The sequence below is a fragment of the Rhinolophus ferrumequinum genome, chromosome 13 (genome assembly GCF_004115265.2).
Source record: "Rhinolophus ferrumequinum isolate MPI-CBG mRhiFer1 chromosome 13, mRhiFer1_v1.p, whole genome shotgun sequence".
Taxonomy (NCBI): domain Eukaryota; kingdom Metazoa; phylum Chordata; class Mammalia; order Chiroptera; family Rhinolophidae; genus Rhinolophus; species Rhinolophus ferrumequinum.
Window position 1 is genome coordinate 49,320,048 of NC_046296.1, and position 264,906 is coordinate 49,584,953.

Sequence of the window (264,906 nt, forward strand, 5' to 3'; positions counted from 1 at the left end):
AAGGGTTTAACTTCATTTTGTATTTTTTAGTATTTTCCCAATTTTCCATAATAAGCTATAAATTATCATAAGAAACTCAGTATTACGGAGACCAAATGAACCTGAAGCCCTGCCATACTCTGACCATCTTGCCCTAGACCAGGGGTGTCCAAACTTTTTTCAGCATTTTTCACCAAGGGCCATATGCGGTAAAATATACAAATAGCCGGGCCACTCACTCGAGGTAAAGTACGTACTGCCTCACCTCGTTTATTTAAGTAAACTAAATATATTTTTGGAATTTGCTGCGGGCCAATAAAAAATGGCCCGCGGGCCGCAGTTTGGACGCCCCTGCCCTAGACTGAAGCACCAGAGCAATAGCTTGGGCCACGCTCATTCCAGTCCTCTCGTACCCAGGCTGCCTGGTCCTGCTCTGAGTCTATCTAACTCCCCAAGGTCTGCAGTTGGGTCTGTTCCCGTGTCTAGGTTGACCCAGTGGGCATGTGTGTTTCCATCTTGGAATCTTTAGGCCTAACCAGTATCATTATCTCCCAAGATTTGAAGCTTGTGTTTGAAGCAAACTGATAATATTCCAGCACCTATACAAGGATATACCAGAGTATTAACTTTAAATTGTGGAAAAGTATATAGAATGGTGAAAAAATGCAAATGTAGAAATTTGTCTACTAAATAATCAGCTTTGGTGAAAGCTGATTATTAGCTTTTAAATAAATAGGCAGTTAGTAATAACGTGTTTCCCCGAAAATAAGACCTAGCCAGACAATCAGCTCTAATGCGTCTTTTGGAGCAGAAATTAATGTAAGACCCAGTCTTATCTAACATAAATATTAATTTTTGCTCCAAAAGACGCATTAGAGCTGATTGTCCGGCTAGGTCTTGTTTTCGGGGAAACACGGTAGCTGGCTGGGGACCTACCCTCACTTGAGTTGTTTAGCACAGTGCCGCTCAAGTCATGGTCCACAGACTGCTACCAGTTGGCCATGGGTTTAGAAAATGAGAGGAAGCAGTGTGACAATGCTGCAACATTTTCATTGAATTTTACAAAACATCGGTCTCTGCTGGAAAGGAGGGGTAACCAAAAACCTTGGCCCTTCACCAGTTTAAGACAGACTAGTAACTGGAACATCTCACCTTACCCATCTTATCCTTGTCCCATAAACCAAATTATAGGACAAAGAAATAAAGGTTTACAGTACTTCCTACATTTGTCTGACTTTGCAGATACTGGTCTTAATGCTAGATTAGTAGCTAAGCAGTTTATTTTTGTACTTTTCTTTAAGATAACACCTTGATAGTTCCTAGTTTCATGAACAATTGGCTTTCTTGCTTCTGAGTTTCTTCATATTCTGCGCGTACTCTGGGACCTTGGTCATCCTGTGTCTGCTGGTCCCTTCTTTTCCAAGGCCTGCACACTCTCCCTTCCTCCACTGGCTCCTCAGCCTGTAAACATACTGAAGTTATTCTCATACCGAAAGATATGTATTTCCCCAAGTTCTGTCCATTGTCTCTTCCTTTCCAACCCTTTAATTGTTCTAGTTTATGACCTACCATCTGGACTCTAGAGTGGGCTCCTAAAATGACCTCCCAATAGTCGGCAGAATGACCTTCCTGAAACACAATCTGACCAGGTTGCTCCCCCAATTAAAACCCCTTGAGAGCTCTTTATTGGGGTGATGTCAAAACTCCTTAACAGAACAAGGTCTCCCATGACCCAACTTCTATCTTTCCAACACTACACCAACATTCAGTTCAACCATCCCTACTTTGTCTCTTAAAATCCAATAGTATCTAACGTGGTGCCATTAACTCGAGCTCTCCTTTTGCTTGTGTCGGGAATAACTTTTCTGCCTGGCTAACTTGTTTATCTTCACCCTTTAAGACTCAGGATCTCTTTCTTTAGGAAGCTTTCCCTGACCACATCACCTCAGTGCCTCCTCTGTGCTCCCAATAGTGCCCTGTAAATAACCTGTCAGAGAACTTACCAAATTACACTGACATGTTTTCATGTTTGTCATTCAACCCTCAAGGGCAGGAGCCTGTTCGTAGTACAAAGTGAGCGCTCAAATGTTTGCTGGCATAAAGTCAGGATCCCAGATGGAACCACTTTGAGGCCTTGGTTCTTTAAAAACATGAATTGGACCTTAAAGTACTGATATTGTTCCTTTCCTTTTTTAAAATAGCATTTTGAGGACTGATGGTGTCGGGTAGAGAAAATGGCTGAACCTTACTTTAATGATTAAAAATAAAATTGAAAATTGGAGTCAAATAATATACTTGCTGATAACAGCTTTTATCATCCATCCTGACAGACCAAAAAACAAACTAAAAAAAGGAGAACAGGGTTGATCACTATCCTTTTACTTTTTATTGCTGATAATTTTACACTTAGATTTTAGCTAGCATGTCTATGGGGTGACATTTAATTGACTCTTCTTTCTCATAAATTGACCATTTTGTCATTCTTGGTGTAGCAGCAGACCTAACACTTTGTGTTTGAGAACCTTTGATCTCCTGGTCACGTAAGGAGCTCTGTTCTGTTCCCCTTTTTCTTCATAGAACAACTCACTGATCAGAACACAGCTTCTCCTGCTGGTCTGCTCCAGATTCAGGGTTCCCACTCACCTTATACAAACACTGTCAAGAACCACCTTAGCTTTTCCTTTGTGATAACTGGTCTTGGAAAATCTCCTTTCCTTTCCCATTGCTTAGGTCTTGAAAGTGTCCAGTTCTTTATAGAAATAGCGCTTCACACATAGCAAACTGTTTTAGAAATAAGACATACTAATACACCTAAGTATTTATTTATTTGGCTCTAGAATTTGCATGAAAATGAGCCTATATGGCAGGTACAGAATGTACTGTAACAGCACCAGAGAGGTACTTCCTCTCTGCTCTACAGAGCCTCAGTGTTTAATACATACATGTGACTTTAGTAATAAAACCAGAGTCCAGGAAAAAAGGAGCCCTTGAGGAAAAAATCAGTTTAAGAGTGACTTTTCAAATTGACCATTCCTTCAATTCAAATAACGGATACATTCACAAGCCCAAATGTTGGCATAGATAAAATCATGTTCATTTATTTTTTTCTGCATCTTAGAATTAGAAGGCATAAAATTAAATATGTTGATGTAATAAATTCATCCATACAAGTGCAAGTCTCCAGCTATAATGCATTTTATGGCAGATTTATCATTTTAAAAATGTACCACTAAATCAAAAAAGAGGGAGTATGTCCATTTAACTTTTATTGAAGTGTATGGAGGAGGTCTTCAGAAATCAAATATGAGCATGAAGATATGGCCAAACATAAAATCTATCAAATTCAGTGAAAAGTTGCTGACTTTAAATAGTAGTTGTAAGAATGACCAATATATATTCTTTGTTAACAACCTCTCACTCTACAGTAAAAAAAAAAATAAAATAAAATAAACATTCAGTAAACATCCTTTCCTAAGGTAGTTTCCCTTATATATCAGTGATTTACCCATTTCTTTGTATACACAAATTTGTTCAACATACCAATCAGTGGTTCTCACAATTAAAAAATAAAAGCACAAAAAAGTTTACACTCTTGTACAGGTAAATAAAAGATCACCTTGAATTAAACTGGATCTCCTTAAGGGCATAGTATAGTTTCAGTTTCATTACCTATTACATAATTAGTTTCTTACATACAAATATTGACATATTTGGCTTGTGCTTCGAAGCCTGTGTCTATGAAGTCCATGTCAACGCAGCTCATAATTTGAAGTCACTGGGGAGTTCTTTGCTGCTGCTGGGTTTGACCTGATCGTGCATGAGAGCGTCCTCCGCGCCCGCCGGGGCACTGCACATGTCCGAGGCATCGTCAGCATCCGGGTCCAAGCCTTCAGGACACGGAAGTTTTAGCAGCTCTTCCCGGAGCTGAGCAGTGTGACGCTACACAAAGGAAAATAAATGGCAAGTAAACCCAGGGATTCTAATGCAACATCATTTGTGGGAGAAATTGAGTTTAAAACAAAATCCAAATCATATGCCTACAAATATTTACTGAGTACCTTCCTTATGCTAGCAACTGTTAATAGAGTGACAAAATGGGCAAAAATCTCTCAAAATAATTGATGTTGAAAATAATGTTGTTGAAAAGCCCTGAGTAGCCTGCCTGCAAATCCTACTGCTGTCCCTAAACCATGTATATAGTAAAAGCATTACTGATGACTTATGAGACACCATTCATTTGCTACACAGACTCTTTAAATTGGAGAGTAACCGCTTGACTTGTAGTACAAGCTGCCTCTGGCTCAACATTTTTGAAAGAAAAACAAGTCAATAAATTAAAATAAATCTGTTACTCTTTTAGTGAATGGAAGCAAGTATTTACCAGGTAGTAGGCCCTATGTAGAATGTTTGCAAAATGCTTCACACTAATTGTCTCACTTAATGCTCGGAACAAACCTTACAAATAATTTTATCATTGGAATTTTTTTTAAACTCAAGCAAATGAAAAAGATCTAGAAAGATTACATATTACATAACTTTGTATTACCCCAGAACGTCACTAAGGAAAGGATGTAACAGAGAGTAGTTGGTTGTCTACAGACATTTAATTTCGGTTTATAATTTTCTAGTGGGAGAGAAATGGCCTCAAATATCACACCAATGGCTTTGAAAATCAGTTGTGTCAATATCTGACTTTGAAAATGAACTAACCAGCATTTACAGAACAATTTTTATGTATCAGGCACTGTGTTCAACATTGACAATGTAAAAGCAATGAAGAGAAAAAGGAAGATACATAATCTGTGATCTCGTAGAGCCTAAATTTTGGTTGGAGTAGTTTAGGACACTTAAACAAGATAAGGTAACTACACATTTGCAGCCACTTGTAAAGTTTCAAAGTCTATTTACATGCTGGAAACTCAACATTTCTCTAGCCCCAATTTCCCTTCCACTGTGGACAACACTAACTAGGGAAGGAAAAACAAATAATCTGACATTGTCAGGGCCCAGTTGAGATAGGAATAGTATGCCTTTATTATGGAATGAAGCCAAACAACTGCATGCTTTTCTCAAGTAGCACTCAAGCAGCAAAGGTATAGTTGAAATGAAGTAAATCTGCATTGATTCAAGGATAGAGATTTCCAGGTCCAGGTGTGACAGAGAAACAACAGAGTAAAAGAATCTGAGGGAGCATTTGAGATCTTGCTTCCCAGCATATATCGTCAGTTTGGCTCAAATAAACTCTTTAAAAAAAAGAAGAATTTGAGATATAAGCAAGACGCTAACTGAAATAAAAGCCAAAGAGGCTGGCCTTTAAACACCGAAGTTTTGTGTAAGGGAAAGACATATCTAAACACATATTTGGGGAAGATCAATAGGAAGAACTATAGTGCACTATAGAAAGAACTGGAAGGAAGAGAACCAGGTGCAAGGAAACTGGTCAAATAGACTAAGCTGTGGGAACTGGACAGAGGTGGGAAGAGTGGGTGGTGTCCCCATAGGAAGGCAGCACTGACGTGACCTAGCACTGACGAGGTATATGCGATGAAGGAGGAGGTCAGTAATATGTAGAGATTTCAAGACAGAGAAAAATGGTTTAAAATTAACATAGAAAGTTAGAAAACCTGATTAGACGGAAGAGGAGTTCTAATTTTAGAACTTTAACAAAGTGATCACAAGGCATCTATGTAAAAACGTCAGTAATATAATTTTGAGAAAGCACAGTTCGAAAAGTCACTTTTAAAGAGTAAATGGCCAAAGTCAAAGGCATAAATACAATGAAAAAGAAAAGAATAAATAGCCCTGAGGGCCAAAATGTCAGCCTTCAGGTATATGATCATTCAAGAGAAAAGAAAAAACACACTGAAGGAATTCAAGAGTATGAGAGGGAGTCAGGACAGTCTAGAGATTAAAAAGTATAGCAGACAGAGGACAACCAAGATGGCACAACAGGTAAATGCTGTGCTCAACTTCTCTCACAACCATAGCAAAATTACCACTAATCTACAAAACCACCGTTATTGAGAATCGCCTAAAATCAAACTGAACTGAAGCCTTTCAACTAAGGACGCACAGAAGCAGCCGCCTCCAGACTGGTAGGAGGGGCAGAGACATGGAACGGGCTGATACCATACCCGCGTGTGACCATTAAAGATCAGGTGGGATATTTCGTCTGTGGGGGTCCCTCCCATCCTCCAGAGGAGCAAGAGGTCCAAGCCCCACCCCAGCCCAGACTTCCAGTGCCGGGGAGAGAAGTCCCCATAATTTCTGGTTGTAAAAACCAGTGGAGATTGTGACTGAGTGAGGCGCTCCTCTTAAAAGGACCGTGCACGGACATAGCCTCCAACAGGATCACTTGCTCTGAGCTCCAGCACTGGGCAGCAGCTGGAGAGGCGGCAGGGACATATGGGGGAAACTGAGTTGTCTGGCCTGGGACGGGGGCTAAAGAGATGGCTTTTTCCTGGATGGGGGAGCTGGTGGAGGCGAGTTTCTTTGCTGAGCCCTCCCCCTTCCCGGCATGTGAATACAGGCAGTGCCTTATCTGAGTGTCCCCTGTTTGTTAGCCTCTCCCTGGCAATTTGAGACCCTGCCCCACCCAACTTTCAGGCACACCCAGACCACTTTCCAGTGGCTTTTTTGTGCAGACCGCCTGCCTTGGCTCAAGCTGCACCTAGGGTCGTTCAAAGATTCACAGAAGCCAGACAAGCAGCATCTGGCTTGAGCATGTCCTGTACCTCTGGCTGAGCAGCCTTAAGCTGACACTAGTGGCAGCTGGCCTTGGTTCACGGCTTGGCCTCTCAAGGCTCTTCCAAGCACAGCACAGGCGGAAGACATCTGCGGATTTCTTTGTGGTTCCTGCCAGGTGGCCCCAGGTGGGAAACAGGATGTGGCTGAACTTGACCTACAGCGGATCCCCTCCAAGGTGGTCCTGAGGTGGGCACTCCCAGTGGCCAGCTTCAAAACGAGCTGGAGCATCACCCAGCTGTCTCCAAGTATGACACATCCGAGGGGCAGGGACCAGAGTCCTGCTGAGGCAGATCCTACTCTATAGGACCAGCCACTGCACAGCAACTCTTCCACTGTAGTCACAGCCAGTCCTCACAACCAGTGAGCCCATGGGTCAGTCCCTCTCACTGATGTGCAATTATCAAACAAGGCTCAACAACAAGAAAAGGGCACACACATCCCACACAAGGGACACACCTGGAACGCATGGCTCAGGTGACTAGAAAGACTGTGCCATTGAACCCCACAGCACACCTACTACATAAGGCCACTCTACTAAGACCGGAATACATAGCAGCCCTACCTAATACATAGAAACAAACATGGGGAGGAAGACAAAATGGGGAGACAAAGAAACAAGTCCCAAATAAAAGAATAAAGTTCCAGAAAAAGAACTAAGCGAAACGGAGATAAGCAATCTACCAGACACAGAGTTCTAAAGAGTGGGTTATAAGAATGCTCAATGATCTCGGGGAAAACTTCAAGAAAGAGATAGGAAACATAAAAGTGGAGATGGAAACCATGAAAAAGAACCAGTCAGAAATAAAGGATACGATAATGGAAATGAATAACATATTACAGCGAATCAACAGATTAGATAAAGCAGAGGATTCGACCAGTGTTGTAGAAGATAAGGTAGCAGAAAACACCCAACTAGAACAGCAAAAAGAAAAAAGAACCCCCCAAATTGAGGAAAGTTTAAGGGGCCTCCGGGACAATATCAAGCGTACCAACATTCGCATTATAGGGGTACAAGATGGAGAAGACAGAGCATGGAATTGAAAACTTATTTGAAGTAATAATGACAGAAAACTTCCCTAACATGGTGAAGGAAATGGAAATACAAGCCCAAGAAGCACAGAGAGTCCCAAACAAGATAAACCCAAAGAGGCCAACATCAAGACACATCATAATTAAAGTGCCAAAGGTTAAAGACAAACAGAGGCTCTTAAAAGCAGCAAGAGAAAAGCAGTTAGTGACCTAAAAGGGAGCCCCCATAAGACTGTCAGCTGATTTTTCAACAGAAACTTTGTAGGCAAGAAGGGAGTGGCAGGAAATAATTCCAAGTGACGAAAAGCATCGACATATAACCAAGATTGCTCCTCCCAGCAAGGCTGTCATTTAGAATTGAAGGACAGATAAGGAGCTTCCCAGACAAGAAAAAGCTGAAGGAGTTCATCACCACCAAACCAGTATTACAAGGAATCTTAGAGGGACTTCTTTAAGATGGGAGGGGTGTTAAGGATGGGAGAAAGAGGAAGGGATTAAGAACAAATTGGATGTTATACAGTAGTCATGGGGATGTAAGTTATAGCATAAGGAATACAGTTAACAATATTGTAATAACTAGGTACGGTGCCAGACAGGTACTATATCTATCAGGGTGATAGATGGGAATGGGGTTGGGGGCAGGGTGAAAAAGGTGAAGGAATTAAGAGATACAAATTGGTAATTAATACACTATATGGGGAATACAGGCAACAATGTTGTAAAGATCATGTTAAGGTGCCAGATGGGCACTGGACTTATCAGGGGGATCACGTCATAGACTGTGTCCAATGCGCTATACAACTGAAGCTGAAGTAGAATAATACTTAATATCAACTATAACTAAATATATAGATACATATAGTCACAGGATATGGAGTACAACATAGGGAAGACAGTCAATGGTATTGTAACTTGTAAGTTGTCAGAAGGGTAGAGCTTGGGGGGTGGGTTATCAATTTATGAGGGGTTTAAATGTCTAACTATCACGTTCCTTTGTGCACCTGAAACTAATAAAAAATAAATTTAAAAAAGTACAGTAAAAAACCAAACATTATGTTATGACTGTTTTAATAGGTAGGCACAGGTTGTTATAAAAGCTTATACTGAAATCATCTAATTTAAAAGTCATGTCAAGCTTCTATTAAGTGAACTTTAAGCTGAAAATTGAGTAGAAGTGAGCTAGTAGAGCAAGTGAAAAGTAAGTATTTGTAAAGCCCTGGAGAGGAGAGAGAGATGAGTAAACAGAGGTGAGCAGGGATCACTGGCTTTGAGCAGTGGAGAGTGGGTAACTGGTAGAATGGAAGTTAAACTGCAAAAGGTTAGTTAGTGAGAGGGTGATTTTACTATGAAGGTGGAAATGTTAATTGCTCTAGTTTGATAATAAAAGAAGAGAGTTTTATAATAGTGGCAAAATAAAATTAGCTTGGGGGATGCAAATGTTGAAGAGGAAAATAATTTTCTTTCTAAAAGTTTTAAAATAAAAAATTTCAAACATATAGAAAACTGAGCCGAATATAAACTTTCATGTATATCTATCACCTAGCTTCAACAATTATCAACTCACAGCCAGTCTAGTTTCATCCCTATCACACTACTTGACCCTTCTCTTTTCACCAGACATCATGTGGTTTTTCATTGATAAATATTCCCGTATGTAACCTGAAATGATAGGGATATTTTTTAAAATCACTCTTAAAAATCCAATAAATTCTTATTATCATAATCTAATTATTTTAAGTGAAGATAATTTTAAAGTTGGAAGGAAAAGAACCAGTAGACATGGAAAAAATTGAAGGTAGGAAGAGGAAAAATAATTGGTGGAGGAAAAAAGGAGGCAGGGAAAATAGTGTGGGTTAATGAAGAAATGAGTCCACATAAAAAAGAAAAAAATCTCTAAAACCATCCTATTTTGCATTTCCATTTCATGAACGTCCAAATTGAAAACAATTGCCCGCCTCCCCCCAAAACAAGATTTGTATCACAGACACTTCCACTAATCAGCTGTTGCAGGCTCTCCAGTGACCATCTCCCTCATTACTCCAAGTAAGAAAATTCTGGAAGGTAAGGCCTAGGGAAAAGCTAAATGAGTAAAAAGTCACTTGGGGAGCACATTTGGTTGTCATCACCTTCAAATAACTCCGTAAAACTCTGTTGCCTTAGCCCTTGTACTGATTTTTACTTTTACAAACTGTCAATTCATTATCAAAATGAATGTATCCTTTCTATAGACTTTTGGGTAGTAATTTAGACCAAATTAGAACTAAAAAGTAAATTTCAGGTTCCTTTGATTCCCTCCCACCCTTTACCATGTGGTGGCCACGGTTCTGTCCATGAACAGACATCTTCTTTTGAAGCACCAACAGGGCTCCTGTGAGGAGCCTAACTCACCTTGAGAGCTGCTGCATGGTGAGACATGGTTCTGCCTACCCGCTTATCACTGCTGTACTGCTGGATGTCGGCAATCCACTCCTCACACTGGGCCATGATCTCAACTCTTTTCAAGTAAAAATGTTTGTGTATAACCTTAAGAATAAAACAATCAAGGAAACAAAAATGTGTTTGGGTCAGAAATTAAAAGACAAAGTACGTGGCATTAAAAAGAAATGAAATGTAAAAGACACTGCAATGTTTTTCTCTCCATAAAACTCAATTAGTGAACTCTATACTATTAACAGGGCAGGTTTATGACATCAGATGACATGAGCTGAAATGCCCACTTCTATAGCAGAAAATAATGCCCAATCCTAATCAGATATTCAAATAGTTAATCCTATGCAGAGAGAATAAGGCATATATAATGCACCTGATCTCAGCCAAAAGGCCGAGAAATGATGGCATATATAATGCAATCTACTCAGGTGAATGTAAATGAACAAGTAAATGACGAGGAGAAAAGAATTAGAAAACTATGGACAATAGAAAAATCTGTCAAAATGTGTACCTTTAAAAGGTACCTCAAAGAACACCTAGATAAACTAAAGACATTCCAAATGTCAAAGAAATTCAGAATGGAGCCCTAAAAAGGCACTATTATTATTTTCTTAATTGTGTCTTCTGGTTAATTTATGGATAGGATTTTATAAAATAAAATTTCCTTCGAATAATTGTTTCCCCGAAAATAAAACCTAGCAGACAATCAGCTCTAATGTGTTTTTTTGGAGCAAAAATTAATATAAGACCTGGTATTCTATTCTATTCTAACGGGTCTTATATAATAGTAAGATAAGACCAGGTCTTATATTAATTTTTGCTCCAAAAGACGCATTAGAGCTGATGGTCCGGCTAAGTCTTACTTTCAGGGAAACACGGTTGTAGTTTACAGTTGGGATTAAAATAAAAATCTGAAAAACTGAGTAAAATGTCTTCCTGTGTTAGTAGGAGTCTTTCTGACAAATTTAAGTTAGAAAATAGATCAGTTTGGAAATATTATTAAATCAATTTGGATATATTATTCTGTATTCTGGATGAACTACTATGTTGTCAAATAAGCTTATCTCCCCTAAAGATAAGGAATTAATACCTACAAGGGAAAAAATCTTTAGGATACCGTGGGAATGGACATAAAACACCAATAAGATCCTAATACACTTAATAGTTATTGTGTTTGATGCCTATAGGGATACAAAAGTAAGACAGAGCCTGACATGAAGACTCAAGATAACCAGAGTACAGCAGAAAAAAATACTTAAAAATACAAACAAAAAAGTCTCAGGGGATTCAAAGAGGAGCAAGTCACATCTGATAGGGAAAAGTAGTAAAGTACTCATGGATAAGGAGTGTCCCCTTTAATGTAAGCTATGTTCTAAAAGATGAGAAGGATTATTGTTTCAAATTACACTTATTTGTTTATTGTAAAAGTCATCCCTCAACTCTGAGTTCCTTGTATTAACAGTTTATTCTTCTTGCAGAAAAAAAAAATTTTTATGCACGAACCTACAAATTATACATTGACTGAGTAGTGGATGTACTTAATAAATTTTTCTGTACATTTTTAAATTAAAGTCTAACATATACAGAAAATTGCAAAAATCACATGTGTACAATTGGACTCATTTTCCCACTGTAAACACACCAATGTAATCTCTTAACAGATACAACACAGAACAGAACACAACCAAGTCTGTTAGAAGACGCCCTCTGGTCCCTCTCACCGTGAATCCTCAAAGGAAGACACTATCCTGACCTCTTTAAGCATAAGGCAGTTTTACTCATTTTTTAACTTTTTATCAATGGAATCATATGGAATGTACTCTTTTGTGCCTGGCTTATGCTTTATATTGTGTTTATGTTATTTGTCCACCTTAATGTGCGCGACAGTTTATTCATTTACATTACTGTATTCCATTTTATGAATATTCCATAATTTGTCTATTCATTCTGTTGATGGACACTTGGACTGTTCCAAATTTTAGCCATTATGAATAATGCTATGAACGTTCTGCATCCCCACTATGTACACAATTGCTATTGAAAATATACTAAGGTGTAGAATTGCTAGTCGTATGGCAGATATTCAGCTTATCAGATCCTGTCAGAGTATTCCAAAAGGGCTATACCTGTTTGTATTCCCATCAGAAGTATATCAACTTGAAACCTATGTAATTTTACTAACCATTGTCACCCCAATACATTTTAATTGGAAAAAAAAGAAGTGTATCAGAGTTCCAGTTGCTCCACATCCTAACATTTGGTATCAAAGCCTTTAAACTCTTAGAGATGCTAAAGAGTAAGTAGACCGGGGCCAGACAATATAGGGCTTTGTAGGCCATGGTAAAGACTTTGGGGTTTCTTCTTTGTACAGTGGGAAGTCATTGGAGTGAGATGATCTGATTACGTGTGGAGAATCATTGTAGAAAGACAAAAGTGGAAGCAGGGAAAACGGTTAGGAAACTACTTCCACAGTCTAAGCAAGAGAAAATGGTTGTTTGAAATTGGCTGGCGACAGTAAAGATGGTTTTACTGACAAATTTTGATGATGTTTTGAAGGGTGGAGCCAACAATATTTGTGAATAGACTGAATGTGGTATGTGAAAAAAAGAATGAAGTCATGGTTGGTTACAGTTTTGGGCTTAGATGATGATGGTGATTTTTTGAATGAGGGAAGGAGGGAAGAATCTGGAGTTCAGTTTTATAGTGTTAAGTCTGAGATGACTATTATACATTCTAGTGGATTTGTCAAGTAGTTTATCTGGATTCATTATTGGAGCCTTAAGGATACTGAAAAATTATTTTATGATACAAACAGGACGAAAATAAGTTTTTCAAGGGCAGAAACTGAGTTTCATTTATCCTTGAATTCTGAGTACTTTAGTGCAATGCCTAATAACAGTTGACATTCAATATGGTTGCAAAATATATTACTTAAGTAACTCAAGCTTGAAGGGATGGAATATTATGCTTAAGAGCACAAATAAATGCATGTTTGTATTTCCTTTAAGGTTAGGAAAAGAGATTTCCCATACCATTTCGAGGTAAAATGCAAGCCTTTCCAAAAACAGAATACCCAACTTTGTCATTCAAAGTGTATATTCATATAGTAACAACAAAAGGAAAAATATTCTTTTTATATTCCTTCAGAGTATATTCATCAATAATATTTTATGAAGAGGGCTTCACATATGATGCTACATCTAGTAGTCACACATAATATTTGCTTAGCTATGTTAGCAATCAACTTTGCGTTAGGTAAGCATGCCAATTATTCCTCTAAACCGTTGATTTCTGACACATTTTAAGAAACTGATGATCAAGGGGAACAATTTTAACAACAACAAAAAGTTTCATGACAGTTAAAATAAGATGTGATGAAGTAATATGATATGACAGGTGAAAAATACAATCATTTTTTAGGCAGACTATGGAGAGACAACTAACCACAGAAAAAGAGTCACGCTTCAGGATGTGGTGAAATAAAAGCACTTGAGAATATCAAGACAGGTTTCAGAAACTCACTAGTCCAACTTTATTCTGAAGAAAAGAAAATGTCTTTTTTTCAACGCTCACACACAGATATTAGTACAAGAGCAAAGTTTCTATTTGCAAGACAACTTTAGAAAGTATCTTGACTTAGAAGAAAAAAATTATGAGGAATATTTTAGTAACACATTAGGTTGGTGCAAAAGTAATTGCAGTTTAAAAGGTTAAAAAATTGCAAAAAATGCAATTACTTTTGCACCAACCTAATATCTAGACAGCTGCTAGTAGAATGATAACTATTAAAAACAAGGACTTAATAAAAATAGTTTTAAAAATTGTCTGTTACATTATTACTGATATTTTTGGAATTATGGTTAAAAACTATAAGTTTAGTATACTGCAGATACTCCAAATATCAAGGCAAGTCCAATACTAATAAGTTATATTCTATAACGCCTTTAATGAAGTATTTCATTAATTTTATTAAACATACCTCTTTAAAGCATGGTGAAGGGTTTCTGATTTGTTCTAGCATTGCCCACTTAACTGTTGCTTGTCGAATGTTTCCATCGTATTCTCGAGAACTCTGTGTGCCGCTGGGAGTGCCTCTAGACCGTTCATATCCTGGTTCATTAAAGTAAGGCTCAGCTACTAATATAAGGGACTGAACAGACACTAACACCTGAAGAACAAAGAAAGAAAGAATCGTTAAAATGCGACATTTTTACTACCAGTAAACCAACATATTGCTTCATCAACTAGAAGTCCCTTTTTATATGTGCTTCCACCTATTTTTATCACCATAACATTTATGTTAATAATAATTATAATATTGGGGCCAGCCTGGTGGCTCAGGAGGTTGGAGCTCTGTGCTCCTAACTCCGAAGGCTGCCGGTTTGATTCCCACATGGGCCAGTGGACTCTCAACCACAAGGCTGCTGGTTCGACTCCTACAACGGATGGTGGGCTCAGCCCCCTGCAACTAGTAACGGCAACTGGACCTGGAGCTGAGCTGCGCCCTCCAAAACTAAGACTGGAAGGATAACAACTTGACTTGGAAAAAGTCCTGGAAATACACACTGTTCCCCAATAAAGTCCTGTTCCCCTTCCCCAAAAAAATCTTAAAAAAAATAATAATAATTATAATATTGAAATACTTTTACATTCTTAGAGAGTGCAAAGCTAACCATGCACTTTTAATAATACTCACTTGTAAAGAAAATTATGCATGAGGCAGTCTATATTTTTATCCCAAGGAAAATTAACTTCCACAACATCACAAAAACCTCATTCCTGGAAATTCTCATTGGCAAGAAGAGATCATCTCTTGCCAATGAGAATTTGACCACCTCGGATACCCATTTTTAAAACAGAAGGCTTGTTTCTCCAGATGTAATAAAGAGAGAGTTCATTCTTAGCTAATGTAATACTGCTAGCTAATATACCTGTATAACTAGCAAATATAACATCTTTGGAGGTGGGAAAACATTAGATACCATTTGCCTGTTTCATAAATCACAAAGGATTAACAGCAACTGACTTTCATTAGGAAAGGATTAAACAATGCCTTGGGGATATATTTTCTTAGAAAATTTATAAAAAAGGGAACTTGAACTTGAAAATTATGATCTAAGAACAGATTAGGTTAAACATGTACTGGAGTGACCATGTTTTTGAGGACAAGGTCAACTATAGAAAATAAATTTAACCTGTGTAATTCTGAGGTTAGAATCTCATATTTTTTTAAAGTTTCTGAAACTAAATATATCATTGAAGGAAAGTGATTTTCCTTTGGCTATATACATTCCCCTAACTCAAATCTGACACTTCTGAAAGTCACTTCTAGGACACAGTTATCAGTTCCTTTCCCATTCCCTTTTAAATAATCTTCTACTTCCACTAATACAAGCAGGATATAATCTCCATTTTTCAACACAGGGAGCAAAAGAATTTAAATTAAAACCTCATCACAAATCTGTAACACGGAAGTTAATTATTTATTTAACCTCACCTCCTTTGAGACAAAAAACAGTTTTATAAATTTCAGGCAGTTGTTGATTCAAACAACTTTGAAGTTGTTGATTCAAAAATTTAAATTCCAGATTCATAGCATATTTGGTTTAAAACAGCTAAATCAAATAAAGGAAACTTAAAGAATGGATGTTTTGTATAATAGACCACAGAAAACTACATTTGAGAAATAAATTTGGGTATAACTTTATGTCTTATAAAAACAAAAATACACTGGACTATAAAGTTTTCATTTGGTAACAACAAAATACCAACATTTCTTGGAATTCGATTCAAAGAACAATTTATAACATGGGTTCTTTTATCACTGAGTGACATTATCTTGTACTTACTTTTTAAAGGAATTTTCTATTTAATTTTTAAACATGTAGTTTTTTGAGGTATATAAATGCTGCTTTATTTATCTTCAGTGAATTCAACTATTCATAATATTGATTTTTATGTCATTTCTGGAGCCTTGAATTATCTGACCTGTTGGATCATTTTATTTTATAGCACACTTTATTGTAGCCAATAAAACACTGGGCATGAAAAAAACAGTAAATTAATAAATCCATGGAAGGAAAGATTCCTTTTTTAAAAGGAGTTGATACTCAATATTAAAAACAATAGAATTTATCTAACTCTGAGAAACAGTGTATATGTGAGCTCATAGACCACAGTAGGCAGAGTAATTTATCCCCTCAGAACTTTTTTTTTTTTAGTCATCTACAAAAAGGGGTAAACACCTACTTGCATTATAGGATGACTGCGAGAATTAAATAAACTTTCCCTTTTTGGAGGCGGGTAAAGTAGTAGTGCTCATAAGTAAGTTTAATTAATACACAGTAGCTATTCTTTCTTGGAGTAAAAATGACAACATGATGCATCCAAAAGATAATAAAAGGCAAACAAAATCACTTCTACTCTAAAAATAAAATATTTTTACCTATGTAATAGGGACATGCAAAAAGTAGCCAGCATGAATTCCACTTTCATGAACAAAACTTATTTAAAAGAGCTACCTGGATTCAAACAAAAAATATTTATCATAGCTACATCTGGCTAAAGAGTTTTGTTAGAGTATGAGTTGAAAATGATAATTAGTCAGAAAATATCCACTACATTACATAGTACATTACATACATATGGTTATATTTAAGTTAACTTAACAATAAACAGAATATATTTTCATTCCATAATAGAGGATTACTGATTCTTGGTCAATTCTTTGATATTTTGACGAAGTCAAGAATTAGACTTTTACTCATAGGCTGAATTGACTGTTCCTCTCCTGTTTAGCTTCATATTAGCATCCACAAAACTGCAAGAAGTGGGGCGGCTGGTTAGCTCAGTTGGTTAGAGCGTGGTGCTCTTAACAACAAGGTTGCCAGTTCGATCCCCACATGGGCCACTGTGAGCTGCGCCCTCCACAACTAGAGTAAAACAACTATTTGACTTGGAACTGATGGGTCCTGGAAAAACACACTTAAAATAAGTAAAATTTAACAAAAACAAACAAAAAATTGCAATTAGTTCTCTATGTAATTTGTGCAAGAACTGACTAAATCAAGAACCATATAATAGCTTCCTTTCACTATTTTTGTTAAAACAAAAATTTTAACCCTGTTGTATGGTCTATCAGGCCACTCAACTGGCTGACAGGCAATCTTGTCTCCTACAATTTTGCACATTCATTCAATTTTATACATTCCTACCACTATCCATTCTTGCAACTTATTCTTATCTTTAGAATATCCACCATTTTGCCATATTCCTGCTCCTACCCAACTCCTGTTAGGAATTATTAGCTCCCAATTTCCTTTATTTTCATGTTATGTCTTTTCCAGGATTTAATTCTTTGACTTGGTTCAACATATATTTCAAACAAAGGCAAGTACCGAGGATACAATCAAAAATATTAATTTGCAGTAAGAAAATATATTATAATAAATAATAACATCTTTGGGGTGAGGGAAAAAAACCACCCTTAACTAGTAAACTACTTTAAACCTTTCAAGAGAGTAGGCGCCTACCTGCCTCTCTATGGGAAAATTATGCTATTGACTAGGGCTGTAGCAGTGGCTGATTTCCAGAACTTTCCATTTTAAGAAAAGTGGTAGTACATGTTTATCATTTATAATCATTTATAAATAATTATCTGAACCACTAAGTATGTTTAACTCCTTTTGCATATGACATCGTTATTAACATCCAATTGAATCAAAATATTCACAAAGAATTAATGGGAATTTGAGGTGCATTACAGCAGCATTGAAAACCGGTTACGTAAGCAATGCCAAAATTTGTTGTTACAAATAAAATGTAATTATTCTTGATGACAATTCTAATGAATAATGACTTTTGATTTTAAATTATGCAAATAGTCATGACTTACTAGGTTACTGCTAGATATGAGACTTACGGCGTAAGACTAAAAAACGTGATATTGTGATACAAATAAATATTATCTTTTTAAGAGTCTCTATTAGGAAACTAAGCAATTCTAATAATGCTTGTCATTGTTCAAAATATTTTTCTAATCTTTTAAATTGTATATAACCTTCGGAAATTTTTGTGGAAGATTTTCAATCTGGCAAAAAGTACTTTGATCTTTTGTGCACCTGTGATAAATAAAAGTGTAAACATCTTTGGGTCTAAAAGAAATTAATTCTTCCTGTGGCTCTGTAGTCTGCTTCTAAAGAAAGTTTTTACACTCGTGATAAAAATATGTAACAGATGAGGAGTGGAGAGGAATGTACTCAACATGATAAAGGGAATTTATGAAACACCTACAGCTAACATCATACTCAATGAGACAAGACTGGCAAATTTTCCCCGAAGATCTGGAGGAAGACAAGGCTATTCACTGTCGCCTCCTCTTGCTCGTGACCAAGTCAAATTTATCCCAAATCTGGAAACTTAGATTCAGGAAACTATATAAAATATAACAGCATTACTTATAAAACTAAAAAAAATTAGAACTGAAATATTTAGTCAAAAGTGGAGACATAGTTCAATAATAGTATAAAACCCAAAAGATTATCATATGTAGCCATTAGAAATTATAAAAATGTAACTTAAAAATGGATATATGCTCTAATGTTAAGTGAACAGAGCAGTACACAAATAATTTATTATATTAATCATTATTATGTGAACTATGCATATGACAAAAAATTTTAAAGAAAATATATAAAGATAATTTCTACGTGTGGATAGTTAAGTTTCCAAACTTGTGAAATTTAAACCCTGCATATAGGTTTCTTTATTTCACACAATTTTTGGTATATAACATAGATACTCAGGCAATATAAAAGTTAAAAGCAAATCAAACTTTAAACTAAAAAACCTTAAAAAATTGTAAATTTATCTTTAACTACATATATTCAACAAAAAATTCAAAAATTGATTCCAATTCTCAGGTAAGTCTAATGTACTTCATGAGAAATAGGGGATCTCCGAGTTTCCTTTCATAGTTAAACTCATCAGAAGCTTAGTTTATGTTGACAAATAACACATATGTAAAAAATATATTTTAAGTTTTTACTGGAATAGAATTGACGTAATTATTTCTAAAACGAAGTAGTAGTTACTTGGAGGACTATACTTGCAATTTCCTTAGTTACTCTGCATGAATCACATAACCTCTTTTTTTCTTGGTCTCCACATCAGCAAAAAGAAAAAAATTACATTACAGTATGATTTCTCATTCGTAGGATGCTACAAGGTCTTTTCAGAGAATCAAGATAAGAGTGACAGCCTAAAAAATTATTTTTCTTATCTGCTTTCACTTAATTAAAAATAAAGATGTAGGAAAAGAATTCCTCCAGGGTAGGTCAACTTTAATAGGCTTACCTGGGGATAATTTATGGAAGTCCTTCTTAAAAATCATCACTAAACTATAAATGTGAGTTTAAATTATGTAGCAACAATAAGTTGTTTCTGCATCCTTAATAATAAGCAACAAAGTTAATTCATTTTATTAATATGATTACTTTTCCATTTCTTTGGGGGATTCTGAACTATTAAGATAAAGCATCAGCATAAAAAAATACTTGATGGCATATTATATAACATATTGTGTTTTACGTGCTCAAATGTTTTCTGGAAATTAACTCACAAAACTTGAGACTTATAAAGTTTGTGTCAGTTGCTCTGCAAAATAAGAAGAATAAATCCCACATTTTATTAATTCCAGGACAGTACTTCTAAGCCTCAAATGAATCCCATTATTAATCAGAAGAACTCCATCAAATGTGGATAGACAGGTAATACAAGTAGTCTATTGAGTCCCACTGACAGGAGATTTAGCTCTGTAGTGACTGGGAGATGGGATAATCTGTCTTGTCTTGTTGCATCAGAGTGTACATTAAGGGCAACTTAGGGATTTCTTAAAAGGCAATTTTGACAAAATGCAACTTTTTCTTATGCCCTAACTTAAGACTCTAAACTCCAGATGAGACTCCACTGTATTAACTGATCACCTATAAGCTATTTAGTATGTATTTCTTATCAATCTATCTTTATATGGGGGGGCTATTATGTTTATTCTTGGTCACACACACAAAGAAAATTTTTTTAAACACAGATAGTTCTTCATTTTCAAAGTGAAACAGTCAGAGAAATTTGTTTACTTGCAAAAAGCTTGAGGTCTGAGGATTCCACTTCTCTTCCGGTCTTCCATGCCACGTATTTAAGATGCTTAAACAAACCTGAGGAATATGGGGAAAACCATAAACAGAATTGAAAGGTGTGCTTTTTAAATCAAACTGTCACAACTAGAAGTAAAAACGAATGCTATTACTCCAAGTATCTCAGTTTTGTGTTCCCATACAAAACCCTAAGGGTCAGTCCGTTAAAACAAATTGGCTTCTTCAGGTGTGATCCAAATCGTGTGACAATTTCATCATAATAAAAAACGATTCAGTATCTATTACTCATTATTACACATAACACTTTTAAATAAAAAAATAACTGTTTTCCAAACAAAAAATTTTCATTGAGAAAAAAGTGGTACTATTTTTCATTTTTAAAAATCTTTCAAAATTTTATCAATTTTGAAAACTCGATGTAACTTAATAGGAGAGATCTTGACTTTATATCTGCCTCTATATTCAGTCTATTGCAATACATTGTTTTGAAGTATGTGAATAAAATCTGGCTTCACACAAACGTGGAATTGGAAAGGGGAGGACCTCACAGATTCCTGGAAAGGGTCTTGAGGATTTCCAGGGTTCCTTGGAACAAACTTTAAAACATTAGATCTTTATACACTCAGACAGCAAGAATGTACTCAAACTATCTGCCAAATACAGGTCAAGTGGTCACTCTGGGAAATAGAACCAGAGACATTTTATCTGTTCTTATAAACCAAGTTTCATATAATGGGCAACAAATATGGAAAACAAACAGTTCTTAATAAAACAGAGAAGTCCATCTGCCTGCTATTCTCTTAGTTCTCTGTGAAAGCAATCATGCAAAATACATCGATTCATTTAGCAGGTAATTTCATTAATAATTTTAAAAGTCTTGTTATCTGAACCACTTTGTGTATTATTAAAGTACTCTCAGACATAGCATCCCATCTGAGTTTTTAGAGCATCCCTGTGATTACCAATGGTAGGTACTCTTATTCCCACCTACAGATTGGGAACCCAAGGTAAAATGCTGCTACCAAGTGTGTAATAGAACAAAAAGTATAAAACTCTCAAGCCCTTACCCTCCTCCCTATATCAGTAAGCCTTAAAGTAATTTCTTGAATAAATTTTAACATTTTACACTTGAACTCCAGTCAAGTTCCAGTCTCTCTCTTGAGTAAAGTCAACATTGCTATTTCCTCTTCTCTGCTCAGTTATAAAAGACCTGTTTCTTTGCTCTCCCAATTAAGTAGGTCTATGTCTGGTTAAATCCCCTACAATAAACAGAAAACAAATACCAGTTTTATGACTGGAGCTTATGATAAAGACAAAATGAAGCTTGCAAGCATAGATATGAAGCAGGCTGCACCTTTTGAAGGTAGGAAGGGAAAACTTGGGCCATCTTTAATGTACTAGATCAACTTCAAGCATCCTAAAGGTGTCTGCTTGTGAAGTCTATAAATTTCTTTCAAACTGCTAGTGATTTTTAAACATTAAATACTCTCAGCATGGCATTTACTGTTGAAATTCCAACAAACTCTGCAAAATTACTTTGAAAAGTGATGACTGTTCTTTTAAATAAAATTTTAAAAGGTTTGCTGTTATATGACATAATTTTTATTATACCTGTTTACAACTTTGGGAGGGGTGATAGGAATGCATCTTCCTACTAAGAAAATATTTTAATATGAAGTTTACAATAATATGCATCATGGAAAACTTGGACAGTTAGGATAGTAAACAACGCTGAGATATGCAAAAAAGGAACATACAGTTGACAGTACCATGCTGTTGCCATTCCTCTAGCTTCAGGCACTTGTGAAAAAAGATAACTGGAATAGGAGATACGGAAAGTAAAGTAACAGGCAAAGACAGACACTTGGCTCTACTATCTCCATATTGAAGAAAGCTCTCAACTGGCCAAGGGATGTGTTAAATAAGTTTGTCCCTCAGTAACTTCTTAAGACTGTAAGTGCTTCTTAACACTGTTGTGTTTCTGCCCTTTTTGGTGCCTTCTCTCTCATTCCTTCGGCTAATCTTTGCATATAGGGAAGAGAAGCATGAAGAAAGCCATGTATTCTGGAAATAAGATAACTAAAACAAAATTTTGATTCAAGTTACAAAGAACCTTTGGTTGCAATACTTTGGCATTGGAAACAAAAGACTATAATTACATTACCTTGCCATCATTATAAAGGTTTGGATTGAAACGCACGCTATGACCACCAGTTGTCTCTAGATTCACAAGAGGGGGTGAATTGGGATAATCTTGAGGAAAATATACATCAAACTCAAAGCAGCCATTTGCATAAGGGGTGTCAGCTGGACCAGTTATCAGAACCTAGTATATAGATACAAACACACAAAAGCCAATGTTACTATTCCTAAACATAGCTACTAAGAAAACACAATCCAACATGAAATAAGAACAACCTTCTTACATTATATATATATATATATATATATATGGACACACGTTAGGCTAGTATTAAAATGATTTTAGTAAAAATGGGCTATTAAAAAAGAGATGCCGCATTGGCATCAGGAAAGCTTACCTTAACATCAATACCTTTTGATATATTACGGTACTTTTGTTCCTGAGAGCTTTCTTTCATAACATTCTCTACAGTATTTTAATAATTTGAGATTCTAGGTATATTTGCTATCGTATCTCAAAGGTATGTTAATTGTCTGCTTTAAATCTTCAGATAAGTCAATGTTTTAAAAAATAACTTGCTTTTTAATATTTTTCTCTGGGATGATACAAGGATAACAGGAATTAAAAGTTCTCATGTGACAACTCATGACAAAAAGCTTTTGAAATTAAAGTAGGTGTTTCCCTTAGGAGTTTTGTTTGTCTAAAAAAACAGCAGAGAACCCGACAGTGAGTGTCAAAATTATCTAACAAATTTCGTTTGAGTCAATTAACAGATACTTATTGTGCAAAGCACGAGCAGCAAAGCCTCTGGTCCCGAACAGTTGTGTGCAGAGGCAAGTGGCACTAGAGTCTCCATCTGTGACAAATCTGACTTATGCTTTGGGACTCCATGTTGGGATCCTTTCTGTTAGGTATACTTAATGCCTAACAGAGAAAACGTCACAAGTTTGAACTTATGTGGTTTATTTGGTGATAAAATACTTCCCTAGGCAATCATCCTATAATTGGCTCTATTGTTTTTGACAAGGAACAGGTAAGAGTGTGGCCAAATAGGCAAGGCCTAAGAGATTTCTAGTGAAAAATTATCCAAAAGAGCAAAACAAAAGCGCAGGCAAACAAAAGAACCTTCCTCAAATCAATGGGTCAATAGTTTCCGCTGTATGTCTAAGGACAACAGATTATTTAACCTATGAATTAAATCATAAAGGTAAAGAAAGCTCCATCTTCCCTGCCCTGGGTGTCAAATCTTTTAAATTTTTGTGCTGCAACAGTCTCTTGGAATTTAAGACCAAATCACCAGTGTTAAAATATAAATATGCATGTTATTTATTATTGTACCAATATTACTTAACTCATAAATCTTATGGATAGGTAAATGTATAAATTTCGTACAAAAGAAAATACTGATTTTTGAGGACTGATAGTATAAACAAACACGAGCGATGTATCTTAGATGACATGGAAAAAAGCCTGTAACTTGCTTACTACTATCAGCATTAAACCCTTTCATACCACGCTCTAAAACGATGATGGGCTGCGTGTAGCCTTTGCTCAAGGAAGATATTTTGGTATTTTCTTCTAAATCTTTATTTTAAACAGCAGTCTCACCCACATACTCTGAACTAACATTAGAAAAGACCTTTCACTGATGTCCAAAATGCTCAATAGAATTTTTATTGAATTTATTAAAATTCATGCCATTTCTCGTGCTTTGTATGAATAATCAAATAATTAGGGTTAACCAAGGAGCTAGGCAAAGTGTTTTCTACCTTCATGATGTCAAGCCGCTCCTCATCACAGCGCACGAACACACTAGAAGACGACGACAGAGGCAGTGAGGTGGAAAGTGTCACCGCTTCCTGGGCAAGGCGGCGGGCTCGGGCAGCACTGTTTGCATCGTTTGCATTTTTCACCTGAGACATGTAGTGGTAATTTACTTTAAAACCCAATTTCCCATCTTCATCTTCAGAAACCATCTCAAATGTATCTAAAATGAAAAAAGAAAAAAAACTGAAAAAAATAAAAACCAGAATGGAGAACAGTTGTTATAATAAAAATCACAAGTAAATCACTAGCCCTTCTATCCAAAATGGAGAGGAATGCAATACAATATGAAAGAACAGCAATCTATAAATGTGTATTAAACACCTACTACCGAATGAATGAAATATGTAATGGAAGCAAAAACAAGAAATGATTTTTTGGGGCGCTGGGTGGCTCAGTTGGTTACAGCGTGAGCTCTGAACAACAGAGTTGCTGGTTCGATTCCCACATGGGCCAGTGAGCTGTGCCCTCCACAGCTAGATTGAAGGACAACGACTTGGAGCGGATGGGCCCTGGAAAAACACACCTGTCTCCCAATAAAATTGGAAAAAAAAAAAAAAAAAAAAAGGTAGTTGCGGTTTAAAAGCTTAAAAATAATTTCAAAAACTGCAATTACTTAAAAAAAATGATTTTTAATCTGCAGTATGGACACGTTGGTAAATTATATTTTATTAAGCAGCTAAATGGCAATGCAAAGTAGTAGATAATTTTTCTTAAAAGAAGTGGTATATAATATTTTTGCCAAAACAATTCAGAATACAAAATGCCAAAAAGTATTCTCCTTATATTTCATTTTTTAAAAACAGGATAAATTTTATATATTTGTACTGATTTGGAGTCAATAAACAGACATGTCAGGCTGAAGTTTACTCTTGCATTACTTCTGGAATTTTAGTAGAATAAAAAAATTACGATAATCTTCTAAGTACTTTGACAAAATATAATTAATAGGCTAACTCTTTACTATTAGGCAGATTTGGAAGGACTTAAGGTTATTCTTTACTTACAAGCTATATATACAATAGAAAGAAAAAGGTGGATTTGAGCTTTATCTGTAATTTAGATTAACCCCACCCCACCAATGGATTAAAACAAAAATACTGAAATAAATTATAACATTAAATCAAAACCACCTACTAAGGCAAATCCTGTCATTAGAAGTAATGATAACTTTTGGTCTTGTGTTCATACAATTCTAAATATATGGAAAAACATTAATGCTACATTATAATTAGCATTATCGCAGTAAATTTTACCAAGAACTTACTAAGTCCAAGATTCTAGACTAGGCTATTGGGGTTAAATGATAAATAGGAAACTGTATCTGCCTTCAAAGAACTTATAATCTAGAAAAAAAGGAAAGACATATAAACAGGTTGTCACAAAATGAAAACAGGATGTCACAAAGTGCAAAAGTATATAGAAATGTGAAGCTAAAGATAAACCCACCAAACATCTGCTTTTTGCACCAAGGCTACCAATAGTTATCTTCAACCCTGTGCACACAAACTGTGAGGAGGAATATATCCAATATTTAACTGTAATACAATGCTACCACCAACTCTTGACATATCTTCGGTCTACTTCGAATGTTTTATTCTACATGATATAGTGAATTTTGTTTTAAAAAAAGATTTGCAACAACAAAATACATTAATCAAATTATCACTACCAAAGTTTTGAGAGCTTTTACAAATGAAGTCTAAGCTCTGAGTGTACTTTTCCTGATAAATGTGCTGTTCAGTGTGGCTACAGTGATCATACTGGTGTGTGACCTTCCCTGACAATTCTGTTTATTCCTTTATATGATATCCCTGTTGAACCTATCTGTTTCATTTCTGTATTTGTTTAGCATTTGTTCTTAGTGTTTTGCAATTTTAAGACTATAGCAGACAATATTTTGTTACTTTGGTATCATTTATAGTTATTAACATAGTATTGAATGAACTTGAGGATTATTACATGTTCCTGAATTCGTTTATTAAACAAAATGGTCACGATCTATCAATGGCTGGCATATAAATCTACGTTGTTTTGATTCCTACTTTACTGTTATTTTTTATACAGTCAAAGTGTTTTGGGCTGGTTCTCAAGGATGAAGTTCTACAGGATGGGACCAAGACAATAACAATTAATAATGTCATCAAAATGTGGAATTCTACTATTTATTTATAGGCCAGTATCGTATTAGCAGTGCTGATACAATCTTTTAATCAGTGCTTAATTGCCAAGTTTTGAAATGGGAAAAGCTACCAATGAAATACCTGCAACTACAGTTTACAAAGGTAAATCTCATGGAATTCTAAAATGGTAACAGTAACATACAGGTAGGTCTTGGATTCCTCCAGGTCAGGATATACAGAAATAGAGAGGTAAAGGAAGAAAACAACTTTCTACTTGTTTGTTAGGCATTTGGCTTTGTATTTCCTAGGTTTTTACTGAATCATGATTTCAAATATAACTACACATATACATATATATTAATTCAAAGAGATGAAAAGATGACAAAAAGTGTGTGTGTGTATGTGTAGAGGGCGAGAGAGAGAGAATGAATATGAGTAATTCATGGTACTAGGAAGTTTTAAAATCTTTAATTTACCAGAACACATTCCAATAGCACTATTAAAAAATACGAAATGAGATCTAACGATATGAAAATTAAAATTTCAACTTACCAAACTGTAATTTCTTCATAACAGCCACATATTTTTCTTCAAGTGATTTCAACACTGATAAAGGTTTGGGCTTCATAGCCACCTTCTTTGAGTATTCACCTAGTTTTTTTTCTGTTATTTAATATTTCAAGATAAACAACATAAGTATACATTTTAGAAAATTAAAACAAAAAGCAATTAATTTCTAGAGTTCGAATTTTGAATTCCAAAAAATTACCACTCTTTATAATCAACTTCCTATTGTATCAGTTTAAGAATAAAAGACTTTTTTTTCTAGTTCATAAACTAATAGGTCTAAAACCTTCATCAACTTCAAAACTTAAATTCTTAACCTGTTAATCAGGTTTCACCCATTTGGGCAAAAACAGCAATAGTGAAACAACAGAATTATGCAGAATTATTTATATCTTCTATTGCTATTATATGATAATACCAGTTTTAACTAAATTCTCACACATAGTCTAAATGTACTTTTCCTATCTAATCTGATGAACTTGCTTAAACATCATTAACATTGAGGGACGAGAAAGGCAGTTTTCAGGAATTGAATGGAACATCTTTCAATCAAAACAAAAATAGCATAAAAGGCAAAGCATTGTACCTTGATTTGCTTGCCACAAACTGGTAGTGGCAGCGTAAACTATCTCAGCAGTCTTTTGGATGTCTGGTACCAAAAGAGTAAGTCCTTCTGGTTCTTGATCAGATGCATCTGGTTTTACTCCTGTTTTAACATTTTCCCTTTTAGATCTGGAAAAAAAAATTTAATATGGAAAGAAATGGGTATAAAATTAAGATTGTAGGATTGAAAAATAAATACCTCCATAAGTCAGTAACAGTGGTTAAAAATCACTATGCATTTCCTTTGACATATACATGATATGTATCAGGGGTAGTTTAGATTCACTGTTGCTTTTGAAGCTGTAAGATAATGCCTAGCTAGCATAATAAATAAAGTTTTGGGTAGGTTTTCCCTTCAAATGCAAAAACAAATAAGAGATAAACAATGTAGAAATGTCACACTATGAAAAGACCCAGATACCTGATATGTCCTTGGATCCACACCTTTAAAAACACACTTATAGTAATTGTAAATACCTAGAAATAGAGAAATTACTTCTATATCTACAAGTGACAAGTGTCTATTCTCTGTCTTTTAAGATTTGGAAATCAAAGGACCGTATGTAGGTTTAAATTTTTATCCTATTTACATTTCACTCAGAGTATATTATTTCCAAGGGGAAAAAAAGAGAAATATTCTGGAGTAAAATTTAGGTTCATTGTTACGTATCTTAACACACTGTGCTTCTATACACTGAAACTTAAACATTAAGTTTTAGGGCATAATCATTTTAAAGATATTTTTCTGTTATTCCCTATTCAGGATCTAAAATGTAACCAAACTTACATCAAATCGTGCATTCTAATAGGATGTTATAGCAATGTTTCAGTATACAAGGCATAAAAATGTTTCTTTAAATTTTCCAGATGAATGCAGTAGTCATTTACTGTTAGATTCATTGAAAATAACTAAAAATCTATTTCTTTTTCTCTATTTCAATTCTCAGCACGTTACTCACATAATAAACCTCATTACACTGGTGCTTACATACTAAAAAGCTACATCTTTGTTAATTCATTAAATAATTTTAAAAAACTGAAATCACATATAAATAAACATGTTTAAAATATGCTAAAGTATGATCTGAACTATACATCACTTATTTTTCCAGTTGTATACCTACCGATAAAGGGACTCGGCTATTACATTAAAACAATGTTTCACAAAGTGGGCATGGAGCCTTAGAGAACTATATAAAAGACTTAACAGGAGGTAGAAGAGTCATTAACAAAATAATACTATTATGATATCTATGTACAAACGAACTGTTCTTTATCACAAAGACAAAAATCTGCTCCGAAATAAAAGGCAAATTAAGAAGAGCCACTCAGTGGGCAGCAAGGGTAGATGGATCCAGTATTATGCATGAATTTTGCAATGGTTCCCATGGTGTGTGAAAAGACCAGTCCCTACAGATATTTTTAACTATAGGGTTACTATCCACTACTTCATGTGGTAAGATGATTTAATTGAAGGGGCACAACTGGGCTATTGCCTTTTCTCCTATGCTCTTTTTATCTTCCCTGAGGTATAAGAAGTCACAGAGAACACATGGCTAACTTTCCTTTGCCACTCACTCAGAAACCACGTGGTAGGTGTAATACTGTATACCATTTCAGTCACCAACTTTTGTGTGCGCAGGTGTATATGAACATATATATAAGGAGAATATAGTGGATGTTTTAAGACTGAAACAATCGACATTTTTTACTGCTAGAATCAAATAAGATAGTGTGTCTTTTATAGCTATGAAATAAAGTTGAGACTATAGTTTAATAGTGAGTCTAACAATTTGCTTAATAAAGGTATGATTCTGGTAGACAAGGTCAAACAGATTTGCAGCTTCTGCATTTACCAGTGGCTACTCACAATCTATTATCAAAGACTGAGAGTCAGGGAAGGATACAAGCTGCCTGACAGTACTCCCTTTGAATTTATAAGGACTCCCTCTCCCCAGTAATAAATAATTCTCTACCTATACCAGGGCTTAAAAATTTCTTCAGTAATAGGGCTACTGAAACTTAACAGGAAAATAACAGGAAGCAGTTTGAGAAAACAGAAGAGTTATGGTTATAGCTGTAAAAGATGGTTTCCTAAAATCTGTCATCAATCAATTGATCCACTGTACTCTTCAAATAAAGATTTCACTTAAAGAAACACATCTTGCCAAGCAGAGAAGGAAGATATGGGGGTGAAGTACATTTTTCCAGAATTAAGGTATTTTCACCATGAAGAAACAAGAACCTCTGGAGTGGAGAGTCAACTGCATCAGTGCGATTTGGGGCAAGTTACCCTGCGATACTACTGATTCTCATTTCAAGCCCTATACATGAATGCCTGTTTCCTAATTCCAGGTTTTATAAGACTAGGAGGAGAAATCCCTAACATTAAAATAGTGCAAATAGTCAGGACAGTAAATTTTATATTTTTTGACAGCAAAATAAAAAATGAAAAAGTGCAAAAATTCACAGAAGTTGAAAAATATTATTTTTTACCCCAAATGCGTAAAAGAAATGATCATGTACACCTCATACTGAAGACAATGGTTCAATCGTAAAGCAGATATATCATAGACCTTTACACCAGGTTCTAATGAGAAATTTTTACGTGGATAGTCTTTTTGACAAAAACATAAAGGGGGAAAAAAGGATAATCTCAAAAAGGTGAGAGAGCTTCAAATATATGTAGAACACGCACCACCTGCCTAATGATGACTACAACTGGTCGTTGTCTGACATAAACTATAGCCAGTAGTCTCTTCCCTATAAAAGTTGCAGGTTACTGTCAACCCATATGTAGGCCCAGCTCATGAAAAAAGGCCATACCTTAGCTCACATCCTGAAGTCTGTGTGAAAAGCTATTTGAGTTCAAGGCACCTAGCTGGAAGTAGGTCTTTGAGACTGACAATGGATCCAACATGGTAAAAGCAATCAGCGACGGCCGCTACCATGGTATCCGCTGCTTTGTGCATACGTTGAATCTGGTTGTGATCACTGCCCTGAAGAAATACGAGGAATCAACTGAAGTTTCTACTATTGCACAGAATTATCTGCAAACATTTTCCACTATGCTGTGAATTTCAACGAAACAGCTAATAAATTAAGCAAATCTTGGCTCTGTGACATATAATCTGAACTAGGATGTGAGCAAAATGGGCAAAATTTTTTTTGTGAAAACAAAAGGAAAAAACCCCGTAACTCAACATTCAGTTATAGTGAACTGTTTCTGATAATACTACCACCTAAATTAAGTTGGATATTTGTAAGACTAAATACAAAATATCAGAATTATGTTCTTTTATAATATATAAACTGAAAACAGCTTAACATAGCTATTTTCTCGGTAGAACATTTTAAAAGACCACTTCAACCCCTGCACTCCTAATTCTAAAGTCAAAACTATCACACAGTTGAAATAAACATTTAAAGAGCAGAGCCGTGTTGAAAAAGTAATCTGGAGACTACATGCTAAATGTCTAGATTCTGAACTATTAAGAATTAGCATCTTAGAGGAAGATTCTAAAACTATGGGAAAATAAAACGTCTACATTTATCTATAAAACAATGTGTCGTATCATACTCCACAGTTCTAAAAGTTCTTTGCTAGGAATTACAGTTTAAAACAAATTAAGATTAAAAGTAGCAGATAAGATGTTTTGAAAATATTAATATGGAAAATTACTTGCTTCTAATGTCTCCAGAAAACATGAAAATGATTCTTGAAATGAACAAATGGGGCAAAGATCTCTGCAAGAGGAATGTTTTCTGTGATTTAGTTTAAAGCTTAGTTTTTAAGTCTAGATTCCCTTTTTTTCAAATTCTTTTCAAAGTACCAGTTTTACTAGTTTTCAATATGATTTAAATGACAGTTGAAAATAAAATTTTCCTTGTCTTAGGAAGCATAAACGAGCAGCATGAGAGAAGAAAATATTCAAAACAGGTATGAGGAGCCTTTGTTTAATAAAACTTTAACTTCTAGATTAGATCAAAATATAATAATTTTTAGGTCAAATTAAACATTGTAAGACATAGTGAAGGTACTGTGTGCTACTGTGGAATAGAGTTGCCTCAAATAATATGCTTCACCAAGGGGCAATCCAACTGAGGAAGAGAAGCCATATTAAAATAAATGTTGGCATTGCTGTTTTCATCACCAAGTAAAAGGTGATGAACAACTACTGAACTTGTTTAAAGTCACCAAAAAAAGAACTTTAAAAAAATATATATATATAAATGGTTATACAACATGTTTCTTGGCTAAGAAATCGGGCCTTTTTCATTTTTTAAGTTTGAAAAGCAGAGGAAAAACTAGCAAATGTTTTTCCAATGGAAACAAAGTAGGGGGACTGGAGCTGTAACTCTTTCTTAATGGAGTGAAGCCCTAGAGGAACAAGCTTAAGGGAGTCAAAATAAGAGAGCTTGACAGAAAATACGCCTTTTAAGAAGTAGGTCAATTAATCATTGCTTAGCTAGATAAAAAGGAATCGATTATTTTTACAAGAGAAATGTTATTTTAAAACATGATGAACTTCTTTGCACCAGGAAGATGCTGCAAGATAGCTACGGCAATAAAGAACGTTTGCCTTAATGCTGTTAAGGAGAAGTTAAATGTCCAGAATACTTTACATTCAGCCCATATCATTTGTGTCATGCCCTTATTACCAATTAAGACTATTTGACTGACAGTAAGTTCCTCTCTCAAATTTTTGGTGAAACTATCAAATACAAAATACACTAAATATGATTATTTGCCTACTAGAGTCCATCAGCGTAAGTCTGCAGAGAAGATCAAAGCAAAATAATTGCCTTTGTTCCAGCTCCAAGGAAGCTATGAAGTATCACACTTATTCCAAAGTGAAGCCCAACTGGTATGGCTGTAGTTTGACTTCATTTTGAGATAACACAGAAGTTGGAATGGCCAGCAGATGAATTTCACCAAGACTGGTACATAAAAGTTAAGGGGCCACATCTTCACAGTGTGATTATTTTGTGGGCAACAGAATGAATTTTCACATTAGATAATATTTCAATTCAAGTGGAAACCATATATATGTAAAAATCTAAAGTATTCTGTTATGTTACCTATGCCACAAAGTCTTTTAATAATGGAAGTAACTGATAGTTCCTTTCAAGTAATTTTTCTTTTGTAAGAGTCTAAAAGAAAATGTTCATCAATAAGTGGTCATAAATAAGGGGAAATGTTTTTGCTTATTCATTAAATATCAAGTACTGTTGGTATAGAAACTCTAATTTCTGCCTGACAAGGTAAAGATATTAGAAATAGAAAGTTTATTAAGATAACAATAAAATCAGTAGATGAAAAACAATAGGGTGTTTAGGGGGTAGGGTAGTGGGGAGAGGCTTCTTTTAGCAACAGTAGAGAAAACAATTTTATCACCAATACATTGATTGCCGTCATCTATGCAGGTAGGTACCAAATTAGTTTGAAAAGACAATAGAGGAAAAACACATCAACAACTAAGGAATTTTCAGAGGAATGGTTTTATTACTTCTTTTGAGCAAGAAAGAAATCAAACGGGTAGAGATGACTTACTCCTCATTTACGTGATTAAACTGGTACCTGTGAGATAGACCACAAAACACAGCAAGGCTTAGTTTACTTTAGAAATCCAGTTATTATTATTTAGGCACAACCCAAACGCTGTGTATACCTAATGAAATATGCTGCTTTTTAATATCCTGTCATAGTGTTAACTTAAAAATTCTTCATGGGAATGCAAGAAGATGAGTAAAAGGAAGTGTCAGAAAAACTCTATAGAACCTACTTGCATTATTGTATATACTTTTATAATTATCAAAAGCAAATTTTTCAATTAAAAATTTACTTCATTATCAACATTTAAAAATTATTTTAGGGTCAGCCCGGTGGCTCAGGCGGTTAGAGCTCCGTGCTCCTAACTCCGAAGGCTGCCGGTTCGATTCCCACATGGGCCAGTGGGCTCTCAACCACAAGATTGCCAGTTCGATTCCTCGAGTCCCGCGAGGGATGGTGGGCAGCTCCCCCTGCAACTAAGATTGAACACGGCACCTTGAGCTGAACTGCCGCTCAGCTCCCGGATGGTTCAGTTGGTTGGAGCGCGTCCTCTCAACCACAAATTTGCCAGTTCGACTCCCGCAAGGGATGGTGGGCTGAGCCCCCTGCAACTAGCAACAGCAACTGGACCTGGAGCTGAGCTGCGCCCTCCACAACTAAGACTGAAAGGACAACAACTTGAAGCTGAATGGCACCCTCCACAACTAAGATTGAAAGGACAACAACTTGACTTGGAAAAAAAAGTCCTGGAAGTACACACTAAAGTCCCCAATAAAGTCCTGTTCCCCTTCCCCAATAAAATCTTAAAAAAAAAAATAAATAAATTATTTTATATATCCTAAATATCCAAAGCTAGCTCAGAAACAAGTCCACCTCCATTTCTAATTATTCATTGATGTACAAAACAAATTGTTCTTTGGAAGTAAAGTTTAATTTGGTGGATAAATATACTTGACTGGAACATAAGGAAATCTGAGTTCTTATCATAGCTCTGCCACTAAGCATCAGAGAGTGGAACAAATCACAGTATTTATGAACCTTGTTTTTCTCACTTATAAAAAGAGAGATCTCAACTACCTGAACACTAAAGAGAGTCCCTACAGCTCTAAAAACCTATACCTAATATGGGACAGATTACTTATTATGATGTGCTCCGAAAGATTTGTTACAAACTAAATCTTACTTAGCAAGAAACTTCAATGAAATTCAATGAAGACTGAGATTTTGTCTGAGATAATAAAGAGAGTGGAAACTTTCCTGAAACATAAAGCTCATATGATGCAATCTAATAAGGAATAATCATTTTATGTTGATATGTTTAAGTTTTTCGTTTGTTACTCACTTAACTAATAGAATACGTTGTCTTTTGGCATTTGATCGGTGTTTTTCAGGAACTAGCTAGTAAAGCTCAAGTCCAGCCATTACATAGCATAAAATCTATAAATAATCAATGAACCATTTTGTATTTTGGTAAGAGGAAGCAATGGTGTATACAAACAGAAGAATCTGGACCACGGGTTAAACGACTTGTCTCCTGTTTTAGGTCATGAACATCACAGGCATCAGGAGACAGGGGAGCTAAAGCCCAGATGTATTACTAGTAAGTTTTAAATGTTAAACTCTAAACAACAGGTTTATTCTGTCAAATAATGATAATAAATATTTTCTTGCCTATGACATAGAGCAGGAAAAACTAATAATATACATCAAAGAAATTTTGAAACTGTGTTATCCTACACAACAATTAAGGTTGTAATATTACCTCCTTGTATTTTCTATATAACTATATGCTACTATATACTTATTATAACTTATCCACAATTTAAAACAGTTTGAGTTATTCTCAAGAAACAAGAAGGGAAACCAATAAAAACAAACAGGCTGGAACATAAATACTAATCAAAATTATTTCAAATAGGCAAAACAAGAAATTCAGGAAATACTCATCTTCCATCTGCCTAAGTCATCAATTTCAGTAATGAAAATTCATTTTCACCAGATGTTGATCCTTCATAATGGGTATAAAACTAGTGGTAGTGACCTTGGACTTATGCATCAATAAACATCCAACCACAGGCTCTCTTACACCTTATATACATCCTTTACCTCCTACATTTGATATCACGCTTTCTCAATCCCACATGTGTTCCCTCCTCTCTTAACCTCTCTTTTGGCTTCTAGCGAAACTACTTCTTCCCACTGCTTGTAGGCCTTAAAACTAAAAGTATTAAACACAAAAATCATTAAGTTATGAAACTAAAGAAGAAAGCCAGAAATTAAAGACTTTTTGGATAAAATAAATGAGAAACTGGTAACAAAAGTTTTCAAACACTAGCCAAGGAAGTAAATTCCACTTAGAGAATAAGTCCTCTGTGGATGAATATTAAACTTTTTGTTCTTCATAAATGCCTAGCACAGAAGTAGACAAGCAAAAGAAATAAGAAGAGGATTTTATTATTTTGGAAGTCTTTTGATCTTTCTGTTGAAGTGATTACTAAGGTGGCTTTTGAATAATTTCTCTGAAATAAAGTAAATAAACCACTTAATAGTACTGAAGCAAATGAAAGTTAAATAGAATCAATATGTATGATCTAATCAACCATTTCACCATTTTTGTTCAAACTGTTATAAAAAATTTTCAACTGAACAACAAAAAAGTAAAAAATTTCCTGATGACAGCATGCTAAAATGCACCAAATCTTTTTATGTTTTAAGTGACAATTGATGGTAGAAAATGACCTAAATAGAAAATTACATTACATTTAGCCTTACAGGTATAGGTAAGGTATGCTTTCAAATGCTACGACTAATGTACAAACATGTCATATATATGTATCTTTTAAAGATTTCAAAAAAGAAATCCTGATGTAAAATTATATGTTTCAGACAAAAGTTGGAACGTGTTGAATGTAAAATTCTCTATGTTGAAGTAATACATTTTTGCCTAGCCTTTTGTGCTTCCAAAAGGAATGTTATCCCTGATTTATCTTAATCTAAGTGCTTATTAATCATCAACCAACAGCAACATTAGCTTGTGTAAGTTAACTGTTAAATTCAAGTTAACTCTGTGAAATTATTGCTAGTTGTTAATCTTGAAAGGATGTATTAGGAGAGGTGATGGACAGTAAAAACATAGAAACACGAATAAAAGAATATTATAATATCATCGTTGTGACAACATGGATGGAGCGAGAGGGTATTATGCCAAGTGAAATAAGTCAGAGAAAGACAAATACTGTATGATCTCCACTTATATGTGGAATGTTAAAAAAACAAAACAGAAACAGACTCATAGATGCAGAGAACAAACTGAGGGCTGCCAGAGGGAAGGGAAGTTGGGGGTTTGGATGAATATGGTGAAGTGATTAAGGAGTACCTATTGGTAGTTACAAAATAGTCATGGAGCTGTAAAGTACAGCATAAGGAATATAGTAAATAATATTGTAATAACTATGTATGGTGCCTGGTGGGTACTACACTACTTGGAGGATCACATCATAAATTATATAAAGGCCTGACCACTACACTGTACACCTGAAACTAATACAAAATAATATAGAATTGAAAAATAAAATTGAAAAATAAATTCAATAAAAATATCAATTCAATAAAAATATAATTGAAAAATAAAAAATAAAAAAGCTATTAAAAAACATCATCTTTAGGACGTTCTTAATGCAATTTGTACAGTAAATATTTAACAACTGCCTAAGGAACTGTCAACTTTTAAAAGACAGACTAAATCACGGTATAAGTTACTCCTAGCTGCCACCTGGCCTTGCCAACAGGTTAATTGGCCAGATAAACCAGGAAAGATGAACATAAACTGTAAGTATGTTCCTTCCTTGAGTAATCGTCTAGTTTACACTAAATACCAACACTATCAGAGTACTACAATTATCAGTCATCAAACTAATCTTCACCAATAAGAGATACTCATTTCATTATTAAGGTATAATTATAATTGAAGGAAACCAGAAATGCTCTAGAGTCTATTACTTCAAAAATTAAAATTCAGAAGCTACTTTTCAGATATATATATGTATATGTATATATACACGTATATATAATTATACATCACATATATTATTATACATAATAGCAAAAACTCAGTAATTACAGAACCAGCAGGCATAAAAGGCATTCCCAGGATGTTGTGCCACTGTGCCAACTCCAGTTCTCCCCTAAGCAGTCATTCTTCCTGAAGCCTCTGGATGCAGAGAAAGTTTGCAATACGACTGCAATACTGATTATACCAGTCTACTCCCTGGCAGACCACCTGAAAGGGAGTATAATGTAGAAGGCAACCCAACTAATATATCTCCTATGCCTTCCTTCACCAAGAATTATATGAGTTATCCTTCATTAAAATTTAAGTGCCCCACTGAAAGGTTAAAAGGTCATGCCCTTTATATAAATTATAATAGTCCATATTCAGGGAAGTATTCTGAAATAAGAGGGCAAACTCCAGGGACAGCAGGACAAACCTGGTTAGAAGGTGCTTCAGCTAGGCAGGGGGCCCAGAGGGGGCACTGGGCATCTTAGTGAGCAGGGAAGTAGAAAATAAAAAGGAAGAGAAACATGTCAAGTTAAAACCCAACTATTTTTTGTAAAACTTTTAAGGTGATGATGAAAACCACAATACTACTCTATATTATAGCCATATGTAAACACAAAAGCGAGGCTAGTTTGGCTGTTGGCTAACTTTTACCTTCTCCCAATTAAGCATAGATTAAAAAAGGAGAGTATGAAGGTTAATGGACATCTTCCTATTACTACTTCTTTTACTATTTTGTTAGTTTATATTTGTAAAACACATCTACTGTTAGAGGACTTGAAGTATTTTCTATTAAACGTGTTTCCCAAAGTGCCCGAAGACATTAAGTGGTAATGAGATATGCTATTAGAAAACTGAATTGCATAGTAAGAACGCCAGTACTTTTCCAACGAAAAGAAAGGTCTCAATATGCCTTTGGTAGTTCTTTAGCATTTGCTAAATCATCCTTCTTAAAACAGAAAGCAGGTCTGGAGTCAGAGACCATTTTTATTTTAGTTTATTCACTTTTACACTTATCTTCTATTTATGGTAAATGATACTGGTTCTTCTGATATGGCAGGATTTTGAAGTTTCTTTTTTAAATAAGACTTTTTAAAGAAAAAAGTCAGTTGATCTATAAAAGATTCTAACAACAGCATAGGTGGTATAAGATCTGAAAGTTCTTCCTTATAAATGCTGAGGCTCTACACTCTAACCAAGAAAAATTTCCTTCAGTTTCCAATCAGGAAAACTGGCATATTTGATCAGATTAATAACATCCCATTATTACATGAGCACTCTTTTTAGATTCAGATGAATTCTAAAATAACAAAGATGAAAGTCTCCAGAAAAAAATGTATCTAAAACCTATTGTTATACAAGTTTTCCACATCTACAACTTTTGCTGGATAACAGCTTTTAAAAAATAGTAAAGAATGTATGAACCTGAGTGTAGTCTCACCCTGTCATTCCTGAACCTTAATATAAAAGACTCTCTGGCTAATGACTGAGCCTCTGTTAAGCCAACAGATGATAGTTTTCTGCCTAAGTGGGCCAGCAAAATAACCTAGTAGGATACGTTTTGGCAAACTTCTGCCCGGGATTACAGACTTCAGATTCTTATACATGAACAAAGGAAACCACGCTTCCAGAATCATCTGTGCTACAGCACTTGTATGTACTCTATTGGAGACATCTCAGCATAAATTTGCAGTTGCCAATATTAACACATAGGCGGAGTAATGCAGTTAATAAGTGATTTAAAGTTTGAGCTACATGGTTGCTTTTTAAAGTCAAACGTCTTGAACTTTCTATCAAGTCCATAATACAAGAGCAAGAATGCTAATGACCTCAAATCCTCAGTCCTCAGAAATGGCTGGATGGGGAGAGACCACATACAGGTCTCTACCGCTGAGATGGAAAGAATGAAAATCTCTTACATGGTAGTTTAGTCTTGTTCCAACTTCCACCTCAAACTAAACTTTCAGCTACATTGCAAGATACTCTTTTTATAAGGCAAACCTGATCAATTTCTGCTGAAAACCTTTCAGTGACCCACCACCACATTTAAGAGTAAGTAACTGGAATACACCCTGCAGCATCTTCTAGCCCCTCAATACCTCTCCAGTCTCATCTCCCTCCCACATTATAGCCAGGCAGGTTTCCCTGAATATGTGACACTTTCTTTCACAGCTAACATTATTCTCACAGCCTGGTATACCAGCCCCCTGCCCTCTTCATTTAGCTAATTCCTACTCAATCTTTAGGTCTCCAAGTCTGGGTTGACTCTCCAGTAATGTCTTATACGTACTTTTAATATACCACATACTGTGTTATTAAAACTTTCTAGTTATTGTTTTCACCATTTGTCAGTGTTTTAGAAAAAGGATTCAATTTTCTTGTTATGCTCCCATGATCATTCAATAAATACCTGTTAAATGAACAAATCAGTTAAGCTTTTGTGACCAGGCCAGATCTCACCAACTAAATATAATTACAAATTTCTAATGCACAAATTAGATATAAGCAAGGTAAATGATCTGCCTTTTTAGCTTTCGTAATAACTTTCTACTTCCTCTTATAGAAGGTTTCAGGCTTGGGGGAAGAGTCAGACATCCTTCATTCTTTGAATTTTGATATCCAAATTAGTTGGATTTAGTCACTGGCCTCAAGATAGGATAATCTCAATTAGGTTATTCCCATCAGCAAAAGTAAACTTCCTCTTTGTACTTGGGGAAAAAGTTTTAATTTCTCTCATCCATAAAAGGAAGAAAAATTATAAATATACACAGAAGAAATAATTTCAATGAAAATCATTATATGTAACCACCATCATCATAGAGATCTGCAGAGTACATAGCTATTTTTCTTTAAGATGACCAGGGAGTTAAATATATTAAACTTTATTTGAAGTGAAAAAAATTGCATGCTTTTTTGTATCTGCTTGGTTAAGAAAAAAAAGTAACAAATGAGAAACACATGAATAAGAGAGAAAAATAATGCAATAAGGTATATAAACATAAGTAGCAAACTAGACTTGCTCTGTCTTACTTAAAAAAAAATTCCCTATGCTAAATAGATATACTTTAATTATTTCTTACTAAGAGTGCAGAGACAAAAATAATGTAAAAATGTTCTGAGCTGAGATACACCTACACGTTATTTTTAAACCATTAACTCCAAACCCTAATAAAGCACTAAAACATATTCGGTAGGTGATATATAAACAGAATATACTTGCCTTGACCACTGTCTTCTCAGAGTATCTTGGGGTTTTTAAAAAATACAGTTGGAAATGGGGTAGGAATGTGGAGGGAGGGACAATCTTTGCTCTTTGAATCAGTGTTAAAATTGAATTTAGGCCAATTTCCATGGGTATAAACGCTATAGGAAATTAGACTATACTGTTGACTTTATTAGAGTTCTTTATAATGAAAATATGAAAAGAAATATATCTTAAGTTTTGACAGGCTGCAAAAGAATAGATTTTACCCCCTCTGTCTGTAAGGTGGAAAATGAATTCTCAATGTGCCAAACCTTGAAAGGAGGGTAGGGATGTTTTATCATGTAGGTCTTTGCTGGTTTCTTTTCCTAACTGAGGCTGTATAAGAAATATCATAAGGGATCTCGACTAAGCATCTTCAAATCCTAATACAAAACTCACTAGTAGTGTTTCTTCATCCATACAATAAAGTTATTAAAAATAGTTACTGCACAGAATCACTATAAAGATAAAATAACATAAATGAAATGAGCTCTATGCACAGTCATTATGATCCTTACATGCATGTTCTGTTGGTACAGAATTTCTAAATCTGAAGTGTCATTTTTTTCTTACTGAAATATGGAAATGTGAAGAATACTTTTTCCAGGTAACTAAAGTAGAAAAATAAAGAGCTCCAGCAAAACGACTCACTTATCCTCTTTATGAAACTAAATTTTTGTAGTGAATAATTAATATATTTATACAGAAGTGAAGTTTACTTTTTTAAAAATTATACTGCGTATGTTATGGGAATAGGAAATACATTAACTTAAGAAATGAAAAAGGGCACTTGAGGTGCAAAAATTCCACTTACGGCAATAAGCAGCATCTTCTGTTACCTCAGAACTCAATACAACAGAACTATATTTTTGTAGGATCCGATAGAAATTATAGTATAAGGAAATACGTAGTATAAAGAAAGTTATTTTAATGGTCTTATTTTGACATTTATAACACTATACAAATTTGTGATATTATTTTTAACCAAAGCAGCAATTATAACAGTCCAAATCTTTATAAAATTTTTCATCTAAGAAATACTCCTGGGAGGAAAAACACTCAAGGTTTCCTAAATTTTCAACTTTTAGTTATAAACTAGTACACCATAATTCAAAACACAGAAAAATAAGGTACAGAAACACAGGACATGAGTCTCCCTAAAAATACATGAGGGCAATTGCGAAGCTCTACACATTTTTATTACTGCTTTGTCAAAAGTCTGTGTATTCTATCAGAGTAAGAAACACAAGTAGCCAGGACGGCGAATGGCATGTTCAATTAGACATGTCTCAATGAGACTTGAGCTCAGTCAGGAAATCAGACCTTCAGTTCAAATATGATAAGGCACTGTTTTAATAGTATAATTACGCTGGCTGCCTATGTCACCACTTAGAAAGATGTTTTTGCCACAATGAAGGATGGAATTAAACATATTATTCTCTTCTCTACAACAGAAAAAAAAAATCTCACACCATCAAAGAAAATATACCTTTACATTTTCCTTCCCTGACAAAATAGTAGTATGAACCTACAGCTTTCATAGGTCTACCAACTGACTCTTCTTTAATCCCTTCTTTAATTTATGCTTCTCACTGCCTCGCAGTGAGCCACTAGTTTTTAAAGTGATAATGGCAGTATCATAAGCTAATGGAGTCAAGATTATCTAAGAAGTTGATTTCTCCGAGAAAGGTGAAGACTCATAAAAACCAATCCTCTAGTGAGCAGTTAGTTCTGCGCCATTATCTGACATACATCGTACACTGTTTCTCAAATTTTAGGTTCTTAAAAAATAAGTGAGACTAGGTAGAACAACTACATTACAATGACGGCAAAGACCATTCATTGACTGTAAAGACCCCTGACAAAGGAATAAACTTCCACTGGCAGTAAAAGTGCTTTAAAAATCAAAATTAGGCCATCTTTAAGTAAAACTGACAACCACTGAACAGATTCTGGTAAGAGAAAGGAAAAGGTTTACTAGGTTATTTTAAAAGAGTATTTGATAACAAAACTCATCATCTCAATCTAATGAAATATAAATTTATATAAAAGATTCATTTAAAAATTAAATTTTCCATGAAGATTAATACTAACTTTATTATAATGTCAAAAAATAAATACTGAATCCTCTGACTTCTAAAAGAGGTTATAGCATGAATTATAAACTATGTATCAAAACGAAACAGGAGTAATCCATAAATCCAACAATTCCACTTCTACGAATATACTTTGCAGAGATTTCTACAAGCCCCAAAAGATGTGTGTCTGAGGTTGTTATAATTGGAAATAACCCAAATGTCCACTAATAGATGCTTACATAAAATAAAGCATCTATGTACAATGCATAATTAGAAACATTAAGAACAATATTAGAAGTACGTATTTAGTGACACTGAAAATTATCTATGATCTCAATATTGAGTAAAACTAGCATCTATCTGTATATGTACAGGGTGCCAGTATTTAAGAAAAATTCCATACCAGTAGTTGTAAGATCACACAGGGAGATGTTGGATAAGCCCATGTGAATAAACCTTTCTGCGTATATGGATTTGATGGATACTTGTTCAATGCAGTTTTATATATTGTTTCTGTGTATTTATGTTTCATTAGCATATACTGTTTTTTTAAAAAAATCAAAGCTATTTAAAAAGACTTGTTAGAGGCAAGGACAAGAGGAAAAAACTATATAGTACCTTAAACGGTTGGTGTAGGTATCAACACAGGTCTTCATTTTGGCTAATAATGTACCAACAGAAGTTTGACACTCTGACTGCTCCTCTTCCTCTTCACCATTCTCTGTAGAAAGAGGCAACAATAGAGGCACCATGGACGTACAAGAAGCAATGGCTCGGAGCAATTCCAGCAGAGCTCTATAGAGTGGCACATGTCTTGCCATGTCGAGAACTGAAAAAAGGAATAGTGGGAAAGCATAAGACGAGAACATGTACAATATAAAAGTAAGTCCACAGCAATGTAGCTTCTACTTGGAGCTTAAGAGAAACTGGTTAGTTGGTAAATGGACTAATACAGATTTTATGAAGCACCGATATACAAAGTATAATAATAGGCATGCACTTTTAGGGAACAAAAAATGAGTTGGGAGAGAGCAATAAATGTAATTAAAATAACTATCTAGTTATATTACACATAAAAATGAGTAAATAGCCCAGATAGTACATTATGGCAATAAATACATTTATTAGTATGAAGTGGAAATACATTTTAAAAATTAAATTGAAATGATGAAGCTACTGTATCTTAGATACAACAGAATGATGACCACAGTTTATCAACAGTATGTTTCAACAAATCAACTTGTTAGAAAAAAGGTGACTATGCTTTTTATCAGCTACAAAACAAAAAATTTTTTCTTAAAACCACATGGTTTCCCTACTCTGAAAACATGTATTTCTACTAAAGATGTTTTGTGGCCTTCCTTCAACTACAATTTACTTTTGTGAATCACATGAGATAAGGACCTAACAACTTTTTTCCAATGCCAGTTACTGAGTAGTTATTCCATAAGTATTTGTAATGTTACTTATTTCATAAATATTCATTGAAAACCTCTGCTGGACAGGCTGGAAACACAGCAGTAAAGAAAACAAACAAAAAACCCTTCCCTCATGTAGCTTTCATCCTAGAGAAGAACAAATGAATAAAAATTTTCAGATGCTATGAAGTACTGTGAATGGTACACAGAATACTGAAACAGGGAAGGAGAATTGCTGGAGGCAGAAACTGCATCAATGCCACAGACTATACAGGGATTAGAGTATGGGGGAGGCGGATGAGGAATCCTGGACTTAATGTGGCAACGGATATAAAAGGATAAAGGATTTAATAAAATTAGTTCTAATGAATTGACGACAAATAGAGCAGCTGTTCAGAGTGATGGAGGAGTAGGCTCTTGTTTCATACCGTCCACTGATGCAGAGGACAGTTGTAGGAAAGCATGACTGCCAATTATTTCCTCGCTTATTTGAAATTTTACCTTCCATCTTTAATATATATAAAAGTTCTATAAATACTTGCTTATGTTTAAAGCTTCTTTTCTAACCCAGGATCTAATGCTAGTACTTACTACTATAATTTTATGGTACAACATAGCACACAACAGTTTACAGGAAAATACAAGTTAAAACTCCAAGTTACTAACTGACAGGCATAAAACACATTAATACTTGTGAGGATATGGAAAAGCTACGTATATAAACAGGTAGATATGCAAATTGGCAATCAATTTGACATTTTTTAAAACGCTCATATTCTATGACTTAGCAATATCACTGTTGTTATATACCTATAAACAAGGATGATCAATACAACAGTTTTCAATACTGAAAGTTGCAAGCAAGCTAAGAACAATAAATTAAAGGGCTAAATACACAATAATATATCCAAACGGTTCTATCCTATGTAGCATTTAAAAATAAAGACCTATCTCCTACATCTATATATTTGAGTGAAATTGCAAGACATACATGAAGACATGTAAACACAGACTCAAATATTACTTCTTTTATAGCTGAGGAACGAAGTAGGAATATTTAGAGGAAAAAGATGATTTCTAAATATTAATTTTATATACATGAGTTAACATGTCAAACTGATTCTCCTGACAATAGTAAAACATTCCTGATAAAGCTATTGTCTCTTTTGATCATTTATCTTTCTCCGCTCCTTCATCAGCTCTATCACTTTGGTATATACTCGTATACATCCAATCCTTTTTTCCCATATGATGACATTTCTCTGTGTGTATTCTTTGGAGAAAGCATTATTATTCCCATTGCACGCACGAGAAACTAAAAATTAGTATGTTGCACAGAGGCTAAGTAGAAGACAGCAAGACCAACACTGACATCTAGGTACATCTAACTCTGGAGCCTTTTCACTATATCGTGATGCTCCGAGTTGTCCAATATGGTAACCACTGGCCACATTATGACTATTTAAATGTAATTAAAATGTAAAAAAAAAAATAAAAATTCTGTTCCTTAATTGTACTAGCCACATTTCAAGTGACCAACAGCCACATGAGTCCATACTGGACAGCACAGATACAGAATGTCTCAATCACAGCAAAAAATTGTCCTGGATAGTGCCACATTCGAGAGACAAACTCCTTATATTCTGTTTACATACACAAACCACGACAAGTATGTGGCTATGGGCTCATGAGAAGAAAAGGGTCTTTCTCTACGAGTTGCAGGTGTTACACAGCCACCATCGCTATGATTAAAACAATCTCTACACTATATTCAAAATAGCATGAATACTTTGTTTTAGGTTTATTTCAAAACAAGAGATACATACATGTACTAGATTTACTTGGATAGATATAGAACATTGAGTCTATTAACCACAAACTAGTAATGACTGTGTCATGTGGAGAGGACTAGAGTTGGAGGGACAATATTGGGGTGAATTACTTTTCATCACATACCTGTTTAGAACTGTTTTATAATGGTTAATCAGAGTACCTAGCATGCAGTAAGTATTTTACTGACAATATAATTTAGTAATTACTACTTGATAACTAATAGATGATTCAAAGAATTTAAGATTTAAAGAACTTAAGATATAAACACATACATGAAAGGAATTAAGATATAATCTTGTCCTAGTTGGGAAAAGCAAGAGACAATATATTATTATATATTCTTCCTAGTTAAAATCTTAAAAATTTATCTGACATCCATATAAAAAGAAAAACACTTAGTGTTTTAGTGTGCTCATTAAAGGGTAGAGTTTTGTTTTCCAATGTTACTAAATAATGTATAATTATAACGTTTCCTCTGAACTTGGTGTTTTTATTTAACGTTCTTTTGAATAGAGTTCTATGAATGCAATTTATGCTTCATGTTATATTATTATTTTCTCTCTTTTTTTAAATATTTAATTATATAAACAGAACATTATATTTATCCATTTATCAGGTGATAGACATTTCGGTTGTTTCACCTTTTTTTTCTTTTTTTAATTGGGGAAGGGGAACAGGACTTTATTGGGGAACAGTGTGTACTTCCAGGACTTTTTTCCAAGTCAAGCTGTTGTCCTTTCAATCTTAATTGTGGAGGGTGCCATTCAGCTTTAAGTTGTTGTCCTTTCAGTCTTAGTTGTGGAGGGTACAGCTCAGCTCCAGGTCCAGTTGCCGTTGCTAGTTGCAGGGGGCACAGCCCACCATCGCTTGCGGGAGTTGAAACCAGCAACCTTGTGGTTCAGAGGATGCGCTCCAACCAACTGAGCCATCCGGGAGCTCAGCAGCAGCTCAGCTCAAGGTGCCGTTGCAGGGGCACCAATCTTAGTTGCAGGGGGCGCTGCCCACCATCCCTTGCAGGATATGAGGAACTGAACTGGCAACCTTGTGGTTGAGAGCCCACTGGCCCACGCGGGAATTGAACCGGCAGCCTTCGGAGTTAGGAGCATGGAGCTCTAACCGCCTGAGGAACCAGACCAGCCCCTATAATGTTATTTTCAAATAATACATACTCTACTGCTCTGCAACATTCTATTGCCAGTAAAATAAAATCGAACACAACAAAGCATGGCTTTTATAATATAAACAATACCTTATTTTCACTTTAGAAAAGCAGTTAACATAAATTACATGTTGAATCACATCATACTAAGTAACTCCACACGTTAAAGCGACACTGGGTTATTATGTATACGCTACAACTGGCTTACCAGTTTAATAACAGATACTTTACCAGGATAACAATCAATGGAAGTTAGGCTTCTCTGTCACTTTGTTACAAAAAAACTAAGTAACCCAAGGAAAATAATGAAGTCATTTCCATATTAATTATTTATAACTTTTAAAATCAAGTAATTGAGGTATAATTTACAATCAATAAAATGCACTAAATTTGTGTGCATTCAATGAGTTCTGACAACAAAAACTACGTAATCAATGCCCAAATGAAGATTTAGAATATTTCTATCATCCCAAACACTCCTCCTTATGGTCCTTTGCAGTTAATCATCCTCTTCTGGCCAGCTTCAAGTAACCAATACCATGTGGTCACTGTAGAAAGCAGATTAAACAATAAAGAAAACCAACAATGCCAAATTAGTTCTTTAAAAAGAAACAAAACAAAACAAAAAAAAGAAACAGAAACTCTGAATAGCTCTATATCAGTTAAAGAAACTGACTTCTTAATAAAAAGCCTTTTCATTAAAAAGCTCCAGATGGCTTCACAAGTAAATTTTAACAAGCATTTAAAAAACACATAGCATTAATCTTATAGACCTCCTTCAGAAAATACAGGTAGTGGAAACAACTCTGTATGTATGAGGACAGAATTAACACAGATACCAAAATAAGACTAAGACATTACCAGAAAAAAGAAACCACAGATCAATACCCTCAAGAACACAGAAACAAAAAAGGATAAAAAATCGTAACAAAGTGGGATTTACTCCAGGAATATGATTGACTTAACACTTTAAAAGGCAATGTAATTCACCATATTAACAGACAAAAAAAGGAAAAGCCATATGAACATCTCAGCAGATCTACACAAAGCATTTAACAAAATTCAAGACTCATTTATGATAGAACTCTTTTCTAACACAGTTAGCAATAGAAGAAAACAGCTTCAACCTAATGAAGAGTATCTAAAAAAATCCTACATCGACCATCCCATTTAACAGTGAAAGACTGAATATTTCTCCCCCAAACTGACAATTTCTATAAAGTCTAGATAGTACAATAAAATGATTTTAAAGAAACAAAAGGCATACAAATTGGAAAACAAAATTGCTTTAATGTACATGGAATGACTGTCTACAGAAAATCCTATAGAATCTAGTAGAAATAAGTGAGTTTCCTAAGGTAGAGGGTCAGATGAATTAAAAAAAAAAAAAAATTAACTGGGGCCGGCCCAGTGGCTCAGGCGGTTAGAGCTCCATGCTCCTAACTCCGAAGGCTTCCGGTTCGATTCCCACATGGGCCAGTGGGCTCTCAACCACAAGGTTGCCTGTTCAATTCCTCGAGTCCCACAAGGGATGGTGGGCTCCGCCCCCTGCAACTAAGATTGAACATGGCACCTTGAGCTGAGCTGCCGCTGAGCTCCTGGATGGCTCAGTTGGTTGGAATGTGTCCTCTCAACCACAAGGTTGCCGGTTCGACTCCTGCAAGGGATGGTGGGCTGCGCCCCCTGCAACTAGAAAATGGCAACTGGACCTGGAGCTGAGCTGCGCCCTCCACAACTAAGATTGAAAGGACAACAACTTGAAGCTGAACGGCACCCTCCACAACTAAGACTGAAAGGACAACTTGACTTGGAAAACAGGCCTGGAAGTACACACTGTTCCCCAATAAAAGTCCTGTTCCCCTTCCCCCCCAAAAAAAAATTAACTGTATTTTTACATATTAGTTAACAGTAGGAAAATGAAATTTTAAAAAACAGTATCATTTACAACAGCATAAAAAATGGAATTGGGAGAAATTTGACCTGAGTTCAACAGTACCAAAACACTGCTGAGAGATATTAAAGGAAATCTAAACAAATGGAGATATGATGTTAATAGATTAGAAGATTCAATATTGTTAAGAAGTCAATTCTCTCCAAATTGATATATAGATTGAATGCAATTCCAATCGAATTCCTAACAGGTTTTTGTTGGGGGGGGGTGTTGAAACTGACAATATGATTCTAATACCATGTTTCCCCGAAAATAAGACCTAGCCGGACCATCAGCTTTAATGCGTCTTTTGCATTAGAAAGATGCAAAAACGATTCATTAGAGCTGATGGTCCGGCTAGGTCTAATTTTCGGGGAAACACAGTATGTATATGAAAATGCAAAAGACCTAGAGTGTTACAACAATTATAGCTGAATTTGCCATAACATCACAAATTTTACAATTAATGGACCTAAAGAGTAAGAAAACTATAGATATTAACTAGTCAAATGTTTGCCTTTTTTAAACTATCTAGTAGGACAAAGGAACAAGAAATAAAAAAAAAAATCTATATCAATACTTTGACTAATAAAATCGCCAAGGGTAGAAATCCTCTGCGTGAAAACAACAACAACAAAAATCTTCATACATCATTCAAAACCTATTTGGCTCAATAGCTACTATCACAAACAAAAATATTTCCATGTAGAATTCCTATTCATTCCAGCACACATAAAACTTATAGTGGCTTAGCTATATAAAAACTCTGATGCTCCAACACCAGCCTTTCCCTCTTCTTTCCAGTTTTGGTAGAAAGAGCTAATCTGTTTTAAGTCCCAAATATTTTCATACTCTTTATTTTCTTCTCGTATTATCAATTTGTTCATACTTCTAGCTATACATAATATAAACACACACACACACACACACACACACACACACGTCTGGAAAGAACTGAGTGAGGATACAAATACAAAGCATGGCCATGTATTTTTCACTGATGAAGCTGGGGGATGGAGCTCATGGGGATTCATTATGCTATAATCACCAGCTTTACTTATTTTGGACTTTTCTGTAATAAAATATTTAATTGTCTTGGTCACAAAAGACAAAAATCTGAGGAATATTCCAGACTAAAGGAGATGAAGGAGGTTACAAAATATAACATGTGATTCTAGATTAAATTTTGGACAAAAAGCAATTCTTTTCTTTGCTTATCAAGGACATGATTGGGACAACAGATGATACAAGAATGGAATCTGTGGATTAGATGATTAGATGGTTATATCAATGTTAATTTTCTGATTTTTGATTTAGACTGCCTTTGTCTTTCAGGAAATAAACCCTGAAATACTTAGGGGTAACAGGGTTATCATGTCTGCAACATATGTCTCACAATTGGTACAGAAGAAACAATGAGTGTATAAGTATAAAATTTATATACTTGTATGCATATATAGATAAAAGAAAGGAAGTTGTTCCTTTACAAAGGAAGTTATAAACTTGTGGGGAAATAGCCACTTGATACTACTTACATACCCTTTGAATCAGCAATTCTAATAATTCTGAAGATTAATCCTATAGATAAAATTATCAAACTCACCAAAATTAGTCACTGCAGCATTCTTTGCAATAGCGAAAGAATCAATTTATGTTTATCAGTATGGAACTGTTTTAATTACTAAGTATCAATTATGCTGTCATGAAAATGAAGATGTTTTATGCTGCATTGGAGCAAATTCCAAAGTATGTAATTTGGAAGTGAGGGAAACAAGGAACAGAAACGGGGTTGTATGTTATACTGCCATTTTGGAGAAATATAACATTACAAAACAAAACAGCAACCAAAAGGATAAGGAAGGAGAATATGTAAGTTTCACAATTATTTTTCCTAATATATTGTTTTAATTTTTGAATATATGAAAACATACATGTAAATGCATACTCATAGAGCCTCTTTCAACTTGAGATCAGCAAAAGAATGAAGCCTTTCCTCTTCCACTGAAGTTTTGAATGGCTTCCATTTCAACAATTTAAATATTTGAAACACTAGAATTTATATTGATATATGAGTACATGTAGCCAGTTATCCAAAGATGGGCTTTTGCACTGCTTTATAAATTCAGTTAACAAAGTATCACACACAGACCAGGGCACAAACCATCCCAACAAAAACCCCAGCAAGTTATTTAGTGGATATCAACCAACTGATTCTAAAATGTATATGGAAAGGCAAAATTTATATGCTCTTCTTTTACAGAAGAACAATATTGAAGATGTACAAAGTCAGAGGACTGATACTATATTAGACTTTAAGACTTACTACTGAGCTACAATAATCAAGACAATGTAGCATTGGCAAAAGGAACAGAAACATAGACCAGTGGAACAAAATGGTTAACAAAAATCAGTGCATGAAGGCCTCCAACAGCTTTATCATAACTGCCCCAAAACTGGAAGCTTCCAAGATGTCTTTCAAAGATGAATGGATAAACTGTTGTTACATCCATACCATATTACTCCATGATAAAATGAGTTATCAAGCCACAAAAAGACATGGAGAAAACTTAAAGAAGTAAATTTGAAAAGGTTATATGTATACTGCATGATTCCAACTATATGACATTCTGGAAAAGGAAAAACTACGGAACTAGTAAAAAGATCAGGGGTTACTAGAAGTTTCAGGGGGGCAGAAAAGGACGGTGGATGAATAGGTAGAGCATAAGAAATTTCTTAGGGCAGTGAAACTATTCTGCATGATACTGTAATGATAAAATGCATTTCACTACGCATTTGTGAAAACACACAAAATTGTACAATGCATTATTCAAATATTTTTCGATTAAAGAATTTATTCATTCTTACTTTGCCTAACTTGAAATATAGTAATCACCCTACGGAAACAAAGAAATTAGAGATCTTAAGTTATTTCTCTGTAAATTATAAATCCTTTCAAGTAGTTAAATATTGAAAACTCAATACATAATTATTTGAAATCAATACCCCTATGTGTTTAACATGCATATGTTAAAAGATAATCCTATAACAAAAAAATTTTTGCCTAGTAAACTATTCAAAAAAGTTCAATTTTTTAGTACTGATCTATTAATTTGACTTTTACAGTTATAATCCTTCCTAACTTTATATTTTTTTTCTCTAGGAAATAAATAGTTGTAGAAATTATACATGAATGAAATACAACTTTGTGGGTTTTTTTAAATGGGGAGCTGAAATAAACATTGAGTAGAGAAATTCCAAATTTTTCCCCTAAAATAATCTTGAACTCACATTAATATTAACACAATAAATAAACTACTCTTTGATCCTATACATTTCAAAAAAAAAAAAACAAACATTGTTCTTCAATTAAGATCTTTGCAAATGAGATTACCTGAAAGTATATCTTAAGTGAGCATGTATCATCAAGAATACTTGTCCATTAATAAAATGTTAGTCAGAAGTTGTTTACTACACAGATGAATTTAATATGTAACCAGGAGTAATACTATCACATAGAAGTGCTGTAAGGGAAACATCAATGAGTTTTATACAAATACTTTGATAAAAATCACTCCCGTATCTAACGATTCATATAAAATTTTTTTCATCTCCCTCTCAATTTTTCCATTATTTAACTTATTGAACTTATATTCGTCAACCAAGCCTTAGCCAACAAATTGCTTTAGGGATTCATGCCAACCCTAGAGATGCTGAATTTTGGCTTAAGTTGGCAGTAAAGTCAGACACTAGCCCAAAAGAATGAAGTACATGGAAGCCCACATCAAAGAGTCAAAGATTTCTGGCAAAGGATTAAAATAATAAATTTTTTTTACACACTTGCTCTACTCAGCTGGAAGGGTATTACACTGGGAGAAAAAAACAGTATGTGTGTGTATACACAACATGCAGTCTTTTAAGAGTTTCTCATGTAAACCCAATTCAATGATTGTTTTAGCCAAATCCTTTTTCATGGGGTTTTTTATAAAGCATTCCACTGATTTATCTTATAAACAGCTAGTGTGTGCTACATTTAATTATGTAATGGCAATACAAATAGCATTAAGTAAATATGAAAACACACACAACTATTCATAGGCTTACAATTTAATTAGTTGGAAAAGAAATATACATATGTTTCCAATACATATAGCACAAGTCGAGTTGTTTATAGACGAAATGGAGAATTATGGTTAATATTACAGGTCGGTTAGGTGGAATTTTATTAAGAAAGTTTATAGCGTAACTGGGCTACAATGTGATAAGTGACAATACCAGCATTAGGTACACCAGTAACTATCGGGGTAATCAAGGCAGGTATCTCTGAAGTGTTGCAGATACTTTACCCTTACAAATCTATACAAATCAAATCAACTGGTAACATCTAAATTTTAATTTAAGCAACCTCTCTCCTCCTTTATAAAATTTACCAGTATAATTACTCAACAGATAGAGTGATGTATTATTCTATACCAAAGATATTTCCACATAGAATGCCCTTAACAAAGCTAAGAATTCTAGAAAAAAGGAACTAACATCTGTTGAGGAACACTTACGTGTCGGACACTCTGAGTGGTCACTAACATACTCAAAATTTTAGCACTATGTACTCTCTTATCAGGAATGAAATGGCATACACTGTAGGACCTGACAGTATGTTGTTTTGAATCATATGTAGAAATAAATACATTAAATAAGGCAAATGTTCCATGTTTCATTTGCACTCAGCTAATTTTCAAGAAAATGGGGGTCATACTGCAATAGTTTAGAATTAAAAACAAAGTGGCATGCAACTCTACTTAGCAGTAGAATCTTCAAACTTTCACCCATTTCTAACATTCTTTATAACAATGTAAAGAAATGGCATATTACAATACAAAGTTTCAAACTGTTATCAAAACTATAAATATGGTTATAAAGTGAAGTACTATGTGTGCCTGACCACTGCACTGTAAACCTGAAGTTGAATAATATTGTATGTCAACTATAATTTACAATATATAGTCACAGAATATGGAGTATAGCATAGGGAATTGTAATAGATATATACGATGTCAGAGGGGCAATAAATTGGGGGAGGGAGTTACCACTTTGTGAGGGGTGAAATGTCTATTGCATTGTTTTGTATACCTGAAACTAATAAAAAACTAAAAAACTAAAAGTTAAGTACTATGTGTTATGACAGCTGAATGATTTCTAATTATTTGTTTCTCAAATAATTGTTTCTTGGCATGTATATCAAGCAAAATAACTGTTTTCATAAATGATGATAAAATTATGTATTTGCTACTGATATCAAAGCAGTATCATTTCATGTAACAGCACTAATACAATTTCGAAGCCCTTAAAAAATAAAAGCTCTCTTGGTGCTGAGGCCTAAAAAGACGGGTAGGTTTCCAATTGTACATTTACTTTGAAGTAACTTTTTAGTAATAATTTTGGATTTAAAGAATGTTATCATATTTAAATATAGACACTTTCCATAACAACAAAATTAACTTTATTCTCAAATAGTATACTTGTGAAATTAAACTGAAATCCCAACTTTGTAAGGAATTTAACCAGATGAGATACATTAAGAACTTCAGACACACAAAATCCATTGTGAGGATAATCAGATGTATAACAAAGCTTGTAATAATGGGTTTTGTCCCACTATCGCTAATTATGGAAATACCAAACCAATATTATAAAAGTGAGAAAATATTAATATTAGTTTATACCATCATTTAGCTAAGACAAGCAGCCAAATTAATAATTTATAATGTTTCCAATAAAAAGTCTTGTGCTGATTCTTTCATTTCTACATTCTTCTGTAACATGTTTATTCTTTTCTCTTTTCCATATTGACAAAATCCATTTATATCTCACTTTTGAACTTGAAAATATGCAAGTTTAACAATGGTCATTTTACTGCTATTCAGTTAAACTTGGCCAAATGAATAAATTTCTCTGGATTTCATTTTTCTTATTTGTTCTTTCCGAATCTGTAAATTGAAAGAGGTAGAACTGGATAACTCTAATTTTCCTTTCTACTCTGAAATGATATTTATATTTACCTCCATACTACGAAACTAGCACTCAACAGATACAGATTTTTTAAATACTCTGGCGAAGGATTTTTAGCATGTTTCACTAAATTAATGGCAAGTAATTTAATGTGCTCAGTGCTGCTGTTTTCTGAAAATAGGAAAATGTCATTTTTAAAACTGGGAGTGAGATGAGGTGAGGGTAAGGAACTCCAATATTCAACCTCTTAACTCTCACATTCATACATTTTTTGAAGTTACGTCCAGCAAAGAAAGAGGATCTCCATCTAGTGGCCAGTGGGTTATCTGCAGGCTTAGTAAATAGCATAAATGTTAAGTGACAGTGGCTAGAGGAAAAAAACGATCCTTGTTTACAATGCAGCTTTCAGAATAACATGGCTATGACAAATAGAAGTCAGTACGTTGAGAAAAACTAAAATGAAAACATCCTTTATACAAGGATTTTCCTAGCCTAATAAATCTTTTATGAAAATAACTACCTTCTCTCCTTAAAGGTTATCATGGCTTTTAAGAATATTGGAGATAAAATATCCTAATGCAAATGTATAATTCCCTTGTATCCAGTTACCTATCTCCAAGCTTTGGCTTCAAATTTACTGTTTTATAATTTTTCTAACAACTCTCTTAATTATACTTATTAAGTTCTTTGAAGAAAAATTTTTTACACTGTATTTTAAAAATTACTAAGTTTGTTATTTTTAACTGCTGGCCAACAGTTATGCTATATTACTGATTTCATGTTAATACAATGTACTAAAACTAAATCAGAACGCTAAGAGATGTCTTTTATTTTACTCTGTGTTCTAGGACACACGAGTACACAGTATTAAATTAGGGGCCCCAAAAAACAAGTATTTCCAGAATACTTTTGAAGAAGTTGATCAAACCTATACCTATATATATGGGGAGAGAATAATGTCAAATATTTAAACTGAACCTTATTATTTAAACTGATAATGACAAAATAAACAAAAGTATTCATCCACAGAGATATTTCAGAAGATTAATTACAATGTGATTTACCTGAATCATTTCGTAGATAAGAGGACATGGCTGGGATGAGGCAGGACTGGCTAAGAAGCTCTAGAAGCACAGAAGGTAGAGCATTACTGTTCTGTCCTCTGCTCTCGTGAGATGACTGAGCTTCTCCATTTACCGCACCGCTCGCCGGATTTATGTAACTTGCAAGAACCTAAAAAAAAAATTGTTGGATTTAAGCTTCACATACTTCAAAAGCCCCTATTTTGTTAGACATCCAGTCTGAATACCAAAAATATATATTTTCAATTCACAATGTCTTGTACTATATGCTTTAAAAATAAGACCTTCTTTTTTTAGACTTTGAAAAGAGAAGGATGTGTTCTACATGGTAAGAGACCATATATGACTAGACATATAGAAGCAATCCACGTACGAACACAAATTTAAAACCTTAGAACCTTAGGAGCAACTCTGGTATTATTTGTTCTATTGAATAAGTTTTATTAACAGTTTGGGAGTGATGGAATCTTATAATTTTATACTAGTGATGGAATCTTATAATTTTATACTAAAATGAGCCTATCATTCTAGAACTGCTGAAAATAAATGCTTAACGACTTGATCAATTTTAATCACTTAGTTGATCAGGAACTAAAGCTAATCTTTAAGCACCTCCCTTTCTTATTTCTGTGGGATTTTCTGTGTTAGTTAGTTCAACTTGCATGATTCTAGAAAAGTCATAGAACATGAGAAACAAAGATATAAATAAATAATTTTTTAAGAGTCCAGATTCAGCTCTTTATATGAGAAGATGACTGGAAGAAAGTAGATTTTCCAGTTATTGAATAATTCCGTCCTTGTTACTTTTTTCCCAGTGAAGAAGCTAACTGAGAGGGAAGAAATTTAAGAGCTACAAGGAAGGAAGAGCAATTTTCGTCCAGTGATATCATAAATGTATTGACAGCAGGGAGCATAATGGGCTTTTTACAAGTAGCTCAAGATTACCTGGATAGTCATCAATACTTAAAAGTTATTACAAATACAATACATAATCTATCTGTTATCAGTGACAATACCAACTTTGCAAATATACCTGCAGAAGACAGGTAACATGTTCCTCTTCCAGCCTCTGTTTAGTTAAGGCTTGTTCCACATCCCATCCAGAAGCTGTAGAGCCTGTTCCAAAGCCAGTCCCTTTGGCCCAATATAGCTGCTGTTCTTCTGTTGATGTAGGGTTATGAGAACTTGATACCTGAGGCTTAAAACAAAAAATGAAAAGTTTTTACTATTTGGTTTTAGCAATCCTCAAAAATATTTACCAGCTGAAATATAAATAGTTCAGCTTTTATGGGAAAAAGAGTTTGAAGGTTCCTCAAAAAAAATAAAGAATTACTATGTGACCCAGCAATTACACTCCTAGGTATGTAGTATATATACCCACCAAAAAAGTAAAAACTGATACTCAAACAAATACATACAAACATGTTCATAGCAAGACTATTCACAATAGCTAAAAAATAGAAACAACCCAAACACCCATCAATGGGTAAATGGATAAACAAACGGTGATATGTAAATATAATGGAATGTTATTCAGCCATATGAAGTACTGATACAGGCTATGTGGATGAACCTCTAAAGCAGCATGCTAAGTCAAAGATAGGCACAAAAGGTAACATATTCCATTTATATGAAGTATCCAGAGTAGGAAAATACACGAAGACAGAATACAGATTGATAGTTGCCAAGGGGGTAGGACTAGGGAAAATGGGGAACAAATGCTTGTATTTAAAAATTAATAAATAACAATTTAAAAATATTTATCAGGAAAAGATGGGGTAAAGCACCTTAGGGCCTAAAGAGTCAATGATTCAAAATTAGAGAGAGAAAACAGAAAACGAATAAGGATATGAGCCAGATCTTTTAAGATGAATCTAGTAAGAGCTATATGTATCAGGAGAATTCTGTGATGGTGTCATCTTTTCAATCATAGTAAGAAAGATTTCTCTGTTTCTAGAAGGAGTAATTCTTCATTTCTTTCTTGTTCAGAATGTAATGTGTAGAAAAATCTTTTTTTGGGGACTAGAGAACATATTAAAAATGTAAATGGTGTAGAGAGAGAAAAAATAACTGAGAACTATTGGTTTTTAGAAATAACCTCAAACTATGTAAAGGTCAATTTCTTATTACTAGTTTTGTGGACGGTAAAATCAATTCTGTAACAACAACCGTCCTTTAAAGAACTTTCATTAAATTTAACATCCTATTGGTGTAAATGTCCATTACATTGTTTTGTACAACTGAAACTAAAAAACAAAATAAAACAAACATACTATGTACACCAAAACATTTGCAATTATTAGTTCAAAGGGTAACTTGCAAGAAATGCCAACGCCTTGCGTTTCCTCAATGGGAATATTTTCTAAGGAATAATATTACATATAAACCATACTTGCATAAATTCATTTACAATATAATTTATGGCTCTAAGGCTGAGGAATTCCATCTTTCACATTTTATAAGACAAACTGTTAAACAAAAATGATGAAAATTTTATTACCATATAAATATTTTCCATTAGAATTAAGGTTACTGATAAAAACAGCTATTTTTTTTAAATTTCTAAATGTGAAGTATAACATAAATACAGAAAGAACACAAAACAAACAGATCAACTTCAATTAATTGCAAGTATTTATTTAACCATGCAGGTCAAGAATTAGATCACTGCACATAAGAAATTACCCTCATTCCATTTCCTATTTATCACACCTAATTCCTCTACAAAGCTAATTATAATCCTGATTTTTATACTCACTACTTCCTTATTCTTGTTTACAATTTTACCACCTAAGTGAAACCCTCATCAATATAGTTTCATTTTGTGTATTTTTGAACATTTTATAAGTGAAATCATGCTGTATATATTTCTTTATGTCTGGCATTTTAGTTGTACTTGTGAAATTCATCAGTGCTATTATGCGCAGTTGGCTGTTACCTGTTTTCTTTCATTACCTTACAATATTCCATTACACAGTAGACTACAATTCATTTATCCATTCCATTATTTTTACATTATTTATTTCATCCATTCTACTATCTTTACATTATTACAAATGATGATGGGACAATATTTGTCTTGTTTTTAAACTTTTACACATTTTGATGGGTGAGTAGTTATAGAATATCAGTTTTCATTTGTCCTTCTCTGATAACCAATGAAACAGATTACCTTTTCATATTATGTAGATATTTAGGTAGGCTCTTTTGTGAATTGCCCATTCTAGCCTTTCGCTCATTTTCCTATTGTATTCTGCCTTTTTCTTTTGAAATTTTTGAAGTTCTCTGAATATTCTGGATAAAAGTTCTTTACCAGATACACACAAACATAGTGTACCAGTCTGTGGCTTTCATTTTCATTCTCTTAGTAGTGTTTTTGATGAAAAAAAGTTTGTAGTAAGCATTTCTTTTTTAAAAATTCATACATTTTATGAAGAGGTCTTGCACGTATTTTTTTCAGATTTACTCATATTTTCTATTTTTGCTGCTATTCTAAAAGATGTCTTTAATAAGCTCATTTTATGTTGTTGCTGGAATAAAAAATGTCTTTTTACTTATTATACCTGCATACTGTATCCACATTAAAATCACTTATACCATTAATTGCTCTGGATTTTTCTATAAATATAACATCATCTTGAAATAACCAGGGTTATGTTTGTTCTTTTTTCTCTTCTCTTACTATACTGGTTAGAACCTACCCCTCAAAATTATGATTCTCTAAAGTTTAAGAAAGGAAAGGAAGAGGAATCACAGTGTAAATTTAGCATATCCTGGTAAATGGGAAAACCTGTTAAAAGTTATTAAATCTTTTTTGTTTTTCCAGTAGACAAGTTAACATGGTTTTCTGCAATTGCCTAATAGAGAACAATTGGTTAGTTCATAGTTTCTTTTTTAAATATTCTTTGCTTTAGGGGCAAAAAAAGAACACCCAAGTCTCTGAAATATTAATTATTTCGGAAAAAACTAATTTCTGTACTTCATTTTTCATAACCTAAAGAATTAAACCCAAACTTACCTCTGCTTGATTGAGGCTAGAGTTTGGAATTCGTGGGGCATGGTGGCTCAGAGCAGAGAGACAGACAAGAATGAGATGCAGTGCTCCAATTTCCAAAGCCATCCGCCTTAGAAGCACGCCATCGTCGGTTGTCAAAGGTGTAGTGCTAAACAAGCTACGAAGGACATGGAAAGGAAGTGTTGGAAGCACGTTGGCTGAAGGAGATTGCAGAATATGACCTAGATCAAAGAGAGAAAAACTCAAAATTAAAAATATTTCAAAAAACAATTAAGGAACAATATACAGGACCACAAATTAATAATCATAATGTATTACAAAATTATACCATTTATTAGAAAATAACCGAAATACACAAATAGTAACATCTTAAACTTTAACAATAGTGTCTGGAAAAGCTCTGTAAGACATCATATGTACAAACTCCAAAAGGAAGTTGAAATATATTCATGTGACAATAAACAGTTATAGGCTATGTCAAATGTATTATTATAAACTAGGTTTTAAACTGAAGCCTAACAATTAAAAAAAAAGGCATTAAAAGTTTTTGTTTTTTACAAGAATATAAAAATAACTGCTTGCCTTAGGAGTAGTTTCAATCATGAACGGATAATGAAAGTGAAAACTACTTTGTTTTCTAGCAATATAGCTTTCTACTATGTTCTAGCTAGAAAGGAGTGTTAAATGCAAAAACAAACAAACGATGAACAGAAAACTACTGTCACATGAATTTGTGGATGAGATAATCACTGCAGAAAGGGATTAGACTTTCACTGTATATTCACTAAAAATATTCGTTTCTGTTTAGGGTTACATCTGCCGTCTCATAATAGAATCCTAAAATACAATGGTTCTTACCCCTCTATATACTTAAAAAATCAGATCAATTAGAAATTCCTGATCTACTAAAGTATGTAAAATTTTAGATGAAACCAAACAACCAGGACTACTTAGTGTGTAGAAGCTGTAATTTAATAAAAAGTATTATAAAAACATTTAAAACACTTTTTAACACTTTTTAAGATTTCCATCAATATCAAAATACAAAAGAAAAAGAATATATTTGGAATATTCAACAGCATAAGAATTACAGGATCCACAAATAAATTCAGTTTTATTAGATTAAATATACTTTGTGGTACAGGGTCTAACAGCATATTCTTTCTAAATGGCATGTGAAAGTTATCTCTAATCAAACCGATGTGACTTTAAAATAACAAAAATATATTAAATTTCAAACAGATTAACTGAAGAATTCAAGGTTAAACCAAATGAAAAAAACTAGAAGTATGATTTTTCTGTTTCCATCTATTAAATAAAATTGCCAGCCCAACTGAAACAAATCACCAGTTTTCTATTATTATTCTATATGATTATATTATTAAATATATTATCATGTAACATTTCGTTATGTGATTTTCCTCATTCTGTTCTCTCTAATCTAATATTGCTACCAGATTTACTTTCTTAAAAAAAATTTGCATCACATCACCACTTGATATGCTTTGATAGATGTTTACTGCTATTCAGAACAAAATCTGAAGTTCTTAATAAACCTTTCCAGGATGTTACCAATATCAACTTTTAAAATGAGCCCTCAGTGCTGCTTTTTATGCAAATATTCATCTGCCAACTTATCACTTCTTATATATTCTAAGCATACAAATACCGCTCAAACCATTCCTTCTTTCTGAAATAACTCATCTCAACCTTAGTCGACTCTATCCTTTATCGCCAACCCCCCCCAAAAAAACTGCTATGCCTCCTTATTCATATCATTGGGTATCAAGGAAATCACTTCACACCTACAAGCCTCCATCATGTTGTACCTCTCAAGGCTTTTGTAACTTTGGAACTCCATATGTTTATACTCGTACACATTCCTCATTGCTATTGCTGGAGGACACTGGCTATTAGAGGATCTAAATATCTGCTTCATCTTTAAATCTCTCCAGTGATGCCCAGCAGTTTTATAAGCACTCAATAAATCACTTCTGAATGAATAAAGAAATGAAAATGAAGATACCTTAAGATTCATTATGTTTATTATTGGAACTAAGTTGCCAACAACAAATCATCTAGTAACTGAACTGTGAAAGAAATAAATGATGATGAATGATAGGCAATGATCTGAATAACTTTTACACAACCCACCTATGCAAAGTTTCATTAATAACACTGAAGACTTACTTCCTTCTCCATCATCTGTCACTCCTAATACCAATCGAAGGAGGCACTGGGCATGTTTTCTCTCTTTTAGTAGCACTTCAGCGTAGCCCGGAAGACGAAGAAATAATCCAAAAGCAGCCAAAGAATGGGCAGGTATGGGAGACATGGTCTGTACTGCTGACTTGATAGGTGGAGGTTCAGCCGCAATGGTTTCTGGTGCTTCATAAACTAATTCCCCCGATTGTTCAATGGTCACCCATTCAAACTGATCACTATCCTTTGGCTTCTCCTGAGTGGTAGATGTTACAACTGGGGCACTCACCTAAAGAAGAAAAAAAAAACTTGTTTGGCAATATGTATGTTTCTGTATCAGGTTCAAATTAATGACCTGACTTCAAATTATCTCTTTAAAATGTAGGAATATGAAGATCAATACAGAGACTTGTTTTTTTTTTTTTTTTTAAAAAGAGTTCCCAAACATAGGAGTTACATAATGCCATAAGTATGGTGGAATCTGCCATTTTCTCCTTTGTAATGAGGTAAGTATCTACAGACAGATTTTTTGAGACTATCCTGTTTCCCCGAAAATAAGACCTAGCTGCACAGTCATCTCTAAAGCGTCTTTTGGAACAAAAATTAAAATAAGACCCAATTTTTGCTCCAAATGACGCATTAGAGATGATTGTCCGTCCGGCTAGGTCTTATTTTCGGGGAAATACGGTATGTAAAAATTTTGTTTCTCACCAAACTTTGATCCATTAGAATTAGCATTTTTATAATTCTTGCCTAAAATAATAATTACTACCTTTTAATTCTATCATTCCTTCTACATTTATTAGTTGACACTGAACTGTATCTAAAAATGTTCCCTTCTTCCCCATCTATTTATTCATTCATTTATTAATTTATATCAATATGCATTCTAATTTTATTCTGTAAGTCATAATCTATTACTGTATTATTTTGTTTGATGCCCAAATAGAATTAGACTTGGTTAGTAGGACCCCCTTAAAGCAGGTGTCTGTATCTAAGCTGATCTTACATATTCCCTGCCCTAATCCTAGAATTTTTCCAAGATGACCAGGACTTGAGAATGTGACTCTAATTGGAAATAGGGTCTTTGTAGATGTAATCAAGTTAAAATGATGTCCTACTGGCTTGGGGTAGACCCTAAATCCAATGACTGGTGTTCTGATTAGGAGATACACACACAAACAAGAAAGATGACTTGTGAAAACAGGCAGAAATCAGAGCAGTGCCGCTGCAAGCCAATGAATGCCATTCACTGCCAGCAACCATCAGAAGCTAAGAAGAGGTAAGAAAGAATTCTCCTCTACAGCCATTGAAAGATGTCTCTGTTGACACCTGATTTTGGATTTACAGCCTCCTAAACTTTAACAGAAAAATTTCTGTTATTATAAGCCACCAGTTTGTTATAGCACCCCTAGGAAACTAATACAGGCACATATGTACTAAGTACATGAAACCAGAGAGAATAATTCCCCTACCTTATTCAACAAACATAAAGAGTTTTGTATTTACAACTTTCCATGCACCATACTTCCCCTCACTAACAAAAGAAAACTGAATATACACAGGTCAATAACAGCAACATTAATGAGCAGGTGAAAAGGTTAAAGTAATATTTTTTTAAACTATCTAAAGCAGAAATGGCACCAAAAGAGAGAAAAAAGTTAAGTAAAAGACATAGCGTATTCAGGTAGAAGAATACACTACTATTTTACTCTCCCATTTGCTGTAATATCCCAAATTAATATCACACCTAAAGAAGCATAAAAACAAAAATATTACAATGTGAAAACCATAAAATCAAGGTAAATGCTACAGTGTAGTGAGTTTGGCAAATGGGCTCAATCTTCAACGTTTCTTCAGTACTTACTAATTCACACAAAGCTCTGTATAGGTGGATCTTTGAAACATTTATACAACACTCAGACTATAAGTGAAAAGGTACTTCCGAAAGATTAACGTAATTTAAAAAGCAAACAAAATATGTCTCAAAAAAACTGGGGGAAAAACTTGTAAAAGAAAAAACAAACAAACGAAGAAAGGGCTTTGCCATGGAATGAGACATTCAATTAGGAATCTTATCTTACCTGTTGAATTACTTCTGGATACAGCATAGGTAGTCTTTCTGCAATAAGGGCCAGTCCACCCATTCCTGCAAAAACTTGTAGAGGTGACTGAATGGGACAGGTTTCAAGCAACGATTCATCTAATATCCCATCTATACATTCATCACTTGGAGTGAGAGCCTCATCTTCTGGACAGCTACCAAGTAAATCTCCATGATCTAGAACAATAAATTATAAATGACAGATAAGAAAGAATCTCTTTTTATAATACTCTTCCATTTTCAAAGCAGATATTGTTGTCATCTCTCAAATCAACAAAAGAGCAAAAATATCTTGTTATTCAGATATAGCGGTATGAAGGCCAGCTGTTACAAAAATGTTTAAACTAAATGACTTTTGATATTGCCTCCTATCATCTTGCTACTCAACCTACGGTCCAGGAACGAGTACCACTGGCATCACTGGAGACCTTCTGAAATGTAGAATCTCAGGACCCCTCCAGACTGAACAAGAATCTGCATTTTAACGACGTTATGTAATTCATAAGCATATTGACATTTGAGAATTATTGTCCTTTGGAGCACAGTTGTACATAACATTCTGTGTAAAAATAAGCCCTCAGAGACTTACAGAAAATATTAATATATACACATACTATGCTCTAAAGAATCCAATCAGGAAAAAACTGAATAATGACAAAGACTTCTTACTGAAAACTAAAAATTACCATGTTGGTTTAACTTTGAATCACAAACAAAAAAGGTTAGTATATTCACACATAACCAGACCATATAAACATTAAAAAAGACAATCCTGCTGAAACTTCTAGTAAAGGAAACGTACTAAACTTTACTAAAGAAAGCAAAAGGCTAATAATAATTAAGTACTGAACTTTAATCATGAGAAAACTGAAGGTAAAGTAAGATGGTATCATATGCACACTGAAAATTATTGCTTACATAGCATTTATAATAGCGAAAATTGGAAACAATCAGAATGTTTCAACAACTGGGGGAAAGATCCATTCTGTTACATCCACATTAAAAAATAGGCAATAAAAATGCACATTTAGTAATATTTAATGGAAAATATAAGTAAAACTTAAAATGTTAAAATATATGATCCCAGTTCTGTTTGGGGGTAAAAATGTTTATAAACATAAATACCACTCTACATAAATTATCAGCAAATTGAAAATTCTGAATTGGTGTTCTCACTTTGATTATAAAATGATAAATGATTCACTTTGGCACATGGAGAAATAATGTAGAAATTAAAGCACATGTGCTCATAAAACAAGTGATAAGAGGAATTAAGATAAATTTCCAATGGAAATAATGGCAATTTTTTTATATTTACAAATAACTCAGTCATAAAGAAAAATATCTTCACTTTAAGTTAATGTAAGAAAAACAGAGGTAAATTAAGTCATCAGTTATAGAAATTCCTGCCTCCTCAGATTACAGACTAATTCTAAAGGAATATCATACACATACCTTTTTCAGGGTGTAGTCTTTTAAAGGAATCTGTTTTTGACAGACTTGGATCTGTGATAACTCTTGATCCCAATTTAACAGTCAGATCTATTGAGCGGTAACCCTGAGGGAGTTTTCGGTCATATAGCAGAGTTAAAAGCTGGGCAAGGGTCATTTCAGCTGGCAATGGCTGGCCTAAAAATGATAGAATTAAGTTAAACCTAGAATCCAAGAGGGAGACATTTACTTGATTCGATTTACTCAATTACATAATGCTTTAACTGAACTATATGTAGGAGTTAAATTCTGACACCAAATTTAAAACAATTTAAAATTAGCCCATGGCAAGTTTACAAAAATTAAATCTTTCTGACACGTGTATAACAGTGTCTGTAGAAAGTGTTAATTAGTCCCTAACTAAACTGCACCAAGATCTTCTGAGCCACAGCAAATAGAAACAAAGAAACAGACATTCCTATACACCTGGGGCTGGCAAACCTTTTTCACAAAAGGCCAAATAATATTTCAAGCTATGGGAGGCCATATGGTCTCTGCTGCAACTACTAACTCTACCACTGCAGCATGAAAACAGCTATGGACAATACATAAATAAATAGGCATAGCTGTATTTGAATCAAATTTGTTTTTTATAAAAAGAGGCATCCAATCCACCAGCAAGGGTCATTTCAGCTGGCAATGACTGGCCTAAAAATGACAGAATTAAAAATGACATCCAATCCACCAGCCATAGTTTGCTGATCTCTGCTAGATTTAAATTAATGTAAAGCTAAGAATGAAAACCCATTCAAAGTTAGTTGAAAATCTGATTATAACACAAAAATGGAGATAAAATGGTTATTACCTTGACTAATGGAAAGTATATTGGTCAAAGAATATGTTTTAGCTGCAGAGAAAATACTGCTTAGCCATCAGTGATACATCTAAGTGTTCTACTGTTAGAACTGGTTATTGAAAATCTGCCTCACTATGCTTTCTATATAACTTGTTATGAACTCTCTAAAACATTAATTTTGATAATTTTATGGCACACTGACAGCAAAATTTAGGAAGCTAGTAAAGCATAAACATGCAACATTGTAGTGTTAAAAAGGATATGTAATAGGCTACTCCCTTTTTTGTTCTCACTTCTCTTGTACCGTATGGACAAAGTCAGTAACTAACTCATTTATCTCATCTATATCACCTGATTAAACATGATTGTGGTGACTACACATCTGATTTATACAGTTGTAAGATTATTAATAATTTCTTAGACATTTTATTACTGTGAACATTACCTGCCAAGAGTTTGTGGAACAGGTGAAACACTGGGACAGTAATTATTTTGTTGGCAGTCTCTGCTCCTGAGGAAGCACTTCCTATTTTATCAGGCATTGTCCTCCCCCTCCTGGATGGTGGGCGAGGTGGTGTAGCTGACACAGCACGTTTAGATTGGGATTTCAGTCCTAAAAGTTAAAAATCAGTAAGATTCTATATAGGCAACACACTAATGAAGTGAGTGTATTTCTATAATATTTTAATAAAGCACCACATTCCTAACTAACGCGAAATCATAGAAATGTTTCTTCTGATCTAATACCTGATTTCCTGATTCTATTTGTCCTTCATGACATTCCACAAATTATTTTGGCTGCATTTGTAACTATTTTCCAAGAAAGTAAAAAATATCGCTACCTACTACACTCTGTGAGATACACACGACCATCTATTTATTAGAAAGCAGTTTTGTGCAAAATGTGTAGGAAATCCTGTGTTCCTAATTCTTCTCTGAGATAGAATAAACAAAAACAGGTCTACAATTGGAGGAGTAAGGTAACGTACGCTGAACTTTCTCTTTTTAACTAAAATAATAGCACTTACATCAAGGAATATATCCTCCAAAATTACCAGTTATCTTGGCCATTTTATCTTCTTCCCGCACCTAATAGTACATACTCATTTTTCAACCAATTTTCTGTTGATTACGTCTTCCAATTTTATGTAATGAACACAACATCATAAATGAAAACTAGTGAATACTTTTTCAGTTTGCTTTTTTAAAACAGGGAGCTTATAAAAAAATTCCTTAACACTTAGTGGATTTATAGGAGTATAATTCTCTGTATAGTATCAAGATGAAATGCATTATCTAAACAATTCACACAAGTTCAAGAACTGACGAAATATAGTAAGCTTTGGACACAAAATAAGTTTAATAACACCACTGCCAAAGAGTAACAAATTTCTGGTATAACAGTTTTATATCTAGTCTTAAGATATCATTTTAAATCAGCTTTCTACATTAATACTTACTATTACAGAAAGTTCCTGTAAATGGACATTGTTCTATTTTATAGAAACCCAAACAAAGTCAAGATTATAAAAAACAGAAAGCATACCTGAAGCAACAACAACACTGTAATTGTCCTGAAATCCATTTTCCGCCTTAACTTTTTCTTTCTCTTCGTGGTTTTTCTTTTCTTTGTCATCTTTTTGTTCACTAATTAACTTAGCAGTGATACTTGGTGTATCTGTAAGAAAATATTATGTAAAATACATTGCTTTTCAAAATCATTAAGGGAAGCAATAAACATCTCAGGAAGATTATACAAGATTAGGGGTGGCCCAGTGGCTCAGGTGGTTGAAGCACTGTGCACCTAAAGCCGAGGTCGCTGATTCGATTCCCACGTGGGCCAGTGAGCAGTGAGCTGCACCCTCTACAGCTAAGACTGTGAACAATGGCTCGACTTGGAGCTGGGTGCCATGAGCAGCTGACCGACAGCCAGCTACCGACGGCCTCAGCTGGGTGGAATCCAAGGCTCATAATACCAACACGGGCCAGGGAGCTGTGTCCTACACAACTAGACTGAGAACAATAGCTTGAACTGGAGTTGGTGGGGGGGTGGGGAGAGAGGAATAAATTTAAAAGAATAAAACAAAAACAAGGAAGACTTTAAAAAAAATCTTATACAAGATTATATTACCACTAATATGTAGGCAATGTAAATGAATTTAGAATATTATGAGGCAAACTCTGATATTCAATCCTGCTGGTATCAATGAAAGGTAATCACCACTGCTCTTAAATTAGGATACTTAAAATCCAATCTCTGGGAAACATTACATATTACAATAGTATTAGGTTGGTGCAAAAGTAATTGCAGTTTAAAAGGTTAAAAATAATTGTAAAGGGAGTACGGGTGGCTCAGTTGGTTAAAGCGCGAGCTCTTGGCAATGGGGCTGCTGGTTCGATTACCACACGGGCCAGCGAGCTGCGCCCTCCGCGACTAGAGTAAAGTCAATGAGCTACCGCTCAGCTCCCGGGTGGCCAGATGGCTCAGTTGGTTGGAGGGTGGGCTCTCAACCACAAGGTTTCCGGTTCCACTCCTCGACTCCCACAAGAAATGGTGGGCTGCGCAACTAACAACGGCAACTGGACCTAGAACTGAACTGCGCCCTCCACGACTAAGATTGAAAGGACAACTTGACGTGGAAAAGTCCCGGAAGTACACACTGTTCCCCAATAAAGTCCTGTTCCCCTTCCCCAATAAAATCTTTAAAAATAAAAAATAAAGAAAATGAAAATAAATAACTGCAAAAACCACAATTACTTTTGCACCAACCTAATACTACCTCTGGAGGAAATGAAAATCATTATCATGAAAATTTGCTTTATTTTAGGCATAGTTCAATCTGCTTGCTACCTAAATCTCACCTGTTCCTCACAACATGTGTATCAAGAATATTATTTTCAAAATAAGGAAACAGCCTTAGCAAGGTTACTGACAATCTGTAAAGGGCAAATATGGAATTCAAGTTCAGGATTCATTGTAAAGCATTACATTAGACTTCTACTTATTCTACAAATGGGAGTACAAAGGAACAAATTTCAGTAACAGAGATTTCTTGTTCTGATATTTTTATTTAGTTAGGAATCTTACAACAAAGTTATATGTTTCACTAGCACTTTAGAAATGAAATCTAAGGACTTTCATAGATAGTTACTCTCTGAATTAATATTTTCTTTCGTTACGTTGGAATATAGTATACTATTGAAAATCATGAACGAAATGGAGGCCATATAATGATCTGATTTAGCCATTAAGAAATCCAAAAAGCTAGATGAACTTTTCTGTTATTAGGAATGGTTTTCACTAAGTGGATATAGTCGATACAAATTTTCTTTTTACTATTCTAACTGAACACAATTATGACCCAATGATTTATTATAAAGTTAAAAAGTTAAAATGATCATATGATAAAACAGCATCTTTTGTATTATCCTCTATTTTACAGCTTTCTGTAAGTACTGGAAAACGTCCCAGTGATGTCAATTTTTGGCGCTTCTTCTGAACTATAGATTGCCTTTAGACAGTTTCTGCTTTTATGAAATTTAAAAAATTTTTGAGCACCATAAATAATAAATACATTAATGCAACAAAACATTTTACTTTCTCACAAAAACAATCAAGTAACCCAAAATGGAAAAACAGTTACAGAAGTCAGAGTGAAATACATAAGTAATGGAAAACTCACAAAATTAATTCATAGCATAATCAGGTAGAAAAACATGTATAGATCATTAGGTGATAAGAATGTATTTGGTGTTACCTCAATAAATGCCATTCAAACAATAAAAGATATCACTAAGAAAAAGTTTTATCAACTTTCTGTTTAAAATTGTTCTGGTTTGGATTTCCACTCTGGCCAGTATAAAAGAACGAAGACCAAATTTACTCTCCCACCTGAAATAACTAGAATTAGAAAAATGTATGAAGAAACAGCTTTCCGACACTAGGCATCAGGACGGCAGGACAGTGGTATCTGGGCGAATGAAATCAAATGAGGTTAGCCCTAGGACTGCTCCAGTTTATTGCCTGGAGAGTTTCCCAAAATACAGCTCAGCACAACCAGGGGTCACCTAAGGTGCAGATACAGAATTGGGAGTCCAGAAAGACAAAGGCTGGCTGCAGTTTGCAGGGCATAATGCTAGGTTGGAAAGATAACAGTATGATATAAATTATCCAAATCTTAAAATAGAGGGCAAAAGCATGGGCGGAACAAAGATTCAATGAGATGTGATACAACTTCAACAGGCCTAGTAAATGTGGAATTGGAATCACCAAAAGAGAGGAGAGACATGGGGAGAAAGTATTTGAGAAAACAATGGTAAAAATGTTTCCAAATCTGGTGAGATCCCACAGATTCAAGAAAGTCACCAAAGTTAAATCATAAGGAAACATGGAGAAAACTGCAAGGCACATAGTACTCAAGTTGCTTAAAACCAATGATAAATAATTTTCAATTACTTGTTTTTATACATGTTGATAATATATATATATATATATATATATATAAAACATATTGGCTAACGATCATTAACACACTTTTACAGGACCAAAATATTGGTAAATAAAGGTTAAATTTAGTTTTTGTTTTTTTTAATATTTGCTCAGGATAACTCTTTGTTGGACTTTCTACTGGGATGTAGTATTATTCTAAAGCAATCAGTTTATTTTAAAAAATTTTTAGGTAATAGAAGGAACTTACCTGTAAAATAGTCTAAATAATATGACATTTTTGAAAATAGCATTCTTTTATAGCAAAGACAAACAAAAATTGTTAAATTTCCAGTTAGTTTGTAATATAACATCTATCCTTTTCCATTATCAAGTTAAAGATATGAAATCTCAATAACCGAATTTCAGTATTCTCCATTTCCTTCCTTCATTTAATTAACTAATTTCTCATTTTTTTCTACATCATTTAAAAGAGACAATTTTAAGGCTATGTTAAAAAAAAGTCTGTAAAATTCTATTTTCAGAAAAACACCTGCAACAGATACGGTGGACATTTTTAAACAAGAAAAAAAGTTATTTATATAGTATTCTGCCATTTTATTGTAAACTTTATTGTAACTTGTAAAAAGGCAAGAATTACACTTTTATGCACACTTGTAGTAAATGAAGTGAATAAAACTGGAAAAGAATTGTTTCTACCTTATCTTCCCACAGTAATCACATCCATTCATATAGTTTAACATACTGTTTGCATATGGTAACAACTCCCAAATCTCTTCAACCCAGTCCTTTATTCTAAACTGAGGTTTATATTTACAACTAATAGACATCTCCAGCTTTATGTGAGGTATTCCTAACTTCCTTCAGTTCTAATATATACAGATAGAAACATATTTACATTAAAATGCAAACAGTTAAATTTCCAGCTTGTTATTTAATCTGATGACATACATAAGATCATAAATACTTTGAAGGGAAGAATATGTGTCTGGCTCACTTTTACATCCCTAGGACAAATTACAAATAGCAGCTACTCAAATTTATTCACTGGTTAGGATTTCTGAGAGGCAATAAACTCAACCATCCACAGTTGATTTGCATTTTACCATCAAACACTGTGTGATTTTTTTAATACATTTATAACCTGTATGTTGTTTAAAGGCAAAATTTGAGAGCTTTTGAAATATAGGCAAGAAACCTAGGGGAAATGTTCTTCCCTGACGATTATAAACAATAAAGGTCACCAATAAATTTTACCTACTTATTTTCATCTTTTGACCACTCATTTATTCCCTAGATTTAGTAAATGTTTATTACTTAAAATGTTGTCATCCAACCTAATATCCTGGAATTCATCTCCTATAAAACAGCCAGATAGTTTATTGTGAGAAAATTCCATCAACGGCTTCCTCCAACAGCTTGTCTACATTTCTAACTACCCATTATGTCATAACTATACATTACACTCATTATACCAAAAAAAACTACAGGTGCTGGCATATACAGCACATTTTGTCTTCATCAGCTACTTACTCATGCTTCAAATGTGAAGATATCCTGACCTTTTCTAGCCATTAAATGAGTGAATGGATGCAATAAAACAAAGTTATAAAAGTAATAAAATTCCATGTACATCTAACATAAGGTTAAAGAAAACCTAATTCTTGAATTTGACTTGCCTGACACTCTGTCAAGAACTTCTGATAACGTTGTTGAGACTGGCAGATGAAGTGTACGGAACTTGTGGCCTGCTCCATACATCGGATGCTGGATGACATGGCTAGTAGCATTAATTCTACCCTTGTACAGCTGAAAATTAATTCAAAAGAAATCGAGACGTGATTTTTTTGATATACATATCATTACAAAAAACTTCAAAAGCATAAAATAAAAAATTCAATAATGCATACAAAATATAAAGGGCTTGTTTCACGTTTCTTTAAAAGTGGCACATTTGCCATGTGATCTGTTGGTTAGCTTTTGCTTTACACTGTTGTACCTAATATTATGTCATTTTCCCCCAAATCAAATTATAATATTCAAGGAAAGGTATAATTATGCTATTCTAGAAGGGTAGGGTTACAGAAAAGGGATTTTTAAGTCCCATCATGAAGTATAAAAGATGTTTAGTTTCAGTTTGCTATATTAGAAATTAGACTGTAGAGATAACTACAAGCTCTGATGTGAAATTACAAAATATCTTTACACACAGCTAATCATTACAGATTTAATTTAACTGTTAAAAACTCACTGGACAGGGAGACTGAAGAAACATTGTCACTTTCTCATCCTCTAGCATCAACTGCAAAAATAATCTACGTATAAACCCTGAAATGTTCCCTGACGTTGGAAGGTTCCCTCTTTGAGGAGATGTCTGAAATAGTTCACAAAGAACCTGGCAAGGCAAGAGATTCAAAAGTTAAATGCAGAATTTATTTGAAGCTTTGTACTTCAAAGAATAAAGAGGAAATTAAGAATGTGAATTAATAAGTATATCTGAATACATTAAATCTCAATAAAGAATACATTATTTCATCTTAAAATACATGAATACAGAAATAGATAAAAAGTTAACAGTGCAACAAAAATTTCTGTGGATAAGATAAATTACTACTATAGGGTTTTTATAAATACTTATCATAACCAACTTACTTTTAACTTTAGTCAGTATCACTGTGGTTACAATACAATAAAAATTATGAAAGCAATGGGACACTAAGTTTCACGCTATCCAAAGGCATAAACCAAATTTTCAAATACCCATATTCATAGCCTTGGTTAACAACAGTAATTTCATCATTTCCTTTTAATTAGGCACATTAAGCAGATATATTTTCCCAATATGAATTACTTTAGGCAGTGAAGTGTTAATAAAGTTAAATCATTCAGTAATTTTTGAAAATTATGATAGCTTTCTTTCTAGATATTAATAAAGTTTGATCTGAATAAGCAGTAACAAGTAAAGAGGTAACAAAAGAAGCTGGTATTTATTTATGTCTACCATGTTTCAGACAGAATTAATGCTAGGTACTTTGTATACATTGTAACACTTAATTTTCTCAAAAAAATCTTTGAAGCAAGTATTACTAACTCTATTTTATATGTTGAACAACTTGTTGAAGCTAGAAACAACAGGTAGAAAGGATCAGAATACGGCAAAAAGCAACTATAATTTTTCTTGAAATAATCCTAGCTTTCAAGATCTTTAGCCCCATAGACTTAACACAATAAAATCATCTTTCACATTTTTAATGTGATTTGTCAGGAGTCTCCTATCTAAAACCTGCTCTGGTGTCTGCTTCATTAGAACCAAACCAACACTTGCAGCAATCTGGTTACAACAAAACGCAATGCCTTACCGTAGATGAGGCACTCAATGACCACCATCAAGTGGCCCATCCTGTTCCAGCAGGTAAAGTATTGTTCTTTGTGTCTGTTCTTTTTATTTGGGGGACTTTTTAAAAGGCTGACTGTATGACCTATAGCTAGAATCTCGGTGAATTTGCTCCTTATATCATCAACGAGAATAACTGATTTATGTGACAGCTGAGGGGAGGAGGAAGGAGGTATCAGTACTATATTTTAATTATGGTTTAAACTCAGATCCTTAAATGTATGCACTCTAAACTTTACCATCACCTGGCCTTCATATATGACCCTTTCTCAACTAATTTCACTACTGCTATTTGACAACATATTAAAATAATGAGACACCTAAGTCATAAGCCAGTTTTTTTACTTTACCTGTGCCATCAGCTTTTGATTATTAGGGTGGCATGAAATGCACTGCAGAAAGAATGCAACAGTTGCATTCTCAATCGCTGTCCTCTGTTGAGTAGTCAATCCTGCTGTAGTAGCTGAAGAAAGAGAAGCTGATCTTGCACTGGTCGGTTGTGCACCTAAATGATGTCCTCCAGAAGTGGACCCAGAGTGACACAATAAAAACAGAAGTGCTGTCCATAGTGGATTGACTTCAGATCCACCGAGCCAGTCTTTCATAATATGGCTATTGCCAACTTCTGTCAAAAACCTAAGAATAGGAGCAACCAGGTCTGCTGTGATAGGCATCTTATTACATTGTTGTGAAACATGATGCCGCCTGAGTTTGTCCTGGGAAGCATCTATTGACTGACCGTTGCATTCTGAGTAAGAAATGTGGCTAAAGCAGAAACTAGCCAGACTCCTCACAAGAAGAGAAGGCAAACCTGAGTCCAATAATTGTTTGATAGCTTCTGGAGATTGAGAAGAAGAAGCAAGGGTTGCCAAATGTGATTCCGTTAGTGTAAGAGGCGCTTGTGCATTTTTAGAGTCATCTGTTAAAGATGAACTAAGATCTTGCTTTTTGCTATCATCTGTCATGGATAGTCTGTGGTGACACTGCATTGGAGGAGGGGTAATTCCCATCCAGCCCATGAGCAAGGAAAAATAACTTGGGTGTATGTGACACATTGAGCAAAGCAGACTGTCAACAGCTTTCTTCAAAACCATATTGCAGGGAAGAGACATGGACCAATTAAAAAGTAACCTAGGGGAATAAAAGGTATCATGTTAACAACGCATATATATATACACATATATTTTCTTTTTATAAAGACCTCACTATTCCAAATATTTCTATTAGAGATCAATCTATAAACTCTGATGAAAATTATACAGTTTATTTAACATAAATATTACTACATTATAAGATTTCAGGAAGACTGCTTATATATACATGTTATTTATGCATTTAGGTAAATTAGAAGTTAGGCTTATAAAAAGAGTACAGAAAACCAAGAGATCTATATTAAAATGCTTCTACCATTCTCTGTATGACCTCAAAAAAGTCATATAAAGAGACAATGAAAAATTATACCAAGGAAATGTTTAGATCAAATTTGATATGATTAATGGATTAAATTCATGTTTGCAAATCCAAAACTATTAGTGAGTTTTACTAATTAACCATGGATGACAGCAACGGGTAGGGCCAAATATGAAAATTAGAGTGGCGGACAAAAGGCCAATGTTTTATGAGTCACGGAACTCTTCAGAAATAAATACAATATTCTGCTACAGACATAGCAGGTATCAGGCAAGAAGTTCAGCAAAGTCTTAGCTGAGTATGGTGAAGAAATGTGGGTAGTAGGAACTATTCATCAGAAGAACAATCATGACAGGTATCTAAAACGTAGTAAAAACAACTAATCGTAAAAACTGTCTGAAGTATTAACTCTTTCAAAATTTCTAACCATGCTTTTCCTCCACAGCTGCACATTAAAGACAAGGAATCTGAAGGGTAAATTTGCTAGGAGAAACACTATGAATTGTAGGAGCACATATGTTAAACATTCTGATTTTAGGTGGGAAAAGCAGGCAATGACTAATATATCTGAAACCATGAAGATAAATTACATTTTTGTAACATCGCATTCCAGAATCATAACTGATTATATTTAGCTACTACTTTCAAAGTATTATTTTTATCCTAATAAGCATATAAAATACTATTTCATCAAGTGAAAACCAAAATGATCTAGCACCGGGGGAAAGAAAGGATTTCACAAATTGTACTTACTCAAAGAGGTCTCGGTCCAGCAGTGCTGGTAAATCATACTCCACAAGCAGTTCATAACTATGCCACAGAATAGCTGCCACACAGTGCAAATGAGAAGGAGATGGCATTAGAAGACCGTACTCTACAGCTGAAGAGTTAGAGCACACGTAGCTCGTCCTGCCACTTCTCTTCACAGCAGCCACTCTTGCAGAATCACTGACCCATTTTAACAAGGCCTGAATTCTTAAAAGAAAATGAATTCAAATAACCAATTATACCACGACTGACATTTAATATGGCTAAACATCACACTGCATGCAAGCAATGTATATTGAGAATAATATACTTGACAGTTTTAATCTAAAATAGGAGGGAAAAGGAATTATACAATAGTTCTAGTTTTCCAATAACCTGACCAATCTTAACCAGCAAGTATTTGAGATAACACAACTCTAATTCAACAAATAAACATTGATTCTTACTTCATTTATAAAAAATGTAAATATCTAGAATTACATGATATACAGCTTAATAAACACACCCTCTCTTCTAAATTTTCTCTTCTCTTCTAACAAATCCATATAACCTAGAGCAGTAATCTTGGGGTGATTTTTCATTGTGCAGAATTTCATGTAACCAATACAGCATGTTTCACACTTCTGTCCCCACGCATTAAAACTAGTACCAGCCACTCACCTTCTTTCACTCTGACAATAGAATATAGCCCCAACATATGTACTTTTTAAAGTACCACCCTACCCTCCGTCCCCTGGAGCTGGAAACCACTGAGACCAAAATAATTTTTAAAGCAATAATGCTTTGGAGTTTGTATTAAAAAAAAGAAAATGGGATTAGATTCATTGTCAAGTTCTTAAAACACTGTTTATATTTGCTGCTGTTTCCTTTCAAATTTGTATTTTAAACCACCAGATTCTTTGCTTCCAGGTAAAAGAAATGGGGATAGGAAAGTATGTAATACTACTTAATTCCTCTCTCTACCCTGAAGGACAGAAGAATAAGGACCTTTAAATTTCATTTGATAAGAAATATAGACAAGTCAGAGAAAGAGATAGGAGATGAGACAATTAAAGTAGCATTTTCTCAGTTAATAAAGCCAACAATCTTGTCATTAATTCCAGTTCTTAACCATTTACATTTTAAAAAGCATAATGCAGGGAAAATAGTTTTATTAAGGGAAATTTTCTTTTTGTGATAAAAATATAAAACTATTGAAACTTGAATAATAAGAAACATATTCTAGAAAAATATTTAACACTAATTTTTTAACCCTATTAACCATTATGATTCAACTTTGGCACACATTCCTGTATGTTTTATCAAAAAATATTCCAATCTATATTTAAATATAATATGGAGTCATCATATAACTTATATAAAGCAAAAAGTTTAATGAAAAAGAAATCAGCCTCTTTAGTATTTTGAAGCTATCATGCTGAAAATAAATTTACTTTGTTAAATGTCATTTAAACATTTTTAATCAAGAGAAGGTGAAAGCAACTCGCCTAAAATAAGTGAAAGCTAGTACATTATCGATGGTTAACAATTTTTTCCAGGTGCCTTCCCTGCCTGGCACTCTCTCTATTCCATACCCCCACGTCTGACCTATGTAAATCTTCACCTGTGAGACTGCTGTCTCCCCAACCCTGAAAAAAGCCAAATTCATTTAACTTGGTCTTTCTAATATCTTTCCCAGTGCCAGATATATAGCAGCTATACTTATAAATACCTATAAAATGAGTTAAGTATCCACCAAATAATTAAACTTGTTAATTTATGAAGATATTAATACAATATCAAATGATTTTATTTTAAATATAAATTAAACAAAACATTAAAGGACAACATAACTCAGGAAACAATTTCTAGCACAGTAATTTAGTCATTCTATAAATATGTTCTTTCAACACAGATGATATACATAAAACTGGAAAATGCCAAACCATCACTCAAAAATGTATCATCTAAGTATGAGTTCTTACCAATGTGGAGATAGAAGACATTAAGGAAGAACTATACCAGTAAGACTCATTTAAAATTACCTATCCTGAAAGAGCATTAAATAGTTAGGTGAAATGCTTAGATGTTATTTATTTGGTATGGTAGTGTTCGACTTTCTGGTAAGAGGCAAAAGAAAGAGGGCAGAAAATCTAATGAAAAGTTTTCAATGAATATTATAAATAATCAATAACAAGTAATCGATCAAAATAAACATTACCATCATCAAAATAGTCCAAATACCTAATATAGACACAATATTCCTATATTCATACACATTTAGTAAATATTCCCTCAGATAGATAGTATAATTACAATAACATCAATTTAGAAAGATCCCATCAAAACACGGTGCACAGAAAAACATATTTATTTTTAATATTTTATTCTAATCCATTCCATTTCTCAGAAGCAATAGTGAATAAGAGTTCTATTTGAATTCAAGTTTGCTTAAAGTATGTCCAAATACATGAAAATTTATGGTTAGTGATCACAAAAATCTCTAGAAATAACATTACATAAAGCATACAGGTATTTAAATATACAACATAATAAACACACTTAACTTTTATGAAATGATCTAAGGAGAAAGTATTACAAGTAACATTCACTACATGTGACCGTGTATATGTGTTACCTTAATTTAAAAACGAGATCGTTATATACCTGTCTTTTGTTCCAGGATCCTGAGTGGTTCCAAGCTGGTAAAGAATATCTATCGTAGAGTCAGAAGAGAGTCCATTCAGTCTTCCAAAAAGTAAAGGACTATTCAAATCTTGCAAAAAAGAATCAAAAGAAAAAGTTTTCTAAATAAGCGAATGAGCTGGGAAGATTTGCTCAACTTATTTTAAATTATTCATTAAAAATAACTCTTCTGTAAATTCTAACAACGACAAAAAAACTCCAAAAATAATGAAGCCATAATGGAATTTCAGAAACAGAAGTAATCACAAACATTACATTGTTCAACTATAAAAATTAAAATAATCAAAGTTAACTTTCACCTGTAGGATCACTGCCTGATGCCGCACAGTTTCTCAGCAGAATGTCAATGAGCTTCAGGCCAATTCGAGTAGACTGTAGTCCTATCTTTACTAGGACAACCTCGATGTTTGGTGAATGCATTCCACAGTATGGGGACATCAATAAGGCGGCACAAGTCTGTAGCAGATTAGCAGTAGGTGCAGCTGCACTTGCCATCATTCCTTCCAGATCACTTATGTGAGTAAGGCAGTGATGTAATAACCGTAACCATCCAATACTGAAATACACAACACAAAGTGGCTTAAGTGTGGTCAATTTAAGTAGCTCAAATTATTTCAGGGATAAACAAAAACTTCTTAAAGATTAGCATGCTGTGTTTTTCATAAATAGCATTATCAATCTATGTAAAATGAAGTTTTAGAATATTGTAATATCAACAAAGAATTAAACAATAAGTTTCCCCTAGGACATAGCAAATAAACATACTTAAATGCTAATAGCATTTAGGAACTGCAGGCTTGCTTTTTTATTAATTGGAAAATGTTTTCATAGATACATATATTTATATGTATAAATACAAACTTGCAAAAATGTGAACTCTTGGCAGCTTCAGAATAAAACAGAAATCCTAAATTTTTATCAGAAAAATTTTCAATATAACAAGCCCATAAAATTTTCAGGCAGTAAAATCTACCGGAAGAATGTAAATTAAAGAATATATTCAAGTTCTTGTTTGGTTGGTCGGTTACTTTGTATGGTTCAAATCTAATCCTTTCGTTGCTTGGCATTTAGGAATTACCATATAAGACTAGGTCCCTGGTCTGTATGGTCTATTTGTATGGTTCAGGTATACTCCTGGTGATAGACATTTGGACATTCTTATATTAGACTACAACCCAAAGAACTGGACCCACATCCACACATACCACACTATAGATCATCTCAAGGTTAAACACACATAAATCTCAATTTTAACCAGCTGCACAATTCTGCTTCTACAGAATTGTCTCTATTACACTTAATAAAATTATGATACTGTATAGATACCTAAGGAACAAAGAACTTCCCAAACTCTAAAAAAATAAAAGCAAAAAAAAAGCCACAGGATAAATAATTTAACAGACATTTTTAAGAGTAAGAAATAAACATACCTTGTTTTAGATACCTGATCTTCAGATGGAAGAAAGGGATTATTAACTGTTGCTGAAGAAGTGGTACCAAAAGCGGTGAGGCCCAGTAACTTAATTTGTGAAAGACCTAACGTGCTGGCATCTCGTGGACGATGGAGTCTAAGGCAGACAGCAGAGGCTACTTCTGCTTTTACAAGCTGAATTTTTATGTAGGTGAGACCACTTGTGACCACAGGAGTGGACAAAGGTAGCATATTTACTCCATCTGCACTTACTTCAACAGACACTGAAGAGGGGCAAGCTGTAGGAAGAAAAAATTAAACAACCGCTAAAGAAAAATTAAACTACACTTCACACGTCAGTGGAAATCCCAGTAAAACAGCAGCTTTCAGTTATATTCATTATAAACTTATTAAAAAAAAAAAAAGACTTACATACTAAATTGTACTTTGTAACTAATTCTCACCATAATTGATTTTGGAGCTATTTTTCCAACATAAAACATGAAATTCACAATATAATAAAAGTTGTATTTAAAAAGTTCTAATTGCTTCTCAACCTTTGGCTAAGATCAAGCGTAAAAACTTCTAACAGTCACCTAAAAAAAGAGGAACTGAAGATACGCAAACCACATGTACTTGATTTTCTCCAAGAAAAAAAAAGTCAAACAGGCACTCTATTATATCTATTTTATTCAGAATTATCACCAACAAAATGGGAAATCTAATTAACATATTATTCACTGTTGTAAATAATTTGGAAAGAATGTAATTGATTAAAAGTGCTTTTGCACCAACTCATTTCACTATTATCATATTGTAATGATCTTAAACATAGACGAGTTTAGAAATTGCTTTCACCTCTAATCTTTTGTTTCTCTTTTCCAAATTGAAGCAAACACCCACACGATTTTTTTTCAAAAATCATTTTCTGCTAATATTTAAGAAGTCCCAATGAAGTAATAACTGGCAGCTGCTATGGGAAAATTATTTTTTTCTTACATAACATGGAAGCCGACAATAATTGTATCTATCAACTACAACAAATTTTGAACTTTGATTTTTAATTTAATTTCAATTGTAAAATTAGGAAGTAACTCATTGCATGCCAATTACATGCCAGGTTTACACTGAGTACTAGGTTAAGTCCCATCAATTTTAAAATTTAATCTTCATAATCTTTTGCGATAAATTATTCTATCTACATTCTACACAAGATGACAGTCAAAGAGATTAAATAACCCAAACTGCCATATGAACAAATGGCATGTTTATATTCAAGCCCATGTTTTACTAAAGATTATGTTATTTCCAACGGAACACAATGTATCTTCAGTTTCTGTTCCACTCCAATAATAAAATCAAAATGTTTTAAGCACATTTATAGTAGGGAACATCTAACTTACTGATTTTATATAAAGAACAGAGTTCTGCTTTATCACATTCTTCCTACCACAATTCCCGTGTGCAAATTCAAGTCATACCTCAAAGCACCATTTACATGAACCACTCTTTCTCCTTTCAAATAAAGGCAATTTCTTTCTCCTCTTGGATTATCCCCTAAGGCTTATACTAACTTATCCTTTATAATGCAATATGGATTAGTGTATTTTCCTTCTGCCATTTTTATTCATTACATTTGTTTTTTCCTAAGAAGTATGGATTCCACAACTATATTAAGGTGTAACAATAGTCTAATCTTGCAAATAAATGGAAAATTTATTCTTCGTATCTACCAGGGATCTACAAAATTTCCCAGTTCTTCATCCAATTATTGAGTGACATCGATAGCAATGAGAATCAATCAATGAACATAAAAAAGAATGTGATAATTTCTGTAATTCTGTAAAAATTATTATATTTATAATGAAAGAATTTGGGGACAATCATGAATGCCATAGTATTTCCCATTCCTCTATGAACACTTGAAAGAGATCCTGCTTCTGAAAATAAAACTTGTTTTCTAAAAATTTCTTTTCAATTATTTACTTTGCAAAGTTATAATAAAATATTCAATGAAAAAGCATCAAATGACTCAAAATATTACAAACAAAAAATTCACAACCATTTAAAATACTATATCCAAAATAAAATTTAAAAATTATTTCAGATGTAATTATTTTACAATGGGGGGAAACGATGGAACACACAAATAAAGATATGTTAATTTCGTATCACTTGGCCAGTACCGAGGATCAGGCAAGAAAAACTAAGATTGCTATCTATAGGTGCGTGAACTAACTCGCTTCAACTTACTGCTCTAGTTTAATAAATTTCGGGGTAGAGGAAAGGCAAAATAGTATTAACTGGAATATATTTGTTTGGATTTCATGAAACATTCTATTTATTTGAGGGGAATAGCCATGTCAGTTCATTTCATGGGAAATGATTTGGTGGTAATATTAAATATTATACTAAAAACTTCTAAATTTAGCAATCTGGAAATCGTATCTAAGTGTAAAGCTGTTTGCTAAATATTTTTCTCATTTTTAAATGTTCCTACATAAAAGTTTATTTTCATGATGCTTCTTTACAAAAAATATTACTCACTTGCAAGAGATGCAAGATGAGGTTGGATATGTATTTCTTTAAGAAGCACTGCTGCAGGTAGGTGAATGGTAAGATCACACCAAGCCTCCTCTGGCAGAAAGATGTAGGACCAAGCAGCAGAGCGAGCTCTTCTATGGGGCGGTGTGGCCTGCAAAAGCACCTCAGCTGGCTGGGCAGTAGGACTACTAGATGTGATTGTACCTACAGAAGAGATTTTAAATAAAATAAAACAAAAGAAACCCAATAAAGCATCAAGAACTATTCCAATCATAATTACACTAGAATTTAGTTAAAAACATGAAGATGTGATACTATGAATATAGTTGATACATTTAACATGATTTGCCACAATATTCACAAAATACCAGGACATCCAGTCAACTGGAAAGGTGACAAGTTCATTTTTACCTACCACCTAATTTATTTATATTCATGGGTCAAATGAAAACTATAACAATAAATATAGCACAATAATTCTCAAATGATTTAAGTAAAAAAACAATGTCCAATACAGGCTTCAACTTGAAAATATCACCTTTATTCTAAGTTGTCAATGTTCATGAAATAGAAATATTAAAAGAAAACTATATAAACTGGAAAAGTACCTCAATTTGAAGCTTCTTAAAAAGAAAACACAAAACAAGTTCTTTAAAACCAATATTTACAGTAAAAACTGACATAATCTACTAATTAGTTTCCTGAATTGTACTTTTATTTAAACTAAAAAAGAAATTTTACTGCTAAAGAACTATTAAAAACTCCCTCTAATTAGTACAATGTTTCAAAAACCACTACCTTTAAATCAATTGTTTTTAATTAAAATGGTGGTATTGTAACACGATCAACTTACTTCAACAACTATTTTTGCTTCATTCCAAACTAGTAAACTACATAAAACTAGTAAACTACATAAATTTGTACCAGTAAGATTTAATAACTCTTCTTACCCAAGGGTGCAAAGTTATGGATCCCTTCTGCATTGTCAGGCTCAGAAGCTAGCATTCTTGTTTTCAAAGTACTGTCAACAGCTTTATTTGGACCAGAGTCAAGAAATTTCATAATAGTTGACACCATACTTCTTGCAGTGTTTACAATAGCCCTTGTACTAGTAACCATATTGTTGCAAATGAGCTGAACTCCACCTAAATTTACAAAGAATACTAAATGAAAATTATCTTAAAATAGATGGTTTGACATCAAATCAACTTTCACAGAAGACTACAAAAATGAGAACATAATGTGGTATCTATCAAATGATTATACTTAAATAATAATTTTTAGAGTTTTATCTTACCCATATCATGGAATGCTTTCAAGGCGTCACTAGTATCCAATACTCTCAAAATGAACCACAATAATGGTTCAGATAACTGGCAAGTAGCAAGAGAGCCCTAAAAAATAAACAAACAAACACATGTATATTGTAGTTTTAAAAGTGATTATTAATTTCCTATTAATTAGGACAACTGAACTTCTATTGAATGTAATATTCTTTTATAGTTAATTACTTTAAAATGACAGAACCTAAGCCACTAAATACAAAATATCTGCCAAAATACATAAGAAATTTTACCCGATTCAAAAGGAAGTAAACGGCCTCTCCTCTTTGAACTCAGAGCATGTTTTTAAGCTTTTATCATTTCTACCTTAAACTAATGTGCATTGATTTTGTTTTATACTAAACACTAATTGCATTTAAAAATTAATCCTTCTCAAATATCTTTGTATCTTCCAATGGAGAAATATATATACATGCAATAAATATTTATGAAAATGATAATTATACATTGACATAAAAATTCCTTTAAAATTATGTTTTAGAATCCTCATTTGAAAAAACGGTAAACAGACCAGAAGTTAAAATAAGCACATTGGTTTTTAAAAGTTCATCTTTTAAAAGATAAATATAAAAAGCAGTAATATTAATTTCTAATTTTCTTTTAAAATTACCCTAATCCCTTTTAATTGAAAGGCAACTACGTATGCAACATAAGCTTGAAAAAAATAACCATTAAATTTTCATATGAACATCTACAGACAACATTTTGGTATTCAACTCTGCTATTTTGGGGGAAAAGGAAAGAACTACCTGTGACAACGGGAAAAAATAAAAAAAGAGTATGTTAAATGTTTTATTCTTATATCATTATGCTCCTCTTTTACAATATCACTTTTACTCTCCAACTTCTATTAATAATCTGTTCTATCTGCTGATGTTCACTTTCCAATATATAACATGAATACTCTCTTTGTCTCTGTTCTATAAATCTCTACTCCCATTACTGAAAACTACTAAAATCACTGCAATTGTTGCTGGATTGCACTTACTTGTCTGCCCATATATCCACAGGCCATGTAGGTTAAAATTGGCTGCAGCATCATGTGGACTGTAGAAGCTTTTTTACTAAGGGTTGTCAATATGGTAAATAATCCATCCCCAACTGATATGGCATCTAACCCGCCATGAAAGTTTTCATGTTTGGTGAGATGTAATCCACTTGCCCCTAGTTTAAATAAAAAGATCACACATTGTTTTAAAAATATATCCTTAAAAATCAATAATTAAAATAGGCTTAAAGACCATTTTTCCTGAAACCACTGAAGGATGGGTACATTAGTAGTTGTGTGTGTGTGTGTGTGTGTGTATACACACGCATATACTTAGAAATGAAAATATCTACCACAGCATTCAGTACAGCATGTTTTTTGGTTATGTGAGACATATACTGGGAGTGCCAAAAAAATGTATACAAGTGGACACTTTGGTCAATGTTGCTCAAACAGTAGTTCGCCGTAATCAGAAGTGCCTGGACGCTGATGGCAATCACTTTGAGCACCTCCTGTAATTGGAGAGGTCAAACGTGACTTGCATTCATCTTTTGTTATAGGTATATATTGTTATAATTTTAATAGTTTTCCTTTCTTAAAATGTGTATACACTGTTTTTGTGCCCTCTATATGTTTAAGATATCTCTACTGTTAGTAACAATAAAAGGAAGTTGCTCTTGATCGAGGCACATAATTCTGTATTAGCTATATATCAAGAGGAAAGGAAATGAAGGGAAAAATAACTGGTACTATGTGAGTGTACTTCCAAACATCTAATAAAAAAGTTGTGATTGTTTCGCTTACACAAAGAAAAAAATACCAACAAACAAATATGTATTGGGAATGGATTTCACGATAATTTACAAAAATTCAATTATTTAAAAAAAGTTAACACAATGTATTAGCTTTCAAATAGGCAGGAAAGTTACGCAACAATATATAAATTTTACATTGATATGCATCATAGAAACAGTTACACTTTGCATAAAATTTTGTATTTCACTTTTTAAGAAAATGTGAATAAATCTTACTGGTTCCCTAACCAAAAATTTGAAGTGAAATTCTTCATCTTTAAAACATTAGAGATACATGGCTATAAATTATGGTATCTGACTTATGATACTGACATTTTTTTTCATAATTTAATATTTTGTTAGTATTTTCCAATATTTTTAAAAATTCACTTTAAGTTTTTGAATATTTCAATGTTTTCACTAATAAAAATCAGTCATACGAAGAAGTTGACTATAAAGTAGCGCTATACTATAAAGTAAAATGAATTCATATATTGAAAAGAAGAGAGCTATAGTATAAAATAAATGTTCTCAATACGTACCAATTATCATCGCCATGGCACTACTATTACAGAGGCCCAGAGCAGACAAAATCTGGCTCATAATCTGTTGGTTGGCTAACACTAAGTCAGCGACGTATGCAGGTGATCCTTGAATACTACTACTGCTTCCATTACCATCTTTGCCTCCTGAGACTTTTTCTTCATCTGAAACACTGTCTGTCGTATTGGCAGTCACAGATACTCTTGCACTGTATTCCCTATTGCCCGAAAGAGGCAGCTGTACTAAAATGTTAACCAGTTTTAACAAATCAAACATGAGTTGATCTCGTGTCATTTCTCCACAAACTGCTTTTGCATCCCCTGGACGAATGAGGTTGGCAAAGAGTCCCCCAAAGCATGCTCGAGCACCCACTGAGCTATCTGATCCACTTCGAGACATCACTTTGTCAGAGCAAGTGATATAGTGGTGTACTAAGAAGGTGACAGACTCTATCACAGCAGAAATAGTACTAACTGAAACGACTTCAAAATTCTGCTCCAGAGTAAATTCTAAGAGCTTTACTTGGGCATCAAGAGGTCCTTGGCCTGTCTGGAAGGCACCCCTGCAAAAAAGAGAATTAAAAATCCATTTTAAAATCTTTTGAAAGAAGTTATCCACAATACAAGAAAGCTAAACAATAATTAATCTCTTGGTATTCACTATTTCATTTTGTAGCAATGGGTTCCATCTCTTCCTGAGTTTGTTCTTGTTCTTGCCTCTATTTTATACAAAATCAAAAATGACTTCCCTTCCAAATAGAAAACTAAAGGACAAGTAAATCAAAAAGGTGGATTCTGAAGCTATAGACTAAAATGTTTAAAGATCACAAGGCATTCCTCATAATGAAAAGAGCTCTGTTTTGTTATGTCCTCAAATGTTGCTATTTTAAAATATTCTCTACTGAACTGGATTTTCAAAAGTTAAGTCAATGAAGTAACTTTTATGCATCAAAATTAAATTCTCTCAATTTCTGCATATGCCTAAGATATAGAAAGCCAGAAAGATCATCTACCCCACGACCTAACAAAACAAAAGCAAAACTAACTACAAAGTCGTAATTTTTCTCATCAGATTGCTGAGGTCAAAGGGTACCAAAATGCCTGAAATCCATAAAAACACAGGTACCCCCAAGCAGACAGAATATGAGCATTGACTTTCCTGAGGCAGAATTTAGTAAAAACAGATGCTGGCAATATCTAAATAGGCAATAAGAATTCCATTAAAATATTTAACAAATTGCTCAACAAAGGGTATGCAAAGGTGGTAACCCAGAACACTTGGGAGTTCACACCCATTCGCAGGCACCCTCCCTCACCACCTCCCCCAATACCTTGCCCTATGCATCAATTCAATTTGGCTGTTCCTGAGTTATATTCTTTACAATAAACCAGTAAACATAAGTAAAGTGTTTTTCCTGAGATCTGTGAGTCATCCTAGAGTATTATCAAACCTAAGCAGGGGCTTGTGAGAACCCCCGAATCTGTAGTGAAATCGGAGGTAAGTGTGGGTAACCGAGGGACCTAGGCCTTGCAAATGTCCTCTGAAGTAAGAATAGTCTTGTGGAACTGAGCAGTTAAAACTATGAATCTGATGCTCACTTTGGATAGCGTCAGAACAGGACTGGATTGTAGGACACTGATTGATGTCAGGTAAGAGAAATGGTATTGAAAAGACACCACGTATTTAGTATCCAAGAAAAAAACCCTCAAATACCATTAGCTAGTTCCCACCACTGTAGAGAAGGAAATGCTCTCCAGCTCAGAATAAAAGCTGAGGATTGAGCAAGAACATTGGAAACAAGCCCCTTATACTCCAACCCCTACAGAAGCACAGGAAAGAAGATCAATTTGAAGATGATGTAACACTACAGGTAATGATGAGCAACAACAAAACCCAAACCCAGCTCAACTCCAGGAAAGAGTGACTCAAATCCTCACACTAATCACCCTTGAAGAGACTTGTCCCTTTCCAGGCAACAATAGTTACTTTAGTTGTCTAGAAGATATGTGTTTATCTAAAGCAAAGAAAATATAGGAATGTATTACATGTTTACAGCATATGTAAAACGTTTGTAAACATGACAACTGTATCACAAGAGATGGGAGAAAGAAATTGAAAATATATTGTTGGAAAGTTCTGACATACATAAGAAAACTGGAAATATACTGTTGTAAAATTCTGACACTATATGTGAGTTAAGGTATAATATTTGAAGGTAGACTGTAATGAAATAAAGATGTATTTTGTAAAGCTAGGGCAAACACTATAATCAAAAACTTTTAGTTATAAATAATAAGCCAACAGTGGAAACAAAGTGAAATTATTTTAAAAAATTAGTAATTCAAAAGTAGGCAGAAAAATGTTTTAAAATGGAACAAAGAATAGATTAAATGAACAGACAACTGGCAAAGTGATTAATTTTTGTCCATTATATCAATAATTATATTCAATGTAAAGTAGTCTGAACAGATCAATTAAGAGACAAATCTTATCAAACGCTTCCATGGGAAAAGACCAAAGAAAGTACAGCTAATAATACTTCTACTTGTGAAAGACTGAATGTTCTCCAGTGAGAGAAAAAAACAAGGAGAGCCAATTTCACCCTTTCAATTGAACCTCACACTGGAGGTCCTATCCAGGACAAGTGTGTGTGTGTTGGGGGGAAAGGGGGGTAGGACAGGGGGCGGGGGGGACATACACAATGGAAAGAAATAAGGCTGTCTATTTTCACAGATCACATAACTGCATACAAAAAAAAGCACAAAGAGGCTACAATTCTTCACAAATTAATCCATAGATTGACACATTCTCAATCACAATCCAGCATTTAGGGGGGAGAATCAATAAGCTGATTTTAAAATTTATATAGAAAAGCTAAGGAGTTAGAATAGCCAGAACAATTTTGAAAAAATAACAAAGTTAGAAAATCCACAGTACTAGATTTCAAGAAATAAAAGTACCAAAGCAGGGGCAGCCGGATGGCTCAGTTGGTTAGAGCATGAGCTCTGAACAACAGGGTTGCCAGTTCGATTCCCACATGGGCCAGTGAGCTGCACTCTCCACAACTAGATTGAAGACAACAAGTTGCCGCTGAGCTTCCGGAGGGGCAACCAGATGGCTGGGCTGGTAGAGCGCGAGCTCTCAACAACAAGGTTGCTGGTTCAATTCCCACAAGGGATGGTGGGCTGCACCCCCTGCAACTAAAGACTGAAAACGGCGACTAGACTTGGAGCTGAGCTGTGCCCTCCACAACTAGATTTTAGGACAACAACTTGGAGCTGATGGGCCCTGGAGAAACACAGTGATCCCCAATATTCCCCAATTAAAAAAAAGAAAAAAAAAAAAAACACACAAAAAAAGTACCAAAGCAGTGTGGTATTGAAAAAGAATAGACACAAACATCCCCTCTATAGAAGAGTCCAGAAATGGTGCAAAATAAATATGGTCAAATGATTTTTGAAAAGGGTACAAAGAGAATTCAACAAAAAAAGGATAGTCTTTATCTCAAACAATATAGGAAAAATTGGACAGCCATAGGCAAAAAAAAAAAAAAAAAAAAAAAAAAAGAATTTCGATCCAAATGCAAAATGTAACTCAACAGAAACCTAGATGTAAAACCTAAAACTATAAAAACTCTAGAAGAAAACAAAGGGGATCATCTACATGATATGGATTAGCACATATTTATTTATGACACAAAATAAAGAAATAAAGTACACAAGACTTAAAAAAAATACTTTTTGAAAAATACTGTTAAGAAAATGAAAATGTAATCCACAGAGAAATAGTAAACATCTGGTAAACACTCATCTGATAAAATTGAATGCCCTCTTTATATTGACTGTACATTTCTTTTCAATCTATATTATTACTTTAACAAAAGAGCTGCTGGCTAATTTATCGGATTCCAGAGATTTTGTTGTAAACATACAAAACAGCGTATTCTTGGGGCAGAACCTTATAGATACAATTTAAGGAAGTGCTGAAAAATTTATAGGATGTGTGTAGGGTGGAAGGGGTGGGAGAATAGCTGAAAAAAACACCTAATTAGTTTTAGAGGAATGTAAACCACTTAAAAAATGTAACCACTTAAAAAATATATTGTATGTAACTAAACTAAAAACAGTATCAAATATTAGAATCAGTGTATTGAATTTTCATGAAAACCTTGCCACTCTACATGGACAGAACTATACTAAAGCCTTTATCTAATATTTAGAGGTCTCCTCTAGGTTTTTTTAAAAGCCTAGTTGAAATAAATCATGATTAATTTTTGCTCGTCAGCTGATTTTATGTATATCATCCAAAACCTCACAAAATCCTCATGTTCGTATTCCAAATATACAAATGAAAACCATTTAATGAATGCCGGTGGTTTTGTGAATCTACACCTTCTTGCTGCCAACCTTCACTGTGTATATACGACAAAAAAGCTGAACTACAACCACATTAGTTTTAAAGTAGTTATACAGGAGGAAGAATACACAAATGAGGAAAGTAGCTAAGAGATGAAATTTTCTGAAGCTATGAATGCATATATCTATATAAATTTTGCACATTAATTTTGTACTTGGTATGAAGCAATTTGCTGTTTTATAAAAAATAACTTATGAATAATTTATTTTTAAGTTAAATTTTATAAATTATACTTTTTGGTGTAATTTTGGTATACCTAATTTCTAATATTTGAAATTCATTTTTAAGGAAAAGAATCATGTAATCTACAAATGATTTTTACCATTCCGTAATGTATTTTTTTAAATTTTAAATTCACTGGCATTTCCAGAATGAAATTAAACAATAAAGATAAAACAGCACCTTTAACTTGTCCCTGATATTAATGGGAATTCCTAAAATAAACAAACATACAAGAGTTTCATTTGTTCATCATCTAGTTTTTTGTAAGTTTAAGATGACACTATTTATACTGCATTGAAATTTTTTATTGGAATAAAATGTTAGATTTTGTGAAATGTCTTAATGTATGATGAAAAAAGATTCATTACTATGATATATATTATATGATACTGAACCATTCATGCATTTTAAGAACTAACCCATCATGGTCAAAATTTATTCTTTTAAGATACTGCCTGATTTTGTTAATAAACTTATTTCGGATTTTTCTATGAAATTTGTATGTAATTTTCTTTAAGCTCTTTTCGAGTTTTCTTATCATACACATATTTGTTTCAAATGAAATCACTGATAACTTTAACTCTCTATCTGTAGCCTAGAACAATTTAAACAGCTTCAAGTAAATTTCACCTATGTTCATAATTACCAATCTATGAAAACAGTAAAAGCAAGCAAGGATTTGACACACTATATTCCTTTCCTAATAAACAGAGCCGTAAAGAAATAAAACGAAATAAATCTGGAAACATACCAATTAACTGTTCCTCCTTAATCCTAATATCCTTCTACTTATCTGTTCCAAATATGCCCCCAAACATTGGTAAGGCAAACTTTATTGGGACGATTACATACTTATATTATATACTTATACGATACTTATACGATACTTATACATCAGGAATATACGTGTACATTGAAATTTACCTTTCTGTTGAAAGTATATGAATTAGCTTGAGCAAAAATTCACTGAATATTTGAGGACATGTTGAAGAAAGATGAACTTGTAATCTGGTAAGAAATTCTTGCATAGCTTGTGTAGCAGTTGGACCAACCTGAAGAGAAATGAAATTTCACTGAAAGTTGCTTACTAATACCATTTACAGAATTATCCATTTAAAAAGTAACAAGTGTTAAGTCAAATACTCTATTGTTGTAAATTTTCATATGAAGAACAAACATATTAACAGAGATAGCAGGAAACCAATTAATTTTTTAGGTCTTGATGTTTATTTTAAATTGAATATTACAGATTTCATCGTTAATAATTGTTTTCCTTATGGCTTAAAACAACTTATATCAGGTTTATTTTACTCAATACAAAAAAAGATTCACCTGAATTACACTACAAATATCTTTACAACACTTACAAAAGAACTTATGCATTGATTTTCACAAACCAGCTTATTAATTATCCTATTTCAAAATAAAAGAACTCAGTCTCAGAGGTTAAGTAATCCACAAAAGATTATGCTTCTAATGACTATCAGAGCAAATACTAAAGTGAATGAAAAAAAGAAACAACCCCCCCCAAAAAACCCAAAGATTAAAAACAAACCTGTACCAATTTATAAAAAACTGCTTTCCCAAACTTCTATCTTACCAATGAAAGAAATGATAGTGAGAATCAAACTAGATAACCTGAGATAAGTTTTGGAATGTTTTGTAACACTTCTACATATTATTTTACTCCATTCCAATTTGGTATGATCATAAAACACTGGAGGAGTTTTGAAAATATAAAATGTAATTTAATTCTCCAAACTATTGTAGGGTTAGATAAAAATTGTTAATACTGAGCACATAAATCATAATATTCATAACCAAATTTCCTATATAAAAATCAAGAAATCCAAAGAAAGCTTATCTTCAATAACTGACTCTTTCAAAATAAAAATAAAAAATTTTAAGAAAAAGAGGAAAAAAACATTACTTTGTATAGTGGTATGTTCCCTAGTGTATGTTCCTTGACACCTAGCTCTACCACTAAAACCAGTTGTATAATTGAGGTCAATGCAGATAAAGCACGTTTTTCTCATATGTAAAATAAAGGAAGTTCGAATCCGTGATCCCAGGAATCTTCCCATTTCAAATTCATGCAATTTTTATACAATAATGACTAGATAACCTGTCTCTGCCCCCACCCAAACTCTGGTCCAACATACAAGTAGTTCCTTCTTTCTCACTTTTTTTTCCTTGTCTTGTTTATTTTATTATGATCCACAAAATTAAAGTACATTCAGTATGACAATATTGAATAAATGTGTCCACCAGAATTTAAGCTCCAAGAAAGCACACTTGGTCTTACATCAGACTTATGTATCCTTAGCACCTACAACAGTACATAGACCTAGTGCATAGCTAAGAATTAAGAGATGATAACCATGTTAGATAATCTTCAATAACTTTCATTAAAAAGATGCTATAAATATTAAATATATTTTTATCTGCAAAGAAATATAATGAAGTAGAAATACTTTAAAAAGTGGTACAAGAAATTAAAATGATATAAAATTTGTAGTAAAACTATAAAAAATGTTTATAAACTCTGGTATGTCTTCATTTTTTGTTAAATAAAATATTTATTATAAAATAACTAAGTTAAATGAATTGTCAATCTTAGTAATAGAGGTCATTAAACACGATACATTACTTTAAAAAACATTTTTAATTCCAAAATTACTGAAATGCTTCTTTGACTTTAAGTATTTATTCAGAATATTTCTTAAATAGAAAATCAATCCCAAAAATCCAAGAGAAAACTTACTATCTATTGTAATTCAATTTCAGTATAGCTACTGTTATTATAAATATTTCAAAAGATTTTATTACACTGACACATAAAAGGCATCATTTAGTACTTCGGCAATAACAATTTTATATATTTAGACTCATTCAAGTTTTTCTTTACAAACATATTTACTGTATAGTCTGAACCTGCCGGTATCTGTGGGTTTCAAAAGTCAGATTACCTGTGGACTGTGTTGATTTGTTCCATGTGGACTGGTGCCAGAAAGAAATTTCACTAAAACATGAATCAGGTTTGGATCTGAAACCAACAGATGGGCAGTACTCTCCTGAGTTCCAATGGCACTGCTGGAACCAGCTATAAAACATTTTTTAAAATGTTTTTAGAAAACGGACCCTAAAACATGTAATACTTAAAACATCTTTTAACTTCAAGAAAAACTCACATATTCCTGGGTATTACAGTTTATTAAAACGGTCTGACTCTCTACAGTATTGAGAGTTGGACTCATTCTGTATTGTCATCTACTGCAGATCTCGTCTCTGACCTACTTCGCTTGTGAAAAATACCTAGTTTTATCTTATTAAGCATACTGTATCTTATTAAGCATACTGTCAAGTGGAAACGAAATAAGTAAATGCTTACTATTCTTTTGGTGAACCTATTCTTAGTAATTTACTCCCCCTTCCAGAAATAGTCAGAGATCTACTTTTCAGGTAAATTTTAACCCAGTTTTCTAAGATAAATTGAAGCAAAAAGTATACATTTTGGGATGTAAGTTGATAAAGGTTGTACACTGTTAACTGATATACAGGCAACACACCAGTTTTCTGATTGGAATAAAATATCCTTTGAATCAAATCTATCTTCAGTATCATCTAATAATGCTTTTGAATGTATACTTGGAAAAAATATTCTAAACAAAAGAATGGAATTTTGATGCTAAGCAATGACTTAAATTAATATCTTCATGAATGTCACAGAGCTTTCTATTTAATGAAATTAAGTCCAAACAGAATGGGGATGAAATCCACTCACCTGTTGTCATCACCTACAAATGGAATGAAGATTTCAATTCACAAATGGGTAGTCTTTGCTCTCTAATATGAACTGTAATGCCTAACTCACAACACCTCAAGAATGCCAGATAAAACCTAAAGCTAAACATGAAAAGTAAAACCAGTAAGCACTATCAAAGATAATGTCAGACAGTACTGTCATGACTTTGGGATATAAAAAGCACTAAAAATTCCTTTCTGAGAAGGTTCAGAAATTATTTTAACTTAAATGCAAAAAATGGGAGTGGGCTGAGGAAAGAACAAAACTTAACAGGACATTAGAATCTGAGAAAAAGTAATTATGTTCAGTGAATATAGGTTTTAGAGGTAAAAAAACAAAAAACGAGGAATCTAGTTACATATGTTCATGAATATTATAATGAATAAGTCCTTTTTAAATGCAAACAATAACCAACATAAAACATAGATTAGTATTAAATATTTGACTTTGTACTCTAAACGTAATCAATTTTATTTTAATAACTATTAAGTTTTTAGAAGGTAAAAATATAATTTGAACTTGTAATGGTAGATACGAATTTACATTATCAAATTAAGACAATAATATATATAAGACAAAGGATACAATATATAAGACCAAATTCAGAAGAGACATTCAAATAAGAAATTCAATCATTTTCACAACTATATCACTTCTTAGAAAAAAAACTTTTTACAGACTATGACAGCAAGAATAATGAGGTATATTTCAGAGATTTAAAAGAATAAATTTTTTGAACTTACGATTAAGCTGCATGTTTGTCATGAGTGTCAGACTATGAAGCACAAGGCACCATGTCCGGAGCAAAGTATTTGGATACCAAGCTAATACTGTGAGAAAGCTAGTTATTGATGCTATGCAGAAAAAAAAAGGGGGGGGATGATTTTTACTCAGAAAAAGTAAATGTTTACTAAGAATTAAAAACAATGAATTCAAAAATGTCATTCTTTCTTTAAATCAACTCATTACCTAGTGTCCTCAAAACATACAAATGAAAAGCATTCCCCATTAAATATAACAAAGGCATTAACAGTTAATAACATTTTATGGCTAAGTTTAAAGCTCAGCCCATGACACATAAATCACTAATGTGTTATCATTATAAATTTGTTGTCCTTTCCAAACTACAGGCATTTCTATTGCAAAACAATCTGTGTTTTACTAAGAATTCTCATATTCTGCAAAACCTTAAACTGAAAATAATAGGACATACTGGAAAAAAACAGGAATGGGATAGACCAATCAAAACCAATGTAACTTCACAACAAAAGCACAAATGAAAACAGTAATTAGGTCACTTGCAGGGCCCAGATAACAGCATATGAAAGGAACCTTTTCTATATGGAAGTATATCACCTAATAAAAAAGGAATGACAGAATATCTTCATTTTGAAACCTCTAGTGAATTGTTAATGAGCCTAGGCGTTAAGCCTGTTAATATAAAAAGAGAGACAACGAATGACATTGCCTTAAAAAAAAAACAACCCTCAAATCAGATTAAACTCCAATTTACTACAGTTTACAACAACTATCAATCTATAGGAAATACAGGACATCATGGAGATATAATTACTAAAAAGCAGGACCCTGGGACTCCTGGAAAACATAAAACCAAATATGGAGGGAACCTATACAGATTAAAAGGCATTAAAAAACACACTACAATGTGTAGACTTTATATGGACTCTATTACAAAACACAGAAAGTTTTGTAAAGTTATGACAATTAGAAATTTGAATACTGCCCAGATATCTGATGACAGTAAGGAATAATTTACTTTTCTATCTATTGTTGTTCAGAATTTTCCACAAAAACAAAGTTAAAAACAGCAATGGGAGCAAAATTTATTATTATTAATAATTACTAATGCAGTGGAAGAGATGGAAACTGACTGATTAAAGCTAGGCTGGTTCTTAGTGAAACAATTCGATGTAAGTGAGACCATGAGCCAGTGTGGCTGTCATTTAGGCTGGAAGACAAGCCATGCAAGATACTGGATGCCCCTCTCTAGGGAGTAAGCACCAGGAATAAATAATTTTCACTTTTCTTAAAATATAACTAAAATAGATTCCTGTAGCCAGACCTGAAGGCTAGTTGTCTTCCTTTGAAGATGTTCTAGTCCCATTATTCCCACAGTCTTGCATTTGCCAAGAAAAAAATGAACCAAAATAACTTCTACAGGAAATTAACATCCTCTTGAATTTACAATTACCATAGACACAAATTCACATTTTTAAAAAACACTAATTGCAACAAAACAGCCTGTGAACAAGGCAATACTTTAAAAGAATACAAAAATTAACAGAACATTGTCGATTTTAGTTACACACATAAGTCATAACATAATACAGACCACAAAATAAGGGTTTTCTCTTTTTTTCCTGCTAATTTTTAAGTCAGTGTATTAAAAAAAATTTTTTCACTAAAACATTATAACCCTTATGGCAACGATTAATAAGTATATTAACCTAACCATTATCTTTTTAGCTTATTATTTATGCTATATTAGTTTTCCTTCTAATAAATCTTACCTTGATTTAATGAAATTACAGGTATTCTATTAGCATTATATAAAAAAATGTCTGCTCCGTTCTCTTTGCTTCCAGATGAACTAGAATTCAGGCTCAATGTGAGCCACAATTGGAGAAGTGATTCCAACTGAAAAAGAATGAAAATTGACAGGAAAAAAATGTACCTATTACATTATGAAACATTATTTAAACAAAATCTTATGTATGAATCCTTGTGATTACTATCAAATAATTTTTCTATTGAATACTTCTCATTACTTCAAATCTGTCGACAACCAAACATCTTAAAATTCTTGTCGAAACAAAATTTAACTGAATTAAAATTTCTAATTTACCTAATATAAATGTTTGTCTAACTTGTCTTTAAATACAAGTATACATTAACTATAATATACACAATTGACCCTTGAACAACACGGGTTTGAACTGCGCAGGTCCACTTATACAAGGATCTTTTTCAATAAATATATACAGTACTGTAAATGTATTTTCTCTTCTTTATGATTTTCTTAACACTTTTTCTTTAGCTTACTTTATTGTAAGAATATAGTATTTAATAGACATAATATACAAAATATGTGTTAATTGACTGTTTATGTTATCGGTAAGGCTTCTGGTCAACAGCAGGCAATTAGTAGTTAAGTTTTTGGGTAGTCAACAGTTTCATGTGAATTTTCAACTGTGCAGAGAGTTGGCACCCCTAACCCCTGAGGTGTTCAAGGGTCAACTGTAGCTGGATCCAAAGCAGTGAAGCTTAAAAATCATAAAAATTATATATGACCTTTCATGGAGGAGCTGTGGTTATCAATGCTATCTCCAATACTTTTCCATCTGAGCATGATAAAGAAATCGTCCCTGTCAGGTTGAGAATGGTCTCCCCACTTATTTTCATCTTTTATTAGGCTGGCAATAATGTATAAAAATACACCATTTCTCCTGAAGTCATACCTGAACATGATGGACTTGAAGCATAGAAAAAAGTTTGTTGAAACAAACATTTAACATTGGGACAGATGACAACTGTATAATAAGCTGGTTGGATTGGTTCGCTGCTTGCAAACCCCCCAGAAGTGAATCATCTGTTCCAGCGGGAGATTGTGATACTGAAAATTAAACACAATCATGATTTTATACACAAAGCAGCAAGAGAAATGTTAACTAGCTATTACTACATACAGGTAAGTGAAGATCATATTTTAAAAAATTAAAATTACATTCTTTAAAATGGTTCATTATTATTTGAAAACTTATTTTTACTATATTACTTGAAAGTGAAAGAACAAGTGACAGAGAAAAGCTCCCAAATTCACAGGACTTGCCCACCAAGAGAAAAGAACCTTACTTTCTAGCCATTTTTATTTTCCTAATTAATAAGAGGAAAATAAAAGAGAGAAAAAGAAGAATCTTAACTAATTCTTAAAAAGCTAGTTTTAGAATAATCCAGACTCCAGTTCACTGATTCTTAACCCTGACTATATACATTGTTTCCTGGGAAGTATTCAAAAATCCTCATGCCCAGATCACACACCAAACTAATTCATGGGGAGCAAGAGAAATATAGGGACTCCAAGAAAGTTTTTCATATATTTAGAAAATTATTATATTAAAAAGGGGAAATATATTTAGAAAGTTGTATTAAAAGGGTGGACACAGTTCTGTACAATAATCAAAAGACAGAATACATTAGGAAAAGCATGTACATACAAATTACGAAAGGTTCTTTTAATAAATGATTTTTCTTTTTAATGGCTAACAAAGAAAAGGGCTACTTTGGGCAGTACTGAGCTATCTGTGGTCATGGAAAGGCTGACGCAACAAATGGGATCCCCATATTACATAGGAGATAACATGCAGCAATATTAGTGTACCAATACGAAGATTGTACATACAACACTAGAACTTTTCTTCTATTTTTCTCCTTTTTTCTATATCTCCTAAGGTAAGAAAGAAAGATTGCAAACTGAAAGAGTTCAATTTAACATACGGAAGATCTAAAAACCCCAATTTCTCTACTGAAATGGATTGTGAACTCCCTTTCATAGGACAAGGACATGATGCTCTTCCAAGGTCGTAACTAGTATCTCTACCCGGTTAATCACGCCCCAGAGAAGGTGAACTGATTTGTAGGCCTATGAAAAATAAAAATATCACCATTTTCTCAGCACAAGCTCTCAATGTACGTCTTTGAGAGACTACTATCTAACCTGTACTCACCTGAAAGGAGATCCACCCAAGTTCAGCACTATACACGAAGCGTCAGCAAACCATGGCTTGATGGCCAAATCTGGCAGGCCACCTGATTCTGTAGCATGGTTTCTGTTAACTGCCACGCCCATTCGTTTACATATTGCCTATGGCTGCTGTACTGCTACAAAATCTGAGTTGTGTAGTTGCAACACACACCACATGGCCCAGAAAGCCTAACATATTTAGTACCTGGTCCTTTATTATAAAAAGTTTGCCTTTCCTGTAGATATTTAGGAAGTAAATAGTTTCAGTTTTGCAGTTCAATTAGGCCCATTTGGCTGTTATCCTTACCTAGGTCTTCTATCCACGTCTAAAGATGACAAAGACGTTAACTATTTAAAACAGCCCACTTTATCAGAAATTTGGATGTAACACACTGAACTTGAAGGCAGCCAGCTACACTGCCTTCCCTAGGAATTTCATTAAACTGCAACACCACAATAACAAACTCATGACTAAGGTTTTTGGATTGAACTTAACATTTTCACTGAGACCTTCGTCTGCAGTCGACTGATATTTCCATGCTGCTGACTGCAGTGTTCGACTTTACCCCACGAGCTCAGTGTTCCAGAAAGGAAGTTGAGGAAAGCAGGTGTACATTTTTCTGTATTTTTGTGTTTTTCAAGAATGAATAACAATAGCGAATTTTTATACTTTAAAATAATCATTTATTTCTTAAAAATATAAATACTGTATTTTCTGTGGATTTTGACACATTTTGGAGAACAAACTTGAAATCAATAAACGCAGTAAAAAGGTTAAGAGCACTACATGGAGGTATTTCATTCCCCTCCACTCTCCCAGTTTGTTAATCCTCTGTCATATTTCTCAACTTGCTACTAACTTAGTAAGGGAGAGGTGTTATATACTTAGCCCACTCAAACTCTTAAAAATGTCCTTGCTGAGTATACCTGAAAATAATCAAGAGGTAAGTTATTTGTTGCAACACTCTATGATTTTACTTACATGTAGGAGATGTATTTGTTAATGCCTGTAAAATGGAATCTGCTTCCAGGGTAGACATCATTTTCAACATAAGTTCTGCTTGCTGTTCAAGTCCAACTTCAAGGCGAGCATCTAGGGCTACAAAAAGCAATTAAGAGATAATAAAGCTATTTGATAATTATTACTCAGTCCTATTTCCTACAATAAAATGCTGACATCCAAACCCAAAACAGGGTGAGGAATGTGTCCTCGTGTAAGAACAACCTGACATAAGGTATTAGAGCCACACCAGGTAATTGCACCTATGCAAGGAAGGCTAGAGATGGAAGAGAGGATATATAAAGAAATGTGGATCAAATAAGTAATGATAATGGAAATAAATAAATTAAAATAATTAGAACCAGGTTCCTCACTGTCAGAGAAAAAAAGATTAATACAACTACATATGCTGATGTAGAAAACTAAAATGAAGCCTATGGAGTTAGATTAGTTAGATTAACTAACATATCGATGTGAACTCATGGCATCTAGACAGACAGATATAGAAATGAATATAAATTCAACTGTGTGTAGATACACTCACACACCTACATTATCCACCAAGAGGGCATGGCCATCAAAACAGCAGTAAGTGTATCTAGCACCCAGATTTTGGTTTCTTAATTGCACTTCTCCACAAAAAGGTTCTGAAATACCCTTCTCTTTATTGAAGTAGCTAATTCCCAGTCGGGGGAAGGGAAAGTAAATGATGAGCCTGAGTCAACTTATTGTTCCAGAAAACAAGGAAGATCTCAAAGAAAGATGAGGACATGTCAAAAAGATGAGAGACCAGCTTGTAAAATATCCCACTGGTCAAATCTGGGGCAATTTGAACATCAAAATAATGACAACGCCGTGAACATAATTAATCCCATGGAACTGTACACTTAAAAGTGGCTATGATGGTAAATTTTATTATTTATATTTAACCTCAATAAGAACTACCAAACAAATAAATAATGATAATAAAAAATTATAACCCATTGACTAAAACAGGAAACCATGGGTCTATTCAAACTAAATATTTTTTTTTTTTAAAGAATAGTTTCCAAGTACCATTCTACCACCACATTCCAAAAAACTTCTTTTACAAATAAGAATAACTACAATGGAGAGAGCTGGCAGACATCTCCTAATCAAGTAAATAAACAAAAAACCACAGTTGCAGGATAAATTAAAATCATGAGCCATGTAATGGGGTTCAGTAAGAAAACCTGAACATTACGTTCTTGTGATACTTCTGCCAAAGATGCATGATCACAATCTAATCAAGAGGAAATAGCATACAAACCCAAAGTGAGGCACAATATTCAAAATAACTGGCCTGTAATCTTCAAAAGCATCAAGGACATGGAAGTTAACTGAGGAACTGTGGCAGGTTGAATAAAACTGAAGAGATATAACAACTAAATACACCACATGATTTTATACTGGAGCCTTTTCAATAAAGGACATTATTTAGACACAATTGCTGACACCTGAATGGGATGTGACTGTTAATACTAATGTTAATTTCCTGTTTTTGATGAAATATGCTTTCTGATGTATTTATGTAAAATGTGCTGCTTTGTGAAATAAATGAAACAAAACAAAAATACCAGATTAGCAACTCATTCCCAAATGGATCAAGATAACAAATGTTTTCTGTATTGAACTTCCAACTTTCTGGTAAATGAATGATTATTTCAAATTTTAAGCCAAGATTTTACTTTTAAAATCTTGATATAGAAGAGTGCAAAAATAATATTCAATGTGGTTTCATTCTGTTTACAAATAAAAGTTTATCATTAACAAAAAAAGTTTTTTTAAGCACATTAATTAAAATCACTGGCAAACTCACACAATTCATGAATATATTTTGCAAGGGGTTATTCTGAGAAACAAAATTTGGATCATAACTGGAAGCTCCACCAAACTGACAGAAACATACAGCTCTGACTACCATTCTCATGGCACACCTGTGATATTAAATACGCTCAGCACGGGCTCAGCCCTCAATTTCTAGAAATAAAATGCATGAATTTAGGGCTTGTTTTAAAAATAGCATATATCTTAAAATATGAACACACACTTACCCTGAGACACTGAAACACTAACTGTCTGTGATCCATTCTTCTCTGTATTTGCGGGTGGCTTTGCTACAGGAATTCCAAGACCCCCAATGTAAGGGTTGTAATTGTAAGTGCCATAATCAGCACCCCAGTAGTCATACCACGTACTGCTTATTGGCTTAAAAAAAATGGGAAAAACCTGTGGTTTATTTTTTTCTCTTCACAAAGAGTGACATTATTATTTACATTACCTAAACTCAAACAGAGCTACAAAATAAACATTCCCCCCACCCTTTAAATTCCCCAAAAGACACTTAGACTCTTAATGATCTATAGGAATGGTTCAATAATATTCTCTTCATTTTATACCAAAGTCCAAAAATAGCTTACATATTTAGAATCTGAGAGATAACTACCATCCTTAATAAAATGTCTTACACACAAAAAGAACCAATATAAAGCATTAGGGGTGTATCTCCTTTAGAAAAAGTTGAGGCTAATACAGAATTACAATCTGCAATGAACTCTTCTTGCATCAGCTTAATTGCTGCTTGAAATGTTCACAATCCAGTATACTTCCCCATGCGTATTAGTGGATTTTATGTAAGATTCTAGTGACTATATTAACAAAATGGTACAAGTTTTCCTTATATTATTCATTTGGTATATACTACAGTAACTATAGAAACTTAATATATTTTGAGTACATTAAATAATGGGTTACATTTGGTAATAAATATGTATTCTTTCCTCTTTTAAGTAACAAATAAACCGAAAGTCTAAAATGAAAGATTTTATTTGCGAAGAATACTCTAGTGTATCATACCTTAAAAACTTTGGCTGCAAGAGGATCTTTTTCCAAATCAATATCTAAAGGATCAATGTCAACTTCCATTAAATCTTGAAGTAGCTCAAGATCAATTTCTTTATCTTTTTCCAAAGAGGAAAGAGGAGGTGCACCTTCAAATAATTGAATGTGTTTTTACTGGTAGAGTATATAACGTAAAATTTAACCAATATACTGCTTCTGATTTCAGAAAAGTTATAGTACTTCTATGTAACATGTTTCTACTGAAATAAAAACCTCTAAATTTTTATACCTGACAATTAAGCATTAGTAAGTATGCGTATGTATCACTCTATAACACAATTAAAAACACCAATGCAATAACATTTGATTTCCATAGAAGAAAAGACCATGGGATTAACCCTTGTTGAATCAAGTTGCATAAACTATGAATATTATTAATTTTATTACCTCCAATATTTCAGGAAATGATACCCAGTATTCAAGTGAAAAGCAAAGAAGATTTAAGTTACATGACTGTCATTCACCTTTTATTTTTCTATTATGAATTAGAATTATTTTTCTCTCATGTCTCCAAATTCATACCTAACTTCTATGCCTTACAACTCCTATCCTCTCATCCTTCCCACCCTCTATTCAACAAATCTTTATAGAATGCCCAGCAAATGCCAGCCTTTATCATGGTTTGAGTACAAAAAGATTAATAAAACACATTTCCACCCTCCAAGAAATTAACAGAGGTTCAGAGGAGACAGTACACTGGAAACATTAAAGCAACTTCATCATAGTAAGTACTGGAAGAGACAGAGCATAAAGCAGCACTGACAGCAGTCTCCAACACCGAGGGTGGTGACGGAAAAAGATTCTTGGAGAAGAGCATGTTTTATATGAATCTTAGGTAAGGAGTTCATCGTGCAAACAAGAGGAGAAAGTCTATACCAGATAAAGGGAATATCAGGTAGAAAGGATAAAAATCATGATAGAATATAAGATTAAGGAATGACACGTGGTTGAAATGACCACAGCATCTGGCCTACACAGGGTAGTAACTAAAAAAGAGTCGTGCAAGTAGGGAGCATGCCACAAAGGACTGTGCAGACCAAGATACATTTTTAAGGGCACATACACTTTTTTAAGAGCAAGAAAGAAAACAAAGGAAGGAATAAAAGGAGAAAACACACCCCAAAAAGTGACTCTTTGAATAACAAGAGACTTTAACCTTGTTTTCTTCACCACTGAGTATCTTTTACAGTTTCCTGGGTTGTAATTCCCTCAACATAGCCAAACCAGACCATATCAAAATAATTAGGACATTATGAAAGGATAGCATTTTATTATAATAAGCATTCAGAGAATCAAAGCAAAACATACTTATCAGGAAAATAACTGATACGGCTACTAAGGCCAAAGACCTCATAGAAAAACATAAAAATTAATTTTATACTTCACTAACACTCTTAATTTTAAACATTTTCATTTAAAAAACCAGCTCAAAGGCCGGCCCGGGGGCTCAGGAAGTTAGAGCTCGTGCTTCTAACTCCAAAGGCTGCGGTTCGATTCCCACGTGAGCCAGTGGGCTCTCAACCACAAGGTTGCCGGTTCAATTCCTCGAGTCCCGCCAGGGATGGTGGGCAGCTCCCCCTGCAACTAAGATTGAACACGGCACCTTGAGCTGAGCTGCCGCTGAGCTCCCGGATGGCTCAGTTGGTTGGAGTGCATCCTCTCAACCACAAGGTTGCCGGTTTGACTCCCGCAAGGGATGGTGGGCTGTGCCCCCTGCAACTAACAACGGCAACTGGACCTGGAGCTGAACTGCGCCATCCACAACTAAGACTGAAAGGACAACAATTTGAAGCTGAACGGCACCCTCCACAACTACGATTGAAAGGACAACCACTTGACTTGGAAAAAAGTCCTGGAAGTACACACTGTTCCCCAATAAAGTCCTGTTCCCCTTCCCCAATAAAATCTTTAAAAAACAAACAAACAAAAACAGCTCAAATATACTTTAAATAAAACATAATTCAAAGAATGTACCCGGTATATCCTGTGTCAAAGGTTCATCTATAGTTTCTAGCAATTGAACTGAAGACTGTTGAAGGCAGTCATCAGAGTCGGCAGCTGTGGCACCTACATCATCACTCACTGTTCCTTCCTCCATGGCTTCTGCAGCTACTGGAGCCAGCAGTTCTCCTGTATTTAATGAGACAGTTCTAACTGCTTTAATAATTTCTAAACAGACATCCAAAACACATTAAAGCATATTCTTTCCTGCAGTTTAGGGAATGACAGCATACATGCTCTTCCAAAAATAAAAGATTCTGAGACAAATGAGACCTCACCTACCTAAGACAATGCATTACCCATTGCATTACCTTCATATGCTAAAGACAAGTAACTAGTAGAAAACACAAAATGTGTGATGTGAACAAGGAATTACTATAATCACTTTACATGTTATTCCTCAGAACAACTTTATAAGGAAGGTACTTTTATTATCCTTATTTGACAATATATAATAATTTTTTATTTATGAAAAGACTGAGGCTCAGAGAGTACCTTCCTCAAGGCCACATACAGAACTGATAAGCAACCCACTGATGGTGTTAGTGATGACACCCACTAGCTCCAATATCCCTGCACTTTAACAACCTACCTTCTCCATAGAGACTTACATTTATCACAACTGTCAACATAACTAAATGTGAAAGTAGTTCTAAATGGTTGCTCCTTCTATAACATTAAAGAGACCTTTTATATGGTTGGGGGTTAGTTTCTTTTAAAGATTACTTAGTCGAACAATGATAAGCTAATTTTGACATACCCTATGAAAAATAAATCCTGACAAACCTGCTAAAATATCCTGTAGCATACAAGTTAAGGAATATTGAGCCCAAGCACCACCCCAAGATATATCTCCTCTATTGAAGTCAGTTCCAACCAAAAGTAATAGCAGTCTTTCCAGTTGGGGTTCATTCACAATCTCACACAGATGTATAGTTGGCCTCGTGGCATTCGCAATGCGTGCAAGAACCTGTAATACATTTTATAAAATCATACACTTAAATAGCAATTACATATGTTTTCTCCAAAAACAAAGCGTTGGAGTAGTTTTCAATAATGAGATAAGCTTTTAGTGTCAATATAATTGACCGACATGGAAGGCAAAAGAAATGTAATTTCCTGAGTCAAATATTAAAATCTGGTTAAAAATCTGGGTTGAATAGTGAAAAATAATTCCCCTAAACAATGAATATGCTACAGGAAAGCCTTCAGGGCATTAAAACCCCTTCATTACTATCATTTGACATTTGTTTATTTCCTATTTTAATTAATAGAAAAAAGGGAGGTTCAAAACAGACATACCCAAATTACACACATTTCAAATCTACATTAATCTAGTTTTTACTAGATTAAAATATAAATTAGGTCTCCGGAGAAATAAGTGACAAAATACTTTTAATATCTTTCAAAGCACAATAAAATTAAACTGTATAAAAGGAAAACCAACAAAAGCACAATTACTTCTCTTAATCAAAAATCAATTCAAGACTGCATTCACTCTAATCTTTTTTTAAACCTATTAATCTGTAATTATAAATTATGCCTATTAGTTTACCTACCTTACAAACAAATAATAAGAGATCTGCATGACATGTAAAATCCATGGAGAGGAGAAACAGGACAAGTTTCTGGACTACTGAAATACAACGTTCATGAGCCAAGGTAAATGGAAGTGGTTCGATCTCTGGACTTTCTTTTGTTGTTGTAACTTCTGTGTCTAAATTAGAACGGGACCATTCTGCTGTCCGACGTAACCGAATTAAATCCTTAAAGTGCTACATAAAGAATTGTACAATATTTAAATCAACATTTATTGAATGAAAATTCTTTCAGTACAAATTTATTTATGGGATGAAAATACTCAGAAAATTTACCATTTCTAAAGAACAAAATTTTTAGGTAAACCATAAGCTTCAAAAAGTAAGATTATTAAAAGCTATACTGTCCAATAATACCTAATTTTTTATTTTAGAGTAAGGTATAGGATATATGACACAATTTCAGGAAGGTGAAATTCTATAGGAAGGCTACATTAGGTCAAATCCGACCTCATAAATATTACCGAAACATCTTAAACATAATTCATAAAAGGTGGACGGTAAAGTAACCTAACAACTTCAAGTACTGAGTATTAATTCAAGTTATTTCAAAATCTGAGGGAATAACTATAATTTCATATTTACAGAAACACAATCACAAACTTGGTTGCTACAAATAAATGTTATATCCCCCAAAATTTAAAAACATGGGCTGGCCTGATGGCTCAGGTGGTTGGAGCACCGTGCTCCTAATGCCAAGGTCACCAGTTCGATTCCCACATGGGCCCGTGAGCTGTGCCCCCTACAGCTAAGATTGTGAACAACAGCTCTCCCTGGAGCTGGGCTTCCGTGGACTGCTGGGGGCTACAGTGTGCTGCCATGAGCGGCCGGCAGCCACGCTGGCCGGCAGCCGGCAAGAGCTGCCGTGAGCTGCTATGAGCGGCCGACAGGTGACCAACTGCCCCAGCCATGGGGAGCGAAAGGCTCTTAACACCAGCATGGGCCAGGGAGCTGTGTCCTACACAGCTAGACTGAGAAACAATGGCTTGAACCAGAGTGTGTGGGGCCAGTGGGGGGAGTGGCAGAAGGGGGAGAAAAAAAATTTAGAAACACATATAAAGTTATTTTTAAACTTTATTTACAAATCATTGCACTTAATTTCAACTTAGAAAGGACAAACTATGAAAACTGTCCATTTCCTCGAGTCTATCTTCAAGTTACTAGAACACAATCCACTTTCAAGGAAAGATACTTACACACGCTCCCCAACTTCTGATGGTTCAAGTTACAATTTTTCACCTTTATGGTGATGCGAAAGAAATAAGCACTGATCTTGACCCAGGCTAGTGACATGCAGCACCATACCCCCTCATGCTCCTGGGCAGCAGCGAGCCACAGCTACAGCAAGCACACCACCGTGTAAACTACCCATACTCTCTAGTGTACTGTGTTGCCAGGGTTTTACTGGATGTTATGTTCCAAGCACCTTGAAGATAGGCTAGGCTCAGCTATGATGTTTGGTAGTTTAGGTGTATTAAATGCATTTTCAATTTAATATTGTCAACTTATGATCAGTTTATTAAAATGTGACCCCATCGTAAGTCAATGAGCATCTGCAGAAAAATACCTTAAGTCCAGATTTATCGTGTATTTCCTTGAGTTAACAGCTACCCCCTCCCCAAAAAGTCTTTAAATTTTTCTGCTGATAAGCAGGTTAACATATATTTAAGTTTCCTGACCATTATCACAAATACTTAACTACTCAAATAATACTAAAAGGAAAACTGACAGTTCTAAGATAATTACATTAAAAAGTAAAAGTCATACCTTTGAAGTAGCCTGCTTTAGTTTTGCTTGCTCTACCAGAAGTTTATAAGATGATCCTTTGTTACTTTGTATTTTTTCTTTTTCCATCTGTTCCACCAAAGCCTTTTGTTTTGCTTTTAGTAGATTAAGTTGCTTAAAAATAAAAAACAAATCTTATAGCTAATATCAAAATCAACCAAGTAAATTATTCTACTCCTCACAGAATTTCATACATCAAACTAATGAATAAGAACAGTTCGCTCTCCCTATATGCTCCTTCCCCAAGCTCAGATTCAAATTTTACTTTCTGGCTGACATGTACTACCTATGTAGTTAGGCCCACTACCATGGTTGCTTCTGTTCTAAATGTACAGACTTTTTATTCTTGTCATTATTCCCTAAACAATGTAAGAACTTATTTACATGGCATTTGTATTGTATTAGGTATTATAAGTAATTTAGAAATGATTTAGAGTGTACAGGAGGACGTACATAGTAATAAATAAATGCTGTGCCATTTTATCTGAGGAATTTCAGTGTGCAGATTTTGGTATCGACGTGGTCCTGGAACCAATCCCCCATCGATACCGAGGGGTGACGGAAATTCTCTGAAAGATCTAGTTTTAACTGTGTTGCTGAGTTAAAAAAAAAAAAGAAAATCATTTCTAAATCTCGATTACCAGATCTTTCTAAATCTCGATTACCAGATCTTTCCATGTTATATTTAAAATCAATTCCTTACCATATGGAGAAGGGAAATAACTAGAAGATTTTCTTTAGTAAGATGCTAATGAGACTTTTTTTTAAACTTATTTATTTATTTAAATGTGTTCTTCCAGGACCCATTAGCTTCAAGTCAAGGAGTTGTTTCAATCTAGTTGTGGACGGCCGCAGCTCACAGTGCCCACATGGGGATCGAACAGACAACCTTGTTGGTAAGAGCACCGCGCTCTCACCGACTGAATTAACTGGCCGCCCCCGAGACTGACATGTTTTTAAGCACAGGGAAAGAATTATTTTTAAATATGTGGAGAAAATATTTTACTGCATAATACTCTTAGCTTTGCTTTTCTGGGAATCTCACTTAAGAGTAGTACACGTTTTGGTATGCTTATGTTTTTTATTAATTAAAATTTTTATTGCAATAACAGTAGATTCATATGTAGCGGTAAGAATACAGATATCTCTCGTATACTTTACCCAATTTCCCCCAATGACATTTTGTATATAGTATAACGTATATAATACGATAATGACATTGTGATAATTCACCAACCTTAGATTTCTCCAGTTTCACTTGTACTCATTTGTGTGTGTGTGTGTGTGTGTGTGTGTGTGTTTCTTACTGTAGTATGTGGCTGACAGAAAAAAACCAAAACTTAGCACACACAAAAATCCTGAATGAGAAATTTGGTGTAGGTGGCCCAGGAACTCAAATTCAATATGGCTAGACCAAAATTCAAACCTGAAAGTTAGACAGAGAGGCAGACAACAGATAACATAAAGCCATATTAAGGAGTTTGACCTTCCTTCAAAGGTCAACTGGAAGCCCCTAACAATTTAGAGAAGGACTGATGTGATCAAGTTTGTATTTAAAAACAACTCCTTAGGAGGAGCATGAAAAAGGGACTGGATTGAGAACGAACGCAGAGAGGCCTTTCACTATACAAAGGATAATGACGGCCTCAGTTAGAATGGTAGTAATAGAGATATAAAGAGGTAGTCAGTTTAAAGGACATCACCAAAACTCTGCAAAGTACATATTGCTGCCTTTTTTAACAAATATGGAAACTCACTCTCAAAAGTGCTAAATAGCTTCCTTAAGGAGCTTGTTAAATGACACACCTAGGATCTAATGGCAAATCTATCTCATGCAACTTCTGAAGTAATGTTCTCAAACATTAAAATTAAAAAAGCATTACAGGGCCGGCCCAGTGGCTCAGGCAGTTGGAGCTCCATGGGCCAGTAGGCTCTCAACCACAAGGTTGCCGGTTCAACTCCCACAAGGGATGGTGGGCTGAGCCCCCTGCAACTAACAACAGCAACTGGACCTGGAGCTGAGCTGCGCCCTCCTCAACTAAGATTGAAAGGACAACAAGTTCACTTGGAAAAAGTCCTGGAAATACACATTGTTCCCCAATAAAGTCCTGTTACCCTTCCCCAATAAAATCTTAAAAAAAAGAAAAAAAAAAAAGCATTAAAAATTACCTGTTTATGATGAACTAGCTGCTTTCTGATTTTCCTGGAATATAATCTATCAAGGCTACTGCTACCTTTGGAAGACCTATTTATGTTCTGAGTATGCAGATTATTGTTAATAAAACTCCACTGGTTACCTATAGGGCAAGGAAAAGTTTCATTATTAATTGCCATATGTTACTTTAAAGTACTTTTAATACACAGTAAACACAAAATCATAAATGTATCAATTATGACAAAGTAGTTATAAAGAAAACTATTGTAAAGAAATTGGTAAGATTTGACCCTAGGAATGTTAACTTTGATCCTAATTGATTTTAAGAGCACAGTTCTGTCTCCAATCTTTCCTTTAAGATAACAGCCATCTTTCTGCACAACTGTTTAATTTTTGTACAAGTTTGATGATGTCACTCAATTCTAACAAATACTCAATATTGCCTGTATTTGAAAACTCATATGCTTTTGTGCAGGTGCCAAAAAAAATGATACTTAATAATTTGACTTAATGACTTCAAAAATAAGGCTGAATAGTTGAGAAAACCATACTGTGTAGCCCTACTTATTCTCATTTTTGGAATGTACCTAGACTATTCTTTGTCATTTTTTCAACTCAATTCATATTTAATACCACACTTTACCAATCTCCAATTATTTGTTCATGTCTGCTTAACCTAAAGACATTTTTTTCTCTATTAGCAAAGTCAGTTCAAATTCTTCAAACCCTAAAAAAAAAGTCTTCCACAAATGTGTTTCCATAGTATTGGAATGATATGAATAAAAACTAAAACCTCCAACACTGTTATATTCCAACTTTACATTGTAGCTGTTTGTAATTGTATGTCTTAGTTCTATATCCTATAACTGAGAGAACTGCCAGTGACATGCAGTATTTGTTTAAAAAATAAATTTAACACAAATTCCCTGTATATGAAAAGAATCCCCCACTCTCTCCCCAAATATAATGTATACCATAAACAACTGATTCAATTTAAAACATCAAGGGATCTTTTTTAATACTAGGATCCTGACAATATTTAAAATTCCAAATTTTATAGTACTTATTGGTTGTATTTACATATTAGATGTAGCTTTTTTGAATCCTGTATGAAAAGGATTACTAACTTGGGAGAGGGGAAGAAAACAACTTGGCTTGCAGTTTGATTTCCTTTAATTTTTAAATTTTTCTATGCCTCTAGCTTATGGAGAAAGATTATGACTCAAACAAAATCTGGGGATTTCTGTACCTAAGGATAAAAGCCATTTGTAATTAATGAGTAGAACTATTTTATAACGGTAAATAAAATGAAACACTATATTAAAATAACATAAAACTCTTAAAATAACTCATAAAATAACATAGGAACTCTTCACAGATTTCCTTTTCATTAACTTTAAATGTATGTTATTATTATAAAGTATTTAAATGAGCATGGAGAAAACCTCGTGAAAGACATGCTAATATTTAGAAACTAGTCATGTTCAGAGAGGGGCTTCTCCATAAAGTCCTTCAAAAATAAACTCTATCTTTGAACAGATCCCTGGCAAAGTTAGTTCAGATTTTACATAAATTACATACAGCTGGACTCTCCAGGCCAGTAGCCAGTTCTGGAACAATCGTGAGTCTCTCAAAATCCCCACCAACAGATTATTATAAACTTTTGATACCTGTCAGAAACCTCTCCCTGTCTTTACCATTCAAAGGTTTCTTTGCAGCCGCTGCTTCATCTTCAACAGTTGACACATAATCCAGCAACCTGGACACCAGCATGACAACCCAACTGATCATGGGAATATCTAGTACTCCTAGACAGAGATGGCGGGGGCAGAATAGTCAGGTGATTCAGAAAGTTCTAACAAAGTCTGATAAAATAATTATGAGCCAAAACATTTTATAAATCCAAAATACACCATATCGTTACTAACACTAATATTTATTTATAATAGGCCTCAAAACTGGAACATATAGTCACAAATCAAGTAACACATTGAATCTAATGGAAGACCAATGCTTCATAGTATGAAAATAGATTCTTAAGTGTAGGATAAATCCAACAGTTAACTTATAAACTAGAAAACAAGGTATGAGATGCTATTCTTAGGCTCACAAGTGACTGAAATAAAAAATCTAACTCTCAATTTATAATTCACAGTCTTACACTATGTTCTAAGGATTTCATTCCAATAACAATTTTCTTGCTCAACTGAACTAAGTAACAATGACCAGAACAGGAATAGTACCTTAAAGCTTAAACTTAAATAAGAGATTTTGATTTTAGTTAAGAGAGTATAAAACATATTACAACAACTTTCACGTTTGCAATTCAAATAATTTAAAAAGCTGTAACTGTACGACAGTCAATCACACGAAGGCTGGTCATCCTTAAAAGTCTACATCATAAAACCAGTAACAAATTGTATAGCAATAAATATTTTACAAAGTATTTCAAAGTAGCATTTTAAGAAAAGCAGTATTTACAAGAATCTGATGTTTCTTCTAAAGATAACTCTTTAAACAATACCTTCTGTCCTCCGATGCATGGGTAACTGTGGCTGAAGAGGTGACAACAAATTATCCAACAGATTAAGTAAGCTTTCCAATACTCCACTATTACTAAGTGATCTTTGACCAATGCAGGAAAGTAACATGAAGACTCTAAAAAAAGGATATAAATAATATACTGATTATGAATCAATTTAATCATTTATTTAAAAAATAATTTACACTGGGGCTCCAGTCAAGATAGCGGGGTAGGTAAACACTGTGCTTGGCTCCTCCTATGACCACATTAAAATTACAACTAATCATCTGGAGAACCTTCTGAGACTAGCTGAACGGAAAGAAGTCCCGTAACTAAGGATATAAAGAAGAAGCCACCTCAAGACTGGTAGGAGGAGCAGAGACACAGGAACAGGCTAGCCCCACATCCACGTGTAGCAAGTGAGAATGAGGAGGGATATCTCAGCTGCAGAGATGTGCTCTGAGGAGCAAAGGGTTGCAGCCCAACACCTGGCTCCCCAGCCTGGAGCAACAGTCTCAGAAAGAGGAGCCCCCACAACATCTGGCTTTGAAAATCAGCAGGGATTCCATTCATCCGGGTAAGATAGAAGTCTGCTGGAAACCCAGGCATCCTCCTAAAGGGCCTACGCAGACTGTCTTGCTGCCAGGCACTCACCCTGGGCTCTGGCAAAGGGACAGTGGCTCAGGAAGCACTAGAGACATACAGTGAGAGACTGAATTGTGTGGCTTCAAGACAAAGGCTGGAAGGATAGCTGCCGTTGTCCCTGTGTTGAACCCACCCCCAACACGGCCAAATCTGAATTTGTACTGGCCTGGTGAATTCTACTCACTCAACGTTGGAAACGCCATGTGACCCTGCCACACCTAACGCACCACAGGAGGCTTTCTGTAGTGGGCAGCCAGCATTAGCCTGCACTACAGTCTTTCGTGGACAATTCTTGGGGATTTGCAGGCACCAGGCAGTTGGCAAATAGCCTCAGTGTACTCTTTGCCTTTTGCTGAGTGGGCCCAGGCTTATACTGACACCAAATCTAAACTGCAAGAACCTGATGAACACTACTTGACCCAGCCTGACGACTCACTAAGACCCAGCCTCACTCCATTCATGTACTGCACAAGGCTCTTTCAGTGGGTGCTCCTTACGGTCAGGTGGTAGGCAAAGACAAGCCTAGGGATGCCCTGGGCCTTTTGCTGAGCTACTCGAGGCATGGTACTGGTGGCAGCCGGCCTAGGTTTGCGGCATGCCCTCTTCCACGAACCTCCGGATCCAGCACAGGCCTGAGCCTTTCCCCGAAGTCCCCAGAACCAACACACTCAATGGCTGGCTTCAGACCACAACACAGTACTACCCGAGTAGCCCCACAAGCTGCATACCCAAAAGGTGGTCTCAGAAGACATGAAAGCCCACTGGGGCAAATCCTGTTCCATGGGGTCAGCCCTCCCACAGCAGCTCTTACACTGTGGTTGTGACCAACTCTACAGTCAGTTAGCCTGAAGGCCAACCCCATCCACTGACAAGACAACAGCAATCAAGGGTCAACTACAATAGGAGGGCACACACAACCCAAACAAGGGACACTCCTGAGCACCGGCTCAGGTGATAAGGAGACTACACCACTGGGTCCCACAGGACACCTACCATTTAAGACCACCCAGCCAAGACTGGGAGGCGTAGCAAATCGACCTGATAATAGAAACAAACACAGAGAAGCAGCCAAAATGAGGAGACAAACATGTCCCAAACGAAAGAACAGGAGAAAACTCCAGAAAAAGAACTAAATGAAATGGAAGCAATCCATCTACCAAAGAGTCAAAACAGTGGTTATAAGGACGGCTCAAGGAACTACTTTGGTAAGAACTTCAACAAAGAGATAGCGAGCATAAAAAAGGACATAAAAACCATAAAAAACAGTCAGAAATGAAAACTACAATAACCGAAATGAAGAATACAAAGAAGGAATCAATAGCAGATGAGACAAAGCAGAGAACTGAATCAGCAATTTAAAGATAAGGTAGCAGAAAAAACCCAATTGGAACAGCAAAAAGAAAAAGAACCACCCCCCCCAAAAAAATATTTAAAATGAGGATAGCTGAAGGGACCTCTGGGACAACATCAAGCATACCAATATTCTAATCATAGATATACCAGAAAGAGAAAAGAGCAAAGAATTGTAAAACTATTTGAAGGAATAGTGACTGAAAACTTTCCTAACCTGGCAAAGGAAACACACGTAGAAATCCAGAAAGCACAGTACTAAATAAGATGAACCCAAACAAGCCCACACCAAGACACATCATAATTAAAATGCCAAAGGTTAAACACCAAGTGAAACTTAAAAGCAGCAACAGAAAAGGCAGATCCTATAACACTGTCAACTGATTTCTCGACAAAAATTTTGTGCATCAAGGGATTGGCATCAAACATTCAAAGTGATGAAAAGCGAGCACATACAACCAAGACTACTCTACCCAGCAAGGCTATCATTTAAAATCAAAGGAGCGATAAAGAGCTTCCCAGACGAGAAAGAGATCAAGTTCATCACCACCAAACAAGGAGTACAAGAAATGTTAAAGGCACTTCTTTAAGAAAGAGGTAAAAAAAAAAACATAAATATGAATACTAAAATGGCAATGATTACATACCTATCAAGAATCACTTTAATGCAAACGGATTAAATGCTCCAATCAAAAGACATGGGGCAGTTAAATGGCTAAGAAAGCAAGACTCATACATATGCTGTCTTTATAAGAGTCCCACTTCAGGTTGAAAGATACACACAGACTGAAAGGAAAGGGATGGAAAAAGATATTTCATGCAAATGGAATGGTAAACATGCCAGGGTAGTAACAGTAATGTCAGACAAAATAGACTTCAAAAAACAAAAAAAAATAGGAGACAAAAAAAGGATTATTTCATTGTGATAAAGGGATCAATCCATCAAGAGGATATTACCCTTGTAAACAACTGTGCACCCAACATAGGAGCACCTGAACATATAAAACAAATATTGACTGACATAAAGAGAGCTACAGTAATACAGTCATAGGAGGGGATTTTAACACTCCATTGACACGAATAGACAGATCTTCCAGAGAGAATACCCACAAGGAAACAACGGCTTTAAATGACACATTAGACCAGATGGATTTGATATTTTTAGAGCGCTTCACCCAAAGGAGCAGAATGCACATTTTTTTGAAGTGCACATGGAACATTTTCTCAGATAAACCATGTTAGGTCACAAAACAGTCTTAAGTTTAAGACTGAAATCATATCAACAGTCTTCTTCAACAAGAATGGTATGAAACAAGTAATCAATTACGAGGAATAAAAATGAACAACACAACAACACATGAAGGCCTAACATGCTACTAATAACATGCTACTAAACAACAAATGGGTTATCAAGGGGATCAAGGAAGAAATGAAAAGATAGCTTGAAACAAATGAAAATGAAAATACAACAACCCCAAATCATATGGGACACAGAGAAAGCTGTCCTAAGAGGACATTCATAGCAATATAGGCCTATCTCAAGTAACAAGAAAAATCTCAAATAAACAATCTAACCTCACAACTAAAGGAACTAGAATAAGAACAGAGCCCAAAGTGAGCAGAAGGAAGGAAATAGTAAAGATCAGAGGGAAAATAAACAAAATAGTCTGAAAAAGAATACAAAAGCAAATGAAATCAAGACTGGTTCTTTGAAAAGATAAACAAAATTGATAAATCTTTAACCAGACTCATCAAGAAAAAGAGAGGACCCAAATAAATAAAATCATAAATGAAAGAGAAGTGACAACTGACACCACAGAAATACAAAAAATGATAATATTATAAACAATTAATTATATGCCAACAAATTGGACAATCTGGAAGAAATTAATTCCAAGAAACACACAATCTTCCAAAACTGAATTAATAAGCAGAAAATCTGAACAGACCTTTTACTACTAACGAAATCAAAAAACTCCCAACAAACAAATGTCCTGGACCAGATGGCTTCACACAGATGAATTTTACCAAACATATAAAGAAGAATTAACACCTATCCTTCTCAAAGTATTCCAAAAAAATTATGGAGGAGGAAAGTCTCCCAAGCTTATTTTACAAGGTCACCGTTATCCTGATTCTAAAACCAAAGACATCACCCAAAAAAAAGAAAACTATAGGCCAATTTCCTTGAACAGATGCAAAAATCCTCAACAAAACATTAGCAAACCAAATTAAGCAATGCATTAAAAAGACTGTACAGTTTGCTCAAGTAGGACTTTTTCCTGGGATGCAAGACTGATTCAACATCCACAAATCAATTAATGTGATATAGCACATAAACAAAATGAAGGATAAAAACTTTATGATCATAACAGTAGATGCAGTAAAAGCATTTGACAAAATCCAACATTGATTTAAGAAAAAAACTTTCAGCAAAGTGGGAACAGAGGGAACATACATCAACATAATAAAGGCCATATATGACAAACCCACAGCTAACATCGTACTTAATGGTGAAAAGCTAAAAACATTTCACTTAAGATCAGGAATATGACAAGGATATCCACTTTCACCACTTTTATTATTCAACACAGTATTAGAAGTCCTAGCCACAGCAATCAGAAAAGAAAAAGATTTAAAGGCCATCCAAATTGGAAAGGAAGTAAAACTGTCATTATTTGCAGATGACATGCTATATAGAGTGAATCCTAGAGTCCACCAAAAAACTACTAGAACTGATAAATGAATTCATTAAAGTAAGGATACAAAACTAATATTCAGAAACCCGGTACATTTTTATATACCAATAATGAACTATCAGAAGGAGAAATTAAGAAAACAATCCCATTTACAATTGCATCAAAAAAAAAAACAAAAAAAAAACAACCTAAGAATCAATTTAGCCAAAGAGGTAAAAGACCTGTACTCGGAAAATTATAAGATACTGAAGAATGAAACTGAAGAAGATACAAATAAATGGAAGCATAGACCATGCTCAAAAACAGAAAGAATCAACATTGTTAAATGTACATACTACCCATAGCAATCTACAGATTCAAGGCAATCCATTTCAAAATTCTAATGGCATTTTTTTCACAGAACTAGAACAAATAATCTAAAAATTTATATGGAAACATAAAAAAATCTCGAATTGCCACAGCAATTTTGAAAAAGAACAAAGTTGGAGGTATCATGCTACCTAGCATCAAGCTATAATACAAGATTATAGTAATCAAACAGCATGGTACTGGCATAAAAACAGATATATAGCTCAATAAAACAGAATAGAGCTCCCAGAAATAAATCCATGCCTACACGGTCAAGTAACCTATGACAAAGGAGCAAGAATATACAATGGGGCAAAGACAGTCTGTTCAATAAATAGTGTTGGGAAAACTGGACAAATAACATGCAGAAAAAAAATGAAACTAGAGGCCTCCTGGGTGGCTCAGGTGGGTGGAGCGCCGTGGTCCTAATGCCGAGGTCGCTGGTTCAACTCCCACATGGGCCAGTGAGCTGCGCCCTCTACAGCTAAGATTGTGAACAATAGGTCTCCCTGGAGCTGGGCTGCCGTGAGCTGTTGGGGAGGTTGAGGTGAGCTGCCGTGGGATGCTGTGAGCTTCTGCAGGCTGCCGTGGGCTACCATGTGCTGCCATGAGTGGCCGGTGGCCAGCTTGAGTGGCCAGCAGCCATCATGAGCGGCCGGGAGCTGGCGAGAGCCGGCGTGAGCTGCTGTGATGGGCCAGCGACCGACTGCTTCAGCTGGGGGGAGTGTAAAGCTCATAATACTAGCATGGGCCAGGGAGCTGTGTCCTACACAACCGGACTGAGAAACAACGGCTTGAAATGGGGGGGGGGGGGGGTAGAAGGGAGGGAAAAATTAAACTTGACCACCTTCTTACACCATATACAAGAATAAACTCAAAATGGTTTAAAAAGTTAAATATAAGACCTGAAACCATAAATCTCCTAGAAGCAAACACAGGCAAGAAACTGGGACACAGTAATATGTTTTAGTAATATTTTTTCTAGTATCTCCTCGGGAAAGGCAAACAAAAGAAAAAATAAACAAATGCAACTATCTCAAACTAAAAAGATTTTACACAGCAAAGGAAACCATGATCAAAACGAAAAGACAACCTACTGAACAGGTGAGGATATTTGCCAATGATACATCCAATAAGGGGTTAACATGCAAAATTTATAAAGAATTCATACAACTCAACACCAAAGAAAAAACAATCCAATTAAAAAATGTGCTGGGGACTAGAACAGATATTTCTCCAAGAGGACATACAGATAGCCAACAGACAAATGAAAAGGTGCTCAACGTCACTAATCATCAGAAAAGTGCAAATTAAACCACAGTGACGTAACACCGCACACCTCTCAGAATGGCTATCATCAATAAATCAAAAACCAAGTCTTGGCGAGGATGTGGAGAAAAGGGAATCTTCATGCACTGTTGGTGGGATTGAAAATTGGTGCAGCCACTATGGAAAACAGTATGGAGGTTCCTCAAAAAAGTGAAAATACAACTACATTACGTCCCAGTAATTCCGTTTCTGAGTTACTTATCCAAAGAAATCCAAAACACTAATCTGAAAACACATAGGCACCTCTACGTTCATTGCAACCTTATTTACAATAGCCAAGATATGGAAGTAACTGAAGCGTCCATCAATAGATGACTAGATGAAGAAGTGGTACATATATACAATGGAATATTACTCAGTCATAAAGAATGAAATCTTACCATCTGCAACAAACGGATAGACTTGGAGGATACTATGCTAAGTGAATTAATTCATACAGAAAAAGATAAATACCGTATGATCTCACTTATATGTGGAATCAAAAGAACAAAATAAACAAAACAGAAACAGACTCATAGATAACTGAGAACAGATAGATGGTTGTCAGATGGGAGGAATGTGAGGGGATGAGTGAAGGGATTAAGAAGTACAAACTGATAGTTACAAAATAGTCATGGGGATGGATGTAAATGTACAGCATAGGAAATATAGTCAATAATGTATTAATTATATAGAGAGAGAGGTGAGTACTACACGAATCGGGGTAATCACTTCATAAATTGTACAAATGTCTAACCCCTATGCTGTACACCTGAAACTAATATAAAATAATACTGAATGTCAACTGTAATTGAAAAAAAGACAGTAGGAAAGTCATATGACGACAAAAAGGGAAGACAACTACCTGCAAGTCAAGAGAAACCAACCCTGCTAACACTTGATCTCTAACTTCTAATATCCACAATTGTGAAAAAAATTAATTTGTTGAAAATAAATGAATAAAATTTTTTTTACATAAAGGAAATAATTTACATTGAAATTGAATAGAGTAATGACAGAATGATGACAGAATAGAGTAATGACAGCAAGATTTCTGGAGGTATGATGTTAAAATTAGCTCTTTTTAAAGCTATTGGTTGTATTTTCTAACGTTATCCACGAAAAGTCAGGTAGAGGGAACTTTATCACAGCCTCAAAAAAATACATTTAACATAAAATAACAGGAGCTGATACAAAACACTTGTAAACAGAGATCTATAAATGCCACAGATTCAATTAGGAAACTAAAAAGTGTAGTCTGGTTATATCATGCCTAATCTTCAATATGCCCTTCACTGGGCATTCCCCAAACTTTGAAAAGACATGCTTCATTTTTCCACACTCGGTATACACATACAGAAGATTTCAAAATCTGAACACTGACTGTGAATAAGTATAAATCATTAATAACAACTAAGTGCAATATTTTCTGACCTACCTATCCTGTGGAAAGATGAGAAGCTGCTCCGAATTGTACAATTCCTGAAGAACATTAGAGAGAAACTGACCCCACCATCTTTCACCACCACAGAGTTGAACAAGTAGAAGTCCAGTATGTAACCGTATCTTTGGGGTTCCACTGATGCACAAGTGTTTAAAAAGCTCTTCACAGGCCTGGGCATGAAATGTGCTCTGCAAAACCGCAGGAACTGAGTGTCCTATTACAAGAAAGAAAACAGTAAAATTTTCTATTTAAGTGTATGCTGTAGTATCAAAATCAGCATGCCTAAATATGTTTTCCTCTTACCAGCCATCAGTATACAATTATATTCCATTTATTTTGCTACTCATTTGCTTACTCCTCGCATACAAAATGTTAATTGCTAAATACTTGAAGAAGAGTTAGCACTTAAATCCATTATATTTCTTGTATGTGCAGTTGGGTGTATCAGATGGCTGTATGTGTATTCGTGTGTGCATGTATAATACTGGCTAGAAAATGACAGCTCTGTATTAGATTAGCAATTATTAACAGTTTTCACTGTTGCACTTTTAAACAATATTTACTATTTTGCCAGTAACACAAGGCTATGGGATATCAATAGCCGAAACTCAAGAAAAGAAACAATCAAAAATTCATTTATGAAAACCAAAAATATGGGGGGAAAATGAGCTAACCTAAAGAACACATTTCATAAATAAATTAGGAAGGATATAAAAATTAACAATACCCAGAAAATATCAACAACAAAATACGCAACAAGATCACATGAAATATAATCCCAGTCTTTAAATTATTTAAGCTAAATACAAACCATTGGAAGAGTGAAGAAGGCTGAGCAAGGTGTCCAATAAATATCTGATGATAGTACGTAACTGCTCTGTGGAAGACGTCTGAATTAAGTCTTTTGGATCTGACGTTTCATTCAACATGTTCCTACTTGCCCCTAGAGCTACTTTGAGCCTCTGCACTGCATTATGAGCCAAATTTAGTTGAAGTTGTAGCTGAATACAATCCTGATAGGAGGAAAAAACTCTACTGTCTTCCTCAACTGCCTTGTCGGGCTTTCGCAAGAAGTACTGTGCATTGTTAGCACTGTTGAGAGGAGGAAGATCGATACTTTGCAAAAGAGTTTCCAGTCGATGACAAGCTAAGTTATACCTATAATAAAAAAAATAAACAAAACAATCCCTGTAATGTTCTTTGACGTACATGTACAGATATACACTAAAAATTAAATTTCTAAAACATGTTAACACAAACATTAAAAAGAATTAATCATTTGGTAAGTACAAAATTTAAAAAGCCAATTATTTAATCACAAAATATTAATGTATTAAATATTATAATATGCTAGTGTATTACTTCCTTCTATTCTTTTCTATACGTTTATGAAAAGACATTTTTTTGACAAATACATGCAAGACATTACAAATAATAAAGAGTTTCAATAAGATTAAAATATACTGCAATTCTCTACCAACCTGCACTGTATATCCTCCTGTAGAGCAACCATCATTGCTAAATGCTGGTCAATTTCTGGTTGGTTTGCAGATTCTCCCTCTCCCCTTAGAGGATCGTGCATTAACTTCAGTTCACTCTCCCAAGGCAATATGTAAGTATGACCATAGTAAAATCCTAAGGGGATTTTGGCTCTGGCATTTGTACTTCCATAACGTCCAATGACAGTGATCTGAAATGAAAAATTATAAATATACATACATACCCGTCTGCAACAACAAAAATCTCAGTAATGTATTTAAAAAGATATAGTTATACTTTAATTATATGTCTGAATACTTTTCATAACTTGTCAGAAACATGGAAAGCAGATCAATTCACTTTCTTGAAGTTCTTTACCTTCATGAATCTGCACACAGGGGGTGGTATCAAGTCATGAAGAATTAGTGAATGGGTGCTTATATCAGTTGCCACTACCAATCGCCTCCCATCCACCTCTTCTCCTAATGTCCAAATGTCAATTGACAGAGAGGCCAAGTCTCCACAAGTGGGAATCAATACATCTGTCAACAATATTGGTCTGCCAAAATCCAAGGTCACAAACCTCCTTGCTCCTATGAGAGAGAAAGCAACAGTTAACCAAAAATACCATATATCAATTAACCAAAACATAGACTGAAAAAGTTAGGAACACTCATCTTAAAATTTCTGAAACTTCAATCTACGTGAGCTTGAACTCCAAAACTTAGAAATTAAGTAAAAAATACACAATTGTAACATTGTTACTATAAAGGAAATCAACTGTATATATACGCTTAATTTAAAATATTAGAAGAAAAAATTAAATCAGCAAAAATAGTACATAGATTAATTCTATAAAATACCTATCTACTCTTCTTTCAGCCACTTGGTCTTTTTTTTTTTTTTTAATTGCACAACTAGACACATTAATACCAAAATGTGTTACTTGATTTTAGTTTTCTTAAGCTTTGTTTCACTTTTCATAAGGTTGCATTTTACATCGGGGTTAAAATGCAAAGTAAAAGACTAAAATATCATGTAGTCATTCTTGCACTAAAAAATCCCCTAGGGAGATCCTCCAATGAAAACAGCTTATCTCAGTATTTTCCCCCAGTACTGACCCATCACTGTCTCCTCAGCTCAGAAACAGATAAAGTAGATGACTTCCTCTTAAGGGCCACACTAAAGAGGTAGTATGTCTTTTGTGTAAGCACTAGAATCACACTCAGCATGGTTAAGATGCTCACACTAATGAAAGGCAAGAATGATCTGAGAGGAACGGGAGAGAGAGCAAATCTGCACCTCTCATTTCACACACATTTCAGGAACAAGCTCAATTAGTGAAACAGTAAGCTGGATCTTTTATAATGTCTTAAGTTTTTTTCTTTTTTATTGGGTTAGGGTGAGGGGTAGCTAGTAACCTTATCTTCTACAATTTACAGCAAAGGAACCCAACTAAGTCAAACTTCCAGGACTAGCGCTATTCTTGATGGGGGCTGGTTTAAAAGAAAACAAGCAGTTACCAATACTTTCCTAAACAGAAAAGCTATTAAACAACAAATATAATTCTCCTCCTTAGAGGGCTAATGTGCTATACAGTCAATTCCATTAAAAAAAAAAAAATCAGAGTGTAAACAACTACTCACATTTCATAAGAGTATACAACAAATTTCACTTTAAATGTTATAAACACTAACGTTGTTACAAATGAATGATCACTTGGGTAGAAAATACCACTACAACTTTTTTAAAAAAACTCCTCTTCCACAAAGGAAACTGTCCACTGTAATAGAGCAAATAAGGTTCAACTGCTTATACAATGAGAAGTGATACAATAAGCACCACATTCATGTACTTCCCCCTAGAAAACATGCCTAAGGATTCTGCTGAATTCTGCTGCTGCTCAGTTAGTAGGACTGTAAGGTAACAACTGCTTACAGATTATTGGTAAACATGATCTAATTCAAAGCACCTATCCCAATCACACATCTCTGGCATATAAGTAGGGTACAAGCTTAGGTAAACTGTGAACTATCCAGACACCATGAAGTGTTATTAAGTTTACTCAGGTATAATTATCAGTTAATTCTGCCTCCCATTCTCAAGAAATGGTTCCAATACCAGAATGCAAGTCTTAGGAATACTACTTAAGCTTAATTTCTAGTGTAATGGTAATTGAGCAGCTACACTGGAGGCAAATATTTATGTTAATATTGATGTTAATAATGTTCAACAGGCAAGACTCATATAACAGATCAAATCCACTGTTTGGACACAATAGTGAACCTACTCAGCAGCATTCTTCCCTTCAACTTGGTGAGCCATGTCTTGAGCCTTCTATAGTGCTTATTCTCAGTAAAATGTACTTACCCAAGAGCAAACGTGATTTAATTGCAAAGAGAAATCAAACTACAGAATATTAAGTCTTCAAAGGGCCAAGAGACTTGGCAAGAACAATATTTTAAGGAAGTCAAAGATTACCTGAATGCATTCGCTCTATAATAATGGACTGGTGAGGTGGAGGTTGAAGAAAATGTGAAGCATGAGAAATTGCAAGGGCTAGACCAGAACCAAGTGGATTCTAGAAAAGAAAAAAGTATAACTCTACATTGATATTACTCTTGCTCTATAAAAACTAGTAACCATAATATCAAATTAAGACTCATTTCCGAATGGACATTCTATAGAATTTTATTAAAAAATAATCGAATTTATCAAGTTGGTATAATAAAATTTCGCCTTCTAAAGTTAACGTGTATTACAAATTATTTTTAAATATCTAAGCGAACGCCTACTTAAAATGTAATAATTTACCATTCTGGACTTGTTGGAATTTTTGTTATGTGCAGCAAGATTGACTGTTGGGGAATCAATAACTGAGCCTGGGAAAAGTTGTGCAAGTTCAGCATTAATCACAACGGAAACTGCTTCATTGGGTGGTGTGAGTGGTGGAGTCATAAAAAGTGGTGTTGTTTTTGGAGTGGGTGGAATAACATCAGATGGATGAATGAAGAATCCAGGGGCTGCCACTGGGTTGGAAGGCACAGAGTTGTGAACAGGACCTACTGCTGATGCTGCTGACGCTGCTGACGCGGCTGCAGCTGCTGCAGCTGTTGTCTGATGTAACTTGGCTTCCAGCTTTGCTTTCTGTAAAAGAAGTAAAAGCAACAAATATAGACTAACCTTGCCTGCCTCAATTGTGGGGAACTACACGGGTATATATTATGAGGATAAGCATGATTAAACTGGATCCTAGTTAAATAAAAATGAAATACAAAGTGGACAACACGAATGGGTTATTTCCTTGCTATACATACTCTGTTAAATACTTGATATAAAATTTCCTGAGTATTTAGGAATTAGGACTTTCTCAAAGCAAAGGTGCAAAAGAAGCAGAACAATTAAATGTAAATAAATAAACAAAGTTCTCTGTAAAACAAAGTAATAACAGGAAGTGAACTGTCATGTTTCCTAACCTGATACAATCTGTCACCTGGAATTCGTAAATTGCATTTAGACCACAATGAAATCTCCAAAACTTGTCATTATTACTAAATTTTAATTCACATCAATTTAACAGGTTTTTAAAATGTTTTTTAAATGTAAAGTTGTTCAATCAATAACAATAGTTAACTGGTAACTATTTGTAATGTTTGACCAAGAGTGTTTAAACATAGTAAGAATGGATTTTACTAAAAGATTGCAAAATAAGTATCAATTATATTCCCTAAGTTATGTATCAAATAAAATGCATTTATATAATTTTTAAATATTTAAATATATCACAAAGACATTACCTCAATTTTTGTAGAAAATGATTAGCTCAGATCGATCAAACTACTTTCCTTTATGAAAATAATGATCATTTTTACAGTACTTTTTCAGCTTTTGAAGTTTAGAGACAGCATGAACAAAGAGCCAAATAGTCTCCAACCTGTTGCTGAAGCTTCAAAAGCTGCTGCTGTTTCTCTTGCAGCACCTGTAGCTGTTGCTCGGCTGAAGCCATTGCATGAGAGAGAGACTGCAAAGCTACCTGGGCTGCTGAACTCAGGGCTGTCGAAGCTTCCCCAACTGTCCCAGATGATAGTCCACCTACTGCAGGAGTAACCCCGAAGGAACTCACTGGCATAAGGGGGAGAAAAACACAGGATAAAGAAAAGGTACACAGAGAAAAATATTCAAAGTACTATCCTATTTTGACACTAAAACTATAGTTCATTTTCATTTTGAAAGATATGAATCTAGACTGTATAAATAAGGGAATCTTAACAGTAAAAGTATGTTGACAATAATACTATTCAAGTTTAAGGGATCCAGGAATGACTTCTATAGCAAAGAAAAAGTGGTCACTATACTTTCAAGCTTAAAAATATTTCCAGCATAGAAATTTCTTTTAATATGATGAAATAAAAATATAAAATGAGAGTAATTTTATAATACAATTTGAACATAAGAAATAAACTGAAATTTGCTTTACTAAGATTTCTTACAAGCAACACTTCCTTCCCCCGCCCTGAAAAAGCTCAAAACAATCTTTAATTCTATGAACATCATTTTAAAAGACTGGTAACACTACTTCCTCATTTTAAAGCATAGCCTAAACACAGAGGCTGGCCCACATAGAATAATATGTAAAGCAGTTTCCTACTATGTGCTCCCCGGAACACTAATATGGATAGAAAAGCGTGTCCCGTGCACAATCAAATAAGTCCAGCACATAATGCTTGCCCATGAACATTATCATTAAAGGTCTATAAAATCCTACAAGTTAAGAAATTCTTTTGACTTTCCTTTTCAATGTTATTCAAATATGCATTATAAAAGAACTCTTTTCCCATTAAGTATTTTCAATATTTGTGGAAAACATTCTGGGAAAGTTTTGATATGACAACTATTTCACAACTCAGTGAAACAGGTCAGTAGAAAACAAAAAGCAGAAGACAGATCTAACAACAGTATTAATATTTATAGCAGGCCTTTACTAGAAAGTTATACTGGGGAAAGACAACCGCTACTGTAATAGCAAATGTTTAGTGTGCATTACCACACAGCATTACTTTAGTTAATGACTACATTTAACAGATGAACAACCCTGAGGGGTGGACACTATGATTCTGCTTTTTAGTTGATTAAGTAAAGAATGGCTCAGAGAAGTTACCCTGGAGAGCTGAGAGTGGTAAAACTAGGATTAGAACCAACGGCAATAGAAACCAAAGCCAATGTGAGGCTCAGTACTAACAATGGAACTTACATCAACTCATTTAATCTTTGCACTGGCACATAGGTAGGTATTAATGTTATGTATTTTATAGATAATGAATCTAAAGTTGAAAGAAGTAATTTGCTCAAATACTTGAATAGAGGAAAAAACAGGTAATCTGACAGCCTATTTTAATGGCTAGATTATGCCAGCATTCAAATAAACTATAAAAAAATTAAGTTGCATTCAACAAAATAGCAATAACAACAAAACTGTGCTTAACAACTTACAATTAAAAATTCCTCAACTTAAAAGAAAAAAAAAACCACATTTATTATAGTGCACCATACTACACACTTCTTTGAACTTACACAAATTCAATTATATAAGCTTGGTCAAAGAAAGAGCAATCATATTTCATACAAGCTATGTGCCCCAAAATGAAAAACATCTGCTCCCTGTATGTTCCACCAAAGCCAAAAGCTATTAATCCCAACTCCAGAAGGAAAATTATTAGACTTAATGAAGCATTTATGTTGTACTGTAGGGGTAATTTAAGCTATTTTCAATATTAACCACATGTACTTTAGTCCTTTACTGACTTTAAAATCTAATGCCCAAATAATGTTTATGGGAAAACTCTCAGTATAAACAATCCAAGGAAAGTAAGTCGTCATGCTACCACAAAACTAATTTTGAAATCTCTTGCACACTACTGAGTTTTCAATACCCTCTTCTATTTCCTATTAAAGGCCTTAAAAACTAGGTATAAAATATAGAGGTGAGAACTAGACAAAGCTGACTGTTATCACCATTTCTATTATATAATTCAGCACATCCTAGGAAGCATAAAAGAGTAAGAAAAAAAATAAAAGATACAACCATCAGAAAAACAACAAACTAAACTCTATTAACAGATGGCATGATTATGTATATTTAAAAATCCCTAAGAATCTACAAACTATTAGAATTAGCAAATTAACATAGCAATGTCATCAGATATAAGGTTAATATAAATATATGCAAATTAATTATATTTTTATTACACTAGTGTTTCCCCAAATGTAAGACCTAGCTGGACAATCAGCTCTAATGCGTCTTTTGGAGCAAAAATTAATGTAACACCTGGTCCTATGTTATATTGTATTATATTACATTATACCGGGTCTTACAGTAAAATAAGACCGGGTCTTATGTTATATAAGTGTTACTATGTTATAGTAAAATAAGACCAGGTCTTATGTTATATAAGTTTCACTATGTTATAGTAAAACAAGACTGGGTCTTATATTATATGAGACTCAGTCTTATAGTAAAATAAGGCCAGGTCTTATATTAATTTTTGCTCCAAAAGACACATTAGAGCTGATTGTCAGGAAGGTCTTATTTTCAGGGAAACACGGTAGCAACAAAAGAATGGAAATAAAATTAAGAAAAATATCACTTATAATAGCATAAAAAAATCAAATAGCTGGGTAAAATCTAAAAAGTATGTAGAAAACGTCTACATTGAAAACAGGACAGACAGAATGAATATGAATGAATCTCATAAAACAGCTTGAGTACTGACAGTGACCTTAAAAGAGGAATAATAAGAGTGACAGGCGATGTCCAACAAAAATAGTGTGCAAGGTAAAAACCAAGATTATGTTAAATCACTAGAAGAAATAATAGCTAACTTACAATTCTACACTGTGAAAATATACCTCAAGAATGAAAATAACACCTCTTGATCCAAATAAACTAAATATAAAATGTTATTGTGATATACAGATAAAATTAATTATGTATTGAAACTTAGATGATACCATCAGATTATGCTAATTTGATTGATAAAAGTGTATCATACTTATAATTAATTTAGACAGTTATGAAAAATCGCCATCAGTAGTTAAAAAAATATTCATATTGTTTAAGGTACATATCTCTTATTATATAGACATAAAAGTAATACAATATCTAGTATTTTTTTGGAGGTACTTCAGCAAAGAAAACAGATAAAAGAAATGAGCAAAAGTATCAATACTATTGGAATCTGAATAATGGCTATGTGGTTTGCTTATCTAATTATTCAAAAAATATTTGAAAATTTTCCAAGAAAACTAAGTTAATTCACCAGTAGACAAGTACAAATAAGAGATCTTAGAGGATAGTTTTCAGACATAAACAAAATTATACCAGATAAAAGCTCAAAATCAAAGAAAGGAATAAAGAGGAATGAAATGGAATTATGCGATAAATACAAATGAATACTGAATATAAAAACTATTATAATAATTATTAGGGGAATCAAAACACACCTAAAATAAGATATAAAATCACAATGCCATATAAATTGGAAAGGTGATTAAAAAATGTTCAAGATATTTGCACTGAATGGTAAAATATCAACTGGACTCTTAGATGTCAAAGATATGTGTATACTATGATCTCTGGAATAAATGCTAAAACCAGTAAAAAGTAGAAAAATAGACCAATAAAAATATAATCACCAAAGAAAATAAGAGAAAAAGAAGTATCTGGCAAAAGGAGAAATCTAATAGAACATATAAAAAACACAGTAGGTTTAAACACAAATATGTAAGTAATTACACTAAATGTAGATTAAATATTGCAATTGAAAGTAAAAGTATCAGAGTAGATTAAAAAAGGAAACTACATGTGACTTTAAAAGTATGTCTGAAATATAAGGAGACCCTGAAAAGTTGAAACTGAAAAGAAGGAAAAATATATACTATACAACTAGTAACCAAAAGTTGGTCTAAAGTATACAAATATCAAACAAATTACTTTTAGGAAAAATAGCACTCAAAGATAAAGACATAATTTGTAAAGATAAGAGATTCAATTCACAAGAAAGATAAAACCACTCTGAATTTGTATGGTAGTTCCAAAATGTATAACATAAAAACTGATGAAACTAAAATAAACAAATCCACAGGTACAGTGACAAAAATTTAACACATTTTATTAGCTGAAAAAACTAAGTAGTAGATGAAGTAATCAATACATACTTATCAAACTTGCCCAAATAGATATATAGAATACACTTCACCAACAAATGCTGAGTAAACATTATTGTGAAACATTCATGGAATATTTATAAAAGCTGACCCACTACAATTCCTATCATATTTTGCAAGATTGATAATCAGAGTATTTCTTTTGACCCCAAAACAATTTAAATAGGAATCAATAAGAAGATAACTAGAAATTCCTCATGTACTTGAAAATTAAGAAGTGCATTTCTTTAATGTTACTTACTAAAGTTGAATATACGTATGACAACCCTATGAAGCAGCAAATCAACTTCCCCATTCATATCCAAGAGAACAGTGTATCCATTAGTAGTAATAGTGCCACAATAGAACAACCCAAATGTTGACTGACAGTACACAAACAAATAGTGGATCCATAAATTTTATTTTATTCAAACAGAATCTTAAACAGCAGTGAAGAAGAACCAACTATCTACATATATGCAATGATATGAATTTAACATCCATAACGTTGAACAGAAGGCAGACCAAAAATATATAAACGCAATTTTATATTATACAGACCCTACTCAACCAGTGCTCAGAAATGCATAATTAAGTGATTATACGAAGAAACAAAGACCACGAAATGATTACTCAAAAAGTTAGGACAATGTTGACCTTTTGGAGAGAGTGAGGGAGAAATAAAGGGAAGGGGGCATGGAGACAGACCACACCTTTTAGAGTACTAGAAATATTTTTTGATTTGGTAGACAGCTTGTGTTTTGATAAACTTCTGGGCTATACAACCGTTTTCTGCACTTTTCTCTATTGGGAATTATATTTCACAATTAACATGTTTCAACAAAAAAATCCTAAACAGGAAGTTCAGAGACCATAGTCATCTTCCAGCACCTTATGATCACTAGTCAAGAGTTTGCTCTAACATTTAATAAAAATCCCTCTGCTGGTGGTGATTTCAGTCTGGGTGGAATACAGAGGTGATTGCTTGTACAGGCATAGAAGACCACCTTTGAATACACAAAAAAGTTGGCTCCATTGCTTCCTTTGCAGGAGAGTAAAATGGGTGAGGAATGTGAAGGCTTTTTCAAGCCTAAATTTTTACCTGTTTAAATTTTATACCTTATGAAAGTATACTTATTCAAACACATAAATTTTCTTAAAATAAAACTCTTAGATCCTTATTTTTATGACTGTCCCAAGAAAGAGTCTAATTTATAACTAAAGAGTTCTCTGAAAATTCAATTTCTTATCATAGCATGTCTATTCTAGTATAAATATATATTTCTACAAAATGACTAGAATAGTCCAAGAAAGCAAACACAAATAAATTTTGTTCCTTGTGGCATCTCCACATTAAAGAAACATTAGATTTTAATTTCATTTTAAAGTGAAACTCTCACCATAACTATATAAGCCATGAATTTCATTCACTGGTTACTCCTCCAGTTGGAAGATACAAGATGATTCTGAGTAAAAAGACACTCAAATGAAGAACTGCTAAGTTCCTTTTAAGACTTTTTGCCATTCTGAAGCGAAGGGCAAGACTAAATTTCAATGGCTCCTCAAGTAAACTTTTCTTACTTTTTGTTAAAATGTTAAAGACAGGTATACAAAATAAGACTTTCCACTGACTATCCATTTAAAACATCAACACCACCACATATTCAACATACTCATATACCGGTTCATATATCCAAAATTGCTTTAAACTAGCTGGAAAAATAGTATTCCCACTTTATTCATCTCACCTCACCCTTCTCAAAGACACTGCACCAAATATACTTTTAACTTTAAAGCAAGAAATAAAACATTCTGATGTTAAAACTACACACAAGACTGATCATCAACTGATGATTACTGAAGCTGAGCAATGGAAATATAGTCTACTGTACGCTCTCCTCTATTTTCATTATGTTCAGTATTTTATAAATTAAGAGGCTTCTAAAAATATACACACACATAAAAACAAAAAGATTTAAAATAGTGCACCAGAGGTTTGGGGAAAAAAACAACCTATGAACAGACTTAGAAAAGAATATAAAACTACTAATGATTTTACCCCAAAATGTCCCTCCAATTTATAACTTTCTATTTAACATGACAGTAAAGAACTTACATATACTATAAGCTGATATTTAAGTATTTACATGTCACTTTATATTTATTACAGCACATACTATACAATAAAAGAGTGTATATAATAAAAGATGGTATATACCAGTAAACGTACTTGCATCATCCCTTTCTATTCTGGTTCCATCACTAGTTGACACACAAGTAAAGTGTAAGGGTTCAACTTCTAGAAGTCCAGTGAGAGATGTGAAACTACCTTCGGCAGCTGTGCAACTACTGACCTTTCCATTTCCTAATACAGAAGAGAGACAAGAGTTATAATATGTGAATTAATCTTTAAAAGACAATCCTATTAAGAATTATAGTGCTACTCCAATTTTAATTGGAGAGATGTATAAACACACAACCCTCACCTCACACAGTGCTTCAACAATGGACATGGTATTAAGAAAACTCACAAACAGGAGATACTAGGTTCCTTGCTACAAAAGCAGAGCTGCATACAAGCAACTCAGTGTCTATTCACATTAACAAGAAACAGTAACAAGTAATTTAGATTTTAAAGAGGAAGAAAATAATAAACCAGCTACTTACATTAGCTATTGCCCAATCTGTTAAGTGTGCATAAAATCAGAATACATTCTATGACATCAACAGTATAAATACGACACAAAGTAAAAACTAAACATTCCAAAATATTAACAAGATTTATCTATAAATATTTTGTTATAATGTATATATATATTATCAATTTTGTAGAATGAGGCATACTACTTTATAATGATAGAAATAGTTTAAGTTAGCATATGTAATAGTAAAAAAAAAATTGGATGGTTACAACTATGTGAATAAAACCACGGCAAGAAGACTGGACAGACAAAAGAATTAAGAATGTATGTAGTATGGGGGGAAGGGGTCATTTTCAGTACTTTCCAAATTTTCTGGAGTTAGCACTACTTCAAACAGAATTAACAGATAAAGTACAACAGAAACTCAAGATGGAAAGAATGAGGAGACAGAAAAACTGTCATCAACATCTGAAGGACTAATTGAAAAGCAAGACTAACCGGCCAAAACCTTGTTTTCTAAAGTCCCAGTGGTGCCCAGCACTGAGTCTGACACAAGAGTTAAAAAAATATTTTGAGTACTTAAAACAAGATGTGGAAAATACAAAATTAAAAGGACAGTTCCCTGTTCTCATGAAACACATATTCTGTGTTATAGGTTACTAGGCATTAAACAGAACTAAACTTTAAGAAAAGTGCTGTTTTACTTAAGAGAAGCTCAAAGGACTGATAAGTTAAGAGGAAATCAGTCTAAGTAAAGGGGTAATAAAATACTTCCACCATGAGATGATGAGATTTATGAGAAGATTAAGAGATTTTTATGTATTTATTCCATTAGGCCAGGGGAGACCAAGCTGAAGAAATGACATGAATGAAATCTCTCCACTAGGAAGGAACGTGGCACATTAGAGGAACTGAAAGAACAATGCAGTCAGAGGAACATTTCTCAATCCTAAAACCACTCTTCATAACTTTAAAATAATTAAGAACTCTAAAGAGTTTTCATTTATATTGGGGGTGTGTGTGTGTGTGTGTGTGTGTAAGCACATATATATACACATACATATGTACTGGATGTAGATATATTTATATATCTATATACAGATCTATATTTCGATATATAGATATACATGTAGATCTATATATACATCTCATAGAAATTTTAAGATGGTAAATTTAAAATATTAATTCACTTAACAATAATAAACTCATTAGATATAAAAACGGAAAACTCTAAAGAAAAATAACTGTCTTCTAAAACAAAAATAACTTAATGAGAAGAGTGTAATGTTTTACATTTTGCAAATCTCTTTCAAATCTGGCTTATCAGAGAGTAGCTGGATTTTTCTATCTGCCTCTGCATACAATGTGTTGCAATATGTTGTTCTTGTAGAAGTATATATGAAAAACACCCAACCCAACAAAAAAATGTAGTTCGAAAATGAAGGTTTTAATAACCCTACATATTTGAAAACTTGACAACTGGCAGTATTCTTAGTGATTAATTGCCACATGATATTTGATACCTTATCAGTGAACTTCTCAAACTCGACTGCACTAAGATTAATCAGCCTATCTTGTACTTTTAAAGAATCTTTTACCCATAGATGATGTCATCATGCGTTGATCATTTAGAAAATATTGGTTCACCACTCTATACAGATCTTCCAAATGTTAATACATTTCATTATATAGTATCACAAAATGACACTCACTAATATCACAGCCCATCAGAAAAAAACATTGTATTGGAAAGCTGTCAAGCTCACTGTGTAGGATACACATTTTCCAAAATTCTAATTTTTTTTTTGCCTAAAACTGTACTTTTAACATTGGCAACAAATACTATCAGTTGGATAGATACTGACAGCTTTTTCCTATAAATTTTTTCAGAAAATAACTGCCAAATAATCAAGTCTGAATAAATATATGTTGCCTGTCAGTCATTCTTGCAAATAAAAATGTCCATGAAATAAGCAATAAGTTCAGCTTGTAACTCAAACAACTATACAAGTGTGTTTCCTTTGAAAAAGCCATGGCTCTACAATATGCAGAAGTGCTTCATGCACACTTCCATTTCATCATGGACTATTTAAAAGATGAGTGCTCATGAGTTTAAAATTTAATAAAATCATCCATTTCTACAGCTTCATTAAGGACATTTGTAAGTAAAAGTGAACTGGCATATTTTTTTATTGCAACTGTCTAGTAAGAATATCATGCTTTTTGCACAATCAGTACAAAAGTAAATGCAATGAAAAAATGCAAATAACAGCATTCTATCATGAAAACAGGATTCCCTGAAAGGATCTTAGGAATCCTGAGGGGGTTGATTGACCACACTTTGACAATCACTGGGCCAGAGAAAGGAGACTAACAGTGGCCAAAGAAAGAGAGCCAGATCATACAAGACTTCATATGTTAAAGATTTTGGACTACAGAGTAATGGGAAGACATGAAAAGTATTTCAAGGAGAGAGGTAAAGTGATCAGGTTTGCATTCAAAAATGATCATACTCATTGCCAAAATGGAGAATGCACTGAAATGAGGCAAGAACAGATGCTGAAGGAACAGTTAGAAAGCTATTATTGTAGCCCAACTTCAAGATGACTGCTGTGGCTTGGACTGTCATCAGGTGATCACGAGGGATCAGAGAGTAGACAGATTTGAAATACACATTGGTGGAGAAATAGATAGGATCTGGTGATAGCCTCAGTGTGGAGGATGAGAAAGATAGGTATCAAGTACGACATTCAGATTTATTTTGTGCCAGTGATGCCATTAACTGAGAAAAGGAACACTGCAGAAGGAACAAAATGGTGAGGAGCAAAATGATGAGACACATGTGTCATATGGAGACACATGATATCTAAGTCCCTTCTCTTGGGTCTTCTATACTGAGTGTGGCTAGCCTTGCATACTTAACTCCATTTGGCCTGAGCTTTACAGTCTTCTCCTTACATGCTCTCCCATAATGGATCTCATTCTATCCTAAGGTATACAGAAGGCATTTATCTATCTAGTTATAACCTCTCCTCTGAGCTCCACTCATAAATTAATGTGTTACTTCAGTAGAGACAAATTGGCATGAAGGAGTCAGAGCCGAAATCATCAAACAGAAGCATACACCCAAGGCAGCACAAGTCATTAAAAGGCAAGTAACAGGCCAGTAAGTGGTAACCTAAGAGAGTAGAGAGATTGGAGTGGAGGAATTTTAGATTTTATTTATAGTTCTATATTTCCTTTTTTTTTTACTTATACTTAAGGTGGTAATTATCTTAATATGTTTACAAATAAATTTTCTAACATTTTTGGTTTACTAAAAACACTTTCAGTAAATTCAGCAAGATAGAAGCAAATAAGAAAATGGTCACTGCTTTATGTAACAAACCTAGATAGACATCTAGGTTTATACAAAGAACATTATACATTCAATCCTAAAAGCCAAATCTTCAGAAATGTATACAAGGATATATGTAACACTTGTGTACAACAAAGTTTATCTAAGAAGAGTGTGGCAGTATATGCAGAAAATTATTTTTCTTTCTTCATCTTTGCTTATTACAATAAGTATATACTAATTTTATTTTTTGACTTATGAAATAATATGTTCTTTGATTTTATGAACAGCAAAGACACACCAAATAAAACTGAAAAGACTACAACAAATAATCAAATTTTAAAGTCTCATGAGTATGAAAGTCATACTCAGATGCAATAAAACACACACACCAAAAAAAAAATATTTCACAACTCTTTCAAAAATAACCTTAATATTTTTGAGGAGGGAGTTAAGAAATAAAGGCAAATAGTTTAATGATTGACACATTTTAAGGTTAGGTTCTAAATTTTAGTTTTTAAATAAAGACAGAATGTAGTATCTACAATCTATTAAGCCAATGGTAGCTTAAATCCAAGATAGAAAATTCAGAAATTCCTTTAATAAAAGAAGTTACTACCTGAAAGGACATCTGATAAATCAATTTCATCTGACTGGACACCAATGCTGCTGTTGTACACATTTTTACAAGAAGAGCCACTCATTTCCAAATCAAAGAGGACTGGATCAAATGGTGAGCTATACAGTCCATATCTGAAAAATAAAATAATGTCCTAATAATTTTCCTGTCAGCCATCTAATTAACAAATTATCTATTTACTTAGTTTTAAACGTTTGATACATGGCAGGAGGAGACACTAACGAGTTTTAACCCATTAAATTCAGTGAATCTCAACTGTATTCCGGGCAAACTCATACTGCAAAAAGCCATGGTTGAGAGAGTCAACAAATGTGATTTGAATAAGCTGGTAGCTAAAGAATCCAGACTGAATCTTCAACTGAAGATTTAGATTGAAGCCCAGAACAGAGATATGAGGCAGCCCTACTGCCCCTCAATCACTACACTGACTCAACAGAAAGTACAAAGACTTTGAATTTAAGTAAAATTTCATCAAAATCAAAATTTCAATCTAAACAGATTACAAAATCATTGCATGAAATAAAAGAGTTCTTCAAATACTGAAGATTGGGCAAGAACTCAAATCTAACCGTTAGCTATTTTTCATTTCATTGTTTAATTTTCAGATAATCTGCGGATGAAGAATACTAAGTAAGGGCTGTAAGTGACTTACAAAATTCCACCTACAACGTTTTAGTAACAGAAACAAGAAACAAATTACCTTAAATGCTTCTTCCATTAGGAGGAAATACCACTTTTAAATATTTTAATATAATTAGCCCTCTGAATCACCATCTTCAGGATTTCCATCATTGGTAAAAGGGAAATCATTACAGAAAACATAGGGGGAAAGGAAGCCTTAAGCTAATATCATTTGGGAAAAGGTGAAGTATAAATTAAATATATTTTTGAAAGAAAAATAGTTTCCAAGCAAATACACATAACAGTGCTGTACAAAGGTGTCATCGTGTCCAGAAAGGCCCATTATTTGCCATTATACATATTAAATACCTCGTCTGAAGTAAAGCCTCCATTGGCGTCAGCCTGTCCTGTAACTGTCTGGACACAGCAGTAAGCAACGATGCACAAGCTGTACTGCACCCAGCCAAGTCTTCATCTTTAACATAGTTCAGTAAGACAAAATACCAATAGACAGAACCTGAAGACAACAAAAATCAGTTTTTCTTTCATTCATCTCTAACAAAGAAAACTTCAGATTATATATTTATCAGTGTCCCCTTTTCCTAGATTTTCTTACAACTTGCAACTTACAAAGAAGGACCAACTCCTCAGAGGACTCTAGGAGGACATTGACTAAGAATTTCAAACATGTTTTTTGAGAAGTATATCAAGTCCACAAGTCATTTAGGTATTCAATAACATAAGATGACTGTGAGGGACACTTTACAATGGCTGGAAAAGTGGACAGATGTCTAGGCCTTCAAGACATCCTTCCTGAAATAGTATTTCTCTGTTCTAAACTTTTCAAACACAATGGATGGCATTAAACTATAAATAGCACACTTTAGCAAGTGAGTAGAATTATTCCATACTTCCAGTTAGATACAGACCAACATGGCTTAAAATATAATTGTGATAATGTATTTTAAGACTCTTATGAAATTTGAGATGTCTAAGTATACCCAGAATTTAAGCTCTATCTCTAAGAGTATCTTCAAGAAATTGTTTTAAACAGAGAAATATTAATGTGAGCAACCAAATGCAAAACATCCTACTCTATATCATAGAGTTAATAGTTTTATCCAATATATGTTCAAGGTAAATATAAACAGACTCTATCGAAATTAAGATACTGATATAATACGCATTCACTAACTTTGAGAAAGCTTTTTTTCTGGTATACCACAAAGATCAAATCCTTGTGAAATATATTTCTTTCATTGAGACAACTTGTTGAATGGGTTATTTTGAAGACAAATGATAGAAATGTCTACCAAAAAATAACATTAAGTTTTAAAGGGCAAATCAATAGCCCTTCATATTAACAGCATAAAATAGCAAAACACATTGAAAATTTTTAAAAATCTTCATACACACACACACATATACATACACACACATACACACACACGCAATTGTAGGACACTGCTTTGTAAATTCCTACTTGAGAACCACATTCATTCTTGAATGCATTTCTACACTCTTCCAGTGCTGAAAAAAAACAACGTGGCCCTTTTTAGAGAATTTTAGTTGGCCATAATCCCTACCAATCACACACAATAAATGTATGGACCATTGTACTATTTATGTCATCTATCTGGTACTTACTGGCATTTTAGTTTTTGATATTTGATGTATAGTTAGTAAACAACCAAACAACTCAATGATTTTAATGAAATACAGAAAAATATGGGTTAAGATAACTTGTTATTTAGACTTGATTCTCCCACTTTTTCCTAGCAATATTACTGAATAGTGATTACCTGCCCAATCATAATATAACAATTCTTGTACAAAGATAAGCTACAGAATTAAAGGAGAATTGAGAAAAAATAATTACTAAATAATCCCAAGTATATCATGAAATATTTCCTATGACTACAGTTATTAGTGATTAAACTAATTTCACATACCACCAGTTGCAGCTGCAGGTAAAAATGACATATTATCAAGTAAGGCCTTCAAGAGAACAGATCCAAATCCTGGTTGACATGGGTCACATTTGCCATTACTGAAATTTTTAAAGAAAAATTTTAAATACATTGATACTCAAGGTCCAAATTCAACCTAAACATGGTGCCGTACTTTTAAAAATCTTTAAAAATGTATTTATACTGATTTCAAGAAAAATCTTCCTTAAAGCTCTATGGACATGCAGAAAGATAGAAGAAATTGATTACACTAAGGGCCTTTGTAACTGTTTTCTTACGCATTGATCAATTCTCCTTATCAAAGGGTTAACAAGCAGGTACAGTCAATATTGACTATTAGCTTTTAAACAATTCCCATAGTTTAAGTCTCAGGGTCTAGAGAAAATAATTTGGAGTATCTTACAAATAAGCCTGGTAAGACTTTCATATAACAGGGAACTAGGTCTCAGATGAAGGACCTAAAGACAACCATGGAGAGTAGGAGTGAAGGTGGGGATGGAATTCTCCTTAACAAACTCCCCAAACTGCTACTAGTAGGCAGAGAAGCCTAGTAGAGTTCTTTTATTAATAGATTTATTGAACATGACATTTTCGCCAAAAAAAAAAAACCCGAAATTATTTCTCAGAATTTCAGTAACCCTCATTAACTTTTGAAAATTTGCTTAAGTTATACATACACTCAACAAGGATCATATATAACTAGGGACAAAAGATCACCTGCCAAACTGCAGGTGTACCTAATAAAGTATACTTTCAACTTAAAAACAAAACAAAAACCAACCTAATGCACAAGGCTAGAAATCGGGCACACTTATGGGCTATGCTTCGTCCTGCCTCAAAGAAGCAAACACGTACGATGTCTGAGAGACATTTTCGTGTTTTCGAAAGCAGGCTCTCGTTTCCTTCCTTTGAGCTGCAAGACAATAGCAGACATTTAGATTCATCTTGAACTTCCAATCATAACATTCAAAGGGCAAGCATCAGTGGTAAGTAAAATCTTTTAATTATTAACCTTCCAGGTCCATTTGAATGCACTCCAGCTAACCAACAAAGAGTATCCAACACGAGGCTCTGGGCATGTTCTGTGATTTGACCATCATCTGCTTTTCTACAAAGGGTGTTAAGAAGCTTCTCATGAAATTCTGAAAACTGTAACATGGCACATCGTTGCACTCTACAAAAAAGAAAATGTAAATACATTAACAAGCAAAATGAAACATACTAAAACTATCACAACCTGGTTGGTCATATAATGTTTCATTTTAAATCATGAATGTCACAATTAAAAAAAACTTTTGAAAATCATATATTACAATGAAATGTTGGTCTCTGAATTTAATGTTATGGTATTAAAAGATTTAACATCGTATGTAAGAAACACCTGGTTTGTAGAAAGTTTTAAAAAGAAATGGATTTTACAAAAATGTATTATATTCAGAAAGAGTGAGTAAAACTTCAAATTACTATATTTATTTACTTCTTCATGCTACAAATACTGTATTACTGGTATATACCAAGTAGTATATAGACACCAGAGATAAACTAATGAAATAGAAAGACAACTTGTACCCTCATTGAGATTACAAGTTCTTAATAACAGACATGGAAAGCAAACAAAAATTTTCAAGTAAAAGCTAGATTTAAAAATATTGTGTGTGTGTGTCAGTATGTTTACTGGAAGTCTTCCTTTATATGTACTTTTATTACTAGAAGAGTAACAAGAAAAGGGAATGAGTTACCTTTCCTTAGAAATTGAAGTTTTCTTAAATCTTCGAATTGTGACTGACACCTCTTGAAGTAAGTCACAGCCCCGGAGGTTTTCAGATTTACGAGCACCACTTGCATTTTCATTCTTAACATTAGATGATTTTTCCTAAACGTACAAAAATAAGTAATTAAATGAACAAATAATACTAAAAATTATTTACTATTCAAGTTTTCAGATAAAGAACAGTAAGTATGACTGTCAAAACAAATTTCAAATTACAATGATAGCTTTTATCCTATATTCAGTAAGTGACTAATTTCGCCCAGAATTGTACTATAGTACCAGAAAAAGGCAGTTACTATTTTAAAGGCAACAACCATGATTAAAGATTATGATGCCAAAGTCCTGAGTCCAAGTCCCAGCCACAGCACTTACAACCTATATGAGATAATGCCAGCTCCCTAATTTCTAAGGTTCACAAACTTTCAATATGAAAAATGGAGATGATAATTGCACCTGCTCTGCCTACTTCAGAGTTATTTTGAGGATTAAATCAGATAAAGTACACAGAAGTCCTTGAAAAACTGGAAGACCTATATAAATATAAGATGATTGGTGTTACTGATATTGCTATTGTTTCTTATGACTAACGATGATAGAGAAACAAAATCTCCACAGAGTTCAGGAAAATCCAAGATCAGGCAATTATGAAGAGACTGCATGGTACACAGGTATTGCAGAAAATCAACCATGAAAATTACGGTGTGTCTCGAAAATCACTTCCCAATTTCTCTTTCTGCACACGCCCAAATGTTTACCCCCGCCCCCCCCCCCAAAAAAAAGTGGAGAGTACCAGTAGAGGACACAGAAACAAACTCGCAGGCCTAAGGAAATGAGTATTATGGCCTAAAATAATTATAAAGGTAAGTACCTACTAACAATTACTTCCTACTGAATATACTTTATAAATGTTACATAGTTTGCTTAATTTTAATTCAAAATATTTTCTTAATTATATTTTTTAAGTCACTGTAAAGAAAAAATACAAACAAGACAATTGTGTATTGAAAAATCAACAAAGGGTCATACCACTTTCAACAGTGTGTCAAATCTCATCCACAATATTTAAAACAGCATTGTTAAAAGTTCAAAATAACACTGTTTCATACCTTGCCTGCTGCAACTTTTGCCAAAAGTGAAGCAAGTGAATAACCCTTGTTACTCTGGTGTTTTAGGGATGGAAGCCTTACTACAGGACGTATACCACCATTACAGATCTCATCCGTTCCTCTTTCATTCACTGCTTTGACATGGATTAGAAATGAACGATATTTTCCTCCTGCCATACCTAGAGAGTGGTGCAGAGTAGGATAAATAACTGAATCACCAAAAGAGCAAATTGTTTTCCCTCTTCATAGAGTAAGTTAAATAAACCTCCACAAAAACAGAATTTTTTCAAATTATACTGTTTCAGTATAATGTGGCTGTATAACCTTTATATGTTGGTAGCAAAAGAACAAAAAGCTACAGGATTATACTAACAGCATAAGACAGAAAATTTTGACTGTTATAAACATGTGGCATACTTTCCCCAATGAAGTTATTCATTTTAACAAATACTGTGAACTACAGAAAAACACAAAGGAAAACATTGTCATTAAGATACCCAGAGATACTGATGGCATCCTCATGTGTATCCATACAATCTATGCATGCACACACATACACTAAGATTATAATGTTAAGAGTTGAAAATGCACAGGCTTTGGAATCATTGCCTGGTTTTGAATAATGGCTCTGCCATTTATTAGGCATGTGACAAATTAATCTCTATGATTCAGTTCCTTCAAATGTAAAGGAAGAAAAATAGTACCTACCTCAAAGGTAATTAAAACACTTAAAACTATGCATGGCACAAAGGAAGCACTCAATAAATACTGGTTGCCATTATCACCAGTGTATGTTTTATTTTAACTAAACTGAGGTCATACTATAAAATCGGTATGTAAAATATATTGCAAAAAACCCTCCAATTAAATACACCCACCAGTAAATCATCAGCCTATTGCTGCTTCAACAGCAATCGTCCTGTGATTAAAAAAGCTACCTTTTATGTTTTTGACTGATCTACCTGCCTACTGTGCTAGCACTTCACTGTTACACAATTCTTACCGCTGTATTATCCTATGTTCTAGTAATTGATAAGACCCTCCCTTTTAGTCTTCTTTTTTCAAATTTATTTGACACGTATCATCCTTTTTTCTTCCATACAAATTTGGCGATCATTTTCTCCAGTTCCAAACAATTTTTTGGAAATTTGGTGAGAAAAATAATCATTCTTAGTTAATTCTAAGAAAATTTACACTTTTAAAAGATCATCTTTTGAAATGTGTCACATAATTTCATTCTCCTATTTTATCAAAGCCAACACTTTTATTTTCACAAAAAAATTTAAGTTTCACACTCTCATTCAACAAAACTAACTTCTACTCTCAGCAATATGAGAGATTTTATTAGTTTTGCTCACTACTGTATCCAAGTATGTGGCCTACGACATCACAGGGTCTCAGAAACTTAATGAATGAATGGGATGCAGTCAAGAGAGCATATTAAAACTTGTATATATCTGCAACCAAAGGTAAATGTGTGAATGTGGACAAACATGATGAAGAGAATGTACACAAATTAAAATAGTTGTAACTGATATTTTTCTTGGTTTGGGTAAGGATCTCCACAGCTGATGCCACCTCCAAATTTACGTTAATAATCGAGCTAGGTGTTTTGTTTGTTGGCGTTTTTATTCACCTCTGGGGATACAGAAGCTGAAGTAAAAATCCTACTACTGCAATATCTATTATATGTACACCATAGATAATACATTAACTGTTAAATATACATTAACAGTTAAAATATACATTATATACATTAACTGTCATTTATGTTTATGTGAGACACCCAAATCATTACATCTATACTGTCAAAACTCTTCTATAAAAACCCTCCTAAGAGAAGATAAAACAATATATTAATACAATTAATACACTCCAAAGACACAGGACTCTTAATTGATGGGAGAGGCAAACATGCCACATCACACTGTGTTCCCTTTCTTTATGCTTTTTCAAACAGCACTGAGCCCTCCAGAACAGAAAATGTCTAGGATCAGAAGTCTCACATAACAACACAGTCATTTATGAGAAGAAATCACCTTGGCTACCCGGAAATTGATGGAGTTGCTAATGAAAATTCTAAGCAAAACAGTATCTTACTTTTTTGAGATCAGTTTTCTTTTTAATCTATTTTTACAACTGTGGCTTTATTCTGCTTTTATAAAATATGTTACCTTACCTTTAACAAGTTTGGGGCTTGTTAACGTCAACATCCCAGCATGCCCTGATAGATCAAGGCCACTAGCAAGCCATACTGGCCCACACAGAATGTCTTCTTTATGATCTTCTAAAAATGGACATAATCTAAGACCTAAAAAGGAAAATATGTATTTTCTTTTAAATTAGTTTGTAATTTAAAATGTAGTATTTAATAAGCAAATATCCATCCCACTTACATATAATGCCACCACACAAAATACCATAGTTAGAATGTGTTCAAGTTTAAGAATTCACTATCATGTTAAGGAACTATAATCAATTATCTGGAGTACTGTTTTCCATTCCCATTTTATTTACATTCACCTTGATTTTCAAAAAAATAGTTAAACCATGACATGATTTCAAATCCCAAGATATTAAAAAACAAGAATTGCAAGTATTAGCGCAGCTGTGTTCACAAAGATGAGCTGAAAGTTAAAGCATATTGCCAAAGCAGAATTACAGGTTATTTTTTAATCATGTTCTTAAAACCAAGTTTTTGCAAGCCATAAGGAAATCTTTGCCCAACATGATGCGTTTGGATCACTACTCCTTTGACTGTCATGGACAACAGCTCTGTTAATTTCACTCACACTGTGATTCCTCTACATCCATGGGCTGCATTTCTTCATTCAAATCAACCAGGGACGGTTTCCCATTTTGTTCCACTTCAATGTTAAGAGCTGGAGACAAAGGAAAGGTGATCTGCCTATCTACTGCTGTTTCTAGAGGATAAAAATATTAGTAAACTTTATTTTGCTTAATATCAATGACTTATGTGCCTAAAATTCTAAAATTTTCTGTTAAACTTGGAATTGCTGTGATTTTCATCACAGATGCTATAAAATGATTGTCAGGTAGAAGAAAATTAGATTCAATTAATTGCTTCATACCCTCTTCTCTCTTAACGGTACTAAAATATTCACCTGAAGAAATAATTTGCTGGTAGCTGAACTCAAGTTCTTAGCCCAGGCTGCAGAATACAAACATCTGCAGTTTTAAAAATACCAATGGCTACTTCCTAGACTCTATTAAATCAGAATCTGCCATGTTTCAAAGGATACATACAGACAAAAAAGTCACACATATACACACAAACACACACATACGTATTTCGGAAATAGGAAATTTTTCAGGTTTCAATGTTTTTACGCCTGTTGTGAAGTAACCATTTTACTCTGAAATTATCTCCTGCCTTTTAAATTAATCCTTTAAGGAGAAAGCACTGAGAAGTAACATCTAGTTCCCAATATGCTAAATGTGTACAATCTATTTTAATAACTCCACGTATCAAATTCTTTTAAGAAAATTAAGATAGGTATACTTATGGCATTACATGAAAGGTTGAGTTTCACTAATAACCTTAAAAGAATATGTGACTTCCATAACAAAGTTCTTTTCCCAATTAAGTCTCCTCTTAAGAAGAATAATGCATTAAGTCTAGTAATGCTAAAAGTGAAACTAATTCACAAAGGAACTAATTGCATTTTCAAAAAAAGAAAGCATAATTATTCAAATTTACGCAATTCTGAACAATACTGAGTTACTGAAAAGCTCTAAAATATTCTCAGCATTAAGTTTTCTCTATAAAACCACCAAAAGTAAAACAAGAAAATACTGAGTGGCAGGGGGAGAGGGGAGTAAGGGAGCACAGGTAGGAAAGGAAGGTAAAACCATCACACCTAGATAGCCAAGTTGAAAATTAATGATTTTTAAGAAACCGACTACAAGTCAAAATCTTCAAATATAAATTTTGATTCATTCTTACCATTCACTTTCCCTAAGCCTGGAGCTTTATTTTTCAGCAGTGTCACTTGTATCTGTGGAATATTGGTGATGTTTGAGTTCAAAACGAATTTGAATCCCACATGTCCAACCATACAAGCTTTAGGTAGAACCAATTCAAATACATGTTCATCCCAGCTGTTGCTGTCAAATAAGGGGGAAAATGAAAATAAAGCAAAGACATTTCTTCGGCTATAGCCATGTTATCATTAATACAGCCTTTCACACTCTGATTTTTAGCCTCCAACAACAAAACAATGCTTCTCAATGGGATCAGAAGAGAAGATAAGCAGTTCCCAACAGAGGTTAAACTTAGGGCAATTGAATGACCTTACCTTAGAGAAGTTGACACCTGCCTTGGGAACTATACATTAGTGTAATAAACCCTTGTTTCTTACAATGTGGAGTATTAGGCGTCAGAATTATCTGCAGATTCCTGGGCCCCACCCTTAGTCTATGAGTAGGGTTCCAGGAATCTGCAATTTTAAAATAAGAATTTCTTGTATTTTCTTACACATGTCCGTTCTAATTTAAATTATACATACATATATATATATGACATATTTAATATATATTAACACATTAACATATTTCACATATATATATACACATATATATGTATCTCCAAACCACACTCCTCCAGTAAATTCTAGACTCACATCCAAATGTCTACCAGCCATCTTAAGTTTATCATAAATAAATCCAAATTTAATGATTACCCACTCCAATCTCAGTAAACAGAAATTCCACTTTCAACTAGCTCAATTCAAAACCTTAGAGTCATCCTTGACTCTTCTCTCTCATACCAGATGTTCAATACGTCAGCATATACTGTTCCTTCTATCGTCCAAATTATATCCAGAATAATTAAATCCAAATTATATCCAGAATTATGTTCACTGCCTCCACCAACTATCACCATGGTCCAAGCTACCATTACCCTTTCACATGGATTACCTCAATAGCATCCAAACTAGAATCCCTGCTTCCATCACTACCTCCCTAACATACACACCACAACCACTCGTAATCTCTACTCATAAACACAGAAGTCCTGCCGTATCCTTCTAACATATAAGTTATATCACATCACTCCTACACTCAAAACCCTCTAACTTCTTCCCATCTCACTTAGCGTAAAAGTCTCACTGGCTCTATGAAGACATTCATGGCCTGATTATCAGCTACGTCTTCTGACCTCGCCTCCTACCACCCTCCCCTACATTCACTGCACTCCAACAATGGTCTTTGTGCTCTTCCTGGAATTCATAAAACATACTCCTTAAGGTCTTTGTACTTGCTAGATGGCCTCTGAATTAAGGTCTTCATGGAAGGCTTTCTTAGGCCCCTTATATTAAAAATGTCGTACACATTTTCTCTCATTCTCACACAAGCATACACCCAACAACTACTCTATAACCATACTGTTTTAACATATTTCATAGCTTTTGTGACCATATGACATAATAGGTATCTGCTTACTGTCTGTGTGTCCCCACTAGAACGTAAATTCCATGAGTGTCATAGTACTAATCCTAGAAGAATGCCTGCACAAAACATGCATTTAAATATCTGTTCAGTAAATTTTGTAGACTGAGTGACCAAACTATTTGCAATGGTGGATTACTCTCACTATTTTACCTACAACTAAGAATATATCAATTCCCAAAACTAAGGTGACAAATGAAAGGAACAAATCTATTAATATAAAAAAGTTAAGAGAAAACAGTAGTGAATCTAAGAATCGTATGTTGCTTCTGACAAATGTATAATATGGACTTGAAATTAAATACCTTGGAAAAATGTTTTACCTGTCAGTCTGTAGTTTCCAAGTCCTAGTATGCTGAGCAGCATCTCCATGGTGTTGCTGATGCAAATGCTGAGGATGCCTCCTTTGCTGCTGTTCTTGTTGAACTTCGACCCAGCATGGAGGCACAGTAGCTGAAAACCGTGGAGTCAAAGTCTCAAAGCGGGTTAGCTCCACTAAAGACGTCAAGATGTCAAGGGTGAATGGCTGGTCCACCAATAAATCAACTCCTTAACAACAGTGAATACAGAATTTGAAATAGGTTATAAAAAAAAAAGTAGTAGTCTTTTTTATTCATGTTTTAGTCTACTCAATTGCAACATTTACCAAATATCCTGAAAGTTAATAATGTGGGCTAGATATCTACATGCAACTAAAGTAACTAGCAGAGACTACATTACAGGCATAAGAAATATCCATCTTGAATATTTTAAATTATAGAGAGGGTACTTGTTACTGGAGAAACCTGTTAGAAGACTGCTGACTGAACTAGCACTAAATTAATAAGGGCAACAAAAGTAATAGTACTAAAATGCAAGCCAAACTTACATCAGATCAATAATTAATTTTTAGATTGTTATTTACAAAACAAAATGCTAAACATTAGCAAGTACATAACATCTGCCCTTTCAAACAGTATTTTTTCCACTTTTGTGTTGGTAAAAATACATTATACCAACATTATAAGAATAACAACTGGCTTCAGAGAGATTAGTTTTCTTTTATAAATACATGTATTCACATTGGTGAACTGTTTAACATTAGAAAAAGATGAAAGGCTGCTGTCCTTGTTCCAATTAACAAAAATAAGTTTTAAAAAAAAGACTAAAAGGGGCCGGCCCAGTGGCTCAGGCAGTTAGAGCTCCGTGCTCCTAACTCCGAAAGCTGCTGGTTCGATTCCCACATGGGTCAGTGGGCTCTCTACAACAAGGTTGCCAGTTCAATTCCTCGAATCCCGCAAGGGACGGTGGGCAGCGCCCCCTGCAACTAAAGATTGAACACGGCACCTTGAGCTGAGCTGCCACTGAGCTCCCATATGGCTCAGTTAGTTGGAGCATGTCCTCTCAACCACAAGGTTGCCGGTTCAACTCCCGCAAGGGATGGTGGGCTGTGCCCCCTGCAACTAGCAACGACAACTGGACCTGGAGTTGAGCTGCACCCTCCACAACTAAGACTGAAAGGACAACAACTTGAAGCTGAACTAAGATTGAAAGGACAACAACCTTACTTGGGGAAAAAAAAAAAAAGTCCTGGAAGTACACACTGTTCCCCAATAAACCCAATAAAGTCCTGTTCTCCTTCCCCAATAAAATCTTTAAAAAGAAAAAAAAAAGACTAAAATACAAAATCTGATAGGTTTATAATATTTTCACAAAGAAAATTTACACCAAAAAAAAAAATTTACACCAAGTTTTATAAAATTATTACAAGTATACGTCAAACCACATTTTTTCTCAAAGCTTCGAACTTTATAAAGCTGACACTGCATTAAACTGTAAATATTAACAGCATGTCAATGACCCTTCTTTACATTATAGTCAGGCATTATGTAACGACAGGGTACATTCTAAGAAATGCGCTGTTAGGTGATTCTGTCGTGCAAACATCAGAGTGCACTTACACAAACCTCGATGGGATGGACTACTACACACCTAGGCTACATGGTATGGCCTACTGCTCCTAGGCAAGCCTGTATAGCGTATAACTGTACAAAAGAACATGAGATTAAATCAAGCATAAGAGAAAATGATGCAATCGTGAGAAACAGTAAATGTCAGATGTATGAGACTGCTACCAGTGTAACACGGCATACTGTTTTATGGAGAACTTTTTCTTTGTAAGCAGAAAAAGTACACTCTAATGATAAAAAAAAGTATAGTACAGTAAATACGTAAACCAGTATCATAGTCATTTATTATCAAGTATTATGTGCTGTACATAATTTATGTGCTACACTTTTATGTGACTGGCAGCATAGTTGTTTTGTTTACACCAGCATCACCACAAACATCTGAGTTATATGTTGCACTACAATGTTACAACTAACACATGACTGGGAGATAAGAATTCTTCAGCTCCATTATCTTATAGGACCATCACATATGCGGTCCATCATTGACCAAAACGTCATTATGCAGCACACGACTATATTTCCTTCTTTATAACCTAATTCATGGCTTTTCTACTAAATAATATTTTTATGAACTCTATAGGAAAATTCTTCTCCATTATAACAATAACCTATAAAATATGAAAACATTCAACACATTAGCTTTTTAAACCAAGTTGTATAGTGCATCAAGACAATCAAGTCTTGAGTAATTATAACAAGAGACATGAGTCAGTGTATCTCAACTAGGGCACAGTCTTGCCTCCCCAGAACCATCTGAATGGGGGCAATTGTGAGTGCTTCTGGAATCTAGTAGTAGGAAGAAGCCAGAGATATGGGATACAGTACAGGACAGTCCTCCCACAACAAAGAATTATCTAGCCCAAAATGTCAATAGTGCTACGGTTGAGAACTCCTGACATAACATAGTAAAGACTACCATATGTTATAAAAATAATCTCTCAAGTTAACATGTATTATACTAGTAATCAATAAAAGTTTGCCTTTGGTGCAAAGAAGAATGATCAAATACCCAAATTCACTAAGATCAAATACCAACTTTATGTATTGTTTCTATTCAGAATATGTTTCAGTTTAAACACACTTTTCATTAAAGATTTGTTAAACTTCTGTTATATGCCAGAATTAGGGGGGTAAAATGTGGTGCTAAAAGTAATACGTAACAGCACTGTGCAAGTACAAAACAGACTAACAGTAGGAGACAAGGTTGGGAAAAGAGCTCAGTGTACCATGTGTACAGCATGAAACTGAATTACACAATTAAGAAATCGTGAAAAAAGCTTACTGTAACTGGACATTGAGAAAAAGAACAGAGTTACTTCATAAAAGTCCATAAAGTAAATAAAGATTTTTAAGCAGGAGAAACATGCTAACATTACTTCTTTTGAAAAAATAGTCCCAGAGGGCAGCGTAGAACAAGGATGGAAGAAAAGGCAAGAACAACAAACGAATAAAAACAAACCTATCTCAAGTTTCACAATGGGGCAACAAAGGTCTGACTATACTATCCCAAGAAGAGAATATTTTTTCAGCTTTTCAATTCCAGTAGAGCTTTAGTAATACTGGCCATTCTACTGACTTTACACTTACTTAATGAACTGTTCTCTTTTTCATGTTTTTTTCCTCCCTAACTAGAGAAAAACTCCTTAGTAGCCAATATAATATTTTTACCTCTTAGGTAACTTCACCAATATTGGTCAACCTACCACAGGATGAAAACCATTTCTTATTTTAATGTTTACAACATTTTCCAACTACGGAAAAATAATGATAAATAATATACAAAAATAAGCCTGGTAAAAGAATGTCAATAGGGAAATGAACTCTCTCAACAAAGAAACCAAGAGTTGACTATACAAACTGAAATAGATGATATAAGAAAGACTCAAAAAACTTTGAACATCACAAGAATTTGCATTTTTTAAAGTATTTAAAAACTGAACATCATACCTGTAATGCCAGGACTTGAAGGATTTGATAAAGGTTTGGAACCTTCTGAAGATGGTTCTATTCCTTTAGAAAGAGAGCCATCCACTAGTATATCAGCTTCATCAATATCATCACAGGTTCCTCCAATTTGGAGAAAATGAAGCTCACCACCTACAGTGTAGAAAAATTCCATCAACATAGACACACAGAAAATGGATAAACATATAAACGCATACTACTTGGTTAAGAAACTTATTTTAATATCACTCAATACTCAAATAAAGACGGCTACTAAAGTGATTTATCTCCAAGAATTTAGATATTAAATTGCCAATGAATTGAAAACTGAAAATTAAAGTGAATTAGGAAAATGGAAAATACATACTTATGTGAAAAGTCACTTATCTAGTACTTACTATGTGTAAGACACTAAATGCTTCAATTAATTCATGTAGTCTTCACAAAAAAATTGAGATAGGGATAATTATTGTGGCCACTTTACAGATAAGGAAACTGATGCACGAGCTATACTGGGATCCACAGCACAATCTCTTAATTCCAGCAGTAACAAAACAGAACAACAAACATTCTTAATTTTTTGAAGCACTCACAATTAAATTTTATCACAGGAAAAAACTGAAAGTGAACTTAGCAAATTTTTAACACAAAAATTAATAAAAGTATCTTCTAGAAAGACTATTTGGAGATTCCCTTCCAGAATTACAGAATAAAGATGATACATCCTCTTCGTGAAAACCAACTTTATATTAGGTTGGTGCAAAAGGAATTGCAGTTTTTGCAATTATTTTTAACCTTTTAAACTGCAATTCCTTTTGCACCAACGTAACATAAGCCTGGACAAAACTGTCATTCAACCAGGATGGGGCAAGCCATGAAAACTATCAGATTCACTGCTACGGCCACAGGGGGCTCATTGGATTTCGAGAGCTATCAGTTTAAAGTGCCTCAGTGGCAATAAAAATGAGGCCCATCAACTCCGCTACCTGAAATCAGCATCTAGTTTACGGCAAGCAAAGCACTAGAAATAACCAGGGATTTAACAGGAGTTAAAAGAAGTCAGAGAAACATAGTGGCTTGGGAAACTCTCCACATATCCTAAATTGATCAGATGTTGTACACGTATGTAGCAAAGACTAGATAGGGCCCAAGCACTCAATACACTCCCAGTCAATTAAGTCCCATGCCTGTGCAGAAAACACCTGAGAAGGAACAAGGGATGATAAAAATACAGAAAATAAAGTCAGGGCACACTTGAATACAGCCTTACCAGCAAAGGTATTTGGGCACAACCATTTATCAAAATCTTTAGCTGAATACTATCTGGACACAGAGGCAACAATAAGAAACAAGGCTTAAAAATTAAAACCAGAAAAGCAAAAAACACGAGGCGAGACATCAGTAACTGCGCACTGCAAAAAAACGTATTTCACACACTTACTCAGGTAGGTTACCAAACAAACAAAGCAACAACTTCCAAAGGAGGGTAATCAGAATCCAGAGTTTCTACAATGTTATTTAAAATGTTCACTATTAAATTAAAAATTATAAGACGTGAAAAGAAAAAGTGACCCATGCTTAAGAAAAAACAAAATCAATGAGAAATATCTTTGTGTACCAGATTTACATTTGGCAGACAAAGACTACAAAAGATACTACTATAAATATTTTCATAGAGTAAGAGGAAACCAGGTATGGAGAATTAGGGAACAAATGGTGAAAATGACTCAACAAATAAAGAATCTCAACAAAGAAAAAAAATTATTCTAAAAGAACAAAAGGGAAATTCTGGAGTTGAAAAGTAATATAACTAAAATGAAAAGTTCACTTAAGAGGCTCAAAGCAGATTTGAGATGGCAGAAGAAAAAAAATCAATGAAATAAAAATAGACCAACAGAAATTAACCAATCTAAATGAAAGAAAGAAAAGATTTTTTAAAATGAAAAACATTTCAGAAACCTATGGGTCAGATCAAGTATAAGAGAATTATATATAATGGGAATTCCAGAAAAAGGCATAGAAAAAAATGCGATGAGATAATGGACAAAAACTCCCCAGATTTGATGAAAAACATTACACTATAAATCCAATCAATTCAATGAACCTCAAGTAGGATAAATAATACCAAGAGATACACAGATATGTATGTATATACATTATAGTCAAACTACTGAAAGTCAAAGGCAGTAAGAAAATCTGGAAAGCATCAAATTAAAAATAACTCATGACAGACATGGAGACTACAACAGAAATTAACAGCCGACTTATCAGAAACAATGGAGGTTAGAAGGCAATAGAATGACATGCAGAAATAGTCAACCAATAATTCTACATACAGCAGTATTCTTCAAAAATAAATGTGAGATATTTCCAGATCAACAATGACTCAATTTTCTGCTAGCAGACCTGCCTTATAATAATTACTAAAGAAAAGTCCTTCAAGATGAAAAAAAGCAATACAAAATTCACAAGAAAAAGTAGAGTACTAGAAATAACAATTAGGTGAACATAATATTTTTTCTCATTTAACTTTTTTAAAAGAGAAAGATTTAATAAAGTAACAGTTTTTGTTGGGTTTATAACTTATCTAAACGTAATATATAAGACAACATTAGCACAAAGGTAGGGAAGAAAAAAAGATTACAGCAGTTTCTGTATTTTACTAGAAGCAAGTTAGTATTATTCTGAAGTAGATGTGGTAAGTTAAACCATCAAGAATGTAAGTCCAAACAGAGGTTCTGATGCTCCTCAACTTATGAGGAGGTTCCTTCTCAATAAACTCATCCTAAATTGACAATATCGTTAAGTTGAAAATGCATTTAATATACCTAACCTATCGAACATCATAGCTTAGCCTACTGGTTTTTACTGAATGCATATAGCTTTTGCACATCATAAAGTCAAAAAATTGTAAGTCAAACCATCTTAGATTGGGAGCCGTCTTACACATTTTTTAAAAATATCAACACAGGCTCTAGGGACATCATGCCAAATGGCAGAGCAGAAACTTCTAGGTGGAAAGTTCTAGAGGTCAGTACCTCCATCAAAGCAACAACTAGGGAGAGTGATTGGAACTCTGGAACCTAACACAACACAACCACCAGGGGAGTGCTTAATAAGGAAGAGACTGCTGATCTTCCATAAGAGTGGACTGCAGGAACCATCTGCCACCCCCTTCCTCAGCTGCTGGGCAAGTGGTCCACATTTCTGCAGTGGCTGGCTGGTGCCAGGGTAGGTGGTAAGGACCTTGTTTCATATATATATGTGTGTATTCTATTTCTGAATATTAATCAAAGATAGCTTCATCAAATCTACTTTTTAGCATATTATTAATACTAATTTATTAATACTAATAAAATTAACTTACATTTATCAATTGTAGATTTCTATCAAAAGACTCAATGAATCTCCATGAGAAAAAGTTTTATACTATTTGAATACACTCATATTAAGGCGATGTCACATCCATCAGTCTAAAAGCTTTTAAAAATCTTAATTCTACTTTACGGACTGTCACACATACATTTTAAAACATCAACTTTTTCCTCCTCTTTACTGTTATTAATCTAATCTTTTCCAAATGCATCTTGATCAGTCAATCCTTGAAGAACTGGGGGATAATTTTCAAAGTGGTTAACTTCTCAGGCTTTTTCTTGTCCTCCAATTCATCCAAATAAATTCCTTATCACATGAGATCACTTCCTAGAACTTTTTACTATCCAAACTCCAAGAATACATTAATCTAGTTTATGACTTAAAAACTATTTCTCCTAAATCGCCAAAAGCATATTTCATTAAATAGTAATTTAAATCATTAAAACTCTGATTACACTTCTGGAAAATGCTACTAGTGTCTTAAAAAGATGTGCCCTGAAGCCAGGTCCTCAGGTTTTAAATCCAGCTCCATTTTGGATGGCCAATGGTAAATTAAATTTTCATTTCTTAAATCTTGCAGATTAAGATTCCAAAAAAAGTCAATTTATGAGTCTTCTGCTTTTGTTACATTCTGGCAGCCTAATGTAGTTAATCACTCTGATGACAGACTGCCAGGTTTCTGTCACTTTTAGCTCTGTGACTTAGGCAAGTTACTTTACCTCTCTTTCCCTCAGTTTCCTTATCTGCAAAATGGGGACAATGATAGCGCATACCTCATAATCTGGTGTAATGACTAAAAGAATGAACAGAGGGAAAGCTTTCACAACAATGAACCGGCACATACATGATCAATAAATTCAAATTACCCTTCATACCACATAGTATTTCAATCGTTTTGCTGAACTTTATCAACTCTAATTCAACGTTTTATTAGTCTATAGTTAGTGTGCATTGCTCATTTTTTCAAATTAATCTAGCTGGGTTCTTATGTCATTTGAACATTTTTCCCCCATGTTATTTCACCTGAAGTATCTCAAAGAAGGCAATCTGAACCACTATATTCACCATTATCCTTCTTAGCTCAAATGTCGAGATCGTTTTAAAAAGAGGAAAACAGGTTAATTCCAACCAGAACCACGTGAGATATTAATTCTTCTCAAACCCAACTCCTCTGCTAAGTATTGGCTATAGTTACCTAGGCTTCAAATATCTCCTGGCCCTCACTTCCTACTAAACTATCATCAGGACTATTCATTTTGCCTGATATTGTCAGTAATCCTTTTCAAAAATTGCTTTCTCCCGGGCCGGCCTGGTGGCTCAGGCGGTTGGAGCTCCGTGCTCCTAACTCCGAAGGCTGCCGGTTCGTTTCCCACACGGGCCAGTGGGCTCTCAACCACAAGGTAGCAAGTTCAACTGCTCGAGTCCCGTAAAGGATCGTAGATTCCGCCCCCTGCAACTAAGATTGAACACGGCACCTTGCTGAGCTGCCACTGAGCTCCCGGATGGCTCAGTTTGTTGGAGCGCATCCTCTCAACCACAAGGTTGCTAATTCGACTCCCGCAAGGAATGGTGGGCTGTGCCCCCTGCAATTAGCAACAGCAACTGGACCTGGAGCTAAGCTGCGCCCTCCACAACTAAGATTGAAAGGACAACAACTTGACTTGGAAAAAAGTCCTGGAAGTACACACTGTTCCCCAATAAAGTCCTGTTCCCCTTCCCCAATGAAATCTTAAAAAAAAAAAAAAAAAGCATTCCAATCTAAAGTAATCGATGCTTCATTCTTTCTGGGGAAAAAAAAAATATTGCTTTCTCCCTCCAACTTAAAATACATTATTAAGTAGAAGAAAATTGCACACGATGTGTTAATTTCCATGGAGCCTCAGCTGTTGCAAAACTGATTCACTATCAGCCAAATGTTAGGAGTAAATCAGAGAGAAAAAATTCATTTGGCAAAATAATTAACTTGCTAAATATTTTTATTTCAGAAGGAAATAAGGACTAATATCTGTGCCAGAAACTTTACATACATAATTTAATTCTAACAAGCCTGGAAACAGGCCTTCTTATCCCAGTTTATAAATAAAGAAACAAAGGTTTACTGAGTTTAAAGTAACTTGCCCAAAGCCACAAAATTGAGCAGATGCAGTCAGGACTCACAGAAACAACAGCAGGTTATTTTTTTGAGGTTAAAGCAGAGAAGATACTTTTTGAGAGACTTATTAACTTATTTACAACTATAATCTTTACCTAGAGCAGTAGAAAAGAGTTTTACAAAGTTAAAAATTAAAATAGTAGAAAGATTTACTACTTCATTATAAAAGATGAAATTTCCATCTATATGGATCTAAAATTCATACTAGGTATGCACATCAACAAATGCCATAAATTGTGTAAGATTTGTAGACGAACCAAATGAAGTAACCACTTACCTTTGGTGCATGCACACAGCCTGTCTGTGCCCGAGCAATAAATGACAGAAACAAATGAGTCCTGTTCCTCAGTGCCCTCCTTTTTGGGAGGTTCCACTTTGGCCAAAATTTCAAAGTTTGAAAGATCTAATATTTTTACATATCCTCCCTGAGTGGTTATTACCAGGTGTCCAAGAGTAGAAATATCAGCCTTTTTCTCTCTCTCAACGCCATTCTTTGAGGTTAACTGCATTTCCTCAACAGGTTCCTCACAGTCATCCTCTCGATTATCCAATATATCTGGTGGAAGCAAAATGAGCGAGGTAATTGTGTCCTGGGGATCTTTGATATGTTGGATTTTTATTGGCTCCTCTTCTAAAGTCACTATCCGAGTGGCATAATTCATTTTATAAAGTAGTAAATATCCACCACTAACATTCCTCTGCTCAGGGTGAATTATCAAAGGAGTCTGTACATCTGCTGGTGATTCGTGTTGGATTACACTAATATTTGCACCATTCACTACAGGAAGACTGGATTCCAGCTCACCTTTCCGTCTATTACATAGTGCAGAGTTTAATTTATTTAAATTATTCAAGGCCTCTACTTGATTTATTGCACTCAAGGATTCAACAGGGCATGTCCGCAGTCCTACCAACAAATGAATTCCATCAGCACAAGGAGTTACTGAGTCTATACAAAGATTCTCCTCCTCTGCAAACTTTGGCAGCCTCAAGCACTGGACCAAAGTCCCAGGCTTAGGAGACACAGAGTTCCACTTCTCAGAATCTGGAGAGGTAAGGTTGGCTGCTGCATCCGCGAACTGTTGAATGTAACTCACAGGAGGATCCTGCAACAACAACTGTTCCTGACTATCCAGTTCCATTTCAATAATTTGTGGAACTGTAAAACCATCATCATGCAAACTTTTACTCATTATATTGTTCATTTGTGAAAAGATTTTTCCTGCTTTCTCATCAGATTCCTTGATGCTATAAAGAAGCAAAATGGGTAAAGTCCTCCTTACCAGAGGAGAATTTAATTCTGAATTAGTGCAGGATTCATTGTCAGTTGACCCCTGTTCTGATACACTTTCACCCTGAGTTCTGCTTAAACCATCCAGTGACCTGTGAGAATTACTACTAACAGGTGAGGTAGCAGGAGATTTATATGTTAATAAACCTCCAGCTAATAAACATGGAAAGGGAATGTTGTGTTGTTCCTGGTGCTTTTCCTTTGTTTTTTCACTCTTAGAGTTTGTTAAGCAAGGATTTGCCCCAAGTTCTTCAAGATCCTTAACAGTATCTTCAAGCACATTTGCAACAATCTCCCACTGAAGTTTTTCTGGCTGCTGGAGAATGCTGAGTGCTGTTATATCAAGGCTCACTTCCATGGCTTCCTTCTGCGATGTATGCCCTTTGAAAAGAACAATATTTATTAGCAATCGTATTACAAATGCAAACCAAAATCTGTACGGTAATGTTTTCATTTTTACTCATCTAGTCAGTAAAATTATAATTATGTAAGTGGAAGAACTTAAAATATTTTAAAGAAAATTTAATCAAATCTGAAATGAACCTACCCAGAAAAACCAAGAGACTCAAAATAATTTTCAATTCAGAATATATTCATTTGCCTAGTAATCTGTGAGCAAAATCTCTTTTTAAATTAGAATAAAAGGGTTAAAGAATGACGACATCATTAATATAAAAATAATCGGAATCCTACCATTTAATTCTAAATCAAAACATAATGCTATTTATGCATCTGTCATTTATGCACTCTGCAGAATATCCATGAAACAATATTGTAATCTCAGTTCCCTATCCTTTACCATTTACGAGTCACAGCCTCATCTCCTCTCTCCTACCCCACCATGCTAATTACCAGTTGATTTTCACAGCATGCAATTTCATCCTAACCTCAGCTTACAAAACTGTAGTAACTAGAAAGAAAAGCGTTCCCAAAATTTGTCATTTTAAAAATGAAACATAAGTGTCTTCTGTGTTATCTGCTAAGTTTTAGTTCATTTTAGTTCATTTAAAGTCAACTACAGTTCTTCAAGCTGTCCCCTTACAAACAAAAGTTATTTCTCGGTCCCAACACTCCAAACATGCCATCTCTCTACACAAAACCCTTTAGTAGATATCAGTCAACACCTGTACCAGGTATAATCTCGATACCAAAGTTTCAATACTGAAAGTTTCAACCAGTTTGTTTTTTTCTGAATAGCACAAACCACTATCCCTCAGACAATAATGGTATTAGCAACAATAATGCAAAGATAAACTCTAGGTAATCTGGAAATACAAAAAAAAAAAAAAAACCAGAATTTTAGGTAAGAATACAGAAAAGTAAAAGAAATAAACATAAAATAATTCAAGATGATTGCGTGAAAGTTTTTCAAAAGTTCCCAAGTAAATGAATCAGCAAGGAAGATTCATGGAACATCAAACGTTTAAGATATATTGCAAGTTCTGTTTATACCACTTTTGTTACCTATTTCATTAACAATATCTTCAAAATGCTCACTGGCAGGTTTACGTAGAATTTCACATTTTCTGAGGATAATCTTCTCACTTCACATACTGTCACCATTATCATCTAGAACTAAAACCACTTCTAGCTAAGCAGAGGAAAATACTAGTTATAAACTCAACAATTTAGTTTTCCTAATGAAGCTGTCCATTTATTTAACCACTCATTTGACTACATTCATGTGCACACTGTATATGCCATGCAATATTTATATATATTTACTCTACTAATATACTAATCTAGACTTGAAATTAAATGCTGACAGTGAGATTTTTACAACATGTAGTATACTATTATAAGTCTTGAGGATGTTCAACTATTTATTAGACTAAATGATTAAATGATTTTGTTAAAGTTATGGTAAGACATTGTCAAGAAAAAGCTGTTTTATTCTACATATAGCATATTTAAAAAATTAATTAAGCGTAAATTACAAATATTAACACACATTTAAGATAATATTCAAAGTAAATGAAATATGAGATGAGACTGTCCAGTAAAAAAGAAAATATAAACAAGCGGCATTACTACTCTGCTTCTTCCCAGCTATTTACTCAACATCTGGGAAACAGCATATGCCATATGCCGTACATTCTATTCTACTAATAAGACTAATAAAGCACAATGACTACGATCAAAATACTGTAAGAGGGACACCTGCTGTCTTTACTTATCTCAGAATTTCTCAAACCCACTGTACCACAAAAAAATTTTTATGCAATATACCTACAGACGTCCCTCACTATTAATATTCTTCACGTAATCGTTTTGAGAAACCCCTCTATTCTGCTCACTCAAGCAGTGTCAACCCACAATTCTGCCAGCCAAATTTCCTGAGGTTAGCAATTCGGTTTTATCCAGGCACTTTTCTAAGACCATCAAATTTCAATTTGAACCGTCCTTCAATCTCCTGACAAACATTTTTCCCGTTCTTCACAAGAAGCAATACATCATTGATTCAGATATATGGCCCGTTTCAAAAGTCATAACCTTCAAGTGAAAACTAGATAAAAGTCTTAGTCTGCACTCCCATTTTTTAAATTAAAATATATATTCTATAATTCTTCACAGCGCATCATTCAATTTGATGAGAATCACCTAGAGTTAGTAAACTTAAGTTTTGAAATAGAATCTATGACTTATTTTACATAATTCAGGAAGAGAACACACCTCCCATTAATATCACAAGCCTCCATAAGCTTTCAATATAAGCTTTCAATATATCAGCTTAGAATATAACAAATAATTATATTCTAATTGTATATATATCAATAATTACCTTAGAAAATACATATTTTACTGCAAATTAATGAGGTACTTACAAATCCCAAAAGGAGGCAATTAAAATGCTTAAACTAGAAGAATTTTTTTTCTCTTACTACTGCTACCATTTAATTCTACATAAGGAGAATACTCCCAACCCTAAATGAAGTATCACAGAAAGAGTCAAGAAAACTATATGGTATCTTTTTTGAGATACTGGGAAGTGAAGTGAACAGGACTACAGTATCTACAGAAAGTATAAAAGATCAACCAGGCACAGATGAGAAAGATAAAGGTAGAAAGGGATAAGGAAATAGACCAAAGATAGAGATTATAATTACAAAAATACCTACTGAGATCCTTAGACCCGAGAAAAGAGCAAAGCTATAGCATACAAAGGAAAGGTTACAGTTAGAGTCAAAAAAACTAACAGAAAAGGAACATTTAGTTCAAATACTTCACTTTAAAATGTAAAACTGAGGCCCAGAGAGTTTAAGTGACTTGACAAAACCAAAGAGCTATTTTGTAGAAGAGACCAGTGAACCTCTAACCAGATCTCCAGGTGACCGGTGAATTATTCTTCATCAGATTAAGAATATGCAATAGTAGCCCTTTTCTGTTTTTGCAAAAGGACAACAAAGAGGGAAAAGAGCATTATCTTCATAAGACTAAATTTTTAAAATTAAATCTATTTTTCTGGAACTAACTACACAGCTGTACATCATTTGTTTTCGTTTCTAAAAACTACCTTAAAAGACAACTAAGGGTTAACCCAAAATCAGTCCAATATTGTTTGGTGGATTTAAAAAGGACTTTGTGACAAATCAGAATTTAGAGACCACATGCTACTCTATACTAATCATAACTTTTGACAACTATACTACACAAAACCATGTCTCTTCTAGAGATATAACAAATTATGTATGTCCTTAGTTCATGAGATTTGACATTAGAGAATAGCCACAATTTAATAATGGTCACTTTTTAAAAATACTGGCTACTTCCCAGGTACTATGCTTTGCATATATATATATATATCTTAGTCCCCAAAACTCTAATTAAAACATTAAAAAACAAACAAAAAGTCAACATTAAAATAAATATTTTATATATTAGAAAATGCTAACTGTCTATAAGTGACAGGATTTGAATTTTGACATCATAAACTATTTTGAGAGATGCACTAGTAACCATGCCTGTACTATAACTACATTAAAATATGAAGCATACTCTTTTGCCTTAATAGTTCATAAGATAACGAGTAAGGCAGCATTTAGCTGATGCCTTAATGTCTATGATTTTTATTCTTGTCTTTGGTGGAGAATAAAGAATCTTAATTTAAATATTACTTTTATTTAACAAGAGTCTACATTATGCAAGAAAACTGAACGCATTCTGTAGAGCTTCATGTCAATACCCTGACATCTGAAACAAAAATTTAATAAAAATGTCCCCTTTACTTCCTTTGGCTCAAATAGGTAACATTTAAAATTTAAATACAGAATATTACATACTACTAATTCAAGATCTCTGATATATAAGATTAGAGTTTAAATTCAGAATTTGTATTAACTAAGAAAGACATTTAGAATTAAGTGATATTTAGCTTTATCTACAACTGTGTAAATGCAAAGTTTTAAAAAACAGATTATCTACCTTTTTATACATACCTGTCACAGAATCTGATCTGGAATGCTCTTCACTGTCTGAATCCTCCAGTAAATCATCACTTTAAAGTCAAAGTAAAAAAAAAATAATAATTTGAATTTTTAAAAAATGTATCAATATGAGACAGTAAAAAAAAAAATACAACACAACCACCACTGCTTTACATCTGGAATATAAGCTTCATTAAAATTATTAAAACTAGTTTAAATGATATATAAGTAGTCGGAGTTCATCACTGACTAACAATGCTGATAATGAATCTTAAATCATTAAATATCTGCCTGAAATAGGATGTGAAAACCTCTAAGAATCTGTAACAGAATTTGTAGAAATTAGAAGACTGCTAAGGTGTGATTGGGTATAGTTTGGGTAAATAAAGATAAAAAAGAGAGAGGCGACTAACAAAATCAAGTACAAGATTCCAGTAGTAAAATTCTTTTACTAAATTCAGGAAAGATACCCTAAAAACAAATAGGGGAGTGTGTACATGTGAGTATGTACATGTACTCACACATTCATTTCATTTTTGTTTTGTATTTGGTTTGTTTTGGAAGGGCTGTTAAGAATGCCTTGAAGAAAATTATTACAACCCAGAAGTTAAAAGTTAAGACAACATGACAATATTCCCTCTTTTACTCTGCACTCGGATGGCCAAGAAATTGCCGATTTCCCTCTTTGTGTCCATCTTTATCCTCAGTCTCCATTGTTAGCAGACAAGAAAAAAGATTTAATTACAGATCACTCTAGCACAATATTAGGCTATGTCTGTACTCTAATAATCAGCACTTCTACAGCAGTACTAAAATTCTAATAACCTTAATTACGAAAATAAAAAGATGCATTTTGCAGGAAGAAAAAGTAAGTCTGCATTTTTGAAACAATGTACTGCACTTGCATCAGAAATACCCAGGCATTAATAATGTTGTTTTAAATGAAATGTAAGTTAGTAATCTGTTAAAAAAAAAAATTTTTTTTTGGAATTTTGAGGAGGAGAAACTTGCTTAGATATTTGACAAATGTTCTGTGTTTTAATTTTTCAAGTGGTGATAACTGTCTATAAGCCACTTTTGTGCTATAATTTAAACAACAAAAAGAATGCAAAAAGTTTCAGATCAGCTGCTAATTGATTCAAGCTATTCAAACACTAATTGGCTGGTTTGGGGGGGGGGGATACCTGAAAAATAAATCCCAAGAGGGAATATTAATGAATGGAAATTATCCAGAATGAATTCCAAATCAAGAAGACACAGTAAGTTTCAAATAAAGAAAAGCCTTTACATTAAGAAAAATAACTAAATATTATCCAGCTGTACTGAGATAAAAGGTTAAATAAAGTAGTAGCATACTTTTAAAGAAGAAATTTAGGTATCTCAAAATGAAGATACAAAAATTACAATGGGTTTCCAGATAATCACCTTTTAAGGCAAAAATAATAATTTAAAAAAAAATCTTTTTCTGAAGGTCTTCAAAATAATCTATTTTAAATTTTATTTTACAATAGAAAAATTCTCACACTATTATATGATAAAATCACAGAAATAAAATCAAATGGCGAATTTTATGACATGTAATTATATCTCAATAAAATATTTAAAAATTCATGAGTTAAAAAAAATACACATAAAGGTTAACACCTGGATGCTGTGATTATGGGCGCTATACATTTCAAGTTATTTCTCTGTATTTTCCAATTTTTCTACAATAAGCATGCATTACTTATATAATAGACAGATTTACTAAAGCCTTTTACATGATATAAAACCTTTTGCAAAGTAAGAAACATGTAAAATAAGGTTATGAATAACTTTTAAAAGTTTACTTAAGATTACATGTCTTTTGAAAACTAAATATAATAATATTATAGGGGTACTTCAGTTTTGATATACCAATACTATCAACAACTTCAAAGCTAACTTAGGAAATGTTTGCCAATTTGAAAGACATAACATACAACTGAGAAAATGTTAATTCACTGAAATTAAATGGGTTCCCAAATAAATATTCTTCGTTGAATAAATTCAGAAGACAAATGTTACCTTCTAAATAGAAATGATCAAAAGCAATTCCTAAGCAAACTATATAGCTGATTATTTTCTACTTCTTGGCTAAGCTTTAATTTCCTCAATTATTATTCTTCAAGCTAATGAAATTCACATGGTACATTTTAAAAACAAATATATTGTATCTTGTACTACAAAGCAGAGGTAGTTTGGTTCATTATATTCACTACCAATCCAACAGGAATCCTGCTACTCCGCGGGAGGGAAAGGCCAGCCAGGGGGCTGGAGTTTCGAGATGAAGTTCTACTTCTTCAGCTTCCTCCCATTACCCCAACTTAAGAGTAAATTTCTGTATGATTCATCTCCCACTTTCTTGGGAGAAAAGGGTCCTTTGATCCTAGATAGAGCTAAGTCTCTTAAAACCAGGCAGAGAGATTTGTATCTCAACTCTGAGCACACTACCGCACATAATACCCGTCCAGCAGAAATACTGGATACGTATTTACCTAAGATGCACATTTACCTAAGGGTGTGTGTGAATGTGCTGTGTGTGTGTACGCATGTATATAATCTTAAAAGTATGTCTTGATTCAATTTTTAATCCCCAAATTACAAACTCCAAGACACAAGTTCTAATTAAAATCAGTGTTCAGAAAAACATACCAATTTCATTATCTTCTATTAATTTTCCTCTAACTTCTAAGAAAATCACAGAGACCCAGCACGCTTACTTTCCAGTCCTATTGGCAACTGTGGACAAAAATTCCATGGGCTAGCTGCTTTCCCATCAAGCTCTCACTGGGATTTATAACTGAGAACAACCATGAAGCTTTAATTCTGTTCCAGAGCTCAGACCACATTCATTTACCTGCCTGTAATTTATACCTATTATTACCAAGAGGAACTAGACAAAGGTAACCTTTCCCAACTTATATGCTGTAAATTTTCCATTAATTCCCTCAATAAAATAATTTCCATTCAAGCCACCAAAGGGATTGTGAAGTAAAATAGTAAATCACTGACTGGTGTTAACACCAATCACACATCAGTAACATAAGCCCCTACAAGTGAAATGACAGACCTCCTCTGTGTATCAGGACATCTGGTCACAGTTAAACAGGCTCCATTTCACACTGCTACCTACCGAATCTTAAAAAGAGGTAGCTGCTAATGCTTAAAAGACAAGTGGAGTGGTTTGTGGGCCCCTTCATTCTGCCTACTTGAGGATCCTGAAGGTGTTGCCCAGTTCAGAGTTACAACTGCAGTTTCTTGGGAAACAAGTGAGTGAAGTAGGATTATACTTTGACTCTACTGCCCCCACAAAGACTAAATACAGCTACAGAAATCAGGAATCTGTCAAAAAAGCTGAATGGAAGAGAATCCAGCAATAAAATTTTACCAAAATGTTTCTACAGCAATAATTATCATGCCTCAACTCACACTGGTTAGTGCTAAATTGTTTTAAATAATTAGGTCATCCTCCTTACCCACAGGTTATGTCACTCATTACCACATCTATAATTTGAGGTGCTAATGAAGAAAGGGGAAACATAAATCATTTGGTTCAACTACTCTATGAAAAGGTTTAGTAGAAGATGAAATTACAAGTCAAATCCAGGGATTTCATTTCATTATTTAGACTATTTTTCATTGTAGCAATTATGTCTAATTGGCATAGATTGAGATATTAATAGAAAATAAAGTACATTTTACACACTATGGCATTTCTGAATGAAATTTCTTTTCAAGAATCACACAGCTCTTTTAGATTTCCAAAGAAACATTTATTCTCTAATCTCTTGACCTAATTTTTTTCTGCCTCTTCAATTAGAATTAAGAGAATATAAAAGTTAGGAAAAAGAAAACATTTAACTTCTATAAATACCACGAAAACAAATTCACATACCTATCTCCTTCCAATTTTGGTATATCTGAGCAACTAGAGGAGTCTTCCAGCCACGCCAAAGTTGGTCTCCTTGATTCAACTGCTGAGCTTGGTTCTCCCGACAGAATAAGCTGTTGTACAATGGCTGGATCATATGCATTAATTTCAAACTTTAAATGCACCTAAACAAATGAAAAGCCTAAGTTCACAACTGATATTTTTTTCTCAATTACTAATTTGTTACTTCAAAATTAAAACACACCTTCATAAGTTTGGAAACATCCCATATGCAGATCTTTCCTCGTTTTGTTGCAGCAGCTAGAAAATGAGGGCAGCTCCCCGACCCAAAGCAAGATATTCTGTCTGTTCCATCCGTACAAGGAAACTGCGCAGGACTTGTTGCAAGAGTGACGGACAATGGCACATTCTGTGTATGCTCACCTTTCACAAACGGGCAGTTTGGGGAATGTCTCTCGTGTTCAGACCTTACAGAAATTAAGGAAAGAAAAGTTTAATGAACAACAAAGCTGTGAAGTTTGGACATTAAAACAGAACCCCACGATCATGCTTCCTTTTTTAAAAAACAATTAATTGAACTTAAAGTATTCCTTATTTAAAAAACTCAAATCCCAAATCATTCAATTTTATCAAGATCACTCGAACATGTTCAACTACTCACTTCATAATAGCAGTTGTTATTCATTTTAATTGATTACAAACATAGTCTCAGATAAAACTAAGAAATAAATGTTATCGTATAATTTATGCTATATTAACATACTGATAAAATTTTTTCAATTCTGGTATTTCCTCACACTGATTTCCTACAACTTAAAATGACTATTTTGCTTCAGTTTAAAATTCTCCATGTATGTACAATACAGTGACAATAATTAACAATACTGTACTGCATACTTGTCTTTGAAATTTGCGAAGAAAATACATCTTAACTCTTCTTACCACACACACAAAATGAAAACTATGCAGAGGTGATGGATACATTAATTAATTAGCTTGATTGTGGTGATCTTTTCACAATGTGTATATATATATATATATATATCAGTATCAAGTTGTATACCTTAATATACACAATTTTTACATGTCCAAGATAAATCAATAAAGCTGTTTTTATAAATTAATTATATATAATTATACATATTATATATATTTATCTGTGGTCACTATAAATGACATAATATAGTAAAATCAATAAATGCCGTTCAAATCACAAATAACTTTGTAGCAAAGTCTGAAAGCAAAAATACCAAGACAGTATGGATAGCGACCTCTATGAAGAACACAGTAATATACCCGACACATTCATACACAATCACTACAGGACCCAATCAAACAAATAATTCCTAAACACAATTTCTTTTCAAAGAAACTTAGATTATGTTCACAGATTGTCCATTATTTCTTTCAAATAAATGCTTATTGGTGAATAGAAATGTTAGTTTAATACTACAAAACCCTAATATTTTTATAAAAATAAAATACTAGGACCCAAGATCAAGACTGGTATAATGACTAAGAATTTTCTCAAATATTGAAAGCAGGATCAACTTTAACACTTAAACTGTCAAACTTCGAGCCTACTTTCTTTCTTTGTGGTTCTTTTTTTTTTTTTTTTTTAACTTTGACTAATTCTAATTACAAGGCATTATCTGAAATGTCAGGATGCTGCTACAAAAAAAAAGAAAAAGAAAAAAAAAGAACCTTTTTTCCAAAGCCGTTTTTACATTTCCATGGCAAAGAAAGGAACACTATACTCATAAAGCATGCTATTCCTTAGGGTGTGCATATTTCTTTCTACATTGCACCTACAAGTTACCTACATCCAGATATAAATCCTAGAAATTTTGCAATATGCAGATTTCTTACATGAATGCTTTTACATGGCTTCCCTAAGCACATATTTTGACTGGATTCCCTCACAGCTGAGTCCTCGGGTTATTTTCCCCTTTCCATCTTTCTCTCTTAACCTGAGGAGTTTTAACTTTATAATTACAACTGTATTTACACAAGTGATACATGACTATATAAAAAAAGCTAAAGACCCACCTCAACTATAATATCCAATCACAGTAATCTCCTATTCTACCTGCATGTAACCACTGTTATGATTTTAAGTGGTATACTGCTAAAATATTTTTGTAAGTTTATATACATATATGTACATACAGAAAATATAGAGGTTTTATTTTAAATTGACAGTACCATTGTATGAATCATTCTGAAGTAGCTTTCTTAACACAATTAACATATATAAAAGTTACTGATGGTGATTAATAAGGAGCTAACTATTCATTCCTTTTAATTGTTGGATCATAGTCATTATATGAATATACATTTTATTTGGCTATTCCCTCCTGATAGGTATTTAACATGCTTCCAGTTTTTCAGTGCAGTGACCATCCATTTTACACCTCTTGCATACAAGAGCAATTAATTCCCTAGGGTAAATAAGTAGAGTGGAATTGCCTGATAATACGGTGTGCTCATTTTACTCTTTTAAAACTTCAATCTCCCTCCAAAGTAACTCGGTCAACTCTCACAATTAAAATATGAGAGTCCCATTTTCTTCTTACAAGTCCTCATTCTTTTCCCCCTTATAGTTTCAGGTGGTGCCCCGGCTCTGCTCCCTAACCCTCATCAATCCTGTTCTCGCTTATCCATTTGACGCATTGTCCCCAAGTCCTCAGAGACTCAACCAACTGCTCGAGCTTGAGGAATCCTGACTGCTGGGGGCAAACAAGATGTAGAATCCTTGATTCCCTGACCATGTCAAGAAACAATGGGTTTTGAACAGCCCGAGTTGGAAATCTGAATCAACTTCCCCATGTAAAAATCTTTAAATGTATGTGTGTGTGTACACACACACACACACACAGTATTTAGAGGAAAAGACAGTTCCAAACAGAATCCTAATCTAAATCTGAAAATTGCTCATATTCAACTCTGTCTACAGATAGATACAACTCCAAGTTTTGTTTTCATACAGTATTTCCCACTGCAATCTGGAATCCATATGTATACTCCAGTATACCCCATATGTATACTCAAGTTCACCCCATTCCCACCAGGTCAGTAACAGTCAGAGACCTCAAACTAATTTGAATACAAAGTTAAATGATATATTTTAAAATCAAATCCTGGCTCCATGACTTACTAGCCATATGCCCCTTCAGCAAATACTATTTTATGTTAAAATGAGGTAATAATTCCTATCTCACTGACTGTAAGGATTAAATTGGCGAATATACCCTCCTATAAAACAAAGATGATAAAAATACCTATTTCATAGAGATAATGTGAGAAATAAATGAATTAAAAATCTATAACATGCTTTAGGATGATACCTAGTAAATAGTTTTATATAAGTATTTGCAATTATTATTTCTATTAATAGGGCTTCAAAGCAGTCAGTTGTAAAAACGAGGTTTCAATACATGCTCTCTAATATTTAGCTAAATTCTAAACTTTCATGCGCTAGAATCAAAATCACCACAGACGCCCTAAAATTACTTCAAAATTTAAAATGTAAACCATAAGGCCCTCCCATGGATTCTTTAATGACAGCCTGCCCTCAAAAGACAATAAGAATTTAACTGCTCAAGTTAACCATGCTATTTTAATTTATAACACAGCCTTCTGGTTTTCAGAGCCTGGTTCTTTGACACTTCTCCCACATACAGATTTTAGGAAGTCCAAGACCTCAGAGATACTGTCTGCCAAGTGATGTGACAGCATAGACATCACTACTTCATTCTCTTGGATAAAGGCAAAAATACAGATGGCAGAAAGTCACGAATATTATTATAGCTGGATCATAAAAGTAAACTTTAGAAGCACATTTATAGGATTAACTGAGCCTAATATGTCCAGAAAAATCAAGACTCACCAAGGTTCATCAGTAGGTTCCCAACAAACGAGACACACACTACAAGTAAAACACATGGCTCTATCATCTCCAGATGAGGCAGGCTGCAAATTTATAAAGAATACAGGAAACATTAACAATATTAAAATAGCTTTTAAATAAAAATTCGTCTAAAACCACTAATAAACTTAGGTAAAATTCTATATTAAAAAAAGAAAATTAGCATATACTATTAAGTTCCAACAACACACTGAATACCCAAATATTTATAAATCTGCCTTATTTGAAAAATTGTTTCATCAGAAAATGACCAATAAATCAAACATGGAGGCGCACACATACTCAATCTCTGATCTAGCATCTTCTAATTATATTAGTAAAGTATCTGAAATATAGTTAAGTATACGAAAAGAAATACTCTAACAGGTTTATTATTAAAAACTGAATCCTATACAACCACACAAGAAAGGGCAGGAAAAAGGAAAAGCAAACTAGTGAACCTAATTCATGTAATATTCAAGACACATGGGACAAAATGCTACATATATATATCAAAACCTGAATTGAAATATACCTCTGAAAACCAACATTATTATTTTTGGGCACTTAACTCTAGTTACCACTGACTATGTCTACAAATTAAAATTTATTATATATTTTACAAGATTAAAAATAATGAGTCCCTAACACAGGCAGAAGATTCTAGAAAACCTATGAACCAGTCTCCAAATGAATCTATCTTTAACTGGAAGTCTGAAAAACTTTGAATGAAGTATTCAAATATGCGGTATTCCGATTTAATTTTAGTTAAGATACTCAGAACACTTCAAGATAACTACCGTGTTTCCCCGAAAATAAGACATAGCTGGACCATCAGCTCTAATGCGTCTATTGGAGCAAAAATTAATTAAGACTCGGTCTGATGTTATATTGTTATATGATATGATATGATGTGATGTGATGTGATAGAAGATCCAGTCTTATATTAAAATAAGACTGGGTCTTATATTAATTTTTGCTCCAAAAGACGCCTTACAGCTGATGGTTCAGCTACGTCTTATTTTCAGGAATACACAGTAAGAAATGATCACTCCCAATTCTTTATGATAGTAACTTCAATGTATTTCAAAGTTTAATTGAATTCTAAAATAAGCAAGCTTTATATAAAATGACATGTGTTTGATTTCTTAGATTCTTTAGCAGTAATAAAACAGTGGTAAGACTGTCTACACTACTCAGTTGAAGTTTCTTTTAACTAGCATATTATGCCTAACTGAACTCATTTTTCTTAACCTCCCTCTACTTTAGTTCAGTCAAGCTCTCCATAATGTCCCATTCTCATGTCTTTGTAACACTAATCCTTATACTGTACACCCTCTTTTCCTACACAAAACTACTACAATTTTCCTTGATTAATTACTCCTCTTTCTGCACAATTTCTTAATCAGCTCTTCAATTATATATGCAGGTAGCACTTCACTACGCACAATGCTGCTACGTTAGTATACGTTAGTATATTAATTTATATCCCAAATAAAATTAGAATTTCAGGAGTAACTGTGATGTGTTCTTTTATTGCATGACCCTGGTATCTATTACTGTTATGAATACAGAAGTCAAAACATGAAAATAAACACACATCCAAACAGTACACTTCTCAAAAAGCAAATCTGAAGAATACTGCCTATTTAGGAAAGAAAATAGTTACAAAGCATTAACTCCGTTGTTAGCTACTTTTAACACATTTTTTTTTCTTTTCATACACAACACATGACATAGGAAATAGCCAGTCAGTATTATATTCTAAGATGTAAGAACAAAACACACATAAATACATACACACAAGTACACTGCCAGGTTACATGAAATAACTATTTGAAAAAGTATTAAATGTTAATGATTTTTTACTCAAAGCTAAAAAGGCATGCTAAAAAAAAAGGTTTTTATTTAACAGTCTTTTTTTCACCTGATGATAAAATCCAGCTTGAGCCATTGGATCTGGTTGTGCCCATCTATAGCCTACATGAGGCCATGAGGTAAACGTCTCCCGTCTGTTAGCTTCACTATACATTAATGATCTAAAAGTAAACATACTTTATGTAATCAACATTAGGCATCAAATTACAGTAACATTCCCATTTCATACTGGAAAAAAAATTTTATTGCATTATCAACAAAAGATTGGAATGGCCTAATGACTAAGTTCATATTTGTCTTTTAAACGAAAAATAATCACTTTCAGAAATTTCTCGTAAATAGAGTAGGGAAAAAGAAACCTGACTGCTGCCACAAATGATAAACAATTCCAGGGGTAGATTAAATTAACCTATGTTGCATAATTACCAAACACAAAACCTGGAAATGTAGAGGCAGAGAGCTGTATGCTTTCATCATGTGCCAAGTTTTGTACAATAAACAGATAAAACCAAAGAAAGAGTGGTTTTTATCTCAACCATTTTGAGAAAGTATTTTCTATTTCTTTTCTTTAAGTGGAAGGCACTTTTCTGTTCTTTCTCCAGAGAAATCCTTTTCCAGGTAAGTTGTACTCTCCAGAGAATTATCAAAAAAGGACATCTTCACATTTTCATATTAAAAAATTAGCTCACTGAGACTGAAGCTGTAACAGAGAGGGCTATTTTTTTAAAGGATCATACCAAAATTAGAAAAAGCCCTAACAGCTTCAAGTAAGAAACGACTGGTAAACAAAGCTTATTCTTCCTAACACAAAAGTATAACTGATAACAGAAAGGAAAAAAAAAAAAGAGAGCGAGAGAGAGTGGTAAAGGTCATCACAATGAGAAAAATACTTTTCTTTAAATTCTTCCCTAAATTCGTACATGATTTCCTATATTATTGCTAGTGCTCTTAGGTTTAACTTAAAGAGTTGTGTTCTGTTTTGAAAAAAACATCACGGGTTAGAAAAGCCTTATCCTTTACAGGCTTTAGATGTCATCAGAATCTGTGTCAGTCTTACTTAGAACAGAAAACAGTCCACTGAGTTACATTACCAAAAAGGGAACAGCAATAGCATCTAATAGACCCTAACTCAAACTTCCAAAGGACCTAAGTTCATCAAGGTCCTCATCAGGATCCTAGATTCATTTTTAATGAAACAAACATAACAAACTACATTAAAATTAATATTCTGAGACATTTAACACTTCCAGAAACACTGAATATCCTACCCAATGAACGCATTTCCCAAAATAAAACAATTACCACAGTTTGCACTAATTTTTTTTTTAGAAACCCTGCTGCTATTCGCAAAGAAAATAGCTCTGAAGGGCTTTTTTTATAATCTCAACATAGGCACAGCTCTCAGGCAAGAACATTTATTCAAAGTACATTATTTCTCTTTCTCGCCCCCACCCCAGACATCTTCCAAAAAATAATGATAGCTATAGCACACATCACCTGATAGTTATTCAGATTAAAAATGATAACCTCTACATTTTGCCCAAAAGACAGAGATATCAATATTACTATGGAATATAAAAATTCTTCACAGACGTTAACACAACCAACAGAAGTTATCTATATAATAATAAAATCACTTAACCAAAAAAAGCAATTGATTAAGCAAAGTCTCAGTTTACCAAGAGATAAACTAATAAATACTACAAACTAAGAGCCATACTTAAGATAACAGAAGTTAAAAGCTAATTCACTCAGTAATGCCTTTGCTAACATCAGCATGTACTATTTATGAATGCACTTCAGAAAAAAACATAGAAAGTTACAATTCACATCAATGAAAATGTGAAAACATAAAATGCTACATAAATTTAATATTACAGTATAATACTTTTAAACTTCAGTACTTTCAATAAGAATCTGATAATTGTTATTTCAAATAACAAATCATGTAAGTTTTTAAACGAATGTATGTATTACTGGCTTTTAAATTAGTTTTATACAAAGAAGAAGCTCAGTAAATCTCTACTGAAGAAAATAATGGATGAGATGCGATTTTTATAATACTCTGCTTACATCCAGGGCAGGCAATTAATTTTTTCATTCTTTTCATTTTTTAGTAGAACATAATACATGGCTCTTATACTTAGTCTCTCGCATGTTTTTTTCATTTATTAAGATTTATTTCAAAGGTCACAAATTTCAACAAGGTGAAATAATTCTTATAAATTGAATAATTACAGTATTTTTAAGTTGACTCAAATATTTATTAAGCAAGTATGAAGCTGTAATTTTCAAAATATAACTTTATGATCCCTTTAAACACTTCCCAAGCAAGCATCAAAAGAAATAGCATTTCAAGTGGTAGTTTACGTCACTTCAGTTATTTTGATAAAAATGAGAATCTGAACAGTTTAAAACATTTTGAAACATCTTTTTAATTATCATCCAATTTACAGTTTTCCTGGGTTAATCCAAAAAAAAGGAATCAATTCAATTTCAGTATCACCTCTCTTTATAAGGTTATACCTGTCCACAGAACGGCCTGGCCCCACTCCAAGTTCTGGGCGTGCACTAGGTAAGAGGTAAGACAATCTGTCCATCACTGAGGAAGCCACAGGTAAGGCAGCAACATTTTGATTTATTTTCTTGAGTTCATTCACAATGGCACTGGCAATGGACTTTAACACATGATGAGGAAGATGAAATGTAACTGTAGCCCACTGAAAGAAAATTGGGAGTGTAAGCAAAGAAAAATGGACTCAACAGTTTTAAGCAAAACTGTAACGTACCCATTATAAATAAAGACCTATCAGTCTCAAGTCAGTTTACTGCATTCATTCATCATTTAAAGCACAAACTTGCAATTACATAAAAAATGAAATCTCAACTAATCACTGTGAAAAAGTTTAGAACCAGATGATAGCACACTTCATATATCCCATCCACAATTAAGGATAACTAAAGTCATCTGCCATTTTTCATATTTCTCCAGCACATATACAATGTTAAGCACAAATTAGGCACTCAAATATCTCTATTCATAAGAACACAGTTGTACAATGTATCACTACCGGGGTAGATGAGAAATTACTTTGGCTTAGATTCTTATGTATTTATTGCTGTTGTCACCATAATCCAGCAAAAGTAACTAAAAGCATAGATCTCTCAGTCACAGATTTGGATTGAGGCCCATCTTCACCATCAACTACGGTACCCTGGTCAAAAACTTCGGTTTCCTGCTTTTGAGAAATGGGGAAAAACAAATACCTATTCATCTAATATTATAAGAATTCAAGTGAGGACTGACTGGTACAGTGTTTAACAGAGTAGACATTCATAAATGTTAACCACAATTATTTAATACTAAAATAATTACTTAAGAAGTTAGGCTGCAAAAATGCTATGTATTATTCTCCCAGAAAAGTAAGTCTATAAAGTAATTTCACCTTTGTATCTTGTTCCTGCTCACCTATCAATGGTTTCTCCTCTTTCTAGTACACTCTAGGCAGCCTACTTAAATTATTACTTGTCAGTAAAACTGGAAAAACTTGTGGCCAGAAACATGACTTGAATTGCTAAAAAACAACAAAACAAAAAACACAAGAGAATGAAAGCCTCTTACTTTGTTTCTAGACCTAACCTGTTCATATAACCAGAGCCTCTTTGTTTGAAAGGGAGGTTGAATCCCCTTGAGAAAGAATCCTACAATAATACCAACTATACCCCAACTGTAAATCACATTTCAAACCTTCTGCAAAGGCACCCGTGGTCATTCACCAATCACTATGCTCTGGAGAATAGGAAACACTGTGATTTTTCAGGCATCAGCATTTTCAGGCAAAGCATCAGACAGTAGCATTGAAGTGACCTAAAACATCACAGTGAAAGGGGGGGCTTACAATGGTCAACCCAAAACTGTCTCGGTGAGCTCTGTAGGTCCCCAGACTTATCTTGTCATTATTTCTCCAGTTCCCAAATGCACAACTAGAAGAGATATAGAATAGGCAACTAGAAAAATGCCTACATTGTTTATTGTTTCTCTGATTCTTTCTGAGAACTATTAAAGCAAGAAACGTCAAGTGGAACCCCTAAAACTTTCCTTCTCTACAACCATACAAAACCAAAGTAGTATCACATTCCTGAAAAAATTTCTGAGATTGACGCCACGATAAGAGACCTGAGAGAGAGAGGAGTAATCAAACTACCTCACCTCCACTTAACTGGCCTGTTTGGCCGATGTGGAATATAAATGGATCTCAAAGAATGAATGTGGATTGTAAACTATCAAGTGGTGACTTTAATTGCAGCTATTATTCCAGATGAGATATCCTTACTAAAGGAGATCAACAAATCCCTTGATATCTGGCAGGCAATTACAATTCTGTCCAATACTATTTTCTCTCAACTAATTTTAAGGACCATCCAAAAGATTGCTTTAATCTGGCCATAACAATAAATCTTCAGTGTTACCTTGGGACTGAATCTCATGCTGTTTACCATGATCTAGTTCTGTAGAAATCCTAATCTAACATCCTGCCAATCACCAGATTGGTCCACTACATTGATTAACATCACATCAATTGGTCCATATGAGGAGTAAGTAGCAAGGAACTTCAATGCCTTACTGAGACACACGCAAGCCAGAGAGAATCAGTAAGAAGCTCCTGGCTTCTTAGTAGCCCCTAGTAGAAATTAATACCTATCCATTGAGACAAATGTTTATGCAATCAGAGCTAACCTACCCACTACAGACTAGGTGTTATCTGACACACCAAACCATAATACTGGGCACGAGATACAAGTATCCTTCATCAACTAGTTTATAAGAGATCAGTCTTGAGAAAGCCCAAAAGACAAGTTGAATAAGCAAGTAGCTCAGACTTCTACAATACCCACTCTTGCCAAAATGCCACCTTCTTATTTCACACTGAACTTCTTATGATGCGCTAACTGAGGAACAAAACCTCTGGCTCTGATTTACAGATGGTTCTGCACGTTATGCTGGAATCACCCCAACATGGATGGCAGCAGCATCACAGCCCCAGGAAAACAGTGGTGAATGTAAATCTTCTCAGTGGGCCGAACTCCAACCAGTACATTTGTCTGGACTGAGAGCTGATCAGAAGTAAAGATCCTCACTGATTAATAGACAGTAGCTAATGTTGTGACTAGATAGTCAGGCATGTGTGAAAATCAGGACTGGAAGACTGTTAACGAGGAAGTCAAGGGTAAAGGTGTATGATCAGACCTCTCCAAAGAAAACCAGTGTGTGAAACTATTTGTGAAATACATGAATGCTCATGAAAAGGCATCCATTCCAGAGGAAATGGACAAATTACACACACTATGAAAGTCACTCACCCTCTCTCCACAGCCATTCCAGTGTTTACTCAATGGACCTATATGCAAAATGCTATGGCAAAAGAGAGGGAAGGCATGTACAGGCCAAACAACATGAACTTCCTCTCACCAAGACTAACCAGGCGACAGCTCTTGCTGATTACCTTACCTGCAAATAGCAAATACTAAAGCTGAGCCACCAATATGACACCATTTTCCAGGAGGAAGAGCCAGCTATCTGATCATAGGCTGATTATACTGAATTCCTTCACTCAAGGACTAAGCAGCAATTTGTCTTCATTGTAATAGATATGTATTCTGGATATGCATTTACCTGTTCTGCCCACAATGCTTCTGTCATATTACATCACTGCCTGTGGACTAATAGAATGGCTTATGCCCCATCATCGTTTGCCACACAACTCTTTGCTTCTGACCAAGCAATCACTTCAAAGAAAGAAAAAAAATGCAACAATGGGCTCTTGCCCATGCAAGTGACTAATCTAACACTGGTATCATTCAAAAGGAGCTGGCCTGACCAAAAAACAAAGTGTAATGCCTTATTAAAGACTCATTTTAACTACTAATTAGGAGAAGTTCCTGAATGTAGTTGTACCTTGCAGGATTATACATATACTTTAATCAACCAAAAATACATAATACAGTTTCTCCCAGGAGGGTCACTATGATACTTAGTAACCCATTCACAAACTTTAAGCTTTATGCTCTGGAAATCTTATGTCCCGAGGGAGGAAAGTTCCACCAGGGTATAACAATGGTTCCACTGAGTTATGTGTTGACACTGCTATGCAGCATCAGGCAAAGAAGGAGGTTATTCTACTGGTTGGTATGATTAAAACTGACAAACAAGGGAAAAGGGATTGATGCTAAATAAAAGGGGCAAAGAGAACTTAAATGGAATCCAGGAGATTCTCTAGAGTGCCTCTAAGTCCTTCTATGTCCAACAGTAAAAGTGAGTGTACAACAACTTAAACACAGCACCACTGAGAATCTGAATGCCACATGAGTGAAGACTTGGGTCTCTCCACCACGTAGACACCTGCCAATTGAGGTCCTGGCTGAGGACAAACAGAATATGGAATAGGTAGAAGGTGATAAATATCAAGTATATCCTCTTGACCACTATAAAATTGAGGGATAGAGCAGTTATGCACATTTTCTTCCCTTATTACATAAATGATGGATGGATGGAGGGATGGATGGATGGACAGACAAACAGACGTTTAGATACACATTGACAGATATACAGGCTTATTTTATACAAGAATTTTTGGCTACAGTTAATGTAGTCTTTAGACAGCAGAGTTCTGTTAGCTAAACGGCTGAGACATAACTAAATTTTAAGATTAGTTAACATTACCTAGGGATGGATAAAATATCTATTGAAACTTCTTAGTAGTCCCTAATAGGAATTAATACCTATCCATGAGACAAATGTTTATGCAACTTGTCCCTCTCTCCGTCTCCTTCATGTGGATGGAGAGAGTCTTCCTTTGTAAAAAGGAACAGTGCCTCTTGTTAAGTAAAAGCATAATATTTTTGTTGTACTAAAGTTTAAATACATATAGACAGTATGTGATGAAGATGCTGAGTAGGCGAAGACGTGGAATGTGTCAGTCACTAAACTATTGTCTCTAATCTCCAAACCTACCCTCTATTTCTCTTCAGTGTCGTGTTGGGGCTGGAACTATACAAACTATATTTCTTTTTTGCCAACCAGTTTCCTGGCTGTTGAGTTCTGACAAAAGGAACACAGGATGGAAACTGGAAAGCATGATGAGGGGAGAAAAACTAGCTCCTCGCTATTATCATTGCTGTTAATTTAACACTGTTTCAGCAACAGACCAGGTGGCAGCAGCTGATTCTCCCGGCAGTCTTTTGTTGTTTTCTTAGCGCTTTCAGAACTAGTCTCATAGAGCTCCCTCAGAGGTACTAACATCAGCCCAGCAGCACCGCTCTTCAGAGACATGAGTCTCACTTCCACCAGCTCCAAGCTCCTCAGGTACCAGCTGGGCAGCAGCTCCTCCTCAGAAATCTGAGTCCCAGACCCATGGGGCCCACTCTATAAATTTGTAGGGTCTGATAAACCTAACCTCTTGTTCCTGCAGACGTAGGTGAGAGCCACTTCCTGTGTGTCACCTCAGTGTTTCCTCTTTACTTTTTCAGTTCTCAAATACATGTTAAATCAATTCTTTACAATAAATTCTCTGTTGGACTGCAGCATATGGTTTCTGTTTTACTAAATAAAATGTCCCATCGGTAGAATAAGGATTAATAAAAATCATCATAAATCTATAGAACAAAATTCAATATAATTATCAGAAAAAAACTCAGACGATCTATAAGAACTGATATGAAAAGATACTCAAAATACATTAAGTGAAAATAAGGTATATGCTATAGTCTAAATGTTTGTGTCCCCCCCAAAATTAACTTGTTGAAACCCTAACCCCGAAGATGATGGTATTAGGTAGGCCTTTGGGAGATAATGAAGTCATGAGGGTAGAGCCCTCATAAATGGAATTAGTGTCTTTATAAAAAAAAAAGGCTCCACAGAGATCCCGTGTCCTTTTCCACCATGTGAGGGCATAGCAAGAAGGCGCCAGGTATGAACCCGGAAGAACAACTTCACCAGAAGGCAACCATGCTGACACCCTGATCATGGATTTCCCCGCCTCCACAACTGTGAGCAGTAAATGTCTATTGTTTATACACTACCCAGTCGGAGGTACTCTGTTACAGCAGCCCAAACAGACTAAACTAAGACAGTGTATCACAGTATTTTACAACTTGTACTTGAGAAAAAAATATTTATAAATGCGAAAGTTGTTTTTACGAAAATAGTTTTTACCTTCTACTTTATATCCTCTGATATAGAAATTTTATATGCATTACAATTTTAACTTAGAAAAGATCTTAAAGAAAAACACAGAATTAAATATAGCCAAGGATTTAATTCAAAGCACCATCTCCTACAGACATCCTAGTCATGCAAAAAAAATTTTCTTTCAATTTCAAAGCCTAAAATAGCCCATTTCCAAAGACATATTCCATTTCTCATGGAAGCTTATAACCTGACAAGAAAGTCTCTTTCTTGTAATTATTTAGGTAAATAATTGTAATTATTTAGGTAAAAAGAGAGAAAGCCAGCTTCTCGACCAATACGGGGTCATCAAGCATAGAAGCTTTAGGAACAAAGTAAGTAAAATAGTTCCCACAAACTGAAGTTAAACTTCAGTAAAAATAGTTTCAACATTGAGATGACTTATAAGCACATTCTGTTTTTTTTAAGAGAGAAAAATCTAGAATTAGAATATTTCCAAAGAGGATGGGGGTGGGAGGGGAGGACAGAGAAAGGCGAAAAGTATGGAGGTATATTTTCTATTATAACCCCAAACAAGGTAACTTTTTTTAACTTCTTACCTTAGCAACTTTGTGATTTGCTGCAGTCTCATGAGATGTATTTTTTAAACCATCTTTAAGCTGTGTGATGAACAAATCATAACCCTCCGTACTAGAAATATCTACCTTTTCTAAACATGCTGATAAGAGCTGTTGTGCCTAAATGAAAAAAATGATCACAGAAAATTAACACAACAAAAAATGTTAAATTCAGATCCCTATTCAAATAATTTAATTTGCAATGATTCTGACAGGTACTATACTAAAGCTTACCTACTTTTAATTTAATAAATTTAATCAAATAATGATGTGAAGGGCTATTATAAAATTAAATGACATAGTCCAATGTATTTAGTGTATTACCACACAGTAAAGTTTTACTACACGGAAGCTATTATAAACCAAAGCAAGATAGAAAAACTGGACAAGATGAAACAATGAACAAAAACAATAGAGGGAAAATTTTAAAGATAAATGTAAAATCTTTCAGTGAGCTTTAAATAAACTACGCAAAACCATAAGAGGGGACATTCACTAAATCAGAAGATAATATAAAAAAGCCCTTTGCATTGTTACCTACATGTTCAATATGAACTACCTTAATCAAAAATGTGGTCAATACATGGAGAATACATCTGTACTGATCCAAACAAACCTAGGACCCCATACTTTAAGGACAAATGGCACCGTAAAGGATGCCTGGGATGTTGGAAGGCCTACAAACAAAATTATATGAACAACAGAGATGCAATTATTTAGGTAAAAAGAGAGAAAGCCAGCAATAGATGTTAAGAGCCAGCAAGGTGGGGGAGGTGGTAGAAGCCAGCTAGATATCTAGCATTTCAGTCAGTGCAGTAGGAAAAATACAGACTTGAGGGTTATTTCATACAAATTTTCAAATATTTTACTGTGATTTTGTTGTTCTTTTTAAAACCTGAACAGTTTGATATCACCTTTCAGGGTAAATATAATACAGATCCTTTATTAAGATATTGGCTTTATTAAGGTATCACCTGATCTCAAGTCCTTAAATTAGGAGGAAAAAATGTTCAAAACAAGAATTAATTAATTCTCTGTCCAAAGATTTTAGACATGGCCCCAGATCCAGATATTCTAATGACAAAAAGATGGCCACTCTGTTTACAGAACTCAAATTTCCAGCCACATGCTTTCAATATTAACATACAATAGACGACAGTGATATGACACTAAATGTGAAATCTAAATGGACATATGTTGGTATCTTTTTTAAAAATATACCTTCCAGAGAGAATAAAAACATGGGTACACTGCACACTGACACTTTTCATGTCCTAAAAATAGTAAATATACTATACCGCTTTTATCAACTAACCTTATCAATTTCCAAATGTAAAACAACTTGTATGAAGGCAGAAAAAATATCTCACTTTTTTAGGAAGCACAACATTATAATCTTTTATATTCTATTTAAGATGATTTAAAGTCCAAAAAAGTTTTAAATGTACTTTCAAATTACATAGTATGAACATCAACGCACACAAAAAAGTCTGAGTTACGATACATTTACAAATTAAGTAATGAACATGTAACACTACAGAAAAATGAATATGGCTGAAATTTCAAATTAGGATTGTTAAGAGACATGATACATAGCAAAGATTACCGGTTGTCCACTAATACGTATTCCTCTCCTTTTCTTAATACTTAAAAAAATAAACCACATCTTTCCCAATCTTCTCAGCCTGATGTGGCCATGTGCCCATGTGACCAATTCTGGTCAGCGGGGTGAATGTGAAAAGGGCATTTGTAAGCGAGTTTGTGAAAGAGAACAAGAAGGAATGAAGGAGAGACACAGACTACGACAGAGAGAGAGGAGGGAAAGAGAGAAACACAGGAAAGGAGGGAGAAAGAAAAGGGAGGGTAAGCATGCCGTGACACACTGTGCGGCACTGGCCTTTTGCCCTCCGTTTCCTTCTGACTGGGAAATAGTGAGACTTGGAGGAACTGTCTTGGACTCACAAGATGGAAAATAAGTACTGAGGTAAGCAAAGTTGCCCCTACACTTAGCCCTGTTACTGGAAAGAAACTATCGTTTAAGCTGTAGTATTTGGGGGGGGGGGGTCTCAGTTACAGTGATTTAACCTGTACAGTTCACACTTAAATACCACTTCGAGCACAGCCATTAATTATGCACAGGAAAGACTAGTGTTTAAATAAAGCTGTGATCAATAAGTTACTTCTTTTGTTTTTATAGGGCTACATATATGTCCTCAAAGGACAATCTAATTTCATTTAACAGCTAAAAGGTCTGAGATTACATTAAGTAGAAAAGTACATTGATACTTATTTCAACTTACCTCTGTAACAGGTAATTCAAGCTGAACCACATCATCCTGCTTTGAAACTGGAGTTTGCAGAGCAGTGTCTAACAACAAGATTCCATTAAGGTCCTTCCTACACCCTACTGCATAGTCATCCACAAATATAACTTTATCCACGGCAGAAATATACTGACACTTCACCTGTCCACCTGGTTTAGCTGTTAAAAGAACAAAAATTCAACACTTAAGATTTTTAAGACCAATAGTCCATTAAAAATAATTGTTTACATGGCAACTAAATACAATATAGAATCCTGGACTGGAAAAAATTGCTCTAAAGCACGTTATCAGAACAACTGATTAGATGGGAATATACACTGTAGATCAGATAAAAGTGTGAAATTATCAACTTGACAAGTACATTGCTGTAATAAAAAAATGTCATTGTTCTTAGAAATAAATAGTAAGGGGTAGAGGGTATGATTATGTAACTTACTCTCAATAGAACAAAAGTAATATGTACATATATGCGGGGGAATGATAAGCAAACGTGGTAATGCATTTAAAATTATAATTAGTAGAACTAAGTAAAGGGTATAAGGAAGTTCTTTGTACTATACTCATTCAAAATTAAAGTGTTCAGAACAAAATTTTAAAATATTCGTATTTTTGGTTAATTTTTTTTGCAAAACTCAATAAGCATAAAGTCAGCATGGATAATTTATAGGTAACACCGTAAAAGGCTTTTATTTCTGAGATAAAATTATGCAAAATATTTATAACCTAAGAGAACCAGTAAAGCCTAGGTTCATCTACGACTGAAAAAACAGGCAACTAACACTGAAAATCAATGTTCCCTGAGGTTTCTGCTGAGTCAGTGTCAGAGCACAAATGGACAGTCAGTGAACACACTAACCACAAAATTTCTCAGAGTAAGAGTACAATTTCAAGAACTCTTACAAAAGACAGTAACAGATAGGCAGAAGCTTTAAACATAATACCAAAAACATGTTTGGAAAAGATAACATCAGATTTTACATTTAAATGCGTAAGGAAGTGTGTAAAGAGATTAATATTAAGTGTTTCTGCCACAAATTCAATCTCTATAAAAGACTTTAAGAATGATCAATTGGAAAATTTTACTGCATTAAAGAAACTTCTCTGTAGGCAAGCAATCCTGCTACTAGTATATCTCATTCTAAATTCCTACCACAACTCTATAGAACATCTCGGTTATTAGTACTGCTATTGCCTAATAATACAAAAGCAGAAAAGTGGAAATAAATTAGGGTCCTATACATCAACCTCTAGGACAGCTATAAAACATAATCAATGAATATTAGGGTTGGCTTTCTTAATCCTAAATTATTATAGCTCCCTTGGACTCTAACAAACAGCTTGGAGGCATTACAAAACTGATTAGGAACTAACTCGTTATCTACATAAAACAAAGAAAAAATTCATGGCATTTCCATAGTTCAGTCCCAGATCTGGAGATTCAAAATGTATTAGTATACAGGAAAATAATCTCTGTAATACCATAAAATAGGAATATAAACCTAGCACTTCTGATCTCTAGATAGAAACCACAGAAAACAATGCAAATTATAGGAACTGAGAGTAGAATTATGTAAGAACTTATAAAGATAGTTTCAAAACTCATTAACTATAATTTTTTTAAAAACAGACTATTCTTTTTTTAGAGCAGTTTTAGGTTCACAGCAAAATCAAGTTGAAAGCACAGAGATTTCCCGTATGTGTCTGCGCCCCCATAGCTATGATTTTTTTAAAAAAAACAAACTACAAAGTCTGCTTTATTGTTTTAGGGATATGTAATTAGGTAACAAACTATAAAAATCATAATTTTGTTAAAATTTTCCCAGAGAGGTATAAAATGTGAGAATATACGCTAAAGTTTTTCAACTGGATTTCCATGCAACCCCAAGATTTCATGTAACGTCCCCAGAGATTCCTCAAGAGATCATAACTATAAAAAGTCAACACTGGTTTTTGAACTTCTTACATTATGCAGTATTAGCACTCAAAGCAATGCACAATGACCAAACAGTCTTGTTGGCAATCTCTTCGGAGGTCTTTTAGGCTCATCCATATAGCAGCATGTTCATTCGGATGAGTCCATTCTCCGTTTTTGACTTAAGAAAGCTCATCCATAATGTAGAAGTGCTGTACTACACAGCAGGGAAGACAGTAGGCTGGTATCAGCTATACTCCCTCCAAGGTTCTTCCTGCTTCTATGATCTCGTCTTAACTAATTACATCTACAAAGACCATATTCCCAAATAAGGTCACATTCTGAGGTTCTCTGTGGATGTGAATTTTGAGGGAAGATTATTCAACCCACTACCAACCTTTTTTCTGAATCTTACTCAGCCTCGAACATTAAGAGATAGAGCTTTGTTAACGTAGTCTGAAAACAGTACACTCAAGATTAGATTTTACCGATCTGCCCCTAGACAAGTCCTAAATTTCTGTGAAGGAAAAATATCCTGCAATGAACAAAGACTATTTTGTGGAACTTTCCACCTTCTTACATGTTTGAGCAAAACGTTTCTTATATAACAAGAAACAAGACCAAAGACATAAATTCTTATTTCAGTTAAAAATGAAATCCATGTGTGCTTAAGTTTGACCTAGAATTGGCTGTTCGTAAAGGAAAAAACAAGTTTCACAATGAGAGGTAAATTTCAACGTTTATTTTTAGTTTATAAGAGTAACAATTTTAAGCACATAAAGGTCCATAAAAAAGATAAAGAAACCAAGAAACCTATATTGGAGCCTGATTGTGTCATTCAGTAAGAAAACATCTTTTCAAACTCTTGTACAATATATTAAGTTATACTTTTATTTACATCATTTTGGTTCATAGTTTTAATAGTGTTACTATTCATCACAGTAAATTTTAATGTTACCAACAACATTAACAAACTTACAACCTACTTAAATCTCCCATGCCTATCTTTAAAAAATTAAATACCATTTTGGCATAAACCAGTTATTTAACAGAAACTCATTTTGCTTACCTTATGAGTTTACAAATGTCTGAAAAATTAATTTCCCAAAGAAAGGTGTTACTTAACTAATGTTTTGTTATGTCTTCAAGAGAAGTTGGCTGAAACTTATTTTGGGTATTTAAGTAGGGAGGAACAGTCCTGCACAAACCCTGTACCACACACTGTACCACGTTACAATTTTATGTAGAGATAATTGTAAAAAGACTATAAAACATACATGGATAAAATAATTTTTTCAAGAGGAAATTTCAGTACAGAAAAAACTCATATGTCCTCCCATCTACACCAGGTATCAGCAAATTTGTTATAAAAGGGTTAGACAGTAAATATTTTAAACTTCAAGACACACACGGTCTCTCTCACAATAACTCAACTCTGCCACTGTACCACAAAGTAGCCATAGATAATATGTAAATAAATGGGTGTGGACATGTTCCCATAACACTTTAGTTAGAGAATCAGTAGACCGCCTGAGAGCCACAGAGGTGGTGGCAGGCCTTAGTTTGCAGACCCTTGGTTGACAACTAATGGGTTTTATTAGTGCAGATGTTCTTTCTGGGCAGGGGAAACTTTACAAAACTAGGTTAAAAATTCACAGGAAGACTCAATAAGCTGCTGAAAACTAACAAAGAAAAATCTTGAAAGCAACCAGTGAAAAGCATGTTACTTACGAGAAGTAATAAAATTAACAATAAAAGCACTTTTATTATTAAATACCACGGGGTTCCTTAGGAAGTGGACCATTTTTTATACACTGAAAAGAGAAATTCTGTATCCAACAAAAATATCTTTCAGGAATGAAGGTGGAAATAAAGACATTCTCAGATGAAGGAATACTAAAGAGAAATTTTGCCAGCAAAGCTGCTTAAAAGAACTCCAAGAGAAAGTTCATCAAACAGAAAGGGAAGGATTTCAGAAGTAAACTCAAGATTATCAGGAATGAGGGAAGAAATAGTAAATATCCGGCTAAATACAACGATGATTCTTCAGCTCAGTTCTTTAAAATACATTTGACAATTGAAAGTAAAAGTCATTATTTTGTCAGACAGGGTTTTCAATGTATAGAAATGTAACAAATTAGTCAACTACAACTTAAAAGAGGGGAGGGCACAATATGATGGAAAGGTTTGTACATTCCATTCAAAATAGTAAAATACGAAATAGATTCTAAATAGATTGTGAAAAATATATATGTTGTAATCCCTGGAGTAACTACAAAAAAAATACAAATAAGTCAAAAAAGTTGATAAATTAAAACAAAATAATTTAAAAGTCAAATAACCAAAAAAAGCATAAAAGGAGAAAAACAAGTGAAAAAAAAAAAGAATAAAATGGAATATTTAAATCAAAATATTAATTATATTAAATGACCGAAACATGCCAAGTGACAGATTGTCAGAATGAATTTAAACATACATACACAATCCAAGTCTATGATGTCTATAAAAAACTTTTGCCCTTCTAAAAGCATAAAAAAGAATGGAAAAAAGATACATCATGCAAATGTTCATCAAAAAAGGATGGAATGTCTATATTCAAAGCAAACGACATCACCAAGGATAAATGAGGACATTACATGACAAAAGGGTCAATTAAGAAAGAAGGAAAAGCAATCCAAAATATATACACACCTAACAGAATTTGAAAATACATAAAGCAAAAACTAACATAACTGAAAGGAGAAACAGGCATCCATAATTAAAGCTGGAGACGTCGACATTCCTCTTTCAGTAATTGATAGAATTAGTAGACACAAAACTAGCAAAGACATAGAGAAACTGAACGCAATGACATGTACAGAATATTCCACCTATCAACAGTAGAATTCACATTCTTTTCAAGTGCTCATAGAACATCCATCAAGACAGGTCATATCCTGGGTCATAAAACACACCTTAACAAAGATAAACGTAAAATTAAAAGTATGTTATCTACCCATAATGGATTTAAGTAGAAATCAAGAACAGAAATATAACAGGAAACCTCTAAATACTTGAAATTAAACAACATATTCCTAAATAACCCAAGGGTCAATGAAGAAGTCTCAGGTAATTCAGAAAATGTTTAATTAAACAACAATGAAAATGTAACATCAAAATTTGTCATATGCAGCTAAAGCTTAGAGTGAAATTTATAGGAATTAAACGCTTATATTAGGATGGGGTAAAAACGTATCAAATCAATAACCTATGCTTTACTTAAAGAAAACTCAAAAAAGGAAGAGCAAAAATGAAACCAAAACAAGCAAAAGGAAAGAAATAATAGCAGAACTCAATGAAACTGAAAATAGAAAAATAACAGAAGATTAATATAAGCAAAAAATTAGTTCTTTGAAAATATCAATGAAATTGATAAACCTCGAGCACGACTGGCAAAGATAAAAAAAAAAAAGAAGAAGAAACAAATTACCAATATCAGGAATGCAAGAGGAGGTAAACTCCAGATCCTGCAGACAACTGAAAAATAAGAGAATGGTATGACTAACTCCACGCACATAAATTTGTCAACTTAGGTTGTCAAAATAAATAAATTTGACACTATAAATGTTAAAAAGATAACTGGGGGATAATACACATAAGATCTACACACATGAATTTGAAAATATAGATGAAATGTACCAATTCCTTGAAAATTACAAACAAAACATCCAAAATGAAACATAATGTGAAGTGAGGAAAATTAATTCATTGTTAAAAACTTTCTAAAGAAACCTCTAGGCCTACCAAATTTCACTGGAGAAATCTATCAAACATATAAGTAAAAAGTAATACCAATTCTATATAATCTCTTCCAGGAAATGGAAGAGGGAACACTTCTGAATCATTTTATGAGGCCAGCATTAACCTAATACCAAAACTAGAAAAAGATGTACAAGAAAACTACATGCCATTATCTCTCTGCAGTCAGATCCAAAAATCCTCAACAAAATAAAAGCAAATGGAACTTAGCAATATATAAAAAGAAGAATATACCAGGACCAAGTAGGATTATCCCAGGAATAAAAAACTGGTTCAATGTTCAAAAATCATTGTAAACTACCATATTAGTAGCTTACAGAAGAACTGCATGATCAAATCCGTAGATACATTTGGAAAAATACAACTTTCATTCATTATTTTAAAAATAAAAAACCTGGCAAATAGAAATAAAAGGGACTTCCCTCGGGGCTGGCCCGGTGGCTCAGGCGGTTAGAGCTCTGTGCTCCTAACTCCGAAGGCTGCTGGTTCGATTCCCACATGGGCCAGTGGGCTCTCACCCACAAGGTTGCCAGTTCAACTCCTCCAGTCCCGCAAGGGATGGTGGGCTGCACCCCCTGCAACTAGCAACGGCAACTGGACCTGGAGCTGAGCTGTGCCCTCCACAACTAAGACTGAAAGGACAACAACTTGAAGCTGAATGGCACCCTCCACAACTAAGATTGAAAGGACAACAACTTGACTTGGAAAAAAGGCCTGGAAGTACACACTGTTCCCCAACAAAGTCCTGTTCCCCTTCCCCAATTAAAAAAAAAAAAAAAAAAAAAAAGGGACTTTCCTCGACCTGATAAGGGACAACTACAAAAATCTTACTATCAACCTACTCCGTGGTACAAGACTGAATGAAGACTTCCCGCTAAGATCAGGAACAAGGCAAGGATGTACTTTTCACCACTCCTATTCAATATCATACTGGTAGATCTAACCACTGCAGTAAGAAATGAGGATTTAAAAGCCATACAGATTAGAAAAGAAATTAAACTACCCCTATTAACAAGTAACATGATTACTACCTAGTAACATGATTACTGCTGAAGAAAATTCCAAAGAATCTAAAACTAAAACAAAATAGAGCTAATAAATGAGTTTAACAAGGTTGCAGTAAACAAAGTCAATATACAAAAATCAATCAATTCAATTTCTATCTATTAGAAATGATCAATCTGAAACTGAAGTTTACAAAGAAAAGTAGCAATTTACAATAGCTCTAAACCAAAATAAAATATTTAAGATATATACCTAATAAAAGGTGTACAGGATATGTATGGTGAAAAGTGCAAAAGGCTGATGAAATAAATCAAAGAAGACCTAAAAAAAAAACCATGGTCATGGACTGGAAGAGTCAACACAGTAAAGATGTCAAGAAGCCCCATATTACTCTATAGATTTAATGCGATTTCTATCAAAATCCCAGCAGGAGTTTTTAGCTACAAACTGATTCTAAGATTTATCTAAAAAGGCTAATGAACTCGAACAGCCAAAACAATTTTGATAACGAATAAAGTTAGACAAAACACATTATCAGATTTTAAGACCTACTATAAAGAAAGTGTGGTACTGGCCAATAGACATATAGATCCATGGAACAAAACAGAATCCAGAGACTGACCCACATAAACATGGCCATCTGATTTTTTTTTAATTTTTAACTGTAGAAAATTGTACATAACATAAAAATTTCCATTTTACCCATTTTGAAGGGTACAGTTCAGTGGCATTCAGTACACTGAAGTGGTGTATACAATCATCAGCACCATCCATCCACAGAACTCTTCATCTTACAAAACTGAAACTCTGTAACCATTAGACATGAACTCTGTCTTCTAAAACTTCCATTCTCCCAACTACTGGCAACCACCATTACATTACATTAATACTTTCTGTCTCCATGAAGTTGACTACTCTGAGTACCTCCTGTAAGTGAAATCACACAGTATTTGTCATTCTGTGACTGGCTTATTTCCCTGAGCATACTCATAATGTCTTCAAGATTCAACCCTGTGATCCAATCCCAGAGATTCCCCCCACCTTTTGCTCTTTCCCTCTCCTTTAATCTACCGCCAGTGGAGCCAGTGGATGTCAGGTAACCCTCCTCCTTTGATTCTATGTATAAAATGAGCTGCAAACCGCCATTTCATGGAGTACTTTCTCAGTCTGTTGAGACTGCTTCCCGGCAATTGTCATCAGTTTGGCTAAAATAAACTCTTATAAGCTTTCAAAAAAAAAAAAAGATTCAACCATGTTGTAGCATGGGTCAGAATTTCCTTCCTTTTTCAAGGCTAAAATTATTTTGTATACATACAACACCACATTTTATCTCTTCATCTGTCTATGAACACTTGAGTGGCTTCTACTTTTCTGATTATTGTGAATAATGCTGCTATCAATATGGTGCACAAATATTTCAGGGCCTTGCTTTCAATTCTTTTGGGTATACGTATACCCAGATGTGGAATTACAGGATCATATAATAATTTTATTTTTAATTTTTTAAGGAATTGCCAATACTATTTTCCATAGCAACTATTTTATATTTCCACCAAAAGTACACAAGGATTCCAATTTCTCCACATCCTCAAAACACTACTCTTTTTTTTAATAACAGCCATTCTAATGGGTATGAAGAGGTATGTCACAGTAATTCTGATTTGCACTTCTCTAATATTAAGAGCTTAAAGAAGAAAATACAGATGAAATGTACCATCTTTTGAGTCTTTTCATGGGGTTGTTAGCTATTCGCATGTCTTCTTTGGAGAAATGTCCATTCAAGTCCTTTGCCCATTCTTGGGTTGTTTTTGTTGTTGAGCTCTAGAAGTTCTCTATATATTCTGGATATTAGTCTCTCTATGTATCTGAATATATGGTTTGCAAATATTTTCTCCGTTATGTGGTTTGCCTTTTTACTCTTCAATGCACAAGTTTTTCATTTTGATGGGAGTCCAATTTTGTCTATTTTTTCTTTAGCTATCTGTGCCTTTGGTGTCATATCCAAGAAATCACTGCTAAATCCAATGTCATATAGTTTTCCCCCTTCATTTTCTTCTAAGAGTTTTATAGGTGTAGCTCTTATGTTTACGTCTTTGATCCATTTTGAGTTAATTTTTGTATATGATGTAAGGTAAGAGTCCAACTTCAGTTTTTTCATGTAGATATCCAGTCTTCTGAGCACCATTTCTGAAAGAGACTGTCATTTACCCCACAGAATGGTTTTGGCCTCCTTGTTGAAAATCATTTGACGATTTACGAGTACCTGAGCGTTTATGTCTATGCCTTCTATTCCATCAGTCTATACATCTGTCTATGCCAGTACCACAGCAGTAAATTTTGGAATCAGAAAGGATGAGTCAAACAACTTTGTTCTTTTTCAAGAATGCTTTGGCTATGTGGGATCCCCCGAGATTCCATATGAATTTTAGGGTGCATTTTTCTACTTCTGCAAAGAAACATCATGGGGATTTTGATAGAGACTGCATTGAATCTGTAAACTGCTTTGAGTACTATTGACTTCTTAATAATACATAATACTAAGCTCTGATAAGGATGTACAATAAGTTGAATTCATACATATCTTTTTTATTTGTTTTTTTAAAATTTTTATTAAATTTATTGGGGTGACATTGTTCAATGTAATTACATAGGTTTTAGGTTTACAATTCTATAATACATCATCTGTATACTTACTGCATTGTATGTTCACCACCCAAAGTCAAATCCCCTTCTATCACCATGTACTTGACCCCCTTTACCCTTTTCTACCTTCCCCGAACACCCTTTTCCTCTGGTAACCACCATACTGTTATCTGTGTCCATGAGTTTTTGTTTGTCTTGTTTGTTGCTTTCAGTTTTATATCCCATATATGAATGAAATCATATGGTTTGAATTTTCCATCTGATTATTTCACTTAGAATGATATTCTCAAGATCCATCCATGTTGTTGCAAATGGCAGTATTTCATCCTTTCTTATGGCTGAGTAATATTCCATTGTATGTATATACCACATCTTCTTTATCCAATCATCCAATGAAGACACTTCTGTTGTTTCCATGTCTTGGCCACGGTGAATAATGCTGCAATGAACATAGGGGTAGATATATCTTTACAGATAAATGTTTTCAGATTTTTTGGGTAGATACCTAGAAGAGAGGAATGCTGGGTCATATGGTAATTCTATTCTTAACTTGTTGAGGAGTCTCCATACTGTTTTCCACAGTGGCTGTACCAATTTATATTCCCACCAGCAGTGTAAGAAGGTTCCTTTTTCTCCACAGCCTCTCCAACACTTGTTAATACTTGTCTTGTTGATGATAGCCATTCTAACAGGTGTGAGGTGGTATCTCACTGTGGTTTTGATTTGCATTTCCCTAATAGCTAGAGACGTTGAGCATCTTTTCATATATCTGCTGGCCGTTTGTATGTCTTCTTGGGAGACGAGTCCGTTCAGGTCCTCTGCCCATTTTTTAATTGAACTTTTTGTTTTTTATGGTATTGAGTTGTATGAGGAACTCATCCATTTCTAATGGAAATGCATAATGGTACAGCCACACCACTTTGACAGTTTCTTATAAAGTTACACATACAGTTACCAAATGGCCCTGTAATCCTACTTCTACATATTTACCCTAGAGACATAAAACCTTGCATTCACATAAAAACCTTTACTCAAATGTTTATAGCAACTCTATTCATAATCACCAAAAACTGACAACATCCAAATGTCAAAGAGTGATGTCTAAACAAATGGTGATATATCAATTCAACAGAATGCTATTTAGCAATAAAATGGAATGAACTATTGATACATGCAACAACTTGAGTAAATCTCAAAGGCATTTTGCTAAGTGCAAGCAGTCAGGATCAAAAAGTTACATACTAGAGGGTTCCATTTCTGTGACACACTAGAAAAAATAAAATTAACAGTATGGAGAAGAAATCAATGATTGCCAAGGGTTAGTGGAGGTGATGACTACAAAGGGACACCACAGGGGAACTTTTTCAGGTGTTTAAACTGCTCTGTATTCTGACTGTGGTGGGGATTACAAGAATCTATGCATGTGTAACTAGTACACAAAAAAATAGGCCATTTTACTGTATGGTCATTAAATAAAATTCATTTCAAAACATTAAAAAAGAATAATGACAATATTATAAAAGAATAATGACAATAATGAAATTCACAATACACTATTAACTAAGTAAAGGAGAAAAAGTAGTTCTTAACATATCATTACAATCCAAATTCTATAAAGATTAATTATCTTTATTGTTTAATATAACAACAGAAAAAAGGAAAAAGAAATTGTTACACACCAAACGCAAACAATGGCCATCTCTAGGTAATGAAATCCTGGGTACTCTTTTCCTTAGTCTGTCTGGTGTCCTTTAATAAGGTAAGTTACTTTTAAAATAAAAAATTCCAAAGGAAGGGAAGTGTGTTTTTTAAAATCTGTTATCAGTTCTAATACCCACTTTAAGAACTAGTCAACTCTATCAATACACTATCCGTGTGCACTGCTATAAAGCTTGCAAAACTATCATCAGAAATACAGTATCTCTGCAAACTAACATAACACATTGTACAATTCCATTTCCACTAACATGAGACTTCAATGCTTAAAATAGTCTATTATAACATACTAGTCATACAAACAAATGTCAAAGTCAATAAAGAGGTTGCAAAATTAATGTTAGGTTTTTATAAAGTGTTTAAAAATATAATTAGGCATTTGGCTTCAAAGCTGGCTCCGAGAAGTGAAGGAAAGGGAGAAGCTGACCCCTTTTACCACGCCACCGCTGCCCCTTTTACCACGGGCATCTACCATACCTATTGATTAACTATGGAAAACTATACCAAAATAGAGAAAATTGGAGAAGGTACCTATGGAGTTGTGTGTAAGGGTAGACACAAGGTCAAGTGGTAGCCATGAAGAAAATCAGACTAGAAAGTGAAGAGGAAGGGGTTCCTAGTACTGCAGTTCGGGAAATTTCTCTATTAAAAGAACTTCGTCATCCAAATATAGTCAGTCTTCAAGATGTGCTTATGCAGGATTCCAGGTTATATCTCATCTTTGAATTCCTTTCCATTGATCTAAAGAAATATTTGGATTCTATCCCTCCTGGTCAGTTCATGGATTCTTCACTTGTTAAGAGTTATTTGTACCAAATCCTACAAGGGATTGTGTTTTGTCACTCTAGAAGAGTTCTACACAGAGACTTAAAACCTCAAAACCTACTGATTGATGACAAAGGAACAATTAAACTGGCTGATTTTGGCCTTGCCAGAGCTTTTGGAATACCTATTAGAGTATATACACACGAGGTAGTAACACTTTGGTATAGATCTCCAGAAGTATTGCTGGGGTCAGCTCACTATTCGACTCCAGTTGACATTTGGAGTATAGGCACCATATTTGCGGAATTAGCAACGAAGAAACCACTTTTCAATGGGGATTCAGAAATCGATCAACTCTTCAGAATTTTCAGAGCTTTGGGTACCCCCAACAATGAAGTGTGGCCAGAAGTGGAATCTTTACAGGACTATAAGAATACATTTCCCAAGTGGAAACCTGGAAGCCTAGCATCCCATGTCAAAAACTTGGATGAAAATGGCTTGGATCTGCTCTCGAAAATGTTAGTTTATGATCCTGCCAAAGGAATTTCTGGCAAAATGGCACTGAATCATCCGTATTTTAATGATTTGGACAATCAGATTAAGAAGATGTAGCTTTCTGGCAAAGAGTTTCCGTGTGTTGTATCAAGAACACAGTTATATTTCTACTCTCAACTCTATTTTTGTCTTGGGTATTTTTCTTTTCTTTGTTGTAAAACTCAAGCTGCACTTCATTTTCTAATTTCAAAAGTTGTAACTTAAAAATGTAAATATTGTTCTATATGAATTTAAATATAATTCTGTATTATATGTGTATAGATCTCACTGTAACAACTATTTGTTACTATAATAAAACCATAAATTTAAAATATATATATATACATAATTCAAGTTACCAAAAATAAAATCATCTAACAAAAGTTGTTAGTACATTATATTATTCAAAGCCAGATGAGTATTCCTGTGAAATAGAATTTGGTGCAAAGCAAGTTTACGAAAGCTCAGTGGTGAGGCCCTGAAGAAGCAAAGGATGAAATGCAGCGCAAGGCATAGCACTGTTCCAGGCAGGAGAACCAACATCAACCCAAGCATCGAAGAGATTCTCCAAAGGTTAGAGAATTTGTCCTCACACTGCCTACATTTTAAGTCAGTCGAAGTCAAATTCCATCCAAATATGATGAAAATTCATCCAGCTGTCTTTGCAAATTACAGTAACAGACAAGCCCACGGAAAATTCCCCTGGATATCTGCCTTACTGCTATCTTACATCATTGGAATCTTTCATCAATCAAGTGCCATCTCAGAGAGACCTCCTCACGACACAAATTTACCCACATTTCACACCAGTTCTAATTTCTTATGGTACTTATCACCACCTGACATTGTGTGCGTGCGTGCGTGCATGTGCATATGTAATTTATGTCTTCCCACTAAACCACGAGCTCTAGGAAAGCAAGGACTGTTAACTGCTGTATAACCAGTGCTTGACAAACAATAAATGGTTTTGAATAAATGAATGATTTTCTACAGTTTTGAAAAACTTTTTAGTATATTAAAACTAAGCTGTAATGTGGTAAAACGTAGTAGTCTCAGGTTTTGTTTTGTTTTTGTTTTTTTTAAATACAACATGAAACTAGGAGATCGGTACAGATAACCCTAGCCATCTATTTCTACCCTCCCTAGCCCCTTTTCCCCTCCTCTTCTCCTGTCACCAGTATGAGGTCACTGTCCTAGACTGTAGTGGCATTTTGGTGGAAAAGTATGAGAGAACTAAGTTGGCTGCAAAAAAAAAAAAAAAAAATCAACCCAAACTGAATTACACTAGAAAAGGAAAAAATAGAAAGCAACAGAAATTGAGCCCTTGATACATCCCTGCTCTTACAAGCATTATTTCATTATATATTCACTAAATACAACTTAAAATACAATGAGGTACGTTTTATTAGCTGACAGACTAACTTGGGAGATTTTCCTTCCAAACAAATTTTAAGACAAAATAGTGATTATTAAATTCAAATGAAATCCGTTTCTCATTTATCCCAGGCATATCAAATAAACTTGCTTGTCTAAGGTCCTAGTTAAAGTTTGAACTCTAAACTTAGCTGCACATTAGAATCACCTGGCACGCTTTAAAAACAAAAAGCCAGCCTAGGCTGCAGTCCAGACCGCTCAGGTCAGACTACTGAGGCCTGCACACTTTGTTTAAAAGCTCCCCTGAGGATTCTAATGAGCAACCAAAACCGGGGCCCGCTGCCCAATGCCATCTCCCCAGCCTTACTGCTCTCTCTCCTACTCCACAAATCAAAGTACAGGAACAAACGATGAACATTTAAATTCCTGCTGCCTACAATAAATCTCAAAGACAACGTTCCTACCTCCTTCCCTCTAACATTGCTACCATTTCCTCTAAAAAGTAAGCATAACATTTATCTCCTCTAAAATGCATCCCTGATTTAACACACTCAAACTAGACCATACTACTATTTTTGGAGCACTGCCGTTGTCATAAACAGTTCTAACAACTACTTTATGCTTTTTGTTATTTGTACATCCGTTATCTCCTCTCTATACTGCCTTCTTACCATTATTTGTACCTCTATTATCTTCTCTTCTATACCCGACAAGTTTAACTTTTTTGTATCCCTCACATTTTAAGTGCTACAATTCAAAGAATTTCTACATTCATTATCTTATCAGATGATGAGGTAGTCTGGGCGAGAATTACTAGCCCATTTAAAGATGGTAAGTCAGAGAAGTATCTTGCCAAACTGTGGGAACAGAGTCCTAGAGAGCAGTTTCCAGGCTCTCGGCCTCACGTGGAAAGGTGCTGCCTCAGGTAGTAGATGGCTATCAGCTGTGACTATTTGGCCATCAGCTGTTACCGGTTAGCCATTAGCCACTGGTATAACTGCCGTGGCTAGCCTAGGGGGGTGGGTTGGTTTCCTGCTTCCTGAGTCTCCAACTCAGCCGCCAGGGAGAATAGAGTGGTATGACTCCCCCATCTATGGCTCCGTTGATGTTCCTTTTTGGCCTCACGATATCCTTCTTTCTTGCGTGGGGAGCGGGAGCTGAGTCCCTGCATGACACTTGGCGCAGCAAGGAGAGGTCTCCCGGTCACGGAGTCGTCTGCCCTGGGCAGGAGGACATGTGGCCCCCACACAACGTGGTACCTGGTGGCCGCTGGTCTCATGAGCTGGGCCCCCGTGGAGGGGTGGGAAGACGTGGACGGTTCTCCAACCAGCACAGGCTGGAGAAAGCAAAGGTCGTTCTGGCCCTGTGGGATGGGAAGTGCTTGCTGGGGCGGCCCAGATGCGTGTCCCAGCACGAAAAGCTTGCTGAATCCTCGGTGGAACATGTGGGTGAGGTCAAGGTCGTCCCTCACCCCCAGGGTGGAGAGGACTTGGAGCCCTCGCCCTGCAGAGAGGGCACACATTGTGGGGCCAGTGCACAGCCCTGGCGAATGACTGTGGACTATGGGGAATGGACTCCATCCCTAATTTGATAGACCGCTTGACTGTGGTTCCACTGCACCACCATGCAGTGGAACTGGCGGATGTTTGCTTCCTGGGTCTTGCCCGGCCACCAGCAAGACTGTGGTGCAGGAAAACCCGTTGTTGGGGTGCAGACGGATGTTTGCTTTCTGTGTCTCAACTGGCTGCTGTCGAGAATATGTAAGGACCTTGACCGTGAGCCACTATTATTCCAGCACCTGAGAAACCCTGGCTGTGCCCGGGAAACCTGGCTGTGCCCAGGATATTGCATCCACCTCCAGGCTCCTCGCACAGGGCCCTTCGCAGAAGACACTTGTCACGTAGATTGTGAGGCGAGACCCTGGAGGAATAGAGTGTGTGGACAGAGTCCCAGAGAGCAGTTTCCAGGCTCTCGGCCTCACGTGGCAAGGTGCTGGCTCCGGTAGTAGATGACCGTCACCTGTGGCTAGTTGGCCATCAGCTGTTCCCAGTTAGCCACTGGTCACTGATACAACTGCCGTGGCTACGCTAGGGAGTGAGTTGGTTGGCAGAGAAGCGGACGGCAGGTTGCGGAGTGTGGATCCTGCTTCCTGTGTCTCCAACCCAGCCGCCAGCGAGAATATAGTGGTATGACTCCCCTATCTATGGCTCCGTGGGTGTTCCTTTTTGGCCTCGCCATATCCTGCATTCTTATGAGGGGAGCAGGACCAGAGACCACGCATAACACAAAGACACCACCAGAGGCCGAAGACCATGAGCAGTCCAGTGTGCGTATCAGAGAGGTTCTTACATACTACATTACAGAAATCTGTTATTGTTTATATTCCGTCTACAGTTAGAGCCAACATTCCTAAGTACAGAGTAACAAATACTCAACAACTTAAGTACAGTTACAAACTACAGATTTCCAGTAAAGTAACAAGGATACAGTAAGACAGGCACATTTACCTGTGCTCCCTCCCAAGCTCCCACTGGAAAGACAGTAAAGAAACAAAGAGGGCTTAACCAAACCCACAAAGACAAAAAGAAAAGTGGGGAGATGATAGCAACAAAATTTTTGAAGTTGGACAGCAGACGGAAGAGTGTTAACTGACTTGTTCCTCCCACAAATATCTCAAAGCTAAGCCAGCCAGCAGGGAGGAAAGCCCAAAGTATGTGTGTTGTATAATAGTATTTTTCAAATTACATACTCCAAGACACTAACTCTAAAATAAAAATTATTTAAAGTTAGTAGCTCTGGCAGTATTTTCTCAATTAACTAATACTAAAATTGTAGCTCCTATTATAATAGGGCCCTCGGTTTTTTTTACCTTAAACTAGGAGTTCCTGTACTACTTAAAAATATGTGCGCCTAGGAAGGTCAAGTCATATTACCTACTTCACGCCCTTACTCCTGCTCATGCTTTCCCTTTATCTGACTACTCCTTTCCTTTCAAGTCTCAGCTGAGGTGTCACCTCTTTCAGAATTTGGGGGGAAGGCTAGATTTCAAATTCATCTTATTACCCACATATGACAAACACTTGAAGTGAGCTATATAATTAAAAACACCAATACAGAAAGTAACGTTTATTGTGTGCTATGGTAGTTCAAGCAGTGTCTTTATTTATCAGTTTACTTAATCTTTCCAATAACCCTATGGGTTAGATATTAATTATCAAGTGCGGAGAGAAAGGAAGCATCTTGCCAAAGGGCACAGCTACAAAGTGCTGTATCACAGACTGGAACTAAGTCTGGCTTCAGAGCCAGGCTTCAACCCTGAATTTCCAAATGCCTCTGGACATCTCTGATTGGATGTCCTTCACGTACCTCAAAATTAACATGACCAAAACCACTATCTCCCTCTTGCTCCCCAGCCTTTTCCAACAAAAGCTACTCACCACATCTTCTTGTACAGTAGCTCCCCTTTATCCCCAGGGATACATTCGAAGACCCTGAGGGGATGCCTGAAACCAAGGATAGTAACTAACCCTATATAGACTGTTTATTTCCTATGCACATACCTATGATGAAGTTTAATTTATAAATTAGGCACAGAAACAATCAGCAATAAGAACTAATAATAAAACAGAACAATTATACCGATACACTGTAATGAAAGTCATGTGATGTCTCTCAGCAAACTAGCACAAATTTTTTTCCTTCTTCACAATTTCAGATAGAAGGTTCGTTCTTACCATAGATCTTAGCAACTTCTGCATTCAATTATTTCTTAAGTAGAGAATTTTCACTTAAAGAAAACACTTGATGGCTTCTCTTTGGCCTATTCAAATTGCCAGCATCACTACTCTTGTGCTTTGGAGCCATTATTAAGAAAAATAAGGGTGACCTTAAGAAAAGTACTGCGATACCTTGACAATCGATCTGATAACACAGAAGGCTACCACCTAGGGGGTGGGTAGCATACATAGCATGGGACAGGTTAGGCACAGGGATTACTGTCCAGGGCGAGGTGGAATGGGACAGCTTGAGGTTTCATCACACTACTCAGAACACCGTACATTTTAAAACTGATGAATTCTTGATTTCTGGAATTTTCCATTTAGTATTTTCAGACTATGGTTGACTACAGGTGACTGAAACCACAGAAAGCAAAACCATGGATAAGGGGGAACTACTGTATTGCTTATTCGGGTTACTGAACACCATTCAATGCTCAAAGTAAGAACCTAAGCATGAATAGTTTTCACATTGTCAATCACTCATCCCCACATTCACTAAATATATGGTGTTCCTACCACTCAAAGTAACTTAATAATGCTCTCATCGCTTCTCATACCTCGGCATTAGCTCCAACTTTTTCTAAAAACAAACTTGGGGCGACTGGTTGGCTCAATGGTTAGAACACAGTGCTCATAACAGCAAGGTCGTTGGCTCAATTCCCACATATGGGCCAGTGAGCTGCGCCCTCCACAACTAGATTGAGAACAATGACTTGACTTTCCAGAAGCTGATGGGTCCTAAAAAAGCACAGTGTTCCCCAATATAAAAAAACAAAAACTTGATCACGTCATAACCTACCATGGCTCCCTCCCATTGACATCAAGTCCAAACTTCTTAGCAAAACGTACTATGATCTTGTCCTTGCCTATTTCTCAGCTTCAACTCTAACCATCCCCACACATAGACTGAACCCCAACCCTTCTCTCCCCAAAACTTCTTCTTCCTTGAATTCACCATATTTCTAAAAATCACGTCTCTGCACAAGCAAGTATGTTGGCTTAAGATGATCACGCCTATAACATTCCTTCCCGCTATCTCATCTTTCAAAACCAATCATAAAGGCAACCAACCTCCTTTGAGAAGTCTTCTCTATTTCCCTCCGGTTGAAGAAACTCCGTCCTCTACTCACACAGCATTCCTCACATCTATATTACAGAACTTATGACATTATGCTAAAACGATTTACTTAAAAACATTACCAAGCATGCACTCAAAGGCCAAAATGTTGCTTTATTTTTTACAGCCACGCCCAGCACATATTCAATAACTGTGTAAGCACCTATCAACCAGCACTTCAAATCACCTTGCTCTTTTAACAATTTCAAGTCCAAAATCAATTAACTTACAGTTTATACCGCTCCTATAATACAAAAATTATTGCTCTTATATCTATTAGATTTCACCTAGTCACATTCCCACATACGTGGAAAACTAGAAGAAAATACTGCAATTTCAATAGAGTATCTGTAGCAAAAACATCTACTACATTCAGCTACCTTGCAAATAGCCACTGCTATCAGAATAAAAAAATAATAAAATACAAGTACTTCTAGAGTGCACACTAAATACCAGGCACTGTTCTACATGCTTTACACATATTAACTCATTTTAATTCTCACAGTCACGTGATGAGGTAGATACTATTATCCTCATTTTATAGATGAACTTCAAGATCAAATAGAACCAAGACTTAAGCTCAAGCTGTTTGGTTCCAGAGGCTGACCTCCTATATTGCCTCTCATTAATAAATCTGGAACTATTAAAACAAAGACTAGGATAAATTTTCTAGCAGAGCAAAACTACTTTTAGAAGATAAATGTAAAAGTTTGGATAAATACAGAAGGTCTTAAAAACAGCAAAATATTTTTTAAATCTTAACATAAATTCACTAATCATAGAAAAATATTTTGCTAAAAAACAGCAAATCTTTGACATAGGATAGGTCGTCATGTAGCATTACTGAAACAAAGCCAATGTAGGTGCTCATAGCCCACAAAGAGATTTACTGAATTAAGTTTTTACAAAGAACCCAGATGCATCCAGAACACAACTATCTTCTAGGCCTACTGAAATCCCAACTCGTACTGTGTTTATTATTTTCATAGGAGAATAATTGAGATTAGGAAGGATGCATGTACCAAGGTGAGTCAGGAAATAGGAAGTAATATGAATCATTTACAATTTCTAAAGTAGACACCTACAGAAAGATTTTTGCATTTGATCCAAATTAATGCATGCCCAATTCAGAAGTAGTAAGAAAAGTATTTTCTACCTCTAACAAAGTGATGAGTTTTATTCATAAAATTTATTTGAGGACTATGCATGCTAACATAGCTAGTTTTCTATATTTCGAGTCTTCTTGGATCAGGCAGCTTGAAGTCTGAACAAGAAGTTGTCATATCAATCAATCAATCAATAAGAATTCACTTAATCTGAACTGCACTGCAACTGGAGTAGAGTACAATGACATTTTCTCATTTATGACCACTGCATAAACTTCTCAAATCAAATCAAAGCCTACATCTATCTAGGAAAAGGATAAAGGGAGATATTAATAAAGAAATGTAAAACTAGAGTGTTTACCCAAAAAACAATAAGCACAGCTTTAGTTTCTTCTTTTTCACTATGACAAAGACCTGGAGCCCACTTCAGAAACTGAAGAGACAAGACTTCCTCTTACACAAAATACTACAATATCCATTGATTAACCCACACACATATCTTCATTTACTTGTCCATATGTACTACATGAACAATCTGTATACACACAGAACTAATAATACAACAGACTTAACTTCACTCTGACATTTAGCTACACCAATACACAGAAAGATATTTATCCAAATGTAGATAACATTTGTTACCAACATTAATATTTCCATCTACATATGAATGATATCTATCTATCTTCTGTCTATAAACACTAAGTCAGTGAACATTTTTTAAAAAGTGAGGAGCATGGTGATACCAAGCACCCAGGAGACTTGAATTCACTGTGTACCTATTATACATATGCCAGGAAGTGTTAGACACTTTAAATGTTTACCACTTAATCTGCATGATCACCCTGTTAAATATTAATCTTAATCTACAAATGACGACGCTGAATTCAGGAAGTTTAGGCAGTGAGTTAGTGAGCTAAAACTCAAAATTCAGGACTATCTAAAACAGGGGTGTCCAAACTTTTTTCAACGTTTTTCACCAAGGGCCATATGCGGTAAAATACACAAACAGCCGGGCCACTCACTCGAGGTGAAGTACTATTGCCTCTCCTGGTTTATTTAAGTAAACTAAATATATTTTTGGAATTTGCTGCGGGCCAATTAACAATGGATTGCGGGCCGCAGTTGGCCCGCAGGCCACAGTTTTGACACCCCTGATCTAAAACATAAAGCCGATTCTCTCTCCATATGCTCTCAAAAAGGCTTATAAAAACAAAAAACAAAATATACTACTTTTAGGAAAAGTGGGGAGCTCTTTCAAGAACAGCGCCACCAGCAATTAAATAAGAAAATGCTGAACAAATTTTCAATATCAAAGCAAAAACTAGATGGTTTCTGCACAGAAGTCAAAGGTTGTAAATCAGAAAAAATTCCTAAAAAATTCAAATTTGGGTTTAAGTTAAAAAATTTAACAGAGAATTTCAAAAAGGTTTAAGTAAAAAAGGGTATTTACAGAGATTTACAAGTAAGAACATTTTTTGAGCACTTTGTATGTATTAACACATAAGCTTCACAATTAGTACAATTATCATCCCCATTTTGCAAAAGGGAAAACTGGAACCAAAATGTTAAGTAATTTAGTCAAGGCTACAGAGTTAAATTGAAAAGAAAAGAAAAAAAAAATATCACCTGAAACTGGGATCTTACCCCAAGCCAACTGTATCCCTAACGGGCTCCTTCCTAATTATTATGCTAAACTGCATGAACAAACAATAGCTAAAAAGAGGGACATATCTAATAATAGAAACAATATGGTCCCTGGTGGATGGAGAGCCATTTAGATTTTTTGAACCCAAAGTCCACAAATAAGCATATGAAAAGATGTTCAACATCATGGTATTAGGGAACTGCAAGTTAAAACAATGATAGCACTACATACATATTGAAATGGCCACAATCCAAACACCGACAATAGCAAATGCTGGTGAGGATATGGAGTAACAGGAACTCCATTCACTGCTGCTGGAATGCAATATAGTACAGCAGCTTTGCAAGACAATTTCCTACAAAACTAAACATAATCCTACCATATGATCCAGCAGTCGTGCTCCTTGATATTTACACAAACGAACTGAAAACTTACGTCCAAGCAAAAACCTGCAAACAAATGTTTATAGTAGCTTCACTCAAAACTGCCACAACCTGGAGGCAACCAAGACGTCCTTCAGTAGGTGAACGGATTAAAAAAACTGTGGTACATCCAGACAATGGAATATTATTTAATACTAAAAAGAAGTGAGCTATCAAGCCATAAAAAGACATGGAGGAAACTTAAATGCATATTACTAAGTGAAAGAAGCCAACCTGAAAAAAACGGTACATACTGTGTGATTCCAACTATGACTGTTTTAAAAAAGGCAAAACTATGGAGAGTATAAAAACATCAGTGATTGGCAGGGGGGGAGGAGAGAGAAAGGGGTGAACAGGCAAAAAGCAGAGGAATTTTAGGGCAGTGCAACTCTTCTGTATGACATGTCATATATATAACTATCAGAACTCATAGAATGTACACCACCAAGAGTGAACCCTAACATAAACGATGGACTTTGGGTGATAATGATACGTCAATTCAAGTTCATTGATTGTAACAAACATACGACTGTGGTGCGAGATGTTTATAGTGACTGGAGGTTGTATGATCCCATGGGGTCAAGGCATATACAGGAACTCAGTCTTTTCTGCTAAATTTTACTATGAATCTAAAACTGCTCTTAAAAAAAAAAATCTAAGGAAAGAAAAAAGCCAAAGACAACGTTTTATTTAGCAGTTAGTATGTAAGGAAGCATCCATTTACCATACTCATTAGTTTACACCAAGTCAAAAATATTTATTAATATTTTGTACTAGGCACTCTGGGAAAGGGATGTTAACAAGCAGACAAGGTTCCATTCACAAAGAGTTTGAAATATAGTTAAACACACATCAAATATTCACAAGAAGCTAAATGGAACTTATGGGGTCTGACAATTAAGTTCACGAACTTGCCACCATGCACTTACACAGCTCGGTAAGGTTTCCTAACCTTGGTATATCAGTGTCTCACAGCTCGTGTTCGTGTCGCCCGTGTGGCAGTGTCTTGCTGAGTGGCATTCATTATTGTTGTTGCATGTTTTTGTGTGCCGTCGTGAGAATGTCTGAGCTTGAATTAGAGCAACGAACAAACATTAAATTTCTTTGTTATACTTGGCAAGAGTGGAGGTGAAATCAGGACAGTTAGTCCAAGTTTATGGGGATAATGCCATGAAGACAACGGCCGTGTACAAATGGATTAAACGTTTTTCTGAGGGGAGAGAACGCGTCACTGATGAAGAGAGGTCAGAACAGCAGGTAAAGAACAGATCTGACAGAAACATTACAAAAATTTGTTGAATTGTGCGTCAGAATTGTCGGCTGACTGTGAGAAGCATAGCAGGCCAAGGAAACACCAATAAAGAAACAGGAAAATCTTAACTGAAAATCTTGGCATGAGAAAGGTGTATGCAAAGATAGTCCCGAAGGAGCTCACCGATGAACAAAAACAAAAGCGAAGGAGAGCTGAAGTTTGCCAAGACCTTTTGGAGAGGCAAGACGATGTTTTGGGCCATGTTATCACTGCTGAGGAAACATGGGTGTACCAGCACGACCCCAGAATAAAGCATCAAAGTGCACAATGGAAGTCAGCCAATTCTCCACGACCAAAAAAGTTCCGTCAGTCCAAATCAAGAGTCAAAACGATGTTGCTAACCTCTTTTGATATCAGAGGGATTATTCATTATGAATTTGTATCAACTGGACAATTAACTAAGTTTACTCTTTCGAAGTGCTGAAAAGGCTACATGAAAAAGACGAAAACGACCTGAAATTTTCGCCAACAATTCACGGCTCTTGCATCATGACAATGCACCAGCTCACAAGCACTGTCTGTGAGAGAGTTTTTAGCCAGGAAACAAATAACTGTATTGGAACACCCTCCCTACAAACCTGATCTGGCCCCCCAATGACTTCTTTCTTTAACCAAAGATAAAGGAAATATTGAAAGGAAGACGTGGATGGCATTCAGAACATCAAGGGTAATATGACGACAGCTCTGATGGCCATTCTAGAAAAAAAGTTCCAAAATTGCTTTGAAGGGTAGACTAGGCTCTGGTGCCAGTGCATAGCTTCCTAAGGGGTATACATCCAAGGTGACCGTATTGATATTCAGCAATGAGGTATGTAGCTCTTTTTCTAGGATGAGTTCGCAAACTGAACTGTCAGACCTCATCAATAGTTCAAGACAGAAAACATACCACAAACATTAAGTTGCCAAATTACTAACCTAAAATAGACATTAATAGGACAACACGTGTTTAGGTTTTCAGTGGATCACATCAGACCAAAAGAATCAGAAGTTAGTATCTGATCTAGGTTTTGAAAAATAGGTAAGATTTGTCTAATTGTCTGGAGGCACTTGGTGCATTCCAAGAAAGAATGAAAGTACTAGAGTTGGGAAAGGAAATTAAATGAACCAGTTTCACAAAACAAAACAGGGAAACATGACTAGAAACTGGTAGAGGCCAGATCAGGGAGGTCACCTAATTCCAGACCAAGGAATCAGCGTAAGGACTCAGAATTCTTAACACTTGAACACTAACAGAGTAAAAAGTCTTGCCTAACCTACATATATACAAATATATCGCTCCTTAATCTAATGTAAGTGTATTTAAAAACATTTTATGTCACATACAGATAAAGTAAGATATATACTAGTAGACATAGTTAAAAATTCACCATTTTTGCCACCCAATTGAATACACATACATACAAGTTCTGTTCCCATCCTTTAATTTTCAATCTACACTAACAGGCTACCCATAACTGAATCCATCCATCTAACACCCTACTCTATCACCCAATAAAACTCTATGGTTCTGGTTACACCACTCTTTATTCCCTCAAACAAAGACATCTTTCCTCTGGGGTAGAAAAGAAGGTGGCTCATTGTCCATTAACTGGAAAGAGGGGTCATGTTAGGACCACGGTCACTACTGGCACCTTCTCCCCATTCTATTTATAGGACTCTCACCCTCTATTAATCATTACAAGCAAACCTACCAAATACTTACATAATCCAAACAAAATATAAAATGCAGCACTCCCTACACAATCATCTGAATAGATGACATATACATGTCCCTATACAATGTTTGGTAATCATTATTAATAAACTGCACTTCTCATATATGAAAACATTTCAGAATTTGCCCACTGTTACTTTCAAACTTCTCCTGTAATCTTTTTATTTTGCTTGCCATTAACTCTTCCATGTATTTTTAATCACATTCAATCCTCAATGACATGGGCATCAGCAATTGTATCCAATCCCGTACTTTTCTAATTAACAAATGCCGCAACAAATCCCAACTAAGTGATCACAAATCACGGCTAGGTTTTATGCATCTACCTTTATTTATACTTATATTAAGCACCTAACACTCTCCCCTTTGGTAATCTACCATTAAAGTGACTACTTTTTTTTCTTTTATAAACAAGCATATACATATACGTCCAATTTTCCCAACCATTTGTAACAAATTCGAGCATACATCATTTTTCTCAAACATGGCCTCCAGGTATAAAAACACCCCATGAGACTCCTCTTTCTCCTGAAAACATTTTTAAACTTTTGTTAATGTGGCTTTTTATAGAAATCCAAATACATATACTATACCACTTATTCAAAGTTTAAAATCATGAAAGACAGTGTTAGACATTGTTTAAAGATACAAGTATATACTAGAAAACATAAAGACACGTATGGAAATGATAAAACTAAATTAAAGATAATGATCATGGGAGAGGGAGGGTTGGAGGAATGTAATCCAGAAGAACACAAAGGAGGCTTCAAATCTTTGTAGTGTTTTATTTCTTAAACTGATTCGGGAATACATTATCATAGTAATTCTTTATACCTTTTTATGTGAAATAATTTTAAGTGAGTTTAAGAAGATATTCGATTACTAATGAGTATCTCCCTCTCATACAAGCTGTTATGTCCACGCTGCAGTAACTGCTCCTTGCTACTTCTGGGACACCCCTCCTATCCTTCACTCAAGTCACGAAAAAAAAATTTACAAGCCCACAACCCAAAATGTTCTCTTAGACTTATCTTAGATATGTTCCAGATTTATATTCTATAGCTACACAAAATCTATTTCTTTCACAACTCTCACATCAATAAAAATTAATTCCCTTATTTTATCTTTGTATCCCTAAATTGCCATTTACTTAAGTGCCTTATTACTCACAATAAACTAAAATAATCACCTTTCCTTACTTGTCTATGTTAAAATACAAGTGAATTGTTAGACCACATAACTACTTCCACTTGACTAAATGCAGACAGTAGTATCCATTATAAATCTGTGCGTGAGTTACTCACTCACATACTCACTTTTCAATCTCAGTTTATAAAATCTAAATTAAGCCACTCCTCATTAAACCGCAAATGACAGGTCATCTCAGCCAAATGTAACTTGGCCAGGGCAATGCCAAAACACTCCAGTCCAGTCCGCTGAGCGCTCACTTCACGCATACTAAAAGTCGCGTCCCTGGACCAAGTGGACACCACCCAGAACTGCTCTACTTCCTCGGTGAGACTCAGATATACTTCCGAACCCCAACTTGCGGCTTATTGTGGCAAAACAAGTAGAGAAGGCCTTAAGTTTCACCTCATTACGAACCCAAAGGAATCTACATTTCATCCACCGCAGGTCCCGAGTTCGTCGTCACTGGGGATGAAGGGGGAATAGAAATTGGAAGCCCTGAGCTAGAGGACAAGGTCTAGCCTTCCATGAAGTCCGCCAAAGTCCTAAAGTCGTCGACGGGAGCAGTTCAGGCAGCTAGCCCGCCTACTTCCCTACCCACCCCCCACTCCAGGCCACCCCACCCCCCACCTCCACCCCCACCCCCACCCCGGGAGCGAAGCCCGCGGAACATCCTAGCACCTGCGGGTCCTAGGAACAGCCGAGGATCCACAAGAGGGGAGGGCTTGGATGTCGGCTGGGACGCTCGTCTCGGGCCACCAGCCTCTCACTCGGGACCAACCCTTTGACCCTTTTGCTCTCTGATCCAGCGGAAGGCAGTACAGACACCTCTTCCAGGACCTACCCAGGGGCCTGGCTTTCTCCGTGGCCGAGCTCCGAGGCCTCCTCCTCTCCTAGAGGACCAACCTACACCGGACGCTCAAGGCCCGAAAGGCAACTCCCAACACTGCCCACTTGCCAGTCTTTCCTTCCCAGCTGCAGCCGCTGAAAAAGCCAAGTCCTACGGTCCTCCTCCATCAGTTTCTGGGCCTCCCTTCACAGGCAGGCCTTAGCCCCCAGCCCTGCCCTGCCCTCCCTCCTCCCCGCTCCCATCACGCCGCTTCCCCTCTTCCGAAGGCCCAGCCCCGGGGCAGGGCGGCTTCCTTCCCTGGTAACCTGCCGGCCCGGCTCCTCCCGCGGCGGGCCCGGTCCCCGCCCGGCGTGCCGCATACTCACCGCTGAGCGCCGAGGCCTGCAGGGTGGCCCCCGAGGTGCCGTCGATGACTTTGATGGTCCCGCGACTGGTGACGGCCAGGATGGCGTTTAGCGCCGGGTGGTAGGAGAGGCTGTGCAGACCGTCGGCGTCGCAGCGCATGCAACCGTCCCGGAGCACCAACCACTCCGAGACCCCGGCCGCTCCCGCCCCCGCCCCCGCCGCTGAGGAACAGCCCGAGCCCGAGGCCGCCGCAGCCGCAGCCGCCATCTTCCGGCCTGCGCTCAGCACAATCACACTGGGAAGCGGCTCAGTGACAGTCCCGGGAGGTGCAACACCAGCGCCAGTCACCATCCGGGGCCAGGGGGCAAGCGGAGCGCGTTAACCGGAAGTGAAGTCAGGCGCCGGCACGCACGCGGGACGTCGGCCCAGCGCCCAGACGGGCCAAACTCGGAGGACGCTGGCGGAGGAGGGGGAGCGAGAGCGAAAGAGACGGGGCGGGGGCACGAGACAGACGAGTGGAGCATGCGCGGAAGGGCTCGCGCGTGCCACGCGCCACCGGTCGGGCCAGCTCTGCGTCCGCAACGTCCCAGTTTCTTTCTCCGAGCCCAGGGAGTGGTCGCTGCCAGGGCTCCGCCCCGCACCTGGGCTCCAGACCGGGGGAGGTTGGGCTCCCTTGTATTTCGGCTTGGAGGGTCTCCGGTCAGCGCTACCTGTCTGAGATGCCCAGAGGACCTTTGCTGCAGTTCCATCTGCGCCCGAACGGTTCCCAACACGTGCGGAGACGCTGTTCGGCGGTGGCCAGAAGGAGACCTCAAGGTCTGGGTCACGACTCTAATCTGAGAATAAACAGTCCGAAAAACTTCTAGTCTGGATTTGGAGAAACCGAACGACTTCCCCAAACCTGTGCCTATTACAACTCCCCCACCCCAATCCCCGAATCTTTGTTGAACAAAAGTGCCAGATATGAGGTGCTGGAAGCATATAAAAAATCTAGTTTATCCGTTCCGAAGAACTCGAGTTATGTGAATTGTTAATAGGTGTGTACAGGTGTTGAGGGGACTCCAGTCAAGCAAATTTATTAATCATCCCCCTTTAGAAAATAACTGCAGTTTTTTTCAACTTTTATTTTCGAAATAATTACTAGACTCAAAGTTATCTGCAAATATAGGACAGACGTCTGTGGTCTGCTTCCCCCAAACCCATAACCCCTATGAGAAAAACATTGGACAGACCTAGATTGAAGGACATTCCCTAGAATCCAGTACTTCTTGAATATAAAACAGAGAAGTCCAATTTACCCAGTTTCCCCCAACAGTTACATATTACATAATTTTAGTACAATATCAAAAGCAGGGATTTGACATTTACATGATGTGTGTTTAGTTCTATGTCATTTTATCATATGTAGATTCCTGCTGTGCAATCAAAATATTATATTCTGTATATTTTGGGATCATATTATCTTGGAATGCCTCGTTTCCTTTTCCTTAAAACCTAATCAAAGTGCTGTTGTGAGAATAATCATTTGTAAAATGTGTAGAATAGCATCTGACATATGAGTATAGTAGGTGCTCATTAAAGGTTATGAAAGTTAATTGCTTTCCCACATTCCTGCGGACTTCCTCCAAGAAATCTTCATGGATTATTCAAACTACAACTTAAGCCTGGTTATTCATATGCAAAGTTTTATTTATATATTCTATATATTCATTGCATTTTAGAATGACAAATACGGCATTTTTGTCTGATGTTTGGGAGGCAATATATATATAATAAAGTGGAAAATACCCGGGTATTAAAGTCTAAATGAATATCAGATTTTGAGTCACTGTGGCTTCATTTATCACCTCTATCTGTGAAGTTGGGCAAGTCACATATTCTGAGATTGTTTCACCAAGTGTTAAATAAAGATAATAACTTTATCATTACTTGCCCTGCTTAGGTTTGTACTTGTAAACTGTAAAAACAGAAACACAGAGAGGTTAAATGGCTTGTTTAAGGTCTCACAGCTATGAGCAAGCTAGAGTTTGAATTTAGGCAGTTTGACTCTAGAAGCCAGACTCCTGATTTAACCCTCACACTCAAAACTTCAGTGCTTTGAGGTACATAGTACAAACAATCAAATCGGGGGTAGCCGGATGGCTCAGATGGTTAGAGCAGGAACTCTAAACACAGGATTGCTGGTTCAATTCCCATTTGGGCCAGTGAGGTGCGCCCTCCACAACTAGATTGAAAGCCAATGACTTGGAGCTGATGGGCCCTAGAGAAACGCACTGTTCCCCAATATTCCCCAATAAAATTTTATATATATATATAATATTTTAAAATTCTAAACATAACTGGGAGTGTCCTAAAATTGTTTTTTAAATCTCAGGACATAAGCAGAAACTGGAAAAACTGCCATTTCAAAGTAGTTTTTCCTCTCAAGACCTATGTGGGACAAACTTGAACTTTAATCTGAAAGGTTACCATTAAGAGTCCTCAAATGAAAAGCCCCCCATCTTATTGATAGGGAAAACAAACTAGTAACCTGAACTCTAAATTTAAACTTCCTTTAATGTTGACTATATTTAAAGAATCGAGGCACATATTTGTCTGTTAGCCTGTGTTATGTTTTTTTTTCGATTGGGGAAAAATTCCTGTATATGAATTTAGACTGCTTTCACCTATAAGCCAGCATTCTCCAAAACGAATTACCCAGAAAATGTTCTGAAATAAAACACATACTCAAAGAATTTGGGGAAACAACTCCCTCTATATTTCTCCTCTTAGGAAATTTATAATACATATTAGCATATCAAAAGCTCTGAGCCCTCCCATAGTGAAGAATCCTGTTTAATCTCTTAACTAACTCATATGACTATGCAATCCTGCAAAACAAGTGTTTCAAAGAGCATTCTTTAATGTAATTTCTTGCTTCTTTTTGTAAATACATATTTTTGTTTGAGCACTTGCTTAGATTTCAAAGACTGCAGTTAAGTGTTTCAGGACCCAGGTTAAGTTTCCTTGATTTAAAGTGATCATAAAAATGAAACTGGGCAAGACTGGCTGAAGTTCAACATTAACTGTGTTGTAGATGTCTGTCTGCATATGGAGTTAAGAGCACTGGACCTTGAAAACATACTGATTTCCATAGCTAATCTGTTTTGAAGTGATGGCCTTTTGAGGGCCTCCAGCCAAACCATTTCAGGGCTAGGAAGTGATCATCTATAAAGGAAGTGGAAAGTCCCACTGACAATCATTCTGAAAAGAGGAATTTGCTGGAATCAGAAATGTGGACTCAGAAAGCAGGGCTGATTGACACACAAAAAGCATTTGATAAAATCCAACATCCATTCAAAGAAAAACAAAACTCTCAGCCAACAAAAAATAGAGGGAAATTTCCTCACCTTGATTAAAAAAAAAAATCTGGAAGGAGAACTGACTCTGGGTGGTGAACACACAATGGGATCTATAGATGATGTAATACAGAATTGTACACCTGAAATCTATGTAATTTTACTAACAATCGTCATCCCAATAAATTAAAAAAAAATCTACAAAAAAACCTACAACTAATAGCATATTTATGGTAAAAAACTGGATGCTTTTCCTCTAAAGTCAGGGATAAGTCAAAGACTTCTACTTTCACTACTCCTTTCCAAGGAAGTTCTGGAACTAAATGGAATTCATGATACAAGGAAAGAAAAAGAAACAAAAAGAGAAAGCAGTTTCTCATTCCCACCCCTCTTTCATTTGTGCTGCCACTGGTGGTGGGAAACCAGTGTTAAAAGGGGAGGCTGAGGCCTAGAAGAGACTAGAGACTCCAGAACTGCAGATGTTGATTGGCAGAGGAGTAAGCAGGGGGTCTGGCTGAGTAGACTCCTGTGTCCAGAGCTACCTAGAAGCAGAGAGAGAAGCAAAACTGATTCTGGATCTTACAGAGCAAACACTACCCCTAATGATTCCCTGGTAAATGCTAGGGGGACTCTGAATGGGTGGCTGAGGTCATGCCATGAGAGCTAGAATCTGGATGCGTAACACACTCCAATAAAACCCACCACACACACACACACACACACACACACACACACACACACACACACAATTGAGCCATATACAATCATTGCATAAAACAAATGCTCAATATAATAAGGGAATCTAAATTAAGGGGGGAAAAAAACAACTTTGATGTCAATGAAGGAATCTCTACACTAAAAAAAAAAATAGAAATCATCACGCTAATGCCCAGTTAATTAACCTCTCTACTGAAGTATACAGGCAAATTTGCTTTGTCCCAAAGCAGAATTTGATGAAGTTCTAATGATTTCTAATGCAAAGGCTGATCTCCTAGGAATTCCTTCTATCTGGACTGATACTGATAGCTAGTATGTGTATCATTAAAATTTACTCTCAGGACAAAACAACGAGATACCACTTCACACTCTTTAGGATGGCTACTAGCACAAACAAAAATGGAAAGTAAGTGTTGGCCAAGATGTGGAGAAGTTGGAACCCTTGTGCACTGTTGGTGGGAATATAATATGGTACAGCTTCTGTGGAAAACAGCATAGCAGTTCCTCAAAAATTAAAAATAGAATTACCATATGAGCCAGCAATTCCACTTCTGGGTATATACTCAAAAGACTGAAAACAGGGTCTCAAAGATATTTGTACACCCATATTCATAGCAGTATTATTCATAATAGCTAAAGTGTGGTAGGAACCCGGGGTCCATCAACAACAGAATGGATAAATAATAATGGAATATTATTCAGTCTTAAAAAGAAAGGGTATTCTGACTTATGCTATAACATAGAGAAAACTTGAGGACATTAAGCTAAGTGAAACAAACTAGTCACAAAAAGATAAATAACGGTATGATTCTACTTACATGAGATACTTAGAGCACCCAAATTCATAAAGATAGAAAGGAGAATGGTGATTGCCAAGGGCTGGGGAGTAGGGAGAATGGAGAGTTACTGCTTAATATATACTGAATTTCAGTTTTGCAAGATGAAAAGAATTCTGTGAATGGATGATGGTGATGTCAGCACATTATTTAATACAATTGCATTTTATACTCAAAACGGTTAAGATAGTAAATTAGGGAAAAAGAAAAGGAGAAAAAAATTTTTTTAACTTTATTTATTTTAAGTGTGTTTTTCCAGGACCCATCAGCTCCGAGTCAAGTAGTTGTTGAGGGTGCAGTTCACAGTGGCCCACGTGGGGATCGCACCAGCAACCTTGTTGTTAAGAGCACCGCGCTCTAACCAACTGAGTTAACTGGTTGCCCCAAGAAAATTTTTTTTTGCGATGACTAATGGATTTCTGTTTATTGGGATATTCTGTTTATCAAAATAGAATTGTACAATTGGTAATATTTATCTCTATAACACCAATTAATAGCATTGAATAACTGTGTTCAGTTGACTAGAGTAGGATTTGAGTGAAGTTTTATTTAGAACTACTATATGCAAGTAAATTGTAAAGCAGTCAGATATATAATTATACAGCTGATTCTGTCATTAACATAATTTAAATTTGTAGATTTTGAAATGACTTTGTATTTATTATTTAACACAGTTCATGCAATTTACTAAACTATCTGTTGAAATTCTGATCTGATTGTATATACACATTGTTTTTATATTTCATCACCAAAATGAATCCTACCCGATTATAAATTCCTTGAAAGAAAGAAGTATGCCCATACATCCTTATATCCATTAGAAACACACATTACAATGCCCAGCACTCAGAAGCTGCTAAAAAATAAGGGAATAAAAATTCACATTATGGTCCTTCCCTGTCACACTTGATAGACATTTGCACCATTAAAATTAATAATAATGATAAAAACAACTACTTCCCAAAATGTCTGAGTTATTTTAGCAAATTGGCAATCTCCTCAGTTATTTTATCCCTAAAATAAGATGTGAGAAAGAAAATACTTCTATGTGTGCTTTTAGGAAGGAAATTCTGACACATGCTACAACATAGATGAACCTGAGGATATTATGGTAAGTGAAATAAGCCAGTTACAAAAGGACAGATACTGTATGATTCCACTTACATGATGTAGTTGAGTAACCAGATTCATAGAGACAAAAAGAATTTGGTTGCCAGGGGCTGAAGGGGAAGAGCGTATGGGGAATTATTGTTTAATTGTTACAGAGTTTCAGTTTTGCTAGATAAAAAGAGTTCTGGAAATGGATGGTGTTGATGGCAACAAAACAGTGTGAATGTACTTAATGCCACTGAACTGTGCCTTTAAAAATGGGTAAGATGGTACCATAACACACCTATTAGAATGGCTAAAATCTAAAACAAAGACACTACCAAATGCTGATAAGGATGTGAAGCAAGAGGAACTGTCATTCACTGCTGGTAAAAATGCAAAATGGTAAAACCCCTTTGGGAGACAGTTTGGCAGTTTCTCCCAAAGCTCAATATAGTTTTACCGAATGATCCAGCAGTCACATGCCTAGGTATTTACCCAGTTATGTCTACACAAAACCTGTACACAAATATTTACAGCAGCTTTATTCATAATCGCCAAAACCTAGAAGCAACTAAAATGTCCTTCAATAAGAGAATGGGTAAACACATTGTGGTACCTACATCCAAACAATGGATCATTGTTCAGTGATAAAAAGAAATATGGTACCAAGCTGTGAAAGACGTGGAGAAAATTTAAGTGCGTGTTACTATGTGAAAGAAGCCAGTCTGAAAGACTGTATACTGTATGATTCCAACTATATGACATTCTGGAGGAGACAAAACTATGGAAGACAGTAAAAAGGTTAGTGGTTTCCAGTGATTTGTGGGAAGCGGGAGGGATGAAAAGGTGGAGGATGGGATTTTTAGGGCGATGAAACAATTCTGTGTGATCCTGTAATAGTGGATACATGAGATTATGCATTTGTCTCACAGAATGTACAACACAAAGAGGGAACCTTAATGTAAATTATGGACTTTAGTAAATAATAATGTATCAGTATTGGTTCATTTACTATAACAAATGTGCCATACAAATGCAAGGTGATAATTATAGGGAAAGTGAGTGCAGGAAAAGGGGTATATGGGAATTCTATGCACCATCTGCTCAATTTTTCTGTAAATCTAAAACTGTTCTAAAAATTACAGTCTATGAATTTTTAAGAAATGGTTAAAAGGGTAAATTTTATCACAATTTTTTTTTAAAGATTAGAAAAATTCACTGTCAGGACGAAACCAGAGCAAAGTCCCCATTTGTTTCTTTTCATTGAGAAGGGATTAGAGTCCCCTCCAGTTTTTCCAGATACAGTTTTATTTCATACCAGTGGTGTCCTGGAAAGAGGCCAGACCTAGGGCTGTTACAGGATGTGTGCATTTGGGATGTGAATATGATGATTAATAGGAGGGAAATGCTGTCAGGGGAACAATAGCATGTTAGCTCCAAATATTGCATCTAGTGCCAAGATCAGACTTCTTGAAGTTAATAAATATTTAGTTGGTACTGTTTTTTAAAAAATGACTCTCCATAGTAATTTGTATAAACTTACTAGGTTTGTGTGAGGTTTTTATGTACTTAAAAAACTGGAGTTAATCATTTTTAAATGCGCCAATGTTTCTTGCTTTCTTTCTCTAACATGTTTTTACTGTTTTTCTCACTTCTGCTATCTTCATGGTTTTCTTGCCCTTCCTCTGGAAGTGTGTGATACAGTATAAAGATGAGAAATCAAACAGATGATTTCATATGCATCATGCAGTGTTTGGGAAAACATACTGATGTATGCAATTTATTTTGAAATGCATAAAAAAAGATGGATGGATGGATGGATCAAAATGAACAGATATACCATATGATAAAGTATAATAAAATGTTAATGGTGGAATCTAAGTGGTCAGTATACAGATGTTTACTATAGTCTCTCAACTTTTATGTTTAAATTTTTTCACAATAAAATGTTTTTTAAAAAGACATACCAGAATGAAAAAATAAAATTAAACATTTACAGTCTCCTTCCACCTCCCTCCAAAAGAATTCTTTTCCAGTGCAGCTTTGTCACTATCTAGTAACTACGAGCAAGCTGCTAAAGCTTCCTAACTCAATCGTCTCCTGTGTTAAATTATAAAACTGGACAAAATCAGCAGTTTCCCAATGTCATTTTATGTGTTGGCAGCATCAGAGTCATTGTGGAGCCTCATTCTCTAGATCTATAAAATTAGAATCTCATGGAATCTATATTTTACACAAGAACCTCATGGGGTTTAATACCATCAGCATTGGAATCCCTTGGACTACAGTCTCTTCCCATTCTGAAGTGAGAACCTGTTTGTTCTAAACCCTTCTTAGGAGCACATGTTAAATTTATCAAGACCTAGGGATCTTGTTAAAATATAGATTCTGGGGACGGAGGTCTTAGTTTCTGCATTTAACAAGTTACCAGCTCTGAAGCCAATGCTAGACCATATTTCAAGAAGCAAAGAGCTAGATCAGAAGCAAAATTAAGCAGAACCCACTATACTTTCATGGACCGAACCACTCTCATGGACAGTGAAGTAGTATGTTGAACATCTTCTATTTTCTGAATTTTATATAGAATAATCATAGGGAAAAGCCATAGCGAAGTGCCTTTTTGATGCGAGAAGCCGTTATTTATGGAGAAAAGCTCAGTGTGGCATTTAATTGAAAGGATACCCGATCGATTTACCTTTGATGCTTTTAGGCAATCATGTGTTCTGTACTAAAGATAGACACCTTCAAAAGCCATCGATATGATAAGGGCATGCATAGGATTATAGCCTGAGATCAAAGAAAAAACCATGGACTAAAATACAAAATAAAAATAAAAATAAAAACAGTGGCAATTAATTGGAAGTTCATTAAAGTACCTGAAAATTTCATTTGCTTTCCTCCTTGTTTTCATATGCTATCTGATTTACCTTTCTAATAATAATTGGCAAACATTTACTGAGAATTTATTATTCCCTAGTCACTGTGTTAGGTATTTATTAAGCACCTTGTAAATACTTGGCACTAGTGATAGTGTAAAAATGACAGAAACAAGAGACCAAAAAAACAGAGGTATTGGGGTTTACAATCAATGAGCAGATAGACATTAACCAAATCCTCATCAAAATAAATATGTGATTGCAAATGTGATAAGGGTACGAAGGAAAAACATATAGTGCTATGAAAAAGTGTCAGGGGAAACTGTTTTAGACTGGAGAGTCGAGTCAGGCTTTTCAACATAAAAGGAAATCAAGCTGACATCAAAAACCTGAAAAGGAAGTATCAGTTGAAGAGGAAAGTATTAAGGAGTATCTTGGAAAAGAGAATATTCTGTATGAAGGCAGTGGGGCATTTGGCCTGTCCAGCCAGTGGAGCTGTAGTTGAGTAGGCTATGGGAAGAACGCACAAAATAAGGTCAGGAGGAAGGAGGGGCTATCTTATGTAGGAACTGGGAGGTGTAGGCCACACAGAGAATCCTGAACGTCGTATTGTGCAAAGGAAAGTATTTAACAATAGAGTGACATTATCTGATTTGCATTTAACGAGACCACTCTGGCTGTTATGTGAAGAGTAAATGTAAAAGCAACAAGCAGGGCCTGATTAGGGAGCAGCGAATAAAGCAGTCAACTCAGAGGCAAAATTTAAAGAGCTGCCAAAATGCTCAGTGATCCAGATAAGTCATATGTTAAAGCAATATTTAAAAAAATCAAATCTACAAACTATGGTCTGCAGTCTAGCTCCCTGTTTCTGTAAATAAAATTCTTCTGGAATCAAGCTAAGATTAGCTTGAGAAAATTACAAGAAGTTCATGCAAGGGCAGATCCTGTCTTTACTTAAAATTGTGATTTTTTTCACTTTTTTTTTGGCATGTAGTTTGATTTTTTAAATATTTTATTAAAATATGATTTATCAGTGCGGCCGGTTGGCTCAGTTGGTTAGAATGCAGTGTTCATAATACCAAGGTCGCCGGTTCAAGTCCCACATGGATCAGTGAGCTGTGCCCTCTACAACTAGATTGCGCCCTCTACAAACAGCAACTTGATTTGGAGCTGATGGGCCCTGGAAAAACACTCTGTTCCCCAATATTCCCCAGTAAAATTTAAGAAAAAAATATGATTTATCATGATTACAGAGGTTTTTGGCACCCCCTTACATTTTTCACCTAATGCAAACGCCTCACTTGCCTTATCCTATAAGAGAAGACACAGGAAGATCAATCAGATCAGTCATCTATTCATTTCATTCAATGCCAGATGCACTGTTCTCCATTGTATGGGTGCACAGTGAAAACAACAATTATAGTCTTTACTTTCATGGAGTCTATATTCTAAAGTAATATAAACAATCAAATAAACAAGATGATTTTAGGTTTTGTTAAGTGCAATTAAGGAAGTGAAAGACAGAATTTGATCTAGGAGGGCGTGGCAGAAGAGAGTGTGGCTAGGCAAGGCCAGTGGAGCTAAACTCTGAAGGCTGAGAAGCAAATGACCAGGGTCCCAGGTAGAGGAAATGTCTAAGTAGGCTAGAGTAAGATTCAGGAGATTAACTCTTTAATCTCCTTTAAGATTTAGGAGTTAAAAGGTAGTGGCTTGAACTGGCATGGTGGCAAAGAAGTGGAAAGCAGTGGCTCGTATGAGATGTTTTAAAAAGTAAAATCGACAATACTGGGTTCAGCAACACTGGGGTGAGAGAGAGGGAGCGGCCGAGGAAGACTTCCCATTTTCTGACCCACACAATGGGTTGAATGAAGGAAGAGTGTGACAGTAAATGCTTTGACTGCCATAGTGTTTCAGTCCAGCAGAACTTATGATTCAGAAGAATGAGAATATCAACACAGCTCCTACTTGTCCTAGAATCAATACCTTTTTTTTTTAAGGAAGGTGCAGCTCACAGTGGCCCATGCAGGGATCAAACAGGCAACCTTGGTGTTATTAGCATCACGCTCTAACCAGCTGAGCTAACCAGCCACCCACTAGAATCAATAACTTGACCCTGCACAAGTCCCAGTTCAAATGCCAACAGCCCCATTGAGTTAAGGAACATCCATGTCTCTAAGAGACGCACTCCAAGTTTCCTGAATATAGAATAAAATGACATGGAAAGAAGAGATGTGATGTTCGTCTCAGGGCCCTCCTCTAGGCTAGCGTGCCCTGTCCTGGAGGGCTAACAGTTTTCTGTGGCTGTCATCTCTCTCGTCTAATTGAAAGGTACCCTTTACCTCATGCCCACCTTTTGTTTCTTTGGGTAGCTTTCCCCAGTTCTGATCTGCTATATGGTGCCAGAATAGTTAATATTCTGATTGGTCCCTGGCCATAGTGCAGAACAGCCCTTCTGACGAGCAATGTCTCACATAAGGCAGCAGCTGCAGTGAACTTTTCAATACGTAGCTCAGCATGTAGGCTGTACGCAGTTTGAGAAGACTAAAGGAGGAACATTACCGTGCGTATACCTTACACCACTCCTAAGTGCAAAATGTTGTTGTTCCTGTTTTATGGATGACGCTGCTGACTTCCTAGGAAATTAAGGAACAGGTTAAATAAATAACGAAGACCATACATTAGTTAGGTGCAGAAATCAGAGTTAGAACTTTGAACTCCCACCTAACTCATTGCTTGTACTTTCAGCCACTATAACTAAACTTCCTGCTAAAGTGTATAATTTTATTAATTTGATATTAATGCTCAGAGAAAATATGGTGTAGTGAGAGGAATGCTCTAGTCGGAGGACCTGGGTTCTAATCCTGACTTTTCTTGGTGTCCCTCAATCTATCCCGCTGAGCAATATACCCTAAAAGCCTGTAGAGAAACTTCCTTGTGGCACAACCAATAGGGAACAGTCAAGGAGTAATCAGAAAGAGGCTGACCTTGGCTCTGGAACCTGCGCCTAGAGGACCTCTTCAGTGGATGTACTATAGGGAGGGCCCAGGTGGCCCCCAGGTTAGAGGGGAAATGTGAGGGAGCCCTGGGGTGTTCAGGATAATGGCTGTTGGAGTATTTTAACCACCTGTACAGCCATGCTGGTCAGTCCTGGCTCTCTTGACTTGGTCTCCAGTCTGGAGTGCTTCCAGAGATCAGAGATCTAGGTAATGCCCTAACCATCTATGCAGGAACTCAGCTACAAAAATCCCATTCTTCACAAACCGAGTCACAAGTGTAGAAACTCAGCTCCAGAGGGGAGGTTACGCCAAGAGCTGAGTAACTTGGAAAAATGTTCAGATCAAGATAAGCAGCAAAGCCAGAGGGCTACTGAATATGAGATCTGCATATCTTACTAGCTTGGGGTGGGGGGGGAGGGGAAGTGAGGGAAGAGGGCTTGAGATGGTGGTAGTTAGAATAAACTGGATTAAAACAGCAGAACATTTTACTATGTTATTTTTCTCTGAAATATTATTGATTGTAGCAACTGGGGTTGGGTGTAGAAAATAGAAACCACTGGAAATATATTAAGCATGAAGGGATTTATTATACATATATTTGTGCTTAGAAAATTTTTGGAAGGGCTGAAGGAGCAGATTCTAGACTGGGACTTCAGGAATGACTCCTAGAACAATACAGAACTGACTCAACAGGGAACTGCCTTCTGAGGCCACGACTTGGAATGATTGAGTTCAAGACCGCAATACTATGGATGCCATCCACTGTTCCAGAATCCAACCTGGCTCCTGCTGCCACAGTAATGGCACCTCAATCCTCAGGAAGTTACAGAGGGAACGAACACTGAAGGTGCCGCTGTAATAAACAAAATCCCAGACTTCCATGACCTTGCCTGCCGCAGAGAAATACGCAAGAGAAATGCGAAAATAGCTTGCACATGAAAAATGCTTACCCAATCTCACTCAAACGTATCTAATTGGTGGAAGCTAATTTGCATCCAGACCTGTATCTGCAGTGAGCCAGAACTGTGGACTTTAGTATTTTAGTCTCTCCAGTACAGGAAGGTATCCTGGAGAAGGATAGAATGCAGGTTGAGTGAGCCAGTCCCCATTATCCATTAAAATGGCACACCAATTTTAAAGTACCAAGAAATACACCTTGTGGGAACAGGAAGGAGGACTGAAGGTGTCAGCTAGAGGCCAGATGCTGTGCAGGGGTGCTGATTTCAAGAGCAAATATTTTTCTATGGTGTTTACAATCACTATGGCTTTGATTTGCTTTTAACAGTTAGTACCTTATTCATCAATCTTTTCTCCTTTCAGAAAACATATTTTGTGAATAGGTAATGCATTCATATGGCTCAAAATTTGAAAGGTTCACAGGGCTTTACAGTAACTGTCCCTCAGCACTCAGATACTGTCCTTAGAAGTAAACAAATATCTATATTTGTTTGCAGCTGTGAAACTGGCTTTCCATTTATTCCATGAATCTTCACTGCTCAGCTGTGGGGACTATTATTATCTGACTCTTGGTTTTAGATTATAGTTCCCACTGATGTCCAGGACATTTATATTACCTATCATATCCTTCTGATAGATCTCTTAGGTCTGATCCACCTGAGTACTTCTTGTCTTATTGTAGAAAAGATTCCTGGGATTATGGATCCCTTCGAATAGCCTCAACCTTTACCTGCCTGTAGGCCCAGATGCCCAAATCAAGCCTATTCTAAGCTATATTTATAAGCAATAATTAACATTCTAAGAAACAGTGTTTAAAAAATATTTTTAACATTAAAATATGCTTAAATTCTTTAGGCTAAATAACAGTTTATCTCATGTCCATTGTTAAAAGATAAAATTTTTGGTTCTAATTTTGGTCCTTCCTTTACAAAGCTACAATGACTGCATCCACAACCCTAAGTTCAGTTAATCTATGTTACTGGAAAATATTGTCAAAGACAATTTGACAAAATCAGTCAGACTCCATCTCTAAAAAAGCTGGCAACTTTTAGGATGCAAAATACGTATCAGGTTTTTCCATTTTATTTGGATTATTATTTCACCATATAGAGAACCAATGTTTGCCCTAAATTACAGAATTCACAGTACATCTACCTGTTAAAGAAGAATACTGGTGCTTTTCTTGCAGGGGTTATAAGAAGGAAGTTGGAAGATAAGTAGAAGAAATTCAGATGGGTGCATATCACTTAATTTTTTTTTTTTCTGAAAGAAGAATCAAGGACATGACCTAAATTAGAAAACAAGAAGTCCTTGTGAAATTGTATTGATGTTATGCCAGCAAAACAAGGGCAAAAGTCAAGAAAGATGAAGACATGGGATCCAAGAACACAGCAGCCAATCCAAAGCCCAGTGAAGAAGAATGCCCAAATATGGCGGAGCTGGAAGCGATCTGTCTCCATAGGACAACAGTCAGTGGACTCCAAGGAGCATGGATTTAAGAATGGGAATGGAATGCATTTCATGCTGTAGATGGGTAAAGGAGACACATATTTCTTCTTTTCAGTAGGGGAAACAAAGGCAATTGGAATTTGAAAGGAAAAAATAAATCACAAGAAAGCCATTGTTCAGATATGAAGCAAACTGAAATATGGCTTGATTTTGAACACCTAATGGAATCTAAGGAAAGGGGAATTCTGCCTTAGGTGGCAGAGGGGTCAAAAAGTGGACCCATGAAAGAGGAAACATTGTCCTGGTACCTCTCTGCACTGAGTAATATTTACACAGTAATAATAAAGCAAATGTTGCTTATTGCCGTTCGAAGTTCAGAATGTTATAGAAAAAAACACTGAATATTTATTTATAGCTTCAGAACAGAGTGCAGTTGTCATTAATCTTGATGTCATCACATTAAAAGACCGAAAGCAAAAGTGAAGCTGACAGAGATTGGGTAGAAAAACAGGAGAGAAGAAAAGGGGGGTGTGATCATAACTTCTTCTTATATCAGAGAGGCAAGAGCTGCTATTAAAAAGTCTGATGAACAAGAAACAGGAATTTATCTTATTTTAAGTTATAAAGACTTTCAATAGAATAAATAAAGACAATGTAACTACCAAAATTGGAGAGGAGGGAGAATAACTTAAGTAGTTAAATCCTTACATTTCAAAGGTAGAAGTAAATGTCTACAACTAATACATCAAGAAATGTTAACACAGGAATATTATTCCAAGTGATAAAGATAACTATCTAAGAAACAAAATGAGCTGCCCCTGAGAAGCAGTACTGGAATGAGTGGAGAAGGAAGGGTGCTGGGGCTGAATAGAATAAGAGCAGCAGGAGTTCTGATTGATTAAACAAATACATATTGAGTGTATATTATGTACAGTCACTAGGCCAGTTGATAATATTGTATATCAAGACGGGACAGGAAGCATTTACTCCATCCCTATGAGAACTTCAACTTCTTGAAGTTTTAGAAACTATGTTCATTTAGTGAAAGATTCCTCAACTTTAGCACTATTGACATTTTGGACCAGATAATTCTTTGTTGTGGGGGTCTGCCCCTGCATTGTAGGATGTTTCATAGCACCCCGGGTTTCTACTACTAGATGCCAGAAACATGCCCTACCCTCCTCCCCTCCCAGTAGTGACAACAAAAAAATGTCTCCATACTTCGCAAAACATTCCCTGGGGGCAAAATTGTTCCTGGTTGAGAATTATCGAGCATGCTCACATTTTTGAAGAACTAAAACTTATTTTTAGAGATACTAGTGCTGTGCCAACCTTGCCTATTTCTCGTGTGATGAATTTGTCTTGCACACCATTGAACATTCAAACTTGAGAAATATAAACAACCATGGACTTATTCTTAGATAAGATAAATAGGATCTTTAGCACTGCAGATGAGTGGCATTTTCAACTAACTCATGAACAGCAGAACAAGAATGATTTGATATTTTTAGCTTAGGGGTCTATCTTAAAACATGCTTGGCTGGTAAAAATGTGAAATCTAAGCTTTTAGGATTTCTCTTGAGTTAACCAGATGGTGTGCTTATGATCTGCCTACAAGATCTTTCCACTCTTTTCAAACAAAAGGCTATTTTTTTTTTTACTTTCCACTTAAAGATCATATGCTCTTAGATTCTTTCCAAGTGAAAAAATAATCCAGACTACATTAGACACTAAAATAAATTATCACAAGTTCTGGGATTCCTGGGACTTGGGTATCTAAGGAAAATGTCACCTATCTTCATGTTCTTTACCCTCAATCACCTTCTTGTGTCTTCACATCACTTAGGCTTCTCATCTATTTTATAGTAACAGCAAACACACACATACTCCTTTCTATGTGCCAGTCACCCTTCTAAGCTCTTCTACACATATTTACATTTAAATTCTCCCCCTTAATTGATATACAAAAAACTGCATATATTTAATGTATACAATTTGATGAATTTGCATATATGCATACTCCCATGAAACCATCATCACAATCAAGATTTTCGTTGACAAAAATACCACAGAAGTGATGCTGAGTTCTTGTTAGTGCTTCAGGATGCATATAATATTGGTTTGTCCCATTATTAGTGATATTATCTTTGACATTAGTTGAGGTGGTATTGGCCAGGTTTCTCCACTGTCAAGTTATTAGTTTACCCTTTGTACTTAATAGGTATCTTGTTATTCCTCAAACTTTCACCCACTAGTTTTAGTATCCATAATTATTACTATGATGGTTGCCAAATAATTTTCTAATTCCATCATTTCCTCTACATGGCTTTCTGCTTTAAAAATGAACTCTACCGAGTTTCCCCAAAAATAATACCAGGTCTTATATTAATTTTTGCTCCAAAAGATGCATTAGGGCTTATGTTCAGGGGATGTCATCCTGAAAAATCAAGCTAGGGCTTATTTTCTGGTTAGGTCTTATTTTCGGGAAACACGGTATCTATCTATCTATCTGCCTCTCTCTCTCTCTCTCTATCATTGTGTTCTTGTTCTTTACTCAATAGGTCATATTCCTTTGCTTTCTTTTTTTATTTTGATGTTCACATTGTTACAGATTTGGTCAAGGAGACTCCTTCAAATAGATTTCTGTGACTTTGACACAGCACAAAAAGCTATTCCAGGCTAATCTTATATTTTTCCTGCCCCAGTCCTGGAATCAACCATTTCTTCAAGAAGTCTTGGTTCTTTATAATGGTATATGGGAGTAGAAACCAACATCCAGATGGTATGTGTACTCATTGTTACTGGGCTCTATGAGCAGACCATTGGTGGGGGGGAATACACACACACACACACACACACACACACACATATATATACACACATACATACATATATGTGCATACACACACACACACACAGAGGGAGCAAAACAAATGTGTGTGCATTTTAAGAAAGGAAAAAACTGTATTAAAATTGTAATACTCAATATATACCTATAACAAAAGATGAATACAAGTCATGTTTGACTTCTGTAGTTACAAGAGGTGCTCAAAGTGGTTACCATCAGCGTAATAGCGTAATTTTAATAGTTTTTTCCTTTCTTAAAATGTGTATACATTATTTTGGCACCGTGTGTGTGTGTGTGTTTACATACTTGTGTTCATATACATCCATACATACACATGTATTAACATTTAATCATCACTACAATCTTTTGAAGTAGCTACTACTTTTATTATTTTCATTTTGAAGAAACTGAGCCTAAGAAGTGAAATAACTTGCCAAAGGTCTCCTAGTTGATAGGTTCTCCTAAGTGATAAGGCCAAGTCTGGAACTTGGGCAGTCTGGCTTCCAGCCGACACTCTTAGCATAAATATTTAAAGATATAGGTATTTCCAGGGTTGAGAAGGAAGATTTCCCTATATGATCTAAAATTCTTATTGAGTTCTTTAACTTGAATGTCACATCCTGTTTTCTACCTGGGCATAGGAGAGTCTGTGCTGACCTGGGAATCAAATCCAAATAACAGACTTGACACAGAATTGCTTCTTTCTTCAGAAAATTAAAGGTTTGCAACTGCGCCAAACTTGCTATGCCTGGTTCTCTATTCCCTAAGGATGAATCTATTCCTTCAAGGATTTTCAGGCCCTCATGGAAACAGGCTCTGCTGATCCTGCCCAGCAATCCAGTGTATGTGCTCATCTCAAGCTAGTGTGATAAGGTGACCCGACGACAAATTACTTCTGTATGGACCCACATATACCTGGAAATTTGATACACTGCAGGTCAGTGGGGATATGTTGAATTATTTACAATATGTTGTTTGGACAATTGGTTATCTATGTGGAAAATAATGAAATTGGGTCCTATTTCACACCATAAAAAATTAACAGGAGGATTCAAGTCTTAAATATGAAAAGCAAAGATTTTAAACAAGGGAATGCTAAGCATAGGGAAACTATCTTTATGACTTTAGGATAGGAAAGAGTTGTTTGGGTTTTTTTTTTAAACAAAGTAAAGTACATGTGCAAGAAAATGATTGAAATTTGATTATGCTAAAGCTTAAAAAACACCGGTATATCCAAAAATAAACAAAGTAAAAAGAGAAGCTTCAGCTTGGAAGAACACTGGGGGTGCCAAAAAAATGTACACACATTTTAAGAGATGATCAACGTTGCCCAAGCAGTAGTTTGCCATAATCAGAAGTGTCTGGACACTGATGGTAACCCCTTTGAGCACCTCTTGTAATTGCAGAAGTCAAATGTGACTTGTATTCATCTTATCGGTATATATTGAGTATTACAATTTTAATAGTTTTTTCCTTTCTTAAAACGTATATACATTTTTTTGGCACCCTCTGTATATTTGTAAATGCAAATGGATGACAAGAAATTAGTTTCCTGAGTACATAAAGAACTCATATAAATCAATACAAAAAAGCAAACCCAATATTGTAAAATAATGATAACGAGGAGGAGAAGGAGGGTGACAGAGGGTATGAACAAGCACAAGAGCTCTACTGAAATGGAAACTTGAATAGCCAACAGGAAAAGATACTCCACTTCACCAGTAATCAGGAATGTTAACCACAATAAGACACAGTTAGATTGGCAAAAGTTAAGAATTCTGAGAACGTTGAGTATTAGTAAAGACGTGAAGCAAAGGCAAAGTTCTGGTAAGAGGGCATGTTGATTTACCTGCTTGGAGAGCAATCTGGCAGCTTATACTGATGTAGGAGATGTACGTGACCTAGGGCCCAGTAATTCTACTCCTAGAAAAAATTTCCTTTAGAGAAATGTTACTTGTGTGTACAAGGCACTGTGAGAAAGAATGTTCTTAGCTACATTGTATGTAACAACAAATATTTGGTAGCAACCTAAATGTCCCATCCACTGGAGAATGGATAAATAACATTTCCTATATTCATTCAAGGAAATCTCTACAGGGAATGAATAAATTTACAGCCATCTGTATCCCAGCAGATGAAGCGGGATGCAGAAGAATACATACAGAAAGATACCATTGACATACACATTTAAAACATGCAAAACAATCCAACATATATTGCTTGAGGATATACACATAAATAGGGAAATTGTAACAAAAGGCATGGAAATGACAAACACCAAATTTACCAGTTTCATCATTCTTATTCGGGGAAAGTAAGAAAAATGTGATCATGGAGTACAAAGTATTAGTAACAATCTATTTCTTAAGCTGTTTATTTCCTCACACAGGTGCAGATTAATCTGCGTATCTTTTTATAAGTCTGAATGTGTCATAGTTAAAACAAAAATCCCCTTGGGCCTATTTTCCTGACTATAGGCTCATCATGATAGAAATGTATTTCCGTATCGTGATAGAAGTATTACCCCTTACCCCTTTTTCAATCAAGCTTTTATGTTCTAGAATTTGGGTTCTCTTCACTGGTGTATGTGTTGTAGGAGAATAAGGGGTGGGGTTGTAGCTCCTTTGTATTTCAGTGGATATCATGGAAAAAAATTCTTCCAGGCCTTTGTTGTAAAGGAATTAACCTGGTGCTGAGCATGTCATATGGATGTGATATGGACGTTGGTGCTTTGGATGAAAAAAGGAGTAGCCTGATTAGAGAAAAAGGAGGGGTCCAGGGGGCTGAGAAGGGGGTTGGGTTTAGGGGTTTTCTTAAGAGGTTTAGATGAGTCTCTTTTATGTGGCCATGTCCAGGGTGGTCAAGGTAAGTGCTGGGCCCTTGGGAGCAAAGCCAACATCTGTGCTGTGGCATATTGTTGGTGGGAAGACACCAGTGAGGGCATCTTGGTGACACATACAGAGCAACAGGGCCTGCTATCTGGAGGGGGGCCATCCCCCGCAAAAGCGTTCTCTATAAGGAACATTGGAAAACTCGATGAACCCCACCGCACCCCTGGCATCTGCGAAGGCCAGGGTTTCCCTTAGGAGCCAATGAAGGGAACCCCATTTTCCACCCATACTGGAAGTTCCTTTAGTCAGGCCTAAGAAAGCTCAGGTTAAATTGCATTTAATTGAGAAAAACAGAGAAATGGGATGTTTCTTGCACCTGAATGATAACACATTAAACTGTGAGATAGCTATCACATAGAATTAAGGCCAGAGACTATTAGGAACAGGTCCAAATACAGAGACGATAATACGTTGTTAGTAGGTAACCGGAAGGAACTGAGCTAGGAGTCTTTTTTCCTACCTTTCCAAGGGAGGAAAATAACCTCCAAACCAATGGGCCAGACCAATAGTAAAACAAGGAAACTTAGGTTCCCAAATCAGTGGCTTTGTATAACAGAAGTGTCAGATGAACTTAATAAACTGGGCCATCAGTGTGACTAAGCTTCCAAGAAAATATACCCCACAGCAGAGTGAACTGACTGACTTACAGGACCAGACCACCAGATGGAGAGAAATCCCACTGAGCATCAGACCACATCCAGGTCTGAGGAATAGTGACTAGTCAAAAAATACTCAGAAGTTAGTGAAGTTGAGCTTTCAGGTAACCATATTCTGTAACAAGCTGTTCACAAATATGCTGACCCACTGCCAGAAAGCCTTGCATTACCTGTGCTTTAAAAAGGATAATATTATATAACTATTTTCTCTTACATAGGTTTCTGAAAAATCAATGAGCACTAAAATATACTTAGAATAAGATTCTACAAAAGTTATAAAATGTCCATGTTTTAAGGCTATGCACGTGGGGGAGAAAAGATAGAACATGTATTACCGTTCTCCAGAGAAGCAAGCAATAGGAAATATACTATCATATCATAGCATATATAATTAATAAATATAATTAATATAATGTAATATAATATAAATATGCCAAGAGATTTATTGTAAGGAGTTAGCTCACATGATTATAGAGACTGATAAGTCCCAAGATATACGGGGTGAGTGGGCAAGCAAGGTAGTTCCGGTTCACAGGCCTGTAGGCTAGAGATCCAGGAGTCAGAGGCAGGAAAAAGATGTCCCAGCGTGAATGCTGTCAGCCTGGAGGAATTCTCTTACTGGAGGAGACGACGGGGTGGACGATGTGGGTAGGGAGGAGGACCAGCTTTTTCCTTTTATTTAGGCCTTCAATTGGTTGAGGTTCATCCATCTTAAGGAGAGCCGTCTGTTTTACTCAGTCTACCTATTTAAGTCTCATCCAAAACTCTCACAGAAACACCTAAAATAATGTTTGACCAAATATCTGGGCACAAGGCTCAGTCAAGTTTACACATAAAATTTACCACCACAGAAAGGAATATATCAAAATTCCTTATGAGGCAATTTATTAGATAATACATTTCCCCTGAATTGGTCCTATATTTTATTTCAAATGGAGTATTATACTTCCTTAAATAATTCCTGCTTCTTTTTCATGCTTTTAGTTTTATATGTCCAATCACTTTCAGTTCTTGTCAAATTAATTTATTAACCTGGAAAACCTAAACAAAGAGTAGACATCTTCGCTAAATAATTTTAATAAGACCAAATTTCCAAAAATATTTTCATATTCTAAATGTTTGCTCTGATTTCAAAATTTTTAATGTAGAAAGTATGTATACAAAGCTTAATTGATAGGATTTCCAAATTACGTCTGCAGTTCTAGCACTATAGGCTGCCTTTGAAGACAAAATATAATTTCAATTATCATTATCACAATTCTGAGTCCTTCAGATATTATTTAACTTTCTCAGAAGTTTTGCTATCATAAATGTATGATAGTAAATATTCAGTTTATTGGGAAAATACTTAAAAGTGATTCATTTATTTACATATTTATTGCATTTGGACAGATTCAAATTTATGAATTTGTGCCAAATTAAAACACCTGGAAATCTTTCTAAAACTTTGGCTACAACTCCAGATTTCTTTCATAGCACTCCATAGTATTGTCTGTTCAAACCCAGTAAAGTTTTCATATAGTTCTTATTGGAATCATTTTCCTGAACACCTGTAATAAAGTTTGGTATCTTCCCCAGATGTTACCTTCAGCTCCACAGCATTACTGAAAGCTGTTAAAACTATTTTTAAATTGTCATATTTTGCCTTTTAATTAAAACACTTGTGTGTGTAACAACTGAAGCTTTGTAGTAATGACTGAATATTTTCTTTCATGTTTTTGTCAGATGTTTTACAAGTCAGACTATAAATCTAACTTGCAACAAATCTGTATTTATAAGTTTCATTAATTATTTCATGCCTAAAAATTCTTTTTTTTTTTAGATTTTATTGGGGAAGGGGAACAGGACTTTATTGAGGCACAGTGTGTACTTCCAGTACTTTTCCAAGTCAAGTTGTCGTCCTTTCAATCTTAGTTGTGGAGGGTGCAGCTCAGCTCCAGGTCCAGTTGCTGTTGTTAGTTGCAGGGGGCGCAGCCCACCATCCCTTGCGGGAGTTGAATCGGCAACATTGTGAGCCCACACTCCAACCAACTGAGTCATCCGGGAGTTCCTAAAAATTCTTGATTGTACTTAACATTAACAATACAGTACATGGTGTTAACAATTTGAATGGTCCTTTTAAAATATTTTTTTGTTTGATCAATTGAAACTCTTAGGTGAAATATATAGCAGTCGTTATTTCAAATTCTTTATTGTTTAAAGTGATTTATGAAATCCTCTTAATTTTCTCACTGATAATTGCAAATCTTTGAACCATAAGCTTTGAGTTGAACATGGTTGCTTTTTGGATGAAACATGAGTTTAGCACCTTCAACTTCCAATACTACATTTTTGATCACTGTTTGCATTCAATATTCATATAACTTACAGTAAGTCATGTATTCATTTCAGAAATAAAAATCATTTATTTTATATTAATTCTTGCCCAGTATCAAAAGATGCTTCAGAATGTTTCAAGAAATGTCCCAAGCTATAGTTGGTTCATTATCAGTTTTAGAATATGAATACTTATGACATCTAAAAGTAACGTTAGGAAGCTCATTAACACTTTGCTGACACTTCATTTTGGGTGGTTTTTTCTCTCCAAATTACAACGTTTAATTCAAATACAGTTATCTTTACAGAAAGGTGTACATGTTACAAGTGTACAGCTTGATAAATTTTCACAAACTGAATACACCCATATATTTAGTACCCAGATGAAGAAATAGGACATACCAGCATCCTAGAAGCCCCAATCCGGGTACCCTCTGTCAGTCACTTCCTTCCCAGTCAAGAGTAACCAACGTCCTGTTTTGGTACTTTACATAAATAGAATCATAAAGCATTTATTCTTTTGTGTCTAGCTTCTTTGGACACTAGGTTTGTGAGATCATCCATAAGCTTACGTGTGATTACAGATCTTTCAATCTTACTGTATCCTATTGTGTAACAACACCGTATAATTTGTCTGGGTTGTTTTCAATTTTTGATATCATTAATAATGCTGCTATGAACACTCACTGCTCTGACCAATATGGTAGCTACTAGTCACATGTGGTTCTTTAAATGAAATTAAATTGAAATCAATTCCTCAGTTGCACTTACCACGTTTCAAGTGCTCAATAGCCACGTGGTTACTAGCTACTGTATGGACAGCCCCTAATACAGAGTATTTCCATCACTGCAGAAATTTCCATTGCACAATGCTGAACTCATGTCTCTCAGTTAAATACCGTTATCTGTTTATAATCCCAACTAACAGTGGGTATTATCAGTCTTTTACAGTTTTGGCAATCTGAGGGGCCAAAGTTTATTGTTTACAGTTTATTGTTTAAACTGTATTTAATCACGAATGAATTTGTGCCATCTGTACATATATGTTGCTTTTATCATTTCTCCCTTCTTGAGTTGCTCATTTATACTCCTTGCCCATTTTTAATTGATTTATATTCTTTTAGTCTGTGATAGCCATGTATATCCTTTGCCTATTTTAAATGACCAATTTGTCTTCTTAATTAGTCCTTTGCCTACATAAGACTTACAAATATTTCCCAATTTGTAGTTTTTCTCCCCAGAATTGTTTTAAATGATATGCAGTCAAGTTTCTTCATCTTTTCCTTTTTAGCTTTGTGTTTTATGTCATGTTTTGGAAGCCCTATCTCCTCATAGCATATGAAAATCGATTTTTTCCTGCTTTTTGTTTCTAAAATATCTGTAATTTACTTACGCATAGGAAGTGAAATAGAGATCCAGCCTATTTTTCTAACTGGCCTTCATGTCTTTGTCAGACACTGCTAGTGACCTATCTGGCATCCATTCTTCCTTACAACTGTGACTTTGTTTTGGGCAAGTGTCCAGTTTAAAATACTTTCCCAGACTCTCCTACAGCAAGGGTTGGCCAAGTGATTCAGTCTGTCCTGAGATATAGGGGGAAGTCACTGAGTCTGGCTTCCAGACAGATTTTATATAAGGGCAACTTTCACCGACATGTTCCATTTGGCCTTATAGCCTTCACCATTCTTCCTGCTTGGAATCCAGATGTAATACCTAGAGGTGAAACAGCTCTCTTGAAAAGGTAAAAGCCACCCACCAAAAATGGGAGTAGAAAGATAAAAAGAACCTGAGTCCTTGATGACATTAAGCTGCCATATTAGTCCTGGATTATAAACCCTTGGATTTCTTATGTGAGGAAAAAACCTCCTATTTAGTGAGGCCATTGATCATAGGGTTTCTTGCAACCAAGTATGTTTCTATCTGATGTAGTATCCCCATTAATTTAACATTCCATCTTTTTATACCAATTTGAAATGCTACCTCTGTCACATACTAACTTCCCATATATAATTGTGTGTATTTCTGGAAACCCCCCTGCTTCCTTGATCTAAGTGACTTCAGTTTAATAGTTAATGATGACAGCTAATGTTTACTGAATAGTAGGACAATTCGAAATGCTTTATATTAACTAGTTTGATAAATCCTCACAACAGCCCTTTGAGGCTTAATTATTTAATATTAATGTGTAGTACTTGCAAGCCTAAAACTAACTTTTAAAAGTGGAATAGAAAGGATTAAAAAGGAAAGAGAAGGTAAAATGATTCAATTATGTGATGGATTATGGTAGAAGGCAACTATGTTGCTATCTAATTGGTCACGTTGTTCCATATTTTAATGGAAAGACCACCAGACTGGGGTTTTAAGACTTAAACTCTTATTCCAGGAGTATTACAGTATTTGTAGGTCAATAGTGCTACTTTAGGCAATTCTCCCTTAGACCTTAAGTTCCTCATCTGTATAATGAGGTATGGGTACACTCATGAGCTGACCCCTAAGATTTTGCCCAACTTTAACACTCTATGAAAAGACTTCTATTAAGGCTGTTTTGAAATTTACTGGGTCTGGATTTGAATTCAGAATTCTGTGACCAGGTTCATATAATCATTCAACAAAAGTATTGGGGGTACACTGATGAATGTGTCAGAAAATGTCCCTGCTCCAGTGGCGCTTGCATTATAGTGGAGGAATAAAAAAAAAAGACAAAGTAAAAAATCTAGACACTTACAGGGAGTAGTAGTGCTATGAATGAAAAAAAAGCAATGACGCAATAGAGATTAGCTGGGACACATAGTTGGGTAGAGGATTCAGAAGAGTTCTCTGAAGGGGTGGCCAGATGGCTCAGTTGGTTAGAGTGTGACCTTCAAACAACAGGGTTGCCGGTTCAATTCCCACATGGGCCAATGAACTGCGCCCTCCACAACTAGACTGAAGGACAACGACTTTGAGCTGATGGGCCCTGGAGAAACACACTGTTCCCCAATATTCCCCAATTAAAATAAAAAAAAAAAGTTCTCTGAAGAGGTGATCATGAAGTCTGTGTAACAAAAGATAGCTATGACATAATAATACATGAAAAGAGTAAGATGTGAAGTGGTAATTTATCTGTTAAATGTGTAACCTGCCTAAAACAATTTTAAAAAAATTTTAAGGAAACACTGTAATACATATACAGCAAAGTACGTAAAACAAATAGCATAATGAATTATTACAAACCAAACACCCAAGAAAGGAGTCTTCCTCAAGACCCCTTCCAAATACAACCCTTCTTCTTCCCCATTAATGGTAACCACTAACCTGACTTTTACAGTGGTCGCGTGTCACCATGCAGCAGTTACTTGTTTTTTATGAGAATGACTTTGCAAGTTGGATTGTGGTATCCAAATTGATTAAAAATTAATCAAACTGTACACTAGTGAATTTTGTGGTGGGTAAATACTGTGTTTATGATAAAGCTGTCTAAAAAAAGACTGCTGGGGGAGGAGGGGTTATCACTTTGTGAGGGGTGTAAATGTCTAATTTTTACATTGTTTTGTACACCTGAAACTAATAAAATATACAAATAAAAAGCTGTTAAGTGCAAGAAACTAAAATAAAATAAAAAAGGACTTTGCACCTCCATATGTATCCCTAAATACGATAGCTTAATTTCGCCTGTTTGAACTTCATATAAATGGAGTAACACAGTACAAGTTCTTTGGTGTCTGCTTCTTTCACTCAATATAACACTGAGACATTCTCCATGTTCTTGCATGTGGCTCTAGCCATTCATTTTCATTGCATTGGATTCCACCTTATCCTATTTAGCCACTCTATTTTGATGAGCATGCTGCTTCCAATTTTTGGCTATTATAAGAGACATGTGCCACATGTCTCTTGTGGCACACGTACATGCGTTTCTATTGGGTATTGCATATCTTGGCCTTTAGTATTAAAAGCACATGTTTCTGATACCATTTCTAATCAAAATCTCTGACAAAGAAAACATGATTTAGAATGTCAGGTATGGCATAGTGCCAACTTACCTGTTCAATTTCATAAACTACTAAACTTTAGCCCAATGGATTTTCATTTCTTTCTACTCACCTGCTATTCCCTCTGCCTAGTTAATTTTACTTATTCCTAAGATTTCAGTTTAGGCATCATTGCCTCAGGGAAGGTTTTTTCTCATCTTGTTCCTCCATTGTACACTTTTTTTGCCTTGCCATCAGACCTCTCTTTCTCCATTTGTTGCACTTGTTTCACAATTTGTGAAATAAACTGGCTGTCTCTTTAATACTGGCTCATTGCAGTTACGGTGTGCATGTGTGGTCTTTTTTGCATATCACTGCACCTAGCACAGTACCTGGCACAGAGGAAGGGGGTCAATAAATAATTGATGAATATCTATTATCCCTTCACATTCAGGGTACCCAATTCAAATGCTATTTCTTCTGAATGTTTCATTCTTAAGGCCACCACCAGTACTATCCTTTGAAGATAAATCTGTATTAGGCAAGAGATTTTCTTTAGTCCCATTTGGCAAAGAAGATTGAAAACAATCTTAGCACCTAAGCCCATCATCACGAACAAGAATATTTTTACTGTTTTCTGTGGAGAGATTATCATATTACAAAACATATTATCATATTACAAAACATATGGGTTGTTTCACTATCAAATCATGAGCACTATTTAAATGATACTTTACATAGCAACTAATTAATTCCACAAAAGCAAGTAGGATCATCATAAAATCAAGCAAAAATGTAAAATTTCAATTATTTATCTTCACCAAGGAGTGGTTATGTGAATACCAGCAAACCACTTTTATACTATTTTCTCTTTATCGACAGACGACAGATTTTTCCCATAACCAGTCATTCTGTGTAATTTCACTAGATCCTGTGTAAATACTTTGGTAAGCTTTCTTGTTTGTTTGTTTGGTTTTTAATAAAAATTGCTCAGTGACAATTATGAAAAAAACAAAATTTCTATTCTCGATAAACCTAATTTACTTATATTCCAATTGTTAATTTAACAAAATTATTACAAGTAGGAAAGAATATACACCCCCACCAAGTATCAGTAATCTGTGTATGTCCCAATACAAGTTAAATTAAAAATATTTTATAAAAAATATTTTATCATATTAATATCTATACAAAATCTCAGTGATAGCATCAGCATTCCACTGAACTGTTCAGAAGGGATGTTTAATGAATTTTTTTCGAGCACTTGCAAACTATAAACTAAATATTGTTAAAGTAAAAACTTATGGATATCTTGGTGAAAAGTAGAAAAGTTGAAACCAGGGTTACTACCAATATAAAATGAATGTAGGGAATTATTTTATTAATGCCATCTTAATCATCCTGACATTCCCAAAATTTACCTCCAAAGTGCAACCTCAGCACATCGACAGAATTTCAAATGAGAAACCTAACCCTAAGCTTTATGTTTAATAATATATGTCTTGTACAAGGAATATTTTCTTAACCATTTCTTTTCAGACCACTATACCCCATAAAGACACAGGAGGGCTGAAAATTTATACCAGTTTGTTATAAAGAAAATGTATTCACAAGTGCAACTTTCTTCCGAAAAATATCATGATTTCAAGAGCAAAGATATAAGAATGTCTAGTCTTGACTGATGTCAAAATCATATTTTGGGATATACTTAAAAAGTGGCAACAGATTCTCAAACTATTACCAGGAAATTGTACAAATGAGGAACAGAGCACTTGTAATTAAGTTTCTAAAGGAAAATTAAAATGTAATAAATACGAGGATAAGATGTAATACAGAGTTCAATTAAAGAACTATCTATGAAAAAGGATAACAAAACACTATTATTTTCTGACTAAAATATTTGGTAGAAAACTGCTGAGTGTGATAGGGTGACTTTTAGCTTAGAACATATTTTAACAAAACTTAACAAAAGTGTCACAATACCCTAAATTTTAAAACTGACTAAAATATGCCTTAATAAAGTAAAGGTAAATAACAATCATCTTAAAATATTCACTTATTTTTGATGAATATGAAAAATATTGTTTTTATTAGTTTGTAGAAGCATTATTTTATTCAATGTTTTAGTACATCAAAAATTTAAAACTGACTAAATTTTAAACAATATTTAAACAAAAACATCTATCTCATTTTAAGTCAATGAAAATTTTCACTAATTTAGAACTCTATATTAGTATATTAACATTTGGGGAATTTTTGGAAACAGATACATTATTATATATAAAACTGTCTTACAGACCTTAGAAATAAGCAACTTCAATAATGGTTCATAAAACTTTACAAATCTTCCTAAATTTTTTTTAATACAATGAAAATTATATATAGACTTTGATTTTTAATCAAAATTCAAATTATTTTACAATCAATTTGAAACAGAAGTATGTCTCAATCCTTTAATTGAGGATTAACGTTCATCAGGATTACTATAACTGATAACACTTAAAACACACACACACACACACACACACACACACACACAAAACTAGGAGAGACTATCTAGCTAGTTGTTTTAAAAATACTAATGAACTAATAATTACGTTAGAAATCATCATTTAAAAATCAATATGATTTAGAAAACATTATATAAAAATTCAAGAAGAGAACATTGTTATGGTCAGCTTACCATTATTAACTGTAGCAGTACTATATCTTTTACACATTTACAAATCATGTTTTCCATCTGAATCTGTTTTAACTGCTTTGCTCATTAGCTATGAAGATATTAGTCGAGCCTAGAACATTGTAAATTGTATTTATATATTATATTCCCTAAACAGGGCAGTTCCCAAGATTAAATGCTGTTATTTTTAAATACCTCTTTGAACACAAAGACCTCATTTTATCTTCTATCATTATGAATAAACATGATAGCTTAAAAAATTTAACCATTTTTTGATGTAGTTGGTTTTAAAAGTCCTTGACTATTGCTTAGTAAAATTCTACCCCCTAGCACGGACCCCCAAGCTTTTTGGAAAAGATTCCAGGGTCAACACTATGAACATCAAATATAACATCCACTGTAACAAAGTACTGACCTCAGGAACTTCTTAAGTGTGCCAAATGTTTATTTTACAGTTGCTGCTTCTGTAGCTATAGATTGTTCCTCACTACTTCATATTATTTTAGGTTCTAAAAGTTCCATCACTCTGGTGCTTCTAATCTGTTTTCCTAAACTTGTTATAAAAAATCAGCATATGCAATTTTCCACATTATTCTGGCTCAACGGTAGCTCCACACTTCCTGCAGCTTAAAATAAGATTTTCCTTTCTTTTTTGGCAGGGGAGAGGGTAAAAGGAAGAAAGATGGGCTTGACGTCTTGCTAATTTAATTTGTAGGCTTGCCTCAGAGTTGCTGGGTATTTCCTGATTGATAAACTTACTAAAGGAATACATACCAAGAAATGGTCACGTTATCATATTGAGGACAGCAGTAAGTCTTGCAGCTGAGACTATAAAGGATAATATAAGAATTTGCTACTAGCTATTAGGCATTTGCTGTTTTACGAATGTAAATATTTTATCTACTTTACAAAGTAATATTAATGAAAGGTACATATATAGTCTATGAAATTATCTGCAACAAAAATTTCATTAGCTAAAATTTCTTACCATTTCCCTTAGCAAGTATTGTACATTTGTTAGAGTACTTGATACTTGTTAAAATATCAAGTAATACAGGACAAGATGTTATAAAACAGAACACACCGCTAGGAAGCATTTTATTTTTTTCTACTTCATATATAACATTGGACCACAAGATTTTAAAGGTCTCTTTCCAGCAACGTTTATGACTTAGGAGTGTCACTTAATAATATTTACTGATGCTATAAATATTATCGCTTTTCTACATATTGACAATTTTAATGAATGCCATATCCATTATACTTTTGCTCCTTTGGTCAGAAATATAAACAGAAATTTAAATCAGATGTTTAGATATTCAAAAATGGTTTTTAAAAGCACACCCAAACAAAGTAAATCTACATCAGTAACTGTTAAAATTAGTATTAGCTGTTATTAAGAATTCTTAACAAGGACATATTGAAGTATGTGTAAGATTTTAAAAACTATATACAATTTAAAAAACAAATTTAAATTTATAAATTAGAAGACTAATGGCCAAATTAAAGAAAGTTTAAGCATCCGATTTAAAATATCTTAATTTTTCGGCTATTCATAAATATATTTTGTGAATAATAAGAATTATTTCATAAATATAGATGTATAAATATAAATATATATCTACAGGATCTGTGATGCAGGAGAAAACCCTTTAAAGAAAAAAAATTGCACTTTTAGATTATCAGGATGTTGTCATTTTTCTGCTTTAAGTGAAGTATAATTACCATTCCAGGTGTTTTTGGCACAAGTATTTAGGTGAATATTAACACAATCTTAAAAACACAATGCTTTTATATTTTATTTAGTGGAATATGAAGAATCAAACAGAATTTAGACTTCTGACCAAAAAAATCCAGATAACTGCAATTGCTTAAATACAAAAAATAATTGGTTTAAAAAAACCTTAAACCTGTCTTTACATGTGGAATATGTAAAATTTTACCAGTAATGAGTTTTCTTCAATCCCTTCAGCAAAAGTTCCCAGCCTTCACACAGATGTAACATTGTCTTTTTCTACTCACATGACTTAGATCACACCCCAGTATATAAGGACAAAAAATAAATGTATAATAAAAAGATTGGATAAATCAGAAGAGGCTTTTTGGTCTTGAATTCTTCACCCACTAACAATGAAGCAGCACTGTAGGCAGCCCAAAATACACCAAACAGCTTTAAAAAACAAACAAAAAAGAAAAAGGGTAGCATATTAGCAAGTCAATTAATATTCTGGGTATCAAAGAGAAAAAAATATTTACAATATCAATACTGTTTAAAACAATCCTGACAACCAATTGTGGCACACAGTAAAAAAAACTTATTGAGAATGTTTAAAACTTATTAAGAATGTTAGCCCTTGCTCTGCTCCTTGACTTCTGCAAATGAAGTGTTTTGTTATCAAACTTGTCTAATCAAAAGAATCACCCGGGGTGCCTATTAAAAAGAGAATTCTGGGGTTCACTCTAGTTCTGAATAAATCAGATTTTCTAAGAAAAGGGTCCAGTTATTAATCTTTTTAACAAGTGTCCCTGGTGATTTAAGATAAGTCAACTTTTGGAAAAAGTATTATTGGGCCAAACTGCTGAAAGAAATTTGATTGCTGAAGGAAAACGACTTGATCCTTACACAGTAGAAATGTTTTCCTTTATTTTCTTCTAAAAAGTAGAAAAACAGATTAAGTGAAAATTTTTCACAATGTTTATTAAGTATCACAAAATTTCCCCAGGAGTAGATAGAAGTGTAGGATTAAATAAAAAGGAGGGAAAAAACGTAACATTTTGGTGAAGAATTTTAAAAAACATACTGTTGTTTTCTGATTATACACATATCTAATTTTAAATTTTTTCCACTGGAAATTTATGTAAATACTTATTGATATAGTCACTTTTTACGGAATAAAATGAAAGGAAGACCTTCAAGGGTAGAAATCAGGATAACTATGATAGGAAACAGTTTGGCACATCATTGGCACAGAGCAGGATTTGTCATTCGGGGTCGGGTAACTGTTGTGGGAAGCTGTCCTATGCATTGTAGGATGTTTAGCAGTCCCCCCGGCCTCTACCCACTAATACGAGTAACATTCCACCCCACTTCCAATTTGAGACACCCCAAAATATCTCCAGATATTGCCAAATGTATTTGGGGGGGTAAAATTGTCCTCAGTTGAGAGCCACTAGCACAAAAGTAAAAAATAAATATTGGCAGACTGGTTGAAAATGTATTTGAGATGGTCCGACCTTCTACCGTGCTTTTTAAACTAAAAACAACAACAACAACAACAACGAAAGACCTACAAAATATTTTAAGCCTACAGAAAAGTATAGGGAAATATATGGAATAATTATGATCAAATTGCATTTGTACGTCATGATTCAATTTTTTTGTTGTAAACAAATGCTTAAAGATTAATAAGAATTATAGATTTAATGTTTCAGAAATTAATGGTTGTAGATTAAACTGTATTCTAGTGCTAGAGTTAAATAATGAGTTATGCAATATATTTCTCAACAAACCTTGGAATGAAACAAGAAACATGTGTAATAATAGCTCACTATACACAGAAGATTAAGTGATTAGGAAAAAATTTTGGCAAAAGAAAAATCTGAAGCTTAAAAACAATTTTGTCCTGAGTTTTTAATGATATAAATAAGACTTTTTCATTTTATAATAATACATTCATATGCTGCATAAAGAATGTTAAATACCAATTTTCAGTTGAACTTGATGACTAAAAATGACTACAGAACACAATTTTAGCAATTTTGGGTGTAGTGTCAGCAGTATTCAAACAGTCTTTAGCCCAATTATTAAAAAAAAAAAACCCACACAAGCAGGAAGTGATCATGAATGACTTCAGTAAAGTAGTATGTTCACTAAGGCTAGATAATGAAATGCCAGCATGGGCCTAGCTCCTGCACTGCAAGACTTTTAAACTAAGTGCTAATAACTATTAGCACGATAAAAACTATTTTTGGATTAGAATGTAGAAGAAAGAAAGTAGTTGTTGAGATTCCTATTTTGCAGAAGAGAGTAAGAAATCTCCCCAAGGCAAACAGCAAGTTAAGTGGCAAAACCAGGATTTGAATTCAGAACTGACTGGTTCCAAAATCCACATTCTTCTCAATATCCAATGCTTATATATCAGGACTAGCATGTAGTTACCCAATGCTAAATGGAATAATTTCTTTTATATTGGAATAATAATGAACTTTAAATAAAACCAAATGTCATAAAAATTAAATGGCTCTACTTAAAAAATACTTTAGTGTAAAGCTACATAATAGTAGTTCTGAAAGTGGTGGTCTTAAAAAGTTCTATTTTTCCATAAAGAAAAAAAACAACATTCACTGTGTAACATACATACATGTGCTAAAGCAGTCATTTATTTCCCAAAGTTGTTCAAAATTAGTAAATGCCAAAATTTAAGTTATATTACTACTGATTATTAATAATATTATCAGTAAATGTTTAAAATGGGGACAAATGTTAATATAAATTTAATACAGCACAAAGAAGTCTTTACCTGTGCAATACAGAATAACCAATTTATTAGAACCATGTCTATCATATTTGAGGTTACTATTCAAATAGGAGTTATTCAATAAATGTCTAGTGGACTTCCAAATAAATATTTCCCATAAAATCTAAGTCAGATAAACTCATATTATAAGCACAGAGAAGAAAAATTCAATATTAATAAAAATTCTCTGAGTGTAATTATCTTGAGGACTGATTTGATCTTGTTCTTTATTCCCCTCTACACATGCATTATAATTTCTGGGGATTAAAAAGAGGAAAAAATACAATTGGTAAAATCAGCGAGTAAGGTCTTTAATCCAAAATACTACCAATTGTTCGATAAATATAGACTACAATATTCTTAACCAGAGAACTATTATACTTTTGTTATTGGAAAATAGTTAACTACTTTTTATAATACACAATACTCACTTTTATAAGCGTAGACACCACTTCAAATGATCCAACCACCACAAGTACAGGGGCTATTACAATGAGAGGAAGTAATGAATATCCTATAACTCCAAGAACTTGGCCATATGCAACCTGTGAATTTTCAAATTTTAAAATAAATATCATAGAAATCAAGAGACTCATTTTAATCACTAATATCATTTTAATCATTAATATCATAAATTCTCTGTTGTAGTTATATAAATGTGACTATAAAGAAATCATGATGTATTATACCCCTTATATTTCAAATTATTACATACTATGCTATGTTTTTCCTATACATACATACCATGATAAAGTTTAATTTGTAAATTAGGTAAAAGATTAACAACAGCAACTGAAAATAAAATAGAACAATTATAATAATATACTGTAATGAAAGTTATGTGACTGTGGTCCCTCTCTCTGATAACTGATCTGATAACCTAGAGTGCTACTAAGTGACTAACAGGCAGGTGTATATACAGTGTGGATACTAAACAAAGGGATGAATCACATCCTGCACAGGATGGCACAATATTTCATCATCCTACTCAGAATGGCAAGCAATTTAAAATTTATGCATTGTTTATTTCTGGAATTATCCATTTAATATTTTTGGATGGTGGTTTATCACAGGTAACTGAAACTGCAGAAAGTGAAACCCCAGATAAGGGGGAATTACTTGCAAAAATATAAAACAATGCCACTCTTCTCACTAACTTTTTTGTTTAGAAAACAGTTATTTTCCTTTAAAAGGTATTATTTATGCTAAAATGTATTTGGTTTTTTAGTTTTAAATGAATAAATACATATTTAACATTTTTACTTTAGTTTCTAACATGGTAAATATTGATAACTATATCCCATATAAAGAAATCCTTTGGGGACTCTCAATAAGTTTGAGAATTGCTATAACAGAGAATAAATTGTACGCTTTCCTAAAAAGCTGTAATCTACTTATGAGTGGGATGGAATCTTTTCTTTCTGCTTCATTTCTTGTATCATTTCTTGTAACATTTACTGAGTATGCACAATACTAATATGTTGATCATCTTAAAGAAAGTAGCATAACCTAAGAGCAATTCTAGCACAAGAAACAATTATGATGAATATAGCTATTGATGGTAACTGCAGTATCAAAAATAAAGCTTACCATAAAAAACAAAGGCTATTTTCAAAATGAACCACTTACTTCTCCACCAAGAACTCTGGCCAGTAAGAAAATTGTTAGTGAACCAAATATCCAAATGGTTATAATCCATGAGACCACCTTTAGGGAAAAAAAAAATTTCATGCAATTAATATCTTTATACCAAATAAGCTGATAATTTCCCAGGAAATCAATTTTCTGCCATATAAGATACTTTGGTATACCCAATTTCAGGTCACAGAGAGTTTGTTTGGGTTCCCAGGTATCTTTACAAAATTTAATAAGAACACAATGTGTAATGCAATTTTATATCCAAATTGAACATTTAGTAATGATCAATTACCTAAAGAAATCTCAGTATTTCAAGATCTATGATTACTGTAAAGAGAGAATAAAGTGTTTACTCCCAACCCCCTGGTTGACAGCATCCTGCAAGGAAAATTCATCCCTGAAACAAGCTACCAGTCTACTCAGGAGGTCTTTAAAATTTATATTAATTATACATTTATCCAAGTAATAGGATATGGGAGACATTTCAGATCATTTTAACTTCTGAGACTTAGTGTAATAATAATACATGCACATATTTCCAAGTTCTGTCTGCTTGGAGGGTCTAAAAATGATAATGCCCCAGCAGCTACATAAACATACTTATTGCCCAGGTTCTGGTTTCTAAATATCATTCTGCATTAAAAGGAATTAGGAATCCTTAATTCCAGGGCTGATGCAGTTAAAAATAAAAGGTAAGTCCAGAACACTTTTTGGCATCAGAGGGAAAGGAAATGCTCAAAAAAGGATGGGAATATGTCGAAAGGACACAGAAGCTAACCTGAAGGAGCTCCCAATGGCTAAAGCTGCAACAATCTGAGCAATAAAACAAATGATGATAATATTGTATTATAATCCAGAAAATAAAATAAATATCCATGAGTCTATACTGACATAAATAAATGAATGATTACTGGCAAAGAAGGGGTAGATGTGCCATAGAGAATACCAATTAACACATATAGAAGAAATGAGGAAAATAGAAAATCACCATTCAGTCAACAATATAGTAATTATTATTGCACGCAATATCCATCAATAGATGCTAAAATTAGTAGGCTAAAGTTTAATGAGAAATAGGATGTTTGCATAGTCACAAAGTGTAAGATATTTATTACTTGAAAAGGTAAAAACAGCAATTTCACAGTGAGGGAGTTGGGCAGACACTACCCTATCACCTAACCAAGTAATCAACATTAAACAGCACCAGCAATAAGCCATCAATATCATATAATCCCTGATTGTACGTAGAGAAGGGCACAATGTCACTTCTGTGGTATTCTTGACAAAAATACCACAGAAATATTCTTGACCCCAATCCAGTCATAAGAAAACATCAAGCAAAGCCAAACTGAGCAACATCCTATAGAGGTAGTAATCTTCTGTTTTTAGCTTTAGAACTCTTTATTCAAATGAAAGATTATACAAAATAAATAAAATTAGAGATATTCTAGAAGGATTGGTAGGAGACCAGAGATCCCATTCAATTTCTTCAATGGTCCTTATACTTTTAACAGAATACCTGATATAAACCACTGAGCTAAAATAAATATAAATACAATAGGATCTTGCTGTGAGGAGACTACTCTGGGTTATCTGGGTGAGCACTAAAAGTAATCAAACTGTCCTTAAAAATAGAGACAGGGGCCAGCCCGGTGGCTCAGGCGTTGGAGCTCCGTGCTTTTCACGCCGAAGGCTGCTGGTTCGATTCCCACATGGGCCAGTGCCAGATGGCTCAGTTGGTTGGAGCGTGGGCTCTCAACCTCAACGTTGCCGGTTTGACTCCTCAACTCCTGCAAGGGAAGGTGGGCTGCGTCCCCTGCAACTAACAATGGGCAACTGGACGAGGAGCTGAGTTGCGCCCTCTAAAACTAAGATTGACAGGACAACAACTTGACTTGGAAAAAAGTTCTGGAAGTACACACTGTTCCCCAATAAAGTCCTGTTCTCCTCCCCACCCCCAAAAAAAGGGGCAGAAGGAGATTTGACAACAGTAGAGAAGTAGAAAATGTGACCATGAAAACAGAGACTGCATTGATGAGGCCAGAAGCCAAAGAACACTGGGAACCTCTAAGATATGGAAAGAGGCAAGCAAGAGATTCTTCCCTCGAGTCTCCAGAGGAACCAGCCCTGCTGACATTGTGATCTTAGCCGTTTCACACTCATTTTGGACTCCTGACTTCCAGACATGCAAAAGAATCAATCTGCATTGTTTTAAGGCACTAAACTTGTATAAATTTATTACAGCAGCAACAGGAAACTAATTCAATTCCAAATCACTCTGTGGTAAAGAGTCATTTTTTACTCCTCTAAAGACTTAAACTAGGGATCAGGGAGTGATGTGTGTATGTTGTGTTCTGATGATAAAGACCCTGAGAGTAGGATGAAGTATTATATGAAAACTAACATTAATGGAATCCTTGTCATTTATTAAAATGTTTATTTTAAAAAACAGAACTAAAAGGAACAAAAGGTAAGAACAAGGCTATAAGTTTTGCGTTTCAAACTCTTCACTCCTTGGGGAAATCAGAAAGGGCATGGGCAGACTTTTTGGTTACTTCTACTCAACTGGGAGAAGTTCCATCCATTTACCCTAGTTGCTACACAAATACTAATATTTTCTACATGAATGATGATGTAGAAAAGTTTGGAAAGCATTAATCTAAGGCACTCCCCATATATTTAATTAATAGTTCCAGGGATGTACAAGTGAGAAATAATGGGTAAAGGTAAAGCATTTCTCAAATATAATGCAGTATTATAGTTAATATTTGGCTATCTTTAATTTTAAAACTCTTAAAATATTTAGAATTTGTATAAAGCAAAATATACTTACCCTAAACTGTCCATATAATGATATCATGGAAAAGAAAAGAACGACAGCCAGAGGACCCCAAAAGTCAGGATTGTCTCTCACCACTTGTCTATTAAAACCAAGTGACGGCATTGGCATCAAAACACATCGGATTTTGTAGTAAATATCCTTTAGATCGATATCCAATTCCTCCCTATAATTGTAAGATAAACATTCTTAAAAGAAACACACTTCTGAATACTAAGACAGCTGCAGTAGAATTTAAGTTTAAATACAATGGTATAGTCTACATAGGTAAAAAAACCATTTGCATTTGAAGTATTGTATTTCACTGAATTCCAAGTGATATTCACTGATATTCAATATTTCAATATCTCTAAAGTTGGGCTGCTTCTCACAATTGCTGGTGTCTTACAATTGTTGTCATCCTGGAGTGAAGCCAAGTGCTTCCAAGGTCTGCCTTTCCTTTTGCCAGTCTCCTGGAGGCACTACCAATTTGGGCCAACTTTAAATAAAATTCTCTGGTTGAGACTTTTTTGGACCATATCGATAATTCAGACTATAATCCTGTAGGAGCACTGGTGTGGGGTTTACATTCTCAGGGGAAATTTTTCTTCCAACACTCCAAAACTAGTGCTAAATTGAGAGAAGTAAACTTCCCTGCTGTCTCTTTGTAAGATGGGTGATTTCTTACTTACCCTTACACTAAGAACATAGCCCTTTGATGTCCTAGCTTTATGCTGTCTTAAGCACTTTTTCTTTCTACTGAGAAATGTAAAATAAAGGCATCTTATAATCCATAGTACTTTAGACTTGATGAAATATGGTATATTAACATAGAAATAGGATGCTTTAACACTTCATCTACCAATAATTACTACATAGAATAATTCGGTAATGCTTTGATTTTAAAAGCTCTAGGTTCTCATTCCAAAATTGTTCAATTCTTTACTTTTCCCCAAGTGATACATTGTCACTTCAAAAAACATATGAGGGCCGGCCCAGTGGCTCAGGCGGTTAGAACTCCATGCTCCTAACTCCGAAGGCTGCTGGTTCGATTCCCACATGGGCCAGTGAGCTCTCAACCACAAGGTTGACAGTTCGATTCCTCGAGTCCCGCAAGGGATGGTGGGCCCCGACCCCCTGCAACTAAGATTGAACGGGGCACCTTGAGCTGAGCTGCTGCTGAGCTCCCAGACGGCTCAGTCGGTTGGAGCGCGTCCTCTCAACCACAAGATTGCCAGTTTGATTCCTCAACTCCTGGAAGGGACGGTGGGCTGCGTCCCCTGCAACTAACAACGACAACTGGACCTGGAGCTGAGCTGTGCCCTCCACAACTAAGACTGAAAGGACAACAACTTGACTGGGAAAAAGTCCTGGAAGTACACACTGTTCCCTAATAAAGTCCTGCTCCCCTTCTCCAATAAAAAAAATCTGGTAAAAAAAAAAGGCCCCTCCCTACAGTCGTCTCAGTGGTCGCTCTAGTATTTCTATATGAGAGAGATTGTGGAGTGGTAATGTTTTTGGAAGTCTTGATCTGTCTTAAACTGAATTTCCACAGCATGCACCCATGCGCTCTCCTTTTCTAGATTGCATGTTTACTTGAGGTAAGCCCTAACAGTTTGAACAGTTTATGGGGTGGGGTGTATGTGGGTATCTGTGTGCGTGCGCATGCATGTGCTATGATTCTTTTAATTTTTGCCATTTAATAGGTTAAAATATTCTCTTATTATTTCAGCTTTTTAAATTACTAGTAAAATTGAAAAAAGCCCTAACTTTTGATCAAAAAGGTTAACATTTTCCATACTTATCTTTAATTAATAATGAAAAACTGTAATGATCCCACAGACAACCCTGAAAAACCAAAAACTACACATTACTATTTTTACATACAAGAGGGGCTTGTTATCATCAGGATCATCATCTTCGACTTCCAACAACCAGCCATATCCTCTTTGTCTCAGAAATGTAGTCGCTGTAGATTCTTTGATAAAATCTCCACCAAGGTTTAATTTGACATCTGGGGCTCCTATTGAACCACTGAGCTCTTAGGAGAAAAGAGGACAAAAGTATCAACCAAGGTAAAATGTGTGAATTTTAACTAATATGAGTGTATATTCAACTAAGACAATTATCGTTTTAAGATCTATTGTATACAGTCTTCATATTTTAAAGTTAGAGATACCTAAATACCATCTTTTATTTTACAACAAGAAAAGATGAGAGAGGTGAAGACATAGAAAGGTTCTGCAGCTAATTAGCTGGACTGGTACAAGAATCTAGACTGGTAACAGTAACTTTAAATCTTAAATGGAAGATATATACAAAATAGAATACACGATACCATTTTGGATTCCTTTCATTATTATATACATTGTGTGCTTCAGAACAAAGTGATTGTATAGATTCTTTTTAAAGGCATTACACACACACACATACACAACACACACACACATATACACACAAACCACTAGACATAACTTACTTGCTAAAGGAAAACTATACATTACTTTCTAATGTATATATTCACACATTCTTTCACTTAAATCACCAAATATCTATACTAAATGCTTCATACATGAATGCTTAGCTATAGGTAAATGTGACTAGTAAGAGTTCCCTGCTATTTCAGGGACTTTTCTTTATGTAATTATATCATTCATCTTTAGTTTTGGCAAAAATATAGGGTTTTCTTTTAGATCAGCTCTAAAAAAAGATGAAGAGATTCAGTTACCCACATTAAAATATAAATTCCGTTCACAGTCTGTACAGTAGCTTAAGGTTACAGATAATCACAATAGTACAAATGTCACATTTTCTGATTGAAAAAAAACTGGGAATAGTGAAGAACTTGCTTGAGGTCATACAGGAATTAAGAAGAAAAGACACATTTGTAGGACCAGACAACATGCACTAATAAACACCATGTTTTTATGTGGTTAACTAGAAGTCACATGACTAGAGTGGTACTTTAGAAAATAATTTTGGCAACAGCAAACTAGAACATTCTTAACACAGACATATTTTCTCTGGAGATCACATACAGTAGAAAGAAAGGCTATTTTTAACCTAAATTTTAGGGTTAGCTTTTGAGAACAGCCATTAAAATTTTGGCTTAAACTTCAATCAATGAGTGGATCAATTATGAGCCACATCTTAGTCTGGTTGTGACAATTCTTGCAATTAATTATAATAAAGTGTGTATTCTGAAGCCAAGTCCCAGCTTAGCTACTAATTAATACAGCGAATCATTAATGTCTTCTGCTCTCCAGTTTCCTATTCAAAGTTCTTTCAAGGTTTAACATTATATGATTCTAAAAAGTTTTTATAAAGGAGTTTACTCAGCTAGAGATAAAATACAAGTATTTTTGAATGTACTGTCCTTTCTACTTAAATTTTAAAAATAGACCCTGTAGATGCCGTCTTAGAATCTTGGAATTAAAATATTCTCTCAGAATTACTTTTTGCTTCTTTGTCTTAAACTTAGTTGAAAATGAAAGTTGAAATTTAAGTAAAATTCCATTTCCAATAGGTACAAAGAGTCTTTTCTCAATTTAACAAGAGGGAGATTTAGATCAGGAAGTCATTAGTACAGCAGTGACATTAAAGGTTTTGGAATTATGAGGCAGGAAAGGACCTTAACAACTGTTTCCTGACCTGTAGAAAGGACTACACTTAAAGTCCTTAATCTAAACCAAGAAAGGATATATAAATTATAGTGCTAAGGAATGCTACGATAAAGAATTGTAATGTTTAACAGTTTGTCCTAACGTGGATGCCCAAACCTCAAAAAGGCACCTTTAGCTTACAATTCATAGGAATGCCAGGAAGAGCAGTTTGACACATCCCCCAATATGCTCCTTCCAGACCCAATTAGGTATGGGCACATAAAAAAACCCAACAAAAAAGACCAAAAAATTGGTAGTTAACCTAACATGTTAGTAAGCTAACAAGTAAAGCATGTCAAAAAACAAGGAGAAAGATTCCAAATCACTCCAGGAGCACAGCTATCTTAAGTTAAACCAGAGTAAGAACCAGCTAGCTTGGTTGTCAACTCTTAGGTATCCAGAATTAAAAAAACAGTAACTTTAAATTAATTCCTTCTTACTACGCTATGTATAATATTCTTGTCATTTTCTAAGAAAGAAAAATGTAAAGATAATAAACAATAAGTAAAGAAAAATGTAAATATAATAAAGATAAAAGGAAGTCATCTTTGGAAAAAATAATATATTTGTGATTACTTGGTTAATGTTTGTAAGTTCCAGGTGGCAGGAACTAAGTGTTTTTGTTGCAGTTTTGTTTTGATCATATATCCCAAGTACTTATAATAGAGTCTGGTCCTAAGTAGGCAATGTGCTGGTTGAACGAATTAATTAATAGTAGGCCAAATAGCTGCATATAGCTTAAATCAAGAAGTGACATTAAAGACTTTTAATAAAACAAATACACAAAATTAGATTTGAATTTTGGAAACATGATCTTAGCTGCACTATGGAGGATTGACTTAACAGGAGAGAAATTTGAGCAGGGAGTATGGTCAGGAAGTAATAGTAAAGAGTATAGATAAGAAATGGTAAGGACTTGAACTAAGGCAGTGTCAGTAGAGAGGGAAAAATAATTATATAGTTATTCTAGAGCTATTCTGAAATAATTTTATTGGCCAACTGAATATCAGAAAGTGAGAGACAGACTAGAGTCAAGTTTCTAGCCTTTGGCAAGAGGTACTCTATCACAAACATTAAGTAATTTTCACTTTAGTACCTCCCTCATTTTCAAGATTAATCAAGTAATCCATCAATAAATATTTATGGATTATTTATTTCTATAATGCAGAGAGTGATATAAAGAAGTGAGATACTTTGAGGAGTTTAAAATCTAATTGATAGTATATTTAAATAATGGAATATTATTCAGTCAGAAAAAAGAATGAGTTACTGATTCACGCTGCAACATGGATGAACCTGGAAAACATGCTGAGCAAAACAAGCTAGACACAAAATACTATATTACCCCATTTATATTAAATATCCAAAAGAGGCAAGCCTATAGAGATGTAAATTAGTAGGAGGCAAGTGGGAGAACGGAGAGTGAGTGAAAATGGGTACATGGTTATGGGGTTTCTTTTTAGAGCGACGAAAATGTTCTAGGATTAGATAGTGGTGATGATGGCACAACTTTGTGAATAAACCAAAAACCACTGTATTAGAAGCTTTAAAAAGATGAAGTTCATGGTATGTGAATTTATCTCAATAAAAAAATCTAACATAAGATGTGATACAAAATCCAATTAGTAGTGGAAAACACACTCTTCTGTAGGTAAACAGTGAGTATTTCCAACTGGTCATAGGTGCCATAGGAGTAAAGAGGCCTAAGCTATCAAGACAGGTGGTCAGGAAGGCTACGTGGAGGTAGAACCTGAATTTGCCCGGGGGGTGGCTGGCTGAGCAGAGAAGGAATGAGAAATCATTTCAAGGAAAAGAAATGGCAGGGACAAAGGCATGTGATTGGCACAGATTTCATCTCCAAAAGTTGTGGAAGATAGGTTGGGGACAAACTGTTAAGAGGGCTAAATATCAGGCCAAAAAACCCCACCTGTCTTTCATTTTATAGGCAAGTGTTCCTTTATGCGTGTTCTCTCCAATCTGGATCCTACCAGATGCCCTCCACAGAAGACTTCTAACGTTCACTAAGTTTTGAAAACCCTGCATACTACCATGCCCACTTGGAGTTTCAGAACTAATACTGGCATATTAAAGTCTCTGGGTATTCTGCCTTAAGGAAATTGGTTTAACTTAGCTTAAACATTATTTACTAAACTTAAGCTGTCACGGAACCTTTCCCTTTTGGGAAACACTGTCAAAGATAGTTCTGTAGATGATAGGAAACAAGTGAAATTCCAGCAGAGCGGTAGAGATTGCTGGATGCCGAGGAAATAGGAAATAACAGATAGTTTAGCTGTGAAAATAAGGAAAAAGGAAAGTAATAGATTTAATTAAAAATTCTGTCCATTAAGAGGGACCTGTGAGTGATGGCAGAGATGGAAGAAACCAGAGAAGAAATAGAAAATGCTAGAGAGAAAAACAGAGAAAAGAAAGGTTCCAAATAAAGCAGAGAGATATAGAAATAAAAGCAAAAAGCACTGGTAGAGGCTTATCCTAGGAAAGGAAAAAAGAAAACTTTCCTTTAAGATTTGGAGGAAAAAAATTAGTGTTCCAATATAAATACAAAGATATTTAGAGGTAGAAAAATATGAGAATGGGAAATGGCTATTGGGTGTTTTAGATCATCTTTCTCGCTTAGTGGTCTGTTCATGTCCTCTCCAACTGTTGAATTTCTGTTAAATTAGTGTTGGCTTCACTTCTAGTAGCACAATACCTTTATCTTAATCAAAAAGTATCATGTACTCATTCATTCATCAAACATTTACTGAGTTCCTGATACGTGCCAGGCTCTGTTTTAGACAGTGGGTATAATACTGGGAATAAAGCACAGTTCTAACAAAAGAGCTCATGGTCTAAATCAGCATTGTTTTATGTCTGTGAAAACTGAGAAGTATAAGCTACAGGGACTGCCTCCACCAATTATTTTACTTAGGTAGTTAAGAAGAATGCTCTTCCAGCTTTTCAATCTGAAAAACTCCTACTTATCCTTCAAAACATACCTCATCTGTCCCTGAAGACTTCCTTGATCCCTTCCTGCACAATTAACCACTTCCTCCTTTGAACCATACTTTTATTACATTTATTACATACAATGAAATTTTTAAATCTTTTTCTTATTAGGTCATTTCTTGGGGTCAGGGACTTCCTCATATTCAGTCCCTTGCAAATGGAGGTTCTCTCTCCATCCTACATATACAAAATGTTATTTATCCTTCAAAGTTTGGCAAAATATCACCTCCATCAAATTGTCCTTGATCTCCCAGCTAAAAAAAATTTCCTCCTCTTCTGATCTTTCATCATTTTAAATCAGTGCTTCTCAAGTTTTAATGTGCATATGAATCACTGAAGGATCTTGTTAAAATGCAAATTATGATTAAAGCAGATTCTGCATTTGCTAAGCGCCCAGGTAAACCCAATGCTGATTGAAGGTCTGTGGACGTAAACCAGGCAAATAATTAGTCTGTCTGATACAAAATAAATTCAAAGGATTGCTTTAAAGACTTCTATACTACACTTTGCATATGTATAACAGTATCATTACATTCTTGCATTTATACACCTGCATTTCATCACTGCTTTTGGATGTAGTTTCATACCAGAGACTTGAAATTTTGGTCTGTATTTCACTGTTCATTTATTGATTCATTTATTGGCTTATTCACACATAGCTCATGTTCTTTCAACTATACTTATGGATCCTGCTTTTAAACACATTGTCTTAAATAATTCTCACAAAGTGTTGTGTTTTTCATTTTATAGGTGACAAAATGGACGTTTATAGAAGCTATGTAACTTGCCCATTATCACAACTACTATAGGAGTCGGGACTTTAATTGAAGTCTTCTGGCACTACATCAAATAATTTTTTAGTTATTCCATCTAAAATGTGCTAAGTTTTGTAGTCCAAAGTATCAATGTCACATGAGATAAAAGAAAACAGTAATCATTTAATTCTGTAACAATTATTTTGTGATGTTTATATTCTGGGTTCCGTGGTAGGTGCTGGGACATAGAAAAGATTAGAGAAGTTTCTGTTTCTGAGGGACAGTTAAACAAGATTTCACCAAAGAAGCAGCATTTGAGTTCAGTCTTAAGTTTCAACTTGGGGTAAGGAGGAGAAAGGCATTTTAAGCATGAGGACCAGGATATGCATAGATATGGAGATGAAACATCGAGGGAGATTTTTGGACAAAAGGACATGTGTGGTCAAATAGTTAGGAAAGGTACCATTAAGGAGAGATGTGGATAGACTCTACAAGGAAGGTATACACTAAAAATATCTTTAAGACAAAAACATTCATGGTTAGAGAAACAGCATAAAATGGGAGAAGCAAGAATATACATGACATGCTTAGGAACCAAAGAAAAGACTTAGATTGCAGAGTCATGTTGGAGAACAATAAAAATTAAGTGTGGGGCCAGTTAATACTGAAATCCACACAGCAGCGTAACTGCTAACATGTATTGATCATTTCACTCTACCCGACATAGTACTGAGTGCTTTGCATCTGCAAAAGATTTGAGCACTTGGGTATTATTATTCCCTTTTTGTGTATAAGAATACCGAGGTTAAGAGAAGCTGAGTAACTTGCCCAGTATCATCACACAGATAGTAACTGGTAAAGGCATGATGCAAAACCAAGACTCTCAATGCTACACTTCAGATGCACTATTCGATTTATTAAAATATAACAAAGAGGCATCATGATTTAGTGGAAAGAAATCTGAGGAGACAGAACACTCGATCTCAATTACAGATCCTTCATTTGGAAGTTACTGAACTTCTCTAACCCTATTTTATTATAAAATGCAGGAATAATAAAACTCAGCAGGATTCTTATAAAGACCAACCAAGACATTTGCTTAAAATACTCTGTAAATTTCAGCTGTACAAAGTTAGACACATGAGGGTGTTATTATACAGATATCTACCCTTGTCTGTATATCCTTGCATGTAAAGGGAGTCTATATATCCTTGAAGGCTATATGGAGAAGTTTGAATAAACCTTATGAATTTTACTTATTCTAGGTTTCTTGGCTTAGTACATAGTCAGTGGGTTAGCTCATTATATTATTCTGTCAGATTTCTTAGGTGTATTTAAGAAAGGTAATTCCTGGGAGAAGGGAGGATATGAAAACTACATACACAGATAACAGGGGTTTGAACAAATATCAGGTTCTGATACTCAATGACAGACATTTTTTTTTCAAGCCTGAGAAATTAAAGTTGCTATGCCTTCCTAAGCACTATGCTACCAAAAACAAATGTAGATGAAACAAATTGCAATATTCTGGTTTGCTGTATTTCGCCAAAGTCATGTTAAATTTAAAAGAAATGTATCAGTTATGTTCTCTATGATAGATAACATTTTTATTTTACATTTTAAATTGTAACCAAAACTACAGTACTATTTTAAAAAAACCCAAAAAAACAATAATGAAAAAGCAAAATAAGGAAGACAAAACTAAAAAGGGAAAACAAACTGTACTAACTGATGCACTATGAAACCGGATTTCTGAGGAAATACTACATTCTTCTCTAGACTGCAATTTCTATAGGTAAATATAATTTATTTTTCCTATCAGACAGGAAGTCTGGTCACTGGAAAATCACTAGTGTACAAAGTCTAATAAAAGTAAAATTTGAAAATAACTAGCAAGGAAAGATTCCAGTTTCAGAGTCTGGTAAGGAACAGAAAAAAGGAGGTCAACAAATTTTCCTATGCTAGAGAGAAATATTCGTCAAAACAGTACAGGGCAATCTGCAGAAGCTATTGGGAACACCTAGCTGGATTACACGAAGTTTCGAATATACATGGGTCTATTTCTCTGAATATTGAGGTCAAACACTAAAAAACCAGGAGGAAAAGTGGGACGTCGCCAAGATATCAAATTCCACGTATTTGCAGCGCCGAATCCAATCCCAACAAAAGTTACCTATTGATAAATAACAGAGGAACACTGCGCTCCTTCCTCGTTCTCCTTTGACACCTACTCTGGACAAACAATCGTCTTTCTAAGTAACAAGTCATTTCAGAATTAAAATCTTCGGGTTCCGTGGATCCACTTGAGGTGGGCAAGTCACCCAGAAAAACCTGCCCCAGACGCAGTGGGGAAAGCCAGAGCCGACCAAAAGAACTTGGAAAGCTCCCCCAACTCCTCCCTCGGCCACTCGGGCCCTGTTGAAGGCCCCGCAGACGCAGAGGGCTTGAGTCACCAGTCAGCTTGCTGCCCGTCCCCACCCGGACACAACCACCTCAGCAGAAAGACCGTGCCGCGTCAGGCCGTGTCCTCCGAGGTGATGGGCCCGCCGGGGGGCGGGGGGGGGCGGTCAGTCTCACCTTCCGCATCAGCTGAGGAGACAAAGGTGAAGTCCCCGTTAGTGGGGGAATACGCCGGGGGCGGGCCCGGCGGCTGCATCTCGCGGCCCCTCAGAGCCTGCGGCGGTGGAGGAGGCTGCAGCAGGCCCAGGCCCCAAGGTGGCCACGGCGCCTACCCGCACGCGCGCCCTACGGTGCGGCCCGCAAGCAGGGAGATGCAGGCAGGAAACGAGACCCGCAACAAGCGCAGGGGGCCGCGGGGGCTACCCCGAGACTGCCCCCCCAAAGTCCTCTCGGTGGCGACCGCCCAAACACCACGACGCCGGCGCCCTGACAGGACCATAACAGTGACAGCGCAGCTGGGATTGGCTCTTTGTAATGTGCTCTCCCATTGGCTTCCGTAGCAATGTTCTGATTGGGTCGCCTGGTTGTTGATTCCGGAAGTTTACCCAGGACTGCAAGTTCCCTTCTAATTCGTGGACTAGTCTGGTTTCCACCTTCTTTTTGGCTGTTTTTGTTTCCTTTAAGCCTCGTCTCTTCTGGCTTTTCTTTACCTATTTCCTCCATATTTGTTAATTGGGTGGGTTGAAGAATTTTAGAACTAGGAACGTTTCTAGAAGTTAGCCCCAGTCTAGGATCCCAAGATTTTGTTTAGGGTGAGGCAAAGGCAAGTGAAAATGTCACGAAATTTCCTACCATTTTAAAGGTAGCTTTTTCTTGATTGGATATTCATATGGTTGCTGTAGACTTTGTTTCCCAGAACTCTTATGACGTTAGTTCTGCCAATTTCTGGTTGTTTTTTATTGTTTCCTTGGGGAAATGAGGTCTTGGAGCTTCCTAGTCTGCCATTTTGCTGACATGATTTTAAGCGTGATTTGCTAGGAATTACCCCTTTGGTCACAGTAGCAATATTATTGCTCAGGAAGTGTTTGGTAATAGGTTGTATTTAAACCATTTATGCCAGGGAGGCTTTCATCCTGTATTGATGGGTTGGGGAATTCTTTTAAATCTACTCCATGTCTGGCTCTGACTGCCCCTGAGTGGGTGCAAACTAATGTGTGCATACGGCCTCCCAGATTTCCAGAGTTAACTATGATCTCAGGAGGGCTCCTGAATGTCACTTTCCTTAGTTCTTCCATTAACCATCTGGCTGGTAGCTGGTAACCTCTTCTTATTGCTCTTCATCAAGATGTCTATCGTTTTCAACCATGGTCTTAGTTATTCTGAATAATACCTAAGGTTCCAGAGTTATGGAACTTTTTGTCTTTATGGCCTGCTTTTCTGCCTAGGCAGAAGCCCTATGTGACTGCACCAGAGCTTCAGGCAGAGACCTGCTCTTCCCACAGTGACACCCCTGCTTTTTTATGAATGGGCACTGGGGGTGTGGCAACCCCTGGTTTTTACAGCTTGCCCCTTTCAAAATGGAATCACCACTCTCACACAATTCTTAACAAGATTTAATAAATTTTTCTCAAAAGACTGTTTCACCATTTGCTGTATGCCCTTAGGACAATTTTCAGAGACTTTAGATGATTGTTTTTTAAAAATAATTTTCACCAATTAAATTGATGTTGGAGAGAGTGTCTGCTGAGTTCCTTACTTCACTTTGCCGGAATCTTGGCCCATTCTTTTATTTCAACTTTTCTATATCCTTACAGTCTACATATGTCTTCTTGTAAATACATTTTTTTCCCCAGTGTAACAACCATTAATCCCTTTTGATGCTTAAGGTTTTTTTTTTTTTCTTTGTTTTTCGGGGGCACTGTTCAAGTCAGTGGGTCATTTCACACAGCTCTGGGTGTCAACTGAATTTGACACGTTAAGCAATCAACTTGCAGTAGTCATAAAATTTAAAAGAGCAGATTTTTTTTTTATGTAGTTACAGAGGTCCTGCTACACTCTCAATTAAGCATTTTGTCAATGAGGATATAATTCTAATAAATTGTAGACCTCCATTTCTCCAGTCCAGACTTTGGGCAGCTGAGGTCAGGATATTTTCAGACTATTATTCTTGTTTCAGGAATTCATGTCTTGTTTTTAGATCTTTAAATAATGGGTTGTTGACATCCCAGGAGGGGTGCAAATGCTTTGTTTAAATTGCTGATCTTTTATGTTTTTGAAAATTACTTAAGAGGGCTAGCTTACCCAGACTAAGAAACTTTCTGCTATTCATTGAAACTTCCTCAAACCTGAGTGGGAAACCAATGGCTTGTTGTTTATTTTTGTGTTTATAATTTTTTTCTTATTGTAAAATGAATACATACCTATTGGAGAAAATAGAAAACAAAAATCACCCTATTATATTACCTACAGAGGTAACTACAATTAACATCTTGGTGTAAATTCTTACAATACTTTAAGCATTTTATATGTAAAATATACTATTCCACACACATTGTTTTATAATATTAACATTTTCCAATGTCCCCATATATTTTTCTACATTTTTAATGTTGCTTTTTCTTTCACTAATGGATATTTTATACTTTCTTAAAGCTAACTCCCTATCTTTTGGACGTTAGATTTCTTTCCAATTTTTCATAATTATCAACAGCACCATGATAAACAGCCTTGTATCTGTACCTTTATACATATTCATGAATATTTCCTTTGGATAGATTATAAAAAGAGGAATAACTGAAGCCAAAGAGGGTAAAGATGTCTAAAGTTTTTAAATACATATTGCTAACTTGTCCTCCAAGAGGTAGCAAGTTGTACCTCTGTTGGCAGAATGTAAGAGTACTTTTTTGCTTACCCCTATCTCCATTATCAACACTGGATATGGTATTTTTCTAAAACATGCCAATTTGATGGGTGATGTATATTTTGTTTTTTGAATTTTCATTTCATTGATTTCAATTAACTTATGATACGTCAAAGTACAGTTGACCATTCATTTGAACTGTAAGGTTCCACTTACACATGGATTTTTTTTTTTTTAAAGATTTTATTGGGGAAGGGGAACAGTGTGTACTTCCAGGACTTTTTTCCAAGTTAAATTGTTGTCTTTTCAATCTTAGTTGTGGAGAGTGCCGTTCAGCTTCAAGTTGTTGTCCTTTTAGTCTTAGTTGGACCTTAGCTCAGCTCCAGGTCCAGTTGCCATTGATAGTTGCAGGGGGCGCAGCCCACCATCCCTTGCGAGACTCGAGGAATTGAACTGGCAACTTTGTGGTTGAGAGCCCACTTGCCCATGTGGGAATCGTACCGGCAGCCTTCAGAGTTAGGAGCATGGAACTCCAACCGCCGAAGCCACCGGGCCGGCCCATGTGGATTTTTTTCAATAAATACTGTAAATGTATTTTCCTTATGATTTTCTTAATATGTTCTTTTCTCTAGCTCACTTTATTGTAAGATACAGTATGTAATACATATAACATACAAAATATGTGTTAATCAACTGTTTATGTTATTGGTGAGGCTTCTGATTAACAGTAGACTATTAGTAGTTAAGTTCTGGGAAATTGTCTACAAATGTGTAGGCTTGAGGGGAGGTTTTGGGGCAATGGAAATGTTCTGTATTATGTTTGGGGTGGTCTTTATCAAAACTCATCCAACTGTACAACTTGAAATGGGTGTATTTCCATGTGTATAAATTATAATTCAATATAGTTGATTTACAAAGAAAGAAGAGGCAAAGATTTTGAACAGGCAATTCATACAATAAGGACTCAGAATTGCCATGACATTTGTGATTGCATTTAGGGCTCACCCAGATAATCCACAATTATCTCCCCATCTCAAGATTCTTAATTTAACCACAGCTACAAAGATAACATTTACAGGTTCTAGGGGTTAAGACCTGAAATACTTGGGAGGCCCGCTAAAACCACATTTCTGCATTTTCTCTTTTTATCCTGTATTACATCATTGGTTATTACAAAGATAATAAATGTTTGTGATAGAAAATTAGAATATACAGCTACATAAAAAAAGAAAATTTAAAATTACACATAATTCTACCCCGAGAAATAAGCACTGTTAATATTTTGGTACCTATCTTTACAGTTTTTTCTCTGTGAACATACATTTACATATAGGTCTCATTA

The 264,906-nt window shown here is 34.9% G+C and overlaps 3 protein-coding genes across 12 annotated transcripts; 1 reads left to right on the top strand and 2 right to left on the bottom strand.

The window, feature by feature from the left end:
• Positions 1-2,763: 2,763 nt before the first annotated feature.
• BIRC6 (baculoviral IAP repeat containing 6) lies at positions 2,764-212,792 on the bottom strand. 10 transcript variants are annotated; one of them, XM_033125536.1, is made up of 74 exons: positions 212,327-212,781; positions 185,055-185,236; positions 182,737-182,874; positions 176,479-176,672; positions 174,002-174,113; positions 172,057-172,139; positions 168,412-168,634; positions 168,171-168,331; positions 164,267-164,325; positions 158,817-160,211; positions 153,016-153,165; positions 149,440-149,665; positions 147,612-147,772; positions 146,437-146,526; positions 145,824-145,955; positions 143,645-143,823; positions 142,507-142,640; positions 141,780-141,941; positions 141,549-141,680; positions 140,750-140,847; positions 139,167-139,314; positions 138,156-138,289; positions 133,788-133,922; positions 127,290-127,477; positions 126,170-126,502; positions 125,837-125,936; positions 123,734-123,948; positions 123,358-123,566; positions 122,688-123,034; positions 121,871-122,090; positions 114,083-114,216; positions 113,256-113,366; positions 111,573-111,700; positions 109,386-109,517; positions 107,580-107,795; positions 106,807-106,990; positions 105,994-106,149; positions 103,975-104,108; positions 103,173-103,326; positions 101,080-101,196; positions 98,815-98,969; positions 97,867-97,993; positions 96,079-96,189; positions 94,500-94,633; positions 92,455-92,582; positions 86,892-87,454; positions 85,556-85,731; positions 84,522-84,618; positions 84,175-84,369; positions 83,228-83,428; positions 80,700-80,979; positions 79,569-79,825; positions 79,231-79,339; positions 76,570-76,791; positions 74,757-75,537; positions 73,264-73,407; positions 72,692-72,821; positions 68,112-68,243; positions 67,011-67,178; positions 65,734-65,907; positions 64,259-64,455; positions 62,163-62,463; positions 59,976-60,193; positions 56,991-57,155; positions 55,940-56,108; positions 43,148-43,358; positions 27,580-27,725; positions 26,979-27,089; positions 24,249-24,466; positions 22,501-22,662; positions 20,319-20,396; positions 14,165-14,353; positions 10,144-10,278; positions 2,764-3,918 (listed from the first exon to the last, which is right to left on the bottom strand). In XM_033125536.1, the coding sequence occupies exons 1-74, from the start codon at positions 212,655-212,657 to the stop codon at positions 3,739-3,741; spliced, it is 14,601 nt and encodes a 4,866-aa protein (XP_032981427.1). In that variant the 5' UTR covers positions 212,658-212,781; the 3' UTR covers positions 2,764-3,738. The 10 variants fall into 10 exon arrangements, 9 of the variants coding, with proteins under 9 accessions (XP_032981427.1, XP_032981429.1, XP_032981422.1 ...); XM_033125538.1 differs by having other exon boundaries at positions 3,229-3,918; positions 113,229-113,366; positions 127,389-127,477; positions 146,437-146,568; positions 212,327-212,788; XM_033125531.1 differs by having other exon boundaries at positions 3,229-3,918; positions 113,229-113,366; positions 146,437-146,568; positions 212,327-212,788.
• On the top strand, positions 196,643-197,592 carry LOC117033399 (cyclin-dependent kinase 1-like). The gene is given in 2 exon segments (XM_033125540.1): positions 196,643-196,709; positions 196,712-197,592. Coding segments are annotated over 2 exon segments (885 nt in total). The 3' UTR covers positions 197,530-197,592.
• A 30,197-nt stretch (positions 212,793-242,989) lies between the features above and the next one.
• Positions 242,990-261,217, bottom strand: YIPF4 (Yip1 domain family member 4). The gene is made up of 6 exons (XM_033125430.1): positions 260,882-261,217; positions 252,769-252,922; positions 250,897-251,068; positions 248,055-248,132; positions 246,857-246,970; positions 242,990-244,078 (listed from the first exon to the last, which is right to left on the bottom strand). The coding sequence occupies exons 1-6, from the start codon at positions 260,958-260,960 to the stop codon at positions 243,941-243,943; spliced, it is 735 nt and encodes a 244-aa protein (XP_032981321.1). The 5' UTR covers positions 260,961-261,217; the 3' UTR covers positions 242,990-243,940.
• Positions 261,218-264,906: the final 3,689 nt, after the last annotated feature.

What these genes read in the sequence shown, in the direction of transcription:
- BIRC6 (XM_033125530.1), bottom strand. Translation starts at nt 212,657, where the DNA reads ATGGTGACTGGCGCTGGTGTTGCACCTCCCGGGACTGTCACTGAGCCG. An exon ending in TTTTGAAGCTTCAGCAACAG is followed by an intron (nt 126,503 to 127,289) that starts GTTGGAGACTAT and finishes CTTCTTTTACAG; the next exon opens with AAAGCAAAGCTGGAAGCCAA. An exon ending in CTGTGTGCAGATTCATGAAG is followed by an intron (nt 123,567 to 123,733) that starts GTAAAGAACTTC and finishes TTTTCATTTCAG; the next exon opens with ATCACTGTCATTGGACGTTA.
- YIPF4 (XM_033125430.1), bottom strand. Translation starts at nt 260,960, where the DNA reads ATGCAGCCGCCGGGCCCGCCCCCGGCGTATTCCCCCACTAACGGGGAC. An exon ending in CTCCTCAGCTGATGCGGAAG is followed by an intron (nt 252,923 to 260,881) that starts GTGAGACTGACC and finishes TTTTCTCCTAAG; the next exon opens with AGCTCAGTGGTTCAATAGGA. An exon ending in CCAGAGTTCTTGGTGGAGAA is followed by an intron (nt 246,971 to 248,054) that starts GTAAGTGGTTCA and finishes GAAAATTCACAG; the next exon opens with GTTGCATATGGCCAAGTTCT.